At 41.9% G+C, this 250,981-nt stretch overlaps 1 protein-coding gene across 1 annotated transcript; it reads right to left on the bottom strand.

Moving 5' to 3' along the window:
- Positions 1-32,317: 32,317 nt before the first annotated feature.
- On the bottom strand, positions 32,318-236,795 carry LOC104031406 (uncharacterized). The gene is made up of 38 exons (XM_075716822.1): positions 236,689-236,795; positions 221,751-221,885; positions 220,983-221,092; positions 219,424-219,528; positions 121,501-121,623; positions 100,565-100,687; positions 93,510-93,635; positions 88,707-88,829; positions 85,905-86,027; positions 83,171-83,308; positions 80,980-81,102; positions 80,275-80,397; positions 79,161-79,313; positions 76,436-76,567; positions 74,127-74,255; positions 73,260-73,388; positions 72,276-72,410; positions 71,117-71,251; positions 70,550-70,675; positions 69,518-69,649; positions 68,460-68,588; positions 66,736-66,867; positions 62,973-63,101; positions 56,587-56,715; positions 51,723-51,851; positions 49,858-49,986; positions 49,225-49,350; positions 48,043-48,171; positions 47,689-47,817; positions 46,451-46,582; positions 41,585-41,713; positions 40,582-40,707; positions 39,596-39,724; positions 37,218-37,346; positions 36,786-36,914; positions 35,988-36,113; positions 33,440-33,568; positions 32,318-32,397 (listed from the first exon to the last, which is right to left on the bottom strand). Exons 1-38 carry the CDS (start codon positions 236,793-236,795, stop codon positions 32,318-32,320), a joined length of 4,800 nt encoding a protein of 1,599 aa, XP_075572937.1.
- Positions 236,796-250,981: the final 14,186 nt, after the last annotated feature.

Raw genomic sequence — 250,981 nt, 5'->3', positions numbered from 1 at the left:
CAGGCCCGTAGCTACATGTCATTACTGCTTCGCTGTACGGCACTTTCGGGCTGTACGGCTAGCCAGAAACTCGTTGGTGAAGATTAAATAATAATTTCAATTCTTTTGATATTGTTTACGTTTCAAAAGCAAACCGAACCGGTATATGTCGCGCAAATCTTCACTGCGTTTATAGCATTAAAAGGCCAGTGAAAGATCCCCAAAAATCATTAACTGAAGTAAACATTGAATCACGTTACAGAGTCAACAACAGAGAATTTTTGAATGAAATAAATGTGTCGTGTTTGAGGATATCGAGTGAAATATCCACTGGATTTTCTTTTATTACATGCTTTTAATCTCTCTGTTTATTATTGAAGTGGTTAATAAGCAATTCCTAAAACAGATCCAGAAGGTGTCTTTAGCAGCCTGTCAGCCCACACCATCAAAATATGTTTTCCACCAGCCCTTTGCAATCCTAGCTTAATTTCACCTTAAACACTTTTTGGAATGATTATTTTTGTTCTCTGAACTTAGACATTAGTTGTATAGATTCAGTTAAGATTTGTTTGCCATCGATATAAACAGCATTTACTGGGTACAAGATATATCAGAAGGAATAATTTTAACTTCTCAAAACATTTTAGGATGATCAAATGAGCGGAGCGAGGAAACATTGTGAAAATCTGACTTGAGCACTGGCTGCTCGCACTGCTTTCCCTGCAGCATTGCCATACAGTGTTTGCTATTGTCCATCAACAAACCCAAATTTATTTAGAGAAATAGACCCAGTATGTACTGCACTTGGAGATTATTTTTTTTTTTGCTTCCCCACTAACCACTATGGGAGTCCTTCAAAGCACCTTCTGCTACACTTTGTGGCACCTGATATTGAACTAACTGTCTGATCTCTGCCAGCTGAATATGCTTATATAAACTTTTTTATTAAGTATTAAGTATTTATTAAGTCTTAAGCAAAATTTTGTTTTCTTATCCTTTCTCTAATATTTAAGTATAGACTTAATTAGCATTATTACTCCACACAATAACCTGAACAAAGCATCAGCTAAATTAGGGACTGATGCTCCCAAAGGCAGGACTGGAAATAATCCTGGACTTGCTGCGGTTTCAAACACGGCTTTGCGCATTTTGCTGCTTTTCATTCCTCCCTGGTTTTATATACTTACAATACTTACAAGTATTACATATAATATTAAGCACTTACATATATAAGCATTGCATATAATTGCATGTCTACTTATGCAATTTGGGATAGCGTTTATTGCTCACCAAAGGGACAGTGGCAACCACAATGGCTGTGATTAATCCTGGGAATAAGGGAATTCCAATTACCCCTGGGTGAAAGGTGTGGGGTCCACGTGCCTGCACCCTGCTGGGGTGTGTGGCTGCTGCGCTGGGGTGGGCGCAGGCCAACACGTGGCAGAGCTGGCAGTGGTTGGGTTTTGAAGTCAAGTCATAGGAAAGCACTTGAATGGCTGGAGCTGGCTTTGTGACTATTATAGTGACTATTATTTGTGACTTAATTATAAACTAATTAAGTCTATACTTAAATATTAGAGAAAGGATAAGAAAAAATTTTGCTTAAGACTTAATAAATACTTAATAAAAAAGTTTATATAAGCATATTCAGCTGGCAGAGATCAGACAGTTAGTTCAATATCAGGTGCCACGTCTCTGCAAGGGGCAGGCAAATACAAAAAAATCACACAGGGCTGTATCAGTGTTTAATTACTTTGTTGGTTTAAATTTTTTTTTTTTATCCCTGTTGAAAGGCTCCAACTTGACAGTACCAGGGATCAGGGCTGGTGTTGCCAGAGGCTCCTCACTGGGTGCCTTTGAGGACGGGGAGCAAAGCACCAAATTCCCTTTACAAACCCTTCGGCCGTAGGCACCTTCTTCCCACCTCCTCCCAGCAGAAAGCTTTCCCAAACCCGGTTCTGGGAGCAAAAAGTCTCTCCTCCAAGGGATGGAGCCCTGACTGAGAGACACCCCACAGCTGAAACCAAATTGCCAAAGCACTTTTGCTGAGCATATTTACTGCGCCATGCGGGGCATGGCCATTGCCCCTGCCCGCCGGGGAGGATGCCAACCCCAGCGTCACTGCAACACAGCCGGGCCACGCTTCTGGAGGTGTGCAAGTCACCAACAGCTCTGGCAGTGGCAGCGGGACGGGATCCAGCCTCGGCGATCACAGCTCTCATCCGGGCACGCTGCCTCGGACCTGCACCCGCGCTGCAGCCCGAGAGCCACTCTTACATGCCTGTGAAAATATGTACCCCAGTGACCACACAAGTAAATATGTGCCTCGTGAACGACATGATTCATATGTGATCTGAGGTTTTAGGAGCAGAGATTTCTGCATTTTTTTTTTTAAATAGTATCCAGCGTGCTTGAAAGCACAAAGCCTTTATGTAAATGATTTTCCATTACTTATTACTTTGATGTCTTCTTTTTATAGCTCACCCCAAAACTTACAGTAAAGACTGGTGTGAGCTCTTTGGAAAGAAAAGTAAAACCTTAACCGAGGCTTTAATGTCTGCTGGGGGTGCTGCAATTCTCCGCGCGAGCATCAGAAACGGTGCCTCGGCGGGGACAGCGGCGGGCGATGGACGGGTTGCTCCTGCCTCCCCACAGACCCCCTCCCCGCGCCCACTTGTACGCACAACATTTCTTGTCTGTATCAATGTATCTAACATGTGAGAAATAAAGTGTGGAAAACTTATTTCAGCTGCATTTCATGGGCAGGCTCTTTGATCAGCCGATGCCTGAGCATTATTCAGCACACAGGCAAATGGACAACTTAGGTAAAGAGCTAGCCGCCGCTAACCGGCTGTCGACGTTGCCAGCAGTCATTAGGCAGCCTTTGGCTTTGAACAAGAACATCATAAGCCGGGGGACGCACTCCCCCTTCCCCTGCACCGGGGCAATATTTCGCAGCTACCGCCCCGATGCACCACTCCACCGCTGAACCTCGCAGCAGCTTGCAACTCAAAACAAGTAGCGAGGGTTTAGTTAACCCCGGCTGGCGTTCCTGACTGCAATTTTGTTTAAAGAGGGGAAGGCGAGGAGGGAATCCTGCGAAGGGTTTCTCATAACGTTGTTGGTGATTTATTTTCCTTCAGAGAGCAGCACAGAGCCCTCCCAGCCCTAATTGCCGGGTGCTCTCTCGTGGCTGCTCAGGGAAGTGCTCGCAGTCCCTCCTCCAGCTCAGAGCAGACTTTCTTCAAAACAAATTAAAGAAAAGGGCCCGGCGCCAATTGGAAGTTACTCCTGGTGATTGCAAAGTCCCCAGTCACAAGACTCTTTACAGCCCAGTACCCAAGCGCTGGGCTACCGCAGCTCCTTGCTGGGCTGGGGTTGGGGAGCAAATTCAGATTTTTTTACCTAATTATTGCCTGTTTGAGTAGCCAAGAAACAAGCGGGAGCTAAACCAGGTCTTGCCGGGCAGAGGTACCGGTGATGACCTCCTTGTGCCAGCAGCAAGTTTCTGGTAGCTACTATAGCGATCCTGAAATTCTGTTTTACCTTTTTTTGTCAGTTATGCCAAGAAACAGAGTGTAGGTTAGCGTGCGGAGCGTTATACATGAGCCAGACCTGAGCAGTGCAGAAAGGCTGTCTTGATTCATTGCACTCCTATGATTTTGGCTGCAGTAAATTCACTCTCCTGCTGCAGCATGCAATTTGAGGGTTTATTGAATACTGGCACAAACAGAGGGAATCATCAAAGTCTAGATAATTGCAGGGCTTTTTTGCTTCTGCTGTCATTGCTTTACCAGCTATTGTCTCGCTGCTTGGGAAAGCATGGCCAAATACCTCTCATAAGACATAAAATATTAAAAAAAGTAAATTTTATTCCTTCTATTTCTTTTCCTTGTGGTAGGACTTACTCTTACATATGATTCTTTACAGTCTCCAGGAAGTTTTGGTTTCTTCTCCTGTTTCACTCTCCCTTTATTCAGCATTGTCTCTGAAAAATGTTATACACAATCCCGTCTTTTTTAATTTTTTTTTGTTTTTGTTTTTGGGTTTTTTTTGTTAGCACCCAAGCTCTTGGCCCCTTTGTGTTAGAGACGGAAATCTAACACCTCTTCTTCAACAGAAGGAGTTTGGCCTGGAAAATCCCTGGAGAAGCTTTCTTTTTACCTCAGTGAGCTGAGACCGGCCGCTGCTGGGAGAGCACCTTCCCTCCTCAGCCTTCGCCTACCATTTGTCTTCCCTGCAATCCCCACATTTCAGTTCCCCTAAAAATCACCCGGAGCTCATTGGCCATTTCAGAAAAGACAACTGCTCCATCGGAGTCGAAACCTGAGCTCGCACATATGGTTGAAGTTAAGCTAAGGTCTTCTTCCCAGAAATGCTTTGTGAAGTTCTTCTCCAGGCAAGTCTTTTCCAGTAAGATAGTGTCTCCTTGCCTGCTATTTTGCTTAGTCTCGCTTTCTTTTATCTTCCTTGTCGAACTTAAATGTCGCCATTCACTGCTTGCAGATGTGGTTTGGGATTCCTACATTCTTTTATGCCTTTATTTCAGTGCTTTCATCACAGCTTCTCTTTCAGCTAGGTGAATCAAAGGCCTTTCCATAGACCAGTCAATGCAAGCTATACATGATGGCTTGTTTTATTTGGCAATCTTCTCCAGTATGTGATTCATTGTCTGCAGGTGATTCATAGTTAGGAAATTACTTCTGAACCCTGCCAGTGCTTGTGGTTGATTAAAGTTCAGAAGTCCCTGTAGTCTGTTCACCAGCGCTTTTTTGTCAACTCAAATATTTGTGTGCAGTAAAGAACAGTAAAAAGTGGATGTGCTATTGACGTGAGCAATTTACTTGAATGTTTGCATCTTTAGAAAGTTCTACCAAAATCTCTAGAACTGGCATGAAACTGTTTCACAATGTCTGACTAAATGAATCACGTTTTACAAATAAATATCTGTCAAATTGTTCAATTACTCGAGATCCAGTCATTAAGCAATAAAATAAAGCAGTAAATAGGAGACATCTGCTGCAAAGTGCTACAGAAACATAAGCATCTTTCTCAAGTTACCTTCTTTGCATTTTGGTATAATGATTCACCAAAAATGTCTTACCCAAGGCAATCAAACATCAGAAAATTGTCCACCACAAAACAATATTGGCATAGCATGGTATCTTACCCAAAGCAAATACAGCTTAATGTCTCGGTGGAGGCTACCTAGGAACAAAGAGGAGAAGACTGATCAGTTGATGTGCTGCAACGTTATTAGGTGAGATCAGATGGTTCAGGCTACTGAAACCTTGAAAGAAAAATAGTATTGGAAGTCATTGCTTCTGATCTTGAATTCATTTTTTAAAGATGTAAATGCTGCCTTTTTTTTTTTTTTTTTGAAAGATAATATTTCCCGTAATGGCCTAGAGAGAACCCAACTTTCTCTTTACATCAGCGGTGCTTGTAGGAATAACATTAAAACTCAAGGCATAGATGGTCAAGGGGTTTAAACACCGAGTCTCTAAGGACCGCCTAGTCAAATCCATTGTGGCAGTAACTGAATACCAAAGGTTAGCAACTTCTGGAGCACTGCTGTCAGACCGAGGAGGGGATGATGGCTCATTTCCATCAGGCACATCTCCACATCAGGACTGCCACTTGCCCCAGAAGGATGAGGGGCTTTTTTGGCAGCATCAGCCTACAGTGTTGACCCAGAAAATGGTATTTCCAGGAATACAAATTAATTAAAATACCTTTTGGAAAGGCACTCAGATAACAGAAAATTTAAGGAGCTATAGCCTCTTCCCTTTGCTTTCAGGCAGCTCAGGCTCATTGCTTCATCTAGAGTGTCAGTTTGCAGAGCAGTCCTTGATTCACATTTCTTTAAAAAAGAAAATATTTTTAAAACTTATCTTGATAGTTATAGAATTTCCTGTGAAAGATACATTTTTTCTGCCAAAAGATTCCTACAATGCTCAAGTAGTATTTCAAAAACGGTAAAGCTGGAATGACACTTGCATACTTTACTGGTAATGGAGCATAGTAAAAACAGAAATGGAAAGAATACTCAAGTATCCAAAGCTGCATTATCACAGAAGTATCAGCTTCTTTCAGATCTTTCTCTGTATAACATTTCAGCACCAGCAGCTCTACCTATAACATGGCTCACAGATTATGTTTAAAATTGGAATTAAATGTATTAAACCCATACTGTATGAAGGTTTCTGTGTATAATTCAAAATTCTTTTCTAAACAGAAACCCTGTAACTTCTCCATGCTTCAGGTTGCAAAAGCTTCTTTGTACATACCTCCACTTACAGAATTGGGTGGTTTTTACCAAAAGTGAGGTTTCAAATATCTATTTAGTGATTTTCATTACTTTCCACAGCACTCACAAGATTGAGATGCTCCAGCAAGTGCAGTGTGTTTTTCAGACCTTCTCCCAATATGCTTCTTTAGACAAATATTTTCGCTGAGTTCAATTTCTCCCAGGGGAATTTACTTTGGAGAAGAAGTGGTTAAAAAAACCCCTCCCCCAGGATTTGACTGAGTATAATTGGCAACAATTTACCAAGAACACTGGGACATCATGAAATGCAAAATTGGATTAAAAAAAAAAAAAATCCCTAAACCAGGAAGTTAAGAACTCAGTTTTCCATCTCTTCCAAGAAATTGCATCCAGTGCAATTTAAATAAAGATGTTCAACAACTAGGAGCTGAACGCTTGACTTGTAGCCACCCTTTAAACCTGTCTCAGAAGACACAGAAATGCTCCCGCTTAGGCATGATTTTCCAAAAGCCATCAGCAACTTTCTGCCGGCTGCCATGTGTGTTTGCAAGTCTCACTGGCTCAGCAAACCTCCAGGTTAGATTTGCCCGCTGAGATCAGCCTACAACACCCCTCTTTTATAAAAAACTCCTGCAAGCAACGACAATGAATTTGGCATTTTATTCGTACGCAGTACTCAGCTTTGAATTCCTGCCTCATTTAGCCAAAGATATTTGGCTTGGTCACTCTTCCTCTTTGATAGCTTAGATATCGGTGCACTTTGCCTTTGTGCAACATGTGCTTTTTATTTTAGGCTATGCAGAAACTATGTCATGACACTAGGGAAAATATATACCCCCGCAACCCAGGATGAAAAGGATGGTAGTCAATTCAAATTGGTAGCCACTCTTCCATGACAAGTGCATGCACATCTAGCTGATAAAGTTATTTATTTCCAGTGTTTCTCTATGGCTCAGATGACAAGAGAAGCACAAAGTCCACCATAAGTGGCAGAAAGACTTCGGTGAGAAGCCGTACCTCTGGCTCATCTACTCTATTTCTCAACTATCTTTTTAATTAACCTGAAAACGTCCAAACCAACAAATGTGTCTAAAGTAGGACTCAAAAGTCAAAGCACACATTCTGATAAACAAGTGTGGTTTTGCTTTTTTTTCTGAAAGAAAAAGCAGTGTTATTATGAAACTCCAGTGTTCCTAGTTATGATATAGGGACTCATGACACATAGGGGAGAGAAAGGAGGCAGAAAGACGACTTGCTGAAATAAAACCCCATGATTGCGTGTCACACTCAATTACACGTAAGGAGAAGCGAGTGGAACTGCACATACAAATGCCGCTAGAGCCAATGTCCATGTGCGCCCCGGCTGCCTGGCCATCAGAAAATGGTGGGGAGGTTAACAGCATCAAGAGCTGACCGGTCCCACCGTCACATTTTTAGGACATATAAAATAAGCTTAAAACAAGCACAGAGCACTAACATGGTGAGACCCCTTCTTGAAAGCCTGGAGAGACTCCTTGGAAACAACAACTCTTCAGAATCATTTACAAATGCTGCCCCATCTGTAAACACAAGAAACATCTTTAATGTAAACAGCATCCCTCGCTCTGAAAGTGCGAGGAGAAATGAACAGGAAGCAAGGCAGCAGAAGGAGGAATAAATCAATGACAGACTTTTATGAAACAAGACATCTTGGTCCTTACGCATATACTCACACACCAAAATCGCTTATTAACTCCACATGGATCAAGCGAACTCTTTGGAAAAAGAGAGCCTAAAGAGATGAGGAACATGAAAGGAGCATCTAGAAACAGATGGGACATAACGTTTTCAATAAACCTGAACATAGATGGGAATCTCACATAGCAGCAGCTAAACTACCTCGTGCTGTGAGCCCATCAAATTTCACAAGCTTAACAACATTGGACTGAATCTATACATGTGGATGAGAATTTGCAGGGGATAAATCCAGCATGTTATTTGAGGCTGATGAACTGTGTGGTTCAGCACTAGGGACGCTCCCTCTAGGTTAATACAAGGTACCCATGTAGCACATTGCTGGAAGCAGCAGCTTCTCAATGTGTTTTAAAAGCAAGGGTATGATCATTCATCAATGTATCTTGCCTAGTCTACGGTTAACTAACTGATCTGACAATTCCCTTTCCCATACTCTAAACTGTGACTGGGCCAGAAATTCTTGCTCTAAGCCTGGATCTGGACCTGACTTTTAAATTTTTTTTTTTTTTTTTAAATCCCATGTCTGGTAGTAGTCCACAGTTATTATTTGTGTTGCAGGAAGACCAACAGGTCCAAAAATAAGACAAGAGACGATATGCTCAGCTCTGTACAAATGTAGTGTAGTTCTTGCCTTGAAGAATTTACAGTCAAAATAGGCAGAAATGATCAGAATTTAAACCACAGGTAATTAGCAGTGCAGAGAATAAACCCTAGCTCCTTGAGACCCCATGTACTGCCCTGCTGCCCATTCATCCTAGGCCTCCTAATGCTTTCTAATGACCAATGAAGGTTGTTTTCTGAGCAAGAACTGCTGCGGTACTGATGAATACAAGTATTCCCCATGATAGAGAAGAAAAGCAGTCTTGATTGCGGAGATAAAATGCCCCAAGGTGCAATCAGATTTCCCATTAAAAAGGTTTGTGTATCTTCAGATCTGACAAGACAGTAATAGCCACCAATTAAACCTGACACAACAGATAATAAAAATCTATAGCTATCTCTAATATGTAACAGTGCCTACAACTTAATTACCTTAATCACATTTACCCTTACTGTGAGGCCAGAGATTCATGACCAATCATTCCACCGACCTCCATCAAGCATTTGATAAAAAGCACCTTTGAGGAAAACCTGCACTTTACAAGAACACTCTATTAGGCTACAGATTAAGAAAGGAAATTAGTTCCTAGGGTCAAATGGCTTTGGTACTATTTACATTGGAAAGGGGCTCCCTGATTTATATCTCTATAAATATTATCTCCTCCCTAGGTGCCAGCTGCCAATGCTGGGCCATTACACCAGACTGCGCAGGGTGTAAATCAGGACAGGACACGGTGTGTCCTCTGCGTCTGGGGCTGATGAGTCCACTTGAAGGGCAGGTCCCTATGGGACAGCCCGGTGTGATGGGGTGACCTCCCCGGGAGCTGTCCCTGGGGAGGTGGGTGGAGGTGTTGGCTGTGAAACAAGAGCCTTCATTTCAGGCTCCAGGAAGTTCAAGACAGAAATGTGAGCCCAGAAACGTGCATCATGGGCACAGAAGGTGGGACACATAGGTATACACACTTATACATGGCGGCTCTCCCATTCAGATCAACAGTGCCCATGAATTAAGGGATACCCCAGTAATTTGTAAGCACTCCTTTAAGTGGGAGCAGCAGCCACCTGCCTGACTTGGGGCCGGATTTATTTAGAGGACACCTCACCCCTTCCCCCAAGTCCATACAAAGCAGGCTGTGCTCAGGAGGATGGATTTTTCTCCAGACTTTATCAGACATTATCAGCCCTTACCATGAACTCCTGAAAAGGGCTCACCAGCTAGGTCAGACCTACCTCTCCATGTCTTTCTGTGCCACCAGGTCAGTCCCAAGAGGTGAACGAGAGATAAGCATCATGCTGGGTGTCCCCCTCCTGCTCCGAAAGCTCGTCAGGACCCTCTCGCCGCCCCGCGTCTTTCCGGGGCACAAGGCAACGTCAACGACTCCATCACTGTTTTTTTGCTATGATTTCATGCAGTCCAACAGGGAAAGGGCGACGCCAAAGCAAAGACCCCCACGTTCAAAGCAGAGATGAGCTGCTGCCATGGGGGATTCCCAGCAGAGACGGTGCTTGGGTCACCAAGCCACCTTCAAGGATTTTGTTTGTCTAGTGCCTTGACTGAGTCAGCAGAGGTTCTGCAGTGCACAGCCATTTGCAGGAGGCGTTTGGGAGAAAGAACATAAATTGTTTGCTCCACATTCCTGAAAAAGGCCTGTGCCAGTTAAACTCAAGGGTATTTTTGATAAAAGATGGCACAGCAGAAATATTTCAGAGGAAATGTGGATCACTACATACGGTGTTATTCTCCTACTCCAAGTGTTAGCAGGTTTTATGGTAAGATTACGCCTCCAACTATTGCTGCCACAACTGCTCGTTCTACCTACTCATTAAATACTGGTTTTTTGGAAGAAAGTGCTAAGAGCCTTTCATAGTAAATAAATATAAGTATCCTCATTTCACTATTGGAGAAACAGAGACAGAGAGCAAAGACTTTAGATCTTCCCAAGATCTCAGTCTGTGAAGTGTCCATACTGGAAAAACTTGATGCTCAGAAAAAAAAAATGATACAGGATCTAAGAAAGCTTCAACTGTTTTATAGAAACATTTACGCACATCAAAACATTTCATCCCAGGCCACTGCCACTGCAGGTAGCTCCTAATTAAAATCTGGTGTGCTGTGGCTACCGTCTTTAAAACTCTGGCCAGCATATGTTTTATTTCTTTTCATTATTTTTTTTTTTTAGCTTCTGAGCTTGTCTGATGATATTTTCAAAATTCAGTTTTATGTTTAAAGATTGAGTTTAATAAGCTTGTACTATATATAAAGAGGTTATAATTTATTATTTAAAAAGTTTCCTGACAAGATGTCTACAAGAAACATGACCCAAACCACACCGCCTTGTAATAATACCTCTTAAAAATTCCTGACCTCCCACTAAACACTCCTGCAGACTTCCCTGCTTCAGTCCTCGCTGAATATCTCATATATGTCCCCTATAACATTACACAGGAGGAAATGAAACAGGAAAGTCATCAGCTCAGACAGACAAATGATGGCAATTATCTAGCACTGTGGTGTTTTCTCTTAGTATTGACAAAATGCACTGTTTCTGACAGTGAAGGGCTGGAGGCTCACGCAAACAGCGTTGGGTCCCCTGTGACATTTGGTGCATCTTCCCTCTTCTTAAAAGCGGTGTGCTGGAAAAGGAGAGGCGGCACAGGCTGCTCCTGTGCGTACAGGGTGCAGTGAGCTCAGGCGTGAGGAGCACAGCCATGAGGAGTACAGGAGTGAGAGGTCCAGGTGTCAGAATTAGAGGCATAAATGCGAGGAACGCAGACCCTCTGTGGTCAGCCCCAGCTTACAGGGGTTTGGGGCTCACGTACGCACACCCAGGCTCAAGCTGGGGGTGATGCTGCCTCTGCCTGCATCCCAGCAGGACTTTGCAGGGGCTCCTCCACTCCCCAACCCTGCTCCTGCGCACCGTGCTCGCTGCGACAGAGGTTTCCCCACCAGCGAGCAGTACTCCAGGCTGAGGGTTGTGTCTCCTCTCCCGATGGTTCCCATCTGCCTGATGCCCGCTCCGTCCCCACGTGAAATGGCTGTCTCCCTTCCCCGCCATTGCACCACCTCGAGGGACTTTATTTGCGGTACGAACCGTCGTAACTGCTGAGCCTTGTCTTCAGGTCTGACTGCAAATCCCCATCGGGCGAGCCGTAGCTGTGGGCCAAGACTGCCTTTTTGGCATCACCGCTGCTCCTGTGTCCCTGCAGCTGCAGGTGACGACCAGGTTGGGCGCGTGGTTGATACCATATAGACACAGCGACCTGCCAATTTGCAATTTGTGTCCAAATGGATCTCATATTTGCTAAAAAGGGGTTGCTTTTCTAGCTGGAGAAAAGCTTTTTTGTATTTTTTATTTGTTTTTTATTCCTTGTGATAGGGGTTTGTAACTTTAGGAGCACTACTTTAAGAGAGCTTTTGTGTGAACTCAGTCCACGGCATGCCAACAACTATTCGCGATCACTAATAGGTAGAGCTACTCCGGGATTTTAAAGCTTTTAACAAGACCTTGTCTAGACTGGTATTTAGTGGCAATACAATTAAATTGTACTGCAAAAGAAAAAAATAAAAAAAGAGATGAAATTATTTTAATTACCTTTTGAAGCCATTTCTCCCCTGTAGAGGTCAGACCTTGATCTGATTTAAATCAGTGCACATCAGGTGTTACTCCACTGATGTAGCAGCAGTGTAAAGGTTAAAGGGATCACAGTGTCGGTCTATAAGCTAAAGCCTGGTCTATAGTGCAGCTACATTTACAATAAAGTAGTTCTTTTTTTTTTTTTCTTGCTACGACCTTTGCCAAAGGAGTCCCACAGCATGGGGCGGTGACTCAGGACCTTGAGTGAAATGCCCAGGATGCAAACACTGGGGAAAAATCTTTCCTGGGATGCATGGATGTGTTTTCCCTGCCTGCTCCCCACGGGCATCTCCTTGCCCGCATGTGCCACCCTGCCTGCAGCGTGAAGCAAAGGCCAACAGCGGCTTTGCTGAAGGCGGACACCAATGGCCTCCCACCAGTGACTGAGAGGAGGTGTTTGTGGTTCTTGTATGGCACTGGCCCAGGGACTGTTTCACCTCTGAAACGGGCTCATCATCCCCAACCCAGAGGGGGAGAGGGCTGGTCTGTGTGTATTTCTCCCATATTGTCCCATTTATCATTTCCCGGTTATGCTGGGGTGGATGGCTCGCTGGAGTTGCTTTGCTCCTTGGGCTTTTGCAGCCCTCCACATCGGATGCATCTCTGGTGCCTGATACTCTTTCCCTAGATAATTAAACCTTCATTTGTTGCTTCCTTGCAACTCCAGATTTTAAAACTATACACTTTTTTTTTTTTTTCTGTTAGGTTAGGATCGCTTCCAACTTCCAATCCCCAATTTAGATTACATGCTCAGAAACTAACTCCAAACATTTACTGCGTTTGAAGGTCACAGTGCTATTGATTGATTTCCAGTTATAATGTATGTTGTCCTAACATGAGTTAAAAACATTCTGGGCTAAATCCAAAAATGCTGGGATCAAAGCATCTGGACTTGTTGCTTTCATGTTTGGCACATAAAGGGGCTGGCAGTCACCAATGTGGTCTTGGCTGGGCTATAGTTGTTTTCATTCTCTGATGTGAAACAGTTGGGAATCACAGACCCTCCAACAGTTATAGTGGACTAAATAAAAATTGGCTTAATAACCTGCCAAGCATTTGAAAGTGCCAATCTCCACAGTTTTTCACAACTTATTGGCTATGGCATGTTTTTCTTTTCATTTCTCTTGTGTTTTTTTTTTTTTTTTCTCTTCTTCCTTTCTATTTTTTTTTTTTTTAAGAAAGAATTTTCTATAAAACTGGACTTTTTCAGTTGAGTATTTGAAATAGGTAAACTCTTCATCTCATCAGACTCAATTTATCATCTTTGATCTGACTTCACTCATTCCTTTGGCTGCTCCATCTGATTAGTTAATTTTTGAAAAAAAAAAATTATAAAAACATTTTCCCTATCTAACTTATCACATAAGAAAATAAACAAGGGCCGATTTCTTGGCTAGCCTGCCTCAACGATATCCCAGCACTGCATCTGCACATCAGCTTTTCACTTTCAAATTCACTTTAAAAAGATTATTCCTAAAGTTTTTTTATTAGTCTCCCTAAAAGTCTTCTATTTATATTTGCTGTTTATAGAATAGCATCCAGAGGCCATTGTGCAACGCGCTGCACATATAGTCAAAAGCCATCAAGCTCTCGAGACAAACAATGGAAATACTTTACAGATGGGAGCTGTTTTACAGATGGCGTACGGGGGCAGGGGAGACACAAAGGTTGGAGAGAGGAAGAAATATGGATGTTGGCCATGGTTGCGAAAGAAGCCATTGGCAGAGCCAGGCACTTAACCCACATTCCCATCCAATCACTTCCCTATTAATTAATTTTCCTCTCTCATCCTTTTAGAAGACACATCATAATTTTTTACCCCCTTCTCTCATGTTTCTAAAAAACCAAAGGACCGGCGATCGAAAAGTCTAATTCCTCATGCACATCACACGTTTTTCAGTCACTTTGGCTAATTTCAAGGAACTTTGCGTTGGCTTTGAGAGTGATGCTTTGGAGCAGACGCTGGGGCTGCCCGTGGTGAGGGCACCCTGGGGCAGTACCAGGAAGGTCAATGCCTCCAAAGTAAAAGAGCTGCTCCCGTTATTTCCAGCTGGGCAACGGCATCTCGTTGCACATTAGGTTGAGGTTTACGCTCAGACAAGTTTTAGTGGAGCCTATCGGTCAGAGAGAGCAACGCTGCCCCTCTCGCTTCCCACTCTTGACAGCTAATCCACAGGAAAAGTGAATTTATTGCGGCCCCATCAGTGGCCCAGCCTTGCGCTAGACCTCGGTGTTCAAGATTGATGCGGTAAATGTTCTTTGCTCCATCCCTGCGTGGCTTTCAGCAAACATCTCCCAGGGACCACGCACTGCAAATCCCTTTTCAGCTGCCCAAGCTGAGCTGAGATTCCTTGCATTCATGCAACTGATATTGCAGGGAAAAATAGGAGGTGAAAAAGTAGTGTATGGTCCTTAACCTCTGAATGAGGAGCAAGGTCTGCTCTGACTGAATTTTAAGCAGCTCATTTTCAACATTTCCATGAAGCTTCCAATCAGTTCTGGGACCATAAGACTTGGATTGAAGAGACACTAAAACCAGCTAAAACTAATGTTTTAGAGACAGTCAGGACATGAGGGATGAAGTGTTTAAGTAAAGAGATGATTTCAGTTCTGGCACCTTTGGCAGGGCTAAACATCTCCTTAGGATTCGTAATAATGAAAAAATGAATCTACTGCTAAGAAAACCAATGCTCAGCATAAAAAAAAAAAAAAAGTTTTTACCATTAATATGTAGTCTAGAGACATCTAAAAGTACAATTACTTTATAGTAAAATGAATATAAATTTGGCCTGCTAAAGGATTTTAAGGACTTTTTTGTGTTCAGGTGAAACATTATCAATTGGTGCTGTGTGTGGCTGTATTTATACAGTTTTCTCTTCATATTGCCATTAGAAAAACCCGTGCACATTCTTTCCATGTAAAATAATTGTGTAAAATAACTTAGTCCAACAGTTACACCTAGTCTGAGTATCAAAGTTTTTTTTTTATTTTTAATGTTTTGATTATAAGTGAGTAAATGAGCATATGTGCAATTATATTTTGGGTGCAATAGCTTCAGCCGCCACATTTTGGCATTTTAGTTTATTAGCTAAAAGCTCACATATGGTTTCCATGTTTCCAATCTGGCTTTAAGGATGCAATGGCTGAATTAAGCAATGTTTCTCCTCACTCCAATTCCCTTAGATACACTTAAAAAGTCCATTCAGATTATAAAAAAAGTAAATTAAGGTTTATAATATTCAGAAGGTGGCCCATGGTAGTGACTAATACAGTGCTATCTTGTAAGTGCCCTTGCACCCTGCAGAAACTGTTAAAAGCCATGTTTCATAGTTTAAAATATTAAATCACTTCTATGATCCTGTGGGGTAGAGTCACACCTGAACACCAAAATATTTCTTTTACGAATAATGATGCTGTTATATCAGCACAGGAGCCATCAGATAACGGGTCACCCCGTGCGGCCACCGGCACTTGCAGGTCCTCCAGCACCTCCTGACATTGGACCTGGGGGGTTTGGGGAGGACTTTGAGAGCCCCCATTCAACTCGGGGGCTAAAGCTTAGAAAAATGATCTGAGGGAAGGAGCTCAGGGCCATTTGATGCATAGCCATGAGGGGATCAACAGGAGCTGAGCATTGGATGGGACAGAGGTCTGGAAGAGGTGTGCAGCTCCAGGGAGGGCATCACTGTGGAGAAACAAGTGTGCTGCAACTTCAGAAAGAGCCGCACTCACGAGAGCAATGGGACTGAAGTACCATTTTTTTTTATATATATACTTATACACACACACACACACACATATGTAAGCTTGAGGAGAACAGAAAAGGTGCTTGTTTTCACATGGAAGACATGCTAGCTGTCTCCCAGTGCAAAAAGTGTGGTTACGAAAAGGGCAATGATCAACTCTGTATCCCATGGGGAAAGAAATTGCCTGCGTTTGCAGCAGAGCTGGTGTGCTTGGATGTTAGGCAAAGCTTCCCAACTGCAACGGTTGTGAAGCACTTAATGAAAAGAATGAAGTTAGCAAGTCCCTTGAGAAGAGGTTTTCAATAACTGCACAGGCAAACATATGTCAGGGATGGTCTTGGCATCAGTGCAGCAGCTTCACTATGTGACCTCCCAAGGTCCCAGCAAACCCCGCGTTTCTGTGAGCTCATGAAAACGCATCTAGCATGTCTGGAAGCACAGAAGCGTGGGACTTCTCTACTGCATTGATGCAGATTCAGGATGTCCCTTTTTTATATCCTTCTTCTCCAGGCTACCAACCTAACCAACAAGGAAACTCTCATGGTCCCTTTTCTGGGCTTCCTAATTTGCTTTGGTCCGCACACACATTTCTGCTGAAGTGGACCAGGATGGAGGTGCGGTGACGTGTACGCCCTCCCACTACACATCTGTGTTTGCTGCTGACAGTAGGTGTGACATTAGGGGCTTTTTCAGAGCCACCTTCTGAGCATGGCCGCTCTGTTTGGGGCTGAGGTATGGTGTTCAGAGACTGAAGTACTGCGATCTAGTCTGTGTCACATCTTACAGACATAAAGGCTCAGCAGATGCTGAGCCTTTACCAGTTATCATTGCCGGCGGGGGGGATCTGGTCTCCACTTTCAGTACTTACCTGAGTTTTTATTGACCAGTAAGCAATCTGCCTGAATAAAGACCAAAGGATCAGAAATACAGATTTGCTTCTCCAGATCTTCAAGTTTCCATCTAAATCCATCCTAATCCAGCAAAACATGCAAGTTTGAACATAAACCGTATCCATAGGTACACTTAAGTATGGGATTAACCAGTGTGCTGAATAGGGTCCCTATGTTACTAAGGCATTGGCTGCTAGTCTTGGCTCTTTTTTTCAGCTAAATTGAGATGGGAAAAGGTTTCCACATTGGGATGAAGCCAAGTTTTTTTTTTTCTCTGCCTTTCACTCTCCTTTCTCCCCGCCTTCCCCCAACAGAAGAAGATAGATGCCTGACAACTGTTGCTATCTTGCTAATATCCTGGAATTTAGGTCTTTGGGTGTGGGAAATTCAAGACCAAATCTCTGCTCAGATGCATTCAGCTGAGGGTTGTAATCCCAGTTCTTGCACATGTGAGCTATCCTGACCACTGGGTTATTTAAAGCAGCAGCATTCTTGTGATTTGGGTAAATCACAGACTAAGTGGTGGAGACAGTGGAAGGTATGGTCTAAGTTCGTCTGATCCTCCACAGAACTTTGGTGTTGACAAATGAAGATTTTTCTAAGATTTTTCTTTAATTGAAGCTTTCTAACCAACTCTAAATATTCAACTGATATTTTAAAGGGTGGCCACTATTTTTTTCAGTTCTTCAGAGATATCAAACTCCCATAACTTTGCCTGGAGTCATGGAGAAGAAGGTGACTTCAGCTTTTCTGAAAAATCAGCTTTAGGTATCATGTTTGCAAACAGAATTTCTGTCTGTGATCTCTTTTAAAAATGTAGACCTTGGAAGTCTTCCCTTCTTAGTACCAGTGAAATGAAATAATCAAAACATTGAGAGTTTGGAGAACAAGTGAATATTGTGTTGAAAATTCCACATAGTGCCTGGACTGGTCCACATGGACATGCAATCTGCAAGATCAAGAGATGCTTCAGCCCTTCTGCTGACACTTGTAAAAACCATTACAAGGCTTAAGGAGGAAAACAAAGTAATGGAAACATCCGCTTAAAAGGAACATTTCCAATCACTGGTACTCCATTCATTACGGGCCTGAGTGGTTCCAGAGACAACAGAAAACTATGCATTGCTGCAATGCCAAGAACAAGAGAGGCAATACGGATGTTGTGTTGCTTCTCACTCACGACAATCTGAACATTTTCATGCCCTTCCCATCTTGTCCGGCTGCATTCATCAGCCAGGAGGTTAGTGCCATTCTCTCACTCGTGACCAAACGCACGGTGCGGAGCAGGGGGTGGTGGGTGCATTTCAGGGCCCTTCCAGCCAGACACGGGTTGGATTGGGGTGCTGGCACCAGAGCTGCATCTGCTTGCGCAGCCCCAGGAGCAACATAAGGCATTCGCTCAAGCGCAGGCAGACACTGGGCAGGATTTCTGCCTAATGCATTGTCAAGCTAAAAAGCTTTTATGGGGGGTAGAGTTTTTTATGGGAGGTAAAAACACAGCAGTCATTTAATTAACAATACCTCAAAGTATTTCCTTTAGAGAACCACATGGCTGAAGTTTTCCCAGGCCCACTGTGATAACCTTGTTAAAATTTGGACAATATTATTTAATCTTTGCTCTGTAAGCCAGACTTCTGCTGTTTCCCCAGAGTCACTGCAGCATGGCAGTTGCCTACATTAGAGCACGGACTCTCCAGCATGGCGAATATTTGAAAATGTCACCATATGTTACAGGTAACTCAAGAGCAGTTTCAAGAACTTCATTTCAAACCCAGGAAGACAGGCATAATAATATAGCGCTGTAGTCTTCTTCAGAAAGTGAAGCGGCAGCCTTCATCAGAGCTTGCTTCCAAACCATGTCTAACAGAAGGCAGGGTGCACCATTTCTGATTAGTACCCAAGGGACTTCTGCTCAAAATACTGCTTCACCAGGTAAGGCAGAAATAACCCTACCTCGTCCAGTATTACCTGCATTGAGTTCAGTGGGCCAACGGACCATAACCAGGAGTAGGACATCAGCTGCCATAGCCCAGTGTAAAGTCCACCATGGTCTACCGGAGTCATCAACTTCTGTTGAGTTTTGATCAAGCCAGAATGGGTTAAGAAATGGGTATGTGTGGTGAAATTGTGCAACTTGAATTGTTTTGGCACTACATACATTCTAAACTAATGATCTCGGCCGAGATAGGCTTTTTTTTTTTTCATCTTTCCTTCTTGGCCTTGTAACTTAAGCTTACCCAGAAATTTATGGAAAGAATACATATCTGCTTTATGCCAATCGGTGAAGATTAGTATTTGGAAAGACTATTTTTTATCATGCTATTTTGCGTCTTGGTGCAGTTTTCTAGTCTCTTAAATGTAAAAATAAACAAACATCCATACATCTGGGAGCAGATTTCCAAATGGAGCTCAGTGCCAGCTTTTTTTCCTTTTCTGAGTGCTCAGCACCCACGATGGGGCCAGATTTTAAAGCCAGTTCAGCTAAACCAGGGCCAGGTTTCCACGGAGATCCGGAGGCTCCCATCGTGACAAATATGCGCAGATTCATTGTTTAACTCATCCTCCCACCCAGGAAAGATAAAATGACATAGTAATAGAGCAGTAATAACATCAGCTGTTGATAACAACAGCAATGACCCTGTGATGGACGTGTAAACAGCTGGGAGGAATGTTGGCCACGGAGGGCAATTGCTCAAGTCTCCAGCGAAGACCTGAGTGTTTGCTTATGTTCTTGTTTGGCAAGATACGGCACTATCAAGATGCTATTTAGTGTTTGAGTAAGAGTATCATTTCTGACATGCCACTGATTCCTTGAAACATAAGAAAGCCATTGGGGAAGAGAGATATGCCGTTGGTAACTGCTCTTCCTTGCCTATTTACTGGGCCTAACCCTGATTTATGAAGTGCAGTGCTGGACAGGATGTTGCCAGTTGAGGCTGTATATAGCATGTCAGCTGCAGAATTTAGGGATGACCTATGTCCTGCAGGGAAATGGCTCTGCAGTGGACAGAAGATGATCTGAGCAGGTGTTTTCCATCTTTAGCTTCTATGGCGAATCGAGTCATTCAGTTTGATGACTGCCAAGTGCACATTTAATTGGATAGGAGAGATAGTTGGGTGAGCAAAGCAGGGAAGTCCTGCCCTAAGTCATACAAATAGCCTGACGAAGTTCTTTCTGTTACAATTCCTCCTGTTTTGCGTTTCCTTTCCACAAACATTTGAGTGAACCAAATGAATGGAAAAGCAATTCCATGGTCTCACGCAAAAGGGTTACTGGAAATAGTTTTTGCACATACAAATACTTGTGCTGGTAATCAGGGGACAACAAATTCCTGTGCCAGATAAGCCGCACGGTCAGATGTTGGGTATCTGATCGACAGCTGAATATCAAACACAGGTGTAGAGAATAGTCATGCCAAAAACTGATTTGTTGAGAAATTAGTGAGAAAAAAAATAATGCTATGGAATAACAATTACACCGATCATCTACCTTGTAAGAAATTATATAGCATGTTGGGAACGACAGTCATTGTGTGTGACTGCTTCACATGCCACGTCTTTTTCATAAGACTTTTTTTCCAGCATTATAGAAAAAAAAAACCAAAAACCAACCCACACTTATTTGCTCACTGTTTGTAACACGCTGCAACTCTAAAAATTCTTCCTCCCCAGTGCAAACATACTTCCTCAGAGAGGCAGCAGCAGAGCCCCGCTAAGATGCTTAAGAGGAGGTCAAGAGAAAAGCCATTTACCAGGGGAATCTCTCTCGCTCCTTAATACATTTTTATTACTACCTATGCACACAGCGTTCTCTCAGAGGCTAGATGAATAAATATGCCTCTTTTGAGCAAACATTTGTAATGCTATTTGAACACGGGGGAAGAACAGTTTCAGCTTAAAAATGATACTAGCACCATGTTTACATTTTTTTTCCCAAGCTGCAGTTAAAATGAAAATATCCAGACAGACATTCAGCATGAGGTTCGGGAAAGCATGTTTCTTTTGGCCACTTCCACTACAGAGTTTCACCTAAAAATGAAATACAAAAGATTGGGGTTGGGGGCGGGGGGGATACAAATGAAAGATTTGTTTGTAGATGAATTACTCTATGCAAATCCATCCAAAAACATCAATGTAGTTGTTCATTAATAATAGACTTGGAAGATACTGAGAAATGTTTCTCTTCCTTTGAACTTTCTGAAGGCAAACAGAGTCCTCAAGCTGGCAATGTACTTGTGCATAGACTTCACTTGGAGTGAGGGGTGCCCTTTGCCGCCTCCTCCTCCACCACGCGAAGCCCAGCAGCCAAGGCTCTGGCCCGTTTTGGGGCACTCTGGGCTGAGATCTGCCCCTGGCTGAGGAGCTTTCTCCCTCTTTTTCACTTCTTCACATCCAGATTTTAAATTCCCGAGGTCAGGGAGCAGCTCTTATTTTTTTAAGGTGATGGGGGCATGAGCTGGACCTCTGGACACTATCTCAGCAGCGTTACTAACGCCAGTTTCAAGAGAACTCCTCACATACTAAAAGTTAAGCAGCGCTTAAGGGCTTTCCTGGCCGGGGACCGGAGGAGAGTAATTAGCCCCTGTAAGGATCCCCGTCCACCGAGCTGCGAGAAACTTCAAATCCCACTGACTTCACTGGCACTTCAGGGCACTCAGCACCTTCGAAGATTAATTCCTCAAGCAGGGAGAGGTCTAGAAACATATATATTAGAGCACTTTACATCTTCAGCTGCAGTAGGGCTCTTTCTGGTGAGCTTGACAAAGGACAGATTATATATTAGGCTGTGCCATAAACTTCAGCAATCTAAGAATTCAGAAAATACCCCGTTCTATTACTCTCCTTGCTTTGACATGAAATATTAAACACCGCTTACCAAAGTAACGTTATTGAACACAGATGTCCGCTATCACATTCAAATTGTTCAAGTCAATCTAGGTTTATATATTTTCTTTACTTAAGCGTTTGTATAAACCCAAGTGTACCCTGACAGTAATGATTTCACAATATACTATATTCAATTAAGGAGACAAATATGCATTTACATTTTTACTGAACTTGTTTCACACACAAGCTCCAGCTCCAACTTATTTTTGACATTTGGTGGAAAATAAAGGAATAGAAAGGGTGCCACCTACTGAGTCACTCAGACATTTTTGGAGGCCAAAAAAATCGTGCAAATTGCTCATTCCAGTTAAAAATAAACAAATGTTAAAGCTATATTTATAAGCCTGTGGGAAGATAGCCATAGATGATAGTGTTTTCCTTATCAAATCACTCAGTGACTAGAGCACTTACCAGGGTGTAGGAGACCCCAGCTCCAGCTCCCTGTTGTATCTCAGCAGGTTTGAATCCACCTATTCCTCTGGAAAACCCAAGCCAAATGAATCAGTCTCTGTCATCGCAGCCTGTGAATATCTTTTTGCAAGCAACGAATGTGACACTCAACACACGAGGATCTAGAAGTGTTGCACCATCAACACGAACTGTTCCTTGGGACCCACGCCATTTAGCAATCTGTCACTAATTGGAAATGTATGGTGTCAAATAGCTTGCACATACACTGTATAAAGCAGATGAGATTTAAGCAGATATCTAAATTTATAAATGCACTAAAAAGGTTTTCAAGGCTCAAGAATGAAGACAGGCTCTCAATACAACATCAAAATCCATTGTCCCTTTTTGACATCCGTCAAGGTACAGCCCTACCTTTAAGATGTGGCAGCATGAGGCAGGTATAGTGAAAGTGGTGTGCTAGTGCTGCGGTTTCCTCACTTGGGGAGGATGAACTATCAAAATAAACTGCAATGTTGCCTTGCTATCAGGCAGAGAAGCTGCCATTCATGGTTTTTCTTTAGTTGCAAAGGTACACAGCCTAGTCAACCTTGACTTTCACAAGGGGAAGTCTACCATGCCTATCAATACACTTTGTAAAGACACCTTGAAGCAGAAGGCTCACATCTCGATATATCAGACTTTCTATCTGGTCTGAACTGAAGCCAATGATGAAGCAACACCTTGGGAGGGATGGGGCAAATACAAGAAATCCCTCCTGACTGGCCACCAGTGCAGCTCTCCTCCATTCCCCTTTTGCAGCTTCTGTACTGAAAAGTTAGGATGTGCCACAAATGGTTTGCTGCTTAACTTCCACAAAAGGTACTTATGCTGATTTTCTTTGAAAAAGTTGTAGTCATGACTGATAGAGCCATGGCTTTTTATTCTTCCTGATTGCATATGGAGTGGGGGGGATGCTACATGATGTCAGGCGTGCCCTGTGTCAGGGGAATGGCATGAAAAGCAGAAGTCAGAGATTTTTTTTTTTCATCTCTAACGAAGAAGGTTAGCTTTGGGACTGAAAACAGATAGATTAAAAATGAAGAATCACAAGGTTGGGCAAACAAATAACTCAATGAGAAATAAGACTTTTAATACTATGGTAAGGAGGCACTGGAGTAGGTTATTTTTCACTCACGGACCACCTTCTCTTCCCTAACACTGGTTCCCAAAGGATCCCAAATGTGTGCCCAACACACCCCATTAATCCCTCTCTGCTGAGTGCAAGCTTGGCTCCACTGAGCCCTCGCCAGACCTGCACATGCGGCTTTATCTTGGTCTCTGCAGATGCAGACAGATCAGAGGTTTTCACAGGTATCGTATATTTAACGTTTGCCAAAACGTCTTGTGTCGGGGACTGGTGTAGCAATAACATACTTGGGAAAATAATTGTGAAACATTAACAAGTCCTTATTGTTAACAGGTGTTTCTGGCAGAGATTCCTTCAGGGCAACTTGGACAACGCACCACAGTTGAGTTGGTAATGGCATTTTTTTTCCCAGAGGGACCTTTAAAGTCTCTTGTGTGGTGCTTTGTATTCCTGGCACCAGAGTCAGGAAGAAACCCAGTTTTCAACATCCTCCTTCATGCCTACTCAAAATAAAACATTCCTCTATTGGCTGTAATGTTTTTCACATCTCCCATGACTTGGCACACGCTCCTCATGTGCTAGTTCTAGCGCAGGGCACTGAAGCGCCGTTTATGTACTCAAGATAACAGGCACTGGGGTTCCATCCCTTTTTCAGTTCCTGAAGTGTTCAGGGGCTGTTTTCTGCTTGCACAAGCACTCACTGAGATATACATTAAAATGGATTTTTTTTTTTACCGCTGTGGTATTTAGGAGAAACCATTCTGTCCCAAAGCCTTACAGACCTTTTTTGGTTTTTCCTAGGAGAGGCAACCATGGCTCTCTAGAGGACCCTGTGTGGTAGTGGCAGGGGCTGCACCCATGGCAGCAGCACTGGGGGATTTTGTTGTTGGGGGTTTTGGGGTTTTTTTTTAAAGAAAAAAAAAGTTAAGGCTTTTTCTTTGGAGCTAGAAATCAGAAACAAGAGAAAACTCACTGCAAATTCATCATGATGCTATACTTAAGTTTTTTAGGGTAACAAAACCTGGACTTAAAGGGCTGGATGCACTACCCCCAAGTCACGCGTCTCCGTTACCCCTCGTAGATAGCACATTATATAGCAAATTAATCTGCAAAGCTTTCCAAGGGAAGGAAAACTCCAGGTACCACTCCAACGAGAGTGGTAGGGTGTCCAACGAGAAACTAAACCGAAACAATCCCCACCAACACTCTTTTCAAAGATGTAAAGGTTTTCCAGACATTTGACTTCTACCTTAACGTTTTAAGTAACATATCTTGGAGAGAAGATTCCCGTTGGATCAGAGGGGAGACTTCGCTACAACAATAGCTGCGCTGGCAAACCGTCTCCTTTCAACACATTCTCGAGTTTGTATTTTAAGTGGCTTTGCCCCACTGGCCGCCAAAAATAACTGTTTTCTGATCAAATTCACTAGTTCTTGTGAAAATTTTAACGTGCTAAATTAGAACTGTGAACAGTTCCAATAGTCCTTCAAGGTGTCTGTTCAAACCTCTTGCTTTTGAGAGGGTGGCGAAGGGCTCCGCAAAAGGCTCGAGCAGAGCGATGCCCTGGCCAGAGCGGTTCGTTGCGAGGCCGCTCCTGCAGCACTCCCACCCCTCATTACCCAGGAATACGGCCCGTATTTAACGTGACGCTATTATGCTTGCTGTTCTGTACGTCACATATACCCTTAAGGTTAAAGTAATAATTAAGAGCAGCCTTCTCATGTGCCTAGGAACGCAAGGCCAAGATCCACAACGGCTACCACAACATAAATGTCAAATAGAGAAAGGAAAAAAAGCAAACCGACAGGCAGGAATTACCCCCACAGCCTCTGCTCGCACCAATCTTATTTTTCGCTGATGACATAGAGCAAGGAATCCTGCTGCGTATCTTACAGGACATATAAATCATTTAAAAATGGATTTCTGCTTGAATAAAAACTCCAGCTGCGAAAACCAGAGAATTTTCATTAAGTCACTTTGTAAGTAATTTATAGCACACTAAGACTTACAAAATAACAAAGAAATGACAGGCCACTTTCTTGTTAATGAGAACTGGAACAACAGGGCAGAATCAGTGGGAACATGGAGCATTTCCACCCCAAATATGGCTTCACTTAAGCAGGCGATGCGTGCTCCGTTAACTCCAGCGCTCCCATGCTGGAAAGCCTCCACACCATCTTCAAAGCAGGGGACAGAGACAAGACAACCCTTGAATTTCACAATAGCTTTCCTTCATGTTTCTGGATGAACTAAGAAGGACTTGTAGGCAGAAAGAAAACACCGATGCGAAGTACAAAAATGTCTGCAACGTGGAAATCTGCAAGTTTTATATTACGTTTGGTAAGAGGTCTGTGCAAGCACTGCGGCCACCTGAGCAGAGATGGAGCTCAGCTGCTGTGGACAAACACGGTGGCCTTGGGGCAGGACCATCGCCTTGCTCCGTTTGTGCAGCCTTTGCTCAGATGGGCCGTGGTCTACCACTGATGCCAGTGGGTTGTACTTCACTACATTAATTAATTAGCCAAGAGTTGATCTTGGAGGAGCAGCAAGCCTAACTCTTTGATCTCTTACACCAAGAAATCACAGACATTAATTAATTAATTAGTTTAATTATCCTGAGGCCCTTGGAGTCACTAGAGGGAGACACGAGCACATGCCTTAAGCCAAGATGTTACATCTGTACGGGAAAAAACACCCAGTAGATGATGGCATGAAGCATTTTAAACATTAACTATAATATCTACACCACATGCAGCTTCTCAAGATGTTTTGCTGTCATCAGCTTACTAAAAGATAAAGATTTATTGGGCTATTACTGAAAAGGAAGCTAGATACTGCCAAATGGCATGGACAGTTAGATGACTAGTTGCTGACATCTTTATTCATATATAAAACAACACAACCGAGTTGTATTTTTTTAACTACCATGCTTGAAGAAATCAACAAAGCAGTGCCTTATCATACAGAACTTTTAAGTCATTTTTAAATCATTTATGGACTTTGGACAGGTTTGGTTTTTTTTTTACTGTGTGCATACAGAGTACTCTGTTAACACCCTGTGAACTTTCAGTGCTGGCTAAAATGAGAGATAAGCCATGCTGGCTACAGATTGGTTTAACAGTGCCTGAAGATGCTGAGGGGACCATACCATGGAGCAATGCTTCCTGGTCACAAGATCCCTTCTATTCCCATGCCATATATCTATTGCAGGCATATGTGAACTTTTCAAGTGCTGCAAACGGCTTTTCTAAAGGTTTAAGACATAGACCAATGCCAGCTCTGCACAGGTTGAGCATATTAGCCCACCATGTCTACTTTTTGATCAGCTCTTAATGGCAATCATTGGGACTGAAAGGTTAGCGCAATAATGTCAAGAATTTCTTTGAATAGTTTAAATATTGCTTCTAATAAAGAAATTATTGAATGTTGCAATGATTATAGGGCTATCTTTATAACATATGTTAAAAAGATGACAAACCAAATGAACTTAATTATTCTACTCCTTGTTGAAAACTGTACAAAAAATGAAGTAAATCACATACGACAAAGTGCTGCAGTACTACAGAGCTCAATTTAAAATGTTTGCTCTAAAATTTAAAAATAAGTCCAAGCCTCTAGAGCTGTTCTCCCAGAAGTCAGCTAGCCATATCTGTCCACTTTTTCCTCTGACAGCTTGATATACTGTCCCCCCTTTGTTACACATTTTGAATTCAATTTAGCATGCTACTTCCAATTAACCAGCACACACTTATTGCATTATTTGGCATTAAACGGTCACATGTGTTCCTTTAGCTCCTGCCAATGTGAGAAGACAATACCCCTAAGGTGAACCGGGCTATTTGTTCGGCGAGTATTAGGCTCTGGGAAGTGTCCAAGAAGGCTGATGGAAGCCCGCAGGTGTGCGGTCTCAAATGCCTTCAAAGTGCTTCATGCCCAAGTCTTCCAGAAATGTTACACTTCATAACCATCCTCTTCCAGCAAGATTTATGCTGTGTTTTGAATATTTCTAATACTCTGGAGCCTGAGTGCCAGAAACCTCTATTTATCAGGCTCAGTCACCGGACAAGTTGCTCTGGTCAGGGATCATATATAAACCCATTTATGTATAGGCCATTATTTATTCTATACAAACTACTAAAAGCAGGTGCGATTTCACTGTGTTTGCTCTGAATGTGAATTAGTTTAACAGAGTTAAGTTTCATCCACAACATAAACCTATTGCTTCAAGACTATCAATAAGGAGAAAACAAGAAGTTTTAATGACATGTATATAAAAAAATTCAGCATCCGTTCACTATGATACATGTACAACAAAAAGTACAGTACAGTTTTGAGATACATCCCACATATTCTTCGAAGAGGGGCTACAAATTCACAAAGACGTAACATTGCTATGCAAGGGCTTATTAAAAGCAATAAAAAGAACAGAATAAACAATTTATGCTCTACAAGTCTGAGATTTGGTGTTTACCACTGGAAATTGCTTTACACAGTGTGAGAATTTAAAGCTTTGACCCTGCAAAAGAACTACTGGGCACAGTCGCAGCTCACGCACGGAGCTGCTGCAGTCAGCCACGGGTCAACGTGCAGGACAAGTCGTTCAACAAGTGCGGACTGAGGTGGTCTCTGGCCTAACTATTAAAAAAATTAACAGGGGGATGGGAGGATGGAGGTTTCTTGGACCACCAGTTCTCTCAAGGACCCTTCCTAAGCTTTTCTTTGCTCTAATAAGAAGCTAAACTCTTAACAGAAACGTTATTTGTCACTGCTAGATCAACAGTATGAAGCCACGATGGCTCCAAAACGTGTCTCCCACTCTTCTGGGAAGGACATAAAGGTATAATATTTCCATGTTTGTCCCGTTGGCAACTCCTGATACTATGATGGTTATTACTTACACAAACAGGAATCTGCAGCCAATCAAAATAATATGGTTGGCAAGAAAACTGGGCAAACTTTAATAGCTATGGTTCTTCAACATAAAAAGGATAAAAGTAGAATAACAATTTTTGGCAGGGGAAGCAGGGAATTTTTAAAATTCTGATTGTTTTCCTATGAGGATAGTGTTATAAATACTGAAGTCTAACTTGAAACATGTTGTTCTGGTTTCATGAATCCATATTGAGTAAGATTCTCCAGGACTCACTGAGTTACACTCAACTCATTCCCACTCTTCTCAAACTGAAGTTATCTGGAATACACAACAAGGTAAGAGAGTGGGATTTGGCACAGAAACTGCACGGTCGAAATACTTTAAATGTCTTTCTGAAAGGAGTTATCTGTGCATGCAAGTGTGTTGCAGTGGAACACACAGCGTGCTCTTTTCAAGAAAGCATAATTAACTTCAGCCTTCTGGGAAATGGAGAGCCATAAAAGGCATTTACCAAGTGGAAGATGGATGTGAATTTAAATATAAAAAAAAATTTCACTGAAGTTTTCACTTTCATTTTCAACAAGCTCCAGTGCTATGTTCAGGACAGCATCAGCCTGACAGTTTTCCACAGGAATCCAATGAAGCAAATAAGCAGAGTTACATTGTTTTAGTAGTAATTAAACTCACTTGCCACAAAGTGAATTTATGGAAAAGCTAATTTAGTAGCTTTTCCATTAAAAAGTACATGCTGTTTAATAAAGACTATTTTGTAAGCACAGAATTAGGTAAATTTGTGAATCTGCAGTGAGGAGCAGCATCAAAACATACTGAAGACATCACAAGCAAGCAAACTGCCTTAATTAATAGCTAATGATGTAAAGTTTTGGCTCTTCTTCTAGAAAATTACATCCTGTAAACATTTTCCCTGCCTTATGAAAAAAGTAAAACCCTTCACAAACAGAGAACAGAGAAAAGACATTCAAAACTACCCCATCAAAAGTAATCTTTTAATATTTTTGAAACATTTAATTTTTTTTTTTTTACCTTTATATGATGGTACTTCATTTTGGAACAGAGCCATATTAAGCCCCAAATCAGAATGATCTGTTTAATGGCACTGAAGTGAACTTCTTTCCCCAAGGCAATAACATATAGAAGCTAAGAAGTATTTTGAAGGAGGAATGAATAAAAAAGACTATTGCATGTGAACGGTTTTGTATGAATTGGCATTTTCCAATTTAAAAAAAAAAACTTTGCTGAAATATTTCCCAGGCAGATCTACTTGGGCCTCTAATTCATTGGCACAGGCTCAGTATCAGTCACTTAAAATATGTGTTTCATCATGTACCTAAAATTGTGACATTCTTTAAAAATACTTAATACAAAATTCTTTTATTTCCTTTATACTACATATTTACAATTCTCTTATCAAGGTATCGTGGAAAATGTAAACAAGTATACACAGGTGTAAATAATATGGCTTGAGAAAGGTTTCCCCTTTGATTAGCTGCTCTAATCATGTATCAGCATACATAGATAAGAAAAAAAACCCAGTACATTTTATAAACGGCTGTCAAACAGCAAAATGTAAGTTCTTGGGTTTTATGCATTAGCTGCTGAGTAACCATACCAGACATTGGGCATCCTTCCCTAAACTGAAATGTCTGACTTACCGGAATGGGGCCGGTGGAGGGGCACCGAGGTAATCGGGGCTGATACGCTAGGGTCGAGGGAGCAGGGTTTGCTCAGTCTTCAGAAGAGAAGACCAAGGGGAGGTGGTGTTGCTGGCTTCAACTGCCCCATGGAGGCTGTAGACAAGATGAAGCCAAACGCTTCTCAGATATGCACACTGAGAGGATGAGAAGCAGCAGACCAAAGTTGAAACTTAGGAAATTCTCATTAGAAACGAGGAGAAAAAAAAAAATAATCGTGAGCATGAAATTTTCACTGGGACAGGGGCTCAAAGAGGTTGTGGGATCTCCATCCTTAGAGATATTCAGAACTCAACTGGATGAATCTCTGAGCAACCCCATTTAACTCTGAAGTTCACCAGGCTTTGAAGAGAAGCCTGAACCTCTAGAGGTCTCTTACAACTTAACTGACTCTCCGATTCTATGAAAAATTTTGAATACAATGCGATGCTTGTGTTACTATTGTAGTTTGGCTCTGCAGTAAATACATAGTTAAGGTGAAAACGTGTCCATTGCTTAACTTGGGTCATTCTTCCCCAGCAGTTGCTAAGATTATATCTAACTGTCTCACACGAGATTTACCTTATCAGTTCCAGTTCAGTGGAATTGCCCCAAATTCACATAACTGTAGGATCAGACCCAGGCCAGCACATCTCCAAAAGAACACTGAAAATGTCACAGCTGACACTAAAGCCCTGCTGAGACCCACACACTTCTGACTAGTTTGGGGACAACAACAATTCTGTCACGTTTACATCAAGTAAACTTTCCAGTGACATAGAGCTCTAAAGAAATGACAAGGGATCAGCATCAACCCCTGTGATTTTCTGGCTGAAAGCACAGTTGGTTAATTAATTCTGACACATTCACAAATATCTTTACTGTGTTTAGGATGACTTTCAATACCTATGAAGTGATGAATAACAACAAAAAGACTTCCACGAAGCTTGAAAAATACCTACCAAACCTGTATTGCTTCCAACAGATCACAGTTTGAATTAAAAGTCCCAGGTGAGCAAGTGTTCCTTGCTTTGTACTGGACAGTTAATGACTGCAGATGTGTTTAAGACCTGAGGTGAACCATGGGGTAAAACTGTTACTTCACCTACTCATTACCCAACCGCAATAACAAACATCATCTTTAAAAATCACAAGTTAGCACCAATTATTGTCACTTTGCCTCTTCTAAGACAAAAACCTTCTCTTGCAGAGTTGCAATTTGTTATGGCGCGTGAATGGTAGCGTGAACACAAGACCTGGAACTGCCTGTACCACCGTGCCTACTGAGCCCATGGTCCTGATGCCCTTTAGTAAGTGCACTTTTGATATAGTCAGACTCAAGAGGCTACTACATAGATTTTGTAACTCCTAACCTAAAGAGAGATATAAAGAGACACACTGAAATCTTTTCGTCTGGTTAACTCAGAATATTAAAATAGAGAACATTATTTCTTTATAGTGACATAGTCCTATATTAAAGAACAACCTGTCTGAACAGACAAAATAGCACCAAAATGTCTTTGTTCTATTAAGTGACCAACAGCAGCTATTGAATGGTATCAGGACTTTTTAAAGCTGACTTAATCAAACTATTGTGCAGTAAAAGCACATTATAATCCTTTCTATAAAGAACACAGTGATTATCTTTAAACATCTATCCTTGCTTACTACTGCCAAGATAAAACTCTTTTCTGCATTCGAAGGCACCGTTTGATGAGAACTGCTGCACAGTTTGACTTGACAAACCACTGAGAAACTCAACTGACAAGATGGGAGAACGCAGAAAGACAGAAGAGCCTGACAGACGACACCATGCTCTTCAGAAGATGGATTCAGACATAAGCAAGATATAGAAGGAGACCTTCCAGTCAATGCATACTAGAAATGCGGTACGTGTTCTTAAATTCATTAACAACTTATCGAGGACTGCGGTGGATTCTTCTTCAGTTGCAAGTTTAAAATTAGACTGAATGCTTTTCTAGAACACACAGTGTTATTCAAACAGGAATTAATTTGGTGAATCCCACTAGTTTCTGTGCTGTGTGATTTTGCAGCGAATCCATATTGGCATCATAATCCGTGAAACGCCCATTAAACTTTGTGCTGGCTGTCAAGCAGGCTTAGAAAGTCACTTATACGTGGTGTGGCTCACTGCATGTTGATGCGTTACATACCGCTTATCCTCTCTTTGGAGCTGGTCTTATTAAAAACATGTCCAAACTTTCAAACAATGAATTATATTACATATCAGAAAGAATGTCCAGAGCAGATTAATGGAGGGGCAAGAGGCTAGGAATAAATACATGAAACAGATTCAACTTTTTAAAAGGATCCAGCTACTAAATGGCCTCTGTAGTCTTCCATAAGAAGTGTGAATACTTCAGTACAATTCAAGCTGAATTGAATAGCTGTTTTCATATCCAAATTCAAATACCGTCTGTGCATATAAAACAGTTCATTTATTAGTCCAAATGTTACTGTTGTAGAGCTCTTGGAAAAATATTCCCTCTTTCTTGAGTTTGTTCTTCATAAAAAGGAAGCTTTGGAGGGCCACCTAGAGAATTAAGTAGAAACACCGTTTCAGTTCTATATAACATAATACTGCAATATTATACATAGATTATACAATTTACACTTAAATAATTCAATAAATGGTACTCTTCAGAAGAAGGTAGAGGACTGAGTTACACTAGCCTCCTCACAGAGGCAGAAAGCAGGCAAAACAATAAAACACCTCTCAAACAGAAGGTTCCCAAAGTGTTTCCTGAACTAATGCAGAATCGTATGCTATCACCATCAAGCCAGTTGTGATTAGACTACAGGTGGGAAGAAACTTTCCCTCAGTACTCTCTCATTAAGAAGAGAAAGTATCTAAATTAAAAAAACTCCAAACCCCCAAACTCTTTTGTGATAGTGTGATGACTGCTTTAGCACATTCACAAATCAATCCAAATCTGTTTTCCAATGGTTTACCTACTTATCTGGCTTACCACATCTCACCATGCTCTTCACAACCTGAGACCTCTACAAAAAGTAAGTGAACGTGATGGCACGCACAGCAAGTAAACCTCCTTATTCATCTTCTGGAGGCTGTGGATATCAACTATTTTGGGGCAAGATTTCATACTGGCAGGCATAGAAGGGTGAAACGCTCTCCAGCACAGCTGTGCTGGAGGCAGCCTCGGGAATCCTTGAGCAGCCCGTGCAAGGTCTCCACAGCCTGCTCTGAGGGGAAACCACTGCATTGAGTCAGTTCAGCTTGGCCAAGATCTCACAACCACCTTGAATGACTCCTGGCATTTGCAGCGTTCCCTGGCACTTGCAACATCAGGCTCCTGGACCCTCAGGAGGGCAGCACACACCAACACAACCCTTCCAAGCAAAGCTGCTGCCATCGCGGGTTCTGAGTTTTTCACCAGAGGTGGAGACGCAGAACAGCTTCTGCTTCGCACAGCCTGACACAGAAACTGTGGTGGCTGCTGCTGAGCACCATGTTTCGTGGTGGGTTGATACTCCTGTGTCCAGATGGCCCACTGACCACCACCAGGCATGATTTCTTCTACTAAGAAAGTCTGCAGATCTCCAGCTTGCGTTACCTTCTTTGCAGGTTGGCCCCATCCACGTGGCTGGGCATACGCAGTTCCCGTTGTACGGATTGCACTGGGATTTGCTGGCACACTGGCATTGCAGGGAGCAGTCAGGGCCGTACTGGTCCGACCTGCAATCTGGAAGGACAGAAGTGTTTGGAAGAGGGTGAATGCTCCCTAGCAGTCTCCCCGTTCTCTGGGATCAGGAAGCTGCTTAGACACCTACATCTGTTAACATTAAAACATGACATTTTGGAAAGCCTTGCGGTCCTCAAGTTTTGTCTACCGCATTGTCCGCCCAAACTGTAGCCCAGCTGTCCTGAAGAAGTTTCCAGAATGGAAATCATTACTGGTGTAAAACCAGGGGTTGACAGCCCAACAGAAAAGATCTTGGGATTTGCTCAGGAAAGTTACTGTCAGCATCCTGGATCCACACTATCTCCCGCAGCTCTCCACTGCACAGCTTGGCTGTCGGCGTGCGCCAGCAAAGAGCCTTCACTCAAAGAATGTGAAATTGAAAATTAATCCATTTTATACACGCTGTTATGTCTTACTCTGATTGCACAATTCTGCTGCCTCCTGGCAAATCAATCTCACAAAATGTCTCACTCCCAAATACAAATGCATTTCATACCCAGGCTGATAAATTCTCAGTGCAAGTTTTTTATGCGGTCAGAGTAAAGGCATGAAGGAGAAGTTAGCAGCAAGTCACAAGGCAGGGTGCTAAATACACTGTAAACAATAGCCCTCTCTCCCTCACCTCACGAGAAAATACCTCGAACAATCAAGGTGCTCGCTTTCTCACACAGGCACCATCGGGTAAATAAAAATGCTGCTGAGCCCGGCATCAGCTGCAGCCCCAACACGTGGGAGAACTCTCCCCATGCGCTCAGAGCTTGGCCTTTTCAATTAGGAAATGTTATGAGAAAAGGTCTCCTCGAACACCTCTGGACCTGATTTTAATTTATGTAATACCACATTTTCATGTTAATAACAATGTGTATTTAAGACATCTGTTTGAAAGTCTGCAATGTTAATTTACTACAGAAAAAGAGCGCCCATAAAAGTCTGTTATATTCTCTCTTTTTTTTTTTTAATTAACATTTTGCCTGTTTAATGGGTGCTTTACCAGAGTTCAAATTAAAATCAGGCCTTTTATCTTTATGGCCACTGCACAGTCACAGCTGCTCACAGTTATATCACAGATGAACTGAGCCTAATTGAAAATAAAAATGCAAATAAAACCTACCCCATAACAGCTTTTCATGGGCAGGGGCTTCCCTAGCTGATTTAAGAAAAATAAAAATAACTCCTAGAGTTTGCAAGAAGCAAAACCTCGGTTCACATTTTTGGTGCTGAGCTTCCCCCTTGTGTTCCACTTCTGCCTGAAATTCCGCCGGCAAGGCCTCTGGATGCCCAGCGCCGTGCTGGCTGCGGTGTCCCCCGTCGGATCAGTGCCTGCAGACTGGGTGGCTTCCATTTCTGACCACAGGACAGTGTGGAGAGGCAAGCAAATAATTTTCCATTTTTGTTTTGCAGGTTGCACTAGCACTTACGCTCCCAGCAATTACTTTGCATTCATAACAGGCTGTTTAAAGCCGTTTCCTGCCCTATCCTAGAATAAGAAGAGAACTAATATTCCCCCACTGTGATTCTGGGGCTCAGGAGGATTATGGTTCCTGGTGTGAACCTCCAATATCAGCACATGGACGCTCACTCCTTTTATCTTGTTCGCCACAACACTGGGATCACAAATCTCTTCTTACACTTGTTTAAACCCACGCAATTCCTTTTACTCCAGTGATTACACTAAATTTATTCTGGCATAACTGCAGTCAGAGTCTGGCTCAAGAACCTGGCCTGCCATTGCTGCTTCTCAACCCTGCATTGCTGCTTCTCCTTTTTGCTACAGGAGAATTTTCTCACCTATTTTTATACCCTTGTTACAAAATAATTCTGCTCTCGTGGGCCAACCGTTTCCCAAGCACACAGCCCAAGTGCCTGTGCTGCAAATGAGGGAATTTTATTTGGATTAAATGTTCCTGGGCTACTGCTGAACCCCAGAGGCGGGCATAGCTGCTGCAGCTCCGCCACCCTCATCCGCAGGGATTCTGCCCTGCTTCCTGGGGAAGCAAACCCACAGCTGGACATACTTTTGCATTGGTCTGAAAAGGGTCACAAATGTCTGTGTGACAAAACACATGGCAATCGGATTCCTTCGTGCCCATTTTCACCCTCCGCAGCCTTCCCAACTACATCTGTAAAACTGTCGGCTTCTTGGTATATTCTTCACCAGCATGTGTTCTCCAAAACTCAAGGCAAATGACATTTTACAGCTGACCCATACACAATTTTCCCACCAGTGTATCAACTTAAATATTGATTAAATCAAGACGCACAGCCTGTTGATAAAGCTGTTTATAAGCGATAAGAGTAATTTGCTACAAACAATGTGTTCTTGAAAACCGGCAAATGTCCTTTCACAGTTACGCTTAGACCAACAGGTCATGTTGCTTTAACTACACATAGTCCAGCCCTTAGAAAATACTACCCTTACCAATGTCACATTTGTCTCCAGTCTTCCCAGGTGGGCAAAGGCACTTCCCCGTCTCTGGATCACAAGGAGCTCCTCCGCAGTCACACTGGTGCCGGCACCCCTCTCCAAACCAGCCCCTGTCGCAGCCTGACAGCAAGAGCACTTTTTTAGATGCGCATTTGAATGGCAAGACGCACCTTAGGCCAGAGTTCTTCCAGGATGTCTCAGAGGAAAGCTCATAAACTCTCCACTGAAGCTAGTGTAAATGCCAAGTTTAAAGAAGAATCGGACACAGCGGAATAGGCATAATATTTATATGAACTCTCTTTATGTTGGGTTTGTCTAATCTAACCTATCAAAGGTATCTGTAAAATCCGTCCCAGAAACGCAACTGGCACTTATGTTCATTTTTAATTAGAACTCTCTAGAAGACCATTCCATAACACTCAACAGGTCTGACATGCACCTATTTAATAATCTTATTTGGAGTTTTAGAAGCAAATTTAAAATCAGTAAAAAGAACTTATATTTAATAAACGACATGTGGAACTCATTGCTGCAAGACGTCACGGAGACCAGGACTTTCACCGTATTAATTGGAACCAGATTAGTTAATTTATAAGGAAATGAGATCGCCCAGCCATATAACAGGTAAACAATCCCAAATCTAGTGTTTCGGGATATTCATAAAGCTCAAAATATGGAAGAAATTGGTCTCAACAAACAAACATTTGAGTAATGACATGAGGGGGTTTGAGTTTCATTTTGGTTTTTTGTTTGTTTGTTTGTTTTCTTTTAATATCAGAGGGGCACAAGTACCTTTCTCACAGTAGACACCTTGATAACCTAAAGGACAAATGCACTGTCCTGTCACTGCATCGCAGCTTGCTCCATTTTTACAGGCACACGCGTGAAGACAGCTTAGCCCATAAAATCCGAGTGGACACCCTGAAAAATGAAAGTATCAAATGAGGAAGGTTTATGAAGAAAAACAATACATCCCTTTAAAACCCTCTGTATTCTCAGCTACATTCCCTGGGAGCCAACAAAAATGATATTTACGATTAATAACACCACAAGCTTTTAAATTTGCACCACCCCAGCATAAGAGGTATGCAAGTCACTCAGATCTGGGACACCCCCAAAATTTTAACTGAACCGGCGAGGTGTTTACGTGACCCCACTGAAGACCCACATCCCGTTACTGTTGGAAACCAGAGCACGCGGGCTGCCCGGGGTGCCTCCACTTACTGTGCTCGCAGGAGCGGCCGTAGTAACCCTCGGGGCACCGGCAGCAGCCCGTGAACCTGTCGCAGGTGCCGTTGTGCTGGCACGAGCAGTCCAAGCCGCAGCCAGACCCGTACTTCCCTGGGAGACATTCTGCTGGCAGGACACGGACAGAAAAACAGACAAACAAAAGAAAAAAAAAAAAAAAATCGCTGACCTCACCCAGAAAAGGTCTTATGTGATAGATTGTATACCTGAGATATGATGCCCATACCATAACTTGCAGACCCGACGAGAACATTTGTTATGAAGACACAGCATTTCTGCACAACTACGACACATTTACATATTTCAATGAGAAATCTTATATAGATGTTTGAACAGCAATTTCCTTGTACTTTTTATAGTCTAACTTTTTTGATTTGTCTCTTTATGTAGTCAATGTTGAACTCACACCATGTGTTGTAAAGCCACATAGTAAATGGTATAAACAGTATCTTCTTTTTTTTTTTTCTGTATCTACAGCAATGTTTTCTTTTAGGCACTTAGAAAGTGAGAAGGAAAACACGTAGCTTTTCCTCCTCTGTGTTATCATTGGAGTTCACACTATTCCAGTTCCTAATAAAACTGGGAGGATCTCTTTTTCACACATAGCAACAGACTTTCCATGTATAATGAGATATCTGCTTTTACAGAACATGTCTCTACTGAAAGCCAAGTCATGCAAAAGTGACCGTGCCAGTATCATTAACCTCGGCATCATTTCTGCGTAAGTTAACTTCCCACCACTATGATAATTTGAATCTGGGCAGACCAACTTAAATGAGCATGGCTGTCCAAATAATCACATTCATAACTCTGGAAATGTCAGACAAGATCTTTCAAGAACATCATATCTAATCACTAGAAAAAGGATGCCTGATTAGCTGTCCTTGATTTCCAGTCAAAACACACTTAAAACCACACTGCTGTGGAAATCAAGACTCACAAGTTCCAATAACTTGGCTATCTCTGTCAAAAGACATACAGCAAAGCTCTTCCTAGTGATAGAATACACGCTTCTTTATGCACTGTGTGCATGTCTACCCCTGTGCTTGACACCAGAGATGTTTTATCTAAGCACATCTATAAGACGCACCCATGATCCACCACTCCACGTGGTGACACCTGCGTGACCCTACTGAGGCTTTGCAACCCAAATGCAGCCTGTGGTCACAGAGATTTCAAGGAGCAGACAAACAGAGATGAACACAGGTGGCCTGTGCAATGTGAAGTTAGCCAGTTATTGGCAAACTGCACTTTTGGGTATTTTAGCGCCTGCCCACAGTGGTATTCACATTGAGTGGCTCCATGTAGTTAGCATCTTTCCTTTTCTCCCTGCTCCTTCTCTGCACACATGCATGCATGAAGCAGGTCTCCGAGTCTTCTCAGGTGCAAAGTGAACCAATTGCATCAAAGTAGTCTGCTAAAAAGTGTCATTTCTATACAACGCTTTCACATACGGACACTTTGCTATAACAACCAGTTCTTGGTAAAGATACACATGGAGTTTGAAGTGGATATTCTACAGATGTCAGGGACACAAAGGCTGTAAATAAGGGCCCAGGAGTGTGTTGGGAAGATTGCACCGTGCCAGTTACGATGTAACGATGACATTTGTCTTGAATGTGAACTCAGAACTATTTATTTATTTGACATCATACCAGTAAACTCATGGTTTGCTAAACATTTAAGTCCATAACTGTACAGGTATCTTTTACTTGGAGAAAGAAATGGAAACACAGAAATTACTTTTGGGAGATGGACAGAAAGGCGTGGAAAAACTCTACTTTGGGTTGGCAGGAGTCTTTCTGGAGTGAAAACTGAGCTTCGTGTGCTTTGTCTTGTGTAAGGGAGAGCTGTCATGGAGAAGAGTAAGGAAGAAATAGCAAGACAATCTCAATTGCTTTGGACAGATGTTGTCAGAACTGTACTAGCAGGGAACTCAATACACGGGAAGTTCAACTGCAGTCCAATGTCAAAGGGAAGAGAATAACAAGAGAGATCATAACAAGAAAGGAAGGAGATGTGGGGTTCTGCTGATCTCAGAGGAGAACATGGAAGAAGATACAAAACAATGTTTCCATGAACAAAAGAACACAAAAGTTGGACAGAAGAAGAAGTAGTAAGAGTCCCTGCAAAGGAATGCATGAGAACTACAGAGCAGGACTCACAAGGAAACTGTCTCTGAAGAAAGACCTAAAGCTCTACCTAGGGGCAGTTCTGTGCGAGAGAAGCCACAGAGATGAATGCAGCTGGGAGAGATGCTACTTAAGCAAAACCCGTCCTCTTTTGTAGGTCTGTAGACACTGCAAACCCCTGCTTGAATGTACACATTCACTATCATCAAAGCAGACAATTACCTTTCTCACACGATCTTCCCATCCAGCCAAGCCCACAAGTGCAGTTGCCATCCACGTGGTCACAGATACCACCATTTTGACAGGTACATGTCAGGTGGCAGTTGGGGCCATATTGTCCCTGGGGACACACTACAGAGAATTAACAAAGTTTGGAAAAAAAAAAGATTAGCATCCCAAAAAAAGGATGAAGGTGACAGGGAATAAATACAAACACATGCACCCCACAGAGTATCCCAAGAGCCTGGTGTCTCCTGAGGGCTGTGGGACACTCTACTCCACACTTACGAAACACCGGCACAGGTTGCCCAGAGAGGTGGTAGATGCCCCATACCTCGAAACATTCAAGGTCAGGTTGGATGGGGCTCTGAGCAACCTGATCGAGCTGAAGATGTCCCTGCTCATTGCAGGGGGGTTTGAACTAGATGACTTCCAACCCAAACCATTCTATGATTCTTATTAGCACTTTCATCCAAACACTCTCTGTCTTGCCATATCTGCTGCTTGGCTTCACTCCACATTTGCTCCTCTTGCTCTCCTCCCTTTGTCCCATCTCTCAACTCCTTCTCTTCAGCAAATCCTTTCCCTTCACTTTTTTCAGTTCAAGTAATTTACTTCTGAATTTAGTCCCATCCATCCACAGCGCCCTCACACAGCTCTCGTTGTGTGGTACAAACTACCCTTTTCCTCATCTTTATGTTCTGTTTGGACTGCAGTCTCGGAAAACAGTGACTTCAGCTTTGTGGAGAAGCCAGTGCAATGGTACCAAGCGTGGTGGAGCAAAGCAGCGAGATGTGGGCAGGAGATGGGGTAGGATAAAGGCAGGGTGATGGAGTGGAGAGGGACAGGGGCTGAGTACAGCAAACTGCAACATTATCAAGCAAAGGCACTGGGAAACGCAGCCATAAACAATGTCACTGAGTTTTATTTGCTGGGCTTTTTAAGCATGTGCCCAACTGACGAGGTGACCTTGGGTCCCGCTTTGTTACCTTGCTGACAGCTGGGTCCCATTTGGCCGGGAGGACAGGTACACTTGCCAGTCTGTGGGTCACACTGACCTTTACCACATGCACAGAACAGGGTGCAGTCCTTCCCATATCGGTTTTCAGGGCAAGCTGCAGGAAACACAGTCTTTTGTTAAACACCCTGGGTATCCAATGCCAGTTTTTATTTTTAACATAGGCAGGATCCTATAGGAAGAGTTGGCTTCATTTTTTTTCTAGCTAATGTGCTTCAAAGCAACAACTATGAAACCAAAACCCATCCAAAGACACGACTGCTTCTTCCTCTGAAACTTTACTTAAGGTTATAAATATAATCCATGGTTTCACATGGATCATTTAGTAGTTTCCTACCAAAAGGGTGTGTGTACAACTGAAATATCAGCTGCTCATCCTTCCAGCTAAAGATGTCTTTTCTTCCTTACTGTTGATGCTGTCCTACACTGAAGAGCAAAGCTATAGGCTACTAAACATTAAAGCATTGCCCTTCTGTGAATAAGCTGAAAAGAACTTCATAGAAATCATAGCTTTGGAAATAGCACAGGAATTCAGCCACACAATTTAGCTCAGAAATAGAAAAATAAGCGTAGGGTTGCCATGGAGCCTTTACCAGTTTTGCCACGACAACTTGTATCTTTTTCCCATTTATTGAAACTAATGGCACCATAGCGTGAAGCAAAATATTGAGATAATTTCTCAACCTAGAAATTTTGGACAGGAAGAAGGAACCTGAGCAATTCATGCTGAGCTGGCTCTAGAAATAAATTTGGGCAAGCAGGTTGTAATCCTGGGATGAGTGTCCTTGCTTCTTCTATGCACGCAGAAGAGAAGGAAAATATTTTACAAGAGATTTTTTACAAAGCTGGAATCCTGATTTACAATTCAAGGAGGAGGTAGCTGGGATCTGTCTGTTTTTCTGCTGACAAGCTCTTAATGCAGATTATTCTCTCTGCTGTTTTTTGAAAGAAGCATAACATGAATGTTGGCTTACTTTTACTACAGTCGGCTCCAATGAAGCCAGGCGCGCAATCACAAGTTCCTGATGCAGGGTCGCAATGGCCTCCATTCATGCATTTACAGGGCTTTTGGCAGTTTGAGCCGTAAGTACCTTTTGGACACCCTGTTTTAAAAGAACAAAATAGCAATTAGGCTATGTTGCTACTGGGCCCATTGCATTTCATGTCATAAGCACTTGGTTGCTTTCAACCAAAATTAGATTCTCATTTTCTAACTCTATCCACTTCTAGAGGTCCAGGAGTAGGCATTGACAAGAAGATGGTTGCCTCGGGCAATGCAGTCCATGGGGCAGCAAGGCAGCGCAGACTTGCAGTGTCAAACCCCTGGAGAGCTGGACCGACTGCTGCTACTGAGCCTGCTCCTCCCATTCCTCACATGTCACAGCAGCAAGAAAAGCAAGCCCAGTTCTTCAGAGGTTTTCCTCCTGGATTTCTACTCCAAATCAACCTTTCCCTCCTTTCTCTCCCATGGCAGAGATGGGGCCTTGGTCCCTCTTCCTTTGGGCAGCAACAGCCTGGTTTGACTGTGATGGTGAGAAGCCGTGAGCTACCTCTGCCCCTTTTAGCGGTCATTTTAACTGACCAGTTACAGATAGTGGGGCAGGTCTCATCTTTTAAAAATGTCTAAGTTGAAGAAAGTTTGCTTCCTCTATGATCTACTCTTTCACTTCAAACTGGAGTTTGCATTGCTCTGACAAATCTAGCGGGTTGTGGATGGAAGACATGACAGCAACAGGAAATTTCAGGAGACACCTCTCAGAAGATAGATAAGGGAGATAAATACTTTAAATGCAAAGCCAGCAAATTCTCTGAGGGGAAAAGAAAAAAAAAAAAGCTGTATTTTGTAATAACCAGAAGAAACATTAGACCTGGATGGATTGCTGAGCCAGTGTTACATGGCAACGAGCAGTCCATGAAGAGGTTTTCCAGGTGGTAGCAAGTATTTCTGGTTTCTTTTTGGACAGCTAATATTGAAGGAGCACTAAATACAAGACCAGGAAGACGTGAATGCATCTGCCATGCTTCACTCATGTCTTCAAGATACTCTTTAGAATGATGGAGGCTGGAACTGAGGAAAAGACCTGGGCAGAGCTGCTAGGCACGTGCCTCTCTCTGTCAGGGTTGCCTCCGACGTGCCACCAAGGAACTCTGGAGACACAGGTTATTCTCCCAGTTTTCCAGTGTACTGGAAGACGGAGAAGCTGGTGCTTTTAGAGCAACATGATCATCATTCAACAGTTACACTAGTGCTACTGCCTCTACATGTCATTTCTTTGCTCCTTCCTTCCTTCTCTTCCCCTGGCAAAAGGAAAGCCTATGGCTACTTTGGAAATCTGGTTGAATATATATTTGCACATGTCTCCCAGCAACAGACCTCTTGCAATCTGTGCATAAATAACTTTATGTATTTTCTCTCTTTTCTGAAGGCATGAAAGCATGGTCTGAGTGGCTGGAGAAATCTCTGGATTTTTTGAACTATTCAATAGAGAGGGAGAGCTTATGGTGAAGCTTTAAAGGGATGCCTTTTAAAATAAAACCGAAAATTGGCTTCTGCTCAAATAAGGATAGCAGATCATCAGGACTAAACAGATACACACTTTTATAACGTGCAGATACTCTCTCCAGCCCTTCTCAATCATGGCTTCTTCTCAATGAATACTTTGTCATCAGTGCTTCCATCTGTCAGTACAGAAAATCTGTCTCATGTGCAAACCCTGGCATCAAGGAGTGAGCCCAGCAACATCTATTTCGTTTCCACCAAAGGCATGAAGTTAAGGACACACCCAGATTCAATGATTTAATTGGATTCTAAGTGAGTTTCTCTTTTCCTCCTCCCTTTCCTTTTGGTCATCGTTTGGCTCTTCTCTTTTTTAATTCTGTTTCCCACACTCCCAAACACGCTGCTTCTCCCGGGCAAAGCCTTCAGAGCTGTTCCTCCGCTCAAGACTAGCAAGAGCTGTTCCATTACTGAACGGGATGCAGTAATTCCTCCCCCTTACCAGTTTATTTACCCTTGCAGCACTTTATTTCGGTTCAACAGGGAGCAGCACAAGCAGGGCAAACACATCAGCTGCTACGTTCATGTGATTATTAACAAGGCCGTCTCATCTGTTACTGCTTTGCAGAAGAACTTCTATGCAGATAGCTAGGGCGATTTACACGGTGTCCTGCCATTTAAGTAGGCTCTGCCTTTATAAAGAGGGTTAGCCTTTAACCACCAGTTATCGCATAAAGACATTTTCTAATTTAACAGTTTCCTGTGCATCTGACTTATGTTTTTTTCTGAGAATGGCAGGAGCAGCAGCCAGATTTCTAACTTATTTCCTGATTTTTTTCCTTCTGGTTTGGATGGGTTTGCCATGACCAAGAGCTCCTAAATATTTTCATACCAACTGCATACACTAGGGCTTTTCTGACCAATGTCATTAACTGCATTGTCAAAAACTCACTTCTGAAGCATCCTGTCACCTACAGCTTGAAGGTGAAGCTGGTGAGGTCTTTCTGGCTCAGGGTTCACCCAGCCCAGTAAATGTCACAGAGATGTAGCATGGGTTTTTTTTATCCATTACACCACCACTTACTGCTTTTTATTCGTAACTTCACTCAAGTAGATCTGCCCATCCACTGAGTTACGGACAATCGATGGGAACCTTATTGCTAGTTTGTCTGCTTCCTCTGGATCCTGCCAAGAGACTGTTTCAGCTCTTCACTCCAAAATCTGAGAACATGAAAGCCTCCTTGCTCTTGGCTCCTGGAAATTTGACTTCCCAGCCAACTACACCTTTTATAGATACTTTCTTGAACCTTTTTTCACAGTACTATAAATATAGCAATAGTTGCCAGAAACCATTTCCAGCAGCATCCAACCACATGTTGACTGGACTGCAGCCCATTTCACGTCTTTGGGAGCAGCTCCCTATGCTGTTTTTAATATTATATCGAAAGCATCTTCATCCTGGAGCAGCTCCAGTTCTCCCTGTAGTGAGGACGGTGGGAACATGGAGCATTCCCACCGAAGTCCCACTAGCTATCCTTGGTTATCAGACAGTCACTTCAGAATCAGGTCCACAATCTCTCACTCCACTGACCTAAACCTAAAAATAAATCACACTTAAACTGTTTTCCTTCAATTTTTGTGTCTGTTTATGCAATGGTCAGAGCGGCATAGGGGAGAATAGGATAAAAACCCCAAATAGATGCAAGACAAATTTTCTGTCTCTGTGAACCTCCACCATTCCATTATCTCTCCAGTAAACATTTAACAAAATTATATTTATTAAGTGAGAATTTGCTGTGCAAGATACTGTGTATTTTTGGAATCTAAGAGAACACAGCACCATGAATGATCACATCTCATACGCTGTAGGTTTAATCCTAGCTACACAGGAGCCCATGGCAAAATCCCCTCTCAATGCAACGAACCACAGATTTCATTTTGCAAGTAATTTCTTTTACATCAGAACTTCAGTGTAATTATTAATGTTTTAAATTTTAAAATTCTGAAGTAAAATCTTAAGGATCTAAGCAAGCTCGAGGACATTTACTATAATCTATAGAGATTTAGTACTATATGCACAGGTAATGCTTACTGAAAGATTGCTACATAAAAGTAATAGGCTAACCATGATTAAGTCCTTTAAAACGATACTGTTAAATACTTGATCACCACTACTGGTCTACTATAATATTTATTATAATCTAATGTATAATGGATCCAGATGGCTCTAGCCTAGATGTTGAAGGCCGGATTTCGATCCCACTTACACTGAGAACTGATGTACCAAGGAGGACAGAATCAATCCTTATACGTACATTTATATTTTAAAGAATAACTTGTGATGACATGATAGCAATACAAATGCCCATCTCTAAAATGAGCCTCTTTCCTATTTCTGTTCAAGGAATAAAGCACAGGTTTAACCCTTACTAGAGCTGCACATATCGCAGCTGGCTTTTGTATCCAAATTGTCACCCAAAAAAGCAAGCAAACCAAACAGAGCCATGCTGGGTTCCTAGGAAAAGAACATCAGCATTTGCCAAAGAGAAAGCTTTTTTTTTTTTTTTTAAATGAGACTATTACAAGCCATGGAGTAAAAACAAAATTAAAGTTGTAAATAACAAGGTGATTAACTGTCTCCTTTTTTGGATACTTTGGTATATGTTTCTTATCATTTGCCACGTTCCACCAGAAACAACTTTACAGATGTTCTAAAACACCGGCATGAGGCATGTGGATCTGGGAATATTTTTTATGATGGACCGTTCGGCCAATTGGCAACTTGTCCTCTATACTAGTCACCATTTTTCAATACAGAGTAACAATTTGTTTAATTTGATTGTTCCTCAGAAGGCCCTACAGCTTAAGTGACTTTATGAATCACTTAGATTTATTGCCAATTGCAGCTGGTTGTTTTCTAATAACCATTTGTCCTTACTTGAGTACGCAGAGATTTCGGGAAGTATTTTGGCCTAGGTATTTGGAAATCAAGGAGCTACACAATATCCAGGTTGTAGCTGAAGATGAGAGGTGTAAATGTAAAGAATGATACCGATATTCTTCAGCTGATATTTCCTTCAGAAAAGAAAGCTGATGTTTCTTTCAGAAATTGGAAAGAATTCAGCTAGTAAATGACTCTTTCTTTAATGAATTTGATTTTTTTAAAAAAATTAATCCCTTCCAATAATACAGGTATTTTTATTATTGCAAATTAACCCAACCTATGCTTACTTTATCTCAGTCAACGCTGAAGGTACTGACACAGATGAACTCAAAGCGCCAGCACATGCTTCTGCGTACTCGGTCCTCGCTCAGAAAGCGGGCAGCCCACACAGATACTCACGGAGGTTGCAGCGGGTCCCGTAGTAGCCCGGGCGGCACGCACAGTCGCCAGTCACCGGGTGACATTCCTCATTCTCGGCAGAGCACTGACATACTTGGTAACAGTTCTTACCATACGTGCCCGGTGGACAAGCTTGGGGAAGAGGAAATGTAAACCAATAAATTAAATTTGTCTTGGTAAATATAGCACTCAAAATAAGAGCAAGCTCAAATTTATTAAATAAAATCCCTGCCTACAGAACGACGCTCTCCTCTGGGACTTTGGATTTATTACATTTACTTGGGGGTTACTTCACTGCTTGATTTTGTTTCGTTCAGTCAATTTGTGCCCAACTGTCAAGGGCCAGATACAATTTTCTTGTCACTAGAGAAAATCATAGGGAAATGTCAGGTAAAATTGACTAAAATAACGGTATAATTCACAAGGGACCAGGCGTGTGGATAAAGACATTCTACCTTTTGCAGGGAGTTTAAACTTGCAAAGCTGCTGTAGCACCAACATCTTTACAAGTTTCATCTTGCCTGTTGACGGCCACATTGCCTACGGGTTTTGGACTTTCCACGTCTAATTCTTACATCTCACTTCCATTAAGTTGACCTGGTTGTGGGTGAGGATTTGGAGTCCTTTAGTGGAGAATATGGGACACCAACATCAATTACTTTAATTCTTTTTATTGTTGTTTTTCTTTTTGCTAAAGTAGGGCTCAGGCAAAACGTTGTAAGGAAGAACAAAGTCCGAACTATGCAGCCGGGGTCACAGAATGAGCCTGCTTTCAAAGACGGCTCCAGATGGACAAATTCAACATCAAAGAAAAAACAGATAATGACATTTCCATGAGCCCTGACAGCAGGAATAGATGGTCTCTCATGGGGACAAGGCCAACAGAAAGCAGAGCTGCTGCTTCACCCATGGCACAGCGATGGCCGTGGGCAGGAGCCAGGCTCTGCTGGCACCTCCTCCGTTTATTTTGATCCAGTTCAGTCCCCGGCTGCTCCCTGCCAGCCCGAGAGCTGCAAACCTTGAGAGGGCAAACCTTGCCAGCCCAAACCATGCCAGGCACAGAGGTCAGAACCCTCCAAACCATTTGGGTGACACACAGCCCTTGTCCATCTTCACTGCCGTGAGGCTGTTGTCTCCTCCCTCTTCAGGCATCGATTATATCATCAGGTTTTTATTTAAGAAACTCGTTTCTTAATTAATTTATAAGGAACGTATTCACATTCTTACAACAAACTTACTTTTCTCACAGCTGTAGCCGGTGAATCCCGGAGGACAGCCGCACTCGCCCGTCAGGTGATGGCAGGGGGTACCCGCAGGACACCGGCACCGCTGGGCACAGCCCGTGCCGTAGTGGCCGGGCAAGCAAGCTGCAACCGTGCAAATGGTTCTCATTAGGGCGTGGGGCAGGGCCAGGCAGGACGGTGCAAAGCTACCCCCTCCGACAGATCTCCTGCAACCATCCCCGTGAACACTTCCAGACCGACCCCACGGAGCAACACGGGAGTGAAAGGATCCCGTCATCGGCTCTGGATCCGGGAAGAACATACACACCAATCTGAACTTTTCTCCGTAAATGCACAGCAGACACTCACGTTTGTCACAGTGCCTCCCTCGCCATCCCTTTTCACAGTGACAGGCTCCAGTGTGATGGTGGCAGGACGAGGCGTGTACGCAATCACATCGCTCCTCGCACCGCTTGCCAAAAAGTCCCGGGGCGCAGACTGCGAGGAGAAGCAGAGAGAGCAACAGTTCTTCCTGCTGCACGGAAAGCATCCGTCACTGGCAAATGAGCCAATATTGTTCTTCTTGCACATGGCGACTGCGTGCCCAGAAAATAGCATTGAAAGAGAATATATTAAAAATATTAAAAGCATTTAACGTTGGCTATTAACAAGTCCACACGTGAAAGCTTGCAAAGACTCAGTCATAGTCTAGATTACAAATCCAGATGGTGTCTATAGAGATGGTGATGCCATTTACTTTTACGCAAGTATGCACAGACAGAAGGACAGCTGTTTAAACAGTGAAAATACACTGTGTCCATGCGCTGCTTCCACCTCACAGGTCTCTGCAAAGTGATCAAAGAGAAAGTGAGGCCTGAAGAAATGCATGGTGGGCACCATGAAGGCTTTACAGGTCACGCTGGTGGTTGAGGCTTGGAGAGTCCTCAGCACCTCAGGAGACATCAGAAAATTGCTTGTGGCTTGCAAAAGCCACAGCATGTCAGTGGCTGAGCTGAAGGCACATTTCAAGTCATCTGATACCTACTGCTTATGAAATTTCTATTTCAGGGGTTTACATGGAACAAAACATGCCAGACAGCTGTGTCAAATCTGGGCAATCTGGACCACGTGTGAGGTAGGTACAGTCTGAACGATTACAGTCCAATTTGCTGAGCTCCCCTCAATGACCCACAGAGACGCAGCAGCATGTGGCTGAGCTGGCAAACTCTCCTCACAACTCCCTTTCCTATGTTCCTCCTTGTACACGTAAGGTAGAGAAATACCTTCATTTTCTTAGCGGGCAGGGAACAGAAGTAGGAGGAGATAAAATGATTTGGACAAGGGCACATGTTTGTGGTTGTGCAGAGACCTGCCCCCGGGGCTCCCGAGACACACGGTGAGCGCTCACACTGGCATTACTTCTTATCGGCCTACAGAATACTGGAAAATTAAGATACAAAAGAGAGACGGACTTCTTATTGCGGAGGCAGAAACGGCTGATTGCAGAAGAGAGTCTTAAAATAAAGCATCCGCAGAAGGAACTGCCCTCACCAAGGTCACAGCGGTCCCCAGTCCAGCCAGCGTGGCAGATGCATTTCCCCGAGTGCTGGTCACAAACCCCATGGTGGCAGCTGCAGTTCTGCTCGCAGCCCGCTCCGTACCTCCCGGCCCCACACTCTGAAATGAGATGGGGGAGACTGACGGGGGACCAGTCTGGAAGGGCTCCAGGGAGAACACACACCTCTGAAATACAGCGAGACACCAAAGCTGGTCCTAAAAACCTTCAGTGAAGGAGATTTTGAAGCCTCCCTTAGTAAAGTTCTCTAGAAATACAGAGTTCTCCTCTTGGAGTATTTCTTTTATTATTTTTTTCTCCTCAAATTGAGTTCTTTACCCATCTTCCCTGCCCCCAAGGGACAGAGAATAGCTTATTCCTCTTCTTCGTCCAGCAAGTTGCTAGCACCATGGTACGTTCAAGTGCCAATACCATATCTCCCCTCAGTCTTCTCACCTCTGACTAAAGAACCCAACTTTTCCAACCTCTCCTCACATGGTGCTCTCCAGCCCTCTGCCCCTCCTCTCTTTTTTCTGGGCTGTCTCAAGCCAGACCTCACCAGAACTGAATTTCCTCGCAGAGTGAGTGAAACGAGGTGCCGGCGTGATGGAGGACGTGATGAGACTCACCCAGCTCACACGCTATCCCCGTCCAACCCCGGGGACACCGGCACTCGCCCGTCACATGGTCACACATCGCCTGGCCGCGGCAGACGCAGCGCTGCCGGCAGTTCGCGCCGTACCATCCAGGGGGACAGGCTGCGAAGAGGAGGTAGGACAAAAGCCTTCCATTGAGAAGAGCAGGAGGAGGACACAGGTTAAACACAACCTTTCCCAGCTTACCTCCCCTCTCGCCCTGGCGATCGTGGAGGTGCTCTGGGAGGTACAACTGAGTAAAAATGGGGCCATGACTGATAAGGAATTACACAGACAAGTGTAAAACTTGTCTGGGAACAAAATAGGTGATGAAGTGAATTAGCTATGACCCACCAAGTGACCTTGAGATTTTCTGTTCGCACCTATGAAAAATATCTCTTGGTTCCTACCAGCTTTCTCAACGCCAAGGAGTGGAGTTATTGATTTCCCTGTTTTCACAATTTCTTTGTACAGTCCTTTTAAACTCACAACTCCTTTTCTAACTGATCTCGCTACCGACAGCTGGCTGATGACATTTCACAGTTTACCTAATTTTAATTAAGCACGTTTATTAATTCCCATCACAACCAGGTCCTATGGATAGAACCTAATTTTTTTTGTACAAAAAATACACGCCTCTCTCATGTGTCACAATGGCACCTTTTTAAGATGCTAACAGCAGCAAGTTCTCACTCTGCAAAAGTCACTAGAGGATGGCTCGCACACTTATTTTACCTCCTTACTTCCAAAAAGAAAAGAAACCCCCAAATATATCATTAAAGAAAATGAATAATAAATAATTAAATAAAAATTAATATCACTAATCCCCCCAAATATATCATTAAAGAAAAAGGGTATATTTGACAACGTCTTCATATTTGACAACAGCTTTTTTTTACCTTTTGCTTTGATTTTGTATTTGAGACCTTCATGCAAACCAGAGGATTTTAGGTCATGTACACGTCATGGAGAACGGTTTCGTGCCTTCCCAACTTTTTATTCCTTCATGGAAGAAGCTCTTCAAATTAGGTTTTAAAGGGGGACCCACTTAATTTCTGTATTCCTCTACCCCTGCCAGCTTTCATCCCCTTTCCCTAACCACGTTCTCAGTACGCTGAAGGGCAGCCGCTGCTTGGTGGAGGTGCTGACCCAAACCCCAGCTCACCCAGGAGCCTCCGCAGCAGCATCCCCAGCTCCGTGGCACTGCTTACAGAGCCACGTACCTTGCGAGGGAGGCACAGAAAAAGGGGCCTTCTGCAATGGCGATGGACAGACTTTTTCTAGCGGCTTGGGTGCAAGGGATTAGGAGGTGAAACGTAAGCCTCAGCGCAGCCTTTCTTTGCCAGCCTCGTTTCTTAAGGTTGCTTGGAGTTGGGCTTGTGTTTTGAGTCACACATACTGGTCTAATTGCCAAGGCTGGAAGTCCCAATGCCTTTCACGTGTTCTGGATTTAGCCTATGTCTGGAACAGCTTATGGTAATGACAAGGATCAGTCGGGTGCACGGGATGGTAAAGCAGGCCATAGAAAAGAAATAGTTTTGTTTCAGTGTCATAAATGGGAGTTTTATGGACCTTTTCTCCCTTAATCAGACAGCCTTCAAAAACTGGCTCTCTTTCCAGTCTATGACTCTGTTTCAGGTCCCTCTGCCCCGTGTACAGCGAGCTCCTACACCCGGCCCCTGCAACGCGGCATCACGGATTTACTTAATGGACCGAGCCGTGTTATTGTGCGGATACAAAAACCAATGACAACACAGGGCAATGAGCTGATAATTAAAATACCAACGAAGCCCCCTGAGCAGAAGTTTTATTTTTCCCTCCTAAAATCCTCCAGCAGGGGTTTGAACTTCTGACCGTACCTTCTTGGCAGGTGGCTCCTTTCCACCCCGGGCTACAAAGGCACCTCCCGGTTACGTGATGACAGAGCGCTCCGTTGCGACAGTGACAAGCATGGCTGCAGCCTGGCCCGTAGCTGTCCCCCTGGCAGGCTGCAACGAGAGAAGTCCATAAAACCCCATCATGAAGCATCAAAGGAGGCACTGCACAGAGCAAACCTGAGATGCAACCCAGCGCCGGGGAAATCAGTGTGAAACCGGCTCCCGACGACACACTTTTCACATCATAAGGGTGCCTAAGTCCATATATTAACCATGCCTGACACTAAATAACGTTGCTTAAAAATACGTATCATAGCACATTCTGAAGAGGTTTTTATCGAAGGGCAGGATCGCCCGGGTGATGGATCAGCTGTCAGCCCCTGCCCTGCGGAATGTCTTTGTGCTAAACTAATGGTCCAGCAGAACCGCCAGTTTGACAGCCTGGGTATTTATTTGCATCCTGGTAAGAGAACTGACAACTTCATTGTTTTCAGTGTTCATTTTTCACAGCTGGACGCCTTCACTCACCCAGAGTCTCATTCTTTGGTCAGAGAGGGGTGACATTTTCAACGCATTCGGTTAAGCAGCTGGCTCCCAGGTGAAAACTTAATGCAGCCATCTCGTAAATGTACACCTGCTGCAGCTCTGTTTTCAGTGCTGCTGCCTCCGAAAAATGGCAGTGATAAAATTCCTGCCATCTCCATTGCACTGGAGATTTGGATAGCTTTAAATGGTGGAAAACAGACAGTACTGCTACCCTGTTTTCTTCAGAAAACACCCCAAAAAACCAAACGAGTTGATGAAGTTGGATAGCCTCCTTGCACGGTTTCCGTGCCTGCCTTGCAGAGGCTCTCCTTCACTTGTACGAAGCTGTCAGAGCCTCTCAGCCCTGCAGCGCTGCTGGCACGAATCGAAGAGGCAAAAAATGTTCTGATCCCTGATCCAGAAGAGTGTCCTGCACTCACTGAATGCGACATCTCCCAGGATCAGACCCAAACGATGACTCTTCACCAAAACCTCTACGCCTCTGAGGCTGTTAGCGTGCAGAACGAGAAGCACTGCTGCAGGACGACATCTCCTTGGGGACCAAAGGGAGGAGTGAAACCATCTTGACCTCAAGGGCGAACTTGGTTGACAGTTTCTGACCCATTCTCAGCCCTTTTCTTCCCATCTGAGGACTTCCAGCTTCCCGACGCGGTTCTCACAGACACCATTTCTCCCAGGACTTTTCAACAGTGTTCATTTTTGTGATCGCTTGGACCCCATCCACACTGAAACCAAAAGAAAGTGCAGGAGCTGATTCCCATCACAGTTAAAAGTTTGTTCTGCAAATGAGTCTTGGTTGCCAAGTTAAAAAGGTTCAGCCCATCCTACAGAGTTCTGGCTCAGTTTTGGGAGCAGAACTAAATATTTCCACAATACAGACCAGAACTATATCATTACCAAGCCAAAGGAAAAACCAGCTCATAACCAGGTCCCCTGACTGGTTACTAGTGGTTCATGTGAGGTTTTTGGAGTATGCGTGCAAAGCTCTCGTTATGCTTACCGAGAAGACAAAAGTTTTCCAGTGAAAATTCTGGTAAGAAAGCAGAAATTTCTGGAGAAGAAAATTTTTATTATTCTGTTAGGTGGATACAAACTCTTTTTAGCTTCTCTGTAGGACAGTCCTGGTTATCAAAATACTTTTCTGAAGATAACAAGTGATATACCGAAGCTATTTTAGGAAGTTCCAAAACTGAATATACAAACAACCGTGGGACTTTTCTCCTTTCTTCATGATGAGTACAAAGGAAAGAAGCAATGGAAAGGTTTAAATTATCAGACTTGTTCCTGCTTCAGAACTTTCCTCTCGGTGCCTTTCCTCTGTAAGAGGAGGGATTATTCATTTGCAGTCTTTAAAATACCTTTTTGCACACAGAGTAAGGAACACATGAAACCGGAGACCAAAACATTCAGACTGGAAGCCAACAGCCATCAAAAGTGTTGGGGAGCACAGGGAAACAACGGGCACTAAGACTCAACAGTGTGCCCAGAAGCTTTGATTTCATGCAGCTCCACTGGACTGTTCTCCCCAAAATGAAGTTTCAGCTTTAAAAGAACAGGGAGTTTGCAAAGCCAAGTGCTCACACACTATGAAATGTCAAAGCCCTGGTTATCAGTGACCCTGAGCAGAGACTCTGGCAGAGCCGATCATTCCGAGCTCATTTATTCTGTAAACCACTGTGGTCTCTTTTTACCACAAGGAACTGCTTCTGTGAAGATCCTGCTGAGCTCCAACAGCTCCAGAAAGCGATGTTTTTAGTACTAATAGAATCAGGGCAAAATGCAGATGCTGAATTGTGTTCCTCTTCTACAGTCCACACACAGCATGAGAATTTTTTTTTTTCTGGTGGTTTTTTTGGTTGGTTGGTTGGTTTCGGAAACTGCAAAATTTGTACGAGTCTGTATACAGAAAGGAAGGTTACACCTCTGGCACGAAGAGATGCCAAATGTCAAGTCCTCACTTCTATATCGCTGAGGCATCATGCCACTCAAGAAAACAGTTTCTTTTAAACATACGCAATACACCTTTCCTAAACCTCTTTCTTGGAAACCTAAAATATCTTAGGCAGACACTCAAAAAACCCACTCCAAAATAAAAAAATGACCACATACAACCTTAAGCTGAGGCAGAGCTTGCTTGGCAGATTTCATCCCAGATTAATATAATTCATTTACAAGCAACTGAAAAACACAGTCTTGTAATGGAAAGCATTAGGCAGCTTCAACGAAAGGCATTACTGTCCATATCGCCCATAATTAGATAGCGGCGTATAAAACGCACTGCATGGCCAGCTTAAGATCAATTCAAATCCCATGATGTCAAAATTATTCCTCAATATCCTCCAGCACATTGCCTGCAATCTGATTACTTGAACATGAGTGCTGTCCTTCCAGCTGCTAGAGCTGGAGAGTCCCAGGAAGCAGCAAGGGGAATATTAAACACCCAACAAGGATGGGGAATGGTGAGCCGGCGTCTCCGACCCATGGTTGCCTTACTCCAAGCAGCTTTGGAGCAGTGTGGCCAAGGTCCAGTCTTAAAATCAAAATGAAGATTCGTTTAGCCAAGAGAAAAGAAGGTTACCCTTTGTACCATTAACTGACCTTGCTCTTCTAGTTACAGGCAAAGGAGACCTCGGAGGCTTTGGCATCATCACCAGCATGAGGAATAAATCAACCCGGCATAAAGCTCTAATGGCTGCGGCTCAAGAGAATAAATAGGTTTTTTTTCTCATGCGAGTAGAGGGGGGCACAGAAGGCCATTGACAAAGAGCTGCATTTCTTAATTTAATTTAATGAAATATGTAGAAACAAAGCTTCCCATCCCTAATGCAGTCCAGGGAGTGAGGAAGGGCCAAGGTGACACATCGCTATAACGCTGTGGCTCAGCTGAAGGGCAGTAAAAGTGGGTGTGACCAAGAAGCAAACATTGTACCTGTTCAGCAGCAGCTTTTCTGCTCTGCGGTATGGCTATCTGGCCCTGGCTCTGCAGTTATTTCAGGGTCAGCTCATTAACCTAGACCCACAGGGGAGTATTATCACCACCCCATCTTCAAGCAGTGGGAGACAGAAAGCCGAGTGTTCCTATGGGCGACCACGAGGAAGCAAAAAGGACTGCAACGGTGGGATATTTGCAGATGTATCTAAGAAGTGGAAAGATTCACCAGCATTGACCCTCCTCCTCAATCCAAAGAGGGGATTTGCAGGAGAAGCCCTTTCAGAAGACAGGCTGCATTGTGTGGTGGGGGGGCAAATGAGGGAAAAATATTATGAAGATCAAGCGCAGCCCTCAAACAGGGCTGATTGTAACATGGTGTATGGCTGGAGAATAGAATTGTTTTAATACAAGTATAATTTCTCTCTATTTTCTAAACCAAACCAATTTTCTATGGCAGAAATCTGCAACCTATGGATTAAAGAAGTCTTACGAAAGTGTTCACTCACGATGAAAGCTGGCTCCTTGAGGAGCTTCTTTGGACCCCAGCTCTACAACACAGTCCTGCCGACAGCAGTCATATTTTCAGAAGGAAGTACAGACCATGACATCATCCTAAAGTGGAACTAGGAAGTTGAGAGGCCAAAACCTGAAAATCTTAAACAAGCCCCCGTATTTGGTAACTTTTGCAAACAGGCTCAGTGATCTCCATATGTAATGCTATGTAGCTAAAGACAATAATTTAATTTCCCGTGAAATTTAGTGAACAATTTCTCAGAAGAGCCAATTTTATACAGGCATACACATAAACACACCAAAAAAAGCTTATAAGCTTAAAGACTGTGGGATAAATCCATACTTGTGAAAATCTAGGAAGTTGACCTTTTTTTTTTTTAAAAGGTTTTTTAAAAAAAAAAAAACCCAAATAACTTTTCCAAGAATTAGTTGAAAAACTATTTTGTCATGCTTAAATAACAAAATAGTCCCAGCTCTGATTTTTCCACTTTGCGCATTTCTAATCGGTTTATAATTGATAATTAGATGACATACAGCAGAAACAGAGATACAACATTTCTTCTCTTAATGTTGCACAAAAATAAAAAGCAGAGATCCGTCATATGGTAGCGGACAGCTCTGCTATTTCAAAACTGATGCTTATAACGTTTGACAAGTGCCAACAGCAGTTAAAAAAAAAAAATGAAGTTGATTATTTACACAGCTATGAAAAATCATTCCCTTTTTTTGGCATCTTTGGAAAGGAATGTGACCTATCTAAAATTGTACCCTGGTAGGTCATCCTACATTCCCAGAAGAAACCCCTGTCAACGCTGAGAGAGTGTGTGAACAGGGGCGGTGAGCGCCCGTACGTACGCTGCTCGCAGGTCTCTCCCAGCCAGCCGGGGAGGCAGCGGCACGTTCCCAGGACGTGGTCGCAGCCGTCAGCATTCTTGCACTTGCACACCTGGTGGCAGTCAAGCCCAAAGAATCCATCCGGACAAGCTGAAAATGCAAAACATCCTTTTTTAGCCAAGTTCCCCTTTCTTTCTTTGTATAAACTCTAGCTCAGACATCTGCAAACGCGGGGCGCTGCTCGTCTTTTCACGTCCGTTTTGCCGCACGTCACTGTGACTACTCTAAAGAGCCAAAGTTGCTTCAAGGGTTAAACCTGCACAATTCTGCTATGTGCATCTCAGATGAACATGACCCATTTTACACAAGCAACAGATTTCTGTGCAGAAAACCACAGCTGAGAAAATATTGAAAAGTCATACAACAGGAGAGAGAACGGATCTGGATTCACACAAGACAGTGCTTGTGCTTCTGTAATGGCCACAAGAAATAAAAAGGAACTAATTCAACATAATGAAAGACTATGGGGCCATCCCTGATTATCTCCCTGTCTTCTGAAATGCAAAACTTATGCTCCCATTTACTCTCCTGACACTTCTCTGAAGATTTTGTAACAGTGAACATAAGCCATAGTGGTGTAGTTCAGTGCTGAAATGACAACCTGACAAAGAGAAGGAATAGAGCAAACCAAGACAAATTAAATGTAGCAAGACAACTCCAGGGAGCTTAAGGAGCTCAATACCAACATCTAGGACACGTAAGGAAGAGCAGGCCCATGGATTCCATTTACATCTGTACCCGTGCTGACAGCAGTGAAAATAAGCCATCGGTGCCTGTCAGTGGGCCACATCATACCCAGAATGCTGCATTACAAGAATGTTAATGCTGCTGTGCAGTTAAAAAAAAATCTAAAAAAGAGGAATTATGTTGTCTGTGTAGCCTTAATTTAACCTCTCTGTCTGCATATATATATATGTGTGTGTGTTTAGATTGTATAAGTACCTGTATAATTATACTAAATGATAATAAATCTGTAGATACACAATTGTATGTCATTCTTTCCACAAAACCCCTGAATCACTCAGTATCTGGAGCGGCAGTGCTCATTAAATGAGCAGTTATTCAATAAAACTTAGCTCTTTGTCCTCCTTGTTCAATATAAACTTACATTTAAAACCCTACCCTCACGCTTCTACCGTGAAATCAGAATGACTGGCTTCCCAGTGGAGTCTTATGATGATTATTGTCATATACACTACCCAACGATGCTCCACACTAATTTCACAGCTCTCTACCAGCTCAGAACACCACCATTATCCATATGCATCTTCCAGCGTTGGACTCTTCTGTCCCTTTTCTTGCCCTGTCTCGTTGTCCCAGTCTACTCGTACTGCCTCTTCCACAAATGTAAATTCAGCGGCTACAAGGAGGGGGAAATGCAGTGTCCGTAGATCCAGGCAAACCGGGACCTGCAGACAGCGACGGTGGTAACACTCTGCACATCTGCTTTGGCTTCTCTACTCTGAGCTCCTGCTCAGCTTGTGACTACATATGATTGTTTCATCTACTCGAAATCAAAACCCTTCATCCTGTCCAGACTGCAGCTTCTTCTCCGGCATGTGAAAGATTTGAGGCTCACACCACTTTCCAAGTATGTGCTGTCTCAGAAAAGTGCCTCATACCGACATGAAACTGTAACGCATCCGTCAGCCTCTGGTCAGCTCGTACTGGGGAGAGAGCCGTTATCAAGTGGTAAGGAAGAGACATCAGCATGTGGCTTCAATCTTTATGTCCTTATTTATTATGCTTCAGCAGCGCGTATGGCACAGCATACAAGGAAGGACTTCTCCTACTTAACCCTAGGTGACTTCAAAGGCTGACAAAGTTTTTCTTTGTTTAATGCAGGGACTAGAGAACATTGTCAGCTCTTCCTAGACATGCACAGTATTTATTTTTCCCTTTTATCTCATTAAAACAGAACTCTTAGAACTCTTGCTGGGCTATCTTATGGTAATGATTAACTGCTGAAATCCCAAGATAGAAGCCCATTCAGTCTGTCCGGTGGTAGGGCTGGTTTAGACAGCAGTTCAAATGCAAACTGTGAGTGCTGCACTTCGCAAGGGCTATACGTTGCTGTTATTAATGCATCAATTAATAAACACACTGTAGAAGCAGTCCGAGACTCCTGCTGCCTCCAATTTGTGGGCTAATTGCGTGGCATTTTGGGATATGCGGTCAGATTAAGTAGCAAACTGGATATTTCTTCTGTTGGCCTGATCCCGTAACTGGACACGTGCCTTGGGTCATACAACACATACCAGAGCAGCGGGGAATGAAAATAAACAAAATTATGTTGCAGCGAAGACAATCGCAACCTTCAAAGCGGGAGCAGCAGATGCTCAGCCCTTCACAGAATTAAATCAATTATAACAATTGCCTTCCCAAACAGGAGCAGAGCAACCCCGGTGCAGGCCGGGTTGACCTGGTTGACTTTGCACGGCGCACTTGAAACAGAGCTGCGAGCACGGACGGCGAACACAGGCACACCTCGACGCCTTTTGGGTTTGCTGGCTGGACAGCTGGGCTGCCTGACAACAGGAGCCCATGGCCCATGCTTCCTGCATGTCAGATGTTAACATTTATTTGAAGAAAGCATTGATATATTTAGCTATTTATTACAAGAAAGATTGTTTTGGGGCCGGGGGGGGTGGTGGTGGTGCTGCTGCTTTTTTTTACTTGCCTGTTTAGCTACAAGTGCATTAAAACCAAAGCCCTGCAGCAGTGGGTGATCACAGCAGGCATCTTTTCTGAAGAAAATACTACTTACATTATCTGTGCTTGAACAGGACAGAGAAAGGACTTACAAAGCCACCTTTTGCTATGATTACTGCCTTTGCACAGTCCAGGAATGCAGAGGCATTAATTGCTGCTTTGGTTCAGGAACAGCCAGAACCCGACATGTGCCTCAGGTACCTGCTCCGCAGGCATGTAACATTCTCCTCCCAAACAGGAAAGCTATCTAGAGGCACTGCTAGCAGCATTACTCTCAAGGAACCACCAAAAATGGTTTCCTTTGGTAATGCTAGACCTTGTGAAAAACTGTAGTGTTTCTTCAAGTTGTATCACTTGCTGCTTTCAAGAAAATGCAAAGAAAGCCTTTCCTAGGTTGTTCAGATAGCCTGCAAACATTTCTTAGTAGATTATTTTGTTTTCAGGCTTATTTGCAAATGTTAGCTACTTTGGAACTGAAACAATTCTGCCCCTTTTGTAGCTCTTTTGAAAGAGTTACAAGATTCACACGGTTCATTTTTCCAACGGACTGAGCAGAGCTGAAAGATGAAGCAGGCATGTGCCACCTTCAGAAATGTCTAATTTTCTTCCAGGAAGTGGCTCGATAGGTTTTTTTCTTACCAATTGTTATTATATGTGATCATACCACTTCTGGAGAGGCAGCAGTGCGACTGAATGATACCAGGTGGAGATGAAGAACAGCTGATTGACGCTGACTCACAGCAGAGCAAAACTGAGATGCTGATGGACAGACGAAAGTACTTTGAAGAGTTGTGAGGGCTCTTGCAGCGTCCTGTGGCTGAGGGCGCAGAAGTTCAGTCAACTTCTGAATAATTCACAGCAAGGTCTCACAAAATGGTAACCTGGAGCAACAGTATTTCCTGCTCCTGGTTAGCTTGGAAACTGTCCCATGCTGGTGGACGATGATGTGGCTTTGGTTGTTACCTGTATTACTGACGGGCCATATATGTAGGTATGTACCAATCTGCACTGAATATTGCAAATATCTTCTGAGCCACCATGCTGTCCTCACTCTTCATACTCTTCTCAGAGAACACGCATCCAAGGTGTTGGGTCATACCTCCAAAATACTCGATTCTGGCAAATTGAAAGGTTTGCCTTGACACAGTTAAAACTGAAATATGACTGAAGCATCGCCCCTGCCTCAAACACAGCGGCACACTCAAGCACGATGGTGCTCTTCCCTCAGGTTGGCTGCCTCGCCAAGGGATGAACACTGGTTACTGGTCAAGACACTGCAGCCCGTTAGCTGGTTACGCAAATGCTTGAGATGACAAATACAAGCTCGCTTGACCATAGTGCTATAAATCCTCCAAGAGCTTTCTACAGTTGCTAGTGCATGTCCACAGAGGCAGAGTAAGCAGGATAAGCCTGGTTAACTTCACCAAAAGCGATATACTATAAAAGCCCAATGCTGAGAATTAGCCAGGGCTAAGATTACATTAACAACGCTAATAAATAAGAAGAAGAGATTATGGAAATTTGTGGCCACTAAAGAACTTGGAAATGGCCATTGAAGTGACCTTTTGCAACAGGGACTGGCCTGTAAACCTATGAAGCCCTACTTCACACTGAAGGTAGCAAATTCATGAAAAGGAACAGCAGTATTTTGTTCCCACCTGAAAAAAAGAAAACCAATCCCAAAAAAACCCAAAGGCAAGTTTTGGGACTTCTGCAATTTCAGCTTGAATCTGGATCCCATGCTGCCACAATGCAAAATACCAGAAACAACAACTGCAGGCTCAAACATGCTCATTGTGCAGGAGTGATATTAATATTAATTACTAATATTAATCAATATTAGGTTTTGTAAGGTACTGTCTTCTCCTAGGACTCTCAGAAGGCTGCCAACGTTTCTGTTTCAATGTTTCTGTGATGACAGAAAAGCCCCTCCCAGCCCTGGGATGAAGCATCAGCAGTGTGCGAGAAGTCCAAGGCAACTCAGCTGCACCGGGTCTCAATCTCTACGTTCTTGTCTGCGAGGCGCAGAGCTTGGCTGACGTGGGTGGGTTGCCAAGAGGATGGCAAAAAGCACATCCTCGCCAGAAGGAACCCTGCCAGTCTCCGAGTCACTAAAAACAGAAGTGCTACAGCTCCTCAGAGACAAGGTGCCAAGAAGGTTCTACCAAGGGCAAACCACCCACACATTTTCCTTGGCCTTCATCTTTTGGAACCAGCCAAACTGTTCTGGTTAAAACTTTCTACATGAAAAGGTAACACAGGTCAGCTCAGAGCAAACACCCTGCCTGCTTGAGAGAAAACATGCAGAAAACAGGGTCTGAAGAACGGTAAGCGCTAAATTCTACTCTCCCCTCCACAATCTTCTTTCAGGAATTTAAAAAGATAAATATGTCCAACATGACTCATTTGGAAGCTGAGACTTGTATTTTTTTTTTTTTCTGATAGACATCACCCAGGCTTCTCCATATTCCTCACACCTACTCCGACGAAGGATATTTAGCCTCTTTGTCCCCATTTTGATTCCTGCTGGAATGACCAGATTTACACCACAACACAGATAAGTGTATTGCCTTTCCAATAAAAAAATAAAATTAAAATAAAACAGGATAGACTTATGAAAACAGAGTTCAACTAAATCATTTTAAAAAGGGACATAGTGGAGGTACCATAAATTATGAGGCACGCTTTGCAGCAGAACCTTGAAAAGAGTATTTATTTTGTGTAATAATTCCTGGTAAGAATGAGAGGGGCACAGGCAGTGGTATCTGAACTCCAGCCCGCGGGGTGCTTTGCTCCATCACCGGTAAGGCTGTGGAGCACCTCCCTTCCCATCAGAGGGCAGCAGCTTCCTGCAAGTGCTGCCGCTTCCCTCTATCGTAGCTGTAACCCTACCTTCAGAAACGTGCTGATAAAGCTGCTCTCTCAGCAAAATAATTGTTACTTTGGTTTAATGATTATTTGCAGAATCTTCAATCGTTTACACTTAAACAACTTCCATAATGTCTGACTGACTACGTGCTGTTTCTGTTGTAGTCAAGGCTATTTTTTTATGGTCTGCACAATGATGCAGCAGCACGACAGCAACCCTCCTTAGATGATGCGCCAGACTGACTCATAGTAATGCATCTAAGGAATACAGGTCAACCTTTCCGACACTTTACGAAATGATTAAGTAATAGAAAAGGATCTGTTGGGTTTATTAAAGTTAGAAGTATATCTGTTCTTAAAAAGTTCCTTTGGGAAGATGCACAGATCTATGTTTTTCCTCTAAAACGTTTCAGAGATGCACTAGGAACAAGCAAGTGTAAGGCAGGACAAACATCCTTCTGCTCAGTGTTACAATAGTAAGACTCTGCTTACAAAGAGTCTTCATGAAGATGTGATATAGCAGGGGTCTTCAGCACGCATCTAATTTTAACCACGTTAAAACATGTGCCCAACGTTAGGCACGCGGCGAAAGGCTTTACTGCGTTAGGATGGAAGTGCACATTTCAGTATTGTCTTCCAATTAAGATCAACGGTTTATTTAGATCAGGTGCTGTAAATTGTAAAACTAGCTCTCTGGTGAGCTGGGAAAAAAAAAAAAAAACAAACCTCTGCATAAACCCTGAAGGTACCAGAAGGAGCAGCAGTACCTCTTTCACAAAACGTGCCTGTCCAGCCCGCTGCGCAAGTACAGGCTCCGCTCACGTGGTCGCAGGCAGCTCCGTTCTGGCACTGGCAGCTGGACTCGCAGCTCTGGCCAAAGCTTCCCTCGGGGCATCCTGCAGCGGAGGAATCAAAACCAGATGACGGGTTAGTTCTGGAGCAGATCAGGGATCAATGGGGAACTTTCAGATACATGGGAATTCTTACTATTTGCGAAAGAAGAATCAAGGTGTAACGGTAATGCCCTAAAACTGATGTGATTAAGTATTCTCCTTGGGGTCCAGGTAGGCTGGGCTGTTTTCATAAAGGTCTGTCCTGGTTTTGGCTGGGATAGAGTTAATTTTCTTCCCAGTAGCAGGCACAGCGCTGTGGTTTGGATTTAGGATGAGAAGAATGCTGATCACACACTGATGGTTTAGTTGTTGCTCAGTACTGCTTATGCCAGTCAAGGACTTTTCAGCTTCCCATGCTCTGCCAGGGGCACAAGAAGCTGGGAGGGAGCACAGCCAGAAGAGTTGATCCCAACTGGCCCAAGGGCCATTCCATACCATACGGCGTCATGGGCAGTATAGAAACTGGGGGGGTTGGCCTGGGAGCAGCGATCGCTGTTTGGGAACTGGCTGGGTATCAGTTGGCGGGTGGTGAACAATTGCGTTGTGCATCACTTGCTTTGGATATTAATATTGTTGTTATCATTATTATATTGTTATTATTATCATTACTATTTTACCTTATTTCAATTATTAAACTGTTCTTATCTCAGCCCAGGAGTGTTTCTCACTCTTACTCCTCTGATTCTCTCCCCCTTCCCACCGGGGCAGGGGCAGTGAGCGAGTGGCTGCGTGGTGCTGAGTTGCTGGCTGGGGCTAAACCATGACAAGGTCTATTTTACAAAAACGCCAGGGTGTTGAAAGACTAATTTCTGCACAGAAAACTACCATCAGCCGATAGTTGCAAAGCCTGCGACTTCAGAGGTTCTGCTTGACGACACTTTGCACACTGGTCTGGAATTGCTTACGTGCACATCTCCTCCGGGACTTCATCAGCCAGGAGGGGGAAAGCTCCCAGCTTCTGCACCTCCTTTTGAGGCCCTATCCTCTTATTTCCTTGCAAATCCTCCTTCCCCAGAAAGCTGGAGGAAATACAAAATGTGGTGGCTTCCTTCAGAAAGCTCGAAACTGAAAGCTGCATACTTCACTTTCAGGCTCTGCTTTGAAAAATTCAAGTGAAATCATTACATCTGGGGGACAGATTTAACAATTACATTTCCACAGCAGTTAATGTATGGAGTTTTAAAAGATTTGCAAGGTACTCACTATTGGAAGAAGGAAAACAACACTTGGGAACAAAAATAATTTCTTCCAGGATTATAGGAAAATCAATTAAGAATAGGGCCAGTTGCCTAATTCACATTAGGTATTTTGGACAGGCTGAAATAGGGAGATTTACTTGGCTAAACACAATATTACAGGGCCTCTACTCATGTTAGAAGGTCTTGTGAACTCCCCTCTAAATGAGTTTACGTAGATTATTTTGCCTGATCTCTTTTAAAAGTGTATGGTTTTAGCATTTACATCAACAAAGTGATTTGCAGGCAACCTGGAAAGAATCACAACAGAAAACAACAAGGATCCTCAAAGACAGCTCTGCGTCTGGAATGAAGTGGTGGGTTTGGTGCTGCCTATTCGGTGCTGCTGGTGGGCAGTGAGAGGAGCTGGCGTGAATTCGGTTGTTCCTGCAGCTTAGTTACTCTCTAACTGGAGCCAACCCCTAGGTCTCTTACAGAAGCTATAGGTTGGGACGGGAGACAGAAGGATAGCAAGGTACATTAAGATTTCTTTGCTTTCAATCATCTGTGTCAGAAAATGGGCCGTTGTTTACATGTGGAGACGTTTAAATGGATGTGTTGTGCTCGCAGGTGAAATTCAGTCCCAGGGTTGAATCGGTGCTAAATCCCATTTGCATCACCTCCTACTCCCAAAGCTGCCAATCATCGTGCATCATGCCTCCTACACTAGTGTAACGAGTAAATACATAGAAGCGCACTTGTGCCTTAAAAGCTTGATCCCGCTCAGTGTTTACTTCTCACTTGAAATTTCAGTCAGAGTCCAGAGAATCTATGCAAGGAAAATAGTATTCCAGTGCAGTAATAGGTGTGGGGCTCTCGGCTGAGCTTTCTTCAAACCTACGGCATTTAGCCTGGAGCTGAGACTTTCAAGGTGATGGCAACGGGTCAGTGCACTTTACAAATGATTTCGCAGTCCACATCACAGAGAATCTGCCCTCCGCTTGAGCAGGCGCAGCCTGCTGCAACGCATGCCGAGATACATCCACCCCGCCGGAGCACCTGAGCTGCCTGCAAAGCCGCAAAGGGCAAGAGCCCACCCTGCAGCAAGAGGCTAGAGGTGCCTCAGGAGCAGAGGAGATCTCCAGGGATAGTAAAGATCTCGCCTCCAAGGCAGCATAAAATATTTAGGGAAGAATTATGACTTTCATAATCTTGCACACACACACATATGGATTTTTTTATACATATATTTATATATATACACACACACAATTAAAGCGGGGTAAAAAGCAGACTGAATAAACCAGCAAACCCATACACAGAACATTAGGGGTTGCTAGATGTTTTGTTGGTGGCAATGGCTTCACTGATTACCTTGCCAGAGAAGATGACAACCAGCTATTTGGCTACTTGCTGTCTGCAGTGATGCAGTTTTGAGAGAGGTCAAGAGCACAAGAGAAGTGGAGCTGGCAGCTCTTTCTCTGGGAGCTGGTCTTCCCACTAACTGTCCTTCCATTCCCTCTGTGCCAACAGCAACAACAGCCGTAAGATCAACTTTCCAGGGTTTTTGTCTTAGGTCACCGTTCCAGATTAATTGTTTTGACATTTCTGTGTGACACCAGCCGTTAATTCTGCCTACGCTACTGAGACTCTGGTAGCTACATCTGTTCTACTGTGAGATTGTTAAACTAAAAGATAAAATATTTCTTTTATTTAACAACATCAATGGAATTTAATAATAAGAATAATAATAGCAGCTTAACCATGCAACTTATTGCCACAAGATGAAGCGCATACCAAATGTTTGCATGGAATCAAAAAAGGAAATAGGCACAGTAATTGGAAAAAAATTCAAATTGTATTAAATATAGAGCGATTGCTTCTGTCTCACGAATCTTCTGAGTGACAAATTGATGAAATTTGGGGAAACACATCAGGAATTATCTATATGCCTGTTTTTATCCTCTTAAGGCATCTGCTATTGACCTCTGTTAGAGACAGATTAGTGGAGATCATAGGCCTCTGGCAAGATCATTGCTCATTTTTTTTGTTAATAAATAGAGGATCCTAAATCTTCCTGATTTTGCTTCTGCTGCGTACATGTAAAGCATTTCTATATGCCTGGCCTTAAAAAAAGATTTATGAAGAAAAATTGCGGACCTAAAACTGGATAAATAAAACCAGTGTGGAAACTTCTATGCCACAAGCCAAATACACATCAATCCTATCATTCACACGAGGTCTTAACATTAAAAATAGCTGTTGAGTCCAAAACAAGTCTGAAAATAACTTTTCTGGAATCCAAATTAGGGAAACTATCTAACCCTGATGAAACCCAAGAGCCTTGCGACAGGCTGGGCAGACCGGAGGCGGTACAGCCTGGAGGTCTTCCTGGAGGGAATTATCAGGAAAAATAATTTCTGGTTTTGGAAATTCCCCGTGTTGACAAAGTGGCAACTTACTCCATTCACAGTGCTTCCCAGTGAATCCTGGCTCACAGAAGCAAGAGCCGGTGACCGGATCGCAGCTACCGTCGCTGTTATTGCAGACACACTTGTTTTCACAGCGCTGTCCCCAATGGCCACTATTGCAGGCTGCAATGTAAAATGGTATTTGCATTGAGAATCAACTTTGAGCTCACCTAACAGATTATTTTACATCTAAATGAGAGAACAGAAAAGATGCAAAATGGCCCCTGAAGATACAGGAGCTCTGGACTAGACTCTCAGCTGCAGCATGGGGCACAAATCAATGGAAATAAATACAATTTTGGCTGATTTATTTCAGCTGGAAGTAGGCAGATATTATGCCATGCACACAAAACTAATCATTCATAGTCAATCCATATCAATCAATCCACAGTCACAAATGCATAATTTCATGGAAATAAAATTTCAGCTATTGACTTACTTTGCAAGAATCTGCATAACCAGAATAGATAACGGGTAAAACAAGACAGATTTGTGAGCATCCTCCGTATTTTCCTCAAAATACTGGGAAATGCAGCATGGATAAAGACAGACAAATCTCACGGTCTTTGTTAAAGCAACGTAACTGCTTTCATTCTAAAAATCACATAATACTGGCATGATTATGACAATGTACCACAGCATCTCCTTCCTTTCTTGTAAGGATAAAGATGAAAGTGTCAATTAGGGCAACGGAAACCTGGTTTTGGAGTTGGGCGTCTCTTTCGTGCCTGGTCTGCAATAGTTGAAGAGCTGCCTTACTGAGGCATCCCTGCAAAACAACTTTTCTCATACCTTTTCCTGAATAGAAATGCAAGCTTTTCTTTTGCTTTTCTTTTTCTTAATTCTTTAGACAGCCTAGGGAGTTATGGAAAGCTAAATGGCTCTACACGTTACCAACTGGTTTTAGTTTTAAAATGGGCATATTGGTGGAAACTTCAGCTTTTCCCAGAATTTTCTGAGAAGCCAGGTCCAAAACTTACTGCTGTCAACACTGGCAATTAATCTGTATGATTTTACGTGTCTAAGACCAAGTTTAGTAAGAGGTTTGTATTCTGTTGGCTTTTTGCAAGAGGGATCATAACGAACCAAGCAGAAAAGACATGAAACAGGAAAAGGAAAGAATCAAGCAGGATGGCTTAACATTTATATGGTGCTATCCAAAAAGGGCAGATTTGTACTCTTACATGGCCATCAATATGGAGAGTGATGCTAAAGTCAACAGAAGGGTGGTCTGCTCTTCCAGAGAACAGAATTTCTCCCAGCATTTATATTCACAAGTTAAGGAGTGACCTTAAGACACTCGACTGTATATGCCACTCACTTGTTGAATAAATCTCCCCTAAACAAAATGAAAAATTGAGAATTAATCTTAAAACTAATCTGCGCTGAAAATGAAAAACAAAACTGTCAGTCAAAATGCTGACAGGACAGATGGTATTGGGCAAAGGGATCCATAGTGTTGAAATAAGAGCTTGTACCAATACTTTGCACTTCATCAGCCATCTATTTCAATACTTTGAACCTAGATAATTAAGGATTATAACCACCCAGGCTCTGCAAACCCATAAACACACAATTTCAGAAGCGGTAAGATTAGCAAAAGTATATTAAAAAACTGTAATAGACTAAGAACAAACAGAGCTGGTTCTTACACTTGCAGTTAAGTCCCTGGGAGATAGCACATGCCCTGTGGAGCAAATACGTATCTGACTTACGGTGTTTGCAGTCGTGGCCAGTCCAGCCGGGGGGACACGTGCACTCTCCAGTGACATGGTGACACCGAGCACTGCTGCTACAGCTGCATAACAGCAGGCAATTTTGTCCATAGTAACCATTGGGGCAGGCTGAAAACAGATGAACAGACTGCAATTTCACCTAGATAGCAACTCAGGCACAGACTGATCTTTTCAAGCAAGACAGCAACAGTTTGCCCCCTAAAACATGCATTAGCTGAATCCAGAAATCAAAACTGTAAAATGAAAGAAACATCCATAATTTGTATACTAGGTGTCTGGGGCTGAGTCCTGTATAGCGGGAACAGCTTGAGTGACTTTCGGGTACTTCTCCTGCACATCGGTGGGAGGAAGAAAAAAAAAAAAAGAGTGCCAAGCAAACCTTCATCAAAAGTGATTTTGTGACTAACAAGGAGAAAAAATACACCACCAGTGAGGTCTTGCATGAAGCAGCACTGTCCTTGAGAGCCTGTCTATGCCAGCACAACAGCCATACTCGAGCAGCCTTTAATACCCATAGGCTGGGTAAGGAGTCACGCCTCGGTAGCACAGACCGGTTGCTTGAGCATATTCTCATGGTCTCTGCTGGATCTGCAGAGACAGCACTGATACTACTCCTTCGTCCTCACTCCTACTGAATCCTGAGTTAGCTACATCACGGAGTATTGCTGCAAACGTAACCCAAGGGTGACGCTGTAGGGGCCAGCTGGTCAGCACCTCTTGCCAAGCAACTACAATGCGAGTGTTGTGGCTATTACACGTTGTATTTCTAAGTATATATTGCCATACATTAGGTCTAACGACAACATCGATTTGGGATGCAGTTTAGCTTGTCATCTGCATTTATCTGTAATCTCCCTCCGGTAAATAATGTTAAATCCAACCTGAGGAATTCCTGAAGCCGAATGGTACTTTATCTCGGATCAGTGTATCTAACATAATGAGCCTCTCGCCAAAGAGCAAGAAGGTAGAAATCAAACCATAACCTGAATTTTCAAACTGATTTTCTTTTCATGGGGAAGGCCGATGTGAGGACTTACGCGCAGAGCAGGATGCCCCGCTGTAGCCAGGGGGACAGTCGCAGGTTCCAGTTTCTCTGTTGCACTGTCCCCCGTTGGCACAGGGCTCACAGGAGGACTGGCAGTCGGGTCCCCACCGGCCAGCCGGGCAATCTAGGAAAAAAAAAAAAGCATATGAGATGTCCCCAGTGCCATTTTCTGTTTCAAGGCAGTTATAGATTTCTGCCGTTACCCTGAAGAATTTAAAAATAACAGTAAAACAAAGCTGGAAAAAGGATTGTTATATTGTCTCTACAGACCTACAGCGTGGTCACAGTTAACCCAAAAGAGTGAACACACCTCTGTCCTGCAGCACGTGAGAACGCATCTAAAGAGAGACCCAAAGGCTCTCTTCCAACTTCCATCGGGGTGCGTCTGTTTATTGGTTTGGTTTCTGATACAGTAATGTCAGGAGTATTTGGGCATATCTGAAAAGTTAATTATTGCACTCTGCAAAGGAAATCTCCAGAGGATGGCAACGTGCAGACAGATGCAGCAGGGGAGGGCTGCTGTTGTATTTTTGCTGGGCTGAGTGGGCATCAGGTTGGTGCTACAGCCCAGAGGGACTGGAGGTGAGGTGGAGCCCAGGTCCGCTTTCAGCTCCACCTCCTTCCCCGGGTTCCTGCTCTGTGAAGCAGTGAGCCACAACCCAGGTCCTCGCAGGGCAGATGCTCCTCAGGTGTGCAATAGCCAGAGCTCTGTGAGTGATAGAGGGGCATCCCATGGCCCCTTGGTAGTTCAGTGTCCCCGAGACTTATAGAATCATAGAATCATTTAGGTTGGAAAAGACCTTTAAGATCATCCAGTCCAACCATTAACCTAACATTACCAAGTCCACCACTAAAGCAATTAAGGGGTGTGTAGCAACCCCACGCCTCCTGGCTTGGTGGCTGGATCATTTATAATGAAAGTAAAAACTAGGAATCATTAAGGTTGGAAAGGACCTCTAATTCCACTTCTTCTCGTGCCTGTCAAAGCAAGACACTCACCGCCCCAGCCCAACGCTAAACACACCTTGCTCACATGTAGCCCCAGTCTTCCCAGCTGGGCAAATACACTGCCCCGTCTTCGGATCGCACGGTGCTTCTCCACAGCTGCACCTCTGCCGGCAGTTCACCCCAAAGTTCCCGGGCTGACAAGCTGGTCAAAAGAAACGCAAAGACACGGTCAGTATAAGGAAGCATTCTGAAGACATCAGCAGGTACCACCACCAGCAGTTTTAAACTGAGCTGTGCTGGTACCAAGTGATCTATGTTAGCATCAGTGTCTCAGCGACGGGTGGTCTGTAACTGCAACAGAGCTCTAGAAAATCCATGCCTGAAGCTTTAAAAGGAACTGCGGTTACCTGGACAAACGTTAGTTTTAGTAACTAGCCTCAGCCTTGTGCCTCGACCTTTGCGAGCAGAGCGACACAGCAGTTGCCAGGCTCCAAATATCAGCTTGGCTTCAGTGGGCAACTGCCAACTCGGATCAACAACAAATGTACCTTTTATTTGCACTTCTAAATCTGAACATAAGTTTCCTGAGTAAGCTTTCCCATCCAAAGCGTACCTCCCAGGGAAACATGCAGTGAGTACCTACATAAATGGCATTTTTCTCCATGAAACCCAGGTGGACATGGATGCTTGCAGACTCCCGTCTCAGGATCACACGAAGCATCAGTAGGACAGTTGCACCTCAGTTTGCAACCAGCCCCGTAAAAGCCGGGCGTGCACTCTGGAAAATGCAAGTAGACATAGAACACGTAAGAAAACACATAAGAAAAAGGAAGGGTTAAGAAAACTGAACAAAAGTCAGAAATAATTATGCAGAAATTTGCAGAAAATCTATTCTACTGTACATTTTAGAGGTGCTGATAACAAAGTGTAAATACTTATTAAACACTTGCATGGACATTTCAAAGAGGTTACTGTTTAAATACAACCCAGAAAGAGAGCGGCAGAATACTTAAGGATATATTCAATTACAGCCATTACAGAATTACTCCTCTTATCTGTCTGTACCTTCTGCTGCTCTCTGCCTTGGTGCAAAGCCAGTGCTGGGCGAGCGATGCTCTCCCCCAGAACCGAGCACGTCACTGGGAACACTAAAGATATTGAATACCATCACTATTATTCTCCACCAAACCCCGCAGAACTCGTGTCATAAATCCAACACGTTCCTGCCTGCCCAGAGAGGAATCTGAAGGGAGAATCTTTATTGCATTACTCCATAACTGTCTGGAGAGGGCTACTGAGACATGCAAACATAAAAGTGGAATACAATTCTCTTTGAACTACCCCCAAAAAGCTACAAAGAATACGTTGAATTCAAAGACCTGCAAATCTGAAGGAAAAGTAGCATTACTGAAACCGTTTACAAATAACCCTGCTGCCATAAAACACAGTTTTTTTCCACTTATTTACTCTCTATGCAGAAAAAGGAAAGAACAAAAGTGAAAACTCCCACAACCTTCATTATTTAGGGCTGTGTTAGAATTTGGTTTCTAGATTTCTGTTGTCATTCGATCAGCCTAAAACTCCTGCACTCTTAAGCTGTATTCCCCTTGATGTTCCTGTAAGCCCCGTGACAGCAGGCACTCGTGGCGTTGGCTATATGAGAAACCACCGACAAAATCATTAGTAGAGTATGAATGTATTTGTAGCAGCAGCAGCTGAACAAAGCAGATGGGAGGAAGAAAGAGAAATAACACTAGGACAAAGGAATAAGCAGACACAGGGAATCTGGCTTTCTCTTATACCTTTCTGACACTTTTTGCCGTGATAACCAGGCTTGCAGGTGCAAGTCCCGTTCCTCGCGCTGCATTCCAGCGTGTGCTCTTTCACGCACTGACACTCCTCCGAGCAGCCAGCTCCGAAGGCCCACCTGGGACAGGCTGCAGCCAGATGAAAAGGAATCATTAGCTCTGTAATTATGCATGAGTTATTTGAAATTGCACACTGCTGCAGAATGCAACTGCTGCAAAAAGCAAAACGTTCGTTTCACTTTCAGCAAATACATCCACATTCCTGTGACAGTGCCTATTAATGTGTGGGTGTGTGAAATATAGTTTACATGATTCCTTTATTAAGTAATTAATTTCTATTTCAAGCAATATGTGGTGAATGCAAGAACCAGAAATGTTTCAAAGCAAACTTAGTTAAGTTTCTGAATGAAAAAATATTTGGATACACTCCAAGACCAAAGCTTTCATGAAATAAAAAAAACCCAAAAAACCAAACCTACAACTATTTTTCAATCTTGTATAGATTTTACGAACAAAACCTGTAAGTACAAAGAAACTTGACCATCTCTTTTTTAATATTTTTGGTTTGATTCTTTTTATTCCCATTTAACATTTCGCCCTCATCTTGCCCCAACCAGCCCTGCTCCTCAGCTCCCACTCCAACCGCATTGACGGCCACTAACTAGCTCCAACCAGACTTTAACCTCACCAACAACCCTAACGTTAACCTGCCTATCCCCACCCAACCCCTACCTCCCGTCCTCACCTTTGCGCATCAGTAAATCTCAGTCCTTGTGGCAAAGATTAACTGCTAGAGGAAAAGATTAATGAAGTTTCTGGGGTTTCCCGGCACGTGTCAAAAGTCACGTCCTCCTGCTACTCCCAGCTCACGGCAGAACCCAAAGCCTCGTTCATCTTACATATGATGTTGCATCTTTTTAAGACCGTTATGCTGTGCATGTGTTAAATAAACAGATCCAAAAAATTATGGGGACTTACTAAGATGGCAGAAGCGCCCGTAGAGCCCGGGGTCACACAGGCAGGCTCCGTAGAGTCTGTGGCAATGGCCGTTGTTGGCACAGTTGCACCGTTTGTTACAGTTCTTCCCAAAGAGGCCTTTCGGGCAACCTTTTGAGTGCACAAACACAGCAAGGCATCGGCTGGTAAGTGTTAAAACACGAACGCCAAATCAGCTCTCTTTTAGCTGGCGCTACAGAAAAGACCACGCTGACTTGTGGCTGACCCGGGGCTCCGCGCAGCCCATCCTTACGAGGCGCGTGCTTTTTCTCACCCTCTGCCTCGCTTATTATTTGAACAGAAGTCACTGCAAGGCAAGCCGCAGGGTTATAGCGCTTCTTGCACAACGGAGACTGCTCTCATTCGGGCCCCTAAGATTTACCACGCACACTTACCTCTAGAGAGAAACAAGAATCATAGTATCATAGAATCGTTTAGGTTGGAAAAAACCTTTTAAGATCATCCAGTCCAACCATTAACCTAACACTACCAAGCCCACCGCTACACCAGTTAAGGGAAGAGTAGCAATTCCATGTTTCCTGGCTTGGTGGCTGGATTATTTTTAATGAAAGTAAAAACTAGGAATCATGGAACGCTTTGGGTGGGAAGGGCCCTTCAGAGCTCCCCCAGCCCAGCCCCTGCAGTGCCAGGGACAGCTTTACCCAGCCCAGGGTGCTCAAAGCCCCGTCCAGCCTGGCCTGGGATGTTCCCAGGGATGGGGCCTCCACCGCCTCTGGGCAACCTCTGCCACTGCCTCACCACCCTCACTGTAAACAATTTCTTCCTTATGTCCAGCCTAAAAGGGAAAGTGGTGAGGTTTCGGGCACACCCTACAGCCGGGAGCCGTACCATCTTCACAGAGCTTGCCGTGCACGCCGGGCGGGCAGCGGCACTGCCCCGTGACAGGGTCGCAGGAGCCTCCGTTGTGGCACTTGCAAACGCTGGCACAGCCTCTGCCGTACGTCCCGGGGGAGCAAGCTGCGGAGAAAGCAGGGAAGATGAATGGGCCAAGAAACCCTTTCCCTCTGCTAGAAACGAAACGAAATAAAGACTTCAGTCACCAGAACAGAGCAAGGAAAGAGCATCTTTAGTCAAGTGGGCTCTAAAGAAAATCATATTCTTTTTATATAAGGTAATACACACCCATCTAACATTTACTAGATAATTTTAAAAGGACCCCTGAATTAACCAAGCTTACTTATGTGAAATACTATGTGATGTATCCAAATTCTCCCCTGCATATGCTCCCCTCCACACAATGCACGGGGCTCAAAAACCATTGCCTATAAACTACAAAGCTTAAAAATCAGAGCCCAGTTTTGAATATTTGGAGATAAGTATTTTAAACTTTTTTTTTTTTTCCCCCTCCCAAATACTATTATAAAAATAACATTGTGTTTTTCTAACATAGTCTCCGAAATTTCCCAGATGATGATGGCAGAAATGGTTCCACATCAGCACGGGATTCCTTCCTAAAGCCCGCATCGCTCCAGCGCAAAACAACTTGTGAAATGAAGCCTTGCCTCTGCTGTTTGCAGCCTGAGATAGCTGAGTAAATACAGTTGCTGGAGTCATCTGACTTAACTGACATTTTATCAATGTATATTAAGAAACTTGACATTTCACATCAATTTCCATTTGGTTTCTTTCGTGCATTATTACAGAAATTTAGTTCCAGTTTTCTCAACTGTTTAGCTTACCCTAAACCCACGAACTACGCTGTGTATTAAGAAAGTGAGAGAAAAGAGTGAAAGCAATCACACGTGGCTAGTTCATACAGATTATGTATTGTATTTATCATTGTCAATGCCTCCTTCATTGGACTGCAGGTTTGGCTCAATAACACAGTCCCATTAAAGTTCTTTAAATTCCAGAGGCGAATTCCACCAGATTACATGCATGGATATCTATTGTAAATATAGAGCAAAAATGTTATTATTATTTATGAACTAAAGAATTTGTATCCTGTCTTGAAATTTTTATAATCTATCCTGAACAACCAGAGCACCATGAATAGAAGTAAGAATATTCCAACTGGATAGCTTGAACTGACTTAGGTAGACTAGAAATTATCATTTTAATCCTCTTCATTCCTATTCTCTCAGCTGTCCCCAGTGTTTACAAACCAAACCCACGATCAGTCTCCCAAAATAACTACGGGCAGACTGTTGGTTTCAATCATTTGCTGTTTTTTCTATATTTCTGTCCTTGTGATGATGCCTCCTAAACAATCTTGATGGTGATTAACTGAAGATTGCTGTCTACTGATGCTAAGTCATAATTCTTCATCGTCTATTTGTCTCATCAGTGATAGCACAGACTTTCTGAGCATGATGGCCCATCACACCATATACCATGAAATGGAGGGACCCATCTCAAACACGCAGAGAGACCGCTGTGGGAAGTCTCAGACAAGCAACAGAAGTTTTGCCGAGCTGCAGGTGAAGAACGGTGCATGGTACATCAAGAAACCGCCGCTCTATCTTTCCAGTTGGTTTTGACACTGAACCAGAAAGATCTGCCAGGAGGCAGGAATAAGAAGAGTAGAAAGCTATGACAAAGGGCACTGGATGACTTGGCAAGAGAATTCTGAAAAATACAACTTCTAATATTAAAGATTAACCATCCCAAGAAAATTATGTTAATAATAAAAAGAATGATAAGGAAAAAACAGGCCCAAGTTTACCAACACAAGGAGATGGAAAAAAAAAAAACAACCAGGGAATGTCTTGGGATGCTATAAAGGAAAAATCAAGTTTAGCATCTATGTCCACCCAGATTGTCATACCACCTGCCAGGACAGACTTCTGGAAGTCAGCGAGGCAAGTTGTGCAGCAAAGCATGGCAGGCAAACCTTGGCACTTTTCAGCAGCGGAGTGAACAGGAACGAACACCAACACAAATACTGAGGAAGGGGTTACTGCAGTGGACGGCAGAGACCTCGCTGTTTGAGGGTTCGTATCGTATACTGTAGTACCCCTTACAACTTCTATTTAATGTGCCACATTACAATAAAATTTTGATCTGCCTGTGAGGCAGCTGTGCTCCTTAGAGAGCTTTGCAGATTAAAAGTACAACAGGTTATTCCTATTTCCTACCTACCTGCAGTGTCACAGCACTAGGATGAAGTCCCCACCTTGCAAACACCCTGTACTCACTTTCATTACAGATAATGCCGGTCCAGCCAGGCGAGCAAACACAGCCACTGTGTTCACTGTTACAGTGGCCTCCGTTCAGACAATCCTCACAGCTCAAGCTACAGTCATTGCCAAAAGCGTGATCAAGGCAAACTGAAATGAAAAAAATACAGAAGGCTGAGTGAGCATCCAGACAAAATACTTCCACAAGCTCTTGCCTATCGTTCCAGGTGCACAAGTGCAAAAAGGCATCTGCGCAACATTGACAGTCTGAAAAAAAAAAAGTATTCACGTTGTTACCGTTAATGTTGGTAGCACTGCAAATATCACTGAGTCATCCCAAAAGACAGTCCCAAAAGGAGATTCCCAAATTTCTCTTCAAATTGTAGAGTCTAAATAAAAGGAAAGCTGAGACTTTAGCTGGAATTTCCTCCTTTAAATGCTGTAATTCCCCAAAGAGCACTTAAAACTACTTTTTAAGAGCAAATATTCTGCCTTCGGAAAAAGTGAATTTGCACCTAATGCTTGATAATATTGCATGTAATTAAAAGTATTTCTTGGGAGAGAATCTCCTTTTCTCCCTGCTAGGCTCTCCTTTTTGTTCTTCTATTGCAGTAGGTGGATGTGGTGCTATTTAAGCATAGTCAAGTGGTATTTTTAACAGCATAGTTCAAGTCTTATTCTAGGAAAACAAAGCATAATACACATTTACCTCTTCCTTTCTTCTTCATGGATATGAAAAAAAAGGGTTAGTCTATCTAGAAAAACGAAGAAACAGGGAAATGCATTCCTCCCTCCCCTTCCCCACCCTCCTTTTCTCCCTTGCACCCAAATACAAGCGCCGACACGCGCACCCCCATGTTTTCTCTTTGTGGGGCCTATCGAGAAAGGCATAGAACATAAACGTTACTCTCCGCTCAGATATCTCGAGGACATTAAGATCCTACCCGCACAGTCAGTTTATTGCCTTCGAGGCTTTATGGCTGTGGCTGGAGGCTTTTTGGAAGGGGATTTTGAACACCACCTGAAAGCGAGCTGGCAGATTATTTCAGCTAACAGTAAGTCAGCAGGCTGGTTGCTTTTCACCAGCAATTTTCTATGTGAGGCCAGATTTCCTCTAGGTCTCAGCACCCAACTGTTCCTTTTTCTGAAGCTGAACAAATGCCCAAGCTTTCAGAGACATTCAGAATCCCAGTGCTCCCACTTGGAACAGGTTACAAATTCATACTTCAGGAGAAGAATACTAATTACCATTAAAGACGTCATGCTTCTACATTAAAAAGTCATTCAATCTATAGAAAATAATTACTTATGCCAGCTTATTGTTTAAAGCTATATTTTTAGAATATAGATAGCAGCACAAAAATATGCCTGAAAGTATATGGAATAAGTCAATATTTGGGAGGTAAAAGAACTTACTAAACCATTAAAAGTTTCATTTCTTCACCACCTTTTCCTGCAAACCCTCATGTGCTGCAAAGCCTCAGCTTTAGAAAAAGCGCAGATGCTCAGCTATGACTGATAATACCCAAATTTATGTGGCTAAACATAAATAAAACATATAAAAACTGGTCAATAAATATTTGATTGTGGTTTCTAGGCCTGATAATTTTGCCTGTGGTAATCTCATTTATCAGCTTCCCAATTGGTTATCAGTGTTGTTGAGTCCGGCCGGATGCTATGCGCTTTGGGAGGTCCTAGCAGTTTTGTTCATAAAAATAAGTTAATTTTTTATTAAAGCCAAGACCAGTTCCTGATTTTTGCCTGTAGGGCACAGTCCTCGGATGAGTAATTAGAGCTCATATAAAAATCACAGGACATACATAAGAAAAATAAGAAATCTCATTCCTCCCTGGTGACCCACCAGCACATACTGCGCTCGTCAGAAAGAAAGCACAGGGTTTTGACTCTTGATACTCTTTAAGTGGTGAAGTTTCCACCTTCAGGTGGGAAGACTGAAGTCACGCAAAGTCCAGGTGGGGTGCAAAGCTGCTTTGCACCCAACTCCTGTGACTGCGTACTCGTGTGCTCCGTTTGCCACCAGCTGCGCCAACCTCTCGGCCAGCCTGAGCTCTACGCGGATGGCTCTGTGATCTTCCCGGGGAATGTGCCCAAAGCATCAAAAGGGACCTGAATCTCCAAAGGGTTGTTTTTTCCACAAACAAGAATGCAAATATCTTAAGCAAAAACCCCTCCAATTATTATAAAAGGGCTTGTAAACAGGCACACGTGCCCTCACACCCCTCTTTCCTAGCTCTAGGAGAAAGGGAGCGTTTCCCAAGGGCTTCTTCTCAGTAGAGCAGCTTTGGGGGATTTTGTGCACTGCAGTAACCCACGCAATCCTCTTGCACCCGGGATGAACAGGATCTTTCTGTCTGTTGCCTCTGGGGCTTTGTGCAGACACCCTGTTTTTCCAAGAAGCCTCCCATCCCTTTGCTTGCTGTGCTGCTCGCTTTTCCCAAGCCTCCCTCCGCATCCCTCCCCGCTGCATCCAGGCAGCAGCAGCTGTGACCAGGGAAGCTTCCCGTTCCCCAGACATGTCCCATTTGGGATGGGACATGTGGCAATGCCTCCTCCTCGCTGGCATGGAGGACAAGCAGAAAGCAGGATTAATGCTTCACCCCTCCTCTGCTCCTCCTGATGGCTTAAGCCCGGCCAGCCCAGCACCGCTCTCGTCCCAAATCCTCTTTCCAAGACTATTCCCCCCGTTTGCTGCGACGGCTAAAAGCGACGCTCGTTCACTCACCGACCCTGTGCACCAGGGTGAGCTCTCCTCGCACGTCTTCATCCTCGTAGATGGAACCAAGCGCGTAGCGAAGGAGCTGGGGGGGACCTCTGAACTGCAGCCCTGGAGCCCCGGCAAACCCCGCTGCCTCCTCCACATCCGCCTCCTCCCCACCTAGGGCTGACACACACACACGTGCCATCAGGACCTGGCCCCGAGTCTTCCTCTGCAACACTTTCCTTTCATTTACATCTTTTTTTTATTTATTTAATTATGCTGGTAGATTTTCCAGCTACACCCCTGTGCAGTCTGCACAGCAGTCACAGCCGATTCATTTTCTCATCTGTATTTATAAACAGAGTTTCTGCTATCCAAAAGAGAGAAAAGGGGGGTGTGGGGGGGGTAATCGTTCCATTTCCTTTCTTCTGGAAATAAACTCTAGTCCTGGAGAGTCCAAAAAAAATTAAACGAGGAGTTAATTTTCCTCACTTAAAGTTTGAGATTATTTTTAGTTAATGAAGGTCATTACTCTAGCTCATTTTGGAGATGACAAATATAGAGTGAGGCTGGCTGTCCAATTTATTTTCAGAAAAAAATAAAATCTGAGCCTTAAAATGATGGGAAATCAGTTGGCTTTCTTTTTGGAGCTGGTTAAAATAGCAAACTCTTCCCAAGGTTTAGCAGGTGCTAAACTTGGTTATAAAATTAAGTTGGTAGGTTAAACTCTGTACTGGTTACACTGGCAGAATTCCAGAATCACACCACTGACTTTAATGGAAACTCGCCTTGGTTCATCAAAGCAGAATCTGGCTGCCTTTTTTCCACAGGATGTTAAACTTCATCAAATAGTGCAAGAAAACTGTCAAACTAGTATTTATTTCTAAAAGATGAGGTTTAGGTTTTTGCACATGTCCAGGGGATTTAAGCATTCATCTCCCATTAATCTTTGGCAAAACCCATTACTTGAGGATGAACCTGGGATCCACGTGTTGCACGTAGCTCTACCCCGGCAACATTCAGAGATGGCTCAAGTTGGGCTCCCAAAATCCCAGGATCTGTGAAAATCTCAGTTGAATTCACATTTCAAATTGGTGGGAAATACTTTAATGGCCTTCAGGATGTAAAAATAACTTACCAATGCAGGACCATCTGTTAACACCAAGCCTGTAACCCTCCTTACACGCACATTCGTACGACCCCAGAGAATTAACACAGACATGGTCGCAGTTGCCATTATCAAGACGACATTCATCCACATCTGGAAAAAACAGATATAAATGCTGATTAGATGCAAGCACCTCTGCTTGGAGAGCATACTCTGTGCCTCGCTGCACCCGAAAAGTTCTTCTGCATGTGAGAAAACCCGATTTTCTTAGTGCTTTGGGGCTCTGTTTCTCACTAGTATTGGAGATATTAAAACATTTCAGGGCAACGTGGAACAGATTATTTCACCTATGTTTTTGTCTCAAGTGAAAACAGCTGCTTTAAGCTGTTAAGCTCAGTTGATCCTTTGGTTATTTTGAGGGCTCTCCTTTTGTAGAAGTAGTCTTTAACACACAGCAATAGACAGTGTCCATGCAGAGAGGGGGGAAAGGTTCCTCTCTGCTGGCTCGTTTCCCACAGCCCCACTTCTCCATGCTTGATGCTGGGTTATTACTGTATTCCAGTCTCAAAAAGTGGAAATTACACATTTGTAAAACCTTATCAGCAAAGCTGGCAGACGGTCACTGATTCTCTTACTAGGGAAGTGCCCACAAAGCCCCGTGACGAGCTTTGACAGCGTTTCTTCTACGTGCTGTTGTGCTTGCTTAGACCGAGCCGCTGGCATCAAAGGACTCACCGTCGCAGGCGCAGCCACCGGCGTTCAGCCGGAACCCCGCTTTGCAGGCACACTCGTAGCCGCCCGCGTAGTTGATGCAGAATTGGGAGCAGCAGGACTCTCCGGTCTCGCACTCGTCCAGCTCTGCAAGGAAGGGGCAGCTCGTTCAGCCCTTGGGCACCGTCTGAGCTGCTGCCACAGTTCTGCTCAGCGGCTACAGTGCTTTTCAGCACACGCCTTTCTACGTCTTCCTCTCCCTTCACCCACAGAAAACACTGTCTGAATCCTGACAGCGGCTGTCTTCTACCTTCTCTCACAGCAGCAACACCCTCCATGTCCAGGGAGAAGCATCTTTTCTGCAAGTCTTAGGTGCCAGGAGGTGATTTACGAAACAGACGACAACTAGGTCTCACCAGTCCACAAATACTATCTATTTAACAGTAATCTACATTTAACCATTTACATTTTTGTACGTTCAACCTTTTTCAACGCAAACTAACAGTGAAACAAAGCTCTGATCCAACAACGCATCTGCACCTGCTCGGTGCAACTGTAGTTTTCGATAACTAATTGCCCATTTCCTTATCCTGCCCTGTGTCCACCCGGAAATTGGTGTCGTCGATACTGCTGTTCTGGTGATTAGATACGAGAATCGAGCTGTTATCTTTTTACTGCAGGCTCTCGGCTGATCTCAGCCCTTGCAGCCTGCTGCGCGGGTTGGTGGCCATTCAAGGGCCACCTTGTCAATGCTGAGTCTGCAAAACGCTTTTGAACGGTACCCAGACGAGCAGCCGCAGATGGGAAAGGTCAGTGTCTCAATTAACCTTGGAAGGAGTACCAACATTATTAGGCAACACCAGCAGGAGAAAGAGGAGAAAGAAAATGTAATTAATCAATCGAGGTGAGGAGGTCAGCGTGAAAATGATTAATGCAGGTTATTTGAACACGGAGTGTTTTCCAGAAATGCCACAAGCCGAGCTCCTCTGCAGTACGTCAGACGACGCCTTGCTCTGGGGTCTAGCAACACTCCCTTGTCTGTGTAGGAATGCGAAATGAGCATCCAACAAAAAGGAGATTTTTGCTGTTAAGAGCAGGTTTTCATGTCCTCAGCCTTGCCAAACCCTTCCCCTGCGCTCTCACTTCCCTCGCTGTGGCCAGAGTAACTGCTCGCCTCCGAAATCTCCACCAGCAGCCGGGGCACGGGCAGGAGGCTGCTCTGCCTCCTCTCGTCCGTACACAAACGGGACCGCGTAACCCATCTGCCCCTGCGAGGCTCTGGGTCCTAATCTGCCTCCCTGACTTTCTTTTCTTTTGCTTTTTAAGCTCCAGCATCAACCGCCCTTGCAGACCTCGGCGCTTCCCTCCTCCCCTGCTCCTTCCTCTCTCCTGCACTTGGCTTTTTTTGTTGCAAGACTCCTCTTGTCTGTAATGCCTCTCACATTCACCACAGCTCCCGCTCTCTATCTCTCCTCATGTCTTACTATACTGCTCTGTGATGCCTTCTCTTTCCCCGCCCCCCCCCTCTTCTTGGCTATTCTTTAAAATTTTAATGGCATTGTGACAGCAAGCCTAAACCAGAATGAGATACAGTTTGCATAGCAAAAGCCGTAAACAAAAAAAATCACATCGTAAAATCATTTAAAACATGAAGGAATTTTTAAGCTCTTCTCTCGAAATAAAAACAAATCTAACTCTATTGCTTTCACTTCCTAAGCGAGACTTCTCACAGCCAGAAGTGCAATCTCATCACTGAGCAAATCTGATGGAAATAGAGCAACTTCCACAACACAAAGCGGAGTTTGCACATGAAGGACTTCAGAACAGCAGTGCTACCGCTCCCAGCCAGAGCTGACCCTCTTCCCAGCCGCCGGCTGAGGAAGGCAAGGAAAAGAATTCAGCCAAGCAATGCTTGGGCTGGACACAATAAGATACAGCTGCTGCAACTGGTGATGCACCAAAGTGTCATCTTCCATTTGGGAGGCAGAACCCCTTCCCCTCGTTAATTAATAATCCCAGCAAACATGCAGAGCAAGGCAAGCTGGAGCAGTGGCTGAGGAAGCGCCAGAGGATGGTATTAATTAAAACTTGTAGGAGAAGGGTAGGGGGTGGGAAGGTATTTCCTTGAGCGACAGCTCTCCTGCAGGCTCCCCTTGCAGAGACCCGCCACACCTCCTCCTCCTCCCGCGGAGGCGCAGCATTTGCCATGAATTACCTGCGCACGTTTTGCCATCAAAATCAAGGCGATAGCCGTCGTCGCAGGAGCAACGCGGCCCCGCAGTCGTGTGCTCGCAGTGATGAGAGCAGCCGCCGTTGTTGTCCTGGCAGCTATCGACGATTTCCATTTCAATGCCTTGCGGAGAAATAAATCAAAAGGATGTTAAAAAGCAAGCACAGGGGAAGAGTCACCGGAGAATAAGCCTTACGTAAAAAAGAATCCATAAGCCAAGTGCTGTGGCAGGAAATATAAACTCAGCTCCCACACACCCCCAAGAAGAGCACGATTTGGAGTCGCTGAACTCCAGGTATTTGTCTCCTTGTGTCATAACAGCGGATGTTCTCGACTTTGGCAACGTGAAGCCGGCTCACCGTTTCAGCAGTCTGCCTGCCACGGGAGCGTTCACGGGTTTCCTGAGATTTATGCTTTGTTTGAACCTAACAGTGAGTTCTGCCCTTGCCCCAGAGGAGGAAAGGAACCATCTGAGGAACCCAGGTGGTTCATCTCAACCCAGACTGCTTATGCTTTCCAAAAAGTAGCTTTCAGTTTTGTATACGAATGGGGAAGAGTTGGGTTCTGAAACATCCACCAAACACAAATGCCTTAAAATCTTCATAGCAGCGTCCTGTCGCCGAGCCTGACACCTAACCACAAAGCAAAACAATCTGCAGGTTTTGACCCTTGGATGTCCCTTCAAGGGGGCACACGGCAGCTCCTCTGCTGAAACTCTGTCCCCCTTGCAATTAAGACAGGGTGGTGGTACGCCGCCGTCACCAGCCCCCTTCGCGCTGACAGCCCACCCTGCACTCGGCTGCATGGGACAGTCCTGACAACATTTTGGCCAGGTCCAGTGGAAACCCTCAGAGAGAAAAGGGAACATCTGTCCATCTCATTCCCACTGAGGTACTTCATGAAATGATTTCTTTAGGATGAAAAGAAAACATAAGGTCACTTACAAATTTTCTCTTAAAGAATTATCTGGACTGTCTTGTTACAGAGCTAATTAGAGAAGAATGACTTTCCCATGCTACGTAGGAGAACTAGGAAACACTGTCCCTAAAAGAGCCATCAGACTTGCAGAAACACCCCAGCTCAGAGCGGTGGCCATCAGATCTGGTACAGAAGGATGGCATTGCCCCACTGCCGCGGCTCACGGACACATCTGTGTCGGCGGTTCTGATCCCTTTTTATGGCCCTGCCTGCCAACAAGAAATGCAAGTCCAGCTGGAAGAGGGTATAAATTAGCAGAACATATATGGAGGGCTACATCTCACGCATGGTATGATTATTTGCACCAGGGAGAAGAAACCTAGTCTCCTGCCCAACGTGTTAAGCTGGGATTTAGGAAACCCAGTGATCAAATGCAGAATCTGACTTTATACACTATCTTCATCATTTACTTTGTCTCAGTTCTTCATCAGTAAAACTGGAACAACAGCTCTTCCCCATGCCACCGGGGAAATGAAAGAATAAACAAACATTGTAAATTGCTCAAACACTGGGATAATCCTGATCATAAATATATGCAGAATGTTTTTATTTTTATTGTTTGCTCTGTACTATTGTACATAAGGCACAGAGAATCACCATCCCCTGAGATGTGTTGAACATCTGAGAAAAAATATTATCAAAAAACCACAATGAAATCTAAGTGGTCTAAACCACCTTTTTATCCCCGTAACAGATCATTTCATATCTGTATATTAATTGCATTTCCTCTGTCATTGCACTACTCACAGTTCCCTATCACCTATGAAATCATTCTCCAGGATGTCTCTCACATAATTGGGTTTTGTTTTTAATGTATGTTAATGCTTTGAAACTGAACTTCATCCTTAATAAGTATTTCTTACACACACATTCTTAAAGAAAGCATTCATTCTCTGGCATGCAGCATATTTTCCTAAGGAAATTCTGCTGAAAGTTCTTGCACAGTATTATTAGACTGAGCGATCTTTGCCCACCTCTTTGCTAAAACAGGTCACGCTTTTGTCTGCATTCCTGTGAGCTTATGTTAGGTCCATAATAACACCAACTCTTCCACATCACCTCCTTTATTAATCTAAATTTGCCCTCAAGGATAGCCCAGGGATCACCTATCAACTACCAGCGCAGGGGTTCAGTCCCCTTCTCAAGAAAAGTAGCGTTGTTTAAGAAACCCCGCTGGCAGGAGGTAAGCATGTGAGGGAAGACAACAGGGCTCAGCATAGTTTTAGTGGGGGAAATTTTAGTTGTTCCAAGTTTTTTTTTCATCCCCAATCTTGGTTTTTTTCCTTTTTTTTTAAAAGCATCTACTTAACAGCATCAATAATTTCAGGAGAAATGTAAGTAAACCTGGACAGACAAAAGACAAGAGCAGAACATCACGTTGCTTTTCTTCTGCATCCCATCCAGCATATAAAAAAATTGGGAGGAGGAGGGCAGGAATGAATATATTTCATAGAATAGCAATATTTTGGTAGCTCTGCAATAGAATTCACCAGACTCTGAAGATAAACCAACAGGGCTATTTGCTCTTTGAAATGCAGTAATTAAGGTCTGTGAACACAGGCTTAGGAATGTATCAACCTGCAAAACCAGCAGTAGCAGAAGATGAAGAAAATAGTATTAAGCTCAAGCTTTTGCATACATTTATTTTGCTGGGAGTGCTAATCCAACTGAATTAAAAATGAAGCATAGCAGTTTGCAGATAAGACAGTCTGAAATGCATAGCTGTAAAAGTGTCACTTACGGTAGCACTGCTTTCCATCAGCCCCCAGCTCAAAGCCGGGATTACAGACACAGGTGAAGGATCCCGGAGTGTTCACACAACGATGAGCACACCTGGCTCTCCCTTCTGCACACTCATCAATGTCTGCAAAGCAGAGAGAAAGGCAAAGACATTCATTTGGATATTAAAATAAAAAATAATATTGCCCTACACGTACACGGCTGTATTTCCAAATGTCCGCTGAAAAGAGCGTCCTGATGTTAGTCTGCAAACGACAGCATCTGACGAATCCAGGAATGCTGAACTCACAACATTATTCTCCAAAACAATCTTTCTTTCTAAACACCGTCGACCTTGAACCTCTCGGTGTGAATATTTACAATACCAAACATTATATTTACAGTATCAGCCAAAGAGACTTGTTTATTATTCCTGTAAAAAGAGCAATGGCAAAAGAAGTCACATGAAGAACTCAAAAGAAAGTCCTACCACCCAGTACCCTAAAATTATCACTAGGTCCTCAAGGCCTTTATATTTAAATTAACAGAGCAGGAAATAGCTGATTATTTTCCAAATGTCAAAAGATTTGGATTAAGTGGTGGCTGGGTTTCAGCAGGCACGATGGAGACAGATCTTCTCTGTCACATCCCTGAATCCTGCAGCTTCTTCTACAGAAGTCCAGCAGGGAGGCACCTACTCTGATCAGAGGAGTTTCACCCCCCCTGTAAGAAAAGAAAAAAAGTGAAGAGCGGTAGGTGGGGAGACTGCTCTTCACCCAGTCCTCTGTCAAGCAGTCTGTCCTCAGCTTTACACTCACTAGTCTGTATTTTGGTGTTAAATGTCACCGAAGGCATCCATCTTCCTAAAAACTTAGTGGAAGAGCATGAGGATATTTTTAAGGAATAATAATTGGGAAAAAAGACAACAAAAGCTTACACTAAATACTGCTGCTGTGGAGCACAGCTGCAGAAAACACCAACCTCCTTGCAAGGACTGGCATTATCTTACGCATGGCAAACCCCTAACTGACCTCCTGCTTCTCCTGTTCTGACATTTCGCTTGCAAAATACAGATTATTCACGGCAACGATCCTGGGTTAGTCTCTCACACACAGGAGAGAACAGTCCGGTGTGCAGCTCCTCACCTTTTACCACATCAAATCCCTAACAGGTCTTTTTTCCTCCATACGTGCTGTAACCAGTGCCGTACTCACGGCCCCTCGTACTTGAACACAAGCAGCTTTACGAATGCAATCAGCCTACTTGCAAAAAGAGGCCCCAGGCACTGCAAACACCACGCACCAACTCATGGCAACTTCAGGATAAATGACAGCTTCTCTGAAGCAGCAATGTGAGTAGCTGCTGTTTAGAATACAATGGCTTATTTCTCCTTTTTCTGTAATTAACTGTCACTTTGCAAGTAGAGTACGTTGCCAAATGCTGTAAATATTCTTTTCTCTTTTTCTGCTTTTCCAAATAGAAAAATAAAAAGTTGGAAAACTGAACCACAGCCACCATCCTGCACACGTTTCTCCATATCTTGTAAATACAGCTCATAGCTGAAGTATGACACTGTAGTTGCCCTCTCTCTCCTTCTAGCTCGGTTTCCAAAGAGTCAAATACCAGCTGGAATTTTGCAAAAGACGTTCAATAATTTCTAGGAGAAAAAACAGTAATTGTATATCCATGGTAAGACACAATGCTTAATAACTCAAAAGACTGTTGCCATGAGGTCAGGAAGAAAATTTTGTTCCAAAATATAACATTGCAAGTTACCTAGTGCTTTAGCTTATATGTAAATTAATAGAATTGTCAATGAGTATCCGAGATAAAGTGAGTAACATGCTGACCCTTGTATTAAACCCACTGCTGTTTTCATCTATTAATCATCAGTGAAATGTCTACGCTACTTAAAAATACTTTGGTTTTTCAGTAACCTTACTCATGAATAATCCCAGTAAGAGAGGAGAATCACCGAAGTGTGATTCTGCGCTACTCGCAGAAGGGCTTACAGGCAACTGAGTAAAACACTCAGTGTAGGAAGCAAGTATTTCACAAAGCACCCAGTATTCTGTATAGAGAAGATAACAATTTAACTACGGGCAAAATTTTGGCCAAGTTTTCAAAAGGAGGAGTTTCAAATTAGTGCCTGAATACATACCCTGATCCTGGTAGATCTGGTCAAGGCTGGTAAAAATCTGTGCACCATGAAGTCCACAGGTGCTTTGCACTTCATGGAACTGATAAACTATCTAGCTTCCAAGCATCACATTGAAAGAGAAAAGCGGGTATTTTGGTCTCTAATTCCCCCACATTTCAGGTCAGAAATGCTTCAGATCCTTTTGTAAATCCCAGACTAAATACAGGACTTTGGAATTCAACTTTTTAAGCTCCTCTCTTTGGAAATCTTAGACTTCATGATTTCTTCCTTCACAGTAGTTTCTCTATTAATATGGAAAGAGTTCTCCAGCTAAAAAGCCCTTTGAATTCTAAATAGGTTTTCAGTGACCTGGTTCAGAATGTTACTTGAACCAATTTTCCAGGAGCTGTATCTGGGTCATCATTTTAAAGGGACCCTACAAGAATAACACTACAGCATCTACAAATCCAGTTGCCAGAAAGCATGATTTAAGAGATCACAGAGTAATTTTAATCACTAAAATGGTCCTTCAAGACTACCGGCTGACATAAATATGACAGAGAGTACTGCTGTTTCAAAATGCATACATATATTTGTATACCATGTTCCTTTCTATTCAAAGCTCAGAAATCCAGCGCACTGATTAATACCTTCCTTCCCAATAAATAGTCCGTAGTTTCTTACCTAAACAGGACTTTTTGTCTGCAGAAAGATAATGCCCTGGATGACACTCGCATTTTGCAATTCCTCTCTCACTTTGACAGATTTGCGAGCATCCTCCATTCCCACTTGTGCAGGGCTCTATCACTGAAACCAATTAGACCACACTGTCAACTTAAAGGTCACGTTTTTGTCTGGAAATGGCCTTACCTGCCATCGTTACAACTAACAATGAAGATTACTGTAGCTGTAAGAGATTAGACTGAAAAAAAAAAAATACTTGACAGAACTTGGTGTACAGTAAAGCCGTTGTTTTTCTGTATGCTATTTTCTCTCTTGCTGGACAGCATTTTTCAACGAGCACCAGCAATGCTTTAAACAGCAGGAAACTGGGCTCGTGTTACACCTTGGAAGTAGGACAAGAAAAGTACATTTTATCCTTATTTTGCCATAACTGAGCAGATTTCAAGAGCTGCTCTAAACAATAGCAATTAGCACTCCAAGACGCGTGAACCCATAAACACATACAACGGCGGAGTTTGCCACAGAATGACGTGTATTTAAAAGTCTCTAGACGACATAAATGTTGAAGAGCCCCAAAAGACTTCCTTCGGTCTAAAAACATATGCCATTCATGTTGTACATGAAGATTTTTTTTTCTTTTTTTGAACAATAACATACCATTTTTCAAGGATAAGCTGCTCTAAGTGGCCAGTACTTAGAAACACTATTTATAAAGTGTCTGCAGAAGTCTCCACCTCAAACATTTCACTGTGTTTTATGGTTTTATTTCAGGAACACATACCTGCTGGAAGCATACTGATGTATTTGCCCGAATAGAAACTTTGCACACACAAAAATAGACCTCCTGGGACTGTTTGGACAGGTGTGATTGGAGTTAAGCGCCAGAGTTTCATACCAAAATCTGGTATCCAGCCCAAGGTTGAGGTTTCAGCTTGGAGTACTAGTTACACTAACACACTGGTGAAGAACATTACATAGGCAAATTTGGAGGACGCCCTTGAAAATGTGCCCTTTAGAGTTCTTCTTAGTTTCAGATAAAAAGCTTTTTAAAATTTAAGCCTATTTCCTGACAGATGAAGCTCTAATTCAGTTTTAGCATTTTACTGATTACTGTCTGATTTGAGACATTTGGCCAGCATTCCTCACTCACCTCCAGCCCAACATCTCCTTCACTGGCCATGTCAAGCTCTGTATGAGCCCACTTCTACAGGGTCACCAGGGAGAAAGTCAACATCAATTCAACAGCAAGGGCAGTGGAGTCAGGGTTTCAGTGACCCTGGGGAAGTGTTGAAGGTCTTTTCCTCTAGACCTTGCTGCCTTGCTCTTCCAGTGGCTAACCACATACATACACAGAGCTATGCAGGATAAGGGAATAGGAGAGAAAGACCTCTGTTTTATAGAGGTACATCTAAATATGGGGTAGGGGTTTTTTCATTTCCTCCAATTTTCACTTTTCTGTGTAGCCAGTGGCATTTTCTGCCACCATTAGGCAAAGGAGGACATTGCTGCAGAACACCTTCAAATTCCCTTGCTTCACCTCCTGGCAGCTCCAGAACATAACCGTTCAAGGCTGCACGCTGAGAGTTTGACTTGACAGTATTAAAAAAAAAAAAAATTAAAAAAAAAAAATCCCCGTTAAGGATGTAGAACTGAAATTTTCTGTTGGACTTTCAACATGATAGGTTGCAAATAGGTTTCCAAGGGACAGCAGCACTTCATCCTACGTGACACTTTCAAGGCTGACAACTCAGCTCTGCAGTTTGACAATTTTCACTCTACAAAGGATTTAGCTTCAAGCAAGAACTCGTTCCTTGCCGATATGAAATATTGAGTTATGTGCCGATTCTTTTGTTATTTGGATAAATTAAATGAAATCACTATCAAAGAGCATCTCTTAAACCTGCACATTGTAAAGGTTTTCGGAGCATCTAAAGCTTTAATTTCAGAATGATTACAGCATAGAGTAAAACTTGTAATGCTCTGTGACACGACAACAAGCAAACAACAAATTATAGGGTAGATGTTAGTACAGCATAGTAACTTGAATAAAGATAGCAGCCTTGGAAGTCCTTAGACAAGATAAAAGTTTGTAAAGGAAAGATCTTCAGGACATAAGGCAACTACTGATTGACTTGTTTTCCACTGACATATCTGTTCCTTCCTGTTAAAAACAGGTTTCAGGAAAAGCTAACTCATTAGTGTTCTTTTTCCTACCCATTTGGCTCTTATTGCTTGACTTAATAACTTTAGTGGATAAAAGACTCCATCCTATGAAGCTCTGTTCCGAGCTGTTAAACACTACAGCAAAACATTTACTGGAACTGTTTCATTTCCTAGATGTCCCAAGACATCCAGGAACCTCATCTGAAAAAGCCATGGTGATGCGTTGATCTGGGATGGCAGCAATGTTCTTGGTGAAGTGTGAGTTCGGGCTCTGCATGTGCTGTGGACCTTCCAGACCTTCACTGCAAGGTTGTAAAGGACAGGGTCTCCAGTCCTATCTGCCATGAACTCTAGAGCACCTAAAGGAAGAGAACTGGGCCTTATCGAGTTAATTTTCTTGCTCACAGCAGCCATGACTTTACACTGGAGAAAATATAAAGTGGTAAGGAGTAAAATTTCCTTCTCAGGGAAGGTTAGGGGTGGAAATAGCATTGACTTACAGAAGGGAAACTGGAAGTGGCTTAAGATATTTGTTCTTACCGTCCCTGGATAACCCAACAAGGAACTCACTCTAGCAGATGCCTTACACAGCCCATTCTCTCACACAAGTACCACAGCCACTGCTGACCACTTCCATACATGCCTCACCCCCGGAGCAGCCATCTCACTGCTTCGACTGACGCCACACCACTCCATCCCATCGGTTTGCCTCCACGCTGAAGGTTGCACCACCCTGCTAGGCTTGGGTGTTTCTGTACAGCCTTTTAGGGCTACGGGGTGCAGCATTAGCTCCCAAGGAGTCAGCGAGGATGACTCTACACCTGCAGCACAGCCATGTCTGCTGTAGTAAATACCCTCATGATGCTGTAGTTTCTCCGTCCAAACTAGCGCTACAGCAGCCATCCTTTGTGGTTGGAAATTAAAAGCAGCCAGGCTCACCTCCTCCCACCTCTTCTACTTAAAACATCTCCAATTGCCAACCCAAACGTATTCATGGCTACTTTATGCTCATTTGTTCCTGTAAAAATCTAGTCCATCGGCTTAACTAGCACTTTTCTCTCCCAGGTGCTTATTTGCTAAGGTATTTATGGGAGAAAAGCATCCTACTTGGTCCTCGTTTTGCCAGCTGAGCTCCCCTTGCGAGCCAGATTCTCCTTCCTCTGACTACAGCTGCCCTCCTGGGGGTGGTTGCACTACTATATTTTGATTCACACCACCCTGAACACAGGTGCATACACGTGAACTCCGGATTAAGGTCTCACGTGCAGACAAAGCCGACCTTGCCCCCTCTCCGCTGTTCAGTAATTACTGGCTGGTGACGAACTGCTGCCTTTGGTGGGTGGCTGACCCTCCTCAGCCCCACGATGCGAGGGAGCGAACAGCCACAGCTGCCTGTGTGGTGGCAAAACCTCACCAATTAGGGGACCGAGCCTGCTCATTTTGCTTCTGAGTTGAGCCAGGGTGCAAAGTGGAACACGAAGGTTTGAACTGCTCCATGACCGCCCAAGGGACAACTCCCACCCGACCGGGCATCGCCACGCTCAGACCCTGCCAATCCAACGTCTATCTCACCGTAATACCATAAAAAAAACACTAGAAAGTTTTATGCAGGGGTCTGCACACCCAGCTGGCTTGGCCAAGGACATCTCGAGTGCCAGAGGCAGCAGAGGAGCTGCAAGAGGTTCGGAAATGGGCTGGAGAACGGTGGAGGAAGGTCTCTGATACCCTCTCCCCACTAACGCTCCCCTTTTCCGACTCTTTCTGACAATCTCAGGGACAAAATGTGGCCACCCTGTGAGAGACGGAGAGGCGAGCTGGCTGGATGCTCGCTGAAGCGCAGCGTGTGCCATCTCTGCGGAGGGCAGGACTTGGGGAGGCCAAAACTGAAGGCCAAGCGCTCGTTGCACACAGCATGAGTTGGAAGCAAGCTGAACAGCAGGATTTACTTACACTTTATACACAGCATGTAAAATCTCCGAGCAGAAGAGGAGCCATATGGAAACGGTTTTGTGACAGGAATTTCAGCGCAATAAATCCATAAATTTGGCCCTATCTTTCTCTGGCATATTCAAGGGTACCATGTGTGTGCGCTTGTGTTGGGGAAGGGGGGGGTGGATTTGCCTTAAAAACTGATGAATATGTTAAGATATACGAGGAAAAAAAACAATAACCAAACCCAAAGGTAGCATTTCTGTTCTGCTTGTGAGAGTGTTTGCTTAGAAACCTGAAGAGGAGGATGAATGAATCAGATTGTGATTAGGAGCAACATAAGCCAAAAGCAGATAACGAAAAGACTTTCTGTAGAATAAAACATGTTCTACAGGCCAACTCTACATACAGCTTGGTGAGTAATAAAATGTTAGAATTAAAACACGATTAAGTTCCTAACCTATGTCATCATTGTCAGCGTGCAACAAACAGCCAGGAGTCTACGAGGCCAAAATCTTGTTCAAAGTTGTAAACCAATGCCAACTTCACACCTCAAACACGTGCCATTTTAATCCTGTTAATAAGCAGTTCCTAAAGCTGCTTTTGGCAAGCAGGGGAAAATACGAATGAATACAGCGACCCGAAGCACTAGCCTGGGGTCTTTTAAATTGCCTTTAATGTGTGTCTCCAGGCAGGTAGTGCAGGACTCACCTTCACAGGATTTGGCATCCCTCTTCAGCTGGTAGCCCGGCTGGCACTGGCACTTGTAGCGGTCTTCACCGAGCTGAACGCACTCCTGCTCACAGCCCCCCTTGTTAACACTGCAGGAATTCACGGCTGGAGCCAAGGAAACATCGAAGGAACGCGTGTCAACAACGCAAGAACTTATTTCTTTTTAAATACATAAATGACAGTAAAAATACGCAAACCTCGCCGAACAGCTTCCGTAAGTGCACCTGTCCCCGTCCCCTGCGTGACTACCCTCCCTTGCACTGATGGTGCTTGTTTGACACAGCGTCCCACGTCGGCGAACCCCGTGATTCTGGCGAGCGGCAGGTGAGATCTAAGAGCTGTAATGCTGACTGAAGTACAGCCACCCTTTGATCTGACAGCAGCAAAGCGCTTGAGAATCCACTGAGGTAAGGAGGGGAAAAAAAAAAAAGAGTGGCCCCACTGGCACTTTCCCATTGTTTTTTTTCTGTGCGTGCTATCATTGATTTAAAAAAAAAAAAAAAAGACATTATCTTTCAGGCTGATTTCCTCAGCCTCATGCATAGGAAGCTGCAAATGACAGGAGTCACAGGCTCTGCAGACTTACAAAGTAAACCACAAGGAACAAGAGGCTCTTTAGTACATCTCTAAAGACGCTTCTTCTTTTACCCAGACAAATTAATATTCTTTTTTGTTCAACATATATCCCTGGCCTCTGGAGAAACATTTCTCCTCCTGCCAAAATACATTAACACACACCCACACCTATTCGCACACTGCATATAAAAATAAGATAGATCATTTGAACCTGTTATTGTGCTGTACGTATGTAAGTGTGAGTGTGTGCATGACTGCATCTATATATATTTTAACAGCAGGGATGTATTATGTTCTCCATGAGTAGCTGGGAAGACTATTTGGTCCTTCACAGAAGGCATGAACCTCTGGCCCCAATGAAGTCAGCAAAGAGCTTTGATATTTATTTTAGGAATATTAATATTAATTCATTTATCTGTAAAAGACATTAAGAAAACATTAGCCACAAAAGCTGCTGGAGGATGTGTTTCAACCTATGCTACCAATTAGCAAATAGTTAGTTTGTGCAGTCAAGTCTGTGTTAAAAAGACAAAAAGAAAAGCAAATTTTTACATTATCATGGATGCATACACAGCAGCAGCCAGGAGACACCTCGCTGCACACTGGACCTGACCCTGGCTCCTGATCTCCACTTGTGTCTGCAAACCCCCCGCCCAGTGAGCGATGTAACTTGAAAGCAGCTCCGTTCCTACACGGCAGACAGCAGACCCGGCACACTCAAAGCTTCCTGCTTGCTGCACATTTGTATCCAAAGACCTGTTTTTCAGCAAGAATATTCAAATAAGATGAAAATATTTCAGAAGATGAAAAACACCTTAAATTGGCTCCAAGCGATAGAATACACATCTCAATTTTTAAAAGTGCCATCTTCTCCCTCCTTCTCTGGGCACAAGCCAATTTGGATGTAAGGGGAGATGAGAAGCAACCTGCCGCTCCAAGAATTTTGGAGGCTTCGAAGGCAGAAGGGGATGGGTGTGAACTCCTGCGCCAAGAGCTTGCACCGGCGGGGCCGTGCAGCCTGGCCCTGCACGGGGCTCTGCCGGCGGCTGGGAGCGAGGGATTACTCGAGCGGCCGCGGCCAGGTTCATCACGCCCGCTGCCGAGGCATCGCGCGGGCTACGTGAGAAGGTGCCAGACAGAAGAAGAGCGCCAGGGAAGGAACAGGATGAATTGTGCTTGTACTGCCAGGCACCGGCAACGCGTCTTTGATCAGAAAAAAGGGAGAGACCTGGCATGTCATGAGCCTAATTCCACCTCTCGTGAAGGGGCTTGTAGCTGGAGGTCTGAGCACATGCATGGGGTTCAGGCAGAAATGCAGTGTGCCCTCCACTTTCAAAGATTTACTCTTGAAGTTTGGTAGGAAACCAGCCCCGCTGCTGAGTCCTGACGGGCACAGCGGTACGGGCCCGGCCCCGGCTCTGCGCTGGGGATAACGCCTGGCGATGCTGAGCGAGGGAGGCAGCACCACAGAATCACAGAATTGTTTTGGTTGGAAAAGACCTTTAAGATCATCAAGTCCAACCATTAACCTAACACGGTGGTGGGAGGCATCACGCAGGAAAAACAAAAATCTGCCGATGGGTGAGAAATATACATTTCTCAACCCATTATTTTTTACAATAATGCTCTCATTTTTACAAAAAAACCTGAGCATGAAGCCATAGTTGGATGTATACATAGCAACCATGGGGTTAGAACACACAGTCTCTTCAAGCCTATGTCTTCCATCACCTCAAATCCAACCTTAGCAATGACAAGAAATGTAACTTCAGACATACTGAGCTTTTACTTATGTGCAAAACCACAGATCATAGATCTCTAGAGATATTTTATTTGTTGCTTCCTCTATTAGGAGCCTTAGTGTGCGAAAGTCTCCACAAAACCCCACATCTCAACCGCTTTTCTACATAAGGCAGATATCAAAGATAACAGCTGGTACCAGAGATGAATCAGGCTCTAAAGACTGTGCTCTGCTTTCACGTGCAGGAGTTCAAACAGGAATAAATTCCAGTGAAGACAATGAATTTACATCAATCCAAAAACACGGCCCAATACTACAATAAACATGTTCTCTCTGCTTTCCAGACACCAGTCAGTTAAACTTTAACGAAGTTGAATTCATTACATTAACATAATCAAGGCATTAAAAACAAAACAAATAAAAAATTGGACAGTGTTACCTTTGGTTATTCTAATTACTCAATTTGTAGTGAACGTTCAGTCTGGCACAGATATCTAAAAATGAATTCAACATTGAACAAAATTTATGGGGACCAAAAAGCTAAGAAAGAAAAGCAGCATTGAAAAAGATGGGATTTGGGCATGGCACAAAGTATCAGAGACCATCAAAGGATTCAAGAAGACAGTATTTTACTTTCATTGAACAACTCAACCCATTTTAGAGCTGTTTGCTTTAGAGTACGAGCAGCAGTTTCTAATGAGAGTAGGAGGAATGACAAACAACAGATTTCTTCAAACCATGGGTTTTGAGGATCACACTAGCAGTGGAGGGATGGACCACCAGCAGTCAGTCAGGATCCCAAACACGCTGTGATGATGTGGTAGGAGGACTGGACTTGCTGGAAAAAGCTTGTGACAGAAGTTCGGTATCTTCCATGCAATCACATGAGAAAGTAGCTTATCCCAGGTTTCTGACTCTTCAGATGTAGGCTGAATATCTTATAAGAAGAAAGATCCACTTCCTTATGTATGGGAGACTTCCAAGCCATCTAGGCTGCAAAATCTGCTTCCCCTCGAGTGATTTTGGCACTTTTGCTCCCAGAAACATAGGGTTGCCAAAAAGAAAAAGACAACGTGGAAAGAATGAACATAACAGAAATCTGGGCTGGGTTCATCTGAAAAGCCTGTCTAAAGGGATGCTTGTTTCTTATTTCTGCAGCTGAGATAATCACCTTCCATACAGCTCATTTCCAGAACGTGGTCCCTTTTTATTCTTAGTATGTGGGAGAGACCGTTGCATCCTCTGAAGTATCCACGGAAGAAATCTTATTGCTAATACAAGTCCTATTTGAAGCGCTAGATGTTCTGCTTAGCTGCACTAGGTCAAAAGAGAGGTGCATTATTGGGTTTACTTCTTGATCGGATGAGTGCTCAGAACTGACTGCATAAACTGGTGCAGCAGAAGAGGCAAACTCTCCACCCCCAACAGTCAGTGCAAGCAGTTAGCTCCCAAATCCCGCTGCTAGGCACTCCTGGATTACTGGTTTATACGAAATGTTTCGCTCTGTCCTCATCAATTAGTAACTGTCTTGTGCTCCAATGCATGAGAGCTTATTATATCCATTTATTTTGGTGTCTTGTCTAAACAGCTGACACAGAACTCAATATCCTCCGCTCAGTATTGTGTATATCTGTTATCATGATAGCAGTTCTCTCGGAAATTTACTCCTGTCTCTCATCTTAGGATTTATTTGTGTTTCTCCTCAAGAATTTCTGAGATACTGCAAACAGAACTGAACATGGTATTAAGTATTTTTAATAACTTCTTCTGAATACTTACATTTGTGAAATGAAAATTCACTTTCTGATCATGTTCATAGCTAGGACAACTCCAAACTGAGCTGCTTGATTATTTGTGCCATGAGAAAATTTTACTATTCTGTGTCCACAGAAGGTTTTACATATTATACAGGTAAATTCATTTAATTGCCATAATAGCTACTTTTTGCATTTATCATTCAGTTCTCTCACTCTTTTCCCCCCAAAGCCACTTTAGTCCTTTTTTGTATAAAATTCCCTCTCCAGCACAGCTGAAAATGAGACTATCCAGAGGGAGTAACGTAACTGAAACATCACATCTTTCACTTCTGGGTCCTCCCTGGTCAGATCTGATCAGAGAGAGATGCTCTCTTTTCTTTTAATTCACAGAAAAACACTACTGTTTCTAGTTAAATGTGAACCACTCTGCTTTTACATTAATTTTTTCTCTCACACTAGTGTTTCCTTACCCATTCCTTCTCCAACTAAGATAATCAGAAAAGATTGAGACACCACTGTATTTTTAATTGTAGTTAATTACCAAAAAATGCTGAAAGTCTCTGTATGTGGTAAAACCAACAAGCCTAAAAGGGTCAGGTCTTTAAATAAAAAAGCATTATTCCCACAGCTTGAGCACTGGTACATCTTGTGTTCTAGTTGCATCAGTAAATCTATTGCCGTGATAATTCCCAAAATGACTGATGACACATTTGGCTGCTGTTAAGCACAACCGAGGGACTTTGTGCAAGAACCGAGACAATGACCAAACTGTGAGTGAACTTATTCTGCAGATGTGGTCCGACCATATTGGACTGTTCTTCTCCTATTACCTAAAATCAGGCTTAAAAATTTAAACAAATTACATCCTTTTCTTCTTCCCAAATGACAGAATATCGTAATCCTTTTTGCAGAATTCAACAACTTGACTTTCGTACTGATTTCAATGCAACACAAGGACAGCGTATTTTATTTTATTATTCTTCCTATTTTTAGCAACATGCAGCATTAACTCTGCATGTCTTGTTTCAGGGCTCGGAGTCCAACCTAAAAAGCACGGGGTTTATTTTTAATGGCCGAGCTGCTAATCCTCTCCACGAGCACCTACATAGGCATTGTGTCATGGGCTGAACTGCCGAGCTCCATGGTGCTCTCATTTACATCAGCATCCATAGGGTAACTCCATGCTGTAAATCAGTGGCTTTTCACCTGAGGCTGAAGAACAGGGTGCAGTCTTTGGGATCATGTACACCCTCTTCCCGCTGTTTTCTAATGCCTGTTTCCTGGAATGGGATTCCTCTGACCAACAGTAGACGTCTGTTAGTACAACTGCGAGCATCGTTCAGATTAGCAGAGCAGTTGCTGAGATGGGACCTGCAGCCAGCCCATGCTCAACATTTAATATCGGCAGAAAGGGGAACACATCCACAAGCAAGCATTCATGAACTGAAGATCTTCAGCATGGGAGCTTTAAAATTAATTTAAAGAAAGGCAATCCATTTGGTTTGCAACTTCTTTTTGTTACCGGCTTTTATGTGTTGTCTTTTGCCTGGGTATGCCATGGTACAGCATGGTTTTTGCTGGCTAAGCAAGGAAAATTCGGTATCGGTTGTAACAGAGATGTTACAAACAGGACTGGAGCGGATGAAGATGTATCCCTGAAGTACAGGAGCAGTGCAAGCTTTTAAAGACCGATGTAGATAAAGGAATGGATCAAAGGGCATAGGACCGCTGTGGGAACAAGGAGCTTTCGCAAATCTATAGCACCCTAATTATCAGCCCACAGCATAAGCAGAATCTCAGGAAAGGTGCTCAAAACTCAGCTCCACATACATGGGGCATCTCCTGCATGAGCTAAAAGGAGTAGCACAAACTAAACATTCATGTAATATGCCTTGGAGGAGAGTTTTCAGCCCACCCCATCCATACTTCTCACTGTGCCTAACAATTGAAATGTAAACCAGACCCAAGCGGACAATTCTGCATTAGTTTTACCTAAAAAAATTCAACATACAGCAAAGGCTGAAGAGAAGAGATGAAGGGTAGAGCTTCTTCTCTTCTTGCACTCTCTGAAAACCAGAGAAGACCTTTGAGCGCATACTTAAATGTTTCATTAAGCCTTTTAGATCTCCCTCTCTAGCTACCAGTCCACAGCACCATATTCTCAAATGCATCTTAGTAACTCACAAATTTGGCCTCTGCTCTTCACCCTCCCAAGAGGATTTTCTACTCTGCTCACTGTAGCACAGTCGTGGAGATTTTACTTCATCATCTCACCCCTTGACCCAGTTTAATGATATCCTCCTGCCTCGGCTCATGCCACCACCTGGGAAAGCCTACGGGGTCCCAGTCTGGGCAGTCTGATGGGGATGGCCACTTACTGTAAGGTTAAATCCAACTTCAGGGTGGCAACCACAAGCTTTTATTTTGTCTTCATCACTGAAGACACAAGCTGCACTTTGGAACTGCTTGGCTGGAAAAGCAGCGTTCTGCCAGGCACCCGTGGGCAGGAGATTTCACTATCCGCTGGCTGTACCTCTTCAGAAGAAACAGGCAAAAAGCCTAAGTAAGAGGAAGAGTAATGGGGGCAGAAAAGCCCAGGGCACAGCTGGAACATGGAAGGGGATGTGACACAAAGAAAAAATGCCCAGAATTGGTAAAACATTTTCACTGAAAATGAAGACCCCCTATTTCTTCAATGCCTGCTGCAAAACAAAAGAAATTTTCACAAGATTGCATCACAGAAACAGGGGACACCATCACCGCTTTGCTCTCAAAAAAAGAACAAATGTGGAAACACCTGAATTGTCGCAGACTCCTTGAACTGGGATACCGACATCCTTTGTGAATTAGGCAAAACTCAGACTGGGGAAGTCTACAAACCTTTGCACTTACCTAAAGACAGGTTTAGTAGAGAAAAACACATCTTGGAGTAGGTGAAGCGCTTGTTGATGTTTACTTACCTATGCAAGTGCGCCCATCAGCATGAAGCCTGTATCCTGCCCAGCACTGGCAGTGGAAGGAGCCGTGCGTGTTGACGCAGCCTTGCTGGCAGCCACCGTTCACCACCGCACACTCGTCCACGTCTAGAGAAGGAAGGCAGATGGTGAGAATTACAAGCCAGCCTCAGCAAAGACATACCCTGGTTCTCCTGGACGGCACGTAGCTCATACATAATGCAACCATTACACTCAGACTGGGTTTTTGTTTACTTCGCTTCTGTGCTGTAAACAGAGCAAAGAAAATTGAAATTTTATGGTGTTTTTCCAAGTTCCCGCAGGCACTGCCTCTGTAGTCTCCACTTCTGAAGCCCTTGTTAATTAGAGTGATCTGTGACATGGCTGTTTCCTTGGGGCCAAGAGAAAAATACAGGGAAAGAATTAGGGTAAGATAACACATCTGAACTTGTAGGTACCACTGGTCAAACATTTGGCTTTTGTAAAATTTGCTGGATGAAGATTTGCTTTTGCATCAGACCTTTAATCCTATTAGCAGGTGCTCTTGAGGGTACAAGCATGTACAACTGACATAAATGGAAAAAAGCCATGCAAGAGCAGAGCCCCTGCTCTCAATCAACATTATCTTTTCAACCACTGAATACGCTGAGAGCTTAGACGTTACATTTAAAAAGAATGATGATTTTGTGCCGTATTTCCTGTGATTCTTGCCCGTTGGGCTTCCTTGTGTTCACCTGAACCTTCCATAGCATCTTCTCAGATGCCCTCCCAGAAAAACGATGTGATTTCCTGATGATACCTTTTCCAAACCTAAGCAGGTATCTTTCCATGTTTCACATTTTAGGGGATTACATTCAGTCAAATGAAGGGGGAAACTAGCATTAAACCAGTTGGAGAATGCTGCTGTCATGTTTCATCTGAAAATGATGGACGATGACGGACAAAAAAGATGAAGAACAGTTTAAGTAAACAGGTGAAGGTTTAAAACAGACCCACAAACCTGAATTTCCAGAAGTACCACATGAGCAGTTTCTGCACGTTTTCAGCAACACTGGGCTACTGTAAATAGCATTTGATTGGCATGTTGACACCATTACCTTAAAAATCGACATAGAAGTCATTGGAAATAAGGGTCAGTTAGTCCATGCCCTGACCAGTTTCACCTGGTAGATATTTGCCTAGAATTTGTCTGTCCTTTCTGTAACAGCCCCCAGGGATGGCAATGCCACGTCCCTCCATCTCGCCCAGGGCCGATGCTGGTACCAAATTATCCTGACCACCGAAGCCATTCTCCTCTTGCCAAAGCCAAACCTCCCTCGTGCAACAGGCATCTATAAAGAACCCTCCTTTCAAGATTGAAGACTCGCATTGACTTAATTGCTTTTTAGATCACGTTCTCAAATCATCTAAGGGATTTACCCACCCAAGCACACCCAAGAGGGTGTGGATGAGGAGACTGGGATTTCAAGAAATAAAAGAGTGACTGCAACGAAAGGCAAGTCTGCAATCGCTGCCGTGCAGCGGCACAAAGAGGGCTTCCCCCCCCCATATTGCACTTGAGGAACGAGGGGTCTGGCTTTCATATTTTTGCTGTTGACATATCTGCTTTGCATTTAGCTCTCGCGGTTTACATTTTTTTTTTATGCTTTTATGTTTATTCCGTTTTAGAAAATCTAATCAAAATTAAATGAAAAAGGAAGTTTTAAAGATGACTTGGAAATGCACAACGTCCTGGTCCTAAGGAAATGTATTTATAAAGTTAAATTTTAATATTTCACATGTGAATTTCACTTACTTAAAATGAAGTCCCGGTGTCGACTAGTGTTTAAATTCAGACCATTTGCGAATGTCCACCACTTTTTAATCCTTCTGCCGTATTTGCTGTTTTATTAGACTGTATACTACGTACATTTCCTACTGCCTGGAGACATCTGGAATACTCTTTTTTCAAACAGAAGTTTTCCTTTTTTTAATGTAAACAGTAAACAGAATATGTGATTCATGTTGTTGAATTCTATACCGTTGAGAAATAGCCTGTTGAAAAATGCCAGGACGAAATCAAAACCAGGAAACTATTTGTCTTGAGTATCACAGAAATAAAATAAGCAAAAAGGCTCAGAAAAACATAACAAGGAAGCAGCTGAACTATATAGTACAGCATGTTCTAGTATTTATACCTCAATAAACTCAAATACCGGGAGCATCAATATATGAATTTTATAGGCTACAATCAGCTGCAGAATTTCTCTAATATACCAAATACAGTTTTAAGTTAGGATATCAGCACTTACAAAGGAGAAAAAATAAGTCCAGCTAATAAAACCGAGCACTTGGAGTCAGCTCTATTTGTTAATCTCTATTTGAACAGTTAGAGAAGTGACTTGGTTTACGGGGAAACTCTGCACCCAGCAGCTCCCGCACCAGCTGCAGCTCTTCTTTCAACAGCGTTTCCCTCGTACTGACACATCCCGAAGGGCCATAAGGCCTTTATATTGCTGAAAGGCAATATAATCAAATGAGAAATAAAAAACTCTGTAATACTTGTATATACGAGCTATACCTAACCCCACCCAGAGACTCCCTGCAGCAAGTGGGGAAAAAACAGAGGTGAGATCAACGAGCCTGCAATGCAACTCCACGACCATCTTCCCCGGATGCCACGTGAGCGGCAAGTTTGATGACAGACGACCCCTTCTAGTTTCAGGCTTTCTCTGCAAGATCAATATTTTAAGGATTACATGTCGAAAGATTCCTTCACGTACTACAGATATAATCAAGAAAAATGCAATGCACAGTCGCCTTTCAACGTCTCCTACGTCTCAAAGCCAGGAAACAACTTTGCCCCCAGTTACAGAAGAAAAATGCCTTAATTATTTTGTCTGGGGAGCAGTCTGCAAAGTAGACACTAATCTAAATGCATGAACTGCACTTGAAAGTTTTAAAAGTCTAACCTATTTGGACTTTTATATTTAAATTGCTATACTAATAAAGGACACATATACCAGGAAAACAACAGCTTATGCTGTTACAGGTACAGAAGTAACCGCTTCTTTTTCTACATGGAAATAACTATAGAAACATAAAATTATTCTACAATTATGAAGTTATAAACATATAAAAAATATTCTAGAAATAGAAAGTCATTATATTGTAACGCTAGAATATTATGGGATTATGGAAGATTGTATCTGTTTAACAATACACTATAATTAAATTTGGATTAGTTTCCACTGCAGATCAAACTGAAACACCTACATGCTCAACTTTCTAGTTACAATTTAGGACGCTTATCTGAATAACCCGAATTTCAAGCCATTTATGGCTTGCTTATCACAAGTCAGACCGTGATGAAAGCAACTGCATTCCCACAAAACAGAAGGAGAGCAATCTGCTGAGACGAGAAGCGAAATGAGAGCGGTGTGCTGCCCCAAGGCTATCTTGCAAAGGGGATTATGCTGCTGGGTGAACAGAGCTGAGTTGCTATGTGAATACCCTCCTCCTCCTCACCTGCGCAAGATTTCAACAGAGATGGATTTTAGTGGGATTCCCCACCGAAGGCATCTCTGCTTTCCATGCTGTCCGTACATAGTACGTGCCTCATCGTGTACCTGAGGATGTCCAGGGATTGTGTCCCCATTTACCCACTTTTCACTGGGAATAGGCTGGCAGGAATAGCCTTATGGTCAGTCATAGAATAGAATCACAGAATCATTTAGGTTGGAAAAGACCTTTAAGATCATTGAGTCCAACTGTAAGGAAGGCAGAGGATAAACCAGAACTCATGATAATTCAGGCCCCCAACCTCCCGAGATCCTGTAAAAATTTGTAAGCTAATCCTTTCCCTGGAAGATTGGGATGGAGATAGCTGGGAGGACCCCGGTCAAGAACTTAGCGATGAGAGTGAATTAGATGAACCAGAATTTAAGATAGCCCCTATTATTAAAACTGAGGTATGTGCCAGACCTCAAGGGAGCAACCAGAGAAATACCATAAAGACCACTCCATGGGAACCCCTTCAACTGGCTGATCTGCACGAAAAATACGGGCAGAAGCCTGCTGAGAGCGAGACTGAGCATCTGTGGCGTCTCTCCTTTACTGGAAGAGATCTCATTTTGTTAGATCAAGGCAAAGCGGATGGCTTTTGGGGACCAGAAGTGTTCTTGAACGAGGGACCAGCCCCTAACACTGACCCACACTCTATTACACCCAGGTCGCATATTGGGCAGGGGGCGGAGACCCTCGGGATAGAGGGGAGCCCACTGCTATATCATTAAGATCATTAAGTGAACTTTTTACTGCCTTACAAAAGCATACAGTCATGCAAGCCAAAAGTCAACCGTATGTGTCTCCAAGATGTAAATTATTTTAGCCACCATGACATAAAGATTTTTTAGCTCTTCATGCTTGTGAGGTCTGTGCATTTGGACCGAGCCGTGTGCATCACAACTGCACGCTGACCTTTCATCCAGCCCGAGAGGATGCGCATCTCAAGTCCCAAGCACGGGAAAAAAGAGGATGCAGCGCACAAACGCACAAGCTGCTGCCAGCACCGTGCCCTTTGCAAGGGCAGATCCTACTGATGACGTTACAGATTTTGAAGGCCTCTACACCCCTGAATGGGGGCTCTGCTAATCTTCAAGGAAGTTTGTCCCTAGTTGATTTGGTGGGCCACGTTGGCAACAGCTTCATTTCCATGCCCAAAACATATTTAAATACAGAGCTGGGTGACTGCTTGTTTGGAATTCAGGGTCATCGCATCAGTGGCTTTTCTCGTATCATTACTAAAACATTTAGGAACAGCTTTGGTCAATCAGTTCCTTAAAGATAAACTGACAGCAGTGTTAAACACAGATAACTAGTGAACCTGCAATCATGTTTTTATAAAGGCAAAAAAAAAAAAAGGCAAGATGTTGCCAGATCAACTCCCTACTCACAAAGAGCTTAGCTTTTTAAACCAGTAAGAAAGGTAAATAACATGCAAAACTAAACCCCAATAGAAGAAAAAAAACCCAGTTCCGATGACAGCAGGACTGAGCGTTTGCAGTATCCTCTCCGTTTTTATGATCTTTCCCCTCTTTTCTGGCCATATGGTGCGAGACAGAGTTGTGAGCGGGTGGGCTGTTTTTCAACTCCCAGTTTTTAAGTTCTCCAGTCGCAACACCCCAGCACCACTTGTAGGTCAAGAGCAGGCTGCAGCCACAGCTCCCACGTCTCCGAAGGGAGGGGAGCTGGTGTTGCCAAACGCCTCCGTGCTTACACTGCAAACCAGGTGCATCCTTAAACCTACACATAACAAATACCTGAAGGGTCATGAGCCTCCAAAGGGACTCAGAAATGTTTGTCCCTGCTTTAACCACTGGACATGCACTTCATGCAATCTCAAGTCCTCTTTGCTTTTAAATCCTTTTTTCCCAAAGAACCCGCCCAGCAATTTCTGCAGTGACTACTCCCACAATAAATGCATCACCACCCTCCCACAGGTCTGCAACGACCCTCTGTAGGCATATGCATACAATGGGCTCTGGCGCAGGACAACTGCCACTTCAGATCTCAAAGTGCCTGCAGAAATACTGAAAGGCAGCCCTGCTTTTTTTTCTAATTCAATTTATTTTTTAAAGCACCACATTCCTCACAAGGTCATTATTTGCAACTTTTATCGCTTCTCACATGCCTGCCTTCTGTGCACGTGTGTGCAGCCGCTCTCAAAGTACAAGATGAAACGGTCTTCTAATATTAAGTTTATTGCACACTTTTCCTTCTTGCACATGTTTAGTAAAATGAAAGGTATAAGGTTACTTAAAATACAGCCTCTACTGCAGACCTGAGTTCCCTTCTTTGGGCTGGCCAAGCAAACAATGGTACAAACATTTGGAGAATGCCGAGTGGAAGGAGAGATGATGTGCCACGGGTATCCCAGGGACGGCATTCACGTGGAGGACACTTTGTCAAGAGCACGATGTGAGGTCTCAGCAGGCCCAGGGTGGCAGAGCAAGGTTGACCTCTCACCTAGCTTCACGGAGCCAGTGGCATTTCTTCTGGGTGACAGACGAACAGGCTTTCTCTTGCTTGACTGCAAAAACATGCACAGATTGGTAACCGTTCGAAGCCTGTGCTTTCTGATAGATAAGCAGACAACAAATTTCCTCTTCACAGTGCCCAGGCAATTCTGGAGAAAGAAACCAGAACTGGACAGTAGGGACCTCATCATTTCAGGGTTGGGGTTTTTTTTTTTTTTTTAGTTTTGGCAAAAACTCTACTTTGGCAAGTAAAGAGCAACACCAAGAGAGGCAGAGACCAAATAGTTGCGAGCATCACGCGCCCTGCAAACACCAGAGACCTGATATGGATGCAAAGATTTCTGTCCGGCTGGGAGCTGATGTAAGAAACACGTGCTGGGTACATGCTAGAACAGCCGCCCGCGCGCAGGGACCCAAACCACCACAACAGCATCTGCGGATATGGCCCAAATGACTTTCACAGAAGCGTAACTACACCCTTTTTACCAGACACCTAAAAAATACTACATCAAAGTGGAATGAATGACACATGCACGTCTCCGTTTTCCAGTCACCACAATCCCCCCAGCTCACTGCAGAAAGGATGCAACCAGCAGAAGCAGGGAAACACAAAACCCTCCTTGCATTTCCTTAGAGGATGCTTTATGCCGACGGTTTTAAAGTCAGATTATAATTAAAAATAATTATACTAATTAGTGATTAAAAAATCATGACCAGAAAGAGAAAGCACAGTCTACTCTTTGCAGCTTTATCTTAAAATTCAGGGTTTTGTCTCTTCTTTACCCAGGGAGCTCTGCGGGTCGTCGGTCCCCACACAATATTGTAAGGATTAAGCAGTGAGTAACGGTGGTGATAGAGAAACAGGGAAGGGAAGATTGGATCTTATGTAAAGAACCACAACGAGAAACCTCCAGTGGCTATATTTAAAATGAACGCAAGTGGATAAACTGTTCAACTGAAACACTTATTTGGAAATAAAATAACAAAAATCTGACTTACCATTCCCTTGCCCTGCCTAGCTCACCCAGTCTCTTCAGCTGCAGATCATTTAGTACATCTGACGTGAAAACTCGCTTATTGTTTGCAATTTAACACGATATTTAAAATCAACAAAGATGTATGACAGTGCCTTCCCTTCTGTTATTTGTAATGGCGCTGTGATTAGTCTCTTCTATATATTCCAAAGGATGTTTAAACCTCACACAAGTTATGAAGTGAAAATATCATATGGTCTTTCCCCACTAATTTACATGGCGGATTTTACACATTAATTTAGTGTGTTTCTAAATTAAATAATTTATATACTTCAGGGAAGGAAGGGAAACAGGCTTGGTTCCCAGCCATTCATAAGCTGATCACAAAAGTCAGAAATCTTTTCTATAAAAGTGAAACGTAAAATAAGAACAGCTATTGCTATAAGTAGATAAATTTATCACAGATTCAACTCGCAGCTTCCTTTAAATCACAGTCTCCCCAAGTCTCGAGTTGGAAAATGTCTGTAATTTGACAACCAGTGTGAATCCACTCACAAATGTACTCACTATTAAGCACGACAATTTGCTCTTGAAGCAGAAGTTTTAAAAATGATCTCTCCTGTTTTACTAACACTAAAGTGGTTTTCAAGGTTTGAAAGTTTGATTGGAAGAGTTTTGAACCTCCCGTTGCTAGAAAAATATTTGTTCAATTTTTCCACAATGAAGGAATTAGTATTGACTCTAGGAAGAAAAATAGAAGTTTAAAGTCTGGTCAAAAACAAAGCCCCAAATTCAACAAGAAAAAGGAGAATTTCTGTTCATTTTAACCGAAAACATATTTCTGTTTCATTGAACCAAACTGAGCAGCAAAGAGGCAAAAGAGCAGTTTTTCACAGCTGTGAGATTTTAAATTGCAAAACCCCTAGTCTAGGGTATTTTATGCTTCACAAAAACCCATAAATATGCTGCAAGCTCTTTTGAGTGGTCTACTAGAACCTGATGTTAAAACACCTTCGTGAAATAGCTTTCAGCATAGATAAATGTGCTCCCGTGGAGCCAGCTGGGTCATTTTGAACTGTTAGTGCTCCTAGGCTTTTATTTTTGCTCCTCAGCTGTTTGTTTCTGCCTTTTCCTGGCCCCTCCGATGGATTATATGAGCATCCATTGTCTGCTCCGGTACAAAGTCAGCCAGGTTAGCTCCAATCGCCGCTAAAGCTTACTTAAATTTCAGTAAGTCACAGGTGTCTGAGGCAAGCCTGCTACAACAAAATTAATTAATGGAATAGCTTCAGCAAACCGTACTGAAAGGAGCATGTCACATCTGATAAGAGACTGGTTAAAAGGCATGGTTAAGAGATTCCTTATCCAATTTAGTCCCCGCGAGCCGACTCCACAATGAAAGAGGACCCTTGTTAGAGCAGTGAGTTTTCCACTACGTTTCTTCTTTGCCTGGGATTAAGGACAAAGCAGCTTTAACCGGCACCTATTTCGGCAGGGCTGTCCAATTAGCCATGCACAGAAACAGGCTTTCCAAGCTATCTGATTATTTACCTTCCCCGGAAAATCGATGGCATTAAAAAACCACAGCTTTTTGTACTGGACTCACTGTCGTTCAGTCTGACACCTTCCTTTAGACCTCCCCGGTGCTTCGGCCACACCGTAGAGAAGAATTTTCTAGCCTGTAGTTGGTGCCTCGCCCTAGATTTCAGATGTTTTCCAGGTAGCTACAATGACTTCTAGCTGTGTCTAGGTCAGGTCTCCTTTCTCTCACCCCTGGTTTATCTGTCTTTATATTGAGAACAGCAAAGGACCCGGACCATGCCACTGTGAAATGCTGAACAGCAGTCATCTATGGGACTATGTCTGTGTTGGGTAATAAATATTTATGTCCGGGTCTGAAGGGAGAGGCATTTCCTGATGGCTATTTTCAAGGAGGGAAGAGGACAGAGGACTCTCTGAGGTATGGGGAGAAGTGTGGAGGAAAGGCAGGGAGCTGCTTCCAGCACATGTGCCCAATGCAAGCAGCCCGACAGCTCCAGGGGACAGGCTCAGCAGCTGCAATCGCTTTTGGGGAGAAGACATCTATAAGCACTGAAAGGGACAAGCCACCCGACCAAGTCTGAAAGACCTGGATTTAATTTCCTGGTCTGTCACTGGCCTTATTGGAGAATAAATACATGAATAAATTGCTGTGAGATGTCACGCAACCCTGTTAGTGGGGGCCACAGGTGATTTGAAAGAACAACATTGATTTGCCAAAGATCCCAGTGATTTGAATTCATTGTCGGGACAGGGGAGGAATATATTGGGGAAAAAGAGATGCTCTAAGACTTTTTACTTTTTTTTTTTTTTTTTTTAAATATTGCTTTCCTGTGAAGACTGGCACAATGCAACCATTGAAACTGGTGACTTGTTCCTCACCAATGACCGGATCCCGCAATCACTGTTCATTTCTCAGATGCCCCTCAAGAGCAGATCTCCTGGACAGAGTGACGTGAAAAGACAAAACCGGCCAATATCTGTACTGCCGATTTCTGCTTACTTCCAATGCCTGACATGCCAATCTCTCCCGAGATATTGGTTTAGCTCAATAAACAGCCAAGAGCCCCTCATCCACAACTCTATATGCAAACCATATGTTGCCGTTGAAAAATCTGAAGATTATAATTAGAACTGTCCATTCAATTTAAACAAGGTCAAGAATGAAAACTATTTCAAATTCAATAAACAGGACATTTGAAAGTGTAGACGCTGTGGAGGACAAGCTTAACAACTTAATTGACAGGTAAAGCTTCATTTCTAATCCTCATTTTGATATCGTCTGTAGCCTCAGGAGTCAAAACACATCACTGCTCAGTCCTCAAAATATGCAGAGAAAATGAAAATGTCAGTTGAATGAAAAAAAGGAGAAGCATCTGTTTGATAGCTGTGTAAGCCTGTGATATGTAAACTGCTTTGGAGTCAAGCAGCCCTAATTAGAGTTTCAAGGCATTCTTCGTTAAATATACACACAGAGACATATATCTATATATAGAGAGAGAGAGAGATGAGTTTTAAGCGGTTACTGAGGCCATATAATTTGCAAGAAAATCAGGATATAGAATTAAAGTAAGGAACATGATAATTTCATGGACCGACCTCAGATAACACCGTGACGTTTTCACACAGCCATGAAGCAATACTTTTCTCCATTTTTTCACAAAGCAGATCTATACATTTTTCTCCACCCTTAGTCTTTAAAACAAACAAAAAAAAGATTCACTGCTGAATCTCAGAGTAGTACACAGCATCTCAGCAAAGTAAAGCTAAAAAGAAAGACTGATAGGGTTACCAGCCTCCACAGTGGGGTTATACTAATAGGTATTTTGGCAACTGTACACCCTTGACGATTCCAATTCGCATCAATATGAAACCCACGCAGATGGACATAAACTCTCAGTGGAAAGCTGGTGCCAGGATAAGTGAATGACCACATGAAATAACAAGGGAGTACAATCTGAAGAACGGCAATCCAGACAACGGCGTAACTTATGATCTTTAAAAATGCTTCTATACTGAAGAAAACAGTCTCATTACTTCTACCGTTTCCTGTAGAGAAGAAGTAAATGTACTGGCTGTAAACAGTGAAGTTGGAAGAGGATGTTTTGCCTGTGCACCGCAGCAGTGTGGGCTGAAAACAATTAAAGTTTCATGTAATTTCTGCTTAGGAGAAAGGTTTTGACATCTGTAGCATCAGCAGCTTCACTCCAACGCTCCTGCAAGTTTTTCTGATGTGGGGCAGAATAGCAGAAGGAAAATTTGTTATGGAACTATCAGTTTTTAAATACAGTTCCTCAGCACAATTCAGTTAGGCCATGCTGGGAGGTGGGAGGGTGGCAAAGGAGGAAAGGATCTCTGCAAGGAGATGTACTTAATAAGCGACAGCATGATACAGCCCAAACTCCTTGCGCAGATTCAAATCTGAGGCATACTAAGGAGGTTTATACGTTGGGCCATCAGCATCTTCTCTCAGCAGGTTATGACAGTTTGAAAAAACAGTTATGGAATAAAAAGAGAGAAATGACTGATGTGATGAGAACATCTGGTTTTTGTTAGCAGAAATATTAATGCCCACTTGCTGAGCTCAGTAAGTGTCTTTGCTACAGCAGGATGCATCGAGAAATGTCTTTTCCACACACAGTAGGCAAAATATGCAAAAGAAAACGATAAACATGCAAATACCTTCATAATCTGATGTTTCCAGTTTACAGTACATATACTCCGCTGGTCGGAAACTTGAATGCTATTTGTGACAAATGTCCTACTTGGGTTGGTAAAAAGCTTTAAGACATCACATGGATAGACTCGTCACGCAAACTGACTGGAACATAAGCCCATCTTGGTAATAATTGGTTTGGGAGGAGCAATCACCAGTCAGAACTGTATTCAACACATGAAATGTGTGCAACGCTAGCACTGCGCTTACAGTGACAAGACCGTGCAGGACTAGGAAAACGGGGAGGGAAAACGCACCGTTCAGCCACCAAGCTCCGTACCTCTGCCAATCTCACCTAGACGAGGCCACAGCACAATCCAACTCCATTTCTGCAAAACCTGGCTCCCTGACTTTGCTCTACAACCATTCGTTCACATGGTGCCTCCTCAAGAAGCCGCCACAAGCGTCTGATCCCCCGCTGGAGCTATCACAACTCCAGGCCGATCTGCAACATAAATCGCCAGCGAGCAAAAGACAGCATGCACACAAATTTTCTTGCTCTGCTTCCTTACGACACATATTAGTTGTGACTCTGCAGAGATTCATCCACAAGAAGTGAGCAGTGGCATTAACACATTCCAAACCTGTCCATACCGACTTCCAGAGACGGATTCTAATGAACAATGTCATCAAGCACAGAAGATTCTGCCCCCCCCCACTTTTCTTTTTCCTCTTACTGAGATTACAAATGACATCAAATTAATCACTTGATTGCTTCATTTTTATTAGTTGAACTCCTTGGCTGACATTGAATCTCTTTTGGGATAGTAACTGTTAACAAGGTACTCGGGTGGGTCTTTCAAAGATCTGGTATGCAACAACGGCAGGTTTATTTCAAGTTGGTCTTCTAATAAATCCCAGTTAAAGCCCTCAGGTACTCATGTAATTGAAGTTTGAGTAATCCAATATGATGTTGATCAAACTACTGATCTTTTAATAACGAACCGTAGCTCTCCCAGCAGTTGCTATCTGGCTGACAGTCATGTCTGGATCGCTTCCTTTGGGCCAATGCTTTGAACAGAGAAGCTGACAGGTTTCTGTTTGGTTTAGATTTTATCACAAATTGTTTTAAAGCTTTTTAAGGATATATCAGATGGCTTGTAAAATCCACAGGCATTTCAATAAAAAATGGGGTTTTTATTACTTGTCGCACTAAAGACTAGTATTAAATGCTTCTAAGGAGGAATATAAACACCACTCAGGAGCTGTACTTCTTCCTATCTCTCTATCTGCCGTTAGCCCTTGTTTACGTAGCCTGTAGGCAAAGCTATAGAAAAAGCAGTAGTTACCCCGCACAATACTTGCCACCGAAAGGCAAATGTGCGCATTTTTCCTCCCATAATTTCCATTTAAAGTATGAATTGAAGGTTTCTAAGCCTTGCCTCTCTACACAAGAGTAATTCAGTTGCAATTTACATTTTCGATGTGCTCAAAATGAACACCAAGATGACTCATGTGCTGTTTATAAGATGCTTATATTTGCTGGTAAATACCTTGCTACAAACAAGCTATAATTTAAGTATTCAAAAGTCTTGCTTCTGCATAAAATTACTACTAACCGTAATTTTGGAAACCATGACCAGAGCTTCAATTTCAGGCTTGCAAAGCTCTTCCTACACAATGATTCTTAAAAGTACGACTGTATTTTCTTCTCTGACAATGGCAATCATTGTATCTCTGTAATTGCAGAAAAGATTACCTAGCTTTTAATTCACATTAGTCAGCTGCAACAATACCATGCTTCTTTCCTTTCCTTTAAAATAAACTAATTATTGTCAATCAGCCCAGTGGAATGTTAACATTCTCCATAACCTGCCTTTCAGAGGTAGTCATAAATGCTAGAAACTAGTTAATATAAACTAATCAGAGCCCTAGAAATATCTCAAAACATATTTGTACTGCAGTCTATCATTTTTGTCATGCTATTTCTAAATAATATATTTTGTCTGGACAATAATAGTCCTTTCATATAGTTACATAGTGCTTTTCATCTAACTGTTCAAAGGTCTTGCATTAATTAAACCACATTAAATCCCTGACTGATGTAGCAAATACTATAATATTCCCAAACCTTAAATGTTTTCATTGTCAAAAGCTGATCAATAAAGCTTTATGCATCAAATAGTTTGGACAAAGAAAACTTTTCAGGCCAGTATGTTTGCTCATGCCCAACCTCCTGCACAAATTCACAATTGCAAGAGCCGGAGACACACGCAGAGCAACCATGAAGGGGATGACTGTCATTCTCCCTGCACTTTACGCAACCGCTCCTTTCCAAAGATAATAGCAAGTTACGGTTCCCACTTAGTATTTCCTTCCAGCTGGTAGAGCCCACGTGAGGCTTTTCAGATCCCGGCGGAAGACACGGGAGCTGGAAGCCTTGTGGAAGCAGCCCATGTGCCGAGTCTATAATCAGCCGTGACGCACGGTGAGCTTTCAGGCACCATATGGACTAGCCCAGCAGATGCCGTAGAGATGGGACTCTTCGTTTGTTGTTACCTGGGAGGCCTCTGACATCTAGAAACAATTTTTCCCTTTTAGTCCGTGTCAGATCAGTGACCAATAATCCATCTGATCACTGAAATGCAGAACAGGCTGCCAGTTTGCCGTGGTTTATGAGTAACAGCGTGCTTTTTTAAAAACCACGCTGCTTTGGAGCACAGCAGAAGATGAGCTGCAGGAAACGTATGACATGCCGACACGCTGTGCTACACCCAACCCTGGGCAATCCTTACGCAACCTGAAAATTAAACTGCCAGTTCCATGCTTTGTTTATGAAAAAAGGCTGCTATTAAAATGCTGCAGCTGAATTAAACACTCAAAGAGAAAAAAAATCTGTACACCAAAAAAACCCCAACCTTTCATAAGAAGAGATTTTTTTTTTTTCCCCTCCATGGAAAAAAGAGATTTACCAAAATCATCTTGAAATAATAATTGAATTCGTGAAATATAAGTGGTCCCAGTCTGTCCAGAGAGCCAAGGCTGCAAATGCCGGTAGGACTCCTTCAGCTGTTGTTTTGGGGCCTTGGATTAGGATATTGCTCTTGACACCAGGCATTTCTACCCAACTGGTCTGCATAAAACTTCTGCTTAAAAAGTGATTGAAAACTGGCTGTGCCTGTCCTCGGCTCCAACCAATAAACACATGCATCCAGGGGAAACGAGCTCGCTCTTCAATGGCAATATTCACTTTGGAGGAAGCTGTCACAACTGTTAGTTCATCTACCCTGAGGGATATCAGATGCGAGAAATTACGTGGTTTAGCTCACAGCCGTCTTTGTTCAGTGTGGAAGAGAGGAGCGGGGAGACTTCAACAGTCATGCGTGGATCAGGAAAAATCAAAACAAGTGCAATTAAAATTCAAAAATAACTCAATTATCAAAGCATCAGATGCTTTTCTCGTCTAAGACTGCCACAAAAATGCTCAAAAAATAGGTTGGAAGTGTCTGTTCTGGTCCGAGCGATGCGTCTACCCTTCCCAGACTGAAGAGAAACAGGTCAGACCCAAAATGACTCTGATTTTGCCGAGTTCAGTACACGATACCTTTTAGTAAGATTGAAAGGGTTCGGGCGTCCCCAGCATGTAATTGAGTGGATCAGGCTCGGGAGGGGGCACAAAATGAGAGGGGACTGACCAAGCCAACCCACGGCGTTGGCTACGTGCTGACGGCCGCCGCCAGCCCGAAATGAGCCCGCCGAAATTCAGCGCAGGTTCCTGCCTGCCTTGGGCTTGCCATTAATCAGGACTCAGGTAATTCATTTTAAAAGTCCAATAACCTGCAGTTTGCTATGAATCTGTTGTAATTTTTACTACTTATTTTAAGCACATTTTTTGCTGTAGTACTACCACGAGGGGACAAATGCAGAAAGATGACACTATTTGCCGAGGAGAGCGCAACAGCTTCTCGCAGCGATCGATCCCGGCTGGCTCCGAATGCAGCACAGGCGTGCGTAAGAGAGGTCAGACAAACGACCTCCAGCCTTCATTTCTTCTCAAGAGCCAGAGACAAATGCTTCAAAATGAGAATCAGGAATTTCCGAAAGAACTACTCAGGAGTAGAAGTAAAATTAAATTCCCAGTAAGGTTTGCAAATACAGCTCTGAATGTCTTACAGTAGTTTCTGCCTGGATCTCCTCTGCAGCCATGCACAAACATCACGCAGTTCTCCTGCCTAAATTCAATAGTCTCCAGAAATCCACAGAAGTCTGACTGCATAATGCTAAATAGTATTTAAAATGCACAATTAATCCTTAATCTCGGTTAACATATTTCCCTTTATGAGAGGAGTAAGAGAACCCTTGATTTTTATCAACTGGGATCTGAAATCAGAAGCAGTAATTATGCTTTTTATTTGTGACTAAAGATACTGATTTGACAGTTAGGAGCAACCATAAATAAACAATATTTAAATGTAAACCCAGCTATTGCTTCTTGTTAAATTCACTTCAAATGATCAGACATCTACCAGTACTCTGGATGTAGAAACTAATGGAGAAGAAAATATTTATTTTTCAGCCTTTGACAGAGTGCCTCACAGCTTTTTTATATTTTGAAACTTAAATACTTGGAGTTTTCTGAGTCAGCTTATAAGAACCCATGCTGGAGTCCCAGGGTACCGAGAGCACCTAATGACAGGGTTGGAAATACCAGAAATTAGGTTTTGTCCTCATTTCTGTCCCACTTCTTTTTTTTTTTTTTTCCTATTCTTTTTCCTCTTCCTTTTTGAATTGCTGTATAAAACCAATACATTAAAATACCTTAGTTATTGAGATTTTTCACCCAGGGTCTGTTAAGGTCACAAGATGGAGTTGCCCGTCTCCCTAATTCTCTGAGGTGGACATTAAGCGGGCACAGTAATTCAGTTACAAATAATTAGATAATTGCGATACAATTCCTGCAATTGGTTTTATTTCCATGTCTCAAGACAAGGTCTTGAAACAGAGCAAGATGAATAAGGCTGGGTGGCATCACCTCATCTAGGAGTGCCTTCGCTCAATTGCTCTAATATTTGAGTTCATGCGGAGTGGTACTTGTTGCACGTGTGATCAGAACTGGTGTATTTTTCTTGTTGTAAAATATAATTTATTTTCCTTACTCTCCTTCTATTGAAGCGTTCCTGAAAATAACTAACTCTGTGTCATGGCATGCCATAGTGTTATGAGTCAAATGCATCTTTCTGAGATAAGACAATGCAAAAACATCCTCAATTCCTCCAATGGACTACTTTCTCTTCTTCTCCTAAAAAAATAAATACATTTTAAATGCATTAAAAAACCCACCTTCCTTGGCATTTCCCTGGAGGTGCATGGTATTGAGTCCCTCAGTTTTTTCAGGGGACATAGCAGAAGCCTGGTGCATTGATTTGTTGGGCAAGGAAAACAGTCCAAATGCAGAATTAGCGCATCTCTTTGGCAAAACCCACAGAATCCGACAAGAATAAGTTACAACTGACACCTCAAACCTTGCAGACTAAGTAAATGCTGAGGTCATTTTAATAAACACTTTCTTACTCTTAAACACATCCTTCGGTCTTCCTTTTAGCCCAGCTATTAACTCTTCCGTGGCAACAGTGTTTGGAGAGTTCCCATCCGACCTGGGATCAGGCTAAATCAGTGACACCGGTGACTACTGCATTACTGGGGTAAACAGCGGTGGCCTTGCCAAGTCACACACTGGCGCTGGAGGCAGCCGCTCCCAAAGCCCCTCCGGCAAAGGTCAGCAGACCTGCCAGGGCTCCGAGGTTGCACTCAAACCCCCGGGGACGGGGTTGCGGTGATTGCAATATTACTCTCATCAGTAAAATAAAAGCTGCTTTTCATCAACAGCTAATCATAGGACTTCATTTGGCTCGAACTTCCTTCAGTTGCCTTGACAGATGAGAGCACAATAATGTAAGCAAGAAATGACGGTTTACCAAAGAAGGTTAACATAAGGTCATGACCTCCTTTTATTCGACTTCTGGAGCTTATTCATGTGTGAAAACGCACTTTTGTAGCTGTAGCCTCAGCATCCCTTACAGATCCGGACTTGTGCTAATAACTGAGTTTTAAAATGGTATTTACGTTTGGAAAATATAATTTTTGCTTTGTGATGGTTGAGTAGAATTGTTTTGCATTAGTATAAAATATAAAATGAGAATACCTGTACGTCTCGCAGAGAGAAGTCAGTGGTACCTCTGCCTAACAAGGAGGTATTGCACAAAGGTAAAGCTGATTTCCGTGTACACGCAGACACACACACACACACATTTCCTCTCCCTTACTCAGACCAAGATACAGCTTTCTGAGCAAATCCACCCACGGACACTAACCAGACTGCCCCAGAAACACCGAATGCTAGCACAGATGCATAGGGCACAGAATCAGGCCGGCAGTCATATACTAATAAATGTCAAATATTAATTTGTTGTATTATTTGTACAGTGATTTAAATCCAAATCCCTTCTCATCATTAATTTCCATCAGACACATGAAGAGCAAGAGGTAGGCATGAGCTTTATGTCAAAATCTGTAATGCCTATGTGACTATCTGCCAGAAAATATTTCTCTGTCAGATAAGAAAACTGAAGTTCTGCCCATGAACACTGGAGAGTAAAATCTGCAGTACAACATGTAGATAATTAGTTTTGAAAGGCTGATCAGTTCACCACTCTGGCTGGCATTTCTATATAGATGCACTTGCCTTCACCTTACTACAACTTGCCCCTTGATATAACCATCCCTTAATGAAGTGAAGTAAGACTTTACATACCACATAACTCCAAATGATACATCCTGCCACAAGAGCCCCCAATTAGTTAGAAAAGATCCTTACAAGCCTTGGAAGGAGCATGGAGCCCACAGCATGGGGTGTCCTAGGCTGTGCTGCTTGATCCCCTTCTCCACGTGGTTCTAAGCGGCCACAGAACCACCCACCCAAGAAAGAGAAGGTTTAGTCAATGCTGATACCAATAATGTATTTTAAGATCACCTTTATTTTATGCTGTTGTCTTGTTCATATTCATGGAGCCTTGTGTCTTGCACACACCTTTGACACCCTAGAAGACAGAGATGCTGAGCATCCTCAGCTCATTCTAGCTGTGAAATTAGGCCTTTGGGTCTCCTAAAATTGCTCACAAAACCCACAGCTATTATTGATCAAATCAGCAGTACACTTCATTATGTTGTTGGATTTGTGAATTTTTATCCACTTTCCCTTCCTTAGCATTAAACAGCTACAAATGGCTAAAACTTTTTTTTTTTAAATATACAGTTATTTCCTCACATCTTTCCTTTTTGTCAGAAGGATGCTCTATTTTGTTTCTGAAAACCAAGATCAATCTTTGCACTAATAATGACTTGCTGAATAAAATCTGTACTACTTCCATGGTGCTTTTCTAAGGATACACCTTATTTGTACCTTGGCTTATAAAAAAAGCTGTACACCAATTGATCATTTCAATCACCGGTGAAATAAAACCAACCACGAGACGGATAATGGGAGCAGAACAATAGTACACATCTATTTAATGCTCGAGTTTAGACTAAGAGGTAACATAAAGCACAATGATGCTATAAAGAAAGAAAGAATGTAACCACCCAGAATAACTATAAGCCTTATTCCTCCAAAAACGCTGGCTAACCTGAATGAGAAGCTGTTTTATTTGCATCTGCAAAACGACCCCTTTGAGGAATGCAGAGCCATCGATAAAACACCAATGCGGTGTCACGTCCTGAAAGACCAGCACCTTCCAGCAGCACGCAGAGTTTTGTTTGGAAGCTCTCTTTTCCCACACGTAGTAATCAACCATTAAGTTACTTATATCATAACATCTGATAGCCAGAATTTGGCTGAAGAAGCCGTCTTGCAAGTCAGAATAGCTATATGCTTGTTGTCATTATCATCTCCACAAAAGTTCAAGTGTAATTAGTGTCACCGCTACGTTCACTTTGTTCTATGACTTGAGCATTTCCAGTGTAGTGTGCGTTTCCATTTTTGTCTGAAGATTTCAAAAAGCAGCTTCAAAATGGCTAAGAATATATTCTCCTGTAATTCCTGGTTAGACAATATGTAGTACAAGAATCAAATATCTTAAGCTCTGTTTGAGTTTTTAAAGAATGTCAAAATACTAGAATTTAAAGTATATCTTAAGAATAGCAGAACTGTGCAGAAGGAACACTAATTTAATGAACTTATTAACACAAAACTATTTTAATGGAAACAGGACTCTTGCATGCTAAGCAATTTAGGATTACAATCAGTAGGACCCTGCTTTCAAAAAGTTAAGTTTCTGAAAAACTTCTATGCAGATCTGGAACCAGTAAGTAGTCATCAACATACAGACCTATACACTGGTTCATGAGCATATTACCAACTAGTCCCCAACAGAGGAAAGAGAACACCGAGGTGAAGTAGCAGGAATCTGCGTATCATGCATAGTATTTCTGCCTTGAGCTCTCAAAAGGCCAAAATGAAAGCATGGAGGACCATAATGAAAAACTTCAATCAAAACAAAATAACCATCTAGAGCTTATTTACGCTGTCAAGTTGGATATCGAATGATAGCTTGCTGTGGAAAATAATTCTACAATCTTCTAGTGAAAAAAGGAGTGCAGCCAAATAAATTATAAACTTAGGATAAAGAATATGACCACAGCTAAGAAATACATTGCGCTTTGTGCAAACCTTAAGAAAGGAGTTGAAGGACAATGGTAAAATGAAATCCTGGAAGAAACGAATTTGTGAGATACTATACAACAGGAAAAGCCAGAGAAGATGGTTTCCTGTGAAAAGATGGTAATACAGTTCATGCAAACCTACCTAGCACCCTTCATCTTGAGATAATCAAAAAACGTCAACGATACACTTACTGCAGCAATGAAATGCAATCGAGGGCGCAATCCAGGCACACAGCCAGTGCACACAAGATCATATGGCAGCGAACATTCATTATTTGTGTTAGAGGAGAGTTCAAGAAGGAGGAACTGCTCTGGCCTGCAATGCAGTACACCTTGGCTACTTCACACCTGATCTCCTGTACCTTTCGCATCTGATGATGCAAAAAACGTAGTGGCTGTAGGTCAACAGATCAGGTGGGCTGGTTTACACCCACTCTGTGTTTACCAGGGCATCTTTAAGAAGTCTACGCATAATTCATTATATGTTCTAATGTAAGCTTACGTGATGTTTTGCTTCTACACAAAGTCAAGCTTTTCCGTAAGACCAAATTTTACCCCATAATGCACTAACTAGACTTATATTTCCCTTAGGAAGAAGACAAATGGGTTTATGTAGCATGTGGTTTTAAATCCTTTTTTATTCAGTTAATCTCTAGCCGTGGAATTGTGATTGAAATGCAAAAATGTATGTGTATGTTCTGATAAGAACCATTTTGTTTTAGAGACAGATGAAGTGTTATCAAACATATACACTTTCTTCAGGTTTTTAAATTGATGATGGAAATTCCATAATCAGAACATGGCACAGCCAATCCAGGTTAAGCGATAACGTTTTTTCAGAAAAAGAAAACAAAATCTCAACCCTTTGAAGTGTTCTTACAGTTACATCTTCATAATCCAGACACAAGAAGATGTGCACTCTTGACGACTCTGAGTGTAGCTCTTCAGCTGGCTCCAGATAAAAGCTAACATTTCCTTTTCCTTTCCAATGTCTTTTCTGATTTCTTAATAGCAGTGAAACACAGTACAAAACATTACCTCCACACGATTTTCCATCTTCCTTCAGCTTCTGGCCAGCTGGACATTTGCAGTGGTAGCTGCCGATGGTATTACAGCACTGGTCATGACAGCCACCGTTCTCAGCGGTGCACTCATTTACGTCTGTCGGAAGAAAGTATACGGCAGTCAGTAAAGAGCGGGCATTGACCACGTTACCTGGTTATTTGAGGACAATCGTGTATGATTCTGATGTGACAAAGTGAGAAAGTTACTGAGACGTACAGCTAAGGACCCTGAAGGCAACCACAGGAGCAGCGACTCCCGGCTATGTTGCTGTGCCCCCCAACTCAACCCAGAGGTGCAACGGTGGGATTTTTCCTTCCCCACTTCCGCGCAAGGTAAGCTGCTGAGCCCATCCAGCTCCAGCTGCAGGCTAGAGCCCACTCGCCTTCCCACGTCTGTGCAACAAGGTCAGGAACAATCTTTATCCCGTCATTTCCACCAGCTCATTTGTGCATTAGGTTGCTTCTAGAACCAGAGATGAAAAACTGCTGGAAGACGTAAATCATTTAATGTCCTTCTTTCCTTCAGGTATGTGTGCACTAATATCTACACAACTTACGTAGTCACCCGATCGAGTGTGCTTGCCCGTGTGATTTTGCATAGGAAAAATTAGATCTTTACGCATAAATGAAGAACATTAAAGCAGCACATAAATAAGTAAATAAACAGACTAGCCAATGGCAGAGAAAAATCAATAGCAAAGACATTTTCTTTTTAACCTGTGTAGTTACATATCCTGCATAAGAATTTCTGGAGAAACGTGATAGAAATCGTCAGGCCAATAATGCTGCTCTGCTGAACAGGATCAGAGACAACAGATGGTATGGAAGTATTTCCAAACTAGAAAATTTGTCAAATGGGATAGTAAATATAACAAAACCAGCAGGTATTTGCTGCACTGATTTCATGTATTCTGGAACGCGCACTTGTGCAATGCTTTCTTGCTTGCTTTGCTTGCTCTGAGGTGTTAATGTCACACAGACACGTAATTCGTCAGTGCAGGGGTACGCAGGGACCGCAATGAACCTGCTGAATAAAAGAATAAAAGGCTATGGGTGTCTTTTTTTTTTCTCGATTTTTTGACAAAGGTCTTGAATTGGCTTGGTGGCAGAGCAGACCTCCTCGGCACGGTGGTGAGGGGAAAGCCCGGGCTAAGGGGACACACCACATTCTCAAAGCCTGCACGAGGACGTAGGTGACAGATCTCACATCCACAAGGCCTTTGGCACTGGCAGAGATCACACATTACGTTCAGGCTAGAGACAAGAAAAGCAGGAGAAGGGAGAAGATTAAGCAACAGAAGATAAGGATCATCGCGACTGTAAAAATCGCAGGCAGTTACTTCATACTAGCGGCACTCTGCATGTCCAGCGGGGAAGTGCGGCTTTTTTAAAAAAAACTTTTAATTAGACTCTGGTCAAAAGAATACAAAGTGCTGTAAAGACAAATAAAAAAAAGAAAGAATTTCACATTCATTCAAGAGAGATAAGAGCCTTTCAGCTGCAATCCTTAGCTGGCAAAGTCTAAGATTTACCAAGGTTTGTTAGTTCTTCGATGAGTTTGAGCTTAACTTTACTAGCTCATTTCTGATCCTGGCTAAAAACGAGAGGTTAAAAGAAATTTTTGGGGATGTTTCAGACTATTATAAAGCTAAAATAAAAGTGTATCATGAAACGCCAACATTTACTAAAGTGCAGCTGAAGAAGCACAAACTCACTAAAACCATCCCATTTCTCTACGGCTCTAAATTCAGCGTAATGACCAAAACAACAAAACTTTCTTTGTCCTCAGGGATACTGAAAAACACTGGCAAGCTATATAAAAAAAAAAAAACAACACAGTTATCTCAGAACTACACAACAAACCAAATTCTAGCTTGCGTGAAGTCAAGGCTCTTCTCCTGATTTCATGGGAACACAATTTAGACAGACACTTTTCCAAAGAAAAACACTCCCCCCTGCTCCAAAATGCAAAACCAAATCATACCAAAATAAGACATTCGTCTGTTCACTTCTCTTCAGCAAGAGACGGAGAGAACATATGACAAGCGACAGATTTTAGACATATTCCTCAAAGCGCTGGAAGAAGGCACGCTAGCGCTGAGCATCGTGCAGAAGATCGACAAAACAGGCGTGTTCCGAATGATTTACTCCCTCTAACTAGCAGACCTCTTGATGTGCCTTGTGGTAATAAACAGTAATGAGCCACGTAATAACCCTGCTCCACAGCTTCCGCTTCTGTGTATACTAACAGTATTGGAAACTAATAAACTCTCTCGCTCTTTTTATTTTTTAAACAAAATAATGGGAAGAACTACTTTATTCTTCCACACTGTGTTTGGTACCTACAGTGCTGCACGACATCCTAGCACAAAATATTGACTAAGTGATGTGGTCTACGATATACAGCCCAATTTATTAACACCGGTGTCTGTATTTTGAGCCAAAACATTTGAGGAAAACGTTTCTAGCTGAGGAGCTAATCATTATCCTCTTGATTTCACTAGGGTATAATACATTCGGAAGCGTACAGTGCTATTGCATACTAATGTATAGAATGTTCTTCCTTTTGATTGCAGTGTTTCTGCTAGCAATCAGAAATTTTTTTCTTTCTTTTTCAGCACAAAATGCTGTCGCCCACCCATGAATTCTGCCCCCCAAAAAGTATTGGTGCTCTATGACCGATAACCTCATCTTCTTCCCACTCTCTGTCACCTTAACGCTCTGTCCTGGGTTTCCTTGTCCCTGCCTTAATACTTTTCTTCATCCTTTGATGAAACGTTTTCATCCATTTCTTTGCCGCTTCTTACACCAGAAATCCACTGCTTTTTCTCTTATATGCGGAAAACCTGACTTTTCATCCACATGTCCCTTTAAAACAAATACCTCACTTCAAACTCATCAGCAAAACGCAGAATGAAATGATCGTTTATTTTAAGACACCAAAAGAAGCTTTTTGATACAGCTTTATCCCAATTACGCAGCACTCACATTTGAAGACATCCCCTCGCGAGGTATAAACCGTACTAGTGTTAACCTTAGCATTATGAAAATTTGCTCCCTGAGCATCTGCATCCTTCGCCGCGCTCTCTCCTGTACAAGCCCTTCTCCACTGCCTACACCCTGCCAAGTTGTTTTGTACAACCCAGTAAGAAAGGTCAGAAGTCGCCTCAGTGCAAGAAGCACAAAAATAAATGCTCTGAATGTGAAGTAATAATGAATGTGTTTTACATTTGTAAAAAGATGGTTCATGTAGCTCTTATAAGCTGCAATCAGCTGTTCTATATTCCTAAAACACAGAGTAGTCAGAATTTTAAAATCCGATTACAGATTTGCCACTGTAAAAAAGAGAAAAGAAAAAAAAACCAGAACAAAAACAATTCTGTCAAATGATAAATTTCTGTCTGCTTTCCATATTCAATGTCATTCAAGGTTGCAAATATATTTGCCTTTTGAATAGCAAGAAAAATGACAGAAAATTTCTGACATGTAACAAGTCTGCCAGGTTAGGTCTGACAAAAGTTCAATGTTATCAAGACTATCAATCCATCTGTAATGACATGCTGTAGGCGCTTCAAAAAAATAAATGTGATGTTTGCTACTGCAATGCTTCACATTTATTTATAGAGCCAATGTTGCAACACAAAAACGTTATCCATGGGACATACTCTATGTGAGCTTTCAATCCTGCCATGTGAAGTCTTAAGGAAAAACCAAGTTGAAAAAACCCCTCATTTAGATTAACTTGACATTAACTTTATATATGATCTGTCTACCATACGCGTGGAAAAAAAAAATCCACAGCATATTTTAAATCCACCAGTGTTCAAAAATGTGGACTGTAGGCATGTGCCTATGTCCCGCACTCCCTGCACGTGTTGTTATAGAACTGCACTACGTAAAAAGGTATTCTTTTATCTAAAAATCCCATCGAATACTTGATATGGAGGGAAGCATGCCTTTTTTTCATGCAACGGACCACCTTTGCCCAATTAAATATGCCTGGAGCTATATGCTAAATGAAGGACTGATTCCAATCCCTTAACTTCTGTACTCTTGCTTAATGCTACTCACTCCTTGGCTGAAAATATCACACTGCAGAGCAAGCGAGAGATACCCCCGGCTCCGGGGAAAACAACTCTTCGCCAAGTTTTTGTACAAGTCTAGGTCATTTCAGATTTCCTACAAATAAATGAAAACTTTATATAAAAGCAGACACTGGACAAAGTATTCTTCATTGGTAATTCCAATTTTAAGTGTAACGGGAGTGACCTGCACTATTGCTGGTTCTCAAATGTAGCAAGCAAATGAAGGAAAAAAAAAAAAAAGGAAAAAGAGAAAGAAATCAGTCTTCTGCTGAAAAGCAGAACGACATCAGGGCAGAAGTCCCCTCCACACACCTCTGCGCTGAGCTGTCGGTGAGGGCTGCAGCTCTGCACGTCCTCCACATGGAGCTGAATTCAGCATCTTTAAAAAAAGGGCCTGAGGTGCCCTGACTGCGCGACGGGACAGACCGGCTGAAGGAGGAGACGTCTGCATGGAGCAGGACCGACCCTGCCAGGAGAGGCCCTTGTTCTGCAGCAGGAAACCAATGGACTGAAGCGCCGTTTAATTTTGGCAACAATTTGTATGTTCAGATCTATGGGACACACCAGCTAACCCATTGCCTACAGGTTAAAGTATTTTTAAGTATATTTTACAAGTTTGTGCAATATGTATTAATATAAAACCTCATTTTTAAAACACCAAAGAGAATCTCAGAACTGCAGCCCTCTATTTAAAACCTATTTTCCAAGGCTTCTATATTTATCAGCCGTATATGAGCAACAACTTTATTTATTTAATGCAGCCACATGCAAACTTGCCATTTCAGTGACCAGCCTTTGGGGCTAACCTGTGCTCTGACCCGTAAGCCGCTGACTTCAGCGCATGTCAGAGCTCGCTGGACTTGTAATAAATCACTGAAGTGGAATAAAATCTGTAAAATCGTTCACATTGTTATTGCAATACCACGTGACCAAAGCCCACCATCACGGAGAGGGGAGGTTATTTTGATTAGTTTAAAAGTGTTAGGCTAACACACTGTGCTTCAATTAGGGGTCAAAGTAACGAGAACATATTTATTTAGGAGGGAGATAGCATTTTGCTAGTAACGCTTCTTCCCAGTTGGGATTTTCTCCTGAAAACTATGATGAAGATGGTCTCATTTCAGGAATCTAAATGTTAAATATCTTCATCTAAGAATGAGGTTTGATCACTCTCTAACAGGCACTGGCAGCTTCTATTGACTTTAATAGCAATTTAGAGATGTAAATTCCTAACTCAGAAAACGTAACTCAAATATTTTTAGGTATACGCCCCTCATCATGGTTAGAATCAAAGCCTAAATACAGTTTATAATGTGCAACTTAAATGCACCTATATGCGTACCTTAACATATCTGAGTGCCTGGTACACGAACAAAGGAGTAGACATGCAACTGTATTACAATTTGCTTTTATAAGGTGTTATAGGCAAGTGCCTGCAAATCATAATGCACACTTGACAACTTCTCATTTATAGATCTAAATAATTTGATTCAATTTTTTAAAAAGTGCTAAAGATCCAGTAAATAGGTAGCTCCTTAACTTACTAACAGGTTTAGACACTGTTTTTTAAAATGACGGCCCAGATGGTCTGCAACCAAAACCATATGTCTGAAAAAATCCTGAAACCCGAGAAAGTTGATTTGAACTTTAAAGGCCACTCACTGCTATGATGCAACGCAGTTCATACTAATGCATACGCACATACATCACAGCAACGTTACACATAAATGTAATGTAATGAGCACATATACTGGACAGGCTGGCAAGCACAACGCTCACACCCCTGAGACTGCATTTGTCTTTTTCTTTGTTTTGTGCAAGAGCTTTATAACAGTTGTCTTTGAACAGTAATTATCTCTAAAACATAAATTACATCCATCACTTCCAGCACTAACCATAAATTATCTGCCTGAATAGAAAACAAAGCTGCTCATTCCGATAGTCAAGCGCAGTCCTACACGTGTATTGATTAAGCGCTCTTAATGCTTTATTAGGTTTTTTTCCTCCACAAAGTCAATAACAGGATGAATATTTCTTCTTGTGCTGTTATGAAGTATCGTAAATCTGAGCTGTTACTAACAAGCGTCTGAGTAGCGGAGCAAACTTACCCGAGAGTTTGGCACAGGCTCTTTGTGTGTGAACCCCCAGAAACACCCATCGCTGCCGCTGCCTCCCCTGGCAGCCGTACTACTTGGGCTTTCACGAGTTTTCACCTCCTCTTCTTAATTTTTTTTTTTTTTTTAATAAATTACTGCTGCACTCATTCCTCTTTATCCCCATGTCCCAGTCATACATGGAGAGAACGTTATCAGTCACATCATGAACTCGTGCATGGCCCGCGTTCCCCGGGCATGGGGGTCTCTGCCATGGCTTGCATGCTTTTGTTACTGGGGCACTAAAAAATTCCATTTCACGAAACTTAGATGCAAACTCAAAAATCAAACAAAGCCCCTTGTTAAACATACTTTGCTAGTATTAATTCTGCCTTATTAAAATGATCATCTGAAGAAAAAACCAAACAGATTCATCAATCATTTCCACTTGCTCACGTTAAGAGTAATTCCTTTGAAGTCAGGATAAAACTCTGCAGAAGGAAAAAAAACAGGCTCAAAGTTTAAATAAGTGAAACAACAAGCTGTAAAACCCAAGATGCTGGCAAGCGCCGCTGCGTTAGCCTAGCCCTGCAGCTCACCTCGTGCGACAGCAGAGCGCTCAGTGCCCCGCTGCCCGTATGGAGATGGCCAGCTCCATCCCGAGCTCTCCTCCTCCAGCTCTCTGCTAACTAAAGGCTAGACTCAGTTCTGGAAACTGGCATTTAAAAGTCCTTTCAAAATCTCTATCACTAGTTACGGCAGTCCTCTGTAACCATATACACGGCTGCTCTCTCTTTATTTCTTTTTTTCCTTCTTTTCGTTCCCAATGTCCTGAGCATCAATGACATTTTGCAACAACAACTTCCAAAACCAAACCATTAGGTGAAAAAATACCAGCTTCGATTTTTTTTTTTTTTTTTTTACCCCTCTTTAACATTCTCTATCAAGGAGGAACAACTATTTCCTAAAAGTGAAATGCAGGACCTAAATCATGCACAAAGTTTTCCTTTCTACACCAACCAGAATAACTAAAATGAGAGGAGGGAAAAAATGTATCCATCACAGTACAATGAAATCCTGTAATAGTACTCATTTTTAAAATACATTTCCCCAGACAAGGTATGAATAATGCAACTGAACATCCCAGAACATCTGAATTAAGCAACAACAGACTAACGGATGCTAATTGTCAATGATTGGAGATGATTGTGGAGTACGGCTGCAACTATGATTACAAACAGAGCTTATGCATCCAGCCCAAACCTCAAGTACCGCTGCTGCAATTAAAGTTATTTTATCAAATTAGACAAGTGTTTGCCTTTGCCTGCTACGATGGTTATGAGCAAAACAGAAAGCATCGTTTGCTGCAGTGCAACTTTCCTTACAGCAGAGCTCTGCCGAGATGGATTTCTTTCCGCTTCGACTTTTTATACCACAAAACGGAGCCTTTTTAGAAAGAATTCAGGACCCTCCAGTGACATCCTTAAAAGCCCTTGCTTTTGCCTAAGAGTGCTTTTGCCCTAAAAATGCATTCTCTTTGGGGTCTATCTAACTTCCAGTACCAGCAAGAGCTGGTTATGCACACACAAATGGAAGAAAAGACTTTGAACTTCGAAAGTTTGGTTTCACAATATAAGCCCTTACATATTTTGCAGGCAGGTAAACATTCTTTAAAGATCGCTTCCAAAGCAGTTATTATTAGCAAGACTTCAGGACTCTTAGCAACTGGGTTTCTTATGCTTCGAGTGTGAAATCCCAAGCACGAATTGCACGCGCAAGCCAGGCGGTTGACTCCAGCCGAGCCAAGTCCTGGTGCCTAAAGGGGAGTTCACAAAGCGCACCTTGAACCCGAGACAGGCTTGGAGCTTGCTGCCCTCTGCGTTCCTGGGTGAGCAAATCAGTAGAAAATACCAGCCATTTGGTCACAAACTAAGGCTGGCTCTTTCCCAGTATTTTCTATTATTCCCAACACGGTGTCCAACTTCCCGCCCCTGCTCCTGTATCTCAAGAAAATTTACATGCAGAACTTCTGCCTTTCCTTGCCATGATCTCCTATAAATCAGGTCATCAGAACCGAATTGAAAAAGGATATAGAAAAAACAGCTATGCTAGGTCATTTCTAAAAGTTTACCATTTACTGTTATTAAGTTTTCTAAATCTCCGTAAGAACGAGTTGCTTCCATAGTTTTAAAAAATCAAGGCCATGCAAAATTCTGGAGGTTCTCAGGCCAAGACAGCTGGAGAGTGCCAGCCCGTATATATGTGTAAATAACCTGAAGGTACCCATGGTTAGCTAGTGCCAACATCTTCAGGACCAAACACAAGCTCCGAGACATACAGCACTGGCATCAAAAGAGCACAGCGAGGAAACGAAGGTGGCAGCTCGTGCATTCTGCTCAACCTGTATTTTTAAGAGATTTAAGATGTCACCTCCCATGAAGAGCACTGCAATAGTCCAACACATAAATAACAAAAGCAGAGATAAAGATAGAGCTGTAGGTTGTTGATGCCTTTCAGACTCACCAGGATAGAAGGTGCATGAACCATTTCAAACAGAAATAAATATGCTTGCTCCAGGCAAAAACCTGTAATCGTGGGTCGGATTCTACCAATTCAACGGTGGCATACTTTGGTACCCATGTGCAGCGTGGGATGTTTAAAAGCTCTGCCATACTATTACTTGAAAAATCTACGTATAGCAGCAATTTGAGTTTGTGACAGCAGGAGTCTGGGCGGGGCAAGCGCCAGTGAGCAGGATGCAGGAACAGGGAACTGGGTGCTACAAGGCCAGCTTATTTGGAAATTAGCTTCCAAACACCTATGTAAAGGAAACTCAAATCATGGGTTCAGCTTCTAGTTGCAGGAAAGACGACAAGGAAAAGCACTATTATAAGTGTAGAATGAAGTAGGTTTTTATTCTAGCTCTGTCTCTTTCTCTGTCTTTATTCTGTACTCAGAAAAAGACCTGATCAATCTAACCAAGCGTATGGCTCCTTTTCTCCAAGCCTTTAATCTAAATGTCTCGAACCCAGCAGCGTCCTCGCTTCCACTGCAATGGAAAAGGGACACTCGAAGCACTCCACAGTAAATTTTGGTACTTCAGTTCACGTTGGGGCAGGCTGGCAGCTGGTACCAAACGTGATTCGATGCCGTGCCAGCAGCGTGGCCAGAACCGTAGGTGCAAAGCTGCGGGAGGAAGCCCCAGCAGAAGCGCGTCAAACCGCACCGCCTGCCTGCAGCCCCCGCCACGGGGCCGAAGCCGCAAGTCCAGAAGGTGCTGCTTAACATACAAACAGGCTGATTACTACAATGGTACAGTCGGAGCAAGCTAACAAATTAAGCAGCTTAAATTTCAGGGCACTCCTATTGTAATAAGCCAGTTCCTTACGAACTATTCTTTTTCATAATATAATTAACCCCAGGACTAAGCATGTGAGCAAATTAGTTCATTTTTCACATGAATAATGAAAACTTCCCCCCCCCCCCAAAAAAAAAATCATTATGAACTGAAATGAATGTAAAAGATTTCTCTTGTTCTCAGAGAAAGGATGATGTGTGCCCAGCTTCTGGATTAGAAGTGGAATTCATTATTGAGATTAAAGAGGAAGCTCCTATTTTCTTTTCTTGTTTTTCTTAATAGTTGTCCTCACCAGTCAACGTCAATCACCAGTGGAACAGACTCTACTCCTCATCAGATATAGCCTGGGATTAGATCAAACAGCAATGAACCGACTCAGATGGGTTAAATATTTCTTTCTTCCTATGTACTCGTGAATATTCTCTCCCACCTTTTGTTTTTCATTTCTAGAAGATCTTCCTAACAGTTATGTGGGTAGAATTACTCACTGCCCTGACAAAAATCCTGCGCTAACTATAGTTGTAAAGTCATCTCTCCTTCTACTACAGAAAATAACTTCTCTGTAATCATTCCCTGCGTGGCTGAAACACAACCGTACAACCAGGTCACTCATTTAGAAGAGACGTAAATGAGAGCTCGTTATTTGGTTTACAGAGACGTATGCCATGACCACTTTGCTGCACTCAGTCACTGTGTCTTCTAGTAACTGATCTTCTGTGTCAAGGGCAAAGGAACCCATGGGAAAAAAAAAAAAAAGATTAAATCTTCATCAGTTTAATTTGTAAAGAAACCCAAGGGAAGTCATTATTCCCAGAGACTTCATTGCCTAATTTGTCTTCTGAATTCTTCCAGCTTATCTGACACCAATGGGTGCCTGTTAACTCTTGCTTACTGTGGCCGCAGGGCAGGTTTGCTGGGGCGCGCAGCGTGCAACAGCCTACGCGCACAAAGAGCAGCGTTGTTCGGTGCCCAGCACCTCGCTGCAAGGCAGCCGCTGGGTGCTTCAGAAAGGCAGCTATTTCATTTAGCGCTGAACAGGAGCTAAATATTTCAGAGAGGTCTGGATCCTTCTCACCAGAAATGGCAGTGAGGTGAGCATCCTTTAACTGGAAGGGAATTCCCACTAAGGAATTCAAGCAGGACACTTAAACTGAGACAGGGAGTTGTATCAAGCTTGATAAAAAGAGACGTACAAACCATTAACGTGAATACAGCTTTTACCAGTGACAAGCTCGAAGCAAAGGACGGAAGAAATAAGATTTTCTTTTTCCAGTTAAATTAACAATGAGTAGCACAGAACAGCTGTGATTTCTTGGGGCCTTTCCTTGCAGAACAGCACAGAGGTCTCCTTTAAAACAAATAAATCAGGCTCAGCGTGATGGTGTAAGTCAGACGCTCTGCAGAAAGAACAATTTGGCAGAAAGTTACCTCAGCCTGACACCGGCATTTGAACCTGGGACCTTCACCGCTTCTGCAAGCACATGTGTTCACCACGTGTAGCAGCTGGCGTTAGCAGAGGTAGCAGACTTAGTTTTACAGCCTGGGAGTTCTGGTTATAAAAATATGTGATCTCAAGGTTTTTAAACCATCGAATGTCAAAGGTGATCACAGGCAGAAATTAGAGGGCTGAAATTGTTAATCCTGCATTGCTAAAACTGATTCATACCAGAGCCAGAAAGAGCCAGTTTTATGTAACCCAAACTTTACCCTCTGGTTCCCAACACAAACTAAATTTGCCCTTTAAATCTATCTGGATGTCAGGCATCTGGTTTTGATGGAGAGTCATGCCAAATTTTTTCAGGGAGTATAACCAAAAAGAAATTTGCATTTGTGTTTTCAGCAAGGCATCAGCGAGATGCGTAAATAATTTAAAACTTCAAAGTTCCTACATCGGTTGGTCTTTTCAAACATGATCATTTTACACTTTAAAACACGCGTTCCTCTACCTCTCTCCCTGCAAACAGCAGACATATTTTTTACGTTACTCACTATTAACGAAGGGTATACCATTGTAAAATGTTAAATAACAACACACTCCTATAAAATTGTTGGGTTTAGGATAACCAACTAGATTTTTTTGAGCAGCAGTAAGGTCAAGGTATTAAATTTAATACTCTTAACCAGAACAAGTATTAGAAATAAATTTAAACTTCTTAAGGTCTATTGTAGATGTTCAATAAATTAAAAACAGACAAAGGGCAAACACTATTAGGAGCAGAAAAATCCAAACATGGCCATACAGGCCGTGCGGAAATAAAGACGTATCCGCCCGGCACTCGTATGCAGCACACATAACTTTAGGCAAAGACAAGTATATTCCACAGACTCGTGTATTGTTTGGAGTCCGAGTCCTGTTTTCAGAAGAGTGAGGAAATAAATCAATAAATATGTTTACCTTGATCTTTAGCTCACTCTGACAGACCACTCAGAGCATCTAATTTAACCAAACCTCTTCAAACCAAACGCTGCCGGCTCTTCAGCATGTGGAAGAACAGTTGTACAACGTACGTCAGAAGAATCCAAGGCTGAACAGCCTGGCCAGAACTTACTCCAGACTGGATTGAGCACTATTTAAAACCAAGACCTTTCTTGCTACACGCATATGTCCCTCCTAAGCACGAGCATCTATGCAGGAGAGCGGCGGTGCCAGGGCCGTAGGTCGACACCGGTTCACAGCTCAGGTTTCCACATTTGGAATTTCACCCTTCGGTTCCAATCAAAAAATAAATTCCTCACATTCAACCCAGTCTAATTACTTTTCTGCATGGAAGAGACAGCCAAATTCATTCTGACGCACAAAAGGAAAGTGTGATATATGAGCGAAGTACATGTAGTATAATGTTATGGATGATTCTGAAAATCTAGCCAGAAACATACGTCGCTCCTAACATCGTAGCTGTTGCCAACAGTTACCACCTAATGTCGTCTGAGCGACTGCAGTGATTTCATGTTGAAAGGAAAAGGCAAAGACTCTGGTATCTCAGAGACCACACTGCTGTTACTGACGGCAACGGTGAATTTTTAACAACTGGCGAACGTTCCTCGAGAAGGCAGCGATCATCTTCATCACATGGGATGCATTCGCTGCATATGTGTCCCTGCATTAAAAAAACTACACAGTGCCCCAAAATCCTGAAAGTTGGCCGTGAAGCTTTCCGGTGGAGGAACTGATGCAGCGAGGCCATCAAGTTGATCTTCAGTTACAGGATACTTAAGTTGTGAATTTTCCTTTTTCTGTGTACACTGCAGCAATTCCTTGGCCCACCTAGAAGCTTGAAAGGCTGAATTCTACTAAACACTTATTATATCTGTTCTCCAGGGTATCCCACATTACGAGCATTAAAAAATAGTGAAAAGAACAGATAACATGTGGATACTTCCACTTTTTTTTTTTTTTTTTTTAAATGTGGGAAAGGTGTGAACAGTGACCAACACACGTAATGCTAAAACCTGGTTACTACTACGCCACTAGAGCAAAAAGACCACAGGTTCAGAGATCGGAGAGGAGAAAATTAATAGTTTAACTTAACAGGCAATCATCTATACAACATAAAGCTAAGAAGGATTATTTGGGAGTTTTAGACAACCCAAAATTATTAAGGGAAATTATATTAGCAACTGGCCTTTTTACCTAGTAGCCAACCTTGGTGCTAGTATAGCCCACGGTCCACCTTCCCACTGGATGTTACAGGGGTTTTAGCGAAACATTCCCTGGTGACAACTCCCGCAGCCTGGCGAGGCACAGCCCGGCCCCCACGTACACCTCTGCTGCACCCACGCCGGCTCCATGCAGGATCAGCTCCGACGTCCCCGTTGCCTTGCGGTCACCAGGTCCAGGTGCCGCTCTCGGTCTTCGTGCCGGTGCAGACGGGCGGTCAGCAGAACCAGGAGGACGAGAGGACAGCCGCAGCCCAGAGAGGAGAGATGGCAGGAAAGACAGCCAAGCAGGGATGAGCTCCAAGGGAATTTGGCTCATTTTCTGTCACTTTTATCCTCCACGCTAAGCACTGCTGTGTAGCCTCCCCGCAGCTGCATCGGTGGCGTCCTGGTTTCGGCTGGGCTAGAGTTAATTTTCTTCCTAGTAGCAGGCACAGTGCTGTGGTTTGGATTTAGGATGAGAAGAATGCTGATCACACACTGATGGTTTAGGTGTTGCTCAGTGCTGCTTATGCCAGTCAAGGACTTTTCAGCTTCCCATGCTCTGCCAGGGGCACAAGAAGCTGGGAGGGGGCACAGCCAGGAGAGTTGATCCAAACTGGCCCAAGGGCTATTCCATACCATACGGCGTCATGGGCAGTATAGAAACTGGGGGGGTTGGCCGGGGAGCGGCGATCGCTGCTCGGGAACTGGCTGGGCATCGGTCGGCGGGTGGTGAGCAATTGCATTGGGCATCACTTGCTTTGGATATTGTTATTATTATTATTATTATACTATTATTATTATTTACCTTATTTAAATTATTAAACTGTTCTTATCTCAACCCAGGAGTGTTTCTCACTCTCACCCCTCCGATTCTCTCCCCCATCCCACCGGGGCAGGGGCAGTGAGCGAGTGGCTGCGTGGTGCTGAGTTGGGGCTGGGGCTAAACCCCGACAGGTGGTATTCCAGAAACAGAGTAAGTCTGTCTATGTACTGCTCGAGAAGAACTTTGTAATGCTTCTGGATTAAAAAAAGCCATACTTAAAACAAAAGATACCTGTGCCTGATCTCCTACGAAAGCGTTCACGCTCAGAGGCAGCCCTGCCTCTTCTGATGTGCATGGTCCAAAAAGACCCGGTAGGAAAACTCACCAAAAAAAAAAAAATAATAATAAACTTGCTTATCAGATGCTACCTTTAATGAATGCTTTGGTATTGCTGAAAATTTCACACTTCAAATGATGAAAAAAATTAAGAGAAAAAGAAAAGCTCAAACCTGTATGTAAGAACCACACTGCACTGAGAAGAGGAGCTTAAAATGGCAAACCAGGGGTAGATGAGGCATAAAGGAGACAACGCAGTGGGACATGGCTCTTTGTCCTCTGCTTTTCTTTTTCTCTTCCCCTTTTTTAAGGGATCATTTTCTGAAATCCCTCTTGTGCATCGTTGTCAGAGCAGGGACCAAGAGCCAGCATTTCTAGGAAGAAATCAGTTAGTTTGGGAGAAGATCAACAATTCTTGCGAGGCCAAGATTTAGGCTGTGTTTTTAACTGGTCAACAAAGCCCACAACCCTGAGACGTAACGTTCCTCACCCTTAACATACAATAATCTTCTGCATCCTCAGGTAAAAGCTCTTTGCAAAGTGCAAATTCCTTTGATGTTACTTTGTCCTTATTCCTTCCTTTTCCCGCATCTCAGTGTCTGTAAACTTCTGATTAAATTACGAACGGGCTGACTATAGTTTTGTGGGGTTTTCCCCTCAAATGCTAAAGTATAATTATAAGATGGGGAGAATAAAATTACAAATTCAACCAAGGTCATTAATGCACAAAATGCAAATTGTCTCCCATTTGTCAAAGACCCTGGGGAAGTCTAGAGATAATTGAAATGATAGATGAACAGAGGAGACTAACTGCTAATGGTCTGTATATCAATGCATCAATGTCATATTTATGAAGGGCTTTGGGAAATTATTTTAAATACTTCATCTATAGCTGAAGTTTAGCCTACTTTTTCTCTTTAATGTTGAAAAATTAATGATAAAGTTCAGTTTATAGTTACACAAGTGTAAACCTGTGGTAATTTAAGCTCAACAAGATACTGAAAAACTACTTCTGTTTGTGCCAGAAATGACCAAATTTCTCAATTACCAGGGATTATGGTATAACTAAGAGCAATATATATTTCAGAGATGATAAAATCTAGGACCAGCCCTCACCCTCAAAGAATTTCATAGAATCACAGAATTTAAATTTAAACTCATCTATTTTCCTGTGCATCTCATTTCTTCCAGAATTGGAATAAATTGGAAAAACAGGGAGCATACATGCCACCAATTCTCGCATTTACCTATTTTCCTCGTATTTTCAGTTACCAACTGAACTGCTTAGAGCAGGGGCTATTTTCAGATGTACTTATGGGGCACCGACCAAACAGGAACAGGAAGAGGAGAAAGGAAAACCAGAAAAAATTCCTTTTCAAATAAAAAGTGAAGGGAATCTTGGAGGTAACCTTGGTAGAGCTGCACATAAAACCGTATTTCCACTTGAAAAGAGGAAATACAACAAACCAGTCAGTCACTCTGCAGAGCCGTCTCCCGCTTGTGTAGGGGCCATGGTACATTAGTAAGTGACAGTGAGGACAAGGCATAAATAAAAAGGAAGTTTCAAACAGTAAGAGGCTGTTTTGGTTGAATCCGTAAATAGTTTGGGGAGGGGCATCAGTTTAGAGGGTTTCTTTTTTTGTTTGTTTATTATTTCCCCCCACAAGTATTCTTCAGCTTTTCTTCCTGCACAACAGGAAGGGTTTGGATGAAGGGAAGCCAGTAGGACACCTGCAGGCTTTTTTTTATCACAAAAAGCTTTTTCTAGCAAAAAGAAATAAACCATCGCATCCCATTTAAGTGGCAGATCGCAGCGCGCTGCGTGGTGGGTTGGCGCTGGCTGGATGCCGGGTGCCCACCAAAGCCGCTCTGTCACTGCCCTCCTCAGCTGGACGGGGGGGAGAAAATGGAACGAAAATCTCATGGGTTGAGGTAAGGACAGGGAGAGATCACTCAGCGCTTACTGTCATGGGCGAAACAGACTCCTCTTGGGGAAATTACTTCAATTTATTAACCTACTCTGATTTGATTGGTAATGAGAAATAAAACCAAATCTTAAAACACCTTTCCCCCACCCCTCCTTTCTTCCCAGGCTCAAATTCACTCCCGATTTTCCCCACCTCCTCCCCCTGAGCAGCGCAGGGGGACAGGGAATGGGGTTGGGGTCCGTCCATCACACGCTGTCCCTGCCGCTCCTTCCTCCTCAGGGAGGACTCCTCACACTCCTCCCCTGCTCCAGCCCGGGGTCCCTCCCATGCAGACATGAACTGCCCCAGCGTGGGTCCCTCCCCCGGGTGCAGCCCCTCAGGAGCAGCCTGCTCCAGCGTGGGTCCCCGCGGGGTCCCCAGCCCTGCCCGCAACCCTGCTCCAGCCTGGGCTCCTCTCCCACGGGGCCACAGCTCCTGCCAGGAGCCTGCTCCAGCGCGGGCTTCCCCCGGGGTCACAGCCTCCTCCAGGCACATCCCCTGCTCCGGCGTGGGCTCCTCCCTGGGTGCAGGGGGATCTCTGCTCCCCGGGGGCCCCCATGGGTGCAGGGCACAGCTGCCTCGCCATGGGCTGCACCCCGGGTGCAGGGGAATCTCTGCTCCGTGCCTGGAGCCCCTCCTGCACTGACCTGGGGGGCTGCAGGGCTCTTCCTCTCACGTACTCTCACTCCTCTCTCCAGCTGCAGTCGTGCAGGTTTTGTTTCTCCCCTTCTTAACTGCATTATCCCAGAGGCGCTCCCACCGTCGCTGATGGGCTCGGCCTTGGCCAGCGGTGGGTCCGTCTTGGAGCCGGCTGGCGTTGGCTCTGTCGGGCATGGGGGAAGCTTCTGGCAGCTTCTCACAGAAGCCACCACTCTAGCCCCCCGCTACCAAAACCTTGCCACGCAAACCCAATACAGCCGAAACAGGTAGCATCACTACACAATCCCCTGAACTGCACCCCTTTTCACTCTCGCTTTCACTGAATGAAATCACATGGGGGGTCAGGGAGAAGAGGCGAGTTTTCATGAATGGTCTGTAGGATTGAGAGAGATTTGCTTCACATCTGAAAATAGTACCATGATCGCCCGGCTTGTAGAAACATGAATTAATCTGGAAATTGCATCTGGATTTCCCCAGAATTTGAATAAGCCGGTTATATCTAAAACATGCAACCGATTCTCCTATAATGGGATTTGGCACATGAAGCAAGCAAGTGAATAAGGGTCTCGGGAAGCATCGCTGTCTGAGGGGAAACTTTGCTGCTGTCTGAGAAAGATAACACATATGCATTGCAGGTAAAACGTTCTCACTACATTTTCCTAGTCATTACAACTTACAACCACAAAAATGTAGAAAAAGAGTCAAGAAGTCCTATTGAGCTGCTGAGAAAACAAGGAGGGATTCCCATGTGCTGGAACCAGTCTTCTCAATTACAAAACATCACTGAGGATGGTGGAGATCTGGACCAGCTTCCTTCATGGTAACAACAGACCTTGAAGAATGCAAGATTCGTGCAAAAAAGGACCCCACAAATCCATCTGCTGAGAACCAGCACTGGCCATACTGGCCGTCCTTTCTAATAAAACCTTGTGAAGAAATACTCCAAAAATTCTCCCTAGAAACAAAATAAAACAGGTAAAACAAAATTTGCAGTGCCTATTTTCTGGAAGACAGCCAGACAGAAAAGGTAGCAGCACAAACGAAAGAAGGCGTCTTACAAACTACAAGACGTTCTCGGGGAGAAAGTCTGAGCTGGATGTTTCAGTTGGTTGGGAATGCCTGAAAACACACAAAACCCTGTCTGCTTGGCGCTGGTTTGCCTATGTACCTGTCCTTTCTCCCCGCAACCGCCTCTTTTAAATATTCATTTCTCTGTCAGTCTACCGTATCGTGAGCTCAAATTAATCATTCTAAAACCAATAATGTAACATCTTGCCTTAGTTAAATGAACACGTATTTGTCTCCTTTTATCTATTATTACAGATTTACCGATCAGTGAATAGGAAGGGGAGCAGGAGTGCTCCCTCTCCAAGGCTCCGGAGCTGCCCTTCCCTCTTGCAGCCTCCCTCGTCCTCCCCAAATCCTTCCCCCAAGAAGGAGGCACAGAGAAGAGAGAGAAGGTCTCCACCAAAGAGTAAAAGCTCCAGCAAAGAAATAAAGTTGAGCTTTACAGAAATCTGTAACTTCCCAGTGAAGGTGGGTATCACGTTGCTACTCTGAGCATCCCAGTTCTGCTGCTTTCCATCTGTGCTGAATTTCCACCCGAGGCTTACATGGAGACACTAAAGGAGCAAAAAACCTGGCCTTTACAGATTTTTAGGGGAACATTAACTCTCCATCACCATGGACTCTTAGTGCTATGCAATCGGAAAAGGGCTATCAGTCAGTCATTTCACCTCACAAGGTGTACCATAAGGCTCAAGTAATGACTCCTTGTGAAGTGCTGCCTCTCTCGCTGTTGTTGTTATAGTTTACCAAGTAGCCTATTAATAAAACATTCAATTCCTCCTTTTGCTGAAGCACATTTGTTCTGCTAGATTTTAATTTTTTGAATGAGTGAAATACGAGTAAGATAATTTAGATGAGTTAATGATACAGTACAAGTTAGCCGATCAGTTATTCTGCATGAGGAGATATCTATTTGCAGCGAACAATTTATGCAGCCTTTCAGGGACATAATTACTTGCAATACCAGTGTTTCAGCACACTCTTCCTCTCTTATTTTTTCCTGTTTTACAGATGTGTCTCCTCAAACTCCTAAGTGAAAGCAGATTACCTGCCACTGATTACCCAGCACATCCACGGAGGGAAGGTAGGGGAAGCATCTCTCCAGTGATGAGTTTTGATTTGTGGATGAAATTCCCCTCTTAATTGAGCCATGCTTCTGCTAACAAAGTCTTGCCGAAACCCTGGGATAAATTTGCTTCTTTGTAGAGTAAGTTTTTCCTCATGTCATATCCTCCACTTTCTTCCTATTTCATTAACATTTTGAGTTATATATACAAACTGTTCATTTCAAATACTCATTATAGAAATACTGCAAACCCAGAAGATGCCACAGTCATTTCTTTTACAGCTTTTCTTTTTGTAGGCGACATTCATATTGCAGAATAATTTAGACAGTAATTTAATCACAGGGTTTAGAGGTCCAGCAAATGTTACATTTACATTATGTCAGTCTTCCTGCAGATAATTTGGTCCTTTGCGTGTGTTAAAAGATGACATGGCTTGTTAAGATCATGTTAGTACCTTTAACCCAACAGATGAATGGCTGGTTTGTTAATCTGCCATATATTTCTAATTTTCCTAAGGATGATTGGAAAATTCTATTCAGAGTAAATTCATGAGCACTTCCATTCCATCAGAGTGACAAATCAAAAAGATTATTAAATCTCAGAGTCTAGAAATCTCCATAAAATGGTCATAAGTCCTTGCTACACAGTAAATACCAACACTTCCCTTATATATTACATTAGTTAATATTTTGCTTCTGCCTGCTTTGAATACATATGACTGAAGATATTAAAATATGCCTCATAACTTAAGTTTTATAATATTCTTATAAGGAAGTATGAGTATTTTGTAGTTTGGAAACATAATATTCTTCTTTCTCCTGTCAAATGCTGCTAAAGAGAATGAAATAGGATTTAAGAAATACGATTTCGTTTCAGCATGGTAATGCTCCTACCCTGGACCCTCAAAAGATAAAATAAAAGGTGGTAAATCATTATTACTCAAAGAGAAATAGCGTGTCTGTACAAGTGATTTTCAAAAAGTGCTAAATGTGTATTTAAATTTAGAAGAATAATAACCTACTCAAACAGCATCTCAGGAGCCTTAACACTGAATACCTATAGTTAATACTATATTTTTGCCTTTTTATTTTGAAGTTGTACATTGTATCCTTGCTACTTACATTAAATGAAATCTCCCTTTTAATTTCAAGTTGTACAAGACCCAGGATTTACAGCAGAAAAAACTGTTGCATCATCTGGCCAGCCCATGCCACTGTAGGATACTCCCCTATTTTCCATCGCCTCACTTGTCTGGTTTTAAATGTACTGTAGGTAACCACAGACAAAATCAATAAGCCAAAAATTACACCGGGAGCTGATAGCACATTTTGTCCGTTTACTTGTATCTTGGAGCAATTTCACCACCCTTTAAAACACAAATATGTTTACCTAGAGGACAAATTCATATAGTCTTCTATCAATGAAATATATAATAGACATCCAGAGCGAGGGTCTGAAAGAAGCTGGAGAGCAGGGTAGCAGAACAATACGAGAAGAGAGACACTCATTATTCTCCTTAATCCACTCAACTGACAGTTGTTACCAGCCCTACTTCTACAGCGCAGAGAAACACTCACTTTCTCTCCTGGCATAAGAGTTTGAAAGGATCATATCTCATTTCTGAAACAATTTTATTTCTTCTTGTCATACACTTAATAATAGAAGTACTGCCACTTCCCCCATATTTGTGTGGTATCCTCGCTTTGCAGGATATTGGAGATACGGCCGGAGCCCTTGCTGCAGGCTGATAAGAGACCTAATTCGAGTTGTGATGCAAGGGACAGTATAAGGGAGAGGAATCATAGAATCATAGAATCGTTTCGGTTGGAAAAGACCTTTAAGATCATCCAGTCCAACCATTAACCTAACACTACCAAGTCCACACTAAACCAATTAAGGGTAGAGTAGTAATTTCACGTTTCCTGGCTTGGTGGCTGGATTTTTTTTTTTAATAATAAGGTACAGCTGGTTTGCAATACAGATTTTGAGAAGGTCTCTTAAAAACGTCATCAGTAGTTTGCAATCTGTATCCCTTACGAATTGTTTTGACTTATTAAAGCAACTGAATGGGTTCTTCCATTCATTATTTGTTTTTAAAATTAAATCCAAACAGCATTTCTGTTACGGCAAGTTTGGGCTGAGGACTCCAGGAAAATAAGGAAACCCTACCCCTTCAAGATGTAAGACAATTGTGTATCATCTTAGCAATGAAAAAATGGAATTGGTTAATTTGCATTAAGACTTACATGATAAAGTTTTAAAACCATCAGAATTAAATCACATAGAAATTTAATCACCGCTAAGATTAAAAAATGATTATTTGGTATTGACACTTAAACACAATGAGTCCCAAATTTAGAGCTAAGGCATAGCATCTACAGGCAACTCAGAATGCACTGGAAAGTTTGTCATCCGAGTGATAAAATTCTACGCTCAAGACACTTCCTTTGTATATTCCTTAACACAGTTTGTATTACGGCACTAAGACCGGATGACCCATCACCAAATATATGTCCTTACTCAGCTGCTAAGTCCTTAGACAGTTTAAGGAAATCGCCTACCAACAAGAGGCTAGATTTCCTCGAGTCAGAAGGTCCCACCGGCTGACCCCTTCACCAAATAGACTGGCACAGATATTATGACCTGTGGGTCTGCACTAGGAATACATTAGAGAAAACATGCCTGATGTCAAACTAGTCCAAAAGTCAACGCGTATATTGATGTAAAATGAGGTATTTAATGGCAAAATACTTAAAGTTCTTTATATCAACCAATTAATTAAATTAAAAAGAACTAAATGTTTTCCTAAACAGCATGAAGTGCCAAATATCGATCTATTTTCATCTCCAACATGTTTTTGTCATTTTTCTCCTCGCAGCCCCTGACGTTTACCTACAGAAATAAAATCTCACGTGGTTGGAGTTATTAAAAAAAAAGCTGGCTTACAAATCCAAACCAAACCTCCAACTCTTACCCAAGAAAGCAGTGAAGTTACAGATGTTACTCCAAAATGTTCTCATTAGCACTTCTTTAGGTATGAATGGGAATCAAAAATCCAGCTCTGTGAGGAATGAATGTCACAGCTATTTGTTGAGGCTATTATAATCATATCAGCGGCTTCTTGAATTTCATAGTTGTAGCTAGACATCCTTCACTGACAACTATCAGTGAGCTTAACTGAAAATAAAAGCCTAAACCAGGATGAAAGCATACACACAATAAGCTTACAAACTGAAGAAGAAAAGAGAATCTCAAAAGGTCAGATTTACTTTATGGTCAATATATACTCATTAGGGACACACATAATGCTCCGATACGTATCTTAACCCTAGTGAAGCCATAAAAGGGTACAATGTGAAGCTCAAATATTATAAATCTATTCCCTATTGTATATCGACACTGAACAATACAGCACGATAGAGAATATTTCACTGCTCTTATTTTGCCAACGAACCTCATTCAGTGCCAGGAACGAGGAACCACTTTGGTTTCTGGTACCAAACCGTTACACAACGTTACTGGGAGCCAACTCCAGCCTCCGCCAGCGTCAAACCTGGGACGGGCAACAACGATCCACCAGTACCGGGCACAGGGTGTGCAACCTGCCTGCTTGCCCCGAGCACCCACAATTACGTGTGACTAGCAGCTGGCACCAAAGTAAACCTTGCATAATCCTTGCTAACACAGCTCATCTTCCTCGTACTGTAAGAAGGAGTCGTGCAGTGCAAAGTGAAGCAGGGCCGTTATGATACACAGGTTTTTCATACACCCAGGTTACACATTTAGTTTTCCATTTACCGAAGCCTCCTAACTTGGCAGTAAAGGGAGACTGCACGATCGCCAAAATAACTGGAGAGAATTAAGACTAGACGGTATAGTAGTGACAAAAGCCTCAGGAGAGCTCACGCAGACGTTTCCTGATGCTAAGCATAAACTATCTGCAACCCCGACTAGTAAATAATAAGCTAATTGATACAAGCCCCCACCCTGTGCAAAAGGGGAATACTTCAGCGACTCGACGTGTAAAGCATCGCACCTGCTTGCACTGTCCTGTACAAGGCACGTAAGCCTCTGGGCTGGTGTCATGGCAAAGTCTGGAAGATGTCAGTCTCAAATGGGCAAGACGACAAACAAGATCTGTGATTTAATTAGGCCACAACTTTATTAACCTATTTCTTCAGGGAACTACCGGTGATAGCTCACACAGCGTAGACCATGATTCATTTTTTAATCATTTCTGTCTGGTAAAGAGCTGTGTCAATGTTTCCCTCCCTCCTCCTCTACACAGCCGAATTCCTCTGAGTAATACCAAAGGGATCTGGGGGGCAGAGGGGGGTGCCTCTACTATTATCAACCCCATGCTGTACCCCCACTTCTTTTTAAGGACAACCTCGATCCCCCAGGGAAGAAGCACTTGCACAAGCAACATGCAGGCATCACATATTTTGTTCAGCTCCTTCTCCTCGATCTCGACTGAGTACGGAGATAATTAACAGTTCCCTCTACAGAATTTCCCACTGGGAAGGTAGACATTAATACCTGAAAAATCACATAAAACACAATATATTCAGAGGGCAATTATGCATTCACATCAGTCCTGCTGCCTTCTAGCCTTGTCACCACCTGAAGGGCGGCTCTGATAAATCCCGATAAGCCCTCCATATACAATCCCCTCATCAAATCCCAAACGGGCCTTGCTTACGTGCAGAACAAACATTTCACAGGGCTCTTCCTGGGGGAAATTAGCCCATCTGGTCTTGTGTTGGCCGACCAAGAATTGTTTTACCTTTGAGGTACGGCTGCAAATTTCTAGGGGAATTTAGCCTGTCCACTTGAAGACCCGGCACACAGTAGATCCGAACATGAGCTCTCATCATCATAATTTTTTATAGAAAGGCTACAGCCCAAGACACGTTCGGATGAAGACATGACAATCAACTTTTACGGCACTCGCAACTTTTGGGCCAAGTACTCTGCAGGCAGAGCTCCAAAGGCTTCAGAGTTACACCAAGAGAGAATATGTTAATTGTCTGGCCAAGAGCATAAAAAAAAGTGTTCTTGTTATTGTTGGAAACCAAATGACAAGCAATTCATTATTGCACTGTAATTCAGTGCAATTTATTGGTTGATTTGCTGTGAAGGATTTTAGCTACATACCAATACACATACTATAAAAAGAATGCAAATTCAGTAATGCAAGTCTAAATGAATGAGAAGTAATATTTTCTCACAGTTTGCAAGAAATTAACCTTTAATGTCTTTCCTATGCTTTGGGAACAGCACTTGGCCAAAAGCTCTTACAGTAATAAAGCAGTGACCCATAGCAAAGAATAAATGTCAGAGTGAAATGGTAACAGCAAGCCTATTTGCCAGAAAGTGGTAATTTATAAGATTTTAATTTGAGATCATCATGGGGGGTCAGCCTTATCAAATAATTCAAAATGTAGGTCACAATTATAGCCCTTGAAATGTGGTTCTGCTCTGAAATGTGACTGTAAAAATGGCATGTTTATTATTTCTAAATGATTTCTTTATCAGATATATTGAGTTTACAAGTAAAATGGTAATGGGACAGATTTGCTTTTTGCTTGCTCCAATTTTTACATTTGTGTAGCTCACTGATTTCAGCAGTTATTTTTGATTTACATTACCCTAAAAGGAAAATCAGACCCCCCCATTTCTCACCTTCCTGCTTAAACTTCTGCAGAGCCAAATTATGTCCTTGTTGTTCCCTGTGTCACCAAAAGCTTTCAACAAATTTACACATTTCTAAGCTAACTGGAATGCAAAAAAACCCAATTCTCTCAATAATAAGGAAAACAAAATACAATCCACCTCTCACTTCAGGCATATTCCTTGGATGGTCTCAGTCAGTACGGCTCCATCAAAATCAATGGAGCTTGCTAACGTACACCTTTCTCTACAGCTCTGTCTCTTGGCTTTGTTGGCTCTTCAGGTCTAACGGCAGAAGGAGAAAAGGCCTAGAACAGGTTTTTACATCACCCTGCCCAAGTCAGTAACCGTGAAACGCTAATACCTGTCTGGAGCAGACCAGGAATGGCTGGAATCCAGCATTTGTTTCAAAGTGAACCATACAAAGACGACGGTCCGGGAAGAAGGAAAGAACCATCAAACACATTTGTTATGTTTTCCACACCTGTGAACTCCCAATCCCAGGTGGATTCTGGATACCCGCAATGTAATTGCTCATTACTCCCAGCTCCTCAGCCTATTTTCAGAGATGCATTTGGGCCAGTTCTCAGCCGATTTCCAGAGAAACAAAATCAGTTCTAATGGAGTAACAGAATGAAACAAGAGAACGGTGAGCAAGGCCCACCAACTCAAGACAAGCGTGTTGGCTGCACCATCGCCTGTGCAGAGGTACGGAGACAGGGATGTTGCTTATGTGCAGGTGGGACTCAGCCGGTCGGGAGTACACACAGCGAGTCAATTCAATATTGCTGCTGCTAAGAAGCAAGTCCTAGCCATCCGTCCTAGCCATCCTGTTGTGTCGTAAGAACTTGGCTCTGTGCTTCTTTTTCCTTTAACCTACAATAAAAGTTACAGAGGCTGGAAAAGCCCTTACTGCTCTCTTTGGCAAAACAAGCTGTAAACAGAGAATGAATCCATCAAGAACAAGGGGCTGATTCTCCTTTCCGTTACACAGCTTAGAATCAGAGTTTGAATAAATCAGACTTAAACACAATGCAAGTCAGAAGATGACATGAAACATCTCCACAGTCTCCGTTCAAAAGGGGGTCATATTCCAATTTTGTCATACCTCCCATTTTACTTAATAATTTTATTCAGTAATTACATTTCCTCAGTAATTCTGTCTTTTGACATTCATCTTCTGTCACAAACTTCCATAAGCCAGCATATGCATTCATAAAACTCATTACTGACGTGCAAATAGATGATCAAAACAGACTGAAGTCTGCATTTGTCTGTCCTAGAAATTGTCATGGACTTAAAAAAAAAAAAAAATACCCCAACCAAAAAAAACCCTCAAAAAACCAACCATTAGAACACAGATTGCATGGGATTGCTGAACTCCAAAATTTCAACAAGTAAAACTCTGCCGTTACTTCAAAATACTTTTAAATTGATCTCATCTTCTCCAAGGTATATTCCCAAGACAGAGAATAACTGGGCATTTATATAGACCGAAGAGCTGGGGGCATTGTCTGGGGGTGACAACTGAACCCAAGAGAGCATAACATTAAATATAATACATTCCATTATAAAACAAGGTGGGAGAAATGCAACAAATTATTCCTTACAGACAATTTGTTGCTTAATGGCCTGAAGCAATACCAAGGGCTGTTAGAGCTGATAAGACAGTCCTTAACTGTAGTAACAATCTACACACTGGGATTAATGCTATCATAAAGTTCAAGCGATGGTTTATAACTCCAAATATTGGCAGAAGCAACCAATTTTCTGTCTCTTGGAAGGAAATATCTTACAATAAGTAAATCATAATTCAAAAGCAAGGGGGGGGGGGGAACTCCTGCCCTCCAAATGAATAAGTTCCAATTATTACAGTTATGTGTTTGAAAATACATAATTCCGTGTCAGGAAACACAACACGAAGTAATGCAGTGAAAACACCTTTCTGCTCTTTTCTCCCAGGTTGAGTCAGCGTTCGGACAGCATTTTAAGGCTGATGCACACAGCTTAGCAGACACAGAAGAGTAAGCCTACTTTTAGGAGGCAAATGCCTGGCAGTATGTGCTTGGTCACAAATGCACATGAAATGACTGGAGATCTTCCAGAGGAAGCTGATATTTTGTTTAATAACTTACCAACAAAAGTAGTCTGAAAAACACATCCTCTTTGATGGTACCTATCTCTTCAAAGCTTCAATGGATAGCAGTCCTAATCTCTTGAAAGACAAAGTATGAAAACCTGCAGGTTGACAGTGAGAGTCCAAATAAGCCCAAACTCAGTCCTAATAAATACCGCGTACTGTTCAAAGCTTTTGAGAAACTCCAGTGGGGTGCCAAATCCCACAATAACAAGCTATCTCATTAAATTTTTAACATTCAACTTCTGATCCAGACTGGAAAAAACTCAGTAATCGTTTATCTCTTCAAGTCCTCTACCGCATTTGAGTTTCCAGATGGGTCTAGAGCAGATGCAAGTTCAGGAGCAGCAAGGGCTGGATTCCTATTAGAGCAGCTTGCTTTTCCTTATGAAGGATCAAAACCAGGTTAATTAGTATTAGAACAATCTTTTAAGTTCTCCCATGCAGTAAGAACTTTGAAATGAAAGCACAATATGTTTCAATTAGCACATCTGAATATTTTGTATCTTTGCTTGCACTGGAAAACAACGGAGTTGGCAGCTGTTGCACCATTTGATTTCATCCCTCCTGCCTCCTTGGCCAGTGCCTGCACTGGTGTCTGGCCATGACTGGGGCTTCTACGTACTGCTGGGATACGAAAAAAAACCCCAGCATGGCTTTTTTTTTGTTTTTCCTTCGCTACTGCAAGTTTAAAAGAAAAAAGAACCCACATTTTAAGTAGGAAGTTCTCAGAAAATACACTGGCCTTTTGCCTTTTCAACACCTTGTGTATCATCTTGCTACTTTCTTCTTATTAAGTGGCTACATTACTCTTGCAAACTAGCAATGGGTGTGGAAGCTTTTATTATCGCATATATTTTCTGTACAGATCATCAAAGGATAGTGAAAATTGTCTGTATGCAGAGAGGGTGAAAAAGAAATGTAATTACTCCTGCTTGATCTGTTTATTACCGAAGTTGGACACAAGTCATTGCCATGACATTTTCATTTTCCTGGATACATGACCAGATTCTAATCTCATTTGTGCTGGTGTAACTGCAGGAGGATCAGTGAGCTTTCCCCCCATTTACATTTTGGTAAGTAACAGCGGGAATCAGGCCTGTAACCCTTGATCGTTAATTCTGGTTCACCTCTTGCATGTAACAGTAGCTGTCAAAAAGATTTTGGAAAACTGTCAATCTCTGGTAAGAGATAAAATCTTGATTAATAAAAATAATTTAAAGCTGAGTTTGTTCTATTGGAAAGAGAGGTCATTGGCACTACGGTGTCAAGAAGCCAATATTTTTCAAACACATGGTATTCTTCGGGGAAATCAAAGCAAAGTCTGTACAGAGACTCCTGCCAAGAGAGCTAACAACTCCATTTAACAAAACAAAAATCATCCTGATGCTTAGAACAACTCTTTCCTTAACAAATAAAAATGACAGCAAAATGCAGACCACAGTAAAATTACTTCCATGATCAAACCAGAAGCTAAGGACCAAACTGCATGTTGAGGGAGGAGAGTGTGTGGGTGGGAGTTTTACTTTTAACAAGCAAATAGACTAATGGAAACGATCAACAGTGAAAATTCAGTTATCTGAGCTTCTGTTCAGCTCTTTCCGTGATTTACCGAGAAGTTGCTTAACAGATTTGAGTCTACAGATCTGCTCAGGCTGAGAAAGTCAAGAGAAAGACTCCGTAGGAGTTGAGATGATCTTACTCAGCCTGACTGTCCCTTTATTTGCATCCATTTTATAAGCGTGCGCTTTCTCCGATAGCTGCAGTAGCATTACCCAAACAGCCGGTATCTCAGCTGAGAGCAGCCAAAGCTTCAATGCAAGGGTTGCAACAATCAGGTTACTCCACCTGCATGTGCAGATCCGCAAAACATCACTGGTCTTGGCAACTTTCATTTATGAAACCTCTCAAAACCAAAACCAACCCATAGAAGCCATTCCCATACAGGACTAAGCGTGCTTTTGTTGATGATAAGTATCCTTTCCAACTCTGACTGGTCACGCTTTTATACGAGTACCATGCATGGATGACAAGGTGGTGAAGTATCCCACTAGTTAGCAGATACACATACGTACAACGCTCCTTGTTAGGTTTTAACTTGTGATAAATGTCATGGAGATGCAGAGACTTTTGCTGCAAATTTTAATTTGGAGCAACTACACCAGGGCTCCAACAGATGCAATGCAGTGTCAGTGAGGGTCACCTCCAGCTAAGCTCAAAGAGCGGCTCTGGTTCTCCGAATTCTCAGATCGAAACCTAAAATGCCTTTGCATCATGTTTTCCTTATTCAAGTTACTACAGACTATGCCTAAGGGGGGGAAAAAAAAAAAAAGTCAAGATTCATTCTGTGATTCTATGAAGATGTGCTTCTACGGCTATGAGTATGTGTATATGTTGCAGATAACTAACTAGCTACATGACAATATGCATTGGAGATGAAACCAAAGCAAATGTCAGCATGATATATTGTGTCAGTAACATCAAAGGAGAAGGGGAGGGGAAGCGAGTGTGAAAATCAAACGGAGTGCTTGGGAAAGAAAGCTAATTTTGAGTTTGATGTGCACGAGTGACACTCATTAAAAATTGACGAGTGCATGTGAGAGGATGCCACCTGGGATTATGCAACTGCTAATTAACATTTAACACCATTTTCTAACCTTATAAAATATTCTTAGCCTGCTGAAGGCTTCTTCCTAACAAGCACAATGAAAAAAAAAAACCCACAAACACAACACCCAGCACCTAGCAACAGCAAATCGAATGGGAAAACTTTATGAACTTTTTAAAGCAACATAAGAGACACGAAGGGCTTGCTTAAAGGGACACTGCCAAGGCAAGCACAGTCTATCAACAGGTGAAAATCTGGGTCCGTGCCCCTGCTCTCCCTCAGTTGTGGGCACACAGCTAAGCCCAGCAATGGGACACGGCGCTGGCTACGGGTACCGATGGGTGAACGTGCCTCCTCGGTGCAAACAGAGCCAGGTCCTGCCAGGCTCCCACCTCCCTGCTGCTTTCATAGCAGCCCTGACGCTCCTGTCTGCAGGGTTCGCTGGATTTTCCAGCACGGCATCTGATTCCACCCTGAATGATGCCCTCCTACTTACTGTAAGCCACAACCAAGCGCAGTGATGGGGGGTCTCTCACCCTTGAGCCTGGTGATAGGTTTTTTGGGGGGAAAATTGGCAGCGATCTCCTGGCTTCATGCCGCTACCCAACAGCTGAATCCTGGTTTCCAGGCCTTTTTGCAACAGTGGTCAGGGGAAATATGGGCTCCAAGGCACCCAGCATCTGTCCTTGCTGTTAAGTTCACATGGCTTAGGGGTCCCAAAAATAGTAATTTTGAGAAGTTGGGTTGGAAGTACTGGAGAAATGAGAATAACTGTAAAGAGTAGAAGAAAGTAAGGGAGAAAATAAGAGAAAGTGGACAGAAAGCAGGTAAGATGGCAGGATGACCTGAGCCTGGTGGAACGGATCATCACAGCGACATGAAAGGGACGCAGTTGTTGATCCAGCCCAAAGTTTAAGGAGCCTGGGAACTTGCACTTCAGAGCGTTTAAAAAACCTAAGCCCAAAGCAACAAAGTTTATAGATGACATTTGGTTTTGGCTCTTTACGCTGGGTGTTTACATTGTGCATTTCATAGTTTCAACAAAGAAAGGACACCAGACAGGACCGCCCAAACAGAGCTTGCTTTTACAGGGCCCAACGCACAGGCAGCTCGGCAGATCTCCCTGCCGTAAGGACAATATGGTTCTTTGCAGTTCCGAGACATTTGTATAAAGCCAGGAGCCTTCCAGAATTTTACATGTCCCAGAAAGTGTTTTTGTAAAAGATAAACACCTAATGCTGTATATGTACACTGTAAGCTTATGAAAAAAAGAGATGGCCCCCATGATATCTTAGATATGGCCCTAACTGCAGAATACTGACATATTTAGATAGATTTTAATTAATACATTGGTATTCACACAGCATGCCCAGGAGGATCCTTGTGTCTTTCTTCACATGCTTCCAGATGAACTTGCTAATTGAATGGTTAAATGCTTTCCACTGAGGCAAGATAGAGATTCTCCCTCTTTTCACTGGGAAAAGGGAATGGGATTAACTCTTACAAATAACTCTTCACCACAATCAAAACCTTTTAAAACAGAATAATACCTCCAGCACTTTCAGATTTGTTGCAGTTTACCCTTAAGTTTCACAGATACCAACAGCTGTTGATGTAATGTCATTTATCCATACCCAAAAGATGTGACGTGTTGCCTTGCAGTTCTCCGTTACAACCAACAGCTACTACGGCACTTCTACCCTGGGTAATGGATAACAAGAACGTGCATTCAGGGAAGGCTGAGCATGCAGAAAACAATAAAGGATGCTTCTCTAGAGGAGAAGCGTAAAAGAGGGAAGAAAAGGGGGTCAGTAAATAAGCAGCAGCGATGTTCCAGCTACGACAGAAGACAACATGAAAGATCAAGACCAAGAGAAGAGAGTCGGGGGCAAGCAACATTAGATATTGGCTTGGCAGACATGGTACTGAAGCAAAGCAGGGAACGGGAAGAAAATTAATTTTTAAATAAAAGGAGAGTTGTTTTTTCTTGTAGAATTTGAAGCAGTGCACTTCCAGATGTTCCATCCGTGGGTCCTGCCCTTTTGCTTTTAAGGGGGCAGTGTCAAGAGCAGGGACACCTCTGGAGTTACCGGAGCTGCACACAGAGTAGGGCATTACCGCGCATCCCAAATGAAAGGCTACAACCTGTATAGGCTGTGCAGCAGATACAGTCACTAAACAGAAGATGAAAGCATTGTCAAAGTATGAAAGAACAAAGGATGCCTAGGATATGTATTCTCTCAGTAAATAAGAACATTTTCTTTTTATGGGCCCAATTCAAAAAATCACCCACTGTATTACAGTAAGAGTTTCCTGGACTAAATGAGAGCACTCAGTCAGAGCCCAGGCAGGACTGTGCTTCATGACCGGCATCCATATGCATTGCTGAGCGTGCCTGCACGCAAGTTTGGATTTACAAATCCCAGGTATTATGCTGGCTTCCTCCTTATGAATTGCAAAACTTACGTTGAGAAAAATGTAGAGAATGAAGTTCAGATTTTTTTTTTTTTTAGGATTATTTTACCATTACACATCATTATTTTAAAAATTTAAAGAGGACGGCCTTTGCTGAAATGGTTCCTGTTTAAAATGTAAAAATATATTTTCACATAAAGAGGTACTTATTTTTCAGAAAACCCAGAGAGATAAAGCTTACTGATTCCCATGAACTGTCATCTTCATAGGAAAAAGAAAAAAAAAAAAAAGATCAAACACAGACTTTAAAATCTGCCCAAAGCTTCTAACCCTTAAGCTAATAAAAGAAAAACAGTAAATCAGCTTTAAAAATATACTATCCAAAACTTTATATTCCTAGAAGAGCATGTATCTGAAAATTATTACACCACAAATATGAGGTAAGAAAAAAATAAAGACCCTATCTTATAGGCCAGAAGGAAATAGAGCAATTAAAAAAAAAGAAACAGGCTTGAAAAGCCTACTCAAAGAATGGGGAAGTAGGTTATTTTGATTGCCAGCACGCAAATGAGGAAGGATATAGATAAATGGCATGCAGGGGTGTGATTTTTTTTTTTTTTTAAACTCTTGCCAGAGCCTTCCAATACATGAACTTTCTGTTTATATTGTAAATTATCATTTTAAGGTTTTTCTTATTTCTTTCTTTATTTTCTAAGCATTTGAGTTTAGAAAGCCACTGACAGCGAATTTGGGGGCATATTTAGAGCAGGTGGCTTGTTTTGTTTAAGATTACTGATCAACAATTGATCATATAACAGATGCTTGTATTTGTCCATACTTCCTTTATTTATGTTTCTTTCTGTACCCAGAGGCAAACCAAAACTCAAAGACATGGAGTGGATTTTCTGTAGCAAAGTGCTGATTAGTTGGTTCACCACATTTGCCGGCTGCTTCAAGGGGCACCAAATCCAAGATATATTGGAATAATTCATTCAGAGAGCTACGCCTACACAGGCAAATATGATCAGATCCACAACCAGGAGAAGTGCTAACATGGATTTACTGTATTCTGCAGGAAACCAGAAAAATCACATTCACTGGGGAAAAAACGCTTTTCAATAACACTGGACAGGCATCATGGACTAATATTGCTTCCTGCCAGTTTTACCTTTGGTTTATTTGCAGTTGATAACACCACAACAGTTTGTTGGAAATTTCCATTCCAATTTAGTAAATGGGAATTTGAGTAAGTCTCTAGCTATGCTAAATGAAGACTCATACGGTTTGTCCAGCAAACTTAAACAATGAAGTTTTGGTACTGGAAGAGAGCCAAAAGGTACAGTCATTACTGTAGGACATTTCTTGATGGACTTCCTGTATAAAACCAGCATTCTCAAAAGGAAAACTAAAATTTTCTACTCTTGAAGAACAAAATTTAGGGAAAAGTAGGTACAGCATAAAAAAAGTGACTCCCTGCCACCTCCTAAAACTACAGTAACACTAAAGTCAAACCATGATGAATATATAAATAGCAGGTTATGTAAAATTGCGAAGGAAACAAAGTTTTTCCTATTTTTACAAAGAAGCTACAGCCAATGAAGCCAAGGTCCTTTCTACAAAAATATATACCATCTATGAAGCAGCAGGGATAAATTTCATTTTGCTTCTAATCACTGTGCCTTAAAATCTCCCTCATATTTATGAGTACTATGATAAAAAGGAGGGCGAGAGTTTAAACCCTCCCTGCTTTCCCTCTTCCCCAACAAGAAGTAAGCTTGGTATTTGCTAATGCGAAAGGGGCTTTTACCACGATTCGTTCAACTTTTCATTGTCGTAAACTTTGTTGCAAGCAGGGGAAGAGCAAAATTGTTCCCTACTTGCCATGCATATAGTGTTCTGTGTAAGAAAACAAAGCATGTACACACACGTACCACCGATACCCAGCGGCGACGATAGCCACACAGCCCCTGAAACCAAGTATGGGTCGCCTTAAAGTTTGCTTACGAGGTCTTACCCACCCTTGATTTCTGGAGCCATGGGGGAGGCTTTGGGCGAGCTGCTGCATCCCTGTGGAAGCCAGCGTGGGGCGAAGATGATGAGTGTGACATCTGTCTGCAGCGAGTCCTTATGGATTGATTATAAAACAAAGGGGTTTTGGCCAAGAAACACATATGCCTGATCTAATGACTTACATTTCCTGCACAACATTCCTCTTACATCATTTGTACTGTCTCTGCTGCACTTTACTGGGACTAATAAACATTCCACACTTACTCTGCAATGTATTTTCTCCCTGCAAGACAGCCTACTCGCTATTAGCATGTAAACTGCACACTTGCCAGTCAGGCTAACCTCATCAATCTTGTCCAAGGCAGAGGAGCTTGTACCCTCTCACAATATTTCTGGGATTGCACTTTTAAGTTATTCATCCATTTATTTGGAAGAAAAACCCACCACCTTAAAGATTTCATCTCCAGGCTTCAAAAATAGGACATATTAATGGAAAGAAAAAGGATCACTTGAGTTATTTTTAAACCCACACTTGAATTTTTTAACCCAGAGGAATCCATTTTTGTGTTTCCCAGAAGAATATATTACAATTTCATCCCTGCTTTGAATTAAGAAAGCAGAATGAAGGAATTAAGATTTTTAAAGGAACTATCAAAACCATGCCTTGGATTTCTGTGTTTATGCTCGCTCTCAATAATGGCTAGCAACTCACCCCCTGAGGAGCAGAATAAATTAAGCATGTACCACATTAACACAGCTTCTTATTCTGGGGCTGACTCCAATATTCCTGCATGCCCCTGCGCTGCGCGGAGAAGATGATCTCCTCGATGCCTTGAAGAACAGGGCTCTGACCACATGCTGCCAGCACACCCAGAGAGAAAGGCAGTCTCTGCCGGGAACAGCTCACAGCCGAAAGAAGGCGAGGAGAGAGGGTCCCCGAAGTGTCCCCGAGGGTCAGCGTCTGAGCTGGTTCAGCATCCTGGCTGGCCGATGTCTGGGAAATCAGCGCATTGGGAGGCAAAGGCTTCCTTTGTCCTCTCCCCTCTACATATTCTGTTGGGATTTCCCAAGACAAAAATTGCATCTGGGCCACAGGACACGACTGTTGTTGACGGGCACAGAATTTGTCTAGTCATTCTCAATTCATTCGTACTTTTTTTTAGCCTCCGCATACTGTAGAACTGAGTTCTTGCGTTGCTTGAAAAAAGTAGTTTTTCCACTTTTTCTAAAAAGGAAGCATGGGCAGCTTTGTTTTGCAGTAAGAAGAGAAAGGTGGAGAAAGATTACAAGCCTCACTCAAGACTGTATGAGAAAACCACCAAAATAATAAAAAGACCTTTTTAAATTTCACCTCTGATATTTTAGAACCAATTCCCGAATTCCTCTGGAGGATTGCTGAATGAAGAATTGCAATATATTGCCTATGCCTGAATTAACATGAGACTTCATTAAACAGAAGCAAACGCGAAACCCGAAAGATTAGACCTCAAAGTGCAAAACCAGTTGCCATTTCAGAAGCTCCGTTCTTTAGCAGTGCTGCTTCCTAGCAAAGCTTTTCCAGATGATACTTCACAAACTGAGCATTGCTCATAATGCGAACAAAAGCTTTCACTAGTAGGAGGTGGGGGGGGGGGGGGGAAAGCATCCACATTATTTCATTCTGAAGAGTGGCTGTTGTACAGCAATTACTTTGCATAAAATCTTTCATAATGAATTAAGAACACCAAGTTAGTGCAGCAGCCAGTCTGCCATAGCAGGCAATCCATCACAGAAATGATTCATAAATTAAATCATCCCCAACTAAGGCCTTCACATATCACTGTATAATAGCTCCTAAGGAGTCATTATGGGTATTTTGTCAATAATGCATAAACTCCGTGACCCCTTTAACTCCTACCACCCCTCAGATCCAAACTGGAACAGCCCATCACTCCTTCCCCCCGGTCCACGACTGCCGCGTGCTGTTTTCTCACCCCCGCAGAATTCAATGAGAACGCTGTCATTGATCTCCAGCGACAGAAACTCTCCTCTCCCTCACCTTAATTTTTACAAAGAAAGAAATTCAAACTCAGTGGTGCTGCCAGGGCTGAAGCTGCATGCGGAGGACACGGAGAAGCAAAGGAAATTAAGGATTAAATACCCACTTCACTTATACTGCAAAGCTCTGCCCAAACCATCGTTTGTGTGATACACAACACGTGTACAGAGGCGGGCTTGTTCAGTCACTTTAACCGCCACCGATTCTGTTAATCCTACTCAATTCTCTGCTTTCACATTGCGAAAATTTCACGTGCAATTTCACAATGTCAAGAAGTAAGCAAAACTGTAACTTCAAATCTGAAATACACTGGTTAGGGAATAGAATAATCGAACGTGAAATTCCAAGTCTGACATTTTACAGCCCTCGTTTAAAGGGAGCTATTTCGCAGAGGTTTCTTTTGGTAGAAGAAATATTATGGCCCAATTCAGAAATGAGTGTATGACTCCTAAACAATAGCATAACAGGTTAGACCTTTATTAGTTCAAGGACTACTTCACAGAAGGAAACTGTGCTCTTTCCTTTAAGAACTTGAATAAGTTACGAAACCTGTTTTATTACATACAAGAAACCATCCTGCAACTTGGGAAGAAGCAACACAAAAGCGACGGTCCAAATACTGCAGGGTTTTTGCTTAGAAGGAAGATTTATGAAAGGAAAAAAAGCCCTTTTTAGCACGACGTATGTACAAAGAGAATTTGTACATCCAGTAAAATCTCTGCCCAAACCCACCAGTTTGGAGGTCTATTTGAAAAAACCCAAATTCTGAGTTTACATTAGGATGCCCTTTACTATGTAGCATTAGCGTAAGTCAGTGTAATCTGCAGCTGCATACATCCAGTAAAACAGACTAAAATACAGCCTGCCTCATTACTGTAGCTTTTGCCATTTCATTGCTATTCATCTTACACCTTGCAGAGTTCACTCGCGGATCAGTCACATCAATTACCGCTTTACGCTATGAGGCTCTGCTATTACCTTAAGGAAAGCTCTGCACATCCAAATTCAAAGGCTGCCAAGGTGCAGTCGTGACTTAAACATTATCATTTAGTTTTCACACACAACAAGGAAACCTATCATTGTGAAAATGGGTAATCAGCCAAATAATCTTGCATTCACTTCAATTACAGGTCTGCAGTTTACAGTTCTAACAACTGAGTGAAAGTGTTGGGGCTTTTTTTCCAGCAGTAAATATTATTTGTAGTTTACTGGAATTTTCAAGGAAAAAAAAAAGAGAACAAGAATGAAACAAAGAATACAAATTGCAAGGAACCACATGTACTGGGTTTCTTTCCAGTATTACTCTTCAGGATGGTTCAGATATTTCTCTTTCAGGGATTTTATGCATGGTAAGCAGTAACAGTAACCAGAAATATTTTCATTGCACCAGCCTTCTGGATCCACTGGGATAAATCACCTCTTGTAATAGTAGCACCAAATACTTCATGTCATTTTAAACCTCTGGATGCCTGAACCCATCCTTTACTTCACTAGTAATTACTTTTTTAGAAAAAAGAAATATTAGCTGCTTGACAATTTAAGCCAGCACTGACACATTAATCGTTCTCCTCAGGTAGTGTCTCAGAGCGAGCGTCCCTCCTCACGGCGAAGCCCGGGCTCGGGGAGGCGCAGAGCGGTGAGGCATCCCGCGGCGTTCTCCGGCCGGCACTGGGGAAGGTCAAAGGCATGACGACTCGCGGTGTTCCAGTCTAACACTTGTTAGACTTGGTTCAACTATTTTTTTTTTTTTTTCCTACCACTTTGCAAGACAGAAGGATTCAAGCAGAAATTTATTTTCTTTTTTTTTCCGTGCTGTTCCATACCTGAACACCGTGAGCCTTGAACTCTCCCACAGCTACTGACCGCGTTTGTGCCGAGGCTGTCCCTGATGCCCGCTCTCTTTTGCATCTACAAGCACACACACGCACATTTTTCACAGGCTATGTACTACCCTGACAACCACCATTTCCACTAGCGAGAATTCTAAGAATTGCGAATTTTTCAGCTCCTTCCATTCCCATTAAAAACAAAGCTGGATTTCTGTTGTCGTGGCAGGTGTCGAGCAGAAGCTGCCGTTGAACCCCGGGATACGCGAATGGGGAGGTCGTACTGACACGGCGTCAGCAGTGGGTGCAACAGGGACGCATCCTCAGGCGGTCTAAAGAACAAGTGAACCTCAACAAATGCAGCCAGGAGGATTTACACGAGCCGAGTATTTTCCCAACGCTATGCAGCAACGTGACAAACAAGGACACGGCGTCGGCTTCAGCTCTCCCACAGGACTTTTACACCAGCACCGCAGATCAAGTGAATTTGTGTGCTCCCTAGGACTCTAATTTTACATCCGACACAGCTGCACAGGCACTGAAGTCTCTTCATTACTGCTCCTAGATTACTAAACTGGTGTCAGAGTACGCGATCAATAACTTTTTTAGGATTATAAGCGGCGGGAGAACCAGCCAGAAAGACGGCCATGCTTCAGGGGGAGCAGGTTTTTTCTTGTTGTTCTCTGTGGTTTTTAATATACAGATCCATAGGCATGGAATCTGACTCGTGTTTTATAGCCCCACAGCTCTACAATGCTGGCTGCTCTTAGCTACCCTTCCGTCAGCCACCTCTCTGTCACGGCAGCAGTCACTGTTCGGCTCTGAACTGTACGCTGGAATGGCATCGCACGCCCCGGTGCAGCAAGACTGAACGTGAAGCTATGGCCCCAGCTTTTCGTCTGGCAAAAATTCCCTTTCTTTCCCCCCCTCCTCCCTTTCTATACCTCACTCAGTGCATCCGTGCGCTGATTTGTCTGAGGAAAATCAAGTCAACATCATTTCAAGCATATCTGGTGAAAAAGTACGTCCACAAATCAACTGTGTGTTGAACTGAGTTTCCTGCAAACTTAGATCAAAGAGGTATTTATGTATCTGAAACATAAGATAACCAATTGCATTGGAACGTAACCACTTGACACACACATGCTACTTGGGCTACTTAGAAGAAAGAAATAAGAACTCGCCCAGAGTAAGAATTTTCCTTTCACTGAATTTACGGTGTACCCAGATGCACGGCAAACCTTACTTGATCTCTGTTGCATGTGCGCTGTTTCTTATTCAATGAGAACACAAATGCAATCCACCGGCTTCAAGTCTTTACTTCTTACGTATTGACTTTTTTATACCCTTACCTGGCCTAGTTCCATTTATTAGGAGCATATAAAAAATGATTGCCTTCTATAACTCTTCTTCTAACAATGCCTCCAGCCTGAAGGCTTCATGAAGTTATAAGCAAAGATTTATACGTAATAAATTATTGAAAATGAAAAAGGTCTTAAATAGGTTCTGTCTCCAACAAAAGAAGTAGTATATTTCAGATAACAATGACTTTTCTGGTGAAGGGGAAGATAAAAGTGTATTTAACAGGTATTCCGACACCATAAACTAGAATACAACATTTGCATGCTCAAATATATTACAGAAAAAGATGCTAATTCAAATCCTACATTAACAAATGACTTACTGTTGTAAATTAGAATTCCAAATAAAACAATAAACTGCACTGCGGACTTACAGCTACACAGTCCAGTTGGCAAAGAGAATCCACTTAAAGATTTAATTAAAAAAAACCTAAGACGCACAAGCATATTATTGTTAAAACAACAAGAGGAAATACTAGGATGAGATTTCCTGCCTTTGTAGCACATACCTTCTCTCACATATCCACTTCATAATTTTCCTGTCGGAGTTCTACATCCACACCCTATCTATCACTCAGTTCATAAAACAGACACAGCTTTCATACAGAGAAGCTACTAAGTGGATGAAAGCTTATTTTTCATGTGTGGCTTCCTGCCTTACTGTGTTTTGGCCAAGACTCTTCCTTGACCAAAGTTGGCCTAATTCATATATTATTTTGAGATCATTTTATGTATATAAACATATAAATAGATCACAAAGCTACACTACTTAGATTCATTATGCTAGCAAATAATTCTTGAGATTCAAACTCCAAATATGGTTCTAAAAACTAATATCATGTGCTTTTTATGTTTTTATTTCAAATGACAATACATCAATTTTCACTGTACTGGCAACTGACTGACTATAGACAGTTTAGGATCAAATTAAGCTCGTTTTAGATAGTTTAAACTACTTCTCTATCTTATGTTGCAGTACCTACAACATCCATAAAACCATCCAAATGGAATTTATACCCACATTACTCAAGTAACACATCAAGCATAGAAGCCAAAATAAGAACAGCACTTTCCCAACAACAGGCATGAAGTAATATTGAAATAATATAATACAGAAACCTCACGGGCAGTTTCTTCTAATTTACAAAGTCTTAGAAAGTTGTGCTGTGGTTTTATTTTAAAAAGCTTCAGTCTATTACTCTGACAGAAAAACTTTCTAAAAATTTGTTTTCACTTTCAATACACAGAAGGAAGACAACATTGTAAGACAAGGGTTATAAAATGGCTACAGTAGGATAATTCCAGTATTTAAATCTCTTAAAAACAATAAGTTAATCTTATTACAGCTAAAGAGCAAGTTACCACTTCAGTACCTGTGATAAATAATTTCCCTAACATAAGGTGAGAATTAACCGTAAGGCTTGAGTCTCAACCAGTGTGGGGATGTGAACCTTGCTCTGAAAGCTGATACTTTACACACCTCTCTCTGCAAAGTCCTCAGAGAACCACAAAGAAACATTTTAAAAATTCAAGGTAAATAACTACTCACCAGTTTATAAACACCAATAGGCACCTACCAGAAACTTAGGTTAACTACAAACCAGAGGCCAAGGGAAGCGCGATGCTCAGGAGGTTAAAAACAGCCATGAGTGATGTCCATACACCTGGAACAGATTTCAGCTGCTCGGGCTACATTACTTGATTAATTTAAACAGGGAGATGGAAGTTTTGCATTGCCTAGGACATCAGCTTCACGTGCCTGCTTCAGTCACAGTTGTATTGGAAATGAGAAATACTCTCGCACTTGCGAAGCTCCTGAAGACTAGGGAAGGGAACGCGTGGTGGCCAGGCAGAAGGACTGAAATTGTGTCCTCTGCCTCTGGTCACTTCTTCACGAAACGGGAAAGGGAAGAGAATGAAACTGAGAATACAACAGTAGTCTGAAAACAAAAATATGTAAGGACTTATATGACATGGCTGGCCTACAGCAGCAGAAAATTAGACCTGATTACCCAGACTGATCCAGCTACCCTAAATTCCCACAAAACAGGCACTTCTGGTTAGCCGCCACGGCCCCAAAAGGTCCCGTTCCGTCCTACCTCAGCACACTTGCATGGGCCCTAAGAATACATCAAAAGAACCAGTTTTTAGTTCAAGGCTTAGTTTTCCTTTCTAGCCCTGCATACTGCTGACTAGGCTCCACAAAAATTCCCTGCAAATCGGATTTACACTTTGCATTTGGGAAAGAAAAAAAAAAATTAACACACAAAAGACATTTTTCCCTACAATCGTACATTTTTGCAGCAAAGAAGTATACTTCCCTACTAGGAGTAATTTTCTGAATGTTGAAATGCTGTTTCTCTTTATAAATACTGTGCTCTTGGAGATGCCCAGGAGATTGCCCCATTCCCAGGAGAACTTTAGATTTATCTTGATCAGTTTATTGGCTTCCTCCCATTGATTTCCATCAGCCTAGCAATTTCATTTTGAATCTAAAAACCCTGACAATATATTTTTTTTTTTTTCCTTGCTGAATATATTACTGGCCATGAAGATCGTGCTATCAGAGCTTTCTTAATGAGTATGGGTGGGTTTGCTTAGCCCTGAGAAACGCCCAACTCCCATTTCCAGGAGCATGCTGACTGCAGAGCTCCAGCAAACAGAATCTATTTTAGTTTCTTCCATCAGCAGGTTGGACTGTAAATACAAGCAGTGAGTAGATCTGCAAGTAAGAAGGTGTCATCATTACATACTTATTTTCAGGATAGTGCCAGGCTTTAATATCTTCATAATCACGATTTACCATTTAAAAGCTGCCCCAAGCTATTGCCAATTTATAGCGGACACCCATGCTGAGCAATAATGGCTTGTACTGTGATAAAATAGATTTATTCTCAATATAAATATACTTACTGAAACAGCTTTTCTTAAATCTTTATTTATGAGACACATCAGATAGCCCAATAAATGAAAGGAAATTTTTCTATGTATCAGACTTCTCACTTCATTTCCTAGAAAGATTACAGAACATCATTGACACAAGGATCACACCAAAGGCTACATATTCTAAACAAAAATTTCAGAGAAAATAAAACACCATGAAGAAAGGTATCTCTACAGAAACCCACATAACTATCAGTCTAAATGCCCACGTTTGGCTCTAAAATGCACAAATGTAGCTCAGACCTCAAAGGGAACAGTGTCTAGTTGGTGGACCTTCTGGAGATATTTATCTGACAAAAGACTTTCAAATTAGCCCCCTCCCCCTTAAGATATTGTCTTTATAATGTACTAAAAAACCCTGGCCTTTGATATTCACCTAGCAGTACACTGGGTTGTGTTGAAATTAATAAATAATAGAGCCACTAGCAACACACTATTGATTTTCTGCCGGATTTGTCTATCTCCCCAGAATTTTAAGAACTGTTTAAACAGATATATCCATTATGTGTTGGAAAGAATTTTAAACTCCCCAGTAGGGCTGTAGTTGATGACATATTGACAGTATCTCAGACTGAAATAATTTTGGACACTCCGCTCATGTAGTCTGCAGATACAGAGCCAAAAACACCCAGTTGAAGGGCAAAGTGAAGGTCAAATGCCTAAAGCACTTCACGAAAAGCAGCTCTACTACAACACTATTGCTTCAACCCTCGGTCATCAGTTAGTGAAGACAGAAGCAATTCCTGTTATCAACTGTACAAATAAAATTACAGCATCAGACTGTTTTTCCATCAAAAAGAGTGCCCTAAGGACTGAGATTTTAACTCTGCTGCTAAAGAACTGAGCAGTTCTTATCTTCATTTGCTAATATAAACAGAATACCTTCACTAATTCCCCAAAGCAGCTCCCAGCTCCTTTGCAAAGCGTTCCTGAAGTTCTTTCCCCATGCTCTGCTTCTATTGCGGCACAATTTAAGAGAACATTTAATGCATTACATCTTGAAGGCTTCAGATTTTCCATTTGAAATGTAGGGCACCAGCACATTGTCACCTTGTTAATAAAATGGAATGATGTGGTTTCACATCCATTTACCAATCCCTTGGAAACTAAGGTAATTTTTCTACATTTTAATGCAACAGTTTAATAGAAAAGCATCTAAGAATTCTGGTTCAACTTTGACAGGAGACTAAAACAAGAACATGTTAATCAGCTGCGCAAATGCTCCTCCTTGTACTGTTCCTATTTTCTGCTCCTTTGCTTGAGTAGAAATGTTTTCCTCGTTATGGTCTTGATTAAGAAGTTTGATGTGCTGACCTTGAATATCAAATTAAGCTCCATGCTGCAAGCAAAGCATCCTATCTTCTCTAGTGGCTTATAAACTCATTAGACACTTCAGACATAGTTTTAAAATTTGCTGACGCTAAATTCATTTAATATGGAACAGAACCACCAAGATTTATGAGGCAAATTTGCAGTTAAGTGAAATACGTAATCTCCAGGTGATTTCCACCAGGAATCCTTTCCATCTAGGTTTCGCCTTGTTTTTAAAACAATACCCTATTAAATATCAGACTGTTAATTATCTTTTCATTTTCCAGTCAAACGATCAATACGAAAAGAGAGACAGCAGTCTGACAGCTGTTGGTATGAATGCGAGCCAGAAAGGCTACAGCACTGAAAGACGGTGTTTTCTTGGCGCCGTATGGCTCGAGACAGTTGTGTTGCACACCACGCACAAGTTCAAAAGGAATAATTTCAGTGTAAAAGTTCACTTGCTGCTATATAGTGAAAATAATTTATTTCAGATGCCGTGTTTCTGAAGCTGCTGGATCAGAATTTTAAATCTTTTTGCCATATATATTCCCCGAGGGCGCGCAAAGTGAATCAAGGCTCTTTTCTGTTTTCATGAATTCTAGACTTTGACAAGAGTTCACAGAGAAAAAAAAATAACTTCTGAGCATCAGTCAAGCCCCGCGTGCCTGGTCTTTGCTTAACACGCTTTGTTTTCATTTTGGCAGGGTATGTTTTGTTTGCATTTAAAATGGGGCATTTGATATCAAATACAAGTCATTAGCTAAAAATCAGCTCCACCAACAATGCCAATCTCGTCTAACGTGCAGGATAAGAGTCACAACAGAAAATTAATTCAGTCATTTGCAAAGACACTTAAAGGGGATGTCAAGCTGTAAAGCCTGCTCACAACAGGAAGGAGGGATAAGGAGAGGGAGACATAGGGTAAAATTTATTATTGGAGTAATATTCTCACCAGACTAATTTATCCGATATAAGGAAAAGTAAGTGTCGCATACCCTCATGCTGACAAGATTTAACTAAGCAGATACACTGCAGAGAAAGGGTCAATATGAGGACACAGAGGCACCTAAAATACCCAGCAGCCTTCCCTAAATACTCAGCTGAAATTATTCTCTCTCATCTTCCACATGGTGTGCGACACAACAGTCTCAAGCCGTATGGCACCAAGGATGCTGATGTGCACTTCTGCTGCCATCCTGGCCAAGAACCCAGAACAGCAGCAGCTGCCACAGGGATGTCTCTTCTTTCACATTGATCATTTTGCTAAATACTGAGGATCAGTGCAGCTGTACACAGCACAGCTCCAGGGCGGAGGCTGCGTGGCTCGTACCAAGACTTTCTTGGAAGTCTGGTATCAGTCTGTGGGTTACTTGTGAGAAGAGGATCCAAAATCAGAGTGGTAGACAGGATGCTTAACCAACACATGCAACCTTGAGCACAAAAATACTTTTTTTTTTTTCTTGGTGGAGTTAGAGCCATTTCTGCCTCAAATAAGTATTTTAAAATGTAATACAAATATAAGTAAAAGTTTGATACGCTGATAGAAGCCATGTTCAAGTGCTTGGGACAGAAATGTTTGTCTAGAGAGTGTCTGAAATTGGCCTGAAGAAAGAAAGTGGCATCCACAGAACCTGATATTGCTGTTCAGTTGACTTCTCTGTTCTTACAGCTGTTCAAGGGGAAGCAGATATATCTAATGACGGCATTAACTGCTGGAGCTGCAATTCAAACCAGGATGGCAAGGTGGAAATAGGGGGTCATACACTGACCTTGTAAGTAAAGAAAATAGAGAGTGTAATTTCAGTCCACAGAAGACCAACATGCAAATAAAGAAGGACAACAAAAGGACTTTATCCTCCATTCAGGTTGACATTTGTAAGATTTATTACAGAAATGAAGGTATTTAAAAAGTGTCACACAGCAAATGACATCAGAGAGGAGTGTGACCTTCACTAACCTAAGTAAAAGCAAACCTAAATAAAACAACCAATTAAAAGATGAGGTGAGAAATGAGAAGAGACCACCAGCCATTTCTGTTTCGTCTTGAACCAGAAATTAAAAAGGAGGGGAAAGAACTGCACTCAACCCTGAATGGGGGAAAAATGTTAGCTAGCGTCTTCTATTGTAGCTAATCTTTCCCTGGGCAAATACAATTGGCTTCAACACACAACAACAAAGAAGTCTGTCTTTTGCATTTTGGCCACTGCACATTTGCTAAAGTACCAAGGAGCATTTAATTAATGCCACAAATCTGCTTTCTGAAAACCAGAAATAATGTATTGTGGTTTAGTTACCGCTGGGGTCGGGGGGGAAGCAAAATAACTAAACACAACATGAAAAGTTGTACGTTGTGTCCATGCATGTTGTACAAAGCAATCAAGACTTTTGCCTGTGTTTTTTTAAATATATTGAACTTAATCTACAGCAGCATGTCAAATGTTTTTAAATGAGATATCACAGTAAACAAATATACCATCTTCAAACACAATTTTATGTTTGTCCTCTATCCCTGTTTCTTCTCTCCTGTTTAATGCTATAGTGATTACCTTTGATATTCCTTTAATGATCATCTGCTTTTGTTCTACAATAACATCACAGGATTCACTGCTCCCATTGCTCCCCTTCCCAGATTTACTGCAACCTTATTCCCCAGATACCGCCCAGTGCCGCAGACAAACTGATCAGTCACCTGTAGGTGTTCTGCCACAATTTGCATTAGCATTAAGTTGCATTTATAATTTTTAATTGAAATGGAGATAGAAAATTTGTTGGTTGAGTGTGGTATGTTTAAGAGAGACGCTCATGTTTTTGTCCTGTTCTACACAGGAACATCAATTCCCCAATGCTTTCCGCTCTGATATCAGAGGGCTGCTTTGCCCTCTTCCCGAGAATGTTTTCCTTCATGGCCAGCTCTACGCAGAGAAAAATGTTCCTATTGGCATGAAGGCAGACAAGCTGGGCAGGGAAAGGAATAGGATTTCTCCCCCTCTTTCTTTTCATACTTGTTCTGCTGAGTTCCTGAAAAAAGCACTGACTTTACACAAGTCAGAGATCTATAATATTTTGTGCTCCGAAATGTTTCTTTTAACAAAACATAATGAAAAAGCAAAATTTCCATCACAACAGTGAAGGTTCCATCTATGTTTTAAGTGAGAGCTGCCTGCACATGGGTCATAAAATAAGAGAACTAATAGTGTTTTAGCCCCTCAACTCTTCATTTCTTTGGATTTATGTCTGGTACTAACCCAGGAAACCAAAACCCAACAGGAAGAGATGAGGAAAACCTTGGAAAAAATAGATATCTGCATCCACTGCCAGATGGTTTAACAGCAACAGCACTGAAGAAATATTTAATGACAGTAAGATCTGAAACAAAGATACAAATACTAGAACATAAGGTTTTAAAAGCAATTGCTTAACAAGTTTATAGAGGGATTAATAAGACACATCTGCTCATGCTAGCTGGCAATCCTGCCAGTGGCCCAAGAGCTTTCTTCCAGTCCTAGGTCTGTTTTATGCGACAGGAATCTCTTAGTCTTCAACGCTTTACCATCAGAGCTCTCCTGCGAGGCAGGGAGACACCGATCTTTCCATTTTACGGAGGAAAAATGGAGGCCTGTCTGGGCTCATGGAGGAAGGGGAGATCCGCTACCCCAATGAGTACATAGACCATGCCACAATCTCACATGGCTTAACTCCAATGTTTCACATATTGCCGGATGTTTCCCTGTTGAAACACTTCATCTTTTTTATTCTTTTACCTACAGTGAAGTCCCAAATTGCACACCTTCACTCGCTGCTGCCAGACATCTGCATACCGCGTGCGTTCACAATTATCCATCCTCTTCCTAAGTGTTAGAAACTCTAATAAAAGAGTTGTGCTTTCAAGTCCTCTCAGGTCTTACGACCTCATTTCTATTACTATTTCACATTCATTTACTTTAGCAAATACCAGCCGCTTGTTTCTTCCCTTCCCTGAGTTCACACATTTTAAACCCTCTTCCAACCTCCGAGAGGGATGCTGTGTTATTCTGCAACAACGTGATCCCACGGACACTGATCTCATCCCACCACCCATTTTCCCTATGTGGTTTAATCTTCTCTGCAATGAAATAATTAGCTCTTCTCCTACCTTTTTCAAGATCAATGAATCTCAGTCAGCCCTCATTAGTGTAACTCTCTTATCATAGCACACAATATGACTCTATCAAAATTATTTCCTGAATCCTTCATATTCTTATTAACAAGTCAGCAGAAGCTTCTGGATGGAAGGGTTTTAGATACTGCTATTTAATGTACAGCTTAGTTTTGCCAAATCAAATTTTTTCTCTATACGTCCAAGAACATAGATGTATATAAGATACATGGTATAAATTATTTAAGTCTCTAAAGGGTGGGTTGCTCTGTTTCTGGTGTGTGGGGGGTACTGATCAACAAGCAGGTATTGCCAAAAAACTAAACAACAGAAATAAAAGAAAACCAGCAAGGACCATCTTGAAATACCCAGCTTTCAAAAGAGGTCACCTTTTTGGATTAATATCTGGATCTTGGGTTAATCTACAGCCAAGTCCTAATTACTTGCAGTTTAAAGACACAAACACCACCAGTTGGGTTAAGGATGTACCACAGCATTACTGAACGGTATCCTTCATCTTAAAATACGGAACATCAACATACTGAAGGGGTTTGATTTTCATTTCGTGTTGTTCCGATACAGCTGTCCTCTCTCAGGTTTCTCTCTGTTCTCACCTCTTTGCCTTCTCCAAAGGTACACTCATAGGGGCACCAGCAAGTGGAATGAGAATAATGTGAAATGTGGCAGGTACTCAATTTCCAAGCTCAAATCTTCAGTGCTTTGCAAATCCCCAAAAGCCTAGGCCAACCTATAGGAACTTACCTACACCAGGTTCTGTGCTCAAAACCACTTGCTTCTGTCCCACCCCAAAGGAAGCCAATTTCACTATAGGAAGTAGCAGTGGCTTAAACTAAACTTCGATTCTAAGGTCTTTATAAGGTAATCAATCAGACATTAGAAACAGCAGAAAAGTTAGCTGCAAAATTATCTAGTTCTCCAGCCGCTAAGGATTCATAACCGCCTTCCTCTGCTTTGCAGCCTGATTCAAGCGGTGAGCTTCAAATCGGAGAAATTCATCTTCTGCCACTAAGGAATGTTAAAGCAAACCAGCCGCGACTCCTGGCGCCCCAGGGCGCCCCGCGCACCCCGGGAAAGGCCTCCTGCAGCACTCACCTTCAACTCCCCCACGGCAATGCTCTTATGACAGTGCTTAAAGAGATGGAGATTTTTAAGAGCTGGCCGATTTTCACTGCCGGGTAGACTTGAATTTGCTAGAAAGGTTAAATCCTCCATTTAGGTTAGTAGAAGTGCACAGGCTTTTTTAAGAAGTCCTCCAAGGAAATGCTGTATTTCCATCATCTCCTTACCGCCCATGTATGAGTTCCCTTTCAGGTTAACGAGAGCCATGAATTTGACACTCCTGCGTAGCACAGCCGCAGCTTTCTTTAGCAGGCTTCGCCAGCACAGCCAGAGCAGACCCCCCGAAAGCCACAGAAATTTCAGCTAGCAAGTTCTGTTTTGATCAGAAAAAAAAAAAAAAAAAAAGCCCACAACCCTGTGTTTATCCCTAATTCATTTTAATCCACAGACTAGATTTCAAGATGCCTAGGCACACTTTAAATGCAACAAATACGATGCTGGTTTTCTTTCTCCTGAAGGAAAAAGAGTCTGATAAGGAGGAAAAAAAAAAATACCAATTTTTATCATGAGGCAACTTTAAGTTAATTTAACAATATTTCAGGATGACTGCACATGGATTCTCAGAGTGTCAAGTATAAAAGTTACATTCCCTTTACAGTCTTATGCTGCACCTTGGGATCTGCTCATTGTTTTAGTCTCCTAAAATTGGTCTGGAAGCCTTGCTTGCACATGATTATTTTTTCCTCTCTTTGTCCTAATTTTACTTGAAAAATTATCACATAAAAGCTTCTAAGTCTGATCAGTGCTTTTGATAAAATCAGAGGTGCTTTGTTGTATGGTGGTTGTTGTTTTAATTTTCTTTTAAGACCTAAACTTCCCTCTCCTAGTACTTAATTAATTCAGCAACAGGATTTTTTTAGTTCTCCTGGAGGAAGGAGGATCCCTGGTAGCTCCCTGTCCTGCAGAAGACAGAGATGCCTACGTGCATGCTTTATGCTGCTTCACTGCATCTACAGCCACTCTTATCTACAGCTCAGGAGCGTGTTTTATTTAGAACCATGAGTAATGCGAACCTCAGTCACCGTATCTGCCTTTCTATTTTTTAGAATCGTGTATGATGCCTTTAGGAGCTGACGTACAACAAAGAAAATGAACTTGAAAGAAAATGGTCCCATCTATGCAATAAAAGAGTTTACGTTTGAGGATATTCATTTCCTCTTACGTTAGTGACAAAGGGATAGAAAGAAAAATCTGCCAGCAATCAGCAACTGAGAGCTGGGGGGAAAAAAATCTAATTTGAATCCTTAAGGGAAATTTAGCTAGACAAATTAAACATCCCAATTTAGATTTTAGCTGGGTAACACAGCATAAAAGGGCAACAAGAATAAAGTTTTGGGTTTAAAGATGCCCACAGCCCATCATCTACTACTATCCTATGCGGTTTACTTCCAAGATTAGGCTTTTGCTCAACACAGAACCAGACAGAATCTCAGCTCACCACACTACCTTTAAAAGCAATTTCTGCCTCATCCCGTGCTTTCCCATCTAACTGCTAATCAGATCTGACATAATTAAACTCTAAAAACTAAGGCCACTGTTGGGTTATTTGTCTGCACCGAGTCTTCCAAGCTTATGTGGTAAACTTCCTTTTGCTTTGTTGAATTTTTTCCAGTCTTGGAATGCTTTGTAACATGGCAAGTTTGGGGGGAAAAAAAAAAAATTGAACTGTGGGACAAAAGGAAGAAAGATTCAAGTTACACATTGTGCATTGCTTTTGAGAGAAGAGATTTATTCCCGGTTTTCTGTTAGGGGAACACCAGAGAGTCAGTGCCTTTCAAACGGGATGATGGACATATCTCAGAGAGCACAGTGGCCGGTGAAGAAATAACGAGAAGCAGCAGCCCACAGGCAAGACACTGGTAAGGCATTGGGCAAGTGTGTGCTTGACTAGACTAGCTGGCAACAGCGCAATAGATTTCAGCAGAGGCAAAAGAATTATTTAGATAGCAAAATGATGTGCAGAAAGACCTGGCAACAATCACGCAACAGGACAAGGGGAAAGCCACTAGCATGCACTAGAAGTACCACAAAAAATTCTGGTTAGCGGGGATTTTTTCCAGTCATCTTTAACTACGTCCTCCGCAGTCCTAAGAACTTGTAAGCACTGCCAGAGTCTCTCAGAGGAGAAACTGCGAAGACAACTGGAATTGTACTCTAGCAGGGTAACACTTTCAGACCTGTCAACAGCCCCCTCCCGTACTACTTAAAGATTAAGCTTTCTTTGGAATTTGCTCACAGATGAGTGGAAGAGGTGGCATTTGCTTGGGAAGTTTGTGGCCCTCCCCCAGGAAATGTTACTGAAATGACTTCAGAAAATGCAGACGGGTGGGAAACCGGGGAGAAAGAAAGTGCACACAGCAGTGACAGTATTCAATTTTGGGTCAAGAAAAAATTAAGCTAGGTTTTAAAGTTTTACTCCTGAAAGAATTAAGATTTTAAAATCTTTTCTGTCTTGATGAGAGAAAAGGTTTCCCTCTGAGTAACTCTGTAGCAAGGTGCGAGTTGTTTTAGATACTGATGCAGTGTTAAGTCCATTTAACAAAATCCTTAGTTTTCAGGGGGCAGCTCTAAGTGCCTGGTTTCCCACAACTTTCATGGGTTTTTTTTATGTCCTGTAGCACTGGCTCAGTTCACTGGTACGACATCATCAAGCGCACGAGAAAATTGTCAGGAGTTATGGCAGAGCTGTACCTTGAAACCAGAAGCTGGGTGTAATGGTTAGCCACAGACAGTTGAGCTAATTGAGCATGTTTTGCTTGTCCTGTCACTTAACAGCCAGAGGTACCGAGTGTGCTGGTGAATAAAAGAACATCGGCCTGATAACATCCATTTCATGTGCAAGTTACAAGTTTTAGAGAGCAATTACACAGCATTTTTGTTTCAAATCCAAATCAGATGTTTAAACTATTCTGTGATTGCACAATTATCTTGTTTTACGAGGCAACCCAAACATCGTTTAACAAGATTTGAGCACCACTGTGTATTTTCAATTTATTAACAAAACCACAGAAGCCAAGCCCCGAGACATGACAGGGAGAAGCAACGGAAAAGGCATTTAACAAGGTAGTGGTGAGAACAACCTTCTCGGGCCAACACAACTCCCCACCTTAAATGGGAGTAGAGATGCTCCCAGCTCTCCTGCTTCGTTACTGCAGGATTCTTAAACATGCAGTAGCTGCTGCTGAAGCAGAGGCACAAGGGGAAGCCAAGGCAGCCCATTCCTACCAGCTTCCCCATGACTCTCATCTGGTAAAGCAACAGCGAGGGCGGAAGAGCCCGTTCCCCACAGAGCGACAAACCCAAGTACCAGGAGAAGCTGCTGCAGTGAAAGCTCTCCATCTTTGGTCCATACTGAGCCTGTCATCTGCAAATCTGGTCAAGCTATGCAGTGAATTCTCACAGAAAGCCCGAAAATTAGACACAAAAGCCCTCTACGTGGGTACTCAGAGACTTTCCAGGACCTGTTACAGCAACAAGCTGAGACCTAGAAAGGGATCTGAGCAGCACTGGGTCCCTGACTTACTCTGTGAACTGCAGTACAGCCTAGAGTTTTCTTATCCGGACTTTATCCAAATGTAAAATTGGGAAGGAGCAGAAGCCAGATGCTGCCTTGGAGAGGATAGAGGCTCAGCAGACAAACACAATTCTGTTACTCAGGAATTAATTCTCACCAAAACATATTTCTGCCACACTGAAATGGTAATATCCAGCTTCCAAATCCACAAAACTCATTCCAAGAGTATTCAGTACAAATTACACCCTTTAAAAAAAAAGCTTTGATTTATCACATCTCATTTATATAACCTTCTACAGTCTAAAGCTAATTTAGTGTTTTCTAACAGAAGATTTCCAATGTTACTGTACTGAATCAAGCAATAAACCTGAAACGTCAAGGCCAACTCTCAACTCCTAAAGCAGCATTGTTGAGCAAGGCACAACAAGAGTCTAAACACTCACTTGCACCTCCCAGTTTTCACTCTAGGAGCACAAATGATCCCATGCAGGAGGAACCAGTCATGACCTTCACTGACAGAATAACAGGGGGCTCCAGATGGTCACCTTTTGAGGTGAACCTCATCATGTCCTAGTCTTTAGCAAGATATTTTAAGACTAGGCTTTTTCTTAAGAGGTCACGAAATACATCATTTCTGCTATATAACTTGCACTCTCAGCAACCAACTACTCAGTGCAGGTTGTAGTCTTCCATCCCCACCAGGACCTATCTTTTGTTCTCATGACTCCCAAGGGCTGGCAAGCCAGAACTCGAACACTCCACCAAACCAGTTGCACTTGCAGTGAAAGAGCAGAAGCCAGAAGCAGCGGCTAGCAGGCCAGATTGAACAGTGCACTGCTAAAATCTTGCCAAAGTAGAAGGATCACCACTAAATCTGGCAACAGTCTGCCTAATTACTTGACAGCACATGGTGGGAGACAAGCAGGGCTGCTGCCTGAAAAATGTGGCAGAAATTGAGGACTGCAGACATAAAGCATTTGGAGAACAATGACAACCCTAAACCTCAAAGATAATTATAACTGAAAATAGTTGCTTACTAATTTGTCTGCCACTAATACTCTCAGTGAAGAGCCATTACTGTGTTCAGTTTTATGGAGGGGGGAAAAAAATTTAAAAAGTCTTTAATGGAAGCAAAACAACTTAATCAATCCTTCACATTTAGGAGATTTGAGGTCCAAGGAACACAGAAGACTGAATAACAGTGAAATGTGTACTACATTTCCTTTTGTTTTGCCACTGAGTACATTTTCAGGGGCAGAGTACTCAGACCTAATCTCCTTTCTACAAGGACTTAAAAGATGTATACCACAGGAAACAATCCTGCACTAGTACAGGGACAGACCAGATGACTGAAAGGTCATCCAGAGCTCTAACTTTTAACACTCTGATTTTCTGGACTTTCGGTAGAGGCTATATGAGTATACATAATTTGCAAACTCATTTCCTCCCGAGTCATCTTTTATTTACCTTTTTTCTCCTCGCTGACTTACAGAACTAGCTTTGTGACTAAACAATTTTGGTAAGCCTTGCAATCAACAGGATTAAACAGTGTGTGTTGGGTGAACTACAGACAGAATTCATTTGTCAGATCCCCGGTGCCCTGACTTTAATCAGGGGTAATAAAGCCAGCAGTATTGCTAATCCAATCAGCAAGTCCAATGAAAAAATGAATTTGTAAACGCAGTTCAAAAACTGCCCTTTCACTGTGCAAAGCAGAAGTGCAATGAAAATCTATCCCTTTTTCTCTCTCACTCCAAAGGTCCCTAATGAACAAAAAAAGGAAGGAGGCAGAGGAGTTGCATATCAAAGCCCAGTTGTCCATTGAAATCCAACTTTAATTATTAATTATTATGCGATGTGCTGAGCAAAGACAACATGGTTTAGGTCTTGCAAGCTTACATTGCAAAATGGTATGTTGCAAAGCTACATCACTTAACACCAAGCAGACCACCCTTTCAGGAAACTTCTCCTAATAAATTGTTTATCTGAATATGGTATTTTTCTACTCTTTTCTGAAAAATTGCTTCAAAACTTAAGACATTTCTTTCCCCAGGAAATTGTTCTTGGTGAACAGCTGTTTCTGCACTCCACTCGCAGAGGGGCAAGGTACAGCTCGGAGCGCTGGAAACCACAGAAGAGGTGCAAGGACCGAACAGGCCGCGATGATTAATGGGCACATGCTGACTCTGCCGGCATGGACTGCCACCAAGAGCTTCTCCAGCTCACCTTACCTTCAACGGATATGTATGGCAGCACTTCTTTGAAGCAAAGAAGCAAAGACTAGGGAGTGTGCACATTACAACACTAGCTCCCCTATACTGTTCCAGGAGTTGGCACTATTTGAGTAAGAGCTATGATAAATATTTCAGTTCCTAATGATATGTTTGCTCTAATCAGTTATTACATGCAAATCAGCTGGTTGAGGACTACAGCAATTACATCCTGGTGGGGACAGACTCCCAGATTTTATTAGATTCCGCGTTTTTCACATGCAGCACACACTGAGAAATTCCTTGTTTTTCTTCTTAATGGCAAGACATTTGCTTAACAGGCATATCTTAACGAGGGCAAAGCCCAAAATAAAAAAACATTCAATATTTCAGAACTTTATTGCCAGACGTCTGCAGAAAGAACCACAGCAGTGAATGAGCACTACGGACCTCGCCCAGCTTAGCCTGCGTGCTCCTCAGCCTCAGTTGCCTACCCCTGACTATTATCTTTTGAAATCTAGACTGTAAAACATCATTCACGTGGCTTTTGCATGGTCAGAAAGATAAACCCAGTTAACGCCAATCTCTTTCAAAGCAGGTACTTCACTCGAAGCTGCTCCTTTTTTACGACCACAGCATCCCTAAATTTTGTTCTCCAGCTGCTATTATTTCAGTGTAAAACAACCCCTCATAAGCAACATGTAAAGAAGTCTGGCCAAATTTGAGACACTTGAATATACTTGAAGGGACATTTGTCACTGTATTATCAGGCTTGGTTTTCTTCCCCATCAGACACCCTATATCTTCAAGCTTTTCAAAAAATTAAATGGATGCCTTTCTTTCAGCCTCACCTTCCACTTGTTGCTTGTGAGGGTTTCACTCAGCATGGTTCCACAGATATGTGAGTTCCCTTTTTTCCTCCATCAATTTTTAAAATGATAAACTCCAAGAGTGTGGCCACAAATGGACAAGTCTTAAAAAATTCATTATTTAGGCCTTAATAAAATCTCCCCCAAAAGCACAGATATCAGCAGGAATTTTAAAAATACATATCAAGAGTAACATGGGTTTGGAGCAAACCCATAGCTCACTACAACATTAGATGCTCTGAGATCATCACAAGCACCATCTTTTAGACCAGACTTTGAAGAGGTGCACTAATTGTTCAAAATCACTAATTAGTGCAATGAAATGGGAAGAGGAGTTTGCATTAATGACAAAGTGGTAACTAACACCTCCTTGAGTATTTTTATTATTAGAAGCTACATTCTCACCTATATCATTGTTACTTTAGCTGAATAGGTTCTTCTAGACAACCAAGCAGCTGCTATAAAATAACCACTGCTGATACTTTAATTATAGCGATAGCATCATTAACTTGTGCTCTCTCAATTTGTTGCCTCTACCTGTTATTGTTAAGTTTACATTTATCTTATTATAATATCTGGGAAATAAACTATCTTCCTGTTATGCAGTTGTACATTGCTCAGCAAAATGGGGGCCCAAGCATGACCAGGACCTTTATACACTACCAAAAGAGGAGAATAAAATTTTTAAAAGCTCTCTCCATTTTCTCTATTGCTACTGGCATGTGATGTAATGACCGAGGAGCTCCAACCTGGAGGTTAATGCATTTTCATAATGAGAGAAGCAAAGAAGTTCATAAACACTTCATAAAGCCCACAGACACCGATGAAAAGCAGAATATACATCAAACAAAACGTTATTCAGGATGCCAGCTGCTTAGCAGGTAGGCACTGCCTATTTGACCAGATATTTTTTGTACTGATGTTGGTTTAATGAAGCAACTTTCGCTTGTTCTTAAAAGAAAAATCACTGTCTCTCCATTCTCTCTTATTATCATAGCCTGTTGATCACTGTGAAGCGGATGTTCTTTTGGTCCTCCGAGTCACAGCAGGAAGCAAACACACAAGCCATGGGTTGATTGGAAGTCTGAGATATGGGCTTTGGATCAGCCTCTGAACAAAGGTATGTAGTTTAAGGAATGGTGACAGACTGTCTAAAGCTGAAAAAAGAAAAGTTATGTCACGCATGACAACCCCAACACACGTCCATGACACCTTACCTGTGAGCCTACCCATAAAACCAGGGAACATCAAGAAAAGTTTCTGAGACTCTCTCTAGACAACAAAATTACTTCAAATTTTCCCCAGACAACAAAATGACTTCAATTAATCTTTACACTGATAGACTGTTTCAGGGCATATTTGTAAATGGCCTAGGGAACAATAATTAAGCACTCAACTTGATGAACAGCAGCACTTTTTTGAAACCAGTCATTAAAAGTAGGGACAGAGTTACCTGCCTCATTGTTTAACAAGATCTATTAGAATAAAAACATGAAATAGTAACCCTGGAGGAGAAATCATTCTTCATAAAATATTAGATGGTTACATTTGGTTTCCCCGCAGAGTTTCTTTCCCGGCTCCAAATTTCTTTGGGAAGAAGGCAGCATCTCATTACTGCACTTGCTCTTTTAAAAGAACAATGCTTGTGATTAGCTAAAGAGAAGACATTTTAAGAAAGTGGGTGACCTCTATATCCTTCTTGGATATAAAGATTCAGAAATATAAGAAATATTTGAGTCTCAGTTTCTTGGAATTCCCAAATAGAACAATGTTACCTGAAGTATTAAGATGTCACACAGACACAATAGAGATGTGTTATTCATAAAGTATTTTTTCTTAAGAGTGTTTTTCTAATGCTAATTTATAAGTACTCATAATTTTATTCATTTATAAAAACTATACATTCATTAACACACACAAGTTCTCCAAGACCTTTCATGTTTCAAGACATTTCATGCTGTCAAGCTTCAACAAAAAAAAACCCTAGGAAGCATCAGTTTGGCTGGAAAAGACAAAGAAATATTTTAGTCTCTTTATAGCCAATTGCTTTATCAATCTTCTACAGAACAGATTAAAGAAAAGTATCTGAAGATATAGCTCATCCTTATTAAGCTTCAAGAAAAATTCTATTTATTTCTTGTATGACCTTGGTTAGGTTAATGGGAAGACTCTCCTGACTTCCTCATGATTGTACCAGGACGTTCCTACAGGGCACATCAAAAGGAAGTGCAAGAAAAGCATTATCATTATAATTATTATTTTTGTTATACAAAGGGAACTGAGATGTAAAGTCAGTTACGTGGCATCCAAAGTCTCTTTTCAAACAGAAAAAGAAATTAATTCAGTGAAAGAAAAATAATCAGTCAAGAGGTCAACTTTCTCACTAAAGGTACAATTAGAGCCTGGTCTATTCCCAAAGTAGACAGTGGAAAGACTTAAGAGTATTTGGACCAAGCTGAAGACAGGAAGAGTAAAGAAGGCCTGACCTGGACACACATTTCAGATTTGTTTCAATTTACGGTGTCATTAATCTGGAGGGGGAGGGCCGAGGTGGGACACACCTGTATTTTAGCTTCGGACAGGTTTGGTCTTTAAGATCTCACTTAGGCCACACTGCATTTTACTCAATCCAAAGCACTTTGACTAAATACTTGAATATTTACCAGTGCCATAGCACCAGTAGAAGCAAAACTATTTTTCTGGAACTGACTGAGCTTTGGAAGATGGTGGGCAACATTTTACAGCCCAGAAGTCTTATTTTCAAAGTTGTCAAGCTTACATACCCCAAATGACCTCCCAAACGATTTGGGTAGACAGCATTTCTGAAAAATCAAGCTACAGTAGCTACCTGTTCTTCAGGAAGGTGAGCAAGTTACCATCAAAAGATACCTTTCGATGGCAAGGGTTAAACTCTGCATAAACTCGCACATAGGAGTTACAAAAATAGCTTAAGACTGGGAAATTTAGCTTAATTATTGCCATTTTCACTAAGTCATTGTATGTCCACAAATATTGAACAACAATGTGCCTCCGTTTCTCCCATTTACCACAAAGTTTACATAATGAAACTGCCGTGTGCTTAGAAATTAGATGGTAGGGGGATGCCATTCAAAAAAAACACATTACTGTATTGATGTCTACAACTCACCCCTGAGAAAGAAGGGGCAGACAAAAGCAACTTGGTGGTCGGCCCTGCAATTTCAGTAGCTTTGCAAGAGTTTGTATTAACTGAGGAGCTGCAACAGATGAAACTGCATTCTGTACTTTCCTCCTCATACTGGAGCTTTTAGTGGGAAAAGCAAAACATTCTTGAAGCTCTAACCTTGTGTAAGCATGAAAGGTTAACAGGCAAAAAAATCAGGCCACATAATGAGAGACTGAATGAGGGGAAAAGAAACCTTCCTGGCCAAAGTAGTTATCTGCTTCAGAAGCAGCAAGCAGTCAAAGATAACACAATTTGCCCCCAGAAGGTAGAGTTTCTGGTGTCTGTTCAATGCGAAGGCTTGTGCTTGTTCAGCACAGTACTTTTTCTTGTATTTGCTTCCCTTAGACCTTGGTTATCTTTCCTGTATTCAATTGCTTGGCTCTATTTCTCATGCTGTGTGTTACAAAAGCAACTATTCAGGACTTGGAGGTGCTGAAACTCCTTATCTTGAATTTTAAGGACAGATTACACTAACCTCACTCGCGGTGAACAGTATTTTATACAAAGTGTATGCACCACCAAAGTCCCTGAGAACACCAAGCCTACAGAGTATGGCACAACAGGAGCAGAGATATCACAAATGATCCAAATGTTTTCTTGGCACTTCATGCCGGCTGATAAATATACCAACGCAATACAAAATTTTATTGATGCTGGAAGTTTCTGCCATTTATTACCTAAGAAAATTTACCTAAGAAAATCCATACCTGCATCAGAACAATAGGACAAGCTGTATTTGTAGAAGTCTGTTTGTATTAACTATTCTTACAATATTTCTCTCTGCCTGGATTGAAAGCTCTTGTAATACTCTGACCAAATCCAAAGGTGAGGCTAGATCTTTCTTGCTTCGGAATAGATTCAGATGCCAAACCACAGGGGTTACTTTGACCCTGGGGAACCAAGTCTTCTAAATTTCCCTTTGCTGGCAAGAATTACAAAAAGTAATTCAACCTTTATAGAAGCAAAAGGAAATAAAATGTCATTTCCAAGACGACAAAATTGCAGGACCTCATCTGTCCTATGTCAGAAAACTGAAGATGAGCAGAGTAAGCATCCATGAGCACACAGAGACGCACAAACCCTTCTATCTCACAGATGGGGCTGACTTGGAGATTGCCAGCCCCAACAAGGTCAAGCTGGCAGCAGTCCCTGTGATGACTGGACTACAGTCCAGCCAAGTGTACTCTGAACAAGCTGCCAAACAAAACTCACACTCTGACCTACAAATTGCGCCCATCAGTTGTTTGCAGGTTAAAAATATCAGTGATTCTGTTAACTTGTTCATATTTCATTCAAATCTGCCTGCAAACTGTTTCTTCTTCACTCTTCACTGAATCAAAGGCTACAATAGCTTATTATGCTCAAGACTAATTTCTGAAGACTCTGCAGCTGCAGTGCACCTCACCTGTCCCTTAAATCCCAACAGTCCCTCACAGATGCTCCTCTGAATGCCAGCAGCAACTAAGGCACTTACCAACCCCATGCAGCAGGCAACGCAAAGGCTTCAGCTAGCCAGAGCAAGCAAAAATCGACCCAGGATTCCTAGCAATCCACAACAATGGCACAAAAGCTCTGTAGGGTACCTTTTAAGTAAATAAAGCCATCTACCAAGGTAGAAACTTTGTCATAATATTGCACACACACAGGGATTTTTGGTTTCAGACTTCAAAAGTTATCTTAAAATTAAGGGATATAAGCAGTTATTTTACTCAAATACACATCATCAGATTAAAAGTTCATCACAACGTTGTAACTGTTCATAACATTGCCCAAATTTTGTAGTGATACATTTCTAAAGAAAAGGTATTATCCCTCAAACCAGCGCATATTCCTGTTTAAAACAGAATTACCCTCCAGGTGCCTGTTGAGGGACCCTTAGCTCCGAGGCGATTACAGGTCTGCACTCCATCATCTAGAACATACACATGGACCACATGAGACTTTACAAAAGTGGCTGCTCTTCAGCTGCAATCCAGCTTGCAGTTATTTGCAGTATTCTTAAAAACAAACAAAAGCCTTACAAATTGTAAACAGTTTTTCATTAGTACAAAATGATTTACGAACAAGTCAAGCTATCATACTTGGTGTCAAGTTCTCCTAGCCGTAGTAGAGGAGATGAGGCTAAATCCACGAGAACCCGGAGGCTTGCTTTTTGCAGGCAGAGTGGTGAGGGAAAAGCCCTGGTCATCTGCTATGTTGTAAATCTGAATTCATTTGCAGTACTTAGTATGTCAGTCTATTTTTTTTAAATAATTAAAAAAAAAAAAAAGAAGTGTATATGACTATAGTCCTTCACAAAAAAGTATTCACCTGGTTTTAAACCATCTTATACAGTCCTACTCTGTTGCCTATCTCTTGGTAAAATATAACCCCCCCAAAATGTGTCTTCTGGGGCAAAGGAGGAAAGGGAAGACTTTCTGCCTGCTTTCGATGGTCATACACAACAAGACTACTCACCTACCGTAACGCAAAGTCTAAATCTAACCGATATTTTCAAGGACCGTACTGTTTAGGTCACATTAAGTGAGTAACCCTGGATGATCAGCTGAAAGCTGCTTGCCTTGATAGTACATGGAGATATGAGATACTACTGTGGAACCATAGAAAATAAAAAAAATACACTGAGAGGAAAAAAAACCCAAAACCCAACCCTATTTAGACTCAGGTATGGGAGAAGTCTCTATTCTCTTCGAATCCACATTCAGTTCTAACCCATTTTCAATTAAATTCCCATCTAAATGACTATATGGGAAATGAAAAACATTGCCTACAATATAAGACATTAGCCTTATCATTTACACTTTCCTGTATACTCTAAATAAGAGCGTATGTAACTTCAAAAATACAAATTTTCCATTTCTCCAGAAGTATCATTTATTTAATAACACGTCTCATGGCTTTACAGAAGAGAACACATGCCATTAATTTCAAACACCAGATTTTATTTCTTTGTCTGAGATAAGTAATGCTGAGAAGTAAGTAACATAAGAGACCAAAGGGAAGTACAGAGAGACACAACCTGGCTTTATCTTAATCAGCCTGTCTAACAACAGCACAAATATTATGGTATCATCTAGAGGTCTCAGCTGTAACAACCTGTACAAAAGCGAGCAAGGTGCCTACACAGCACAGCAAATTGCCATTTCCAGTGCCTCCTACGAGCTCCGAGTAAGTTAGCTCAGCTACCAGATGCAGCATGGCTAAAATTGCTAGAAAAGTAGCAACAGGCAGTCTGGGGGGAAATCCAAGCTGACACAGCTGAGAGCACATAGCAGGGTGAAACTGTGAACCTGTCCCCATTCTGAATTAGTTCAGGCAAACTAGAAAGAACTAGTAGGAGGTGGGAAGCAACAACACAGCAAAGCACAAAAACCCTGCCAACACAGACTACGCAAAACAATCCTACAGCAACGCCAACGCAGAGCCAGGTCTCCTGACTCCCCTTGCTTGCCCTATATATCACTCCCATAACATATGGTGAAATTCTGTAATGAGTTACAAAAAATTACAGTTCTTGAAGTTAATGCATTTCTGCACTTTGCAAAAGGGGCTTTATGCTAGCACATTCTGTTGGACAGCAAAAAAGATCGTAACGCTCTTCGCAGCCACAGATTACCATTAAAGTCATTCCACGGATGCTGCCACAGATTACCATTAAAGTCATTCCACGGATGCTGCTTTCAGATGAAAAAGTGCTTTCTGAAATGCCTGCTCTCTCTCCCTTTCCAAAACACGAGAAGTTTTGGCTTGCAGGATTAGCAACCCCTCTCGCAACTGCTTGGATTTGCCAGCCAGGAAACCCGTCCCGGACCTGCCCCTACCTTCCTCCTCCTCGGTAGTGCTTGGGAGCTTTCCAGTGGACACAACCCTTGCTGTAGGGTCTGCCCACAAGACAGAAGGCTATTCTGTTTCCACTGCAAATATTATTCGTTACTTGTCACCAAAGGCCAACAATATTTGGTACTGTGTAAACAGAAGGATGCTTTCCTGAACACAGAATGTAGACTCACTGGCTCTTTAGGAATACAAAAGATAAACAGACTTCCTTTAGATGCTACCCTAAAGTAACCAAGCATTAATATAGTGAAATAAGAACAAAACTATACCAAGCAATGGCCTATACAGTTTTTACCTATCATAAATAAGAAATGAAGACCTTTGATATGTAAAATATACAAGAAACACTCTTGAAGATTTGAATTAATTTAAAATGGATTTTGTTTAGAGTCACTTTCAATTCCTACTGCTTTCTTACAAGCCTCAGGTCTTCATTTTTAAACAATGAACCCTTTGTATTCTGTCATGCATTCACAGTAGTAAAAGCCAGATGTGAACTGCAGGTCTCATTAAAAGCATCGTTGCAAAGAGGTGATGGAAGCTTAGAGGACTTATGACCAAGCAGGGAGGTCTGAGATTTCAGTAATTCTTTTGGTGCGAGAATATATTTTCAGAGAATAAAGCTGTCTAATGTGAAACAGCCTTTGAGCTTTCAAATAAGTATAGTGCTGAGGGCACCGCTGTTTGTAACACAGCGGTGAGAATTACTTAAAGATAACCAGCATTTGTTAGGTTTACTTTATTCTACACACACTGAAAATAACTGTTTCTAGTCAAACAAGTCCTGTACTCCCAGTTCTAGTTCCACACATAAATGGCTTCCGCCCAGATTACAGCTAAGACCTCACCACGCTGAAAACAACCTCAATTTACACAAACTGCCTTACTAGAAGCCTGAAGTGGGAAGAAAGACGGCTCTCTGCCTGGAAGGGTTTCCACCCAGGGACACCATGACTGAGGCACGTTGGTGCTCCAGTAACTCGGAAGGTGGCTTCCCTACTCCCATTCTGGGACAAATGGAAGGATCCAGAGCTGGTATTTCACATGGTTTCATTTCTCCTTTCGTAAGAATCACGCTTACAAGGAATATAAAATATGATGTGGACTGAGGGGAGTCAGGGCTTTAAATGCATTTAGGATTTGTACTGTGACCATTCTGCATACTGCTCAGGGATCACTTTTCGCTGGCAATTAAACAGATGCACTCTTGAGGATGGTAGTAAGATACTTGTGAGCACTTTCCTGGCTCAAGTGCTTAACACTCAAGAGAGAACAAAAATGTACACAGCCAAAATTAACATCGTACATTCAGCATCAGACTAGATAAATCTCCACCAAACTTTGCACCTTGTCACAGTCAAGTTATTTCAGTAAAATAGTACGCTCCCCTGCTAGGGGACGTATGAAAAATAGGTGCACCTCTGTTTTGCTAAATACGTATTTTATTTTAAATAAATCCACGTCTCCCACTTTCCCTCTATCTGATGCATAAAGAACATAGCACTACACAGAAGTTGGGCAGATTTAGCAATTCATACTTATCTCCTCTTTTAGGAACGATACAAGTGAATTTAATCCAGGAAAACTGTATCATTAGTATGTGCTTACAAGCATTCCCTTGAGCTTTTGAGTATGGAGAACGGTATGAGTAATCATATCAAAACTGTACGCGCCAGACAGGGAAAATGGGAGTTGCAAGGACTATGATTAAACATTAAGATAAGGTGAGAAAAAAGTTTCATTTTCACATATGTAAGTTCATTTTTCTTTAAAAAATAAGTGTTAAATTTACCAGCCTTCTCAGCACCACTGTTTGACTCTCCTTTTATTAGTTCTACTAACCATGAGTAAGAGATGAAGTCCAATTGTGTTCTTTGTTGCAAACAAAAGAAATATAGCAATGAATAAAATAATTCCATCTGGTAAATAAACTGCCACAGAAATATCAGAACCACTGTCAGCGCTAGCGGCACCAGAAAGGCAGAGATTTCCATTCAACCTTTAGCTTTGCTCTAGCTAGCTGAAGTACTTAACATTTTGTTTCACTTTGTAGTAGGCTGCTTGAAAGGGAAAATAATTCAGTGCTCTCTATGCAGAAAGAGAACAAAACTGTATCTTATTATAGCAAATAAATTTTTTTCCATTAAAATGACTGCCTCCTAAGTTTCATATACAAAAACTGTCATGAAAGTACCACTATCAGGAGTGACAGAGGGAAAAAAAAAAATATATATATAGGGATTTAACTAGTGATTTAAATCCAAGGAAGATATACATAAATTTTGAAATGAAAACCCTTGGTTTTTTAGCGAGATGTCATCTAGATCATCCTTTTTAAAAACAAACAAACAGTTTACTGTTTGCAGATGTGGATCAGACACCGCATCGTTACTGTGGTTTGTTATTTACAGCTTGCACAGGCAAAGTATATTAATAAACATCCCCTTTGTTTACAGCATGTTACACCTTCCAGTTTGCAAGCGTTTGCATAATATTGTAACAGCTGGATCAAATATACCGCACAGGGAAGAGATCCCTGACCCAAATGACTGGACAAATTCCTCCTCTGAGACTTCCCACACAACACAGAGTAATTGTGAAGCACCTGATAAAACAGACACACATGCAGGTATGCAGAGGACGGGAACACTGCTGACAACGACAAATCTTCTACAGCTAGCACATGAAAGGGGAAGCTACTTTTACGGGGTTGATGCTCACAGGGCAGAATAACAAAACACTGAGCTACTAATTCCATCCAAGCCAGAATTGTCCTCAGCTGAGAAAAAAGGTACATTTGTTTCTGAATAAATGAAGTGTTAGACATGCAACCAAAGCTTGCAATTAGCTACCAATTATAGTATCTAGTAACTAGTAATGGCATAGTCATTGGACTAAACAACTAAGATCATCATCATTTCAAACAAAAGTTCCTGTAGAAAAAAACATTTCTGAAAAAAGAGAGTACTGGCACTTTCCATTGCCAAGCAATAGCAATTAAAAGCAATTATAAACAGAGAATTTGCTTTCCTATATAATCATATTCATTCAAATCTGTATGCTTGCCATATGAGAGGAGGGTCAGGCAAGAGACAAACACGTAGAGAGCTGCACAGGTCAATTCAATTTATTTGAAAGTCTCAGTGGACTTCCAAAATAGAGAAACCTTATGGAGGGGAAATGTGTCAGCTGCACAGGTTTGAAGCTAAATATATTTTAGCTTTAGAAAAGGAGATACAAAAAGCTAAGTGATGAAGCACAAACGATTAATAGCTCTGATCAATGTCAGGCATTTGATTAATTTTCTCAAATTGACAAGGTGGGAAAAATGAAGATCAAAAAAATTGTTAGCAACTAGAGACCAAAATATTAAAAGGAGAAATAAAATGGGAGGACAGACCCTGCTGCAGATAACAAAAAGGAACAAACATCTGACAGCGAAGAAAACGCTACATTAAGACCCATCCAAGTCCCTGGCGTAGCTTTTCCAGTTAAATGAATTGCTTGAGATTTGGTTTATCACTAACTTCGTCTGTATTCTTCTAATTCTCAAATGGTTTTGCTCAAAACAGGAGCTAGTTTACTGCTTGCTCTTACTTAGATTTAAAATTCTAAATCTGCCTTTCTGCAGAAACTGGAATTCCAGTTATTCCAGTCCAATTATTTCATTGGACTCCTAGGTATGTACTTTTGAATGGACAAGCTAATTAACAAGTTGTTTTGATGTTTTAATGAGGCAGTCTCCAGCTCCTTTAAGGATTAATTGCAGTGGGGAGAGCAGGGTTGCCATGTCTTCTCTTTGGTTGTTATTTGGAGTGAAAAACGTTACTGCTACATCTTCTCGTGTCTACTGGGTACCACATCACCACCCTGCCAGGCAACCGGCTAATCTGCACATCACCTGGGTCTGCCTGCAGACCCCGACTGCCAGATCTGGTCTGCCTACCAGCTTCAAAAACAGAGTATTCATCTGGATAGCTAACTTCTTTTGGAGGCTCTCATAATTTTTACATGTTGACTACTGTAAAAAGATTTTACCACACTTTTTTTTTTTTGACCTTGAGTGTTCCAATTTCCCTTGCTGATATCCATAGACTTGTGAAACCACCAGTCCAGATTAAGTGGTATTTGCAGCCAAACCTCAGTGCTGTTTCTTCTACAGGCTCCTTCCCTGCAACATCAAGCATATATTTTCTTGCCTTACCTTGCTTCCAAGGTCCCCAGTAGCTCTGTCCCATCAATCAAGATGTCAGACTTCATTACCCATATGATAAAAATAAAAGCAAACATCTCTCCTTGCATATTGTCTCACATCGTCCCTCACCTTGCAGGACTATGCAGGGACACAGCTCTCCCTGGAGAAAACTAAATCATTGCCTACCTTCAAAAATCCCTCTAACAATTTAGTTACTGAGAAGCTCGACAATTAGGTCATGGATATGACAAAACCACAACGTAAAACAGCAAGTCGTTTAAATTCTCATTAGTTTTTTACCTCCCTGTCTGTTAGTGTCTATTGTCTTTTAGATTTAAGGTGTAATTCTTGGGCAGGGATAAGCAAAGCTACTTTGTATTTTCAACACTCTGAGAACCTCATCCATAACTAGACTCCACAGTAATAATGTGAAGATGAAATACTGTCAAAAAGAGTAAAATACTTCTTATCCCTACAAGTTAAACAAGAAACAAATCTACCACGTTGCGTCTGTAATTTCAATATAGGCAGACGACTCCTGCATTCTTCTCACTCGTTTTTCCTCAAATCACCAAGAACATGCTCCTTTTCCTCCTCCTTCTGTCCTCCACCCAACCTTTCTGTTTGAGCACTGCCGCACGTTGACATATCAAGTATTGTATTTTCCAGTGAACCATCTCAATCCTCTCCAACACCAGGCTCCGAGGGACAGTGTACTTGCTTACGCTAACGTGGTTTTATTACACTTACCAGTATTTTCTAGTCTTCTAATGTTACTAACTATGGAGTATATGGAGTGTGCTGGACAGGTAGTGTGTGTTAATCTTCCTGCCAGAAAGAGTAAGAATTTCTCATTGAAAGCATCTGGTAAAAGCACTCTAGAGGCCTTGAAATCATGACTGGTGCTCTTACTACTTGCAAAAATATGAGTAAAAATACACACTAATTTCCCAGAACCTGTTTGCCCAACAGGAACCATCTGCTTCTATTCACTGACTCCTATACACGCTGATCCAAAGTTCATGAATCCGGCAGCAGTCATCCATCCTTTGTCTGCAATGGTCTTTGCAATAATCCAAAGCAGAAGACGAAATAAAGAATGTTAAAATCAGCTTTAACAATCTATAAAATTCTTTCATTATGCAGTTTATGGCAAACTATTATCACTACACTTTGGATTCCCACCATGAGTTACTTTCTTAATAGCCTCCTGAGGGCATCATAGAACAGAGTCAATGGTTGAAAATTATACAGCAAGAGACAGCTCCAAGTCGGCATTTTATATTCAACAGCAACAGAGATGCAAGTGGATTGACTTGGGCTCTGCGTCCCAAGATGGTTTCAGTAACGAGCCTAAGCAAAAGTAAGAGAAAAATTAACAGAGTTCCTCTCAACTTCACTCAGCAACGCCTGCATATTTGTGTCCTCTGAAAGTATATGTTTGAGCCATTTAAATAACAGCAGATACAGCTGGCGCAGAGCAAGAGATTTTCACAAAGAGGAGTAAAAATCTTGTGTTCTGAACAGCACACTGTTACTCATCACAGACAGCGGTAATGGAAAGAAGGACTACATGAATCATCTAAGCTGCTCTCTAGGAATACACTGGACCATTCTACATCGGCCATAATAATAACATTTGTTATTCTACAATGGACATTTAGATTAACTGTCTTATCTGGTTTTGTGATGCTGTGCTTGGAGCATTTCAACACAGCAGCCCTACAGAAGGTAAATCATTTCACTGGCTCTCTAACAAGAAAGCTATAGTGTATCTTTAAGGAAGTACATATTGATCAAACCTTTGTCATAATTACAGACTCTTCAGAACATTTCATTTCCACCAAGGAAATTTTGCCAGTATTGGGGAAGACTATCTACCTGCAATAAAATCTGCTATTTCTAAAGATTAAATTGGAAGAGTAAGTTCAACTGAAAGTCAGGTTAGCCTAAGTACTGGCCAATATTTATTACAGTTCTACATCATGTTCTTCTGTAAATGATAACCAGCGAACAGATGTACCATTATCAAGTCAAAGCACAAACAGGAAGATGCTGCAATGTGCATCGTCTTTGAGCATTTAGCTTGATATTTATTTGTCCTAAAATTTGGGGGAACTTACAGATGCGATGCAACAAATGCTAACATGCAAAAAACTATTTTCTAGATATTTTTTCTTTAAAGGATGTCAACCACAAAGGCACAACCTTTGAAGAACCATAAGAACATAGGTATATGAAGCATAGGGTTACTAGTTTCTAAAAATCTTTCCATGACTACCCTTTCACATTCTATGTAACATTTGTCAAACACCTCATTACAAGGTAAGCTCACTTTTATTTCAGAAACTGAGGAACAGCCAAATAAACCCACAGCCCCAAGAGCAAACTGGTAGTAAGAAATGGGATCAGAAGCTGCTCTTTATAATCCTGTGAAAAACGTCAAAAAAGCATCATTAACGAGTTTTCTCAGAAGCAACCTTTGAAACTTCATTCTAAGAGGTGAGCAATACAAAAACTACAAATAAAAACAAGCGGGTATGAAACCTGAAATATCTTCAGCTATTTTCAAATCTCCAGATACAAGAGAAGAGAAAAGTAATACAGGGAGAGAAAACATTGCAAGAACAGTTTCAACAGACAAACGTTTTCATGTTTTAAAGGAGTTAATAATTTACAGAATGTTAGAAATAATTACTTGTTCAAGCAAGCTACCCACTGGACAACTTTTAGAGCCAACAGTGGGGTTTTTTTAATACAATGTATCAGCTCAATTCTGCTTGAAAGAGTAATTTATTTTACTCAGGAAATAAATTGTAAACATGATGCTCTCTCTGAAATCCGGTTTCTTCTGCTGCAAGAAATGCTTAGGGGGAGAAGCTATGTTTCAAATTTATTAATGATTCCTCAAGTTGTTATAGAAACGCAATCGCAGCAAGGCAATGTCTAGAGACACGAGTCTTTCATGTACACTTTCATAGGAACCGGTTGCTGAGGTTACCTAACAATGGAGTAAGGCGTACATCCAATTCTCTCTTTACAAAGGCGTTACAAAACCGGGGCTTTACAACAGAACAATGCTCACTAAAGCAACTACCGTGCTTTATTTACCGTGTATGCATTTAGAAAACATTGCTATCTGGTTTCTTCAAATACCTGTTGGCCGTTGTAAGTCGAATCAGTTCTTCAAAGAAGATGTAAAAAAGCTTTAGCTGGGGAAGCAGAACACTATAGCTATAAAACAGGCTTTACCTCTACCAACTACTTAAGAACTTACAGCATATGCTAAATTCATTTTTAACTTCAGTAGGACACTGAGTGCTCAGCGAGACGTCTAGGGTGAGATCTTAAAGACTTACATACACTCTAATACCTTTAGTCAGGAATCTAGCTACTTTGGCTTTCAGTAACAACTCCAGAGATGAACAGACAACCTAAGTATATTTTTTGCAGACCTGTCTAGCACATTCTACGCACTGTCAGCATCAAAAAGTATTGGGCTATTTCTTCTCTTCAAAAGGCACAAGAATTAGTGAGGAAAGTTAATCATCCAAAAGAAAGTTTGTTGTTTTTGTTGTTACAACATACGAGTAAGAGCATTTGAACACGATGCAAGTGAGCAGGCATGAAAAGTCAAGCAAGGAGAGAGGAGAAGGCAAAGGAAAAAAAAGGGAAAGGTTTGTTTTCATAATTAAAAACAGATTTCAGAACGAAAACTCAGTTTCACTACAGTCAATCAGTTTTTCCATCAATTTTAAGGGAGCCATGACTTCACCCCCAGACAGTTATGAAGTGCAACCAGCTACTACATCTTCCCCCCCACACACACTTTTTTTAAACAAGCAGAGGAATAGTAAAATGAAAAATCTTTGAATCTGGCAAATCCCAGAACAGCAGTTGAATATAAATGAGGAGATAAATGATGAAAAGTGTGCTAAAGCAATTTTTCAATAGGTTGGAACAAAACAAAGTTTGTAATCTCACTCCACATCCCCAATGTTATTTTTGTGAAACTGGAACTAGAAAATCATGGTTTGGTATAGTTAGGTGTCTCACTGGATGACTAAACAGTCTCAATGGATTCGATAAGCAACTCCTACAGTATGTCTGTGAAGCGTTCGTGTTACACTTAACCACATTTGCTAGAAAGAGACAATATTTAGATAAATAGTGTCAAAACAAAGCACTTTGTTCAGAATTCATAATTTTTTAAGGTTTTTGCAATAAGGGCTCTACTAGTATTAATCAAAAAAACTAGCTGCAACTTTATTCTTTTTTCTTTTTTTTCTTTGGCCTCTAAGCTATGATTACATGTGTTATGCTTGTGGTAGTTTCACAGATGGGATTTCTGCCAGCCTTTCACTAGACCACTACAAAGTGCTTCTGCACCTTCTTGGCCTTTATGCTCTGCAAGTATGGACAGTAACGCTATGCTGCCACAGTCATTTTGCATCCAGCACCCTTTCAGACATATTCAGAAACACCTCCTTGCTGGTATAGCTTGCACTGGGTCCCAGCCCAATATACATATAGCAGTACTGGTCCCAGTTACGAAAGTACTGGGAGAACACTGTGTAGCTGTGCAATTAAAGGAATTGGTCTTATTTACAATTCATTTATCTGAAGTGCTCAATTCTGTATAGAAAGAAAAAGGCGACTAAATTTTAAAATGAAGAAACAAAAGTGCTCAATAGAAGATGTTCTCAGTATATTTGGTTTCAAAAAGAAAATGAGTCTTTTCTCTTTGTAAGCCTTTTCTACATGGACTATCTTTTTGCTCAGCATTTATTCAGTTCTTAACACAAGCCTCCTGGTACATGTCACAGTGCCTAAAAACTCCGGTTCAACACCAAGGAATGTAATTCTCTATTCAGAGCTCTAAAAGGTTATATATGTAAAAAAAAAAAAAGCTATTTTTCACAGAAGTGGTATAAAGACGACTCAGTAATTCCAAATACATGAGTTGTGTTTCATTTCTGTGTATGTATCATTTATATGATTAAATCAGTAATGGCACATATGTCTAGAACTGGCATGCTTCACTTACTGAAGGAAGATATTAAAAAAATTAAATGCCTTGGTTTCATTATGCTATTCAGAGGGTGTTCTTGCCTCTTCTCCTTGCCAAACACAGTCTGAAATCTAGATTAATCTCATAAATCATTTCCTTTTGTAAACACCTGAACCATGGACTAGAAAGGAAATTCATCACAAGCTCTTCCCACCTATTGTGGCATTCTCCAATTCTCTAATGAAAAGCTCTTGGGCTCCAAGAACAGCCTTTTATTTTCTTTAATGGTTATAGTTTAATAAAGCAGATATAATCCAGAAAGGCTTTAAAAGAAGATATCCACTGGATAAGATCCATGTATATTTCAGTTTTGTCCAATAAGAAAAAATTGTTTTCACTCTTACATGACAAAATTTATGATGAACCAGTCTTGCAAACTATTTCTCACTAGAGTCTTACAGAGTCTTGACAGCATGCCCATAATGAATATTACACTCTCATCCACACAGATGACTGATGATCATAAAAGCCTGCGAGTCCGGTGTGTCTTACTGAACTTTATTTAAACTCATCGAAGCTATATAATCGCTCTGGAGATCTCACGGAATTTCTCTCATTTTACTTCCAGACGCTTATCAATAGGGTTGAACCAGTAATGAGGCTTTCAATGCCTTTTGCTGCTTTATGCTCCAGACAATCAGGGATTTGGGGAATGCAGGTCTGCCAGAGCACTAGGCAAAACGGTACTGGACCTGTTCAACCAGCAAACTGAGTTAGTGGGAGGTATACAGGAGATACTGAGGTATAAATCAACTGGGTTCCTTTCCTCGTTCCACAACATACAGGCTAGGTACTTGACGTAGTATCTCCACAGCAGGAGAAAAAGCTCCTTCCCTTAAAACAATTTCTGCCACAAAACCTTTTGCGGACAGGTTTTCAAACTCTCCGGTTCTCCCTTCAATTACATAAAGTGACCTCAGACTGGGGCCAGTAAAGTTGCTCCTGATTTACGACGGAAATAGAGGAAAATTTAGCAGCAGAGTTCACAGAAAGTTAATTGGCTGAACTTCCAGGCAGATAGCCTTTCTCTATTAGACTGTTACAGAAAATATGGAATTAAGAACAAAATGATCCTCTGAACTTTTGAGCACAACTTAAGTCTACAAGACAACAGGAGGGGAGACAACAGCAAGTGTTCAGCTCCAGCGCTGACCGAGTCAATTCCCACAATGATCATCCCCAAAACTAAATGCAAACCTGACTGCCGGAGGACAGAGGTTAACATACTTTTTGTATAGATGCTCCCCTACCCCTGCCGCATTCTCCCTCCATCTTTCCAACATTTTCTCTTCCTTTGCAGTCATCATTGCCAGGTCCTTAAGGTTTCCGTGACTGCCAGTGAGCCTGAGGAAGGGAAGAGGGCCTGCAGGGCGAAGGGGTGGATGACTCAAATATGTAACTACATTATGGAGGAAAAGCAAGCCACCAACCTGACAGACAGGAGCTCCAGGTGTCACAACAAGCTCCTGTTCTTTGTCTTACGGTGCAGCCTGCACAGTAACATCGGCAGCACTGGGGCAGAAGGACAACTGAGACGGAACAGTCTTAAGCATTAGTCTTTCCTGTACCTCCCCTTGTAATCCAGGACAGCCTCGAAACCTGCACCCCCTCTGCTGCCACTTCCAGTACTAGTCACTGCAAAACGGGATAAAGTCATATTCTAAAAACTTCACACACCACATTGAGGATAAGTGTTTGAAATTCCCACTAAAGTGAAACAGATGTTGGAATGCAGCAATGGGACTAAGAGTTGCATCACAGCACAGAAATTATTTTGGAGAATTATTAAAAAGTGTTTGGAAGACATAATATTTCTAGAATTATGCCAACTTATAATAAGATGAACATTTAAACATTAACATAGAACAGAGCTAAAGGCTCATCTCTCATTCCTATCGACTGTAACACACGCTTCTCCAGAAAACGGGTGATGAGAGAAGATGTGTTTTCTTTCAGTGCCAGGCATGCACATGGCTCTGACACTGAAGAAAGTGTTTCACAGTATTCCCCAGTGGCTGCAGGCATGATCCAGAAACCAATCCTTTAAGAGCATTTAGTCATAACACTGGCACTTCGCAAATAAATCAAAAGCAAATCGAAGTGGCCACTGCCTTGGATAAGACATTGGATAATTTTTCTTAGGACCATATTTACTAGTGCTGGGAAGAGCCTACTCCACTCTTACTACAATTTCTTTGACTTCTTTGACTGTAGTTTAGAGGGAGGGGTGGCTGCTTTTTTTTTTTTTTTTTTTCCTTTTTAAAAAGTGATGCTGTAATTTAAATCCTGGTAACCTTGGAAACAGCCTCTCTCCTCAGATATGTCCATGTCAATTAAAGTAATTGGGACACTCCAGCTAATGGTGCCTAGATTTCAATACCCAGGCTAGTGCTGAAGCATTAGTCCTAAAGGCCTCTCAGCTGAGGAACAGGTCCTCTGAAAAAAAGATTGTCTTAGAACAGTTCTTCTCTTTTTGTAAGCATTTGTGAGAAGGTTAGCTGGGAAGAGGCTGGCTTTAAAGAATTTCTTTACATGTGACAGGATGCGTGGGGACTATTTAGTAATAGTGAATTTGGACTTGGAGTTTATTTGTACATAGATGTAAACAAAGCTCCCTAAGCAAAGCGGAGAAACTCCATTTACTTAGCTTTAAGATCTTTCACTAAAATACTCTAGATTTACAAAATCAATCTTACCCTTCATACATGTATGTGGACATACACATGCACACACACCACCCCCCCACGCAAAATCACATATTCACTAAGAGACAATTTCTATACAGGTCAGATCCATAAACAAACAATATTGACTTTACTAAGTATCTTAGGCGATCCTAAAAATTGGAATAAAACTTACATAATTACCACCTTGTAACACAGGTGGCTAGGAAAAAAACAGAAAAAACCTCAAGAAGCTGTCAGGAGTTTTTCCTAGTCTCTAGCTAGTTCATTCCTCCTTTACTGAAACCAGAAAGACTTACTTAAAAAAAAAAAAAAAGGAAGACCCTCTAATGTATTTTGAAAGCCACATAGCCACCAATCACTCAGTTCAATGACAAACATAACCACCTTTCTGCACATATATATATATGTACACTCTCAGAAAAGGTTTTTGCTAAAGAATATCTTGAGACATACTCAACCCCCCCCAACCCAAAAGAAGGCATTAAAAGAAAAAAAAAAAAAAATTCTTTCTTCCACAGAGGATGTTCACTACAAGAATATTGGCACGGAGCATTGCTAATTAAAAGGTACAAATATTTTAAAGATATTTGCTTCTATTTTTGCATATTAAATTATTTTATGACAGAAAGTTACTGGGTTTTAGTAGATGAATTTGGTTATTATGCAGATGGTAAAGTGACTAGACTATATCTAACAGCTGTCCTTTCCATCCCTATCAACAGCACAGAAATAGAAGGAATTAAGTAAGGTTTAGGAAAAACTATCTAAATAATGATGATTTGAAACTATTATTATTAGGTATTTCAGCCATCACACATAATACTGGCAAAGGGAATAAAATAAGAAAGTCCAAGCTTCAAGGAATCCTTTCTTATAGTAAAGATCTTCTTTAAGTCTTTTCCAAAGCCTAGATGATCCAGGCCTTCCAGGCTGAAAGACCAAAAATGACCAGCAGATAGGGTATTCAGACCTAGGTGGAGGTGACTAAGTTATCCTTTGACATTGTTAATAATGGAAAAGAAAAAAGAAAGCAGCCAAGAGAATGCAGTAGCTGAGTCAGGACCGATACACACATTTACTGCCAGCAAAGGCATAAAAAGATCAGGAGGAAAAAAAAAAAAAGTCACAGTCTAGAATTGGCCGCCACAACTGTTGTTTCAGCCCCTTTGAGATTTAAGGTTATTTATATAAGAAATCTGTAATGGAATATAGAGTAACTCAATCAATGAGATTTAAAATGAGAAACGTACAAGCCTACAGTGGAACAGCCGCCAAACTGGACTTGGGACAGCTCAACTCTAGAAGGCCATTTTTCAGTTTAAAGACTACAGTAACTGCCTATAAAACAGTTTGGAAATATGCTGTAATACTCACTAAAACCAGCGAAGGTAATGCAAGTTTCAACTTGTTACTCATTACAGTTTGAATATGGAAAACACATTCTAGTCACCGAAAACCTAGACAGGAAGGACAATTTATTCTTGTAAAGTAAAAACTCGTGTACGTATTCTCACTCGTAAGATGTAAGCTAAGGGTCCAATTCTCCTTCCACTGAAGGAAGCCAAGTTTGACATACACACCCACAGCAGCAGAATTAGGCTATAAAGCTACAATGGATAATCACATTGCAGAATAAACAGAAACCCCAAATTAATTCAGAGTAATTATTTATATAGGCTTAAGTGAGATCAGCATTATGGATTTTTTTTAGTTGGTGAAGATAAAAATTATCTTTGTTTTACTACCTTCTTTTACATTAATAGATGCCGAATACTCTATCTTGCTTAAAAACACATCATGTTTTAGCCTAAATACGTACACTCAATTTCATTCTGAGGCAAAGTGGTTTACATGGTGTTTTATTTTACTAGTTTTACATTAGGAAAAAAAAAAAAGTAGTCGTATTCTCAGCAGAAGAGATTTTAATGCTGTACTAAGGCCATTCTGTTGGCAATCTGTAAGAGGCCCACTATAGCAGATCATGCCACTCAGATCTTCCAGAAACTTCAGCAGAATTAAAAACACAATAAAGGCTATTGAGAATTTTCCAAGAAAAACAAGCTCGTTTGTTTTTAGGTCAGTCACTGAAATAGGTAACTTACAGAAAACACATGAGTTGAAATCAAATTCTGATGAAACATGGAGGAGGCATATGCTAGCGAAGAGCATAGCTGCTCAGCAGCTCATGCAGACGGCCGGTCTGCAACAGCCCGTAAGAGCCCATCTGGAGGGGTTATGGTCCCAGAAACCACAGGATTTTCCTTCACTCACAGAACAGGGACATTCTTGGGAGACAGATGTCCCCTGCATCTAAAAGCCACACTGGCCAAGCTGCCAAGCTGCAAGGCTTGGGCGGAGCCAGGGACACATCATGCCGTGCGACTGAACAGCTCTTCATTTTATTGATGGGCATCATGGAAGTGACAAAGATCATTTCAGGTTTATTCAGCACTTGCCAGAGCAGGCGTCTTCTCAAGTTATATATGTACTCTACCCAAAGCAGAATGACAGAGATCTTCGGATCCGTAGACACTTGAATTTTGGGGCTCTGTTCAGAATTAGAGTAAGATCAAAACAAAACAACACTCTGATCTTGAAAATAATCACGGAACAGAAATATTGTTGCCTGGTCAGCCCTACACTATGGCACATTTTCTCGCATGCTATTTGTGAAGGCATCTGCAATCTCAGCCCTCGCTGTCTCTAGTATTCAGTATTTTGTTCACTTCCAAGTAAGCACGGGATGATGAAAACTCACGAAACATGATGGTGCCAAAAGAAAATCTGCACCACCATTAATTGCTCCATGAGTACATCAGATCTGTCATGAGCAGTGACATGCCAGGCATAACAAGCATCTCTGAAGTCAAACTCCCAGTTTCACTCTGCCACAGAATAAAGGATGCTGATGACAGACGGGAAGAGTTAAGCAAGCCATTCGGCCAAAATCCTAGATAGATGACTGTAGCTGCATTTCACTGCCAAGACCAGAACCTTATTTTGTATCAGAAACCACTAACTTTCTGGCTTCAGTTGGCGGCGGGGGTGGGGGGGAAGAAATCTATAAAAAATTAATGTTATAAATAATAAGAATAAAAATGAAACAATCATCTGCTCTCCTGGCTCCTATTCCTAGTTTTCTCCTCTGGCTCCAGGACTATTCCCTCTGCCTACATAGTCCCAGATCCACATAATTGCAGAACTGCCATTCCACATCACTTAACGCTGCTATCCACCTAAGTCAAAACTCCTCTTTTCTCTTCTACCTGACTATTTTTTATCCTCTCCACCTGAACTAGCATGTACTTCCTTTCTGCCATGCTGACTGGGCAGCGGCTTGGAGTCAAACGTTCAGTCATGCCTTCTCCCCAAAAGCAAAACAAATGAGAGCAGAAGTTGTCTGTGAAGTCTAGCATCACTTCTACTAGCAGGTGATCATTTCTCATTTACTCCATGGTGACAGCACATCACTTGCCAAAATTATACTGAAGCTTCAAAACATGCTTAGGGTGCGTACAGTCAGGAGGGACCCTGCCAGACAGATCCATCATATACGACGTGGTATTTTACCACTTTACCCCTGCTCTCCCAAATTTTGCCGGGACAGTTGGTTTCAGGTTCACAGACCTTAACCTGAAGTTGCATTGTTTCTCATTAAAAGCTCCCAGTGACTTCAGCAAGAGCTGCAAGTATCTAGAAACCAAGAATATCCTCTATTTTATTGAGGTTAACTGTGCATCAAGTCCTCTACTGCCTCACATCCCTCCCTAGAAATCAGCAGGGCTGAAAAGTCATGGTAATTTCAGCCAAAGTCTCTTCAAGTATTTGCAACATTCACTCTTTTTCCTACCTATGGATTGTAAGAGCAAGTTAAAGTACTGCCATTTATATAAACTTGCATTTTAAGCTTAAATCTATTCTCAATAAGATGAAGACAATGTTTTACTTAAGTATGAGAAAGAATGAGATCATTACAAGTACACTACAGTCAAACAAAATGGCAAGAAAGCTTTCAAAATTTTTTTTTTGTTGTTATTGGCAACTTGTGTAGACTTACTTTGCTAGTCATTACCATCTGGTCAAAATGAAAACAATCAATAATACATTTCTACTAAAGGAGAAACCTGAACATAGCACAATACCATATTGTTGTGTGCATTAAATCAATACATCTCCTCAGTTTTAACATAGTTGTTGCAATACTTTAAAGAGAATTTTGAAAGCAGTGTTTTTTAAAACACAGAATCTTCCTTCCTTCATTGTGAACACAATAGGCTTTTAATGAGTGTTTCTCCATACAGATAAAATTCTTTATAAAGGGCAAATATGCAAGATTCAGAAAGGCTTTGCAATTATTAGGGGAAAAAAAAAACCCTAAAACCCACTACATTTATAGCATTTAGTTCATAGATGGGTAAGATGAGGAAAAATCTGGGGCTTGCTTGCCCACAGACACAAAACAAGCCAAACAAGCCAAGGACAGAGCCATGAAAAAACTCAGATGTTTTACAGAATCATTTCAGCCCCTCTGCGCTCAGCAGTACAGTTTGTAAGATCAGTCATCTCTTTTTCAGTAATATTTGTTCCTGCCTGTAAGCCCAGATGCAGGGACCTTGACGCTACCTCTTCATGAAACGTTGCAAGAGCCCTACAGAACGGCTAACACCACCTTCAACGGAGAGCCAAGGAGGGCAACGAGGCTAAGTAGGACGTGGAGAGGGTGCCCTGCTGCACAGATAGGACGGCTGGGAGTCTCTGGCTAGAACAGCCAGCATCCTCAGACAGCGTTTTGAGAGCTCAGCTGGAGCTCTAAGCACTTGCTCACTCTGTTCCTTTTCAACCTCCAAGAAAAAACCTATTACTCCATACTCGTAAAAGGAACATAAATTTTACTTGCTGTTATTTCTAGCAGTGGTAAGAGGTAGGACAGGTGTCTGAGCCCCTCTGGAGTATCTGCTGGTCTAGGCACTGCTGCTGTCCCCAGGAGGTGGGGATATCCCCAGAAGTGCAACTATGCCATTTGAGGAAAGAAAGTAATCTGAAAAATATGGCACGTTTTGCATGTCAAAACCTTCATATTTATCCAAAACAAGAGCAGACTGTTCAGCAGAAACGGTCAGAAGAAACTTTGAGGAAGACCAGTTTATATCTTGACTTTTAAAAGCAGTATTATAAAAAGTGAAGAAGTGAGGATTAGTCTGAGTCAGGATACCGAAGGAAGAGGGAGAAAGACATGCATGACTAGAACTAACAAAATGGTTTATTTTGCTTATCTAGCAATATCAGACAGTAATAAGACAGGAAAAGGAAGAAATACTAATCCACCTTCTCCACATTTATGGGTTCGGAATATTTTTGGTTCATTTTCATCAGTGGGTTCATTGTGGGGGATGTTTGATTTTCATCACTAGTTTCAAATTTGCTTTTTATTTAAAAAAAAAAAAAAAAAACAACATTGCCCTAGCTTATTCCTAATGAAGGAAGGCAAATACCACACACTAGTTCCAGCCATTAAAACCTTTAAATCAGAAAGAAACTGAGCCAGGAAAAAACAGTAAAAAGCCCTTAAACTTGCAGAAGTGCCTCAGACTCCCCCATAGTAACTAATCCAAGAGAGACTGTCTGTTGCTGGTTCAGTTACTTACACACAACCATGAGCCTTTCTGTAATAATCCACGCGTTCAGAAGTAGGAGAAATGGGAGGAAGAAGTAACTTTTTAGGAAAATCTTTCTCCTCTTAGGCACTACTGGCTCTGCATCTATCCAGACGCATGAAGACGCTTTTTTCCACAGATGCAGACTTTCCATAAATTGCTTGTGGGGTCTCTAGATGAATACCAAAGCATTCATTCTACACTTAAGTATCTAATTTTCAGAGGAGCTAGAAGAATGAATCACGATACTGTTAACATGATCCACCATCACCCTGTGGAGAACACCACAGGAGCTAAACCAAAAGCACACCACCATCCGAGTGATCCTCCTTACCCTTTAGCTGTGGATTCTCAGCATAAAGTGCGTTCTCTTGCAGAAAAGTGCTGTCAATTTATCCTTCCCACATGGCATTTGGACTGCATCTTCACTGCCTCCATTTGACATAGGCCCGATGTGCAACCAAGTCAGATTTTGCTTCGTGTCAATATATGCATATGGTACTTCTGATCACCGAGACCTATTTTTGCAATCTAAAAGCTGGCTGCAGATTGCAACGATCAGAAAAACATACTGGTTTGGATCTAATTTTCTTACATATAATTTTGTTGAAAGGTTAAGTGCTCATTTTCTCCAAAAAATAAAAAAACCCCTGTAGATGTAGAGTTTAAACAGGGCTAAATACCTGCCACACAAAACCTTCAAACAGAGGGTACGAGAGGCCAAATGCAATGCAAATAGCTCCTGCTAGGCTGCGCAAAAGCAGAGATGGGGCAAGTGCTCATAAAGAAAAAACGCTTCTGTGGTCCTGCTGGTGGGTACACTCAAAAGCCATCGCGCTTCCTTAACAAGGGCTGTTGATTCTTTAAGGCCTGGAAACCTATACTAAGGCCTGTATAGTTCTCAGCTCCTCTGAGGAAGCGCTTATGTATTAATCCCAAAGAGATGAGTGACAGGAATACAAGAATAGGACAATCTATTACAGTGGAAGAAAAGACTCAGGGAGAAACAGGCCAGAGGACCCTATGCCATTTAGCATTTGCCCTTGCAGATTTGAGTACTGGCACAGAAGGAAGTCCTTCCTGCGTTGGGAAGGAGACTAGGTGCTTCACACATGCTCTCCAGAACTTCTGTACCGACTTTAATCATAGTCCAGTGCAATAAAATGCAGTGCAGAAGACACATGTTCCACAGGAGATTGCAACACACTCTGGCCCATGTTCTAGTGACTATCAAATAAAGCCACCTACCACTGAGCCTCATAGCTTATGCTAACATCTTGCAAGACTAAACACAGAAGGAAAGCAAGGAAAGGGATGGCAGTGGATGAAAGACAATCCTGAATTGCACTGGCAGCAAAAGGACTTCAGAAAGGTGCTGGACTCTTTCTAGACAGTGCTGGAGAAAGCAGGGCCACTCTGGCCCTCAGCTGCAATGCCAACACCACAGCACTGGAGCAACCTCCAGTCACTCTGCTCTCATACAATGAGGCTGTATTTATTTTCTTTTCCCCAGGAAGGTGTACAATGTGAGACACATTGATTGGGTTTCTGGACAAGTGTAATAACCCATCCTTTGTCCTCATGCCTCAGTGCATCAAAGCCACGTAAGTCATCAACTAATTTAGCCTATAGACATTAGGCTGTCATTAGGAAAAGACTGGCACATTTGTAGAGATAGTATGCTATGTAGGCAAGAGTTCTTCACCATTACTAGTTAAAAATCTAACAAGTTTCCTGTTAGCACTGAATAAGGTTAATAATGACCACACAGAAAACCTTTGAAATGGTGACAGAAATATGGGCCTCCCAACAGAGCAAAAAAATATGGCCTGTTAAAACTACTAAGTCATGAAATTTGATATTGGAAAGGAAGAAGCCCCATAAAATAAATCAGGTGATAGTTACTAAGTACCTGTGTCAGGATAAAGGGCAAACGAAACTCAAGGCATTATATCCAATGAACTGTACAGACAGAATGAACTGCATTGCAGGTCAGCCAGAAATGTTTGTGCAAGGCAACTGGACTATAACCTTCCCTATGATGAACCATACTTCAAGCATATTCAACTTCTGAATCCCAGAGCACAACGCTACCCTGATAGTACATCTTCATCTTGTTATAAATTTGAATGTGCTGTTCCTATACAGGCTTTCCACTTGATACTTTGATATGTCTATTAAAAATAAAAGAAAAAGATACAGACATTGAATTTGCATTTTGGAAAGCTTATGTGAATGGCCATTCATAAAGAGGGCATGAGAGCAATATATCAACTAATAAGAAAAACTTGCACTGACAGAGTAGCCCTGTTTCAAGAATTTCTGCTTAACTGAGGCCATGTCAGGGCACATTTAACCTCACACAGTTCCTCTCCCGTGAGTTCTCCCCCACTACAACCTGTGCATCTTGTTTTTCTAAATGTTTAGGTACATCTGAAACTTCACAAACATGGGGGACTGGATATTTTGGGGTAGCCCAAGTTTTTTTCTTTAGACAGTCTTCCTTATTTATTTTAAGGCTAAAGCACGTGGAAAGAATCGTTCCTGGGATGCAGTAAGTGAACTCTGCAAAGTGCTGGAGTTCACTAACTGAAGCATGCTTATGTTACAAATGCTGATTTAAGAATACACAGGAATTTTGAGAAAGTGGGAGAAGAAGAGTCAGCTACTGACCAAACCTCAGTTTGAACTGTTCTGGATGGATAACTAAAATTTTCTCTGAAATTTTAGTGAGTTACATTACCTTTCACGCACTTTTCCAAATTGCTGGTTAGCTCTATCCTTCACCTCCAAAAAGCTGTCCATAGTCTATGATAGGATTGATGGCATTTTGGTTGTTGTTGATTTGTTTTATTTGCCATCCCCTTTTTCTTACAGAATTAGATGAAACCAAAAGAAAATGTTTTCAGTGAAATTGAATTAGTTGCACAACCCAAAAATCCTAAAGTATTTATTCACATATACAGTAATTCATCAGCTCTAAAACTCTCAGCTTTATTATGCGCTTGTCAGAATAAATGATAATGCCAAGTGGCTGGCAGAATAATGAACAACTGCCATGATAAATGGATTGTCACACAAAGCTATCTGAAATACAAAGATGATGACGAGAGCAACACTTAGAGCTACACCTACAGTTTCTCTTTTTCCATTTTTCCCCATGTGTTGTGCAATTTTCCTCCATCTCAAATTTACTTGGCTGGAACAGAGGTGGAACATGAAACAAATTGTGGCTAAATTCTCTAGAGAAGTGAAGTACAACTCCACTGCAATCAATGGATAATTGTACAGTCATGCCACAGATGAATTTGCCCTCCATGCAAGGAATTTAGCAAGCATTGTTAATGCATTCACTTATTTCACAGTTATTAAATTTGCCCTCTGATGAACATCTATCTGTTACCTATTCTGTTAGCACATTCTCTTTCTTGTTGCTTCACACGCCATATAAAACTAAAGGAAGATTATTACAAGTGGATATTGTTGCTTTCCTATGCTAAGGTCAAAAATAATTCCAAATGTAGTTCCCAAATGCATTCATATAGTACCACCTTCAAGCTGATGAGAGCAGATTTTAAACCAGAGCTCCAAGAAAGCATATCTCCAGTTCATATTTAACCACAAAACAGAGAAATCAGGGAAAAGAGGATTTAATTGAACTCTTAACTACTGGATCTTTGCACAGTCAAAGAAGGGATACACTGCAGGCCCCAGCCTGGAAACCATCACTTACATAAACAGTCCCAATTTATACCAGTACCACAGTGAGCAGACAAGGCTATTCAGTTAAGCATTACACACACTTTCAAGACTATGTTCCATAGGGTACAAAGATCCAAAATGAGAAAAATATTCAGGAAGCTTATCATCATATTGAGTTTGACTTTCCCCCCTCCCACCCCATATAAGTTACATTTACAGTTTCTATGTTATTTACAGCATAAATGCAACACTGGGATCTAGAGGCTGGGAGGAGGAGAAGAAAGAAAAAAAAAAAAAAAAAAAAGTCACATGTGTACCTGAAGGTACATTTCAGGTTGGGGCAAGGGTGTAGGAAGAAGAGATGGATGGACAAGTGAAAGACCAGCCCAAAAAATCTCAGCTGGAATGAGCCATTTCCCCCCACTCAGTTAGCCTTTACATTACTTACTAACAAGATTTCTAGTATTCACACGTGAAGTAAACAATGTAAGACACAGCTCCCGTCTAACGATCCGTATTGCCTCCCTTAACTCCCGTCAGCTTTTCCGAGACCCAAAACAGTATGAGAACGGTGAGACCAAACAGATTCAGGTCAGCAACACTGAACACCAAAGCTATACGTGCAGTATGGGTAATAGTGAAAAAAGCAATTGCCCATGAATTCTTCGTAAACCAAAAGCGATTAGATTTTACAAAAAAGGAAACAGTTAGAAATAAGTTTTCTTTAGAAGGATAGTGCAGACACCATTTCCCTCACTTCAGTACCTTACAAGAGATGCACACCATCTGAATCTCTCAAACATCTTAAAACCAAGAATAGCCACGAAATAAATTTGGCCTTTTCAGCTTTGGTTGTACTGAGAAGTTATTAGAAAGTACCTGAAAAAGCAGAAAACAATTTTGAAGAGACTGGATCTAAAGTTTAAGTCACAACCTCTGGCTTGGAAAGTAGCGAGGACAGGAGAAAAATCAACAAGGAAAAGAAGGAAAAATGATCAAGACACACAATAGAAATGCAAGAATTTCAAAGAATCACAGGGCTAGCACCTCCAGAGACCATCTCATCCATAGCTGCCTCTTCCTCCACAGGAGAGGTGACACAGCAGAAGTGACAGATATCTGCCTAGACAAATAAAACCTGCACTTTCTTTAAGCAGTAACTCAGTGCTTCATTATTATTGGGGAAAAGAGGAGCACCTAAGAACAGGCCTAAGAAGTGCCATGCAAAGCTCAGCTTAAGTCAGGAATTTGACTGACTTTCATAGGTTTTTATGTACCCAACAAAACATACCTTAAACAAGGCCTATTTTCAGAGAACAGCAAGTCTCATGGTGGAGAACACAGAAAAGGATTTCCAGTATTCCAAATCATTATTCACCTCAAAATTTAAGAGAGCACGGGAAGTCATTTTAGGAAGCGACTGTGACCAATGATATGGGAAAATGACAGCAGGGAACGTCTGAACTGAGTAGAGCTGAAAACTTCCTCCACAGTTCAAGACTGTAGTTGTTGGGGTTTATCCTGTACAGTTACAATCATTTTAGAGATGCTAGAAAGCCTTTCTGAGCAGGAGAAATTTAAGCAAGAGTAGTTAAACTTGCTTCGCCCAATTAATGTGTTGACATTTGTAAAAAAATAAAGTCCTGACATTTTTACTTCTACAGTTAACTTCTAGACTAATAATTACCCACAAGTAATACTAACCCTAGGCTTATACCAAAACTTTCAGAGACTAATAAAGATTCTTATAGGTTACATGCCCATATTACCATTGAAATACTACCAAAACTGCTGGGAGTAAAGATAGCAACTCATCACTGATACAACAGCATTAGCAAGGAAATTTTTCAGACAGCTGCTAGGGCAAATCCTTGTGTTATAGATGACACCATGGGGTCTGCATACGTACACAAAATAGGGCAGATTTGCTTTATAATGTCTTCTCCTGAAGATACACTGGCATGCAAGTAATCTAATGACAGAGAAGAGGCAGATTTGCCTTCCTGGAAAAAGAAATCATAGCAGCAAACAGTCTTCCAGGCATAAAAGGCATATCATACTGAATGGCAGCAATACAGCCAAATTTGAAACTAGGCATATAATCTGTATCAAACTTACAATTTCCACATCATTTAGACCTAGCCCGCATTCCAATCTGACTTGGAAAATATTTGATATTGCCTGTGGAGGTTGTAGCTTCTAGTTTCAGTTTTTCAAGATTCAAATCCACTTTAGGATTTGAAATTTCCCATTCTGTAAAAACTGAAAAACATCCACCCCCAAAAATGAAAATATAATTTCAATAGCCACGTATTATTCCATAGCATGTCTGTCGTGGTAGTCTATTACTGACATATCATTGAATAAAATAACAAATAAAGTGAAACTTTAAGGTGCCTTTAGCAAATGTTTAGCCTTCTCCCATCCCTCTCCCTCCTCATGTTTCAGGCTGGGACAGTGCTTACTTCATAAGACTGCTACAGAAATATGACAAAATCCAGTAAAGTATTATTTCCTTTCCAACTTGTTTAGCCACATGTTAATCACACAACCGATGCTTAGCCTAGACTGCTCAGCATTACAGAAGCCACTCATAATACAAAACACACATGCACGCACATTGCTGTTCAATACGTTCGGCAATTACATACTCTAGGACTTTTATTTGTGAATAGTCTCATATTTTGGGGTGGAAACATAGAATAAAATACTGCATGCCTGACATATCTGAGCAAGAGCCAGATAGGCAAAAAACAAACCTCATACTGCAACCTCCCCGGGGAAATCTTTGTTCATTTTAATACTTGTTCAGTCAGCTGTCTCCATGAATGACAAGGTTTTATCTCTAATGTGAATGGCTTCGAAGGCTACTTGCATTATCCATTCTCCAGCAGCTGCTGCTGAAACCACAGGGTTGCAAACTTATAATTAAATCCAGCTGCCACTACTGTGAGTTCAGTTATATCGAAGTGAGCAATAATGCCTCGTGGTTGCTGGCAAGATTCTGTCTCCATTTCTAGACAATGTAATTAACTCTTTTGCCCCTTTTAGATGAAATAAACATCAGCACCGAAGAATGCTGTTAAATGACTGTAAAATAGTATTTATATAGAAGAATTCTGTTGCAGTCATTACACCTGAGAAAACAAATTTCTAGGTGGATGTTGGCTAACAACAAATAGCCGTTTCCTTAAACGCACTGAGAGGACACCTAAGGCGACACAAGGCACAGGATGGAAGGAATTTCCTGCAGAAAGGAGGTACGGCAGGATACACATTAACAGATCTACTCTTAAGCCTTAAAACACAGCCTCCAGAATAAAGTATCAAGATCCAGCTTGAGAGAATTGCAGGCAAGGGCTGGAAAGGAACCAGGAAAGGAACCACAGGCCTTCCTTCGATGCCAAGATCATTTCTGAAAGGCCATTCATTGTCCGCGTCTTAAATCAGACACGGAGATACAGTCCTGACTGAATAGCTGCATGAGCACTTCTAGAGGTATACTTTTCCTTTTACAGTCAAAAACTGTTCGTATCAGTGTGTCAAAGTGGTTAGGTCAGCAAAAATAATTACCTATCTAAATTTTACTTTCTCAGTCATAATCCTTAAAGTGCTGCTCGAGAAGGCTCCATTTCCTCCCTTTTATAAGAAACATTGCAGTGGCAATGCCTCAAAAACATTTCACAGGCGTAAAAGCAATCGGCAACAACATGCCAGACTAATGCTGCTGAAGTAGAAAGTGACAGTCAACTGAGCTTTGTTTGCGAAGAGTTCTCTTATTATTTGTACCTCTTTGGAAACACGCGACAGCCCGATCACTTCTGAGGGTGGGTGAGAAAGCACAACAGAAAACAGAAGTGCCTGACCTCTGACTCCGAGCGCAAGAAGGTTAAAGAGAGGGGAGAGCTATCTGAGCGGAAAATGAGATGCACAGCAATCATCTCCAAATTCACTCTGCAAACCTTCCAAAATACAGCAATAAAGATTGAAAAAAAAAAAAAAAATCTGCTGGATAGTCTGCCAAATCACAGTTAAAACCCTAGGTTATCTAGATGCTTTTTTAATATAGGGGTTGCGTACAGGGCTACATAAAAACTGCACGAACTGGGTGCTGGCAAGAGTCTAGCCATAGTACTGTGGGTTATTTTTTAAACTCACCTGTATTACCTGACCTAACCAATTGTGATACCTCAGATACCTCTGCACTGCACTGAAGCAGGCAGGCTGGATGGGCAAATTTATTTGCCCCCGCTCACATACAGACCAGCAGGAGTCATGAAATAGAATCCAGATGTTTCTAGAGATGCGAGGTCTGCTCACTTACCTTTTGATAGGGAGGGGAAATAAATGCACCTGCAAGCATCTCTGCACAACGTTCATCTTCGCTATGGTTTGCTACCGCATTTCCTGAACCACCATCATATAAACGCCAGCAGCTAGAAAGCAAGTTTTCTTCCATTATTTTTTACTTTTTGCAGCAAGTACAAAGCAAACAGCCTTTTGTAGCAAAGACAATAAGGGTTAATTTGCTCTCAAGTGGTTATTCTTAGGTTCATTTACTTCTGACATATTTGTTTGCTGTTTCACTACTGCCGTCTGTCTACCTGTCGTTTTGTGCTAATGGCTGTGAAGCCCAGGCACTCAAGAGCATATCAGCAAGATGGGCTGATTATTATATCCTGTCATATCCAGGTGAGAGCCAGTCATGATTTTTCAATCAGTGTTTTACCATTCCCATTTTAAAATGACAAAGCTTTTATTCCTCCTAGCCTTTTAGTGGCTACTTTAAAGGGCTTTTTATCTGTAGAGGTTCCTATCTTACTGATGCTGAAAGGTGTTCCTATAGACGACACTGGCAAAGACTAAGTGTGTGTGAAGGGAGAAGTGAATGCAGGGGAAGGGGCAAAGAAGAAAGAATGGAAATGTTGGAAGAAGCCACGCTTCCAGGTTTTTTTGAATCCTTCACAGGATCTTGCTTGCAACTGGAATTAATCTCTGAATCAACTGTTATCCATCATTAGAACAGATAATGTCATTTTATCTTAACTGTAACTTTTTTTTCTTGAGAGATTATAGATAGCTTGGACCTTCTGCAGTGTTTTGTGCACGTCGTTTGTCTTTGGCAAGTCTCTGCACAGCAGAACATTCAACTCATCTTTCTCATGGGTTTCTAATCAGCTCCAACTCTGACATTTTATATTTAGGTCCAATGTTACATCTGTATTAATTTGTGACTATATATGTCTACAATTTATTATACAAACCACAATCTGTTTAAAGTGTCAGGACACCTATCAGTTGCCAAAGTGCAGAATACAGGAGACAGATTAAAGAAAGGTACATTACCATGACACCAAACTCAGAAGACAGTATACAATGACAGCAGAGTCTGTTTTGATAGACCTACATGTAGGGGTTGACACTGTACATTAGAAACAGATTTTTTTTTTTTTTAATACTTAAAATAGTATTTTTTCCTTTTAAACCATTTTAAAGTCTAATGTGAAATTTATATGCTACATTAAGGCTTGCGGGGGGTGGGGGGGCGGCGGTGGCAGGGGAGGGAGGCGGGGGGGAATCAACCAGCACATATTTGTTTCTCAGATTTTCAAGGCAATTAGATCACTGGAGTGCCGAAGGTCTCCAACTATCCAGTGAGACCAGAATCTGCTAAAAGGTTATATCAGAAGACTTTACCATGGCTAAAATTTCATTAAAGCTGATAAACTAATTATGGACTGGAACAGCAAGACACCAGTGTTTTCCCCTTTTTCCTATAAGTGAGACAGGATAAGATTGATTGGTTTTAAGTAGCATAGGACATCACAAAAAAAACACCCAGTCAATTCAGTTCACTAACTATAAATAACTGCTCTGATTAATATACTAATTTTAAACACCAAAGGTCTGTTGGCATACTTTCTCTTGCAAATACTTTTGATTAACCACATAAAATTGCCTAAAGCATTTTCTTTATAAAAAATCCTTTATAATCTCAATTTTTATCCAAATTTGCTCCTGACAAGGCATGAATTAGAATCATGCAGTAAAAAAAGCCAAACAAAAATCATCTACCATTTCCAAGAACAAAAAACAGGAGAGCATACTAAAGTACTTGCTTAAATAGATTGTACATATCTAGTGCTACTTCCCAGTTACTAAAAATGACCAAGTGTCAAGCTCTTACGACAGTCCAAGGGAAGCGCTGGCTTTGTGCCTACACTCCTCTAGTGTTCCCGTGAGCTCTCAAGCTACTTTGACAGTGGGATATCCCCATCCCACTATTTCAGTTGGTTCCTGCCTTAATATTCTTCCAAACCATGCAAGTATGGTCTGGCTTTTGAAGAATTACACAAGCCATGTTTTTGAATGGATACAAGATCTGAAAAGGTTTTTGAAGTGCAAGGACAGCATACTTTCATCATTCATACCTTCCTCTCTACTTTTTGACCTGAACAGCATTATCTTAGTTGTGTCTGTGCTTATAGACTCTCTGGACTTCCATGCCATCAAGGAAGCTTTAAGTGCTGTCAAGCTTTTATATTGCTTCTGGAAGGGCCCAAACTGGATTTGTAGATCTTGTGAGGCTTCACAGCCCCAACCTGAGGCAGAAACAGGCAGTGCCTGTGACAGCAGCTTCCAAGGTCACCAAGAAGCATGAGAATGAATGCAGCGGTGACCGCAGGACACCAATTTAGCCCTGACAACTACAGGCTGACAGAGGCTGATGATACAATGAGGATTACACTGAAAAATACAAGCTGCATTTGGTACGAACTCACCTGATGCCAGTATGCTACAGACAGCATCAAGGAAGGTGAAGATATGCAGATTAACAGGACTAACACAGTAATAACAGCAGTATCTTCATATGAAATAAGATACTGTTTTTTAGTTAATGAGAGGGGAAATTTGAAAAGGCCATCCTTATTTTAGACTGAGCAGATTTCTAGATCTCCTTTTGGGTTGGCTTTCTTGCCTACAGGACCACTCTACTTGAGTTAAGCATACAATTTGTTATGCCCTACAAAGATACATCTAGCAGTTTTAGCAAGGGCAGAGCTGTCCAGCCAACTGAAGTAGGACTTTAAATCCAAAACCATCTAAAATAAGTCAAATAAAGAGGATTTTTCAAATGCATGTCACGCAGTAGAACACTCTTAGCACTGAAAAAAAATCCCGTGAAACAGCCTTTGAAACAGTTTTAAAGGAACTGTGAAAATTTCAGCATTGGAAAGAATTACAGCAAAGAGATAAATACATACTGGATTCCTGGATTGCTTCATCTAAATCAAGGACTTCTGCATTTGTAATATGAACAATTTATATTAAGGTTGTTTAAAACCTAGACTGCCTGCTATTTCATTGAATTAAAACAATTTGCTTGAGAACTGGCTGAGATGTCAGCCGTGACTACTTCCTTAACACAACATCAAGCATGAGTTGCTGGCCACAAAAAGCCTGCCATATAAGTAGTAAAGACAGTAAAGCACCATCATACGAAACTATCTCACACTGCTCGTCTCTCCTGGGCCGTGCATGACAAACAGAAAGGAAGTGCCACAGTCTGCTTGACTTCTGATGAGATGAAACATGCCAACACACCTTGTTAGCCGTGTTTGCTGTTTAAAACACACTCGCGTTTACAAATTTCACTACGTGGAAGTGTTTTGGACACTCTAGTACAACAGCACTGTTATTACTTTGACAAGTGCTAAAGACGACGCTCATTACCACAGCCCCTAATGCAGGCACAAGCGGTTGCACAACTTTGAAGTGCTTCAGCACATACCAAGCCAACAGGATGCTCTCAGGCTGTCAAGAGCTCACACAATACTGGTGCTCCTTTACTGCCATATAAAGGACCAAAAGCATCTACACCTTCGTATTTGCTGTCAGCCAGCGCTTCTTAATCACAAGAACAGAACAGTATGGTAGCCAAAGAAAAAGGTATAGGACTGGTCTTTTCCAACCTAAACGATTCTATGATGGATCATTTTTCTGGGCATTGAAAAGGAGCAGAGGAAGAACAGGAGACCAGGTCCTGCTACGAGTAGAGGATGATCACGAGGTTTCCTTCTGCCAGAGGAGAGCAAAGTACCCTTGTACTTTGTACCAAAGTACCTTCCTGTCCTGAGCAGCCTCATCGGTCATCTCGGCTTCCCTTGCCACGACTGGCTCACTACCACTTCACTATGAGACAGTCATTTGGAGCAGGAGAGGGACTGCTCAGACAGGAAAAAATCTGCCCCTCTACTCTGGTGAGACCCCACCTGCAGCCCTGCGCCCAGCTCGGGGCCCTCAGCACAAGGACACGGAGCTGCTGGAGCGGGGCCGGGGAGGCCACAGAAATGCCCCGAGGGCCGGAGCCCCTCTGCTGCGGGGCCAGGCTGGGGGGGCTGGGGGTGCTCAGCCTGGAGAGGAGGGGGCTGCGGGGAGGCCTGAGTGCGGCCTGGCAGCGCTGACAGGGGCTGCAGGAAGGGGGGGGCAAGCTTTTTAGCAAGGCCTGTTGGGACAGGACAAGGAATAATGGCTTTAAACTAAAGAAGAACAGATTTAGACTGGATATAAGGAAGAAATTGTTTACAGTGAGGGTGGTGAGGCAGTGGCAGAGGTTGCCCAGAGGCGGTGGAGGCCCCATCCCTGGGAACATCCCAGGCCAGGCTGGACGGGGCTGTGAGCACCCTGGGCTGGGTAAAGCTGTCCCTGGCACTGCAGGGGCTGGGCTGGGTGGGCTCTGAAGGGCCCTGCCCACCCAAAGCGTTCCATGATTCTATGATAATGTTGAAGAGATTATGTGCACTAAACTAGAGCTACCTGAACATAAATTAGCTTTGTGCCATCCTCTTCCATTCTCCTCTGGGCTAATGCAGAATTATCATATATTTCCTTCTAGCTTACATATTTTCATGTTAAAAATTCTCTTTGTTAAAACTGCATGGGAGGCACTTGTAGCCAAAACATGAAAACAAAATACCAGCACCTCTTACAACAGCGAGGGCCTTGCTATCAGCAGCACTGTGTAAGCACGTTAAGAATTAATCTACCCTCACAAATACTGAAACATTATCTAGTTCCACCAGGAAACAAAGATCCACAAAAACTAAAGACATCTCTATGGGTAGCAGATCCACGGGAGCTTTAAGCTTGCCATTTGCTATTTTAAGGGACCTACAAAGAATGAAAATTTGTAGCACCATTTCATAGATATATACTGCCCTGTAAGGCTTGTCCAGGTCTTCAGTCTCAAAGAGACCAGAATGGCAGACAGGACATTCATCAGAAGTTTTATCAAATAACTCTTTGCAGGAAGCACTATTTCCTAGAGGAAAATGGAAGGAAATTCTTTTTCACAGTGAATGAGAGAGTATTTTGGGTTGCAAGAAGACCCACCGGACTTCGTGCCATTTTCATCAATGGTTTAAAAAAACCAACAACAACAAAAAAACCCAAACCACCACACACACAAACCAAGCCACCTTTGTTTTAAGCAGTGCAAACTCTGATCTACCTGGACTAGGAAGTGCTGACATCTTCTTTTACTAGAATCTTTATATAGCTCAATATTTTAATAGTGTGTGACCAGAGTTAAAGAAGAGATTGGCAGCTACTGATGAATATCTAATAAGCATTTCATTTTAGCTACCCATGTAGTGTGCATTTTGCCTTTATATATGCACATTCCAACACTATTATCTTACGCTTAATTACTTAGGTCTCAAAGCACTTTACAAAGGAATGAGCTATCATTATCAACATTTCATAGACAAAGAAATTGAGGCATAGTGGTATAATTTGCTAAAAGTTATTGAACTCATATCCAAGGTCAGTGGCAGGTAAAAAACAAAGCTCTTATCTCAAGTATCAGGCATGTACTGTATTCAGCAGACCACACTGCCTCTCAAGATCTGGTAAATGCTTCCCAAGCACACAATCTACATAAGCCCATGTAAAAGAATTTAAAATTCCACCTGCATTACAGCAAGCATTAGAGTGTAAAATTTAACTATAATGACACTTAATTTGTTAAACACTGGAATATTGTGTTCAGCTTTCTTCAAATTATTGATTAAGCTAGAATGACAAACATCACGTCATCATAAGATTACTTTCCTGACCTTTCTTTTCTGTCCTAGTCATTCCTCACCCACTTTTAAACATCTTTTGAGAATACCCATCTTCTCAGGAAAGAGTAACTACAATTGCGCATCTCTAGTTATGGTAGCCTCTTGCAAGACCTTTGTAATGCTGCAATTTTGTTTCAGTCATGAAATTATAAAGCCTGTTCAGTTCTCACTCTTGCTTTAAGAATTAAAACCAGCAGGAGGCACTTGGTAAAACCAGCAATAATTTGATGTTTGATTACAAAATATTTAAGAGTCAAAACTAGCCCCTCATTTCGCGTTGAGCAATTTTATGTACATGAGGAGTAAGGAAAGTCACCCTTGTTTGTAGAATTTGGAATGCTTTCACTAGCTGCATGTCCAAGTACAAGTCCCAGGGCCGAATTAAACAAGCTAAATGAAATTAATTTACTTCCATGTCCAGCTCAGGTGGCTAGCAGGCCTTGAACAAGATTACCAGGACAACTAGTGAATAACAATGAAATCAGCACTGCAGCAGATTTTATTCTTGGCGCTGGGTTTTACCGCTTCTCTTTTTTGTTTACAAGTCTTCCCTCCCTTTCATTGGGCTCAAGAGAAATGGGAATCTCAACTTCCAAACAAGTTTAAAAAAATAGAAAGAAATACAGCTTGCACGTTTACATTGTAATTGATATAAGTCTATTGTTACAAGACAAATTGAAGCAGACAATGGAAAGAGACAGCTCAATCTGTTACCGAATCCTTGTAACGGCTATATGAAGAGCTCAACCGTTTCACTCATAAATCTTTCTAAGTTTGTATTGCTGCTTGTGTGGGTAAAATAATAAAAATATGGAGTGAAGTATACAAGAGATGCAGTAATCTATTTCTAGCCACAATTACATAAAGTTTGTTACAGGAATCATAACCCTTTCAGCATCTAATCAGAAATAATGTCGTGTTACAGGCTGCTAAAACACTACATGATATCTTTAAAAAGTCATTAGATGCGATCATGCCAATTGTGAATAATTGTCTCTGCTCCAGATTGCTATGATGCACTGGGCTGTCATAAGTCATGCTTGACGATCTGTCACAAACTTTCTGCAGGACAGACCAGCACAAAGCATGTAGCAACTTGTATTCCGGGAGGCTGACCTACTTACTGACCTAATGCCAAATATAAATGCAACAAAAAATACAAATGCAACAAACAGGAAAAGCCAGATTAGAAGATTCTCAAGACACGTGTTCCCATTTACTTTTTAGAGTAACTGATTTTAATAATACTTTGATAACAATTTCTTATGTATTGTCTGTGGGTCGTAGTACCCAGCAGGGAGATCATGAGAGCCACTGCACAAGTGAAACTTTAAAATTAGCTGTCAACACTGAATGACAGAAGCAGAAAGAAGATAAGCAAAGAGGTCAGAGAGGGGAGGATATAAAATGGGATATGTGCAACAATTTTGCTCGAATGAGTGCAAGTACAGTTATGAAATGCCCATAGTTCCTCCTCTGTCCAGAGATTGACAGGAGGCCACAACACCAAAAGTGACAGAAACCAAGATTACACCCCAGGATGCCCAAGAGGCAGCTTTCTGCCAGCTCGTATCCAGTTAGAGCCTGCCTCCCCCTGTTAAAGTCCCCGAGAGGGCTACCTGAACACTCCTGCCAAAGAGGTAACTGAGGGGTGCAGTCTAGAGGTACAACGAAGCGTGCCTCTGTACCAAAGACAGTCCCCTTTGACAGCTTCACATACTATAGTATAATCTTTTCCACTAACATGTTCCAAAAACATAAACCATGGTTTTCTTGGCACTGATCTGTTCCACCAAATCCTCAAAGCAAAAGATGCTGGTAGGAGAGATTCCTTTTCCTTTGGGTTAAGTGTTGGAAGGAAAACAGTTTATTTTACAGTAAGGTTGCACGGGCAAGTAGGAAGGAGGGGACAGACTAGACTTCATGATCATTTAAAACAACAGTATATTACCATTAAGTAACACAGTCACATTAAATTCGAGATACTTTAAGAGAGCAATATTCCAACATCAGCCAGAAAAACAGAGGCTACAGCTGCTAGTTCCACAGTACATTTTCTTTACTTTTGATTGCAACAAATATGATACAAAGCTCACAAGCATCTGACTGGAGACGCCTGCAATGGTTAAGAGGTCTTACACTCTAAATTACCTTGCCTTTGTAAGGCAGGTGAATTGTCCATAACATTCTTTCTGAAAGAAGGTTTTTCCCTTCAGAATTTAATTTATAAACTCACTCCTGCCAGGCTGCGATAGCAGCTGCTGTATAAACCTGAAAATGATGACTACTGAAATTCCATTCAAACCTTCGGAATCAATAGAAAGCAGACAAACCACCAAGATAAAGTTCCACCCAACCGCAAAGAGCAAGAGCTGCAGGATACCTCACATTGTTTTTTACAGTGTCTGCAGTCACCAACCTGTGAAACAGAGACCGCACAATCTCATTTCAGTTTGAAAATCTGCCCTGTGCTATCCACATGCTGCACCCACATAATCTGCCTGTTGGAAATGCCCTGGTGCCGTAGGTATTTCCAGGCAACAGAACGAGACTCAAAAGACTAGCGAAGGCAGTTTAGAATTTGCTGAGACTTATACTGCGTTTGGTAAAAGCTGATTTTATGGGCTCCTTAGAGATCCTGATCCTGCTTACCTTGAAGCAGCAGCTCTACTGTAAGTCAATAACAAAGCAAGCTGCATCGGTGTCACTCTGGTTCATACCAAGTTACACATATAAACTTCTTGTTTCTATGGGCAGTAAAGAAACACACAATTACAGCATCACCCTTGGAGTCGCTTAACTGAACTAATATCGTCTGAAGGCAGAGGCTGGCACACTGTGGTCTGACGTCAGCAGAAGTTTCGCTGTAAAAAGCTCTGCGTTTTATTTAAATGCTTGCTTATAAATGAAAACGGTTATCTATGACCAGGCTTCAATGAAAACAACGCTGTTGCAATGCTTGCTGGCTTTTTGCATCTCCCACTTCCCATGCCTGCTGCAACTCCAGCTGCTTTATGACCGTCACTGAGGAAGGCTGCTACCCATACGGACGCAGCTGCTTTGGTGCAGTGAGCCCACACGAGACCCAGTCCATCACATAAGCCTTGGCGGAGCCCAGAGATCAGAAGTTATGAAGCAAGCATGATACAAGCCGTGTATCGAGTACAGAGCTTAGCTTTTCAGCTCTTAAAGGGATTGTTGTAAACAGTTGTTATGTTCCTTCTCACTTGCACGTCGTGTTAGACAAGCCAGGTGGGGATGTTAACATACTAGAATTTAAAAGCGAAAAAGCTGAATATTCAAAAAATCTGCCTTTCTTTGAACAAAACACAATGTGCTTCAGTTGAAAAAGAAATTATCATTTGTCTAATACAAAAGAAATCCTTTGTCCCAATCAGAGCCTACTCTGAAGGAACAGACTTCCCCCTCCCCCTGCACATGCACCTTAAGAAGCCAAATGGATGCAGTTCGATAATTTTAGAGAGCTTTACTCAGTATGTGATGGTCTTATTTCACATAAGTTACAAGACAACCCATCAGATTGCAAACCAGCGTATGAGAGAAAAAGATTCCCATTGGGAGTGGGTGGTAGTCTAAGTCACATAGAATTTAGTCTATAATATGCTAGAACACAGTTATTGAAATGAAAGATCGGTGCACAGATTATTTCAAGAATACTAGCTAATATTTGGTAGCGATCTGTAAAACCAGCCGTCCTACATTCAGATGCACCAAAAGGAATCCCATGAATAAGTACGTTTAGTTCGTTAGCTACATTCTTTACCTACCGCCCAACCAGGCATGTTTTGACTCAGGATTTACTCTCACAAGGGTAAAAGCAATGCTGAGAAATTTAGCAAGAATGCCACAAGAACATGAAGGTTCAGAAGCAATAGAAAGATATTCTGGACACCACCACTGATACTCAACGGTATTATCCATTACAGAAACTCATCTGATATCAACCAAATTAATTCTTTAAAAATTAACTGCTTTGTTAAAATTCAATACCAAAAAAAGCAAATTCTGGGAAATAAGAGAATGACCAAATAACCAGTTGGAGTGCAGCAGAGGCAACTTTAATTTTAAGTCAACATTAATAAAATATTCATGTTTTAACAAATATTGTTAAACATGCATTTTACCCAAGCACCAGATGCATTTGAGACAATTTACGTTTGACTCACCATACTGGCAGCGAGGACCCTGAAATCCTGCAGGACACTGGCACATCTGGGATCCTGCTTCAGAACATTTCCCTCCATTGAAGCAAGTGCCAACAGTGCACAGCACTAGTACACACAAACAAAATGAAACGGGGTTTTTTGTTGGTTTTGTGCCAAGGATCCTTCAGAATTGCCTCTTCCTGTCACAGTCCTGCTGTAACAGGAACTTCCAAATAAGAAATCCAGCTTTTTATTTAAGTGGAAAGGTTATACTGCAATAGAACTTGTTATCATGGGTATAACTACCACGTTGATATGAAGAAATTTAACTTGAATAAAAATAAGACTAAGATAATGCAGTTCAACTGAAGATGCTTCTGAGGCAGAAGACAGTTTCCCCAGGACTCAAAGCACTACCTGAATCCAGAATGGAAGACAAGATCAACTGCTAGAGAATAATTCAGCAATGGTTAAGAAACACTGGTGTACTAGAAGATGTTATATGTCCAAGGGAATTACAATACTTCCCTTCCTCCAATGCAGAACATTATTTACAATAAGTTAAATTCCATATGCTTGAGCCAAACTTGCAAAGAGTATCAAATATAAAAGTATAATTCAACCGCTTCCGTGCCTTAAACAAGTCAAAGCAAGCCTGTGCTGCTCTTCAGGAAGAAAGTAATTTTATATTGCCACTGGTGCTCAAATATGTTAAATTCCTTTACACCAGAGATTAAAATACAGATTTTAAACTTATCTTTGACTTCTTACAGCAAAACAGGTGCACACTAAATATGTAGATTCAAGCTGAAACTAACAGGAATACCTCTCAGGCTTGTTTTTGTTTTTTAAATACAAAGAGACAATCATAAAGGCAAGCTCTGTGAATGCAGCCCTCAAGTTTGTATGAAGATTAAAAAAAAATACACAGGAACAGATGCTAACTTTCATACAGAAAATACAATTACTGACAAAACAGTAACAAAACTAAACAGTGAGTAAAATGCTGTCTTCTGCTCATGTCTTGTTAACAGTGGCTAAAGTGCTTCCTTATCATTTAAATTAAATTCCATCTTTTAGGAAAACATCCAATCATGATTAGAAATTGCTGATAGGAACAGGTTCTCATCAGGTGGAGAACCTTAGGCAGAGATACAATTGCTTCAATGGCAACAGCAGCAGTGAAAAAGCCAAAATCAGTCAGACTCCGCAATGAGTGCTACGTCCAAGAAAAAAGTGCCTCACAGCAGATTTCTTTGCATAATTTGGGTAACAGCAATAAATTTGGTTGGCCTGTCAAAGCCAGGCTGGCACAAAAATGCTGCAACAACTATAATCAGAAATTCAGTTTCCACCGTTTAGATTAAAATTAGAGATACTTGGTACCTTTACATATGACAGCTTTTGTATTTTTAAAAGAAGTTTCTTTCCCCATCAATAGATTACCTCTTTATAACGGGAAATCCCAGTTATAAATAACAAGAAACAAAATCCATCTTCCTAGAAGTAAGCACCAGTAGCAAAGCAAGGCCTAAAGATATCATCCCTCTTGGTTTGTCACAGTTTTGCCATCAACTTACAGTGCAAACAGCCAGGTTCATTGTCACGTTGGACCCATCCAGGGCAGCACTTATAGACAGTCTGACGCTCCATTCTGTACACCTGCTTGTAAACTGTGTAGTACCCAGACCTTTGAAGAGAACAAGTTTAAGAGAACAATCACAACTTCTATTCCGCTTATTCACATCTCATCGGTAACAAACTGTACTCGTATGTCATATTTAAGATACATTTTTTTCAGCCCCTATCAGTAGTTCTTGTTAAAAATGAAGCAAATATAGCAAAATGCATCCTGATAATATCCAATAGCTCTAATATACTATGTCAACATATTTTCTGATTAATTTGTATTCAGGCTAGTCAAAGGTGAGTAATTTTGTTTTGCAATCAATTTTGGTGTTAGCTGTTGGGGGAGTCAGATCTCCCATCAGTTCTAAGCATATGACAGAAATAGAAAGAAGTTCAATTTTTCAAAAGTAGATGAATTGACAGCTGACTTCACCTGAAACAGGATGAGATGGGAGCAGTTTCTGATAATATAAAAATTGTGATCTAAAGCCAGCCAAGAAGTTCATGACACACACAAAACACAGAAAATAAAAGTTGCATTTTTCTGCTCAGTAATAACAGACTTAAAGTCTCAGCCGGACACGATATATCCATAACTAAGTCACACATATTTCAGGTGAAATACTCTACAACTTCTCTCTCTCAAAAAAAAAAAAAGTTAAAGAATTTGCACTAAGTTCAGTAACAGAATTCATTTATAACGATAGATAATGTATTACCTTCTCTCATAGCCCATACACCACCTCCTCCCTGTGCAACCTTGTTTCCACATCTTGACCATACGACTAAAGGCTTGAACGCACGGCTGTTGGCGTCCTACCAGTGCCAACTCAAATACTGGGCAGACATTTGGCCTTAAGGGAAAGAAAAAGATATCCTTTATTATTTCTAGCACAAAATTTAGAAGTCTAGAGAAATATAAATAGAATTATGCTATGTATAACAGGTGATAACAGTTTGAAACAGATTTTATATTACTATTTATAAATACAGTAGTTCCATAACTTTTTTCACCTTGAACTGATCAAACAGCTCTCTTGCAAAAATACAGTATCCACAAACACCTGACAAATCACAGTCCAATGTTGTCCGAATGGCAAATGCTTCACAGGCATTAATGGAGCCAAGATTTCATTAACATATTGGTTGCACAAGTCACAAGCATGAACACGCTCCCGATGGCACATTTTTTTTTTTTTTTTTTTTACATGAATAGCCCAGCTAGCAAAACACGATTGTACTTTATTCCCAGAAAATGAGAGGTAAAGTGTTGGACCAGGATGTGACTGACAACTTGGCAGACGCTCTTTGCTGTCTCTCGATAACGCCAGCCTACGGTAACCCTTCCAGATGAGGCACTGCCTGACAAAGGAGGGCACCTCACAAGCCAAGGATCAGACAACGGAGGTGATGGAGCCCAACAGGCTCTTCCTACACCAAAACCGCTGGAAGCCCCCCCTCTAGGTCTTGTACATGCAACAGCCCCTGTTTTGGCTGACATGCCAGGGTGGGAATCAAAGACTTGGCAACTACAGGCACTGACCTCCACAGCTCAAAGCTCCTGAATAGCCAGCCTCTACACATGCAGAATGAAAACACAGTGCCTGCCTTAGAAAGCAGTACGTAAACTGAACAAAGTAGACAATGAAATTCAGGCTCCGCACAAGTCGACGGGAGCTGTATTGTCGATTCAAGGGCAGATAAGATTTATCTAAACTATTGCTGTGAAAAATGTATATTCTGAAAGAGCCCCCCTTTGCTGTCAGTCCCCTCAGGCAAGCATGCGAAATTCGTAAGAGAAAGTATCGTTGTTCTCTGCTGATTATTCCTAAAAATAACAAGACCAAAATAAAAAGCCTTGCTTTGTAGGATGATATGTCATGTTCATCCTGCTACCTGGCCCTAATTACAAAAATAGCAGGATTTCAGGAGGTATGGAGGGTCAAAAAAAAAAGTTGCATGTTGATGGTTTTGCAGAGATTCTGCCAGCCTTATTCTGATTTCTTTGCCCTGGTGTAAATTAGGAAATGCTGCATGCCAGAAAATAACTGCATAAAACATGCAAGGTCTAACTAAAGCCACAGAACATGGAGGAGTTTGTTGTCTTTTAAGGCAGGAGCCTACCGTAACAAAAATGAAATTAATTTACTAATTTTGAGTAGTTTACAGATTGTTAACACAATAGTTAAATCATCAATTCCCCAAGACAGCCTGCTCTAGCTGATGAGGCTTTTCAAATTTAAGCCTCAATGACTAAAACACAGGGGGCGGAAACCGGGACCTCATATCCCCACTCTGGTAAATGGTAAACAACATTCAGCAGTTGTGTCGTGCTGGCGAGCAGACAAGCCCTTCCCCAAATTTCAGTTTGAGATCCCTCTTCAGGCTAGAGAGTAATGAAGAGGAAGAGATACTCACACACTTGTGTTCTCTGTCAGTCGAGAGAGGTATGAATACCAGCCTCTGCTAGAAAACTTGGGGGAGGGGTTGCATTGATAAGATAGATAACTGTTCTAGCCCAACAGCTGCTTGGCAGTTAAAGTTATCATTAGTTACACTGGATATTGTTAATATCTCATGCAAGATTTACGGTGCTCTTTATCTCAGAGGCCCAAAGTACTCTACGGCTCCCTATTAAGTCTGAACACCACAAAAGGTAGCCTTTCTAATAAAAAAGCACATCTTTCATCTGCAGGTCTTCACGTAGTTTACAAATGTCATTAAATTAAGCCTGTGCAGAACAGGAAAATACTGTAAGCGTGATCATTTTTACTGCTGAGCTAAATACTTGGAAGAAACCCTGCCTGCCTAGATGAAATCCACTCCACAACATTCCCAGTACTGCACAGAAGACTGTCAGTACTCCACAGAGGCCAGCGGTCCTGCAAAGCACACCCAAAATGGGAAATCCAGCCAGGTCTTCCAAAAGTACTGCAGCTCTCCAGCTGAGGGGAATCCTGGAGACATCCACCTCAGGGTAAAGAGGACCTTCACCCAACAAGGACACTCCAGTAGAGAAACAGATAAGATTTAAAAACAAACCAACCACCCCCTCAGGAATTCATAGAATCATAGCATCATTTAGGTTGGAAAAGACCTTTAAGATCATCCAGTCCAACCATTAACCTAACATTACCAAGTCCACCACTACACCAGTTAAGGGTAGAGGAAGAATTTCATGTTTCCTGGCTTGGTGGCTGGATTATTTTTCATGAAAGTAAAAACTAGGAATCATTAAGGTTGGACAGGACCTCTAAGATCATCAGTCCAACCATCGACCCAACACCACCATGCCCACTAAACCATGTCCCAAAGGGCCACGTCTGCCCATTTTTTGAACACTTCCAGGGATGGTGACTCCACCACCTCTCTGGGCAGCCTGTTCCAATGCTTGACCACCCTTTCCATGAAGAAATTTTTCCTAATATCCAATCTAAACCTCCCCTGGCACAGCTTGAGCCCATTTCCTCTCTTCCTATCTCTAGCTACTTGGGAGAAGAGACCAACAGCCACCTCACCACACCCTCCTTTCAGGGAGTTGTAGGGAGCGATAAGGTCACCCCTCAGCCTCCTCTTCTCCAGGCTAAACAACCCCAGTTCCCTCAGCAGCTCCTCATAAGGCCTGTGCTCCAGACCCTTCACCAGCTTCGTTGCCCATCTCTGGACACACTCCAGTGTCTCAATGTCCTTCTTGTACTGAAAAGAAAGTCCACAACTGTATGCTCTGGTTGTCTTACCTCACTATGGAAAAAGAGTAAAGAGTACCTTTGTACTACAAAACCTGATCTTGACAGAAATTAGTTTCCTGAACTGGAATGCCTATTTCTCCTAGGCTTTGGAGGAACTGCTCATCGCCATCGTCCTAAACTACTTTCAGTGGACAGCCCTCCCACACTGCTACACTCTTCCTCCTCCACTGCAGAGTCCATTTTCTGTATTGGTCCTTATCTCCCATTGCTTGAGTTTGCCCTGGCTACAGCTACCAACACCATGAAGCAAGACAGAAGACGGTAGCAGCGCAGTTTCAGATTGCCTTAAATTCCTCCAGAAACCACCCTTCCTCCACATTCCCATCTCATCTCCATTACTTAGCAATCCTTCCCACATGTCCCAGCTACCCCTTCCTCTCAGATTACCTCACCATTTAACATATTTAGTTTAAGTTCAGAGCAATTGTTCCCAAGCCATTCTTAGCGCAAAGTCTGCCGTTTGTTTCACATCCAAAGGAGGTCTTTGTATGTCCAAAATCTTGCCTGCTTTTTTTCCATTACGTCAGTTGGTCTAATAAAACCCTCGCCTTACTTAGCAACCATGCCTCACTTAGCAGGCTTTTCAAAATGACTCTCCCTCCAGTGAATAGAACATCATGTACTGATAATTCATGCATATCTCCTTTTATTAGAATCGCCTAAAACTTTCCAGATAAAGGTACATTCATATGCATCGCTCTTCCATAAATAAAAGAGAAAAGCTGACAATTGTTGTAATGACATACTGAGCCCATCCTATAAATTCTTACTCATGTGATATTGCCATGTTTCCAGGAATAGCTGTATTGACTTCTATGATATAGTTAACAGGAACAAATGGCGCTCACAGAACAAAACAAACCAGCAGCATAAAGTCATATGTTTATTAAGATTTATTCAAAGTAAGCCATTCCTCCTAGATGCCCTTGGGATAATTTAAAGGCAGATATCAAAACCTCTCCTACACTATAATTAAATTGCAGCAATTGCGTAACATGTAATCCTCTGCTGGCAAAGCTGGGAAATAAGCCATGCCCCCTCCAACAATTAGCCATCTACACAACTCCCCCCACGCATAGTCAATACACCAGTTTTTAAGGCATCTGACTCATTGCTCTGATACGTTACCGATAAATTTTAAGAACGGTTTCTTGACCAAGACTACAACTATTGAAAATACAGTTTTGTTTTATGGCACTCTATTAATTAGAGACCATCTAAGACGAACCTGAAACCTCAAGTCAATGTAATGGTGTATTTAGAGGAGGAGAGCTCCATTTTTCACTCTCATGCCCTTTGCATTCAGAAGATATTTCTTAAAGGGAATTTAAGCGTTAAAACAAGCAAAACACACAAATGTGTATTATGTTCTATGATTTGATTGATACACTAGTCCTTTAAAACCTTTTTATACTGATGCTCTCTGTTAGCCAAGACTAACACGAAGGCTATTATTAGCTTGTCAGTCTGACTCGGGCAAGACAGAAAGCTCTCTTTTAATATTTGCATTAGGAGAGTGCCCTTTAAACAAAGACACCCTACACACTTCCAGCTCAAGACTTAAGATTCTAATGAACAGATAATTAGACCAACATGAAGCAAGAGCAGCCTTGGCTAATCATATGGCTGTGATGCCTGCGAACCACTGCACAACAGGAAAAGTTCAGAGAAAATTAAAAGCATCTCCAGGCGGGATACAATTCACTCTTGTGCTTAGAATTTAAAAAGGAGTATGTGTCTTCACACAAAAATACAGTCAAAAAAAAAAAAGCACCCATGGAGGTCTGTTAAATACTAAGATGGCAAACCTGGCTGAGGAAGACCCTGAGCCTCAAGTTATCGAGGCTGCGACAGTTATTCAGGCAAAGTCTTACTGCACGCTCACCCTTTTCTTATTCTCCTCACTAGCCATTTGTCCCCCACTCCTGGAAGCAGCCCACAAGCTCGATGGTTTCGGGTCTCACCCACCCAGAATTTCACAGCATTTGGACATACAGACCAGCATCCTTGAAGTCTTCAGTAAGCCACCAGCAATTTGCGGTCATTCACCCAGAGCTGCAATTCTACCTCTTTCTCCTCAAGCTGTCATCACCACCAGTATCACCTCAACTGAGCTCCCCTGAGAAGGGATTGCAGCCTTCCCACAGCTCCTGGCAGAGAACAGATGATAGAAGCAGCATGTCTACAGCCTCCCAAGTGAGGTTCTCTGCAGTTTTATCCTTGCCCATGATTCTGCAAGTCTGAGAAGAATGAGTGCAGCTACCTCTTTTAAACACACTCACCCAAGCTTAAGTAATTTTGTATGGGAATAAATAGACTCTCATGATGAAGTAAGAGAGTTACAGATACGGGCCATCTGCTCGCGGGTGCAGAGAGGCAGCTTTCCGCACATGCTCCTGGCACGTGTGGTCCAAGAGGGGCAAACAGAGGTTAGGAGAAGGGAAGATGACTGAACACCCAAGAGCTAGAAAGGGAACAGCTCCACCATTTCAAGAAGTACATTGTATCTCTGCGACAGGGATATTTTCTTATTCTGCCTAGCATGGTCCTAATAACTGGCTCTTTGAATGACAATTAACAGTAAATCTCCCATTCTATCAATCCACTTGTTTCCAGCTCAAATCACAAAGCTAAAGGTAAGTAGATTTAACGGTAGTGAGAGAGCAAGCACGCACCAAGATATCCCTAAAGGTTTCTTTCAACAGCGCAAACTTTAAGTCAAAACATTAATGAATACGAAGCAAAGAATGATTTGGCTGTCTGATTTTAGGTCTTTCCACAGAGACTAAGTGAATGACACCACCTTCTACACTAAGCGAGAAGCCTGTTAATATCTTCCTAAAAATGAGATGATGCAGCCTGTGTTGCCTCAACTGAAGAATCCACAGCCTGAATGCTATTGATCTTCCCATGAAACAGTCAATAGATGAAACCTGTCATAAGCAGCGACTTGGTGGAATTCTGTATTTTCAAAACACTAATTGGTCTGTGCTCCTTCCTTTTATGCCGTTATTAAAAGTTTAGAAAAGCAAAGTCTGTATGCTTTTCCAGATTTAGTTTGAAGAGATCAAACGAGAACTTCCCTCAAGGAAACCCAGATGATAGCCAGGGCTAAATTCTCCACTGCTCTGATGACAACTAGTGGTTTTGCTCTAGAGATACGCTGATGTTGATCAGAACATAGTTGTATGTTGCTACAATGGCTTTGGCTAGAAACTTCTCAGGCTAGAAAATTGTCTGAATGTCCTCACACCTCCAACCACCCAAGCAAAACATCCACAGCTTCTTATAAAAGAGACCTCCAGAAAGGCAGGCTGGCACCATGCAGAAATATGCCGCGCTGCAGAGGAGAAAAGGTCAGCAACATCATGTTGTATGCAAGCACGATGTTGGTTAAAAGTTTGCTATAAATATCATCTCAAGTGGAAAGGAGAGAAAAGCAAATTTCATCTGAACACACACAAAAAAAGTCAAATTAAGAAACATTCACAGAAACAAAAGGTCCAAAGAACAAGTTATATATATTTATTTATATAGAAACAAAGACGTAGATAATTTTTATCTTTAGCTATATATTGCTTAACAGCAAGAATAATTCACAAAGGCTGGAATGACAGAAAAGGCTTTTCTTCCTCTTTAAACTGCCAGGCTCCCCTTTCTACCCTTAATCTATTTTAAGGCTCATTTCCCCACATTTCCCAAATAAAATTAATCAGCACTACCAGAGACAATTAGGACATCCTGCTCCCTTGACCACTAATCAATCCCTGCTCTCTACTGATCCTGTATCAATATTTGTGATGTTTATATGTCCTCCGGGATATGGATTGTAAGCACCAAACTCATTTAGATTAGGTCTCATTATCACTACTGTTCTCTGGATCTGTGGACTAGGGTCCACCACCAAAGACTCTCCTAACCCCACAGGTTACTAATGCACTGCTGTGTCTTATTCACATCCTCTCTCTGATTACATGGAGCAGCTAAATAACATGAGAGTTCTTGCAGCCTTTGTGCACTGCATCTAAATTAAGAGCAAATCAATATGAGATGATTAATTACACACTCAGCTATTATAACAACAATAAGATTTTTAGTTCCTACTGCTATCAAAGTGCAGCATCTGTCATTTAGCTTCTATTTAACTATCCTCCTCCCTCGCCCAAGACAGAATAATCTATTTTGGTTAGCAAGAAAAGCAGGAGATAAACATGCGCATCCAGATCATGTTAACTATGATTTGCCAAGTCACCTTTTTTTGCATTTTAAATCAAAGACCGATTTTTTTTTTTTTTTTTTTTTTAAAATAGCGTCACATGGCCTCCGTCCCCAGCAACATACAGTTTTATAGTTTCTTCTACTGGCTGACCTCTGCAGGCACTAAGTGGCTTCTGCACGATCAAGTAAGGCATCAAGTGAAGTACAGACCCACAGAATAGCAAATATAGTATCACCACTACATACAACTCTGATAACCTCCAAATACCTGTCTTCATTCACGTTCAGGGAAGCGTGCACACTACTTTTATCTACTGTATCCAAAATAGTTGGTTATCCCAGAATATGGCTACTTTGGCACAAGTCTTACTGTAAAGAAAAAAAAAATTACTACCAAAATAACAGTACAATTGCAGAGACTAGCTGATATTAGCACCTTTGTAAATCCATTATGTTCTTTATTGTTAGATGCCTTCTGCACAGGTCCACAGATTTCTACATTGGGGTTATTTTTAAACAAGTGACTTAAAGAACAGCATCCAGGAGAGCGTCAACATCACTGCCAGTGACCAGGCCTGCCAAGCCTCACGCAGCGCCGACGCACCCTTCTAGCACGCAGACTGCTTCACAGGCAATTTAAGGACCTTTATCCCATGGATCCAACTCTAATGTAATTAGAAAACCATATGGGAGGTCACATATAAGGAAGGAGGCTATGAAACAGTTTGCAGGTACTCATTGTTAAGGCAAAGCAAATGATTGTCCAGAATTCAGACAAAACGGAGCATTAAAAGAAAAGTGATGTTACAAGAGAAAAGCATCAAGGAGCAGCAGTCACCTCCAGAAGAAATTTCAGATTAACTACACCCACCTCCATTATCATTCCACTGCAGAAGAGCGAATAATAAAAGCCACCCCAGTAAATCTGCCAGGTACACACACCTGAGCTTCTCTGGGCAAGAAGGCACAAGAGGACCTGATGCTAAAATATTAAAATAAAAATCACTGAAAAATGTCATACCACTTGTGTCACAAGGAGAAAAAGCTTGTTTTGGTTTACAGCAAGTGCCACTTTGCTTGACAGTGAAACTAGTTAGAAGGTAGCAAAATCCTCAGTTTCAGTTTGGCAACCAGTATCTAGGAATTGTTCACTGCTTTTGCGGTGGATGTCAGATTTTAACAGTTTAGAGCCAAAACCTCTTTTCCTGAAAGCTTACTTTTGAAGTAACATGTAATATATGCAAGAAAAATCCTTACATGCCAATGTTTTAAGTGTTAAAATATTCCAAGTCTTTCACTCCCCTTTAAATCTTTAGCTTGATACCACTGATGCAAATGCCCATTTGATTTTTTTTTTTTAAACATTAAGCAATTTTTGTAGAGCTAAATATTTTATAAATTCTAGCCACAAAAAAAAACCCATGGCAACTAACAAGCATTCATTAGTGGATTAGTGTTCAACAGTGGTAAACAGGGAAAAAAAACCTGTCACCAAACATTTGTACCTTTCAGATTAGAAACTTATACTGAGGTTCTAAATAACCCACAGATTCCTGGTGCTACTTTACAGACAAAAGATGATGGACAGGCCTTGCCTCATGAAGAATACAATTATAAGAGGTAAGGTCACACAACTGTATTTTTCACCACTGACGATGCATCTGCAGGGAGAGCACTAGCAATTACAAAGAGAAGGATAACCACCAAAGAGTAAGGGTTGAGGTGTATGGAAACTCATTTCCTATACAGGAATATTCTCACCTGAAATACTAGGCCCAATATACATGTTTCATAATTTGAGATTTATGGTTTTTTTAATAAAACAATATAAAGCACCTTAGAAAGCCTCCTTCTCAGGCATAGCCCAAGATATTGTAATATATTTTCAATATTGAATTAATTTCTGTACATAAAACCACAGTCTGGGCATGGTGTTCTCTACTGAGCAACAATTTGAACCCAGTTCTGCTCTGACTTACAAAGGGAAGATAGCATGGTGTTTCTACTAAGGAATTAAAAAAAAAAAAAAAAAAAAGAGCATCAGCCCTTATCACACACATGAGATCAAATATTCATCCATAGGTCAAAGGCAGTGAGAGGAATACAGCTAAATGTACAGCTCGGCTTGTGTACGCATTACATCTGAAAGCATACATCTGCTTACGCAAAAGGCAAAAATCTCAAGTTTACCTCCGGAACAATTAATGACTGGTTTTAAACCAAGACCAGCATGGAATCCAAACTATAAAACCAAGACTACATATGTTCAGTACGCAATTTTAAAATGCTTTGATTTAGCAGTAATGAAAGGAAATTTCTTTCTCCTCAGAAATAAATTAAAAGCAATAGATTTTAGAGAGAACGTAAGCAATAACAGGCTTGAATTTCAGAAGGAGGAAATCTATTAACTGTCTTCAAAGAGAAAAGGTATTTAATTGGTGAATAACACGAGTCTGCAATATGGTCTGTTAACTCTCCGAGAGCCAGAGCGTTGTTTCCAAAGGAGGTTCTGCTGACAAGTCATCCAAAGACTACGTTTTACATTACCAGATAATCTTACCCTTCCTCACCAGGAGGTTTCTTCAAATGTATTAAAAATATTCCATGTTCTCTGTCATATCTAGATCATGGCATGCCTAGAACTATCATCAGTAAGCAGCGCTGGATAACAAACAATGCAGAAGAAAGAAGTCAAAGCAAAAAGCAATCTTCCTCAAAATCAGAAATACTGCAAACACACGGTACATGCACATAATAAATGTATGCATACATAACTAAACTATATCAACGTTTCATAATGCAGCACAACGAAACCTAAAGAAACGCTGACAAGTTCTCCCCTCTTACGATGCATTTTTGAAGAGCAACTTAAAAAGCCAAATCCCATTAAAAGTGAATGGGAGCAGGGGCTTACCTACCTTAAACTTGCAGATTTAAGACTCATACAGTATATATAAGCTATTGTGATTATGGGTGGCAAGTTTCTAAACCTCTTGCAGGTACATTATGTGATGTCTTCAGTATGAAAACCGGTATTTCTAAAACTGGAAAATATTTTACAGTCAATCACAAGATCAAGTTCATCTTTGGTAAATACAGCAACTTCAGGCTATCACATTTTATGACCATGTATTTTCATAGTCTTACAGCTATTTCAGAGTTTAGGAGGAAGTCTTGATCTCATTTTTCTCCTGAAGAACAGGAAAACATCATAAATCAGGAAAAGGACTATAGCATGGCGACAGTCATTCGTTATCTTTAAGTCTCCTGCCAATGAATATACTGGGGGAGGAAAAAAAAAAAAAAAAAATAAAAAGAGCCCTTTACCATCTGTTTAAAGACTAAATTAAAAATTAATTTTCCTCTAGAAACACTGAAACAGAGGCTTTAACTGCAAACTCTTGAAAAATGTGATTGTGTGTTATAATGCTGACCAGCATGAGCTCTATCTGGTGGCAAGATACTGTAATACACAGGCTAGAACAACTATTTTTTGTTCAGCGTGACGCTCACGTTCACAAAGATGAGAAACGTCCCAGTCTTCAACATTTATTTTTCTTTCCTAGCAAGAACTACTGGATATTAAAGGATTGGGGGCAGGGATGGGACGACAGGACGAGAATGCAGTAACTTTTATGCCAAACCATTTAAACCATGCTTACTAAGATCACATTATCCCAACCTCAAAGGCTGGAGGTAGCTACCATTCAAGAACACTGAGGGTTTACTACAACCTTACACATTCTAGGCAGACAGGACTGCAAAGAAGTACTTGAGGTTTCAGCTGAAAAAAAATTTTCAGGTAAAATTCAGTAGTCTAAATCAGAATTTGGCAGTGACTCTGGGTTGCCAGCATCACTTCAACCAAGATTTAAAAAGAGTTGATAAGAAAGACTTAACTTAATCCTACATAATGCAAGATACAAATTTAAATATACTACAGTGGCAAATCAGGTCCTTATTTTCACCAGAAAACCTGCTGTATTTTTTAACTATCAAATCTGTGAAGACACAATACCCCATTCAAAGAAATGGAAGGAGATTCTACTACATTACTCATTTCAGCTCCAAAAACTAAACATACCTGAAGCCCTTATTTAACACCAGGAATAGAAACTTCCCTCACACCTGCAAATTGGCATCACTGGAGGTGCAAATACAGTGTACTAGCTAAACAGCCAATATACTGAGACAATTTCTCACCAAGAAGTGATTATACAACCTACTTTTCCACATCATCTGGACAGCATTATGACAAAACTCCAGGCTTCAAGTTTAAGCTGTAGCACCATAAACTCTATAGAAGCATTTTCTTGTGTTACTTTGTTTTCTGCACCGCATTCCACCCTATTCAAAATGACGTGCAATTTGTTCCACCGTAGCAATCAAAATTCAGATGCATCTCTTCATATGGAAACGCTTTGTACACCAGTAGTTTATTCTGAAATACATTCTAGTCCTCCAAAAAGTGGACTTCGCCTTTTTAATTACACCTACTTGCTTAAAAAAAAAATTGTTATTTATATTACTTTGAAATATTGTCCACAACCACACCTGTTTGCAGTGAGACATGGTGCAACACTAGTCCTGTATCTCTGTAGCCCAATCACTGGTACAGTTAAAGGACCAAGTTTGCTTGAGCGTTGCAAATGTAGATACCATCTGAATGCTAGATTTTGCTTTTGGGAATATGATTTATCTGGAGGAGCACAAGTAAGCCTACAGTGCCCCATAGAATTGAAGAAGCTGGAAAACAGTTACTCAGCCAGGAATCCAGCTCTAAATCCAGGTGTTCCTTGGAATGTGACCAAATTTACTTGCTTATGGATAGAGTAAAAATATGCAGCTGCAACACTTGAGCAGTCAAAAAATCCTAAAGAAAATAGTTTTATTGCAAGATTGTGACTGGATCCTCTAAAACCAAATCAGACCCTTTAGATGTCAACCTGGACCTGGAACACCACAGAGCAAGTCAATGGGCTTAATGTTGGCAGGGACAAAGTTTATCTCGTGACTTTTTCAAATAAGTCCTCACTCATGTGTCACTTGGGAAGAGAAGAATCCATTCTTGAGCCATGTCTCAGTCCTAACGATGAAAGGTAATATTTATTGCACAAATGGGGTTCCTAGCACACACCTCATAACCGCTCCTGCCTTTTGCTCTGTCCTGTATAGCTAACTATGAGCAAACATCTGTCCTCCTAAAACTTGTAGTGGAATGTTTCTCTAGCAGAGGATTTACCACTTCTGACAGCAACTCAAGCCCTCTACTCTTAGTTCCTCTTTCTGCACTCTCCCACAACTACCCGCAGCCTTCTGTGAAGCACGATCCCGAAAGTAAACACAATGCTAGATAACGACACACCACACTTACAATGTCATTATGTACCCCAATTTTGAACTACAGAGCTGCTAAAAGTGTGCTTTTTATGATGAGAGATGGTTAATTCCTCATTTCAAGGCCTAAATAGCATGCTTTTCAATGAAAACTGCCTATTTGTTCTCCAGTCCTTCCAGTGTTCTCTGAAGTTCTAATACAAGATCATCAGGGGCTAATTGTCTGGAAACGTAGTTGATGGAAATAGCTAGTCATCCTATAATCTGTTCTACATTAAATCTCCTCAGGGGGCTTCGAAGCAGAATACCAACATCCACACAGATCCCTTGCACTTTTAGCTAGCAGCACATACTCAAGTTAGCAGCAGAACGAAAACAATTACGAAGAATATCCTGTACATCCTCAGCCACGTTAAGATCTCAATCAAAACAAGAGCAAATGCTAAAGAAGGAAGCACCCAGCATGGTACGTTCCAAGGGATACATTTGTTGTTCTTATCCCATTGACTGCAGATGACCAATGTCAAAAGAACAAAACAGAATTACTAAAAAAAGACGATTCATGAAAAGGGTCCTTTTGGACATTTCACCGTTTCTTGCTGAAGGCTGACAGGCTTACTCCTAAAGAGTAATGACTTCTTGTATTTCTGTTTACATCAAACGGTAAAGTCCCTAAATAGCGTAAAGTAAGTTTGGAGTAATACTTTACCTGCTCTAGCTCAAGAAAAGCAGTAAGAATTATAGGAATTGCAGGAATATGCCTCTTGGGAAAAGCACCTAAGGCTCCGCCACAGGTATGGGGGTTTGGGTGGGGTTTTTTGATTGCTGCTGTCTAACAGTGCACTGCTGCACCCAATGACTCGAACCCAACAGCAATATTCTCATATAGTTCCATTTCCAGAAGGGAATGTTTCCTATATTCTTTCAGTGACACTATCTTTAAAAAGGTAAAACAAACAAACAAAAATTCTTTGGAGGCAATTCGCAGTTAACACCACCTCCAGCTTCAAAAGTGCAGAATCATAGTTATTACCAATATGTCAAATGCAAATAGATTAATGTAGGCCAACAGTATTCTTCCTCATAGTAGAGTAATTGCTTATAAAGAGAGCAAGAAGCATGCCTGAAAGGAACACAGAACACTTTTAAAAACAAAAAATGCTTTACCAGAAAATTAACTTGACTTCTCTAAACACTGTGATGGATACTTAGTGCTCTAGCAAAATGCAGCAATACCTTAAAAGCGCTTCTAGTAAATATATATTTACATGATATCGCGCAGAAAACCCATGAGCAGTAGGCTTAGAAATCTCAGTTTTGTGACAGAAGAAATAACTAAATTGAAACCAAATACAAGACAAATTAATTATAAGAGGGTGGGGTGAATTTGATTAAGTCAAAAAAATGGGAAGAGCGAAGAGGTTACGACTTAGGGTATACACAGACATCTGAAAAGGCTGTTGTCAGGTTGCTTTGGGGGGGAGGGAGAAGAGCAGGGGGGAACAGGCATTCCTTAGAAACACAAGAGGAGCTTTGCAGAGAAAAAGGTGCCCAACACAAAGCAGGAAGCAGTTTCCAGAAATTCTCTTTTCTATGTCAACGAGCAAAAACTTTAAGATTTTGTGCAGCTCTTCCACTTCAGAATTTGACGAGAAAACTACCCCTCTTGACAAACACGTTACGCTGCATTTACAACAGAGGCCATTTGTTGCTCATGCCATGCAGAAACACCTCGTAGAAACTTCCTTCTGCAAAAGCACGGGCACGTATAGGTGTGGAGCAACTCCTCTGTGGCTGCTCAAGGCTGTGCCCGGCCTGCGGAGGGATGCTCTCCACCGCTCCCACCTCTGCCTGCCCGTGCTCCCGCTCCTCCCGACGGGATTTACGCTGCATTACTCCGATTTTTCTGTTACAGCTCTCCGCCAGGTAGAACTCACCGCACGCCCTCAGAAAGCAGCGACTGCTGCAGCTGTACAAGGCTCAGCTCTGCCACCCGTCCGCTTTTTTTTTTTAAAAAAAAAAAAAAAAGAAAAATGAGAAGAAAGAGGCTCGGTGATAGAGCTGCACTCTCTGAAGCTCACTTCAGATCTGGAATCAAAGCCCAGCCCGCCCGCCTTCCCCCAGGAGGAGCCATTCAAAATTCGCCCCACGGGTCAGAAACCGGCGCTGCGGGGGCACTCGGCGAGGCTCGGGGCGCTCCCGGCCAAACTTTCTCTGTCGCCGAGTTGAAGGGCGACGAACAGGCAGCTGGCGCCGGGGAGGGGAACCCCGCCGGCACCCCACGACCTTGCCCCCCAGCCCGGGAGAGCCAAAGGCCGAGCCCCGGCCCCGCTCCGCCCCCCTCATCACTCACTCGCCCCGCTGCAGCTGCAGCCGCCGCTCCGCCGCGCCGCTCGCCCGGGCGCCCAGCGCCCAGCACAGCCACAGCCACAGCGCCCGGCAGGCCGGCCCCGCCGCCATCCCCGCCGAGGGTCGGGGCGCCGAGGGACGGGCGGGAGGGCGGCCGCGGCCCGCCGGCACCCACACCGACAGCAGCACCCCCGGCCGGCACCGGCGCTCCCGAGCATTTAAAGCGGCGGCGAGGCGCGCTGCGGGCTGGGCGGCCCCGGCCCGCCCCCCGCCCGCCCCCGGCCCGCCCCGGCCGCTCCCCCGCTCCCCGGGGCCGGCGCTGCCCCGCGGGGTCTCTGCCTCCGCCGCCCCCGCCCCGCTCCCCGCCTCCGCGGCTCCCCGCCTTTAACGGGACGTTCCTGCTCCAGGCTCCTGCGGGGCGCAGCGCAGAGGGCTGCGGATGAGGAGGGATTTGTTTTCACGGATGAAGTTACACGCAACCTCGTGTTCGTGACGGCCGCGGAGCTGCCCACCCTGCCCGCCCGCCCTCCTGCTCCGGGCTGCCGGGCCGTGCCTGCTTCGCTGTCAGAGACGGATCTTGGCTTCTCGCTTTTTATTTTTTTATTTTTTTATTTTTTTCCCCCCTCTGGTCCTTCTTTGTTCTGTGCGTGACGCCCATTGCAATCACATCCGAGCGCTTCAAAGAGCTAACCCTGAAAAAAACCCGCATTTAACATCATGCGGGAGGGATGGCACCGCTGCTGCTGAGAGTTAGCGACAGCAGGAGCGGAAAGCTGGGAACCGAGGAGTGGTTTCTTAAATCCCAAAGTTGCACGCCATCCTCTAGACCGTCCATCTCTCCTCTCCACGATCTCTCCAGACCGCGGCTGCTGCCAGAAGGCAACTCTTTCCCCTTTGCTGGCAAGAGAAGGGAAAACAAGTGACCTGGAAAGGCAACTGTGCGTAGTAGCAAATAAGAAATGGGAAAAACACACCTTGAGCATTTTACGATCCCATGAAGGACGCGGGGTCCATTTACACCATGATTTTCCTACCTCCAGAGCCCCGTGACCAGCGGAGCACGGGGCTGCGGGCGAGCAGACGGGCCCCGAGCCAACCGGCGCTGGAGGCGACTGCGATTTCCTTCCAGCCCAGTGGAACGGGCTCGCTCTCAAGTTGCTCCAAATTAGCTCCGATACGAATTTGTGGCAGAGAGAACTGCACGGGTACACTAACATCCTCACGGGTTAGGGGTCAGCCTCGGTTTTACAATGCATTAATTTGTCTTCCTCTCAGTCCTGTAACAAGATACACCGGCTTCTCCTTTACACACACTTTACAAGCACAGTTTCCTGTATGGTTTTTATTTTCCAAGGCCTTTGCTAAAGTAGGTAAACATTTACCAATCATAACAAGAAAGCTGTTTTTATATTGTTCATCGCTTTGAAGCTCGCATTAACATGATCCCCTTGAGATTTTATCAACTGATTTCTTTTTCATGGTAAAGAAAACATGCAGCCCTTCTCTGACCTTAGAGCAGATTAATTGTACCCTGAAATTTCCATTGAAAGGCTAAGCCTTCTTTGCATCTGGAGTAGTTTTAACTCTGCAGGGCCTTGTGTTGAGCTAATCTCATTACCTCCTGCAGAGCCCATAGTTTTCTAATAATTTTATTTCTTAAACCTCAGAAAAATCTTTCTTCATAAAATAATAGACCTTCATTATGTCAAGGCTGAGTGTTAACTATATCCTGAGATCTCATCCCAACCTGGATTATTTTCAGGATCACATCATGGCAAAATAGCAAAGGATCTTACTGCTCAGCTGGTTTTTTTTTTCCAGGAGAGGTAAATTAGCCTTTCAGAAATATTTTAATTTTTCCTTCTTAAGGAACTCCATAATAAACTGTTCGACATTATTTTTCAAACCTGCATGTGATCATTACAAATTACACACAACATTTATTACACCCAGTTATTAAGAATAATGGAACAGCAACATGCAAATTGGGAGGTACTGAAGTGCAGAGTATCTTACTCCGTGAATGCTACTTAATAGATGAGACCTTTGCTTGGGGGCCACACAGCAAAACAGAGCTGCAGCTGAATTCTGAAGACGGAGCAGTGTAAAATCTCCTTGCAATCAGCGCAGAAAGCCTTGCAGGCCTCGCTTTAGCAGCTATGACACTGACATTCTCCTGAACTGAAATGCAGACCCAGCCTGCGCAGTGTGCCCTTCTTACAAGTATTACCTAATGTTTTATCCTCAGCTGTGTTTTAATTGAGAATATCCTGCAACGCCGTTGACTTTAATGGGATGATTCACATGAGTAAGAGTTGCAGGGAACCAGCATTGGTGAAAGCAGTTTCAAAAGCCTGCTGGGATAATTGATCCGACTGCGCCCAAGTCAGTTAAATCTTCAGACCTGACACAGATAATACAGAGGTAAAAGCAGACTCATTTATTCTAGTTCTCACAGTGGTAACAGTGGGCTATGTCAGGAAAAAAGGGTAGTGGATACAGCGTTAGTGACTTCTTTGTATTCCACATCCCTGCCATGACCAACTAGACACATGCCTACTGTCATGAAACTTTTTTGCTCTACAATTGTGCGTCTTTGATCTTGACACCTACAAACCACCTCATGGCCACCGCCAAACCGAGCGCTGAGCACGTTGACAAAAGAGTTCCCTTCCTGATTGGTGAAAGGAGTGAATCAAATTGCATCTGGCTCTGCTAAGCCAGCTTTTGAACTGAGCAGCTACAGTACCGATTCCCCTTGGTGGCTTTGTGCAGGTGGGCTATAATCTAATCCAATTGTATAGAGTACAAATGGTCAGAAAAAACCAGCTCATGCTCTCCATGTAGTACTGGAGGACTTTCTAGGGGATGGAAAACACATGATTTTCATTATTCTCCTCTCTTGTTGATTAGAAAATTGTTCGGACAGATTCCAGTGCAATCCAAATTCAGCACATTGTTTACACCGCTGTGCAGATCATGAATTCTGTAGAAAACTTGTTCTCTCTCATGAAGTCCCATCCTGTCCTCTACATTTTAAAGCATATTTCCCTCCCTGTTAACATTTTAATTTGCATTTATGATTTTGTCCTCCTACAAAGAGGTCATGAAAGTTGTTGTGTATCCCCAGGCGTAAATGAGCGTGCCCACAACTTTGAGTCAGTAGCACACCATCCCTTTCTATTTTCATTTTTCTGTCTAATCCTCAATATCTCCATTTCCAGTCTTTTTAAATCGTAGCTAGTTACAGGATTTAACATTCCCTTCTGATAGAAAGAAATTTTCGTGCGGAGATTGTAATTAGGAAGGCTGCGCTGTGTTCTGTTATTAGCAGGAATTGTGATTTTTGGAGTAGTGGGTTAATTGCTAATAACCATATGCAATGCTTCTCTCAAGATGTTTCCCATTACAGTAATTAACTTAGCAGCTGGGGTAACAGACATTTACCATTTGTCTTCACAGTATCCCTGATTTAGGATTGTTCCAAAAACCTATTTGGACTTTGTTTGTTCAATTCCCAGGTGTAAGATGAAAAAGAGGGGATGCTGAGAAAGGGAGATTTGGAAAAACCAAGTTGCAGGGATAGTACCTGTTTTCAGATGTGAACTGTCTATCAGTGGATCCTCAGGAATTCTGAATTTTTCTTCACTAGTCTTAGTCTCTGACCATCATTTTCATCAGTGCCAGCTGGATGGAGATCATAGCAGACAGCCTGAATCAGAGAATGTTTTTAAAAATGTATTGATTACTCTGTTGCTCAAATTAATCTGATTAAACCTCAGCCTTCTTGAGGATTTATTAGTTGAAAAGTGTAGAATTTATTATTGCCTACTCATGTCCTTAACTTCAAAATCCCTACGGTTTGTAATTTTTTTTTTTTCTTCATGTTTCATACTCAACTATGCAGATATAAACATTTTTAGGTAATTACTTCCTTTCTGTGTTGTCTCACTGGAGTTCCTTCCTCCACAATAAGCAGTAAGAGCTATGCTACAATTACAGTAATATTTTTAAGTACATGGCTAACGTGAAATTTAAGAAGAAAAGAAAGATGGTCTACAAAGCCAGCCCACATGACAGAGCAGTAGCAGTTTTGTTGATTTAATTCATCAACAGAATATATTGAAAGGATTAATTTTGCTTACAAGATAATTTTAAAGACTTTTAGGAACACAATGCTAGTTTTATCCCTTTTTAAAGTTTGTTCTGGCCAAACAGAGTAAATTCTGTACAATACTGTGTTAAAGAAGGTTTGTTAATACCCTTGAAGATGCAAAGCAGCACACCAAGGCCATTGGAAGCTTCCTCTGTTGCAATGGATTGGCATTGCTCCATTGCAATGAATGGGGGAATGCTAATTTACAGTAACTGAGGATATAGCCCGCGTGGTTAATCATAATTATGGACTTACTTCAGGAGGTACATTTTCTAAAGCAGTTGGGTAAGACAAGAAAATTAAGTTCAAATTATTTTCTTCCACAGGAAGTAAAAGTAGTACATAAATAAATACTTGGCGTTGCACTAGATCTTTAAAACATATAATAGCTTTCTGGCACCGCACCGTTCCCCGATATTTTTTCCTACAGCACATAATAGTAAGTTTCTGATAATAGTGCGCGCAGACAGCTTTGATTATAACCACTTGTCAGGGAATGGATAACTAGGAAAATAACACCATATTCAACTGTAAAAAATGCTGCCTGAAACACATTAATACAGTGATAATTTCTGCTAATAGAAGCCTCCGAACCCCATCCATTAGCTCTGAATTGAAATTCCTGCTTCATTTCTATCTTTCGGAGCACTTCTGCCCTCTGACCCCTCTTCCATTACTCGCCAGCAACACAGCCATCCACAGGCATTAGCCGCCGCAAAGGGCCAAACCCCTGCTCGAAGCGGAGTGACAAACTCGCCGTGTGGTTGAGCAAACCCGGCTGCGACGGGGAACGGGGACCCCCGCGACGGCTCTGCCTGCAGCGGGCATTGCTCCGCGAGGGCCAGTACAGGCAAGGGTGAGAGGCAGGGCGCCAAGCGTGGCTCGATGGGTTTGCCTCGTGTGGGAATTTACCGTCAACATCCTACTCATTCCCCAGGCACTTCCACCCTACCGACCCAACGGTCACCAACTACGCTCTCCTGCTTGGCCAGTGTAACAGAAACTTGGGTGTTCATGGATAGAACCATAGAATCGTTTAGGTTGGAAAAGACCTTTAAGATCATCCAGTCCAACCATTAACCTACAGTACCAAGGATGCTGGGGGTTCATTCAGAGGAGAGGGCAGGGTGGGTTGGAAGGGAGGGAAAATAAAAAGGGTCTAAACAATTTGACCCCATAGCAGTCTCTCTAAAAGGGAAAAAATGTTCAAATAAAGGATTCCTTTTTGACAGAGTAAGTGGAAATCCATTGATATTCAAGTCAGGAGTATATTTCTGTAGGGAGCTATTACATCTGATTGAGAAAATAAAATGTTACCCACATTCACAATTACTTATAGAAAGGCCGCTGATCTCATTTCTTAGCTTTTCTCTTTAGCATTAGTTAACCAAAACCCTAGCAAGAACATGCTATTGACAATATAATCCTGAAGTAAGTTTTATGTTGGCAGGCAATAACAACTGGGAGTACTTTTATCTATTTCTGGATTTAGGATAATGACACTCCAATGAGTGGCTAATCTAGTGTACTTATGTACATTAAAATTAAAATCACACATTTGGGGTGGGACTTGCGTCTTCTCTGACCTACACAGGTGAGAGCCAGATGTAACTCACATAAACTTAATGGAGCTATTCCAGCCTCATCTCAATACAAAGAAAACAATTAGGGTTTAGAAACTTCAGAGCAATCCGCTGTTTTGCAGAGCAGTGCAAGTATTAAAAAATATTTTCTAGGAGGAAATAGTTTTTAATTTTTTAACAGTTTTTATTCTCAATGATTTTCTTTTGGCCATGCTATTACCCTCCTGAAAATCTGCAAACAGCTGAATAAGCAACTCGTTCAAAAACTCGGCAGAGTACCTGCATGCTTATGTGTTCACAGAAATCAAATTTGGGGTATTCGTGCTAGGAGTGTTTAAAGGCTCATCAAGTCAGGAAATACAGAGCGCCGTTCGAGGCTTAGCCAACCAACCACAGCTAGACAACACAATCTGATTTTCAAATATTCTTGATCTATCCAGAGGGTAGGAAATTTCAAGGAGTTATTCTCTAGGAAAATTGAAACAAATAAATGCAAAAAATATTAAAATATGTGATAAAAGAGGTCTATTTCACCTAATGAATTTTTCAGTTAATTTGTAGCATAGTTCAGTGAGCGGCAGGGCTGTACTAAAGGGACAAACTCAACCACACAAAACAGGCAATAATAACCCTCCAGCAACCGCTGCATGTGAAACTACAGTCTTAGCTAGCGCTAATACTTCAAGCGTTCTAATTTATCCTCCGGGGTAGGCAGCCCCCTCAAAACTCGGTTTTTAGATATTAAAGCTAGTAACTCTCCTCTACATCACCAAAAATGCAGTTGCGAAATATATCAAAGGCACAAGCGCACAGAAGTAGAATTCTCCTCAGGGTTTCCCCGTCCCTTTGGAATTGCTCATGTATTTCAGATGTGAGCTGCTTGGAAAGCCTGTATTTTCTCTTTTGTCTAATACGGTGCTGAGCACATCGCTGGTACTTAAAATACTAAAATTCAAAGGAATAAATGCTCTGTTTGTTTGCTTCCAATTACGAGCTAATGAAATCCCAGGAATACACTTTCAGGTAATTTGTCACAGAAGAACCGAAACTCAATAGCGTGTTTCTGTGTATAACTTTCCTCTCTGTCTGTTCTGCTGACACAACTAGACCACACTTCATTCTCAGAAAGACATTAGAGCATTACTTTACTGTTTTTTCCTCTAAATTACCTGCCTGGCTACTGTCACCATTGATCTCTTAAGTCCTTGACTGAGTAATCAGTCAGACAGCTAATTAATGTAGTGGCTTGGAGGGAGAGAGGGAGGGAAGGATGTAATGAAAGAGGAGAGTTTTCTCCTTATTCTTCATGTTTTTATTGCCTTTGAAAGGTGCTATATCCATAGCATAAAGGAGCATTTGTCTGTGCTATTTTTCTTCCGAGGGACCTACTACAAACGTATTTACCAACTATTAACAGAAACCAGGAGAATTTAATGGGAACGATGAAATGGAAATCTAAGTGAAAAAAATTCTAAGATTTCATATTTCTTTTTCCCCTATTAACACTTACAGACTGCAGTATGTATTTTGAATGAGTAGAAACTGCAAGACCTGACCTATATTTTCAGATGTTTTTAGAACTAAAATAGATGTCTTAAAATTTGGATAACTTTGTTGCATTTTGATAGAAGGTTTTTGCCCTCCTTCCCTCCTCCTGGGTACCCTCCCCATAGACAAGTAGGACCCAAGCGATCTACAAACCCAAAAATTTATCTGGATTTGTTTTTAACCAAAATGGGTCAAACTCTGGGGCCTGAACATATTGTTTAAACACCACCACTCAGTTTGACTTTAGTCTGAGACCAAAGACACGAGGAAAGGGAATGCCTCATGCTAAAATGTATACGCCAATACTCATCAGGGTCCATGACTTCACAAAAAAAAAAAAAAAAAAAAAAAAAAAAAATCACATAGGTATATTTTTCCCTTACGGTGCTGAAGCACTTTGCTCCAGATCCCTCCCTAACTCTTCAACTTTTAGTAGGTTTTCTTTTCAAATGTCAAGTCTAGAAGATGATGCCTGCACACTGCAGTTGAGGATATTTGCAAGCTTTCCCCTGTACTTCCCTATCAAATGTTAGTAACTTAGTTCTTTTAAAAGAATAAATGAACTATTAAGAAAGTTAGCAATAGATAGATCCTGTTTTCCTAATCACGGATATTTGAGAAGTGTAGAGGATTCTCTTCTTTGTAATAACTATTCTGCATGAAAAAGTATTTAATTTCCTTTATTCTCAAGGAATCACACGTATCCTGGAACAGCTCTTTTAATACAGAGTTAACTTCATACTGCCGTGCACATCTATATAGGTATTTACATATTACAAGGCAGGATTTAAACACTTGTCTACAGGGAGCTGATGAACTGAAAATGGTTTAATAAGCTTTCTTTTTAAATTCTTAAGGGAGATAGATATTAGCATCAGCAGTATTTGTTGCTAAATGCAAATAAAATCATTCCGAGTATGGGAATTGCACTGACCATGCTTCATGAAACAGCAAGCACAGGACTGCAGCAAGAAAGTGGCAATTAAATATTTCACACACGCCTGCACGTCTGTTTATCTACCGTTTAATGGGTTGTACCGTGATCATATCCAACAACAACAAAATGGTGTTGGAATGGAATCCCCAACTAACAAATTTTGTGCCTATTATTAACCTGTGGAGAAACCCACATTGCTACAAAGACTTACAGGAAAAGTGTTTGAGAAGAATATGTAAGTCAGAAGAGCAGTCTTCGCTCCAACAAAATCAACACTGAGTGCACTAAGTACTGCAAATCAGGCATGTTTTATTAATTCAAATATCGAGACAATAATAAATTAAGCACCTAGATATACAGAGAAAAAAGGCAATGTAAGCAGTTACAGGCTTTTTAGACTGACCTCAAAATTTAAAAACCAAAATATTTCTGAAGGTTACTATAATTAAAGATTAATGGAAATGGTATACAATTCTAAAAAGTTTATGAAGCTAAATCACGCCAAACTAACTCAATATTTGTTTTTTATAACTGACTTTTGAGATGTAAACCTTAATCTATACAGACTTCAGTGAAACACTTCTTACACATGGAAAATTATTAGTTTAACTTCAAGCAGCTTACTGTACAATAAAAGCTAAGGAGGATATAGTGGTGAGTTGTGTTCAAAAGGGAATTGATTAGTTATGGGAAGCTCACTAATGAATCGCTCAAGGATGAGTCTCAGGGAAAAAAAAATAGTACTGTCTCTGCACATGGCACAAATGATAGGCATAACCTCACGAAGTTTGCTGGTGAAAAGGTGAGAGGTGTTGAAGAGAATGAGAATATCATGCTGGAAAAACAAGATGACTTTGAGGCTGAAGTAAGACATGGATGAAATCTAAAAGCACAAGAAGCTAGATGATACGCTTGGGGACTAATAATAAGAAGAGTCTTTGCTGTATTTGCCATGACACACAAAGAGAGGAAATGGAGTCACTCACGTGATTCTGTGAGCCAGTAATAAGGCAGTAAAAAAAAAAATATTAGTATGCTCCTAGAATATAGTGCTACATTAGCAATATATTGCTCCTAGTAGGAGGCCTTCTGAGGTACCACATACAATCTTGATTATTTGGGAATACGAAGAAAAGAATTCCACGTGATGCAGGTATGGAGCAGGCCTATTAGGAAGAACAGGAGAATGGGCAGCCAGGAAACTAGAAAGAATTTGATCTGTTTAGACGAGCAAAAACGAGGTTTGTTTAAACTAGCAGAATGAAGGTTGGGGCAGAAAGAGGGATTTTTATGCGACTGCTCTCTTAAAGCACACTGTGAAAAGAGGGGTGGGAGGGGGTAAATATCAGGGACGCGCAAGAATGTTGGCAAAGCTAGAAGCCAATGCTGGCATAAGAACAAGCCAGTCCAAACTAGCCATACACATATGTATGAGCAGGAAATTATGAGGGAGTTTTTAAGTGTTTAACAAGTGAGTGTCTGGACTAGCTTCCTATATACAAGCAATGGGGGGAAAAAAAAAACCCTAGCTATATGGTGGAAGTTTGTAAGTTCATTACAAGAATTCTAGAATATGTTTTTATGTGATAACAGGGAACTGGATTTGGTCACCAGGCGGTGCCTTTCAATCCTACGTTCCTAGCTGGTTTTCAGCCTTTTAATTGTGAATCCCATCACTATAACCATAGTGTGTTGCAGCCTCATATACAAAAATAACACATGGATCTTTTTTTAGTAACTCCTGTGCTAAAAATGGGGTTCTACCTCAAGTAACTATATGAAATAGCTGTGGAGGTTGCCCGTTTCACTAACTTCCAGTGAGTTCTAACAACTAAGCTTTTTGCTCCTTGAAGTGGGAATAATCTTTTTGGTTTGTGTTTAGGTGCAATAGAATCCTGAACCTTGCTTGGAGATCTTTAGCCTTATGCTAACATAAATAATAACCAAAACATGGCAAACTAACCTTGATATTACAACATGCTATGATGTTTTCTCTTAGGAGATAAATATTTTTGTCTTTTAGATCACAGAAAAACATCTAGAGGCTGAATAAAAGCAGAGGCCGGCAACAATTTCAAAACCAAATTTGCATGCACCCATCTACCGTGATAGCATGGGTAATTACACCAGTGCCGTCAAGGCAGTCCAAACCTGCCAGCTGAGTTTATTTGCAATGTTACTGACGATGGGAAATGATCGGTTTTTGTAGTTTAGTTAGAACTAGAAAATGAGTACGTGTTAACTTTCTCAGTATAGCAGCACCTTCTTTTGTAACCATGTATTTACTGATAAGCCAGATCTACCGAGGTTAGCACTGCAGGGCTAACAGAAGAACAAGATGGGTTCTATTCTATCTTTGTACACCATCAGCAAGTTGCCTCCCAAATTTTCTTTACAAGACCTTTATCTCCAGCAATGACGCGTGCAGGAAAAAGCCTGGAGATTGATCAGCAATTGCAAAGTTGATTTTGCGGATCTAAACGATTGCAGAACAAAACCTCACTCCTACTATGCCGTTCCTTGCAACGGCATTTCTCCCACTTTTGTACTGAACTCATGGTAGGAAAATACGACAGGAACATTTAATTTCATTAAACTGATATGGTAGACAACATTCACTTAACATCAATTAGCTTGTATTATAGCTGATAATGTGGACCAGGGCAATATGCAGTTGACATTCAGGGCTGGGTCCGGACATGATACGGATAAAGGGGGATGCCTCTGCAGCTGTGTTCCTCCTCCCCTGTCACTTAACTATCTGTGTGTTGAACTAGGTAGCAGCCCCCCAGGACATCTGCTCCCATTATTAGGAATTACAGCGACGTACTAAAATTGGTTTGAAAAGCAGTTTCTCTTTGTATACATTTTCCTATAATTCTCAGGGAAAATGGAATTTGCTTCCTGAACTGCTACAATGTATTCTGGCTGTTGCAGCATTATGGAGCTGGAATCTTCAAATTTATGGTGTTTTTTATATTTGCTCTCTTTAAGTGTTGAGCACAGCAGCGATATCATTCAGATATACATTATTAACTGATAAACTATTCTGTCCATCTTAAGGCTTGTTTTCACTTACTTGAAAGTCAGTAAATGCAGCACAGGAACCAGAATTTGATAGCTTAGGAATTAAAATCATATGGGACATTGGGTTTATTTTCTTGCTCTCAAAGCTCATAAGTGACCTGAGAGGAGTCATGAGAAGAGTTGTAAAGTTGTAAATGAATCAACTTGAGGCTGTTTAGCTCCTAAAGGAGAGTTGCAGCACCTAATCTTGCAGCAGAGAAGAAATGGATCCTCAGCATCACCAAGAAGGAAGCGATATAAATTATCCTATAGAAAAATATGAAAGACAAAGACATGTCCCGAATCTCACCTTCCTCTGGGCTTAAAGACTGGCCTATGAAAAAATAACTATGTCCGTTTGGAATTTGCAGTCGGGGATTATCCTGCTCTTTACATCACGCGATCGCCAGATAAATCAGCGATCTTCAGAAGAGGCATCAAGACCAAGTCATCGCTTTCTCAGCGCGATGCCTCCTCCTGCTCCTGCACCACACTGAGGAGCCAGAGCCTGCTCAAAGCAGCTCCATCCATCTACATTCCGGTCTTGGCTTCCTCTTTCTCCCAGAATTTCTTCAGAAGTCCCCAATTTCTCATCCCTCATCCCTATTTCTCCTTCGTCAGGTGCTTCCTTAGAGGAAGACTGGCAGAAGTACAGGAAACACTGAGGAAAAAATCTCTTCTTTTGACCTACCGGGCAAGAACAGAGCTGTATCCTCCAGCATGGTTTCTAATGAAGATGGATACTGGCTCTGCGTTTTCTGGAGAGGTTATCTCAGGTAGCAGTCTGCACAGAGGGATGTCAGCATGGGACAGGCAAAGCTGCTGAGCTCTGCTAAGACAGAGACAGTTCTGGACACAAGCTGAAACAGAATGTTAAGCATTAGGGAAACACCACTGTCAAAACCACTGCTATTATGAGCTTTAGGCTTGCAATTCTCACTGTACGGCCAGGATTTAAGTACTTGTATTTCACCTCGATGTCCTAAGGCACTGGGGGGTCGTGTTTTAATTTCAAATTTCCCTTTAAATTCTCCCTGCCTTGCCAAGGTGGCCTAAGGACAAATCCATTAACGCATGCGATATGCAGGTATATTTACATTACGGGAGTTATGTAAGCAGGTAGATCTCATCAATAATTGGAGGCTTTGTGGGTAAAGGAAGATGTGACCATTTTCTTCTTCTAGCTTCTCAGGGTTTCTGCGCAAGTCACGCAGTCCATATGCTGTTCTTGTGAATAACTTTAAGGGACAATGTTTTAAGGGATGATGGTTCCAATCCTTCCGTCTGCAGAGGGTTGTGTGAGCTTCTCTCACTTACTGCTCATGGAAACAAGCTAGAGGAATTGCCAATGTAAAACAGGAATTAGTAAGGGAAGGATCAAGCTCTCGAGTTCTATTTTGATGACAGTTTGTACAAGGTGTAATAAAATCGATAGTTTCTCTTGCTGAAAGGTTTCTTTCTATCCACAGCAATGACAAGAGGATAGTGGGCAAAGAGCTCTATTAGCTGTTCTTTAAGAATCCATCACTTGAAAGCAATAGTCAGTATGACAGCAACTGCACAATGGATGAATATTTTTTGGAAGAAAATATCCTGCATTTCAGAGAAGAGAGATACTCTTAAAGAGATAGGAAATAAAATATCTGTTTCTCAAAAAAAATCAAGACAATACTAAGCATTTATTACTAAAGACACTGAAACAAAATTCTCAGATCCTTAAGGGGTAAAAACCGACACACAAACTCAGTCCACCTGAACAAGAACATTAGATAATGATCAAGATTCATTTGAGGCAAAATTTTAAAAGTCGTATCAGGAAGTTCAAAATTCACAAAGCTGCACTCCTAGGAGGAAGCCACCATGGCTGGGTCACTTCTACTGTCAGACAGGGCCTTTCCCTCACCCACAGTCTACCAAGCCTCTGATCCTCCGTGTCTGGTGAACGATGGGAGCTGATCCAGCACAGAGCCATTGCCTTACACCAGATGAGAACCAGCTGCGTTATGGCTCCGCGTTCTATCTAGATGCATCATAAAGATGCAATTGTCAATTACAAAGTCACGTTAAATGGTATGTAGTGAGCTATTTAAATACATCAGAAGCACGTATAATGAGAAAAAAATAAAATTAGATCAGGTAAAAGGCATATTCATGCATAAATAATGAGGGGAAAATATGTCAAATCAGCTTGTTCTGTTGTATCACATTGAAATTTCCATACGGTCTCAGTAGTGTGGAAGAGCAAACGAAAGCCAGAGCAAAGAAAGGAACTGTGCTTGGAGAATTATTCCTTGCTGACACTGGGCGAGCTTATTGTGGCTCAATGGCAAGCATGAAAGCATGATCGAGACCAAACGAAACTCTGGTTAACATGCCCCTACTTCTGTCTGAGTTGCAGGGGTTTTTGAGATGCTGTAGTGAAGGAACACTGTCACTTTGAGAAAAAAATAAGACAATAGATGTATGTTGGAGTTACAGACAGAATGACTTTGTAAATGTGGATAGCAGACTGTACTCTGTCTTTTCATGCTGTCATGTTTCTTTGCTGATGTCTCTGTTTTAAGATCAGTTTGCTCCATGCATCACCAATTGTCTTTTGTTTTCTCACAGCAGGGAAGGCTCGGTTAATCCATATGTCACGACAAAAAATTCAGGCTTCTCTTTGATAGGAACCAAGCATGACAGCAATCTATTGAAAAGGTGTTTAGGACTATCATTTCTTCCAAGCTAATTTATTGACTGGATGGCTTTCAAAAATAATAGGTCTGCTTCCCAAGATAATGAGCTGAGATGTGACTCATGAAGTCCATGTGAGCACACAGACAGACTAATTATGAGAAATAAACTAATAATAAACTATCAGTCTCTAGAAATTGGTTTCTGTTGTGATATACCAGTCTAAACTTCAGAGAACATGTTTCCACCTGTTCCCTACTGCAATGATTTTGGTTTATTCACCTTCGATATGTAAAACAGATTTCTTACTATTAAGCCTTAGACAGATCAG

Source organism: Pelecanus crispus, chromosome 9, assembly GCF_030463565.1.
Source record: "Pelecanus crispus isolate bPelCri1 chromosome 9, bPelCri1.pri, whole genome shotgun sequence".
Lineage (NCBI taxonomy): Eukaryota > Metazoa > Chordata > Aves > Pelecaniformes > Pelecanidae > Pelecanus > Pelecanus crispus.
The sequence above is the reverse complement of the archived record's forward strand: the minus strand, read 5'-3'. Positions and strand labels throughout refer to the sequence as shown.

Bases quoted from the DNA above. Each gene is read 5' to 3' on its own strand.
- LOC104031406 (XM_075716822.1), bottom strand. From the start codon at position 236,795: ATGGCGGCGGGGCCGGCCTGCCGGGCGCTGTGGCTGTGGCTGTGCTGG. The intron at 83,309-85,904 runs GTAAGTGACACT...TTTCTCCGCAAG, and splicing joins TGATGGAAAGCAGTGCTACC to GCATTGAAATGGAAATCGTC. The intron at 49,987-51,722 runs GTACGGTCAGAA...TCCTCTTCGCAG, and splicing joins AGGAGCCACCTGCCAAGAAG to CCTGTCCCCCTGGATGGTAC.